Genomic DNA, 235,252 nt, shown 5'->3' with positions numbered 1-235,252 from the left:
CAACCTGAAAAACACTACAAGATTTAGTACAGACAGGGAGAAAAGCGGAGTCAAATTTTAAATTGCCAGAAACACAGTTTATAAGAACAGTCAGGAACAAAATCGCCTGTAAAACCCACTTTGTGTAAGAAAATTATTGTTTTAAGCATATTTTTGAAATCCTCATCAAATTTCCTATCCGATAACCTGAAAAAACACTACAAAATTTGGTGCAGTCAGTGAGAAAAGTGGTGTCAAAGTTTAAACTGCCAGAAACACAGTTTATAAGAACAGTCAGGGACAAAATCGTTTGTAAAACCCACTTGGAGTAAGAAAATGATTTTTTAAGCATATTTTTGAAATCCTCACCAAATTTCCTATCCGATAACCTGAAAAAACACTACAAAATTTAGTACAGTCAGGGAGAAATGCGGTGTCAAAATTTAAACTGCCAGAAACACAGTTTATAAAAACACTCAGGGACAAAATTGCCTGTAAAACCCACTTGGAGTAAGAAAATGATTGTTTTAAGCATATTTTTGAAATCTTCATCAAATTTCCTATCCGATAACCGGAAAAAATCACTACAAAATTTAGTACAGTCAAGGAGAAAACCGGTGTCAAAATTTGATCTTTGTAATTTACCCCTCACTAGTTTCTACTCATCGGCTTCATCAAACAATTTGCAAGTTAGAAGGTGTGTAATAAATTGATATAAAAATACATAAAGAAGCATATGCACGATGTCTCTAATGGACTAACACATTTATTAGTTTTTTCTTTTCAAATGTACCCTGAACCACTTTTCTATTCTGATTTGATTGATATATGACACAACATTTTTTAGGTAATTTAGAATAATTGATTGCATGTTATCTCTCCAGATGAACTCAAGGAAAAATATTGCTTTTTTTCTGGATATATTTGGAACTATTCAGATTCCTGAACTTTTTAAAACAGAACATTATTAAAATGCTAACGAAATTTTGATGGAAGTAAATAAATAAAATTATCTTATTTGTTTACTCTAGGTGCTTTAAGAGATATTCCTCTAAACCTTTCTGCATTTCAGGTTAGTTAAAGTGGTACAAACCTGTTTCTGTGAATTTTAAGCAAAAACAATCCGTGCGATTACATTTTCAATAAGCTAAAAATAGTATATTCTTGTGCAACAAGAGTGGATAAGATGTCTCTATAGTCCAAGGAAGTGGGGAATATTGAATTTAAAATGGGGTTGTTTTTCGTTCGTAAATATATTAAATGAAAGGGAATTTACAGGCGATGTGATGACTATGATGACCCTTAAGTGTCAAGAAAATATTGAACTTATTGGTCTCGGTTGTAGATGATTTGTCCTTCCAACTTTTAAAACTGGTAATGTCGTGAACGCAGCTTCTACAACCGTTCGCAAATAAAAACCCATCGGGGATACGACCCGCGAAAACAAGGGTTGTCAAACTCATTGTAATTCAACTTTCTTTTAAGCCATAGTGATGCTAAAACTTTTCAGCCTTCCACCCCCCCAACAACTATAATAATAAAACGCGAAGCAGTTTAGGGTGATATTGGGGCTCTTTTAGTTTTTTATTTACTGGAAATAATCCGGACGATGAGTTGCAAATCCAACCATCATCAGATCGTACGAACTGTTGGAAGAAATAATTATTTCGGCTGTATGTTCGTAAAAGGGCTTATTAATAACATCCGAACAGATCATCAATATAGATTTCCCCCTTTTTCTTCGACGACCGACTTTTTCCAGAGATCGTATACAAAAGGGAAAAGTTCCGGACGACTTGTCAAACTGGAAACGGCCGGAAGCGGGGCCTAGAAACCGGAAGTGACAAGGAGTAAGTAAATGCGCTTGACTGTCAGATATCTGTTTTCTTTTGTATGTGAATTTGAACCCCCTTTTGTACATTGATTTTTTTTTTTTGTTTTTCTAGAGGACTTTCGCAGATGCTATTAGGTTCATCAAGTGAAATTTTATGTGGAGTGTGTTATTTGTGGATTTATCGCCAAAAATTCTGCTTAAAAACACGTGTTATTCAAAGAAGAAAATGCTGCCCCACAATATACTATACCTAGGGATAGTCCAAAGTAATTTTCTTCACGAAGAATTTACGGAAAACTGTAAATTATCGAGAATTGTCTACAAAACATGTTCTCAGAATTTTTAATATTTGTTCTTAATTAAATTGTCAGTATTTTACCGAGTATATTATCTTACACCTTTTTTCTTATTTGTCAATAAATTGTAAATAAATGCTGACTGGTTATCTCAATCAATATCTCAAGTAAATACTTTACTTTACCTGGAAAATTGAACCAGTAAATTCCTGATCAAAGACTGTGTTTCTGGCAAATTATGAGACCGCTTTTCTGCCTGATTGTACCAAATTTTGTAGTTTTTTTCCAGGAAATTTAATGGGGACTCCAAAAATGTGCTTAAAACAGTCATTTTCTTACTACAAGTAGATTTTACAGGCGATTTTGTCCCTGACTGTTCTTTCAAACTGTGTTTCTGGAAGTTCAAACTTTGACACCGCTTTTCTCCTTGACTGTACCAATTTTTCTTTTTTTTTTCTTTAGGTTCTCGGATAGGAAATTTAATGAGGATTCCAAAAATGTGCTTAAAACAGTCATTTTCTTACTACAAGTGGGTTTTACAGTCGATTTTGTTCCTGACTGTTCTTTAGGACTGTGTTTCTGGCAGTTCAAACTTTGACACCGCTTTTCTCCTTGACTGTACAAGATTTTTTATTGTTTTCTTTAGGTTCTCGGATAGGAGATTTAATGAGGATTTCAAAAATGTGCTTAAAACAGTCATTTTGTTACTACAAGTGGGTTTTACAGGCAACTTTGTCCCTAACTGTTCTTTCGAACTGTGTTTCTGACAGTTCAAACTTTGACACCGCTTTTCTCCTTGACTATACCAAATTTTTTAGGGATATTTTTAGGATCTCGGATAGGAAATTTAATGAGGATTTCAAAAATGTGCTTAAAACAGTAATTTTCATACTACAAGTGGGTTTTACAGGCGATTTTGGCCATAACTGTTTTTTCGAACTGTGTTTCTCACAGTTCAAACTTTGACACCGCTTTTCTCCCTGACTATACTAAATTTTGTAGTGTTTTTTGAGGTTATCGGATAGCAAATTTGATGAGGATTTCAAAAATATGCTTAAAACAATCATTTTCTTACTGCAAGTGAGTTTTACAAACGATTTTGTCCCTGACTGTTCTTATAAACTGTGTTTCTGGTAGTTTAAACTTTGACACCGGTTTTCTCCCTGACTGTACTAAATTTTGTAGTGTTTTTTCAGGTTCTCGGATAGGAAATTTGATGAGGGTTTCAAAAATATGCTTAAAAATAACCATTTTCTTACTCCAAGTGAGTTTTACAGGCAATTTTGTCCTTGAGTGTTTTTATAAACTGTGTTTCTGACAGTTTAAACTTTGACACCGCTTTCTCCCTGACTGTACTAAATGTTGTAGTGTTTTTCAGGTTATCGGATAGGAAATTTGATGAGGATTTCAAAAATATGCTTAAAACAATAATTTTCTTACTCCAAGTGAGTTTTACAAACGATTTTGTCCCTGACTGTTTTTATAAACTGTGTTTCAGGCAATTTAAACTTTGACACCGCTTTTCTCCCTGACTGTACTAAATTTTGTAGTGTTTTTTCAGGTTATCGGATAGGAAATTTAATAAGGATTCTAAAAATGTGCTTAAAACAGTCATGTTCTTACTACAAGTAGATTTTACAGGCGATTTTGCCCCTGACTGTTCTTTCAAACTGTGTTTCTGGAAGTTCACCCTTTGACACCGCTTTTCTCCTTGACTGTACAAGATTTTTTAGTGTTTTCTTTAGGTTTTCGAATAGGAAATTTAAGGAGGATTCCAAAAATGTGCTTAAAACAGTTATTTTGTTGCTACAAGTGTGTTTTAGAGGCAATTTTGTCCTTGACTATTCTCTCAAACTGTGTTTCTGGCGGTTCAAACTTTGACACCGCTTTTCTCCTTGACTATACCAAATTTTTTAGGGTTATTTTTAGGATCTCGGATAGGAAATTTAATGAGGATTTCAAAAATATGCTTTAAACAGTCATTTTCATACTACAAGTGGGTTTTACAGCCGATTTTGTCCATAACTGTTTTTTCGAACTGTGTTTCTGACAGTTCAAACTTTGACACCGCTTTTCTCCCTGACTGTACTAAATTTTGTAGTGTTTTTTGAGGTTATCGGATATGAAATTTGATGAGGATTTCAAAAATATGCTTAAAACAATAATTTTCTTACTCCAAGTGGGTTTTACAAACGATTTTGTCCCTGACTGTTCTTATAAACTGTGTTTCTGGCAGTTTAAACTTTGACACCGGTTTTCTCCCTGACTGTACTAAATTTTGTAGTGTTTTTCCAGGTTATCGGATAGAAAATTTGATGAGGATTTCAAAAATATGCTTAAAATAACCATTTTCTTACTCCAAGTGGGTTTTACGGTCAATTTTGTCCTTGAGTGTTTTTATAAACTGTGTTTCTGACAGTTTAAACTTTGACACCGCTTTCTCCCTGACTGTACTAAATGTTGTAGTGTTTTTCAGGTTATCGGATAGGAAATTTGATGAGGATTTCAAAAATATGCTTAAAACAATAATTTTCTTACTCCAAGTGAGTTTTACAAACGATTTTGTCCCTGACTGTTCTTATAAACTGTGTTTCAGGAAATTTAAACTTTGACACCGCTTTTCTCCCTGACTGTAGTAAATTTTGTAGTGTTTTTTCAGGTTATCGGATAGGAAATTTAATAAGGATTCTAAAAATGTGCTTGAAACAGTCATGTTCTTACTACAAGTAGATTTTACAGGTGATTTTGTCCCTGACTGTTCTTTCAAACTGTGTTTCTGGAAGTTCAAACTTTGACACCGCTTTTCTCCTTGACTGTACAAGATTTTTTAGTGTTTTCTTTCGGTTTTCGCATAGGAAATTTAAGGAGGATTCCAAAAATGTGCTTAAAATAGTTATTTTATTACTACAAGTGTGTTTTAGAGGCAATTTTGTCCCTGACTGTTCTCTCAAACTGTGTTTCTGGCGGTTCAAACTTTGACACCCCTTTTCTCCTAGACTATACAAAATTTTTTGGTGTTATTTTTAGGATCTAGGATAGGAAATTTAATGAGGATTCCAAAAATGTGCTTAAAACAATCATTTTCTTACTCCAAGTGGGTTTTACAAGCGATTTTGTCCCTGACTGTCCTTGAAACCGTGTTCAAATTTCAGACCACAATTCAATCTGTTGCATTAAACCAGTTTTTTATAAATAACTTAAAAACGGTAAAAGTTACAAAATCATTTGCAAGAGAGCGAAGATTCCTAATCAACTCTTTAATCCAACACCGTTTGCAGGACCGTTTTTGCTTCCAGTATAAAGGGTGTGCAAGAAAAGTATGGTGATTCCAAAAATAACGGAGTTACAGGGTGCTCAAATTCTAACTGATGAGAGTGAACATTTGTTGCTTCAAACCAGTTTTTGCTAAATAACTCAGAAACGGTGAAAGTTACGACAAATTTGAAAGAAAGCAAAAATGTCCGTAAAGAATTGCTAAACTGGTAAGCTAACCTAACAAGTTTGGAAAGTGGTAGTTTCCCGCACGAGACTGCAGTTGCCCGAACGACGAAAAGCGGAGTAAGCAGTTAAAGGGCGGAAAAGACGCTTTCCGCATGTTTTAGAGGTACAACATTTTTCCTACGAGTATAATTTTTCATTAAATTGAACGAAAATGTATAGTAAAATTACTAAAATGAAAGCTTCTGTTTGCAAAGATGATTAAAAGTGTATTCTTAACTGATAAATTCAATATACAGCTATGGTTTTTTGATTTAAATGTTTTTTTTTTAAGTAAAATGAGTGCGGAAAAGTAACTTTATCGCACCCGAGTAGGAGAATGTTTTATAGGCTTAAAAATGCCATTTGAAGCTTTTTCACTATTAAATTGACTTCAGGACACTTCAGTGTTAAAGTGTTCAAATTTCATGATGTGTTCATGATCTTCACAAAGTTTTTGACTTTTCAGGCCTGAAAGCTTGTTTGTACATTGTCCATAGTCTTGAAAATGTCAGTTCAAGCTTCTTCACTAATAAATTGACTTCTATGCAAAAAATGGAGGATTCGGTGCAAAAAATTGGAGCATTTCTAAGAAATTCGGACTGTTTTTAGTGCTTTAAGACTAATTTTTTTTTTTATAATAGTAGAAGTTAAATTTCAGACTCTTCAGTGATGAAAGTAAAGAATTTTGGCACTAAATGCTACGATACTAGTCTTGAACACAAATTTTTAGAATTGAATTATTTTATTTATTGAATTCTAGACTTGTTTTAATCCAGAAAATTAAGTTGAACACAACAAAAATTGAAGTTGAAGGAAAATAGACTTTCAACTCTCTTTGGTGTTAGTAAAGTCATTTCGTCAACTTTTAGACTATTTTTAGTAGTAAAAAATGATTTCCAGACTGATTTTAGTGCTTGAAATCCATTTTCAGACCCACGACAATGGATGGCAGTTTGCATTCTGAAAAAATGAATTTCTAGTAGTAAATAACAAGTTTTTCTTCGGGAAAAAGACATAATGCATGTCAACTTTTCTGATGGGCTATCGACTGGTGAATTATTGACATTTAAAACTGGACCACCCTGTTTATCTAAAGCAAAAAAATCAAAACCAAATGTTCCATATTTTTCCGAGTACTACTAATTACCACAAACCAACATTTTTGGTAGACAACTTGTTCAGTTATGTCAGAAATGTGATGGTTAGTTGTCTGTTAATTTATTGTTGTTGTAAATTTATTCAGGTCAATTGGTACAGGAATGGCAAATTTGCGCATTTTTGTCACAGAATCAGAAGAAAATTATAAAATATCTTGACCACTTTTGGAGGGATATAATTTTGTTTAGCCTAAATATTTCTTATCGTGACAAAAACGAATACTAGAACGTAGTCTTGGTTGCTTTTTCCCGCATGATGAAGGGTGGACCCAACATCGATTACAAGGGCAGGGTTTATTAGATTAACAACTCGACTAATAATAATTATGACGTCGTTAGCGAGAAACATTATTGTAAATAATAGGTTTCTCTCGTTGACATTCCACCCTCTAGTCTCCCAACGACACTCAAACGCGTTTGCTTTATTAATAGGGAACATGGAGCGATAATTGCTAATTGGTTTTCTAACAAGTTATTTGATATTTTACCATACAGTTTGTTATCCCAAAGGGTGCATTCACCATCTCCAAGCAATACTACAGATATGTAGTTAATTACTAGTGCTTACACAAGCCCCATTGAGCCGATCAATCCGGGTTCAAGACCATAAATAATTCATAAAGAAAAAGCCGTTTCGTTACGTCATAATCGTTTCGGATGGAGAAAAGTTTTCGAGGAAAACGCATCAATTTAGCTAAGAGGGAGGACGTTCTTATCATCACTCAAATTTGTCAGATTACAATTCGGCGATGCAACGACAGAGGGGCCAATATCTGAAATTGCTCCCACTGATTTTTATCTACGGTCACATGACGTGTATAATTTACAATTTTGTTCGATTGTTCGACTCTCTTGTCAGATTTCTATTAAGTAACTTTGATTGAGGGGTTGCTAAACAACAAATTCTATAATTAAAGTATGGAGAAACGCAGCAATGAACTTTTATAAGTGACACACGGTCAAATTGAAAGGGTAAATAGAACTCTAACTCCAGTTTTGTCTAAATTACATAGATTTAGATTCGTTTATTTAACCACAATACAGGGTGATCCAGTTTTAAATGTCAATAATTCACCATTCGATAGCCCATCAAAAAATAAGTTGACAAACATTATGTCATTTTCCGGAAAAATGCTTCCCAAGGTAAAAATACAGTCCATAAATGTTTAGTTCAAAAAATCGGTTTCTTGTCATAACTGTCAGACCGCTGGAGCAATATTTTAATCAGATTTAGAACAAATATATGTGCAATTAATACTCATTATGTGATGTTAATGACATTTGTCGAAACTGTCCAGTGGTGTAAATACAGAAAGATGGTTTCCATTTTTCTGCTTTATTCTTTACGTCACTGTATATTTTTCAAAAATATTTTTTTACTTGTTCAATTTGACAAAATAAGTAAGTATCTCTTATAAAATTCTGATTTGAAACTTTGTTTACGAGATAATTGAGTTATTACGTTCAAAACAAACCCAACCCAACTTAAAAACTTTCTTGAAAACAGTGAAAATTGACTTACGAAGCTTAAAAAACGTCTTTGTAGATAGTTTTTATAGTTTTCAGACAAATTGAAAGACTTTAGTTTTGAAAATTGACTTAGAAACCAGTAAATTTACTTTGAAACGGTAAAAATTGGCTTGAGAGGCTTAAAAATTGTCTTTGTAACCAGTTTTCAGACAAATTGAAAGACTTTAGCTTTGGCAATTGACTTGGAAACTATGAAAATTTACTTGAGAGGCTTAAAAACTGTGTTTGTAGTCGGTCGTTATAGTTTTCAGATAAGTTGAAAAACTTTAGTAGTGAAAATTGACTTGTAGCCATGAAAAACTACTTTATCTAGAATTTTTGAAAATACATTTCAATATTTTAGTCTTGAAAATAGTTTTAAATACAGAATATTGACATTCTTTATTTTTTTATTTTCTTAGAACTCTGGGCTATTTTTAGGGCTTTAAAACTGCTTTCAGTTTGGAAAATCAAGTACCTATTAGGGTTATCTTCACCAAGTTTTTGATATAGCCGACTTAAAAAATTATTTTAACATTTTCCATAGGCTTAAACATGCCATTTCACGCTTTGTCAGTATTAAATTGACTTCTAAACGCTTCACTGTGATTTAAGAGTGAAAAATCAAATTTTAAACTATTTTTATAGTAAAAGTAAAGTTTCAGACTCTTCATTGGTAAAAGTAAACAAATTTGTCATTAAAAATTCTACGATATTAGTCTTAAACGCTAATTTTTAGAATTAAATTAGTCCAAAATGTTTAATTAAATAAAAAAAAAGTTTGAATTGAATGATCAGTTGTACACTACCTATAGTCACAAAAATTGAACTTCAGTAAACATTAGTCCAAAAATCCTGTTTTTTGACTATTGACTAATATTCAGTGTCAAAAATGAACTCGTAAACCTTACAGATGACCAGATTTGAATCCTTTTGAACCATTTTAAAGTAAAAAACACAATAACCCAATTAGACATTTTTGTCAATTTTGAATAACATTACAGACAAGCTAATATATAACTTTGGAGGTTTGTGTCTTCCTTAGGAAGCGTTCTTCAGGAAAATGACATAATGCATGTCTTCATCAACTTATTTTTTGATTGGTGAATTATTGACATTTAAAACTGGACCACCCTGTATACATGAAATGTATGCGCAGCAAGTCATCTTAACTCAAGTAAATAATTCCAACAATCTACAATATAACAAAACACTAACAGATAAAACATATACATGTATATACAAATATAAAATAACATACAAAACTGACGCTCACTTTTAAAAAACATAATTAAAATCCTCCTCCTCCTCCTCCTCGGTATAAAAAGAAGCGTCAATAAAAACCTGCTTGACCGCCCTCTCAAAAGCACAACCCTCCAGCGTCCTGATGCAATCAGGAAGCTTATTATAAAACCGTAAATTAGGACAATTTTTAGCAGAAACTTGAAGTCGCCTGCGGGGTAAACGCAACAAATTAGCGTTTCTGGTGTTAAACGAATGCACTTGAGAGTGCATGGTGTAAAGCGATTTACTCTTATGAATTTCATTTAGGCAACCCATCATATATGCCGATGGAAATGTTAAGATTTTCAAATCCTTAAAATGCTGTCTACAAGAATCTCTAGGTCCTCAACATGGATCGGATCGCTCGCTTTTGGAGCCGGAAGATTCGAATAGAATGAGCAGAACCACCCCAAACTGCTATACCATACTGAATTTTCGAGTGAAACAATGCAAAATATGCCGTTCTTGGGACTTTTAGTTCTAATGTGTCTCTCAGATGTCGCAACATAAATATGACAGTGGCAAGTTTATTGGAAAGGCAGTCAATATGCGCATTCCAACTCAGACGATCATCAATAGTCACTCCCAACAAAGTGACGGTATTACCCTTAGACACGTTATCCGAAGTAGAGAGAATCAACTCATGAGTTTTAATGTGATTCAAGACTAATTTATTATTAGAAAACCAAGACTCCGCAGAACAACAGCTCCGAGAGTGTAGCCCCGCTAGACATAACGGTTGTGTCGTCAGCGAACAGATAACAAATTGGCTGGCTTTACATTTACTCTGAAAAATCATACGAAACGAACTTTGGATTGGGATTGTTTATTAACAGAAGAAAACATTTTTTTTTCAGTAATATGTGCACTAAAACTACAGGAGAAACTCCTTCAAAATTACTTTTTGGTTGTGAACAGAAACGTTCAATCCCTCAATTATAAGATTTAATGGAAGATGAAAATTTACCTGAATCTGAATCTAGAAGATAAAACTTAACTGAGCTTAGAAAATAAGCTTGTGAGTGAGTAGAGTCCCAGGTTAGAGCTAAAGAACGTTATGACCAACGACACAACGAACCATATAAATATAAAGAAGGTGAGTACCTATGTTATGGTGTCAAATGTGGATAATACCACTGTGGAAGTTGCTAAAAAACTAATTCCAAAGTATCGTGGTCCTTATAGGTATAATTAAAACTGTCGTGCTATAATTATAATTATATACCTATTTTGGTTGCTTAAAATTGACCGCGACAATAAAGTCTTGGTACTTCTGAGGATTTCTTAGGAAGTTAACAAACCCATCTGAGAATATTAGAAAAACGATTCTACAGCCTGCAACATCATTTTATTTTTTTTTAAGGTACTTGTAGACCTCAACAATAAAGTATTGGAACTTGTTGGGTATCTACTGGGGACACATGTTGGGTACACTCACAGGCTCTTATTGGTGCGGATGGAAGTGAAACATTTTATGGCTGAACATTTATGAATAAGTTTACGCTAACAGAATCCCCTGTAAAATCCATTTGGAGTGAGTAAATGACTGTTTAAGCACATTTTTGGAATCCCCATTAGATTTCCTGTCCAATAACCTGAAAAAAACCATACAAAATTTGGTACAGTCAGGAAGAAAAGTAATGTCAAAATTTGAACTGTCAGAAATACAATTTGAAAGGACAGTCAGGGAAAAGATTGCCTGTAAAACTCACTTGGAGTGATATAATGACTATTTTAAGCACATTTTTAGAATTTTCCTTAAATTTCCTATTTAATAACCTGAAAAAACACTACAAAATTTGGTGCAGTCGGGGAGAAAAGTGGTGTCAAAATTTGAACTGTCAGAAAGACAGTTTCAAAAGACAGTCATGGACAAAATCGTCTGTAAAACTTACTTGGAGTGACAAATTGTCTGTTTTAAGCAGATTTTTGGAATCCCCATTAAATTTCCTGTCCAATAACCTGAAAAAACAATACAAAATTTGGTACATTCAGAAAAAAAAGCAGTGTCAAAATTTGGCCTGCCAGAAATACATTTTGAAAGGACAGTCAAGTACAAAATTGCCTGTAAAACCCACTTGCAGTGAGAAAATGACGGTTTTAAGCACATCTTTAGAATTTTCATTAAATTTCCTATTCAATAACCTGAAAAAACACTACAAAACTTGGTACAGTCAGGAAGAAAAGCGGTGTCAAAATTTAAATTGCCAGAAATACAATTTGAAAGGAGTCAGGGACAAAATTTGCTTGTAAAACCCACTTGGAGTGAGAAAATGACTATTTTAAACACATTTTTAGAATATTCCTTAAATTTCCTATTCAATAATGTGAAAAAACACTACAAAATTTGAAGCAGTCAGGGAGAAAAGTGGTGTCAAAATTTGAACTGTCGGAGAAGACAGTTTCAAAAGACAGTCATGGACAAAATCGCCTGTAAAACTTACCTGGAGTGAGAAAATTACTATTTTAAGCACATTTTTGGATATCTTATTAAATTTCCTATTCAATAACCTGAAAAAACACTACAAAATTTGGTACAGTCAGGAAGAAAAGCGGTGTCAAAATTTAAATTGCCAGAAATACAATTTGAAAGGAGTCAGGTACAAAATTTGCTTGTAAAACCCACTTGGAGTGAGAAAATGACTATTTTAAACACATTTTTAGAATTTTCCTTAAATTTCCTATTCAATAATGTGAAAAAACACTACAAAATTTGAAGCAGTCAGGGAGAAAAGTGGTGTCAAAATTTGAACTGTCAGAAAGACAGTTTCAAAAGACAGTCATGGACAAAATCGCCTGTAAAACTTACCTGGAGTGAGAAAATTACTATTTTAAGCACATTTTTGGATATCTTATTAAATTTCCTATTCAATAACCTGAAAAAACACTACAAAATTTGGTACAGTCAGGGAGAAAAGCGGTGTCAAAATTTGAACTGCCAGAAATGCAACTTGAAGGGACAGTCAGGGACAAAATTGCCTGTAAAACCCACTTAGAGGGAGAAAAAGACTGTTTTAAGCACATTTTTGGAAACCTCATTAAATTTGCTATCCAATAACCTAAAAAATCACTGCAAAATTTGGTACAGTCAGGGAGAAAAGCGGTAACAAAGTTTGAACTGCCAGAAATACAATTTGAAAGGACAGTCAGGGACGAAACTGCCGGTAAAGCCTTATTGAATTTTCTATCCAATAACCTGAAAAACGATACAAAATTTGGTACAGTCAGAGAGAAAAGTGGTGTCAAAATTTGAACTGTCAGAATCACCGTTTGAAAAGACGGTCATGGACAAAGTAGCCTGTAAAACTTACTTGGAGTGAGAATTTAAGCACATTTTTGGAATTCTCATTAAATTTCCTATTCAATAATCTGAAAAAAACACTACAAAATTTGGTACAGTCAGGAAGAAAAGCGGTGTCCCAGTTTGACCTACGAGAAATACAATTTGAAGACAGTCAGCGACAAAATTGCCTGTAAAACCCACTTGGAGTGAGATAATGACTGTTTTAAGCACATTTTTGGAATTCTCATTAAATTTCCTATTCATCAAACTGAAAAACACTACAAAATTTGGTACAGTCAGGGAGAAAAGCGGTGTCAAAATTTGAACTGCGAGAAATACATTTTGAAAAGACAGTCAGGGACAAAATTGCGTGTAAAACCCACTTGGAGTGAGAAAATAACTGTTTTAAGCACATTTTTGGAATTCTCATTAAATTTCCTATTCAATAACATGAAAAAACACTACAAAAATTGGTAGTCAGGAAGAGCAGCGGTGTCAAAATTTGACCTGTCGGAGACACAGTATTTGCAATTTATTTTTAAAGGTTTTTTTTCACTCCTGTCAATTATTCTTCTTTTAATCTGGTGAAATACAATTTTGTAGAGTTTCTGAGAGAGAAAACTTTCCGGAAATTTTCGGTTTTTTAACTATTTGTGAGGTTAGGAATTTGTACTCACGAGAAAAAATTCATTTCTTATTCATACTCATTTAACATAATATATGTTCAAATTAATCAAATATTATTTCTTTAATAGGCTTTATAATAGTTGTATGGTAAGCCGTTTTAGTTTTTATTCAACTTTGAAGCTCAAATGTCATAAAAATTTTATTAATAGTATAGGTATTAATAATGTCTAGTATTCTGTATCTAAGGAAATCGTCACGGTCTAAGTTCAGCAATGTCAAAAACGTTATTAAATATGCATATCAATTTAATAAATGATTTCAAATAGCACATATTTTTAATTGTGCCTCAAAAATTAAGTAACAAAAAAATACATTGCATTTTTTTGATATTTGTTTCTATTACCACATAATGGAAACGATTTCACCGAATCGGATGATTCAAGGAATCTATTCAAATTAAAGTTTTCGGACTTCTCTACAGCGAGGATGACATTTACATAAGCTTACGATGCTTGTTGAGTCATATTTTATCATTTGCGTCCGGTACATATCGTTTTAGGCAAGGAAACAAGTAACCAGTGGTGTAGCAAAAATCTGATTAAATAAAAATGTTGTTATTGTTTGTGAACTTTTTTTTGAAATATTTTATAAAATTGTGCTAGTATTTCTTCCGCACACTTTAAAGTCCTAGTACATTCTACATTTTCCAAAAAAATTCTTATTTCTTTACTACATTGAGTTTGTTAACAACAAAAAAACTCCTAGACTGTATTATCCATCGCATTACTATAATAAAAACAAAAGTACGGCATTTTGTTATCTTTGGAGACTTTTGGCTCGCATTTCGGCGACGACGGCGTCCATAAAAGCGACGCCAGAAGTGACGCCGGGCGCCCTCTCCCAACCGTTCCCGTTACAAAAACAGGGAATTGCAACAATCCCGGGCCGCAGACAAAAAACTTTGGCAACGTTTTGCCGAAATGGAACTGACGCCGAGCTTTTAAGGATTTGTTTACTTCCAAATAGAAGCCCGCTGGATACTCTCAGCCCAGATAAAAGAATGTTATTTTTATCTGTCTTTTGTGTTGAAACCCCCTTGTTAGCTAATTGAATGTTATCATATTTAATATTCCAGGGCAACGGTATTGGGGGGTTTTACCCTTTTGTGGGTTTTGTGACAGAAGACAGCAGAGCTGGGTAAAAGTATTTGAAATACCAATTACCAAATAATTTATAAATAATAATAATAGTGTTTATTTAGCATAATGGCTACAAAAATACTAAAATTAATTTGAATAACAAGCACAAAAAGAAACACAACACAACAAGTTGATGTTAAAATACTGTATGTATGTTTAAACTGCGTTCCAAATCCTGCACATTTTCACCGCCTACATACAACATAGTATCATCAGCAAATAACTCTATTCTAAATACATTCACAACGTTGACAATATCACTAATATAAACTAAAAACAATATGGGTCCCAGAACAGTTCCCTGCGGTACACCATGGTTGCATGGCCATGGAGCAGGAGACGGTGGACCTAAACGACAGGAGCCAGGACGCCGGACACAATCACCTGCAGAAGCACCAACAGTACCGAATGCTTGTGCAGAGCGATGCAACACCCATCCCCAGACTGGAAACAGCAGCAGGAATCGACGACGCAGTCCGATCTCTAGTCCAGGACATCAGACAGGCGCTAATATCGAGTACCAAGATAACCACAAAACCTTATATCCCTTATTATGTTTTAGGTCTTCCGGAGGAAAACCAAACAGTTAATCAGGGACAGAAGACGCGCCAAAAGAACCGCCATGAGGACAAGAACAGGCTCAACCAACTTAACCGGCGAATTAAAGCTGCACTGGACGACCATAGAGCAAACCAATGGCAGGAACACCTAGAAAGCCTAAATCCCGAGGACGGAATCATGTGGAAAACATGCAGAGCGCTGCGACACAAGAGAAAGCCGATTCCAGCCATTCACGGCAACAACGGCATTCTCTACGAGAAGAGGAAGCCTTTACCGACTCATTAGACAGACAATTTCAGGAGAACGACATCGACGACGCCTGGGAAAACATCGTGAACAGACGTGCCAAATGAATCAACACATCAGAGGAGCTACTGGAAATCCTGCGACATCTGAACATCAGAAGGCACCAGGATGGGACGTGATAGGAAACATTGTGCTCAGAAAACTTCTAGCTGCCCTGTTGAATATTGTTAACGCAATACTTCGACTGAGGCACGTTCCTGCTGAATGGAAGAGAGCCGATGTTATCCTGTTTCCGAAACCACAAAAGGACCCGCTGTTCCCCCAGAATTATGGGCCCATCAGCCTCCTGGGAAAAGTGGCAGAAGTTATCATCCTCAGGAGGCTAAAGAAGCAAGAAGAGAACCTGCACGTCATCCCCAACGAGCAATTTGGATTCCGGAGGACACTTTCAACGGAACTCCTGAGGATGACCGAGTACATCACGGAAAGGTTCAACAGGAAAGAAGCGACAGGAGCCGTGCTGCTAGACATCTCCAATGCCTTCGACAGGGTTTGGCACAGAGGACTTCTAATCAAGATGCTGGATGCCGGCTTTTCAGTCGGCCTGGTAAAACTAATTAGATTTTTTCTCTCAGCTCATCGCTTTCGAGTCAAAATCGACAGCGTCTATTCAAGTTATAGGGAAATGGAAGCAGGAGTGCCGCAAGGTGCAGTACTGTCGCCATTTATGTTTCAGATTCGCTTAGGATGGACCTTAATCGTCTACCTAACATGTCCCAGACATGTTCAATCAGATTAATGTCTGGAGAACATGCCGGCCATGCCATTGTTCTTATTCCGGAGACACAACGAGCCTTGTAAGGGCGGGCATTGTCATGCATTAGCAAAAAGTTTTCTCCGATATGGAGGGCGAATGGTACGACATGCTCTTGCAGAACATCGCGAATGTATCCATTCACAGAACAAAACATTTGGCCCACTGATCATTTTCCCAATTTTCGTGCTCCCTAGCAAAGCCTAGTCTGGCCATACGATGTCGTCGCTGGAGTAATAGAGCTTTCTTGGTACTATAGGCCTTCAAACCAAGTTCCTTAAGCCTGCTAATGGTCCGAGCACTTGTTCTTCTTCCACGTACTTCTTCCAGTTCGCTTCTTAGTTGCGGTACTGATTCAATAATGTTTGCAAGACTATGAATCTGTCATCTCTAGCCCTGGTTGACCGTTTTCTTCCTTGACCTCGTCTCCTCACATACTCTCCCGTTTGTCTCCCATCAAAATGATGAATGCTCTTGACTTTCGCTTGACAAGAACCAATGACGTATAGCAAATTTGATTAGAAAAATATCCACATTTTCTTCGAAACCCTGTATTTTCTTTAATAATTGAGATATCAGAGAGAACAAAAAAGGGAAATATTCAGAAAATAACGGGCTACAATTTGATGTTATAAATGGTTTTCAATTTTTAGTTAGTAACTAGATCAACAATTTTGAATAAAATTACTTAAAGCGAACACGTACATTAATCCAGCCGACAGAAACAAATTCATAAAAATGATTTTCGGTAAAGTTAAGCATGTTTACCCTCTATCGAGGGTGGAAATATAAATCTTCAAAGCCCCAAAAACTACTGCCGCATTGTTGAAAGACTTGAAAGACTCTTCGTGTTTAGATATTTATAATCTCAATAGCGCAATAGCCAAAAATACTGAATGTTTCTTGATACCTCTCTTATCACATCTATACAACACTTCTCTGGCCACCTCTGTTTTTCCCATGATGTTTAAGTGTGCCAAGGTAATTCCTATATTTAAAAAGGGTTCAAAGTCTGACTTAAATAATTACCGTCCGATTTCAATTATTCCCATATTTGGCAAAATATTTGAAATTATATTGAAAAACTTGATTCTTGATTATCTGCTTGGGATGTCGTTCTTTTGTGAAGAGCAGTTTGGGTTTCTACCTGGGAGGTCAACTGTGCAAGCGTTGCGCGCTGTAATATCTGGCGTTGTTGAGGGACTTGAGAGGGGTGAGCATGTGCGGTTGTCTCTTTATGACGTCTCAAAAGCATTTGATTGCGTTGACCACGTCCTACTGTTGAAGAAACTGACAATGATAGGTTTTAGTCCTGCTTGTCTTAGGTTTTTTGAATCTTATCTGCTGGACCGGTCTCAGTGCGTTGAGGCAAATGGGAGACTGTCCTCTGTCTTGCCGTTGAAGCGAGGTGTTCCCCAAGGATCAGTTTTGGGTCCTCTTCTTTTCATAATCTACATCAATGATTTTTCAGAGTATGTAAGGCCAGCCAGCTGCTATCTGTTCGCTGACGACACGACCGTTATGTCTGGCGGAGCTACGCTCTCGGAGCTGTTGTCTCGTTCTGGGGAGGTGCAAGCAAGAGTCGAGTCTTGGTTTTCTAATAATAAATTAATCTTGAATCACAGTAAAACTCAAGAGTTGATTGTGTCTACTTCGGACGTCGGGATTAAGGGTAGTAGCGTTACATTGTTGGGAATCACTATTGATGATCGTTTGAGTTGGATTGTGCATATTGAATGCCTTTCCAAGAAGCTTTCTACCGTCATATTTATGTTGCGACGTCTGAGGGACACATTGGAGCTAAATGTTTTAAGAAGTGTATATTTCGCGTTGTTTCACTCTAAAATGCAGTATGGGATAACTCTTTGGGGTGGCTCTCCCCATTTTATTGTAATTTTCCGGCTCCAAAAAAGAGCGATCCGAACTATGTTGAGGCTTGGACCTAGAGAATCTTGTAGACAACATTTTAAAGATTTAAAAATCTTATCATTTCCATCTGAATATATGTTTGGCTGTATAATTGAAATTCATAAGAATAAGTCACGTTATACTATGCACTCTCAAGTGCATTCCTTTAATACCAGAAATGCTGGTTTGTTGCGTTTACCTCGCCGGCGACTTCAAGTTTCCGCTAAAAATTCCCCTAACTTGAAATTTTACAATAAGCTTCCTGATCGCTTTAAAGCCTTGGAGGGTTGTGCTTTTGAGAGGGCGGTCAAGCAGGTTTTTATTGACGCTTCGTTTTATTCGGAACAGGAATATTTTAATTATGTTTTTTAAAAAAAAGTGAGAATTGTTCTGTTTGTAATTTTGTATTGGTATATGTGTGATGTATAAGTTTTATGAGTGCTAATGTTATATTTTGGGCTATTGTAATTGTTGACTTGCTGCACATACATTTCATGTATAATGTTGTCAAATAAATAAATCTAAATCTAAATCTAAATCTAACTAATATGCGATTTAATCAAGTTTCGTTCGGATTGTTCGAACGATTTATTCGATGCTCTTCTAGATTTCTGGTTCGCCCCCCCATTGAGAGAGCGCCCATTCATATCTATAATGTCCTAACGCTGATATATGAGGCCATGTGTTCCTCTCTTTCTCGATGAGATGTTGAATTTGAGGTTTTCAATTGAGTTTTAGGGTTAGTTTGATTTGGACAAGGGTCAATCGGAAAACTGTTGAAAAATCCCCTCAATATATCTTTATATTCTTCACACAAAATTAAATTTACTATTAAAATCAAATTATTTACGAGTAGTACAAATGTTTGCCTTGAGAATGAAAAAATATGTCTTTTTACTCCTACAGGGTTAATTCCTAGACAGTTTTGATAAGGGATAAGTAGATAATTGTCACTGGATGAACGGATAGGGAATTTCAGTATAACCCTAACTGTGAGGTATGAAATAGACCAATTACAGTTAATCTTGACTGTAAAAAGTTATCTTCATTGACAGTTGGTATCAAAATATTAGTTTTTGACTTACGTTTCGGAACAAGGAAAAGTTTCAATTAATGTTCAATTAATATACAGGGTGTGTATTAACGTAAAAAGTTTAAGGGGTGAATCTTTGAGTAATTTTAAGCAAAAAAGGTCTTTATTACTTTATTTGTGCATTGGAACCCTAATGGAGAAAAAAAAATTGCGCTTTTTGCAAAAAGGCATTATTGCAATTTTTGAATGATTGTAACTTTTTTATTTGAACTATTATAGATTTCACCAAAACGCCATTAGAAAAAGGATAAAAAATACTACAAAATGAGCGAAAACTGGTCTCTCTAGCTCTTCATGTTACCGAGATATTGAATTTCAAAAAGTAGTAAAAAAAGACCCCTAATACTCACTTATTATTTAAATTTTTTTGAAAAATGCTATTTTTCGTACTTATTTTACTTAATTTAAGGTTATTTGGTATAAATATGCCCTTTGCTGTGCATTGAAACCATCCTGGAGCAAAATAAAAAATTGCCAAAAATGCACTTTTTGCAAAAACGACATTTTTTCTATTTTTGAATGATTGTAACTTTTTTATTTGAACTCTTATAGATTTCACTGAAACGCCATAAGAAAAAGGATAAAAAATACTACAAAATAAGCGAAAACTGGTCTTTCTAGCTCTTCGTGTTACTGAGATATTGAATTTCAAAAATTAGTAAAAATAGACCCTTAATATTCACCCATTCTTTAAAGAAAAAAATTTTAAAGTTATTTTTTTGTTGTGTATTTTACTTAGTTTAAGGTTCTTTGGTATAAATATGCCCTTTGCTGTGCATTAGAACCTTCCTGGAGGAAAATAAAAATTTGGCAAAATTGCGCATTTTGCAAAAACTACATTTTTTCAATTTTTGAATGATTGTAACTTTTTTATTTGAACTCTTATAGATTTCACTAAAACGCCATTAGAAAAAGGATAAAAAATACTACAAAATGAGCGAAAACTGGTCTCTCTAGCTCTTCATGTTACTGAGATATTGAATTTCAAAAAGTAGTAAAAAAGACCCCTTATACCATACTCACTATTATTTCAATTTTTTTGAAAAATGAAAAATGCTATTTTTCGTACTTATTTTACTTAATTTAAGGTTATTTGGTATAAATATGCCCTTTGCTGTGCATTAGAACCTTCCTGGAGGAAAATAAAAAATTGCCAAAATTGCACTTTTTGCAAAAACATTTTTTCTATTTTTGAATAATTGTAACTTTTTTATTTGAACTCTTATAGATTTCACTAAAACGCCATTAGGAAAAGAATAAAAAATACTACAAAATAAGCGAAAACTGGTCTTTCTAGCTCTTCGTGTTACTGAGATATTGAATTTCAAAAATTAGTAAAAATAGACCCCTAATATTCACCCATTCTTTAAAGAAAAAAATTTTAAAGTGATTTTTTTGTTGTGTATTTTACTTAGTTTAAGGTTCTTTGGTATAAATATGCCCTTTGCTGTGCATTAGAACCTTCCTGGAGGAAAATAAAAAATTGCCAAAATTGCGCTTTTTGTAAAAACGACATTTTTTCAATTTTTGAATGATTGTAACTTTTTTATTTGAACTCTTATAGATTTCACTAAAACGCCATTAGAAAAAGGATAAAAAATACTACAAAATGAGCGAAAACCGGTCTCTCTAGCTCTTCATGTTACTGAGATATTGAATTTCAAAAAGTAGTAAAAAAAGACCCCTAATATTCACCCATTCTTTAAAGAAAAAAATTTTAAAGTTATTTTTTTGTTGTGTATTTTACTTAGTTTAAGGTTCTTTGGTATAAATATGCCCTTTGCTGTGCATTAGAACCTTCCTGGAGGAAAATAAAAGTTTGGCAAAATTGCGCATTTTGCAAAAACTACATTTTTTCAATTTTTGAATGATTGTAACTTTTTTATTTGAACTCTTATAGATTTCACTAAAACGCCATTAGAAAAATGATAAAAAATACTACAAAATGAGCGAAAACTGGTCTCTCTAGCTCTTCATGTTACTGAGATATTGAATTTCAAAAAGTAGTAAAAAAGACCCCTTATACCATACTCACTATTATTTCAATTTTTTTGAAAAATGAAAAATGCTATTTTTCGTACTTATTTTACTTAATTTAAGGTTATTTGGTATAAATATGCCCTTTGCTGTGCATTGAAACCATCCTGGAGCAAAATAAAAAATTGCCAAAATTGCACTTTTTGCAAAAACATTTTTTCTATTTTTGAATAATTGTAACTTTTTTATTTGAACTCTTATAGATTTCACTAAAACGCCATTAGGAAAAGGATAAAAAATACTACAAAATAAGCGAAAACTGGTCTTTCTAGCTCTTCGTGTTACTGAGATATTGAATTTCAAAAATTAGTAAAAATAGACCCCTAATATTCACCCATTCTTTAAAGAAAAAAATTTTAAAGTGATTTTTTTGTTGTGTATTTTACTTAGTTTAAGGTTCTTTGGTATAAATATGCCCTTTGCTGTGCATTAGAACCTTCCTGGAGGAAAATAAAAAATTGAAAATTTGAAATAAAAAATGAGCGAAAACCGGTCTCTCTAGCTCTTCATGTTACTGAGATATTGAATTTCAAAAATTAGTAAAAAAAGACCCCTAATATTCACCCATTCTTACAATTTTTTGAAAAAAAAAAATTTTAAGTTGCCAAAATTGCGCTCTTTGCAAAAACGGCATTATTTCAATCTTTCAATGATTGAAACTTTTTTATTTGAACTCTTATAGATTTCCCTAAAACGCCATTAGAAAGAGGATAAAAAATACTACAAAACGAGCCAAAACTGTCTAGCTCTTCATGTTACCGAGACATTCAGTTTCAAAAAAAATAAAAAAAAATTTACTCTCCGTATCTATTGTACCTTCTGTTTTAATTTAAAATAATTACGAAAACTTTTTACAGTAGAATTTGCATTAATCCTTGCCGAATTTTGTTTACCGGTTCCGATAAACAACATTGTGGTTTTGTGGCTTTATATCTAGAGATAACATCCGATTTACAACTGAATTTATCAATATGACGCGGCCTTAAAAATTTCCATTTCAGTGTTTGGAAATATCAGCTCGGTGCAATATTTTACGATATTGTTGTGGAGACTTTTGGCAAAATATGAGAGAATGCCCGGGCCGCCTCTTTGGCGCCTCGGATTGGCGCCGTTCCTCTTCCGTCGTTTGGATATCTCCAATCGGGAGATGGGCCCCACGTATTCTGCTACATTCTGGAACGGGCCGAGTGGAAATTCCTCCAGATGCGTCCTATCCTCTTTCATTTTCCCTTAACGGGAATTTATAAAATGTGACAGGCAATTTATACATAGTATCCATGTAAATAACAAACTGATAAAGATTCGGATGTTTGTTAATACATACATGTGTAATGTAATTTATTTACTACCAATCAATAATAATCCTGTGTACTTATAAATTGTGCATAAAACTAGAGTACTATAAATCTCATTTCATATGTAACTGGCAAGTAAAAATAAGAAAAAACAATTGTGACTATACATCAAGATCATCAAGACTACCACACTGAATATACAAGTAATACCAACATAAATATTCTTCTTCTTCTTTATCAGCCATTTTCTGTTCACTCCTGAACAAAGGCTTCTTCCATTGGTTTCCATGCTGTTCTGTCTTTCACCACCTCATCTTTCGTTTAAGGTTTATAGGAATATCAGGGTTTTTAACTATATGACTCAGTTTTCCAAATGCTATCCATGTCAGTTTGATTCTTCGTTTTATCTCCGCTGTTTGGTTTTCTTTTACCATTTTAATGAAATGATCAAGATATTCATCAACAATATCCAAAGTTTTATCCGCGGTTTTCCTCGGTACTGCTCATTGTTTTTGTTTTTAATAAATTCATTTGCAGCTTTGTTAAGTTGTTCTAGCATATTCTTAAGCTCCTGGATATCTGAACTGATAAGTACTATGTCTTCTGCAAAGCGCAAATAGGATAGAAATAGGATCACCCTGGCCAACTGATCCCCTGTTAATTGAAATGGTTTCGGTTGTCCGGTCTTCAGTAATTTTTACAAGAAAAGTAGCGCTTCCATATATATTCTTAAGAAGGGTAGAATATTTTGAATCAATCCTTGCTCCATCCAACGCCCATGACTCAATAGAGTCGAATTCCTTATGAAAGTCTATGGTATGTTGTATTCTGTTGTCTTCTCTATTAATATTTGAATGGTCTGCAAGTGATCCATAGTGCTGTATCCCTTTGGAAATAAATATTACGGAAGATAAAAATGTGTCTCAGTATCAATTTTTGGAAGTGACTATAGATGAGTTTTTGAGTCAGTCTATACACTAATATCAAAATTGAGTCAAGTAGGTTATAGGTTCCTCATATGTAACACCAGATACACTAAAGATTGTTAGGCAAATTTTTAATCTTCTTCTGCTCTTCTTCTTTATCAACCATTTTCTGTTAACTCCTGAACAAACAAATGAAGAGCTTAAATGTAATTAAGAGAACTTTGAAATCTATATTAATTAGCTTAGAATTATACAGTACATACAAAATTGTGGTCTAAAATTGAACACAGTTTCAAGGACAGTCAGGGACAAAATCGCTTGTAAAACCCACTTGGAGTAAGAAAATGATTGTTTGAAGCACATTTTTGGAATCCTCATTAAATCTCCTATCCAAGAACCTCAAGAAAACAATAAAAAATCTTGTACAGTCAAGGAGAAAAGCGGTGTCAAAGTTTGAACTTCCAGAAACACAGTTCGAAAGAACAGTTAGGGACAAAGTCGCCTGTAAAACCCACTTGTAGTAACAAAATTACTGTTTTAAGCACATTTTTGGAATCCTCATTAAATCTCCTATCCGAGAACCTAAAGAAAACAATAAAAAATCTTGTACAGTCAAGGAGAAAAGCGGTGTCAAAGTTTGAACTTCCAGAAACACAGTTCGAAAGAACAGTCAGGGACAAAATCGCTTGTAAAACCCACTTGGAGTAAGAAAATGACTGTTTTAAGCACATTTTTGAAATCCTCATTAAATTTCCAATTCGAGATCCTAAAAATAACACTAACAAATTTTGTATAGTCAAGGAGAAAAGCGGTGTCAATGTTTGAACTGCCAGAAACACAGTTCGACAAAACAGTCAAAGACAAAATCGCCTGTAAAACCCACTTGTAGTAAGAAAATGACTGTTTTAAGCACATTTTTGGAATCCTCATTAAATTGCCTATCCGAGAACCTAAAAAAAAGAAAGAAAAGTTTGTACACTCAAGGAAAAAAGCGGTGTCAAAGTTTGAACTTCCCGAAACACAGTTTAAAAGAACAGTCAGGGACAAAATGGCTTGTAAAACCCACTTGGAGTAAGAAAATTATTGTTTTAAGCACATTTTTGGAATCCTCATTAAATTTCCTATCCGAGAACCTAAAAAAAACACAAAAAATGTTGTATAGTCAACGAGAAAAGCGGTGTCAAAGTTTGAACTTCCAGAAACACAGTTTAAAAGAACCGTCAGGGACAAAATCGCTTGTAAAACCCACTTGGAGTAAGAAAATGACTGTTTTAAGCACATTTTTGGAATCCTCATTAAATTTTTTATCCAAAAACCTAAAAAAAAACACAAAAAATGTTGTATAGTCAACGAGAAAAGCGGTGTCAAAGTTTGAACTTCCAGAAACACAGTTTGAAAGAACAGTCAGGGACAAAATCGCCTGTAAAATCTACTTGTAGTATGAAAATGACTGTTTTAAGCACATTTTTGGAATCCTCATTAAATTGCCTATCAGAGAACCTAAAAAAAAGAAAGAAAAGTTTGTACACTCAAGGAAAAAATCGGTGTCAAAGTTTGAACTTCCCGAAACACAGTTTAAAAGAACAGTCAGGGACAAAATGGCTTGTAAAACCCACTTGGAGTAAGAAAATTATTGTTTTAAGCACATTTTTGGAATCCTCATTAAATTTACTATCCGAGAACCTAAAAAAAACACAAAAAATGTTGTATAGTCAACGAGAAAAGCGGTGTCAAAGTTTGAACTTCCAGAAACACAGTTTAAAAGAACCGTCAGGGACAAAATCGCTTGTAAAACCCACTTGGAGTAAGAAAATGACTGTTTTAAGCACATTTTTGGAATCCTCATTAAAATTTTTATCCGAAAACCTAAAAAAAAACACAAAAAATGTTGTATAGTCAACGAGAAAAGCGGTGTCAAAGTTTGAACTTCCAGAAACACAGTTTGAAAGAACAGTCAGGGACAAAATCGCCTGTAAAATCTACTTGTAGTATGAAAATGACTGTTTTGAGTACATTTTTAGAATCCTTATTAAATTTCCTATCCGATAACCTGAAAAAACACTACAAAATTTAGTACAGTCAGGGAGAAAAGCGGTGTCAAAGTTTAAATTGCCTGAAACACAGTTTATAAGAACAGTCAGGGACAAAATCGTTTGTAAAACTCACTTGGAGTAAGAAAATTATTGTTTTAAGCATATTTTTGAAATCCTCATCAAATTTCCTATCCGATAACCTGAAGAAACACTACAAAATTTAGTACAGTCAGGGAGAAAACAGGTGTCAAAGTTTAAACTGCCTGAAACACAGTTTATAAGAACAGTCAGGGACAAAATCGTTTGTAAAACCCACTTCCTCCTGCTATTCTCTTCACATCATCCAACCATCAAGTCACTAAATGAGATAAAACAAATGAAGAACTTAAATGTAATTAAGAGAACTTTGAAATCTTTATTAATTAGCTTAGAATTATACAGTACATACAAAATAATAATAAAATAAAGACAAATTTGATTTTCAAAAAAATATGACAAATAAATTTTGCTTCAAATTGTTCATCATCTTCTTGCAATTTGGAGGTTGGTTCAATCTTAAAACTTTATGGTTTAGCGGTTACAAATAACTTGAAATAAGGGATAAACTTAGAGAAGAAGTTCAAAATAATTTTAATGATGAGGGTTCTGTTCCATGGCATTATAATTTCCTATAAAGCATGTATTGATGAGGTTCAAAGTGCCTTACCAATCATTTTTTATAAACTATAGCCCCTCCAATTTGGTTGAGGAATTACGACACTTATTGTCAATTGTATCACGTATATTACACTTTAATTACACTTAGTGATTCTGGAGCAATAGGTAAGGTAAACAGAGTAGAATGTGACCTTAGCAGGATCAGAGATAAGTTAGCCTTATAGCAAGAGTACCTTCAAAGTGAAGGATTGGATTGGTTTCTTGGTAGAAGGATTTGTGAGAAAGAGTATAATATAGATAGATTGCAAATTGCAAGAATACCTTTAAAAGTGAAGGATTTGGGGATGTTACTTGGTGATCAGAGATGTAAAAGCGGTAATTTTCGTTGATAGGGAAAACAACTGTCAAACTTGTCATTGTTATTGTCAAACTTATCATGCATTCTAATGAGATAATTAAGCATAGCTTAAGTTAAATGTGGTTTAGAGTGAGACTTTTTTCACCTGTACTGTCACAGTCTGACCCACACTTAAATTAAGCTCGGCTTACAAAACGACGGTGCAAACGGGGGTAAATGAATAAAAGTACATTAAACTTTAGTTGAATTGATATTGGATTGTTGTACAATTAATTAGAAAACTAATTATTTTTGAATTTTCAGATTTTCCAATTTTTTCCGGAAAATTACCGGACACTTTCTGAAAAATGTTGTAAACCTCAACACTTTTTAAAATAATGTGAATTTTGAAAAAAATATTTTTTATAAATATCCCTTCTGGATAACACTACAGGGTGATCAAAATCACAGAGTTATATGCTGTCACAGTAAATACTGTCAAAATCCAACAACCCAGTTTTAACAGTAAATAACTCACTTATTCGACGTTTTAGGTAAAAACGCTTTACAGGGTGATCAAAAGAGAATTTCAAGGGCTACAAATTTTTATATTGAACCACCCTATAATTTATTTAGTTTAATAATATTTCCTTTTTTGTTGTGTTTGTGCCAGTGGATATTAGACTCTATTTTTGACTTAGGTCAACAATGATCATTAAGGTAGAGAAAACTAATTTCTCAAGTTAATAATCGGTCAATAATGATACGTTTTTCATGTTACTAAAGGAAAAAAATTGAAAAATGAAATACAGGGTTACTCAAAAAAGTTATTTGGTTGTAAATGTGTACAAAGTGTCGTAGGTGGCTCCTTCTAGGTTTTACAAAAGAAATGAGAGCAAATTTGAATTTTTTACATCACAAAACACCTCTTAGCTGAATTTTGTGATGAAAAAAATGTGTCGGAAAAACTAAAACCAAATTGAACTGTTGACAGTCTGTATCTCCGAAATTATCGACTTTTGGACTAAGATAAGTTGGGTTATATCGTCATATTTAAGCCTCTAGAATTTGTGGTAGCATTTTTCCGCACCTTTTTTTTTCGACACCCTGTAGTGCGTTAAAAAAATTACCTAAACCAAAAGTTCATTGAATAACTAATATACAGGGTGGTCCAGTTTTAAGTGTCAATAATTCACCATTTGATAGCCAATCAAAAAATAAGTTGACTTGCATTGTGTCATTTTTCTGAAAAACGTTTCCTAAGGAAGATACAGTCCTCCAAATTTCCATTTAAAAAATCGTTTTATAGTTTAAAACTGAACATTCAAGACTTGTGAAAGTCCAAATTTGTACTGAATAGTCTAAAAACTTGCTTTTTACTATTAGGAATGGTCTTATGATTCGCTTTCTCAGACTGCCATCCTGGTTGAGTGTCTGAAACTGGCATTCAAAAACTTAAATAAGTCCGGAAATCAAGACAAATATTGTATTGTGCATGAAACTCATTTTTTACTACTAAAAATAATATAAAAGTTGACTTTTAATGCTAGAACTGACTTTAATAGGACTAAAGAGAGTCCAAAAGTATATTTTCAAGACTTTAATTGGTGTACAACTCAATTTTCTGGACTGGACAACAAGTCTAGAAGTAAATTAAATTTTCGGACTATTTTATTTCTAAAAATTAGTTCTCAAGACTATTATTGTAGCATTTGGTACCAAAATTTTTTACTTTTATTACTGAAGAAACTTGACTTTTGGAAATAGTCTTAAACTCGATTTTTCGGTCTTAAAAAGCATTAAAAACAGTCTGAATTTCTTAGAGATGCTACAATTTATTGCACCTATGAGTGTAGAAGTCAATTTAATAGTGAAGAAGCTTGAAATAACATTTTCAAGACTATGGTCAGTGGACACACTGGCTTTTAGGCCTGATAAGTCAAAAACTTTGTAAAGATAGTCTTGAAACTCGATTTGAGGCACTGAAAACAGCCTTAAAATACTAAAAACAGTCTAGTTTATTAAGAAATACCCGAATTTTTAGCACTGAGGTGTCTAGAAGTCGATTTAATAGTGACAAAGCTTGGAATTCCATTTTAAGTCTATGAAGAATGTAAAAATTGTTTTTTAAGTTTGCTATGTCAATAACTTGGTGAAGATAGTCTTGAAACTCGATTTTCCAAGCTGAAAGCAGTTTTGAAGCACTAAAAATAGTCCAAAATTCGAAGAAAATGAAAAGCAAAATAAAAAGCACGAAAAGTTCGTTTTCAAGACAATTTTCATGAATCTAATGTTATGATGATGATGTCCTGGATCTAAGACTATTTTCAAGACTAAAATATTGAAATTTGTCTTCAAATTATGAAAACTTACTTCAAATGCAAATTTTAAGCTTCTGATGTCACTTTTCATTAGTTCAGTTACATTTTGGGGTTCAAGTCAATTTTTAAGGTTTAAATGTATGAATTTGTAGTAATAATAAATTCTTGAAAAAGTAATTTTTATGTCAATTTTTAGTATTAAAGTCTCTCGATTTGAATGAAAACTGGTTACAAACACAATTTTTAAGCTTCTGAAATTTTTATCTTTTCTAAGTCAATTTTCAAAACTAAAGTCTTTCAGTTTGTCTGGAAACTATGAAAACTGGCTACAATAATATTTTTTAAACTTCTTAAGTGAATTTTCCGTTTCCAAGACAATTTTTAAGTTGGGTTGGGTTAGTTTTGGGTCTTTGACCGTAATACCGTGTAATAAAGTGCTTGTTCCAAATTTGATCAATATTGCTCCAACGGTCTGACAGTTATGACAAAAAAAAAACGATTTTTTAAACAGAAATTTGAAGGACTGTTTTCCTTAAGAAGCACTTTTCAGGAAAATGACATGATGAATGTCAACTTATTTTTTAATTGGCTATGAATTGGTGAATTATTGACATTTAAAACTGGACCACCCTGTATATGACAAGTAATTTAAAAAACTTTTGTAATACTTTATAAACTCTATGTCTACTAATTTTAAACCCACTCGTCCTTTAAACATGAGTATAGGGACAGTTGATAAGTTGCCCTTTTCGTTTCGAAGCATTTCGTTGGTCGTGCTCGTATCTATCCGTTCAACCAATCCGGAAAAGCGAAATAGATAAAAATATAATCTGAATAGTTTTATTTCTCCAGTTTATTTATGGGTTGTTTTCGCTACTGTTTCTGCGCTTCGACATAACAAAAGCCGTGCGATATAGAAAAAAGTTATTCGCTTTTATGGCCGCTAGATAAGTTTTTACGATACGGAGACAAGGAAAAACTTTGGAAAATTAGGGGAACCGAAATTATAGAATACATTTCCAGAATTGCGTTCCGCCTTTAGGGTGATATTTGAAAAGATTATCGTCGAGTAAATGAAGCGTACACATTTCCTTATATTAAGTACATATTATGTATTTCCAATTTATGGTCCAGATAATTATTTTATGTATGTGTATGCTAACTCTGCAGATTAAACCTCTTGTTAAGAATGATATACGTTTGTTATTTTTTCTTTACTGGCAGCGTTGCCAAAGCTACCTCGATCGGGGTAGATCTACCTCATTTCTAATAACTTCACCCCGCTCGCTCCTCCCATCAAAATCTACCCCGTTATTAAATGGACCAATCAAGAAACAAAAAAATAAATAATATTGCCTTTTTGCATTCTTTAAGAATGCGCCGATAAATATAATATGATGAACCACACTCCGACTTCGACCAATAAACAATGTTGCCAAGTCTACTAGTGTTTTTGTGGTTCTTCTACCGTTTTTTTGTATATAATCCACTGTTTTTAATTACATTATTGCCATTATGTTGGTTGTGAAACTTTTCATATACTTTTTCAATTTATTGAATAGGAAATTTAATAAGGATTCTAAAAATGCGCTTAAAACAGTCATTTTATTACTCCCAGTTGTTCTCTAAAACCACGTGATGTCTGTCACTATTGTCGGAATTGTCAAAATTTTACTAGAATTTGCAAGAATTACATTTTAACACAGTTTTCGAAACAAGACGATTTTCTGAGATTTAACAGTTATTTTGACAATTGTAACTTCATAGTCTAGCTAAATAGTCTTCTGAAATCATGTAACATGTAACAATAACGTCAAAACTGTCAAACCATGCTCAAAAGTTGCAAAAATCAGGATTTAAAAACGTTTTCTTGCAGTATTTGATAATAAAACGTACTTTTAAGATTTACGACAGTTATGTTGACAATTGTCACGTGACCGTCTAGCTAAATAATGTTCTACAATCACGTGACAACTGTCACTAACGTCAAAACTGGCAAACCATGTTCTAAAGGTGCCAAAATCAGGGTTTAGAAACGTTTTCTTGCAGTATTTGATAATAAAACGTACTTTTAAGATTTACGACAGTTATGTTGACAAATGTCACGTGACCATGTAGCTAAATAGCAATCTAAAATCACGTGACAACTGTCACTAACGTCAAAACTGTCAAACAATGCTCTAAAATTGCCAAAATCAGCTTTTAGAAACGATTTCTTGCAGTATTTGATATAAAACGTGTTTCTAGAATTTTTGACAGTTATTTTGCCAATTTTCACACGACCGTCCAACTGAATAGTGTTCTACAATCACGTGACAACTGTCACTAATGTCAAAACTGTCAAACCATGCTCAAAAGTTGCAAAAATCAGGATTCAAATACGTTTTCTTGCAGTATTTGATAATAAAACGTATCTTTAAGATTTACGACAGTTATGTTGACAATTGTCACGTGACTGTCTAGCTAAATAGTGTTCTACAATCACGTGACAACTGTCACTAACGTCAAAACTGTCAAACTATGCTCTAAAGTTGCAAAACTCAGGTTTTAAGAACGTTTTCTTGCAGTATTTGATATAAAACGTGTTTTTGAAAATTATGACAGTTATTTTGAAAATGATCACGTGTCCGTCCAACTGATTAGTGTCCTACAATCACGTGACAACTGTCACTAACGTCAAAAGTGTCAAACCAAGCTCAAAAGTTGCAAAAATCAGGATTCAAAAACGTTTTCTTGCAGTATTTGATATAAAACGTGTTTCTCAGATTTATGGCAGTTACTTTACCAATTGTCACATGATTGTCCAACTGAATAGTGTCCTACAATCACGTGACAACTGTCACTAATGTCAAAACTGTCAAACCATGTTCAAAAGTTGCAAAAATCAGGATTTAAAAACGTTTTCTTGCAGTATTTGATATAAAACGTGTTTTTGAAAATTATGACAGTTATTTTGAAAATGATCACGTGTCCGTCCAACTGATTAGTGTCCTACAATCACGTGACAACTGTCACTAACGTCAAAAGTGTCAAACCAAGCTCAAAAGTTGCAAAAATCAGGATTCAAAAACGTTTTCTTGCAGTATTTGATATAAAACGTGTTTCTCAGATTTATGGCAGTTACTTTACCAATTGTCACATGATTGTCCAACTGAATAGTGTCCTACAATCACGTGGCAACTGTCACTAATGTCAAAACTGTCAAACCATGTTCAAAAGTTGCAAAAATCAGGATTTAAAAACGTTTTCTTGCAGTATTTGATATAAAACGTGTTTCTGAGAATTATGACAGTTATTTTAACAATTGTCACGTGACCGTCTAGCTAAATAGTGTTCTACAAACACGTGACAACTGTCACTAACGTCAAAAATGTGCTCTAAAGTTGAAAAAATCAGGGTTTAGAAATATTTTCTTGTAGTATTTGATATAAAACTTGTTTTTGAAAATTATGACAGTTATTTTGAAAATTATCACTTGACCGTCTAGCTAAATAGTGTTCTACAATCACGTGACAACTGTCACTAACGTCAAAACTGGCAAACCATGCTCTAAACTTGCAAAAATCAGGATTTAAAAACGTTTTCTTACAGTATTTGATATAAAACGTGTTTCTGAGAATTATGACAGTTATTTTAACAATTGTCACGTGACCGTCTAGCTAAATAGTGTTCTACAAACACGTGACAACTGTCACTAACGTCAAAAATGTGCTCTAAAGTTGCAAAAATCAGGGTTTAGAAATATTTTCTTGTAGTATTTGATATAAAACTTGTTTTTGAAAATTATGACAGTTATTTTGAAAATTATCACTTGACCGTCTAGTTAAATAGTGTTCTACAATCACGTGACAACTGTCACTAACTTGAAAACTGTCATACTATGCTCTCAAGTTGCAAAAATCAGGGTTTAGAAACGTTTTCTTTTAGTATTCGATATAAAGAGTGTTTTTGAGATTTATGATTTTGACAATGGTCACGTGACTGTTTAGCTAAATTATCCTTTAAAACCACGTGATCTAACAATTATTATTCAAAAAAATTAAAAGTCTGTATTTTTGAAGTACGGTTTTATTATTTATAGCAAGAATCAATGATTAAAATTTTTGACTATTAAAAGACACCCTGTATAATAATGTAAATTAATGAATTTGTTTTGATCTAGCGGTTTTTGATCTATAGGTAATATAATAATTACATATACTATCAATTATTGAATCTACCCCGAAAATTAAAATACGTTTGGCAACACTGACTGGAATCAATTTGCCACGATAATACTAGATGGAGAGGAGACCACTCGGATACCTATAAAAAGAGGAGTAAGACAGAGGGATGTATTTTGTCTTCTACTTTTTTTAACCTTTACACGGAAAATATATTTAAAAATGGCAAAACAATCTGGCGAAGGAATAAAGATTGAAAGCGAAAATTGAAAGCACATTAGTAACATTCGATACGCAGATGACACCGTGCTCCTAGCTCAATCATGACAAAAAATACAATGTATGTCAGATAAAAGAAACAGAGAAAGTAATAGATCAATGCCAAAAAACTAAATTTATGGTTGTTAGTAAATTGATGGCGTGAGTATAGAAAGAGTAGAACACTTTAAATATCTTTAAAGATAAGTCGATGGATGTAGATGAAGAAATCAAGGCTAGAATATAAATAGCTAAAAGATCGTTTCTGAAACTCAAGTCGCTGCTCTGTTCCAAGTAACTAAAAATTCATCTGTAGGCAGGATTTACCAGGTATGAAGAAAAAAAATGGATAGACTGCAAAAAGCTATCCTGGCTTCAAAATCTCCGACATTAGACAGGGCAAACTGCTGAGGAAGTTGTCCACGTAGCTCAAGATAGAGACAGATACAAAGAAGTTGTCACAACTGAAGTTGAAGCAAAACACTGTAAAAAGAAGAAGACAGAAGGTTTTCATAAGTACTTCTGTTGTAGAACGACTTCATTTCGTCACTAGTACAAAAATTAACTTCAGTATAGATAATGGAAGATTGCATAGAGTACAGTAGGGTCACTACTTTGGTTGGTAGAAGCACAAGTGAGAAAGTTTACGGAAAATGTTGTGCTGAACACTCTGTGTGCTGAAATGATGGCTAATTGCTCAAAATTTTAAGAAGAAAAGTAAATGTGTTAATATGATTGAGCCGGCGCAATGTCCAAAAATTTAAAAAAGGACAAACAGTTAAATGAAGAGCGGAAGGAACTAGGGCCTATTTAGAAACATAATGCAGTATTTTGTTCAACATTGATCTTTTCCATACTTTTTCCAAGTTCTTGTAAAAAATGAACTGAAATACCCCTAGGATCTTATATTACATCAGAGTTGTCTTATTATTTACGATCCTTTACTGAGGTTTCCAAAATTGTCTTGGTTTATAATAATTCTCTTTATTGAATTAAAAACTAGTCTAAGAAATACACAAAATGTACAGTTTTGTATGTGCACAGCTAAATCATTATGCAACCCATGCAAAAAGTCCTTTTTTGCAAATACGTGTTGTTAAACTCTCGCTACACTCAAAAAAGTTGTACTTTTTGCACTTGTTGCTTAAATAACTATTTATTTTATGAGAATCATAAAATTAGTTTTTGTTTTAATATCTAAAATCTGATGGGATATTTAATTAGATATCTTCTATAAGTCATTAATAGAGTTTTCTTATATACCGGCTTAAATATTGATTAGCCAGGAAGCCAGATGTCTATAGCTTGTCTATTTTTTTCTGTCCTGCTACTCAGCACAATAATACCATTAGTGACATCTGTGCCTCTGAGTTACGAATCAAAATTATGCTGTCGAGTATAGAAACTACTGAATCGATTAATTTGGGTTTACACCGTAGCGCCCTCTATTTGCAGATTGGCAAAGCTGAACAGATTTTCGTTGGCTCCCAGCGTTCCATTCATATCAATAAGCCACTTTAAATACCTATTAAAACGCAATTTTCTTATAATGTTTTCAAAATTTCATATCAAAAAACAATTTATTTGGCAAAAAACTATTTAATTGAATTAACATAGAAAGTATTAACCACAAGTGAAATACCATAAATACAACTTTCACTTAGCAGGGATAACGTATTGTCGGAATGTTATTTAATTTACTATAGTATACAGGGTGTCCAAAATGTCTGGAATATTGTTGAATATTGTCTGAAATAACATTTGCAAGTATACAGGGTCAGTCACAACATATACTAGAAATTACATTGAACCAATTTCATCATAAAGGAGAATCCACCATGGTCACAAGAAACACCAATGCAATTAAATAGATATTTATTTTTTCCACTACTAACTTGATAAAGATATCATTATTGACCGATTATTAACTTGAGAAATTAGTTTTCTCTACCTTAATGGTCATTGTTGACCTAGGTCAAAAATAGAGTCTAATCTCTAGTTCTAGATTAGTCACATAATTGTATTACAGGAAAGACTAGTTGTATTTTAGACAGTGTCATTTGTAATTTGAAAAAAATGAAGTTGTATTTCAGAAACTGTAATATTATTATATCCTATGTAAGACAAAAGTTTTTTCTAATCTGGCGGATCACTGCTGTGGGTGCAGAGTACCCATGTTAAGAGGCAGATTCTTCGAATGGAAGCTCATCTCTTTCACTAAGGCCCACTTGTACAATAGTGGTTCAATCTTTAAACCTGGTTCAAGTCAGAAATGTAATTTTGACAGCAATGTGTATCTCATGGTAAAGTTCAACTACCAGATGTAGTTGAACTAAACCATTCTTTGAACTGCGATTGTACAAACAAGAACCTCATGTCCAGTAAGTCACTCCTCGGTGGAGTTTTAACGGAGCATAGCTCCGTTATTTGCGGAGTTATCCCCAAAATGTTAACAAAGAAGTTGTAGGGAATTTCATTCTCTACAAGATTGATTTCAGTGACTTTTGCCCTAAAGGGCCGTTTAACGGAGTTACAGACCGAAAACGCTTTTCACGCTTTCTTATTTTTTTTTATTTTTGACAACTCAAGCTTTTGGCATTTCTGTTTTTTTTACTTCAAATTTTGAGATTTTACACTTTTACGTGCAATTTTTTACTTTTTACTCTTTTAATTGTCACGTTTTGAATTTTGACATTTTTTAATGGAATTTTTGACTTTGATACAATTTTTAACTTTTTACACTCGTTAGTGTCATATTTGACTTTGACACTTTTCAGTGTCAATTTTTTGACTTTCGACACTTGACAACAACGCTTAACTCTCAGAAAGTGACCACTCTAGAGTAACTTGCTCTGCATATGTATTTCTGCTCCTAAACTAGTTGAGATATTTAAGTTTTTCAAGCGCACGATTGTAGCTACACTACCTGGTTACCTCCAGTAAAAATTTCACTTTGATATCTCAGAAAGGAAGGGAGTGGGGGGCTCAGAAGAAGAACCTCATGTCCAGTAAGTCACTCCTTGGTGGAGTTTTAACGGAGCATAGCTCTGTTATTTGCTGAGTTATCCCCAAAATGTTAACAAAGAAGTTGTAGGGAATTTTATTCTCTACAAGATTGATTTCAGTGACTTTTGCCCTCAAGGGGCGTTTAACGGAGTTACAGACCGAAAATGCTTTTCATATTTTAAGTTTTACTTTTGACACTTTTCAGTGTTTTTTTTACTTTTGACAACTCAACCTTGGCAATCCTAATGTTTTTTTACTTCAAATTTTGAGATTTTACACTTTTACGTGTAATTTTTTACTTTTTACTCTTTTAATTGTCACGTTTTGAATCTGGACATTTTTCAATGGAATTTTTGACTTTGACACAATTTTTAACTTTTTACACTCGTTAGTGTCATATTTGACTTTGACACATTTTAGTGTTATTTTTTTGACTTTCGACATTTGACAACCACGCTTAACTCTGAGAAAGTAAAGCAATTTTTGAAATAGAATATCTCAAAAACTCAGAAGGCTAGAAAATCCGTTTAAACGCCATTTTGTAGCATTTTAAATCATCTTTCTGGTAATGTTTTAAAAAATTAAAATTGGAGAGCAAATAACAGAAAAAAAAGTAGAAAAATACGGTTTTAGGTAAAAAATTGACAGTTTTGGGTTCGACCTTAAATAAGTCACTTATTTGACACTTGACGTCGAAATATCACTGAATCAAAAAGATAGCTAACAGTGAGGGCTTTCCAAAAATGTCATTACTTAAGTTGATTGGTTAAGTGGTTTTTGACACTTTTACCGTTAATAACTTTTTTTTCTGTGGGTGCAGAGTGCTGGTTCAACGCAGAAATGTTATTTTGACAACAATGCATATCTTATGGTAAAGTTCAACTACCAGTTGCAGTTCAACTGAACCATTCTTTGAACTGCGATTGTACAAACGGGCCTTAAAGTGCTTATATTACTCCAGAATAATAATTATTGGACATAGTGCATTGCAGAGAACAATTTATAGAAAATATTCCAAAAAGGATAAGGAAATATTAGTTGCTTGTGCCAATAGAGGTGAAAATTGTTGCTTCAAGTGATATTAAAAAACAGAGAAACAAAAAAAAAATCGGTCAAAGTGTCAAAAAACCACTCTAGAGTAACTTGTTCTGCATATGTATTCTTGCTCCTAAACTAGTTGAGATATTTAAGTTTTTCAAGCGCACGATTGTAGCTACACTACCTGGTTACCTCCAGTAAAAATTTCACTTTGATAGCTCAGGAATGAAGAGAGTGGGGGGCTCAGAAGCAGAACCTCATGTCCAGTAAGTCACTCCTTGGTGGAGTTTTAACGGAGCGTAGCTCCGTTATTTGCGGAGTTATCCCCAAAATGTTAACAAAGAAGTTGTAGGGAATTTTATTCTCTACAAGATTGATTTCAGTGTCTTTTGCCCTAAAGGGCCGTTTAACGGAGTTACAGACCGACAACTCTTTTCACCCTTTAAGTTTTACTTTTGACACTTTTCAGCGTATTTTTTTTACTTTTATCAACTCAAGCTTGGCATTTCTGTTTTTTTCTTTACTTCAAATTTTGAGATTTTACACTTTTACGTGCAATTTTTTACTTTTTACTCTTTTAATTGTCACGTTTTGAATTTTGACATTTTTTAATGGAATTTTTGACTTTGATACAATTTTTAACGTTTTACACTCGTTAGTGTCATATTTGACTTTGACACTTTTTAGTGTCAATTTTTTTACTTTCGACACTTGACAACGAGAGCGCTTAACTCTCAGAAAGTGACCCAATTTTTGAATTAGAATATCTCAAAAACTCAGAAGGCTAGAAAATCCGTTTAAACGCCATTTTGAAGCATTTTAAATCCTCTTTCCGGTAATGTTTTAATAAATTATAATTGGAGAGCAAATAACAGAAAAAAAAGTAAAAAGATATGGTTTTAGGTAAAAAATTGACAGTTTTGGGTTTGACCTTAAATAAGTCACTTATTTGACACTTGACGTCAAAATGTCACTGAATCAAAAAGATAGCTAACAGCGAAGGCTTTCCAAAAATGTCATTACTTGTCAGTCACTCCTTAGTGGAGTTTTAACGGAGCATAGCTCCGTTATTTGCGGAGTTATCCCCAAAATGTTAACAATGAAGTTGTAGGGAATTTTATTCTCTACAAGATTGATTTCAGTGACTTTTGCCCTAAAGGGCCGTTGACCAGAGTTACAGACCAAAAACGCTTTTCACACTTAAGTTTTACTTTTGACACTTTTCAGTGTTTTTTTTAACTTTTGACAATTCAACCTTGGCATTTCTGTTATTTTTATTTCAAATTTTGAGATTTTACACTTTTAAATGCAATTTTTAACTTTTTACTCTTTTAATTGTCACGTTTTGAATTTTGACATTTTTCAATAGAATTTTTGTCTTTGATACCATTTTTAACTTTTTACTCTCGTTAGTGCCATATTTGACTTTGACACTTTTTAGTGTCAATTTTTTGACTTTCGACACTTGACAACAACGCTTAACTCTCAGAAAGTGACCACTCTAGAGTAACTTGCTCTGCATATGTATTCCTGCTCCTAAACTAGTTGAGATATTTAAGTTTTTCAAGCGCACGATTGTAGCTACACTACCTGGTTACCTCCAGTAAAAATTTCACTTTGATATCTCAGAAAGGAAGGGAGTGGGGGGCTCAGAAGAAGAACCTCATGTCCAGTAAGTCACTCCTTGGTGGAGTTTTAACGGAGCATAGCTCTGTTATTTGCTGAGTTATCCCCAAAATGTTAACAAAGAAGTTGTAGGGAATTTTATTCTCTACAAGATTGATTTCAGTGACTTTTGCCCTAAAGGGCTGTTGACCAGAGTTACAGACCAAAAACGCTTTTCACAATTAAGTTTTACTTTTGACACTTTTCAGTGTTTTTTTTAACTTTTGACAATTCAACCTTGGCATTTCTGTTATTTTTATTTCAAATTTTGAGATTTTACACTTTTAAATGCAATTTTTAACTTTTTACTCTTTTAATTGTCACGTTTTGAATTTTGACATTTTTTAATGGAATTTTTGACTTTGACACAATTTTTAACTTTTTACTCTCGTTAGTGTCATATTTGACTTTGGCACTTTTTAGTGTCAATTTTTTGACGTTTGACACTTGCCAACGAGAGCGCTTAACTCTCAGAAAGTGACCCAATTTTTGAATTAGAATATCTCAAAAACTGAAAAAGCTAGAAAATCCGTTTAAACGCCATTTTGTAGCATTTTAAATCCTCTTTCCAGTGATGTAATAAAAAACTAAAATTAGATGCAAATAACAGAAAAAAAGTAAAAAAATATGATTTTAGGTAAAAAATTGACAGTTTTGGGTTTGGCCTTAAATAAGTCACTTATTTGACACTTGACGTCAAAATGTCACTGAATCAAAAAGATAGCTAACAGTGAGGGTTTTCCAAAAATGTCATTACTTGTCAGTCACTCCTTAGTGGAGTTTTAACGGAGCATAGCTCCGTTATTTGCGGAGTTATCCCCAAAATGTTAACAATGAAGTTGTAGGGAATTTTATTCTCTACAAGATTGATTTCAGTGACTTTTGCCCTAAAGGGCCGTTGACCAGAGTTACAGACCAAAAACGCTTTTCACACTTAAGTTTTACTTTTGACACTTTTCAGTGTTTTTTTTAACTTTTGACAATTCAACCTTGGCATTTCTGTTATTTTTATTTCAAATTTTGAGATGTTACACTTTTAAATGCAATTTTTACTTTTTACTCCTTTAATTGGTACGTTTTGAATTTTGACATTTGTCAATTGAATTTTTGACTTTGACACAATTTTTAACTTTTTATTCTCGTTAGTGTCATATTTGACTTTGACACTTTTTAGTATCAATTTTTTGACTTTCGACACTTGACAACAACGCTTAACTCTCAGAAAGTGACCCAATCTTTGACTTCTCAATATCTCAAAAACTGAAAAAACTAGAAAATTCGTTTAAACGCCATTTTGTAGCATTTTAAATCCTCTTTCCAGTGATGTAATAAAAAACTAAAATTAGAGTGCAAATAACAGAAAAAATGTAAAAAAATATGGTTTTAGGTAAAAAATTGACAGGTTTAGGTTTGACCTTAAATAAGTCACTTATTTGACACTTGACGTCAAAATGTCACTGAAGCAAAAAGATAGTTCATAGTGAGGGCTTTTATTCTCTATACAAAAATCTAAATTGAATAAAAGGATGTCAAATTATACATTTTTCTCCAAGTTGAATCTAACATAAACATGTACGTGTGTCTGAGCGCGCTCTGCCACCGAGCACGTGTTCGTCGCGACATTGGACTCGCTGACGGTCTATTGATTACAGTGTGCATGCTAATGTCGAGTGGCGATAGTGTGTCCGCGTAGTTTCCCAGTTTTTCAGCCATCAAACCACCCGAATTTGGCAATTTTTCTACATCAAATTGGTCCGCAACAAACGGTAAGTCGCTGTAGGTGTGGAAGACGCGTTCGACGCTTCCCGGCGTCGTTATGAGATCTCCAATGACGATATACAATATGATATGAGTCTCACGTGGTTATTGATCGCTTCCACTGTTGCCACTTTTAATCTTGACCCGTGAAGGAAAAATGGCACTGATTTGTTTACGTTAGAACTAAACCAAAAACGAACACACTAAACACTTACACGAGCAGTATGTCACAATTTGGTGATGTATGATTGTTTTAAGTTAAAAGAAGTGGGTGTCATACACGGGCAAGTTGTGCTAAAAATATTGAAACAATGAAATATGACATGAGCGTGGCAACGGTGTAAGGTCAGCGCCGACGCCAAGGCGTCGGCATCGTCCAACCCTTGGACTTATAATTTCATATTTTGCACAGGATTGGCGGGAGGGGCATCACAACAGACCAATAAAAACACGCATATGAAAATTCATATTGCATTTATGATTGGTAGAGATTCCGGGAGCAAATGCCGGAATGCGCCATCGCGTTTTGGGGTTAGATGTTCTGGAACAAAGGGGCTTTGTTTGTTTGCTTTATTCGCAATATTAATTTATGTTCTGGACCGTAACGATTCGGTTTTTATTTGCTTGGGAATGGAGTTGTTTGCTAATCCTGGGCTATTTGGAATCGGAAACTTTATATAAGGGATGGTAAAAGCAAAAAGCTTTACTGAGAACCTTATTTGAGAATTATGATTGTAATAGAAGTTGAGGTAGGAGTAGAGTTTTTCCATTTATGGAATATTTAGGTTCTGCTTTTGATTGTGGCTTTATTAATGAATTATAAAAATTATTTAGAAACAAAAAGGTTTTTGTCACTAAAATTTAACTAACCTAACCTAACTGAAGCTATTGTTGCAAGATATACAGGCAGTTTTGTATGGTACACCCAACTTATACAATTTTAATATTTATTTAGTTTTTCTGATATAAATTACTCAGTTTTACAGATATTTGTCTGAAATTTTACGATTTGCTTTAGAGGTCTGCATCAATCAATGTAATGTAACAGATGTTAGAGTGTACAGGGTGTCCGGATTTAGAGTGTTTTTACGGGAAAACCCTATTTTCCGGACAGGAATGCTCAAAATGACTGCGTTTTTAACTTTAGAGTCAAAGTTTAAATTATTTTTCTTTATTTTATTTTTAATTATTTTCTACCATTAATTTCAAAATTAGTTCTTTAGTCGTTAGTTACTTTAATGTGTGAGAAAATTAAAGTGAAAATACTTAGAAAGTTATTGGTTGTTGGGTCTATATCTGTTACTCATTGCAAGTTAACTTCATATTTCAGTTAATTATAAAAATAACTATACACACATACTTACATCGTAATGAATGTTTAAAAATATACATTTTTTTTAGGTTATATTTGATTATGAATTCCATTTAAAATAAGAAAGTTATGTCAATTTTTGAGACAACAGAAGGTAGCAGCAAAAAACTAAACACGCCACTGGAATCACGTTGAAAAAGTGCCTTAAAAATGTTTTTTTTGTTGCACTAGTGTGGAAAAGTACTTCCTGCTGCACTCAAATGAATGAGGTAAAGTGCACTTTACCGCACCCAAGTAGTAAAATAGGGTTTTCCGGTCAACCGACTGTAATCGACTGTTAAATAGCTCCAGAAACCGTATTTGTTCCATTGACATTTTTAACTACTCAAAAGCTTCAATTTGACGTTTTAAAGACAGTAAACATGCTTCAAGTTGACTGTCTAAAATTATTAGGAAGGCTTCAGGCAGGATTTTTGGCTACTCAAAACCATCAAATTTCAGTATGATTCTTTAAAGACAGTAAAAATGCTTCAAGTCTATGTTTTTACTGTCTAATATTACCAGGAAGGCTTCAGGTAGCATTTTTGTCTACTCAAAGATATCAAGGTTCAATTTTTCACTCTAACGAACGTAAAAATGCTTTCTGTCGCTTTTTTGACTATATAAAATAATCAGGAAAGCTTCAGACATAATTTTTGACTACTCAGAGATATAAAGTTTTATGTGACATTTTAAAGATAGTAAAAATGCTTCAAGTTGACTGTCTAAAATTAGTAGGAAGGATTTGGGCAGCATTTTTGACTACTTAAAGACGTCAAGATTCAATTTGATACTTTAAAGAGGAAACATGCTTCAAGTTGCTGTTAAGACTGTCTAAAATTGTCAAGAAAATTACAGGCAGGCCTTTTGGCTACTCAAAGACATCAAACTTCAATATGATTTTTTAAAGACAGTAAAAAGGCTTCAAGTCTATGTTTTGACTGTCCAATATTACCAGGAAGGCTTCAGGTAGCATTTTTGCCTCCTCAAATACACCAAGGTTCAATTTTTCACTCTAACGACAATAAAAATACTTCAAGCCGCTGTTCTGACCGTCTAAAATTTACCAGAAGGCTTCAAATATAATTTTTACTACTCCAAAGACATCAAGTTTCAATTTCACACTTTAAAGACATTAAAAATGCTTTCTGTAGCTATTGTGACTGTCTAAAATAATCAGGAAAGCTTCAGACATAATTTTTGACTACTCAGAGACATAAAGTTTTATGTGACATTTTAAAAACCACAGAAATGCTTCAAGTTGACTGTCTAAAATTAGTAGGAAGGATTTGGGCAGCATTTTTGACTACTTAAAGACGTCAAGATTCAATTTGATACTTTAAAGAGGAAACAGGCTTCAAGTTGGTGTTAAGACTGTCTAAAATTGTCAAGAAAATTACAGGCAGGCCTTTTGGCTACTCAAAGACATCAAACTTCAATATGATTTTTTAAAGACAGTAAAAAGGCTTCAAGTCTATGTTTTGACTGTCCAATATTACCAGGAAGGCTTCAGGTAGCATTTTTGCCTCCTCAAATACACCAAGGTTCAATTTTTCACTCTAACGACAATAAAAATACTTCAAGCCGCTGTTCTGACCGTCTAAAATTTACCAGAAGGCTTCAAATATAATTTTTACTACTCCAAAGACATCAAGTTTCAATTTCACACTTTAAAGACATTAAAAATGCTTTCTGTAGCTATTGTGACTGTCTAAAATAATCAGGAAAGCTTCAGACATAATTTTTTACTACTCAAAGACATAAAGTTTTATGCGACATTTTAAAAACCATAAAAATGCTTCAAGTTGACTGTCTAAAATTATTAGGAAGGCTTCAGGCAGCATTTTTGACTACTTAAAGACGTCAGGATTCAATATGATTCTTTAAAGACAGTAAAAAGGCTTCAAGTCTATGTTTTGATTGTCCAATATTACCAGAGAGGCTTCAGGTAGCGTTTTTGACTACTCAAGGTTCAGTTTTTTACTCTAATCACAGTAAAAATGCTTCATGTCGCCGTTCTTGGCTTCTAAAATTTACCAGAAGGCTTCAAATATAATTTTTACTACTCCAAAGACATTTAGTTTCAATTTGACACTTTAAAGACATTAAAAATGCTTTCTGTAGCTATTTTGACTGTCTAAAATAATTATTTTAGCTTTACTAATTAGTAAAGCTTCAGATATAATTTTTGACTACTCAAAGACATAAAGTTTTATGTGACATTTTAAAGACAGTAAAAATGCTTTAAGTTGACTGTCTAAAATTATTAGGAAGGCTTCAAACAGCAATTTTGACTACTTCAAGATTCAAAAGTCGCTGTTTTGACTGTCTAAAATTTTCAGGCAAGATTGAAGACTTTTTTTGTATTGATGCTTAAATCGAAAACTTAAATTTAAAGAAGTTTAAGAAAGTTTAGTATAAGAAATTCCTGAACAATAAGCATAATTTATTTCACAATTATTATTTTACAGTTTCAAAACAAAACTCTTCTCTTTAAAACCTTGCAAAATTAATTAAAAACTTCTGATATGCTAATCGTACATTATTAAATGCTTGTAGTTCATCTTAAACCCCGTTTAAATTTATTAGTACTTTAATATAACAAAAAAAATATATTTTTGGAAAAAATAATTTTTCTGCATATAAATCGTTGGTTAGTAAAACTGAGAAATAATTAAATTTGAAGTTGTATAACATTGGAAACCAAAAAATAAATAAATTTTTCACGTTCGAAGTTCCATTAAAAATGTGCACCGTCAACGTCCGAAACAAGTTTTCATGGAACGCGCTGTGCATTGTCCATTTGCGGCCGTAATGGCCATGGAGCAGCATCTCGTCCACCAACACACGACTTGAAAATCAATATCATCTTTGAACGAATACTTGGTAGCGCACACACGCATAGCTTTCCCAGGGGTTATGAGGAAAACCGACTCCTCTCTCCCCTCACGCTGTCCATCTCTCTGTTGCAGCAGGAAATTCCTTCAGTATAAATAAAAACCAGTGGCGGATCTTTATCCTTTTCAGCGCTTTAAAACGTTTCTCACTCCAAAAGTAGCCATTCAAGAATCAATTAGGTTTCAACGTTATCGCTTTAAGAACATATCGAAATCAGCATAAACAATCGAATCGTAGTCATTAGGCAGAGATTCCTCTTTAGAGCTCGAGTTATCCAGATATTGGATTGAAATAGGATGGGCCAGTCGTCATTTGCCTTTCCGGCGTCAAAGACGATGGCGGTTATTTCCCTTCGACCGGAACTAAAGACGATCTTACGGCCTGTCCGCTTCAAACGGGCAAAGCTTTGTTGGGGCAGTCCGGATGATTTGAATAACCACTGTCGAACCTAGTTTAATTGAGACGGAGAAGACAAGGACAAGACAATTTTCGGCTTATCGGTCCGGATTTTCGATTTTCAATTACAGATTGCAGATTCGAATTGAAATCTTAGGTTCGAAGTGATTTTCTCATTGCGAATTACACAATCTTGATTTAGTGCTGTTTACTACCATTCAAGACATTTTTATTATTGTAGTATGACTTCCAGTGTGAGAGTATTTAAAAGTAAAATACAAAGCTCAATGAACTGTCACTTTTAGACAGATTGAGCAAAAATTTCTACCAAAAACTATTATTTTATGTTAAGTTAAACTTAAATTGGAGTTTCATTTTTCTGTTCCACAATATAACATTCTTTCAAGTATGAACTCATCCCACATAACGTTAAACTGCGTTTCAATGCATATAAATCGGAAAGCTTACTCTGAAATGTGGATTTGTGGTAATTTACAGGACTTCAAAAATGCGTATTAAATTCAAATCGATGGTTTTGCCGCGAATATGACGTAGACGACTTTCAGCAGTTTTATTGGCTATGGCTGTCTGATGGTCGACAGCTGATGATAGAAGTGGCTCACCTAATTGGTTGAAAACCGTCTACGTCATATCTAGGGGGCGTTTTAAATGTTACTATGAAATTTGAATCTCTTTATTTAATTCTTGTTATGTTAGACTTAGTATTTTAAAATAACGTATTTCATATTTTTTTGCGCCCTAATCAAATATGCTACAAAAACTACAAAAAACCAAGGTTTTGACGTCCTCTAGAGGCCGAACCGGGAAACTTAGCCGTGTTTGCTCAACGTCACGTGAGAGCACCATTAACTTTCTTTTGTTACATGGCTCGTATATACAGGATGGTTTAAATACCTTCAAAGTGATTTAACCACTTTTGCTTTAACCTAAAATAATTCAATTATTGTAACAGTTACGACCAAATGTCACTGAAGGTAAAATATAGTCCAGGCCAAAGGCTTTTCAACAGTGTATTCAAAAAAGGTCATTGGTCTGATAGTTTGACCGCTAGAGGGCGTCAAATTCAAGCTTTTTGACAAATGTGCTTTTAACGCAGTTTTTGAGATAATTTTCGGAAACTAAAAATTGTTTTTAATTTTTTGGAGACACCCTGTACTCAGCCGCTAATCTGAGACAGCTTATATCACCTTGACATTCATTTTGCCTTAACTGTCACGGGTTTGAGGATGACTTGATAATGATGTCAATTTTGACGGTTTTCAAAGCGTGGCATCCTTAAAAAATGACATTTTTACAAATGACACTGTATCATTAACCTGTTTGTATCATTAACCTGAAGGAATTTAGGCCGTGGAAGTTTATTTTAAAAATTCAAAAATTTTCTCTAAATAAATTCAAAACCACACCCCTTATTTTTTTCGACAATTTTTGTTTTTCAAGAACAAACGGTCCATGGTACCAAAAAAGCGCATAGAAGGTAAAAGTTGCAACCCTTCGGGGTGTGTCTGTGGTAAATTTCAGACCTGTAACTTGAAGAGTTCCTGAGATATTTCGCAAAAACTACAAAAAACGAATATCAACTTTGACGCCCTCTAGAGGCCAAACCGGGACACTTACCAGTGTTTGCTCAACGTCACCTAAGAGCACCATTTATTAGCTTTCTTTTGTTATTTGGCTCGTATATACAGGAGGGTTCAAATAAGCGAGTTATTCACGATTTTCTGGAAAAGTGCAGGAAAATTTCGCTCAAATTAGGAATTTCTGCTCGATTTGAGGGGCGGCCAATCAAGGCTGCTAGAGCAAAAACAGTTGAGTATCGATACAGACATTTTACATCAAGAAGGCCTAGAATTTGACGTACATTCCAAAAATCAAATGAAAAATTGATCATCCTTTTTAAGAAATTATAAATTTGGTTTGTTGCTCAAATTTGGGATACACCAAGCCAAAAGTGCTCAAAAATTGCAAAAGTCAAGATGTCAAGAGCCAACTTTGTTTAGTATCAGAAGAGAAGAAGAGAATTATGTGTTGAAATTGTTGAGTTGGGTAATTGCCCAGAAATTTTAAGAGAAGACTGCTTGATGTCAAAGGCCAACTTTTTTAGAATCAGGAAATAGGAGGAGAAGAATGGATTGAGCTGGGTAATTGCCCAGAAATTTTAAGAGAAGACTGATTGATTGCAAAAGCAAATTTTTTTAGAATCAGGAAAGAAGAGGAGAATTATGTGTTGAAATTGTTGAGCTGGGTAATAGCCCAGAAATTTTAAGAGAAGAGTGAGTAATATCAAAGGCCAGCTTTTTTAGAATCAGGTAATAGGAGGAGAAGAATATGGTGAGCTGGGTAACTGCCCAGAAATTTTAAGAGAAGAGTGACTGATATCAAAAGCCAACTTTTTTAGAATCAGGAAATAGGAGGAGAAGGTGTTGAGCTGGGTAATTGCCCAGAAATTTTAAGGGAAAAGTGACTGATATCAAAGGCCAACTTTTTTTAGAATCAGGAAAGAGGAGGAGAACAATGTGTTGAAGTTATTGAGTTGGTTAATTGCCCCGAAATTTTGAAATATACCAAAAGTCAACTTTTTTGCTTCAGAAAAGAAGAGCGGAAGGAGTCGTTGAATTTCTTTAGCTGGTTGTTCAGAAATGTTAAGAGAAGACTGACTGATTGGTGCCAAAAACCTTATATAATTTAAAGGATTGAATTCTATCAGCTGGAGCTAAAAAAAAATTGAAATGATTGAGCTGGCCAATCTCCCAGAAATTATGAGATAAGACTAGCTGATGTCAAAGTACGGTGGTTTTTTAAATAATTTTTTCGAAAATAGCTGAATATTGACATAGGATATGTTATATAAAAAATATCCAACAATTTACGTAGAATCTACAAATGCAACAAAAAAATGGGTGTTTTTATTGGGACATGTCAACTGGAAGGTCGTATTTCAGTTTTGGGACACCATGTATATCGAATTTTTGTCTCAAAAAATGCGCGTTTAAAAATAATAACATTCCCTGAATTGTAATCGAACTTTCCATACTTTATGGACACACTGTATAGCAGCTTTATAGGGTGAACAATTAAATCGCATTATTTTCGTCAAGGCATTGCCCATAACCCATACAACACAAAGAAAAGCTAATTAACTTGTCATATTAATCTTCGTTACAGCGTTTCCCTTTCCCAAACAGGTTTGTGTAAAGCTGGGGCGGAGCACAACCTGCATATTCATATTACACTGGGAAATATGAATATGAGGATTCCCCAACTCTGTAAGGGGGGAGGGCCGTTATGGCCAATGAAAACGTGCCCACTTATTACTTCCATAAATCTGTCATAATCATAGCAGGAGGAATCTTATCCATGGCGCTATTGGCCTGGCTGGCGCAATGCGGAGATGTTTCTCTCCGCCCTGCCTCATCGGATATTAATATTGAATTTTTGTGTGTATGTGCGGGGGTGAAGTCGCGAAACGTTGCCCGCGCACTCTGCCGGACACCACTGGACCTCATTATAGAAAAAGGAACGATATTTACTTGCGAGGGCACGTCTCCAGTTCTCGGACGTCCCGACGCACTTCAATCTGATCATTCAAGAGGATTTTTGTTTGGAATTGGAAACAACTCTCAGTTCTCATTATGATATGAAAAGAGTTGCTGAAGTTTTTACATTTGCATAAAAAAAGTAGCAAAAAGTTAATATTAGAAGCAAATCTTAATAATATATTGAAGACAGAAAATACATCTGCCAATAGAACCTAAATATGATCATCCAAGAGGATTTTTGTTTGGAATTGGAAACAACTCTCAGTTCTCATTATGATATGAAAAGTTTAAACATTTAACATTATGAGTTTTGAAAAATTTAAACATTATTATTGCACTTTTTTACATAAAATTCAATGGAAATATCTATCTTCATTAGTTTTTGAGATATGGATACAAGTCAAATTTCTGGTAAACATAAAATTTTATACATGGTGGACCATAAGTAACAGTTACAGCATAATAATATTCATAACATCAAAGTAATACGATTTCAATAAATTTTCCTATACCGAAAGTTAATATTAAGAAAGTTACAGGAATTGAAAGCTGAAATCATGTTTTCACAGTCTTTAGATATAAATTACTAAAAATTTGTATAAAGGGATTTTGTAGCTTGTTTTATAATAAACAACTATAATCTTGTGAAAAATCACTCAGAAGATTGTGTGGTATCTTAGCAAATAAACGTAAAAAAAAAAAATTGTAGTAAACGTGAACTGTTTGAAAATAGATATTTTATGTATCTTTCTGTCCGTGTTACATAAAGAAAAAAGTTAATATTAATATTTACATGGTAAAAAAAATAAAAATTTAAATTGTAGCTTACAATCTAAGATGCTCCAATAGGGTGCAAGAGCTTTTGAACAGATACTTTTATTCAAATTTATTGTCACAATTGACTTTTTTTAAAATTTTTATTTTGGGACAACCTGAATTTAAGCCAAAATAAAGTTTGGCTAAAAAGTTTTATTGCAGGATCCGTTTTAAATTATCTATGTAATTCCTATTACACTGCTTTTTGCACAAGACTTTCTTTTTTTTTTTGGTATTAAGTTTGATCAGATTCAACTGTTATTTAACTGATCCAACAAATTTTAGGGTAGTTTTCATTTACATTACATTGGAATCGACTAAACGGTTAAAAATACATGTTTCGATCATAATAAAGACCAATAAATGCGTTGGCTCTGCCTGAATAATATACTCCATCAACAAACACTGAAATTAATGATTTTTAGTGGAAAACATTAGAAACTGAACGAATTTCCGATATAATCGGTTTCACTCCAGAACAATTTATCACTGTTAATGTCAAACTTTCAATATAATAGACCCATACATAAATGTTGGCAAAGCAATACAAACTGGAACTAGGTTCTGTTAATAGCATATTTCATGTCCAATTCTGTTGTGTTATTAGTCTGTAAGTTGAGAGATTAAGCAATAACATAGGGGAGTCGTTAAACGGGGAGAAACTGACCGGTGGTCAAGCTAGCCTGAAGAATATTATCATGTGGATCGTGTAGTTTTTGCCAACACGTCAGCTAGTTTTGCGTATATACGTTAAGAAACCAATTTCAAATCATATCACCAAATTAATACGAACTCACTTTGAAGTTTACGCAAACTTGCTTAACTTGTCTATCTTGCATTGTCCCTGTTTTTATAGGGTTGTAAGAGGATTTAACGATGTAGGATCATTAACGACGTGGAGTCAAATACAGCGTATCCGCAGTTGCAGTAAATTCCAGAAATAAAAGGACAATCCCTTTATTTCTTCGGCCTTTTGCAGTCGGCCACAGATGTTGGGTCGGAAATATATATTATTCATTACAGTTCTTGTCTCGTTGCAATGAATAATGTCTAATTGGATTTTGTAACGATTTATGGCCACATTTTTGCTTCTGACGAGGAAAGTATATTAGCCTGCAAAACTCCCAACTTCTAAATTTCATTTATTTTAATGAATTTACCACTCTCCCCTGCCGGAGTTTTTCTTTTAATGTCTCCAATATTAATACACATTAGGACAGTCAAATGTTTAAATACAGGGTGTTGGTATATTGGAAAAAGTATAAATAGGAAGGTTTTGAAAATTTGGCAGGATACTGATGTGGGCATGCCCAATCTAACTAAAATATTTTCAAGATGGTTGCAAGTCGTTCATAACTTTCTTATTTTAAATAGAACACCCTATATATTATTACATATTTGGATTCCTCACAAAATTCTGACCAACTTTTGTGTACAATGCCCTATGCCTATCTCTAGCCGTTTTCGAAATATTTGATGTTTTTCCAAAAAAAGCGTCAGTCGCAACGCTCAACATATTTTTGTACTCTGTCAAAACCGTATTTCATTTTGCAATGAAACTTTGGGTTATTGTAAATAAAGGATCGTTTTATTAAACTGAGGGTGCGTAATGACTCATTTGTATACAGGGTCGTTAAAAAAAAATCATAAACTTCCCACTAAAAAAAATGAAATAAAACCCACATTTTTTATGACGGAATCATTTTGAGCATTAAAAATTACTATACGTTTCAATTTACTTGCCTATACCTAAATCCAATCCATTTCGTTTTATTTGAGAATAAACATTTTTTTATTATGCTGCACGGTTGGGATTATCTGGTATTCTAGTTGGTTATGCTTTTGACACACGATGATATTGGAGACCTGCAGAGCATGTTAATAACACTAGTGACTTGAGTGTTTTGACAACTGCAAATATGCCGTCGCGGTTACGTTATTCAAACCAAGATTACTTAAATCTGTTTATTATTTACGGAGAATGATAAAGTTGTGAGTAGAACATGTGAGGTATTTGCCGCTCGTTATCCAGAAAAACCAAAAGCCATCACCAAAAGCTGTCAAGCAAATAATTGAAAATTGTAAGAATACGGGATCTGTGAAGAGAAAAGCTATTAAAACAAAACCAATCCTTAATAATACAAATGTAGAAATTGTAATTTTGGGCTATTTTGTTGCAAATCCAACTTCGTCAATAAGACAAGTTTCCGTAGAATCAGGCATATCTAAAAGCTCAATTCAAAGAATCCTGAAGAAACATAAATTTCACCCTTTTTCATTTAAATTAGTGCAACAGACTTTCCGAAGAGAGTGGTTTTTAGTAAGTTTTTGCTGACTAGTCACTATGGAGAAGAATTGTTTTTGAATAATATTATTTAGAGCGACGAGGCCAAATTCACTAAAAATGGAATGTTCAATAGACATAAATCACACTACTGGTGTGACATAAATCCACACGTAATTAGAGAGAGAAATTTTCAAGAAATCTGGAGTTTTAATAATAAAAAATGTTTATTCTCAAATAAAACGAAATTGGTTGGATTTAGGTATAGGCAAGTAAATTGAAACGTATAGTAATTTTTAATGCTCAAAATTATTCCGTCATAAAAAATGTGGGTTTCTATTTAAAAAACTTGAATTTTTTTATTTTTTTTAGTGGCAGGTTTATGATTTTTTTTTGACGACCCTGTATACAAATGAGTCATTACGCACCCTCAGTTTAATAAAACGATCCTTTATTTACAATAACCCAAAGTTTCATTGCAAAATGAAATACAGTTTTGACAGAGTACAAAAATGTGTTGAGCAACTGAAGAAGAGTCAGAATTTTGGAGTGAGGACTCCAAATATGTAATAATATATAGGATGTTCTATTTAAAATAAGAAAGTTGTGATCGACTTCCGGTATAAACGGAAGTGCAACCATCTTGAAAATATTTCAGTTAGATTGGGCATGCCCACATCAGTATTCTGCCAAATTTTCAAAACTCTCCTATTTATACTTTTTCCAATATCAATCGATGTCTTTCGTCGTGGGACACCCTGTATAACTAAGTTGTTACATTAGTATACTTAGCCTTTAGCCCATTAAAGCAAAGGAAAACTGTTACGTAAAATCTCTAATAACAAAATATGATATAAACTAATTGACAAGAAAGTCCCTTATCTCATTTGTGTTTTATAACCTAATAGTACCAGTCAGATTGACGGTTCAACTAATGTTAAACTATTTCGATCTTTTTATCAGTTTTGTAAATAAATAAAAGCGTGACGCGTTTTATATAGAGCAGTTCTGGTGTCCAAAATGCCCTTCAGGTTAGTGAAAAGCAACAAGTCGTCATATTCAAAGTCTAAGCCTAAACAGTGTAAATGAAGGGAAAAGTTTTAAAAAACGAACTAGAAAAATGGGTTTTCTAAAGGTATATAAACTTTGATTGGTTGGTCACACTATATAGCTTCTGCAGAACTTAAACGTTCCAAGAATTGATTTAAATTACCAGAAACCTCTAGGAGCATTTTGAAAGTTCCATAAACCTCTAAATGCTACTGACAACCTTCTAAAAAGTACCAGAAGCTTCTACATATCTCTTAAACCATTCCAGAGTTGTTTTAAATTGTCATAGGCCTTTAGGATAGTTTTGGATGTGCCAAAGACCTCTAAATGCTACTGCAAACTTTCTGAAATGTTTCAGAGTCCTCTACAACTATCTTAACTGTTTTAAATTGCCATAAGCCTCTAGGACCATTTTGAAAGTTTCACAGACCTCTAAATGCGATTGAGAACCTTCTAAAAAGTGGTAGAGGCCTCTACAAGTGTCTTGTCTTAAACCTTCCCAGCTTTATTTTAAATTGTCCGAGGAATCTAGATCATTTTAAATATGCCAAGGAGCTCTAAATGATATTGAGAACTTTCTGTGAAGTTCCAGAGCCCTTTACAACAGTTTTAAACTTTCCCAGAACTGTTTTAAATTGGCAGCAACGTCTAGGACCCTTTTGAATGTTTCATAGACCTCTAAATGCGATTGAGAAGCTTCTAAAAAGTGCCAGAAGCTTCTGCAAGTGTCTTTAACCTTCCCAGACTTATTTCTTTAAAGAGAGGAGCTCTAAATGCTACTAAAAACTTTCTGAAATGTTTCAGAGCCCTCTACAACTGTCTTAACTGTTTTAAATTGCCATAAGTCTCTAGGACCATTTTGAAAGTTCTACAGACCTCTAAATGCGATTGAGAACCTTCTAAAAAGTGGTAGAGGCCTTTACAAGTGTCTTGTCTTAAACCTTCCCCAGGCTTATTTTAAATTGTCCGAGGACTCTAGATCATTTTAAATGTGCCAAGGAGCTCTAAATGATATTGAGAACTATCTGTGAAGTTCCAGAGCCCTTTACAACTGTCTTAAACTTTCCCAGAACTGTTTTAAATTGCCAGAAACGTCTAAGATCATTTTGAATGTTCCATAGACCTCTAAATGCGATTGAAAACCTTCTAAAAAGTGCCAGAAGCTTCTGCAAGTGTCTTTAACCTTCCCAGACTTATTTTAAATTGTCCGAGGACTCTAGGATCGTTTTAAATGTGTCAAGGAGCTCTAAATGCTATTGAGAACTTTCTGTAAAGTTACAGAGCACTCTACAACTGTCTTAAACTTTCCCAGAACTGTTTTAAATTTGCCAGAGGCCTCTAGGACCATTTTGAATATTCCATAGACCTCTAAATCTTATTGAGAACCTTCTAAAAAGTGCCTGAAGCTTCTGGAAGTGTCTTTAACTTTACCAGACTTATTTTAAATTGTCCGAGGATTCCAAAACCGTTTTAAATATGTCAAGGAGCTCTAAATGCTATTGAGAACTTTCTGTAAAATTCCAGAGTCTTCAACAACTGTCTTAGACTTTCCCAGAACTGTTTTAAATTTGCCAGAGGCCTCTAGGACCATTTTGAATATTCCGTAGACCTCTAAATCTTATTGAGAACCTTCTAAAAAGTGCCTGAAGCTTCTGGAAGTGTCTTTAACTTTCCCAGACTTATTTTAAATTGTTCGAGGATTCCAAGACCGTTTTAAATGTGTCAAGGAGCTCTAAATGCTATTGAGAACATTCTGTAAAATTCCAGAGCCCTCAACAACTGTCTTAGACTTTCCCAGAACTGTTTTAAATTGCCCGAGGCCTCTAGGAGCATTTTGAAAGTTCCATAGACCTCTAAATGTTATTGAGAATCTTCTAATAAATTCCAGAGGCCTCTACAAGTGTCTTAAACCTTTCCAGAGTAGTTTTAAATTGTCAAAGACCTTTAGAACCATTTTAAATTTTCCAGAGGCCTCTAACTGCTACTGACAACCTTTCAGAAAGTACCTGAGGCCTGTCCAAGTGACTTAAACCTTCCAAGAATTGTTTTAAATTGTCAGATGCCTCTAAAACCATTTTGGAAGTGCCAGAGCTTTTAAAATACTGCAAACCTTCTAGAAATTGCCAGAAGACTCTGCAAGTGTTCTACACCTTCTAAGAATTGTTTAATTGCTGGTATATAAACTTTGATGGGTTGATCATATACTATATGATTTATTGTAGCCTCTGCCTTAAGTTATAACCTAAAACTACATTCATTTTGACAGTCAATCAATATCACATTTAATCACCGACATACGTTTTTGCTGGTGATTGTGACGCAACAGTCACATTTATATCGTAGACTGTTAATCTGATCGACAAAGCGGATTGAATTAAGGATTATTCAATCGAGTATTTATCGTGTTTTACTTACATATTTGATAATTATGGTTTATTGGATGCGTTTCGCATTAACAAAAACAAAACTCAAAAAGTTTGGTAATTTGAATTTGAAATTAATAGTACACACTTGAAATAAAAAATGACAACCGTCCGTCACATTAATGTGTCACTGTCAAGTCAATCCTGTTTAAATCGGACGTCACCATTTCAAACCTGTTATTTTTTAAGATTGACTAGTCAATCCGAATCGTTAATCCGCGTCGTTTTTATCGGGGATTTTATGACGGTTTACATGATCGGATTGAATAAGCGAATTCAATTTGCTCGATATAAACGTATAGTCACTGAACAGACAGGAATACAAAATTCAGTTACTTTCTCAGTATAAACCAAATGACTCTTATCAAAAAGGCCAACTAGTCAGTGTCGCTGTGTTTTATACAGGACTTTGTGGTCAGTATGAAGCTTCACCTCCAATAAAAACTAATGGAAATACGACAACCGGCTAACGTCAGATTAAATCGACGATTATTTTCATTAGTAACCGTCCACTCGACGTCAAATTAACTATGTCGCGCCGTTATGGCGAGTTGTTAAATTTTAGACGAATTCAAGAACATGACACGTCCCTGGCTTTATGTAAAATATTCAGATAATGGATACTAAAAATAATCTAAAAGTTAATAGAGTATTTAGCATTTCTTTGGTAAAAAAGTAGTATTTAACAAGTCGTTTTCTCTATAGACTGGACAGATTCAGATAGAAAATCCTTAGATTTTCAATTTGTCGGTGAATAGAAGGAAAAAGCGAAAGATAAAACAAACATTTGGTATTGATTCGGACCCACCGGGGAGGAGTCCGGCCGGCGATAGACATTCTCCTGTTGCATTAAAAAGAATGAGAAATGCAATATCAACATCTTATCCCGAGTCCATCTCGGACAATTCCTTTGACTGGACTTCTAAAACCATCTAAAGCGGTCCATTTTTCTCTGCTTTGTCGGATCCCCAGAGGGTGCACGAGGAGGTGCTCACACAGGACTACGTTAAGTGCTTTCGACAACTTTACTCTATTACTATTTTCTTATTTGCTACGTCACAGAGAGTTTCTTTTGTGGTGATTTTTCAAAAAAACGTTTTTGCTGCTCTGCAGTTTGTTTTATTTAACGTCCGGTTTCAATGAGTATGAGCTTATTTTATAGAAGATGGCAGAACTAGTGTTTTGTCGACCTTTCTAGCTGAATGATGATATAACTTCAGGAAAATTGCAATATTGGTCCATGTACCCTATCTTTTTTTTTTATAGTGAGTTGTGTGAGACGGAATTTATGGGCGTATGTCTAATATCAATTTTAACCAAACGTCAACTGTCGAGTAAGGTTATGTTTTCAATCTTCTACTGGAAAAAACGCCGTTATTTTTTCTTCTGCTGCTTGTCCATTAATGGATGTTTGAGATCACATTTGTCCACTCTTCCTTATTACACATGGTATCCATTAGTTCTTGCATTGTTGTCAATCCTGTCCTCTGCCTAACGTTGCGGAGCCATGACATCTTTTTCCTGCTCCTCTTCCCTTCAATTATCAATTGCAGGAATTGGTACCTCTCGTTGCGTATTACGTGGCCCAGGTTTGCTGTTTTACGACGTTTAATGGTGTCTAACAGTTCGCGGTCTTCGTTAAAGACCTCATCGTTGGTTCTTCTTGCAGTCCATGGAATCCTCAGTGCACGCCTATAGACCCACATCTCGAATGCTTCCAGCTTGTTCATAGTGCCACCTTCAATGTCCACCCCTCCATTCCATAAAGCATTGACAAATCTAATTCTCAAGCCAAGATCGAAATCAGTATTGGTGAGCACTTTTTTGAATTTCATGAACGCACTGCGAGTATTTTCAATCCGGCACCTGATTTCTGGGTCTAATTCCCAGTTTTCACAAAGCCACGTTCCTAGATATTCAAATTTATTTACTCGCTCTATTGGTAGATTCTCATTATGTTAGGCTTGAGTTTTGAAATTCTTGTGGCTTTCGAGTAATTATCATGAATTTAGACTTCTTGGTGTTGGTCCCAAAAATCCTCCATGTTATCTGCAATTAGAACTGTGTCGTCCGCATAACGGATGTTGTGTTCTTCTAGGGCTTCCTGAAAGATGGCTTCAGAATATAAATTGAACAGAAGTGGGGAGAGAACACACCATTCTCTGACCCCTCTACAAATTGGTCTTGCTTCTGTGAGATCGTTACCAACTCTGACTTTAGTCATTTGGTTCCTATATAGGCTTTGAATGCAGCGGATGTCTTTTTGGTCTATGTCCAATCTATTTAGGATTTGGATCAGTATATGATGTTGGACTCTATCGAATGCCTTTTCATAATCGATGAAACACATCATTATGTCCTTTCTCTGATCGTTGCATTTCTGAATCAGTACTTGAATCGCAACTAATGCTTCTCTCGTGCCTAAGATTCGATTAAATATCGTCTGAAGAACTGTGATGCTTTTGTCGTCCAATAGTTTGAGCAACTCTACAGGTATGCGGTCTGGACCAATCGCCTTTCTATCTTTGGAGCTCCCGAGAGGTCTTTGTCGTCTACATTTTCAACAGCAGGTTTTTTCCCATATGATTTTACGCTGTTAATCATCCTGAGCTAATTCTCCCTGATCGTTTTCTACATTAGAGAATGGACTCTTTCTATATACTCCTGCCGTCTCTTGTATCTTTCTGTGTAGGTCAAAGTCATCGTGTATTCTTTGTAGTTGCTCTAATTCTTCAGCCACTCATTCTTAGCGGTTCTTATCTTCGTTCTAATGACTTTCTGGATTTTGTTGGTAGTCATCACCATTCCCGTTGTTCTTGTACCCTCTTCGTTCCTCAAACAGCGCCAGCATCTCATCTGTCATCCAATCGTGTTTTTGTGCTTTTCGTTTATGTCCCAATTCTGCTTTCGCAACATTGGTCATGGCAGCCCGTCTGTGAATCTATGGTTGTCAATATTTTCTCATTGAGATTTTTGGTAACTTTGTTTCTTCATCTTTAAGTCTTGCGTAATCTATCTTTCACTGTGGTACATGGGTTTTGATTGTCATCATTTTGATTTCGATTACCGCCATCAAGACAACATGGTCTGAGGGCACATCGGTGCCCGGATAGGTGCATATTCTCTTTACCGATGTCCCATAACGTTTGTTGATGAGTATGTAATCGATCTGATTGAGGATTATGTTATGTGTTTGTTATTTTCATGTTTGTAGAACACTATTTAGCTAGACGGTCACGTGATAATTAATTGATTCAACTATATTAAATCTTCGTTTAGTAAAATGAGGTAGCTGGTGAACTGTTTTGTTGACCCACTCATCGAACATATTTTGGTACTGTTGGATGTCTTCATATTTTTTCTATAAGAGAACAATTTTAACGTTACGTTTGAATACTATGGTCCATTTATTTTCCCGTGGCGGTTACGTCATCATTTGCCTTTCTTGTCTATTACATGCGTTCCGAGCGCGATAGAATTTTGACGTCGGCAATGAATCAGGACGACAAGGCTCGGAAAATCGGTCGCCATTGTTGACAAAAAGTAAACAAAGAGACATTTTTTATTTTTGATGTAAATTTTACAATATTTTAAGGAGTATTTTGATTTAACTGCGATACTACGTGTGAGACTAGATAATGTGTGTGTTTCGGTAGTCAGTTTTGAAAATTCCACCTTCTTAATACACTTTACAAGTATCAAGGGGCCCAGTGAAACATTCTGAAGGAACTAGAGTTTGTGGAACAGAAAAGAATGCCTTTTCTCATAGAAAACACTGTCACAATGAAATAGCCCATATATTTACTTACTCCCAAGAAGAATTTTTACAAAAACACTGCAAAAACCAAGTTAATTCAAGCCAGTGGTTCTCGAAGAAACATGGATATAGAGTAAAGGTGTATTTAGCAGAAGCTGACAAGGTGATTTACCTAATACTATAAAAAGGACTCTGGTAGAGGTATTAATAAGCTGCTAATACTAAATAGCTTATGTTTCAGGTACCTTTATTTGCCTAATCTGGAGTTTGCTTATCATGCTTTGAAAGGGTCCAAATTTAAAAAGTCCCATTATCAATAGCTCTAAAAGACTCTGAACAAAAGGTGTTTGAAGCTATGGTTATAATGGTGTTATCAAAATCCATATGCAGAGTGTTGAAAAAACAAATTTCTAATAAGTTTCAGGTAATATTAGAAAGATACAAGTTAATACATAAATTTGATCAAATGCCATTATTTTGCAGAATTAGCCCTTATAAATTTTGCCGTATCTTCTCTGACTATAAGGCTAGAAACAGATGGTGCTACTGTTAAATACTTTTACATCAGATAGTAGGTTAAATTACTATTTTAATTGTATTATTTACACATTATGAAATATACAAATAAAATCTTTAAAAAGTTCACTTAAGTTTCTTTTTTATCTAAGAAGTCTAGTTTTCTTCATAAACAATCATAAAATTTGATAATTTCTTTAACTGAGGTACCTACCTGCTCTTAGGTACAATAAATTGAACTGAAATTGAAAAAACATGTTAAATAAATCACACAACAAAACCAAATTGATATGTATTTAATGCTGAGTAAGTTTACAAAACGAAATAAATAAGCAATCTATATCACAAAACCAAGAAGCAAGTTCTTAAAACACCAACAATTCTGTTAAAAGTTAAAACACTGCTTTAGGATTTAATAGTCCCCAGGATACACACATTGCCTTTCCTTTCTTGCAAATTTTATGGAATAATAATTCTTGAAACGTTGGTATTAGGCTGTTAATGACTCATTTGAATGCACCTATCTGTGATGTTCTTTCCAGGTAATTTAAATTGAATGTGGTTGTTGTTCCCAAGCCAAAGTTTGATTGGAACTTTCCGCCTTTGTCTACCACCAAGTGTTGCAAGTTTTCCAGTTTAGTGAAGAAAAATCTTAAATTTTACGAAAGTCTCAGAATAACAACACTAATTAATAAACTTAAACAACCCTAAATTAACTTTTTATTTCTTCTGTTTGTAGTTTTTAACCGACTGTCAGTTGGGACTATGCTCTATGTTGGCACATCTTCCACGAGCAGATGTGAACCTGGTTGTTGGTTGGTTGCAATAATAAACGGACCGATGAATTATATAGATTTCGAAAAAAAAGCATTTATTGCATACAAAACATGTGAGATTCTTAGAATGTTTTTTTTTCAAAACAATAACGTTTTCTCATTTTCATTTCTAATTGCTTAATGAAAGATACATATTGTGAGGTTTAAAGGAGGAATTTGTCAATACGGCAACGTCCAAACAGGTGATTAAAAAGATGGATAGCCTAGCTTGTAATAAACGACGTGCGTAAATTTCAATATGGCGGAGCACTTGATGACGTAACCGCCACGGGAAAAAAAATGAACCATACATTATAGTTTATTAATAATACGAATCTTAAATCATATCTCATTAATTACTTTGCTTTGTTCGGAGTAAAAACAGGTTATCCGCCCCCTTCGAAAAACACAAAACACCCACCCAATCTAACACGTTAATATTTCATCGGTGAATTGTAAAGGAATGAGGCACGCCACTGGTCGTTTCCCCTCTCGCTCTAGAGCGCAAAATTCATTTTCTCATTTTATCTCCTGATGAACAATAGCCCAGAATCTGTTATAGTTGCTTTGTTGGCACTCCGGTGGTAGACCTGAGTATTGATCAGGAGCTCCCCCTTTACGTTCTCTTCCCGTCCCCCCCGACGCCTCCCCCCCGGGGGCCGCCGCTGACCACGACCGGCCGCCGACCAACCGCCACACTATGACAAATGCTCGCCCTCCAATCGATATATAACTAGTATTGACAACCCGGTATCGTACTCCAGAATTATTCTCAATTAGACGACATCTCTTTTAGTGGATAATTGGTTCGGTGCGGTTTTTGGGGTTCGATCCTACTCTATTATTAATTGGCCTCAATTTTTCTGTACTTTTAGTTAAAACCGGCTAGCTAAAATAATTAAAAATTAATAAAAAACACATTTATTAAGACAAATTTACTGAAAGAGGACACTTAGTCATTAAAAAGAAGACAGCATCTCAGATTTTACCACAAATTAACTTCTGATACTGTTCTCGGCGGAGTTATAAAAACCCGGAGTAATTCCACTTTCAGCTGCGGACCTCGAATACATTTAAATGGAAATGTAAAGATATTGCCGAAGACATACCGTTTCCACTTCTGGAATTAAAACTTTGTTACATTAACATTCATCATCGACTTCAGGGCCGTCTTCAAGTTTGAGATTTTCAAAATTGTAACATGAAAAGCTTATATTTCAGCAATAATTACAAATCCTTTGATTTTTACTAGAACATAAAATTCGTATATTACTTATAATAATGGAATTTTGATAAACAAAATGTTATTCGATTGAGTAACTTGGCAAAAATTGATAATTTTTTCTGATGAATCCAAATTTTGTTCTTTTCTTCAGCTTTTGTTTCTTTTTTTGTGTTCTCTTTTGTTCTTTTCTTTGATTCTCCTGGTTTGTCCTCGTTTCCTTCTCTTTTTTCTCTGATATCTGTTTTATTTCTTTTTTCTCCGTATATGTATGTATATTTTTCTCCTTTGCTTTGTTTATTCTACTCTTTTGTGCTTTCCTTGCATTTTTTTATTTTAGTTTTCTACTCTGTTTTTAGTCTCTTCTCTTATCCTTCTTTTTATACAGGGTGTTCCACAACAAAAGACATTGATCGATATAAGTGAAATTACACGTAGTAGAGCCACTTTCACTACCTAGGGAGTGAAAGTGCCACCAGGGTGCGTATTCTCGAATTGAGGGAAGGGAGTTATCAAGAGCAAGCTCTGTAGAATGTGACAGGAACCAGCCAGTGTCAGTTTTTTCTGTCACATTCTGTCAACACTTCTCTTGGGAATTCTGTTCTCTCTGGTTTCAAGAATTAGGCTCCTGAGGGACTGAAAGTATTTTCCTCCCATGGGAGTGTCACCAGTAAAACTCACACTTAACAAACTTTAACGGATGTTCTATATGTTCTCCGTTTTGGATAACACATGATCAAAAGACAATTTCAAGAGTTACAAATTGGTATATTAAACCACCCTGTAACTGTCAAAATAACAGAGTTATTGGTTGTCACAGAAAACTGTCATGTAAACAAATTACTCAGTTTTAACAGTAAATAACTGAGTTATTCGACATTTTAGGTAAAAACGCTATACAAGGTGGTCAAAAGACCATTTCAAGAGCTACAAATTGGTATATTGAACCACCCTATAATTGTCAAAATAATCCAGTTATTGTCAATACACAATGAAGTAGTTTACATGGTGATTCATTGAATTTTTAACATCCCTGTCCCAAATTTGAGCAACAAACCAAACTTATAATTTTTTATTCGATTTTTGGAATCTACGTCAAATTCTAGGCCTACTTGATGTAAAATGTTTGTATCGATATTCAATTGTTTTTGCTCTAGTAGCCTTACTTTGACCACTCTCCTCGAGAGCAGAAATTCCCAATTTGAGCGAAATTTTGGTGCACTTTTCCAGAAAATCGTCAATAACTCGCTTATTTGAAACACCCAGTTTAAAACCTTCTTATAGCAAAAGAAAGCTAATGAATGGAGCTATCACGTGACGTTGAGCTGGCACGGCTAAGTTGCCCCGTTTAGCCTCTAGAGGGCGTCAAAGTTGACTTACGTTTTTTGCAGTTTTTGCTCAATATCTCTCTAAGAACGTTTGCAACTTTTACCGTCTATACACTTTTTTGGTACCACGCACCGTTTGACATTGAAAAATTAAAAACTAGAATTATCAAAAAATGATTTTTTTCAGAAAATTTTTTATTTTTAAAATTAACCTCAACTACCTAAATACCTTCAAGTTACTAGTAGAAAAATGTAAAAAAAACGAATTATTTTTGAATTTTCAGATTTTCTAATTTTTCTGGAAAAATTTCCATAAATTTAATTTTCCGGAAATTTTACATTCCTGGTCTTATGTGACTATCAAAATTTGATGAATAAAAAACCAAAAAAAAAAAATACAAAAAAAAATATTTAAAAAAATAACAAAAAAGGTCAATAAATGACGTTTAATTGGTTCTTAACAAATTCACTTATACAATTTTGTCCCATTTTTATTCAGACTTCAAATATTTGTATTCTTGGATTAAAATAATCTTTTAGCTCATGTGCAATATCACAACCTTTTCTACTAGATTGGTAAACATTTTGAGTGAAAGACGGTCCTGAACTTTTCAGTTTTCTAATGGCGTCCCGCCTCAGTTCGGTGAATTAAAACTTTTGTAACATTAAAATCCGTCATTTCCATGAATGATTGAGTATTTCGGAGACACAAAGTAAACTCCGGAGAAAATAATTTCGTTTTTAGAGCGGCGAGATCGCTCGTGATTTTGCATTTTGGCCGGGGAAAATTAATTTCGGAATTGGAAATGTAATCAGAAGAGATGAGATGTAAATATTTTAATTCTCGGATGCTGAAAATGTCTTATGTATTAAAAGTGGAGAGCTTTTCATTGTTCGACCTTATAAGAGTGAGGGGGCGAAAAACTAATCGATATGCAAATGGCACAATAACTCGTAAATTTAATAACTTTCGCAGCCAATAAATGTCACTCACAAGGAATGGAAATTAAAACGCATCGGCCAATAAGTTCTCCAAGGATTTTTCTTACCATGCTAAATCTCAGCACGAAGACGTTTTTTCCTTATAGCGATACAATAAATTTCAGTTGTCGGTTTTGATTTTATTGCTGCCTAAAGAAAACTCTCGATAATGAAAAGAAATTGTCCAACTAATTTGTATATACGTTACGCAGCTTAATCTATATTGAACTACAGATAACTGTCATAGCATTAAAGGAAAATTTATAAATGTATAGATTTTCCAGCTGGACTAGTACATCTGATTTCACACCCTCGGACCTCTTTACGTTGGGGTGAATCATCTCGAGTTATCCCTTTTTCTTAATTCGGAACTTCTGTGTGGGTCGCAGATGAAATTAAGTTACAGTTTCCAAACGACTATTAATACTTCAAGAAGTAGTAAATATAATTGTGTCCATTGATTTTATGTAACAAAAATATAGCAAACAAAACGACTTGCACAAAAAAAGGTGAGTTACATATAGTAAATGGGTAGATAAACTGGAAATTTTGTTTTGAAATTGGTAATGTATGGTTTAGTTTTTTTTATTGTCTTTTTTAGAATTTCATGACCAACACATACAGTTATAAGTATTTTTGCTATGATCAGACCATCACATATGACCATTTTTTTGAGCAAAAGTAGATTGAGATTCATAAAGCCTTTAATTTTTGATATTTGCTTTACTCAATTTTAGAAAGAAATTACAACATTAGTCTATCCCACGTTCAATAAAAACGATTTGCAAAATAATAATATAAATTTTCAGATCGTGTGCTATTTTGCATCATTTTGATTGGAACATTGCTGTAGACTTTTGACTTGAGATAACCCCAAAGAAAGAAATCATTTGGGGAGAGATCGAGTGACTAAGGTGGTCAAGTTAGGGCCCAAATCTGCCTCTACATCTGTCAAGGAAAACTGTAATGACCCTTGTAAAATAAAGAGGAGCTCCATCTATTTGAAACCACGGATTTTGATAAAAATCCATAATTGTATTACTGTTGGGATTTCCTTTAATAAAAAATGAGAACATTGTTAAATATGCTGGGTTAATATTTGTAAGTGGTCATTTGTACTGGACTAGAAAATAAAGGAAAAACGCAATTTGGCAGATTGTATTTTGAAACTTTTGTTTTTTTCAAACTGAAAATTTAGAAATTGCGAAATATTCATTCAGTTGTTTCAAAGAAAAATTATGAGTTTCTTCCAAATTGACAAAACGGTCTACATATTACAATATGCAGACGACACTGCACTTATTGTTTTCATATTTGTTATAGTCTTTTGTTTTCCTGTAATTGTCAAATTTTGAATGTTTGACAAGTCCCTCTAACTTCGTTATTATGAGAGTTTGGTGAAAATAGCTTTTACAATTGAAAAGAAATGATAAATTAAAATTGAAAAAGTAATTTTTAGTAATAGTGACTTTAACAATGTTGTTCTTTTATACATATTTATATGTATGTAACTAAATAGTAACCGCACATTAAAAATATTAAGTACAAAAATAAAACATGATTACAACCTAAAAACTTGATTACCATAAATGGGTTATTGATGTAATGCATTACTTCTAATCTACCTCTTACTAATATTAATAATAAATGAACAATTATTATATGGAATAACAATTTGGAATATGATACATAAATTAATATAATTTATTTTTTCCACTCTAGTGCGGGAATGTTATTATTCGCGCACGCTCGTGGAAAAAAATATAATTACTTCATTGTTATGACATATTTACCAAAAAAAAAGTTTTTATAAAAATTACTACCAAACCATACTTCAGTTTTTGGCAAATATCTCCAAAACGGTGAGAGTTAGAAAAAAAATGCATGGCATCAAAAAGTTTCTAAATGAACCAATAAAGCGACCTACGAAACGCTAAAACTTCCATGCAGTTGTCTGTATACAGAGTGGGCACAAAAATGATATTGGTTTCCTTGTTTTGGTCACGCAGTATGAAATTTTCAACTTACATTTTTACGAGTTACATCACTGGAAAGAGTAGTTTAATACGGTTCTTTTGAGTTGTTTAACCTTCTCGTACTCCCAAAAATAACCATTATACAGGGTGTTCAAATTGCAGACTAGTTTTTTAGTTAAAAGTGCACCAAAGCAGTTTTTGGCAAATAATAGCTTTATAATACAACAATTAAAGGCTTTTTAAGGCACTAGCAGCATCTATTTATAATAATTAATTGGGATTTTAATTAACATTTAATATAGTTAACCTAACATTTAGTCTATACAAAATGAACACACAACACACCTTTAAAACAGTGGTTAACCGAAAATAATGTAACTTTATATGCACGCCATTGAATTAAATTAAAAAAAAAAACTCTGTAAAAAAGGAAAATTATGGAAAATTACGATGACGTCATAGGTTGCAAAATTGCCAAAGCGTACGTAAATTTGACATTATTGACCGTTAATTTGAATTTGCAATCGTTAATTTGAACTTTTTTAAACTTTTTAATTTTATGACATTATACCGGTGATTTGGGTAAATTTAATCGTTTTAGGTCAACTTATTTTCTTTTTATTGTAAATTTCACAAAATTAAGAGTTTTACGGTTATTTCTTACGATCTTCACTTAGGTTGAATTAAGTTCAATTAGAATACCCTAAAATTGACAAATAATTCGAAATTTTGACATTATTGACCGTTATTTTGAATGTTTAACTTAATTTTGGTCAGATTTGGTCATTTCAAGCCAGTTTACTTTAGATTTCACATAACTAGGACTTATTACACTAAGTTTCATTTTTACGACTTCCACTTAGATTAGGTTAGGATAAACTTCAACAAACAACGTTTCGTCAGTTACGGAAATCATCAGGTTTATCAATAGAAATTCAGTTTAAAAACAACAACTTTGTTGTTTTTGATGGGTTTTTGGTTGGTCATCCCGTATACAAAAACTATGAGACTTGTCCTAGTGGTCACATGAACAAATTTGCCCAATGTTAAATGACTGTTTTAATTGCTGATACAGGGTGTTGCTTAAAAGTGCGTATATACGCAATTTCGACAAGTAAACTCTGGAAAATGTCACGTGATGCAGTTTACTAGACAGGGAATTAAGTTGCCACCTGATTTTTTGGGAACTGCTCCACAAATTATACTTTCAATGTTATTGCAAAAATGGTACCAGCTAGAACCAAACTGACAGCAAATTCGAGTTTCCCAGAAAAAAATTAGTTTAGAAAACCGTTTTGTTAAGGGAGTATCAATATGGCGGCAGTCAAATCAAAAATCCTCAAAAATGCTAATTTTTCGTGCATTGTTCCATTCAACCGTACATAACTCGGTTATTTTACACTTCGGTTACATAATTAGCCAATGAATGGGGCTGTCACGTGACGTTGAGCTGACAGCGCTAGGTTGCACCGTTTGTCCGCTAGAAGGCGACAAAGTTGATCAATTTTTTTCGGGTATTTTTGTGAATATCTCGAAAACTGAACGAAATTTTTACCATGCATGGGCCTTAATAAGTTACAACTTTTACTGTATATGAAAGTTTTTTGTATGACGCATCATATGGCTGGGAAAGGGCTGAGACCCTTGGATTTTTGGGAAAACATGTTGAGTTTTTACAATTACGAGTAAGTTTGACCGGAAGTTATTTTAACCTTAAAAACAGTCACCTGATCTTAATAATGTCATTTTAAACTTCAAAAATACTCACATAACTTTAGGAATGTCATTTTAATTTTAAAAACGGTCACATAACCGGTCATTTAAACTTAAAAACAGTCACGTGACCTTAATAGTACCATTTTATCCTTAAAAACGTAAAATGTAATTGTAACCCTAAAAACGGTTACGTGACGTTCAAAATGTCATTACAAACTTAAAAACCGTCACGTGAACTTAAAATAGTTATTTTAACCTTAAAAGCACTCACGTGACTTTAAGAATGTCAATTTAATTTTAAAAACGGTCACATAAACTTAAAAATGCCGTTTTAAACTTAAAAACAGTCAGGTGACTTTAAGGATGCCATTGTAACATTAAATACGGTCAAGCGACGTTTAGAATGTCATTTTAAACTTAAAAACAGTCACGTGACCTTAAGAATGCCATTTTAAACTTGAAAACAGTCACGTGACTTTATAAATGTAATTGCACCCCTAAAAACCGTCACGTGAACTAAAAAAAGTTATTTTAACCTTAAAAACAGTCACGTGATCTTAATAATGTCATTTTAAACTTCAAAAATAGTACTCACATAACTGTGAGAATGCCATTTTAATTTTAAAAACGGTCACATAACGTTAGTAATGCTATTTTAAACTTAAAAACAGTCAGGTGACCTTAAGGATGCCATTGTAACATTAAATACGGTCAAGCGACGTTTAGAATGTCATTTTAAACTTAAAAACAGTCACGTGACCTTAAGAATGCCATTTTAAACTTGAAAACAGTCACGTGACTTTAAGAATGTAATTGTACCCTTAAAAACGGTTACGTGACGTTCAAAATGTCATTATATACTTAAAAACCGTCACGTAAACTGAAAAAAGTTATTTTAACCTTAAAACCAGTCACGTGATTTTAATAATGTCATTTTAAACTTCAAAAATACTAACATAACTTTAGGAATGTCATTTTAATTTTAAAAACGGCACATAACCTTAGTAATGCTATTTTAAGCTTAAAAACAGTCAGGTGACTTTAAGGATATTATTGTAGCCTTAAAAACGGTCACGTGAGGTTTAAAATCTCATTTTAAACTTAAAAACAGTCACGTGACTTTAAGAATGTAATTGTACCCTTAAAAACGGTTACGTGACGTTCAAAATGTCATTATACAGGGTGGACCATAAGTAATGAAAAATTAAATAACTCGAAAACGGTCGACTTTTAAGACTTACAACAAGTATACCTTTTTTACGTAGAAAACATCTTAGAATCATATTTTGAAGTCATATGGCCGTTTCAGTTCCGTAAAAAAAAGTTTGAGCCTCTTGAAGGGACGGAGATGGTTACCGCTAGCGCCCCCTATCAGCTACTACAAAACAAATGAAAGCATCGTATTTTACGTCTGCCAAAACCCCTTTATACCAACTTTCAGTAATTTATATCAAAAGACCGTGAAGATATGACAAAAAAGCTAAAATAAAATTTCAACTTTCACACCCTGTATCTTTCTTAATATTAACTTTCGGTATAGGACAATTCAGCTAAATCGTATTATTTTGATGTCAGGAATATGCTGTAGCTCTATGTCCCATTACTTATGGCCCACCCTGTATACTTAAAAACCGTCACGTGAACTGAAAAAAGTTATTTTAACCTTAAAACCAGTCACGTGATTTTAATAATGTAATTTTAAACTTCAAAAATACTCACATAACTTTAAGAATGTCAATTTAATTTAAAAAACGGTAATGCCTGCTTTATACCTCCCATTTAAGAATTAAATTAAATTTAAATTCCCACTAAAATTAATATTTAAACTAAGAAATCTTGTTTAGGTTTATACTAAAAATTAATAATTAGAAAAACGTCTATTAGACGATTCAAGTCTAATAGACTACGTATCGCAATATCCATACTTATATGACAAAACTAACAAAAGCTATAAAAACAAAATAGTGCTAAAAATAAATTATTTATTTTATTTTTTATTAATTAAATTAGTTGTAGAAGATTAGCATACTAGTATTCAACTTACTGCAAAGTTATTATTAGTTTCTGACCTGCAGATATTGGCGTTTTTGTAGTTTTTAATTTTGTAAGCCTAGGCTTCACCAACTTTAGTAAGTATGCAAACATTTCAGGAGACATGCGGGAATAGTTATAGAAGTATTCACGATCTTGATTAATCGTGGCTTTTACAAACTTGTGTACATTCCCAACTCTTTCCTACATCTGTTTATAGGCCGCACTCCGTATCTACGTTGCCTTCTTCGTTTTTTAGTAATTTTTAGTGGCCTTCCATTTTTTAAATTTTTGCAAGAATTTAATGAATCAAAAAAATATACACACCAGGAACCAACATTTGTTAGGATTATGATGCTTCACAGACTGACAGAAGACAGCAATTTACATCATGAGTGATGACAAGTATGACAGTGATAGTTCCGAAAGTCAACGAATTTAAACGAATTAAGCCGAACTTTAATAAAGTTGGTTTAACTTTAATTTAAAATTATTTTAGTTTAGTGTAAATTGAAAGTATAAATGGGCTCGCTTGTAAGTTCACTTTCAGCTTTGATAAATTAATTTTAGTTTAAATGAAAGTTTAGTTTAATTGTTAATTGAGAGGTATAAAGCAGGCATAACATAAACTTAAAAATGCAGTTTTAAGCTTAAAAACAGTCAGGTGACCTAACCGCGTTACATTTCTACACGCAGTTTAATTTGAAAATCTGTCTGCTAATTAACCAGATAAACGGTTCAAATACCAGCAAACCTCTGTGATATTGCAACACAAAACAAAAAGCTACAGTCAAGAAAAAAAAAACAGAAACGAACCGCAGCGATGGCGGCTTTTTATCGACCGATATAATATTTCTCAGGAAGGAAACTTTCGGCCCAGCCTCCTGTCTTCGCTAAGTAGAAATTATGATTCTGGAGCGATATAAAACGTTCCACCCCGATTCGTCTAATAATGATTAATGTGCTTGATCCAAAGCAGTCACGAAAAACCGTCCATTTTGAATCACGATCGTAATGCTGACTTTCCGGTTCGAGTTTTTTTTTGGGCAGGAGCGAAACTTTTATGTTTTATATTGGTCGGAATTTTTGGTTCCTTCCTAATTGATGACCGTAAACACAGATGCATTGTAAAAGCATAAATCTGGATATAAACAACTCAATTTTAGGGGAAAAAGACAAGCGAAAACAAATCAAGAGTCTGTGGTTCTTTCCGGGATCGTACAGGCGGCATAATCGAAATGAGTTTAAAAATTGAGAGAATGGAACTGACGTTCTCTTGTACAAATCGACCGTGTTCACTCGGCATACGCCATCTATTAATAAACTCATGATTCCGGTCTGTCTTTCTGCTTGTGACAGGATTAATTTACCTTTGAAAAGGTTTGGCTTTCATGAGATGTAATTTACCTGAACGTAAAAGTGAGCGACTTGGGTTTTTGCGAGCTGCACGTTTTTCTTTTGGGGACGGAAAGTTTGTCTGTTTATTTTGACTCGAGGGTGAGATTGGTAAATTAATTGAAAGTGGGGAGGAAATAAAAATCTGTATGACTTTAATAGCAATGTTCTTTTGCTGTCGTTAAATAAACTAAAGATTATAACTATCAATATTTTTTCAGTTTTGTTAATTTGCACAATCTAGGATGGAAGAAAAAGTCACCTTCATTTTGATTTCTTGACAATTTTTGTCAACCATCATGTAGCATATTATTCAATGAGCATGTAATGATAGGTATTACTCACGAAAATGAAGCTTGCGTGTATCGTAAATCATTGAGTGAGTAATAGCCATTACATGCGTGTAGAATACTATATTTTTGCTACGACTGTGGTAAGTATTCACTAAGAATAAAAATAACTCATTGCGCCATCACACATAAACTAAAATATCATCTCCTGTCAAAGTGACAATCGTCGTCATCTGCTATTCTTCAGTTGAGTACTGGACAATTTGACAGCTATAGCAAAAATTAAAGTAAATTCAGTCACACTGATTTTGTTAATTTTTAAGTACGTTTCATTGTTTTGTACCTCTATGGGATTGAATTTGACAGTGTCCAGGTTTAGGTCAAAACTGTAACTGACAGCCAAATGTCATAACTGTCAAAATTTCAACCATCAAGCTATACGATACGTTTGGCACTGTTTACACTGATTTTACTGGATTTTAACAGTGTTATGTGTTTTTATAGCTTTATGAAGAGGTTTTTGACAGTTGTCATATTTAAAAATAGACTAAAATTCAGTCAGAAACACACTACCAAATGTTATAAATGTCAAAAATGCACTGATAAAGGTATAAATTGCATTCAACAAAAGTCAAATTGATTTCGTCATATTTCAAGTATGTTTCGTTGTTTGGTACCTCTATAGGATTGAATTTGACAGTTTTCAGGTTTAGGTCAAAACTGTAACTGACAGCCAAATGTCAGAACTGTCAAAATTTCAACCATAATGCTATACAATACGTTTGGCACTGTTTACACCAATGAATAAAAAAAATGTAAACATAGCAGGAAGGAGCAATAGCAATCAAAGAGGGGGACAGAAACAAGGGGGAGGCGGGGGGAGTAATATGGCGGCCGTCAACTTCCGGTTGGCACTATAAGACACTATTATTATTGTCCACTGTACAACTTAATTTAAATTTGCAAAACTCAACTGTTAAAGAACCACAAACAAACAAAACAAACTAACACTATACTACAACAAATACAAACAACAAATTTTTGCGGGTTTGAAACTCCAAACTTTCAATGACTTTGCGTCAATTCAACTGCGCAGTAGGCGAATGCGCAATCAACTTCCGTCCCCCTCGCTTAATGCACAAACGGGTTATAATTTGTATTATTGTTACCTCCTGATACTTGTTCTTTTTACTCATTGGTTTACACTGATTTTACTGGATTTTAACAGTGTTATGTGTTTTTATAGCTTTATGAAGAGGTTTTTGACAGTTGTCATATTTAAAAATAAGTTAAAATTAAGCTAAAAACACAAAACCAATTGTAATAAATGTCAAAAATGCATTCCACCAAAGTCAAATTGATTTCGTTATTTTTCAAGTAAGTTTTTTTGTTTGGTATCTCTATAGGATTGAATTTGACAGTTTTCCGGTTTAGGTCAAAACTGTAACTGACAGTCAAATGTCATAACTGTCAAAATTTCAACCATCAAGCTATACAATACGTTTGGCACTGTTTACACTGATTTTACTGGATTTTAACAGTGTTATGTGTTTTTATAGCTTTATGGAGAGGTTTTTGACAGTTGTCATATTTAAAAATAAGTTAAAATTAAGCTAAAAACACAAAACCAATTGTAATAAATGTCAAAAATGCATTCCACCAAAGTCAAACTGATTTCGTTATTTTTCAAGTAAGTTTTATTGTTTGGTACCTTTATGGGATTGAATTTGACAGTTTCCAGTTTTAGTGAGGATTTTGACGGTTGTCATATTAAAAAATAGACTAAATTTCAGTCAGAAACACACTAACAAATGTTATAAATGTCAAAAATGCACTGATAAAGGTATAAATTGCATCCAACCAAAGTCAAACTGATTTCGTTATTTTTCAAGTAAGTTTTTCTGTTTGGTACCTCTATGGGATTGAATTTGACAGTTTATAGGTCTAGGTCAAAACTGTAACGGACAGCCAAACGTCATAACTGTCAAAATTTCTATCATAAATCTATAAAATACGTTTGATACTGTTTATATTGATTTTACTGGATTTTAAGAGTATTTTGTGCTTTTACAGCTTTATGGAAGGCTTTTTGACGGTTGTCATAATTAAAAATTTAATTAAAATTAAGTCAAAAACACACTACCAAATGTTGTAAATGTCAAAAATGCACTGATAAAGGTATAAATTACTTTCAACCAAAGTCAAACTAATTTTGTTATTTTTCAAGTATGTTTCGTTGTTTGGTACCTCTATGAGATTGAATTTGACAGTTTCTAGGTCTAGGTCAAAACTGTAACTGACAGCCAAATGTCATAACTGTCAAAATTTCAATCATAAAGTTATAAAACACGTTTGGTATTATTTATACTGATTTTACTGGATTTAAAGAGTGTTTTGTATTTAAAAATAGACTAAAATTAAGTCAGAAATACACAATAACCAAATGTTATAAATATCAAAAATGCACTGATAAAGTATTGAATTGCATTCATAAAGTTATGAGTAATGTCTCTTTTCTCACGGGTAGCTAATGGATGTTAGTATCTATTCAAAACTAGTGAGTAATAAGCATATAAAACGTTTTATGATGACAAAAAAAGAAAGATTGCCAAAAATTATAAAAAATTGCACTTTTTCAAATTTTCCAGTTCTCCAGAGACATATTTGAGAAATTCAGAAAGAGAGAAAAGTCAGAGACTAGAATTATTTTAGAAGTGCCGGAAATTTCTAAAAACTAACTTTGATAGAAAAACAGCAATGCAATCTGCTACTTAAAACCGTAAAAAAACTGTTCAAATTTGTACAGGGGGTTCAATTACAAAAAGACGCATTTCTCTGTGTGAAATGCTGTTGCTACAGATAAAAGTACAAGTGGACCAAGCTTTTACTTGCTTAGGACACTCTGTATATAATTATGTTTATAAATAAATATGTGTGAAACGTCGCGTAATATACAGAGTGTCCTGGAAGATCTTTTGTAATAATTTCGTAGAGCGAGAAAATGAATTTTTGACAAAAGTCAGTCACATCACATAATGAGAATTCATTTTATGAGTATTTGTTCCAAATTTGATCAAAATTGCTCCAACTATCTAACTGGATGACTCTATCTTCCTGAGGAAAAATGACTTAATACATGTCAAGTTACTTTTTGATGGTCTATCGGATGGTGAATTAATGACACTTGATAACTGGACCATCCTGTATAAACACTCTCACTCTGTTCGATTAAATTTTCTGAAATGTGGGTTAAATTTAATTGCCGCTTGAAAACAAACTCGGAAAAAATGCAATTTATATTCCGATCCCGCACTTTCGTTCGCTTTTGTAGCGCGAAATAAAAAGTCTATTATCCCGGTAAATATAACTTTATTGGGTGATAAATTTCGTTCGTCAGCCATCTCATAAAATATGGATCGGATCCATTTTGCAGGAAATGGAAAAACATAAAACATGTTTTCGTACAAATATAATTTGGGGCCGGAAAGATTTATAACGGCCCAGTTTTACATTTGGACATTAAAACGTTTAATGACTGATGGTTAGTTAGTCTCTTGGTCAAATTCGAATTTTTGGTGGTTTATGTAGTAATTCCTTTATTCGAATTATGAATAATTTGTATTTTTTGTACCCATTTAATTATTATTTTTTTAAATCGTTAACAAACCTTCTCCAGCAAATTAAAAAGTGTGTATCATACTCTTCCAAATTATGCACAACGCAAAGTCTCTCTACTTTAAATTTAATCGGACGTTGATTATACCGCCCTTAAAGCTGAGAAATAACCGGACAGAAGACCTTTGAGCCGGTATCGTTCCTGAAGGTAATTGAAATTTTTATATTAAAGAAGTTTTCCAATTAGGGCCTGCCAAACACAACGTACATACATACTCAGGTAGGTTTCATCAAAAGTTTATCAATAAATTAAACCTGAGTATATGTGTACAGAGAGAGAGATTAAAAAAAAACAATTTTAGGTTTTTAATTCATTCAATTTTAACTAACTCCCAGACAGGTGGGGGGCGGTTTTATTTTATATTATTTATTTGTTTCTTCAAATAAGTCCAGAAAAATTAAAAACGTTTTTCCAGACAATTCCGGAAGTAGTAGGAATTGTGTAATTTTTTAAACGACATCTTACAAAGCTCCAAAAACGGACACCCTGTATATGTATACAGATAGCGTTTGCGTCTGTGCTACGAAGAAAAGCACTTTCATAAATCTGACCCGAGATATATGTGCTCACAATTTCCGGGATCCGGCCATTAAGCTACGAAGCGAGAGCGGCGCAGCTTCAGTGTTAGATTTCCCGTTCTTGTTTTATTTTATTTGCTATTTGATTCCACTTGCGAGACGTTATATTTCATCTAAAGTTATTTTTATTTGTTCGCGCCCTGAAATATATCCAACAGTTTCAGAAGCAATTTGCTCCTTCCAAATTGGTGAATTGAAAATAAATTATTTAGCTTATATTCGACGAAAGTCTTCTAGAATAAAATAAGGATGTTGTTTTGGTTCTTAATCACGACCATCATGAGCTAGCAGTGTTGTAAAACCATTCTTGTGAAGAAAATCGTACATAAGATTAACATATCTGAAGACTGTTATAGTGACATCGAGAATGACAATGGACTCATCCCACTTAACGTAAAACTGCATTTCAATACATACAGGGTGGTCCAGTGTCAATAATTCACTATTTGATAGCCAATCAAAAAATAAGTTGACTTGCATTGTGTCATTTTTCTGAAAAACGTTTCCTAAGGAAGATACAGTCCTCCAACTTTCAATTTAAAAAATCGTTTTATAGTTTAAAACTGAACATCCAAGACTTGTGAAAGTCCAAATTTGTACTGAATGGTCTAAAAACTTTTTTACTACTAGGAATGGTCTTATGATTCGCTTTCTCAGACTGCCATCCTGGTTGAGTGTCTGAAACTGGCATTCAAGAACTAAAAAAAGTCCGAAAATCAAGACAAAGATTGTATTGTGCATGAAACTCATTTTTTACTACTAAAAATAATATAAACGTTGACTTTTAATGCTAGAACTGACTTTACTAGGACTAAAGAGAGTCCAAAAGTATATTTTCAAGACTTTAATTGGTGTACAACTCAATTTTCTGGACTGGACAACAAGTTTAGAAGTAAATTAAGTTTTCGGACAATTTTATTTCTAAAAATTAGTTCTCAAGACTATTATTGTAGCATTTGGTACCAACATTTTTTACTTTTATTACTGAAGAAACTTGACTTTTGGAAATAGTTTTAAACTCGATTTTTCAGTCTTAAAAAGCACTAAAAACAGTGTGAATTTCTTAGAGGTGTTACAATTTTTTGCACTTATGAGTGTAGAAGTCAATTTAATAGTGAAGAAGCTTGAAATAACATTTTCCAGACTATGGGGTCAGTGGACACACTGGCTTTTAGGCCTGATAAGTCAAAAACTTTGTAAAGATAGTCTTCAAACTCGATTTGAGCGACTGAAAACAGCCTTAAAACACTAAAAACAGTCTAGTTTATTAAGAAATACCCGAATTTTTAGCACTGAGGTGTCTAGAAGTCGATTTAATAGTGACAAAGCTTGGAATGCTATTTTAAGTCTATGAAGAATGTAAAAATTGTTTTTTAAGTTTGCTATGTCAATAACTTGGTGAAGATAGTCTTGAAACTCGATTTTCCAAGCTGAAAGCAGTTTTGAAGCACTAAAAATAGTCCAGAATTCGAAGAAAATTAAAAGCAAATTAAGAAGCACGAAAAGTTCGTTTTCAAGACAATTTTCATGAATCTAATGTTAATGTCCTGCATCTAAGACTATTTTCAAGACTAAAATATTGAAATTTGTCTTCAAATTATGAAAACTTACTTCAAATGCAAATTTTAAGCTTCTGATGTCACTTTTCATTAGTTCAGTTACATTTTGGGGTTCAAGTCAATTTTTAAGGTTTAAATGTATGAATTTGTAGTAACAAGTTCTTGAAAAAGTAGTTTTTATGTCTTTAAGTCAATTTTTAGTATTAAAGTCTCTCGATTTGCATGAAAACTGGTTACAAACACAACTTTTAAGCTTCTGAAATTTTTACCTTTTCTAATTCAATTTTCAAAACTAAAGTCTTTTAGTTTGTCTGGAAACTATGAAAACTGGCTACAATAATATTTTTTAAACTTCTCAAGTGAATCTTCCGTTTCCAAGACAATTTTTAAGTTGGGTTGGGTTAGTTTTGGGTCTTTGACCGTAATAACGTGTAATAAAGTGCTTGTTCCAAATTTGATCAATATTGCTCCAACGGTCTGACAGTTATGACAAAAAAAAAACGATTTTTTAAACAGAAATTTGAAGGACTTTATTTTCCTTAAGAAACACTTTTCAGGAAAATGACATAATGAATGTCAACTTATTTTTTAATTTGCTATGGATTGGTGAATTATTGACATTTAAAACTGGACCACCCTGTATAGATCGGGAAACTTAGCATAATAAAAGTAGTTGGACATGGTTAGAGTTACGGAAGTAGGTTTTTCGCAGCTGACTTCTAGAAATGTTCTCAGATTATCTTCTTCTTCATGTACCAACTCCATGTTGCAGGTTGGTTATCATCATTGTTATTCTTACTTTGGAAACTGCGGCTTTGAATCGGTTGGAAGACGTTGAATCATTCACTTAAGTTCCTAAGCCAAATTATTCTTCTTCTTCTAACAGACCTCGCCCCACGATTTCTCCCTGGATTATGAGTTGTAGAATCTCATACCTTTGACCCGAGGTAGTGGACATAATAAAGCGAGTCGCAGAGCTTAAGTGGCAATGGGTTGGACATGTTGCCAGACTAAATGTGGACAGATGGGTATCAAAGCTTCAAGCAAAGAGGAGTGTGGGGAAGCTACAGAGGAGATGGTTGGATAATGTGAATAGAATAGCGGGAGGAAGATAGAGCAAAAGACAGGGCAGCATGGAAACAAATGAAAGAGGCCTTTGTTCAGGAGTGGACAGAAAATGGAAGAGAAAGAAGAACATGTCCGAGATATTTCCGAGAGTTTTCTCTTTTTAACTTCACGTAGAATCTCCACGCCCTTCTCCGTTCTTCTTAGGACATCTACGTTTGTAACATGTTCTGTCCATCATATTCTCAATATCCTCTTACGGTATGTTCACATCGTAATATACGTTCAGAGTCCAAGCCTCCACACCATACAGAACGACCGGAAGTAGTTTCTGAACAATAGTCTACATAACAGAGGACACTTGTTCCTAAGTAGTCATAGCTTTTGACTCTTTCGAGCTATTCGCCTTCCACAGTTTTGGTAACAATCATGTATTTGGTCTTCTTAATGTTGAGTGTTAGACCATATTCTCGTCTAGATGTGATGACGTTATTCAACATATTAAAGCTTAGCCATGTTTTCGGCAAGAAGTACTGTATCGTCCGCATAGCGCAAATTGTTCAGTGGAATGTTAATTCGTATTTCACCCTCTTCTTATTAGAGGGCTTTGCTAAAAATTTTCTCTGAATACATGTTGAAGAGGAGTGGCAAAAATACACAACCTTGCCTGAATCAGTTTGATTTCAACTGCCTTAGTTAAGGCGTTTTAGGCTATCCAATTTCTTATACAAAATCTGAAACAATAGACCCAAACCAACTTGCAGCAAATATTGGTTCCTGTCAAAATGTATTCAGCTAAGATATAATATGATCCTATATTGGATACAATTTGATAGAAAAATGTCTTCTTTATGTCATTAATTTGTATTGACGTTAGCAGAAAATTATGAGATTTGATTTGAAGTTATGTTTATTGTTTTTAATTAATTAAAAAAAGTCATGGATGATCTAAATCAAATGAGTTTCATACTCCTGTTTGCTTCAGTAAGTACTTCCTGTGTGCTGTTCTCTACTAAAATCAAACCGAATTTTATTGAAGGTTAGGAAATTGTTTGTTTTCTGTCGGCTCATGCTCATATGCATGCGCCGAGCTTAGAAATTGTCTGAAAAATAGAACCGGTTCTATTTTTCGTCCATTTTTCTATCCTAATCAATTTTTGGGCCAATTTACTGTAAGACACTATCAAATTTGGGATACCGAATGGGAGAGGATAAAAGAATCAGCATGGTATGCTACGCCGATGATGCAGCTATTCTCGCGGAAACGGAGGACGATCTACAGAGTCAGCCAAGCAATGAACATGACCATATCTATAGAAAAAACGAAAAGCATAATCTTTGCTTCTTCCCGTAAGATGTAAGCTGGTAGTTCAGGACAAAATCATCGAGCAAGTCTCACAATTCAAATATCTGGGTATGGATCTGTCGAGTTATCACGACCCAGTGAACGACCTAAGAAGCCAGCTCAACAAAGCGTCTGCCATGTCGGGCTGCTTAAGGCAGAACGAATACATGCGAAAGGATAGAAAGGTCAGAATCTATAAGACTTGTATCAGGCCAATCATGACATACGGAATAGAAACCAACAAAACGAAAAGAATGCTTCGAGTGGCGAAATGAAAACACTCAGGACTATAATGGAAAAAAACAAGAATAGACCGAATTAGGAACACTGACATTAGGGAACAATGTGGGGTGCAAGTCATCGTAAGATGGGGGAGACAAAGAAAACGATATTGGTACGCTCGCGTGAGAAGAATGGAAGAGGGAAGACTGCCACGCATCGCACTTGAACGGAAACCATAAGGAAAAAGAGGAACCCGGAAGACCACCTAATAGATGGAAGGACAGCTCCACCCCAGGAAGTGATCCAGAGGAACCTGCAAAACTAACAGATCTCGAGATCTTAAATATGAATAAGAAGAAGAAGAAGACTATCCAATTTACTTTGGACATAAAATTGTTCAAAAGTATATAAGAAATTGAATAGTCTAAAATGATCTTTTTCGGGATACTCTTAAAACAGCTACATTCCTCGTTACCATATTCATCCACAAAACATTTTTTGCATAAAGTGGATTAAATTAATTTCAAACTACAAAAAAAATTCAAACAAAATGAACACCCACTAACAGCTACTTGTGTGCCATTAATAACTCAAATAGATTCCATAGCAACCAACGTTAAGTCAATTTGATTTAAAAAATTATTAAATCATCTCCGCTGTTGTCACAGATGGAATATTTACCGAACAGTACCGATCTAGACATAAACTACCCACCGACACCGATTGGAGCCTCCAAATGGACAAAACTACTACTAAGCCTGCACCGTTTTATCATGGTGAGTCCGTCACACCCAACCACGGTGGAGTTCTTCAAGAGCGAGGTGGCTATCCTAAAAGAGAACGAACGCCATTACACGCAATTCAAACATACCATTCATCCACTGAGTAAGTTCAATCAACTGTACGAGGTGTGGTGCTTCTTTTTTTATGGAATTCTGCTTTTTTTCAAAACTTATGACTTTGCTTTTGTTAGAATTGGTGTTTATGACCCGTATGAATTTGATAAGGAACTAGTAATAATTTCCACTTACCTAGACTTGTTGTCCTTATGTAATGTCGTGCTTCAGTTTTTCATTGGTTTTACTGTTCAAGGTGTGAAATATGTTGAACTATCCAAGAGTAAAATTGCATTAAGATACCTTAACAACGGTCATTTTATTTGCGATTTATTTTCCTCTATTCCCAGAGTTTTGACGTATAAATCTCATGCTATAATTTTTTCTGTGGTACTTTGCTTGGCACTTCTTAAACTCAGACGGATAACCACGTTTATGAAGCTGATTAAACCTACGGCAATGTTTTTTGGAATCAAATCCAATACAAATTTTTTCTTGTTGGGTTTTTTCTGTCTAATTTCTTTAATTATGCATGTAATGACTTGTTTTCATTTTGGAGTGCCTAGATTTCGCTTGGCCACGACTCTTAAACCTTTAAATCAATCTTACCTTACAGGTTATTTCTTGACTTTAAATCCATCAAGACAATACGTGCTAACCTTTTTTAAGAGTGCCCAATATACATTTTTGATCGACATTCCATATTTACGTAGACATTCACTTCCAGAAGAGTTGAGTTTCTCTCTAATCAATTATATACTAGGGAAGCTTCTGCTTGCAGTGATATGGATTGTGCTTCTGTACACGTTTTTGTCCCAGCGCACGTTACGAGTTAAGTTCGAGGAAGTTATGACTGAGCTGAATGAGTACATGATAGCAAAACAGCTACCACCAGATTTAAAACAAAGACTAATCTGCTATTACAGATTCAAATATAGAAATGTGTTCTTCAACGAAACTTTCATTAGAACTATTCTGTCTGAAAATTTGAAAAAAGAAATCGACGTTTACTTGTGCAAATCGTTAATTAAGCATGTGTCCATATTTTCGCAAATTTCTTCCAAAACCGTGAAGCTAATCGTGGCATCTTTGATACCAGAAATCTATCTTCCCAACGATTTAATTATTCAGTCCGCTTCGTACGGTGATTGCATGTATTTCATTGAATGTGGTACTGTGGCCGTGTTGGCACCTTCGGGAAGAGAAATATGCCATTTGAATGACGGCGCTTACTTTGGTGAAATTTCGGTGCTGATGAAGGACCACAAGAGAACTGCCAGCATTATTGCCATCGAGACTACGAGGATTTTCAAATTGAACAAAGAAGATTTTGAAAAGTGCTTCCGAAGAAACGACCCAGTTTATAATATAATTTTGGATTTGGCTAAAAGGAGAATTGAAGAAACCAGTCAGATTGAAACTGATTACAAGCAAATGTTGTTCGAACAGACTTATACTCGCAAGTCCTATATACCTCGTCATCCAGCTTAATGACGTTTAATGTGTTCCAGTGTTTCTATTTAAATTAGTTGTTTTTGCTAATAAATTGTGTTGAATTTGCTTCTAGTATTGTTGTTTAGTGTTCATATCAGTATTAGGTTACGTTGCATGTGTGAATAATGCATGGATGGTATTGGAAATCAAACACTTTTAGTAGTTATTTACGCAATATTTAGCTTTTGGCATTAGACATTATTTCCTTGTATTATAAGTTTTGCCAAATTGTCATCCTTTCTTCTCCTCACATGTCCAAAAAACTTGAGAATATTGGTGATGATGGTTCTGTGAGCAGTCCAAGGGATTCTTCAATGCCTTCTCCAGACACACATTTCAAAGCTGTCCAGTTTAGCAATGTATGTGACTTTCAAAGTCCATGTTCCTGTCCCATATATTGGTAAAACAAGAGTTTCGACAAATTTGCATTTTGTTTTAGTTGTATTTGTTGGTCCTTCCAGATTTTATGCAGCTTTGTCATGACAGTTATGGCTTTCTCCTCAGATAATTAATTTCTTCAGTTAAACTTCAGTCATTTTTTGTTTGTCTTTTGTTATAAGTGTGGTGTCATCAGCATAACTTATGTCACCCTCTCAACTGTCCAAAGCCTTCCTTATAATGTATTCACCATAAATGTTGAATATCAAGGAAGATAAAATATCTTGTTTTACGCCTCGTTGTATGCTGAATATTGGAGAGTCTGACTGTTGCACTGCGGTTTTCATATCTTCTTCTCTCATTGCCTTATTGTTTACTGCGCATCTAAACAGATCAACAGATGACAATCCAAACCGCTGGCGTAGGTTGTGCAACAATGTCGTCTCCTCCCTGGTCCTCTCTTGCTATCCACCTTGCCCTGGACAACCAACTGTAGAAGGCGGTATTTTTCATGTCTTGGTATGTGGCCAAAGTACTCCAGCTTCCACTTTTTTACTGTAAAGACGACTTTCTTCTCTTTCTCTAATCTCTGCATGACTTCCATGTTGGTGATGTGTTCCGTCCAGGAGACATCAGTTGTGGTCCAAGCCCATATAACAAAACAGAAAATATCTAGCACCTATGTAGCCTTAACTATCTTAAATTATGCGGTTTATTTCCATAAACTTTGCTCTCTTTTAAATATTTCCATAAAAGATCCAACTGATTTAAACGAAAAGAAGTAGTCCATGTTCACACAGTGTAGTGTACCTAACCTAACTGATTTAAGTTGGGCGATCTTGAAAGCCATTCTATTAATGTGTTTTCAATTCATTTTGCTGAGAGAAGCTTTACATAAATTACCTCTTCTTTAATATTTTTTTAGTTAGTATACTATAATAGTATAGAAAAAAAAAATAAAAAAATATAATACTTTCTTATTCTTTTTTGTTGTTTCAGACTTCAAGCCAATAAACTTTTATGAATTTCTCCGCCAGTGAAAATAAATTGTGTTTAAAATTGTTTTGAAAACTGATATCGTTCGAGCTTGCTCGCTATCATATCCGTTCGGTAGTAAAACGGCATTTTAAAGAAATTGTTCCAAACCAGGCGGTTTATCCCGTGAATTTGAATCGCCAGAATACAATAATAATAAAATAAGTCATGGATTGCGAGCGGAAAACGCAAGGTAGAATCGGTATCGGCACGAGATCGAGCTTTATTGCAGACTATTCCGTATTATTGTACACTGTGTTTTCTATTTTGAGGTACAAAAGGGAACAGTGGCGTACGTTTTTGATTAGAGCAGAACACAGGTTACACTGGTTAGTTTCGTGTACCCAATCTACTCTTGAAAATTTCTATAAAACCCTCCTATCCTACAAAACATCGTACACAAAAATTCAAAGCATTACCTCAAAGATTCGTGGGATTTTAAGGAAAAAATTAAAAAAATTTAGTTCCCCAACGACTACTCCCTTATGTCACTCGACGTGGTCTCAATGTTAACAAACATCCCCATCAATTTGGTTCTAGACTTAGTTAGAAAACACTGGAACAGCATTAAGCAATACACAGACATCCCAATGAACGAATTTGTTGATGCAGTCGATCTGACTCTCAATTCCACATATTTCAACTTCCAAGACACTTACTATAAACAAATTAATGGCCATTAATTCACCATTTGATAGCTAATCAAAAAATAAGTTGACTTGCATTATTTCATTTTTCTGAAAAACGTTTCCTAAGGAAGATACAGTCCTCCAAATTTCCATTTAAAAAATCGTTTTATAGTTTAAAACTGAACATTCAAGACTTGTGAAAGTCCAAATTTGTACTGAATAGTCTAAAAGCTTGCTTTTTACTACTAGGAATGGTCTTATGATTCGCTTTCTCAGACTGTCATCCTGGTTGAGTGTCTGAAACTGGCATTCAAGAACTAAAAAAAGTCCGGAAATCAAGACAAAGATTGTATTGTGCATGAAACTCATTTTTTACTACTAAAAATAGTATAAAAGTTGACTTTTAATGCTAGAACGGACCTTACTAGGACTAAAGAGAGTCCAAAAGTATCAAGGTTTTAATTGGTGTACAACTCAATTTTCTGGACTGGACAACAAGTCTAGAAGTAAATTAAATTTTCGGACTATTTTATTTCTAAAAATTAGTTCTCAAGACTATTATTGTAGCATTTGGTACCAAAATTTTTTAGTTTTATTACTGAAGAGACTTGACTTTTGGAAATAGTCTTAAACTCGATTTTTCAGTCTTAAAAAGCACTAAAAACAGTCTGAATTTTTTAGAGATGATACAATTTATTGCACCTATGAGTGTAGAAGTCAATTTAATAGTGAAGACGCTTGAAATAACATTTTCAAGACTATGGTCAGTGGACACACTGGCTTTTAGGCCTGATAAGTCAAAAACTTTGTAAAGATAGTCTTCAAACTCGATTTGAGGGACTGAAAACAGCCTTAAAACACTAAAAACAGTCTAGTTTATTAAGAAATACCCGAATTTTTATCACTGAGGTGTCTAGAAGTCGATTTAATAGTGACAAAGCTTGGAATGCCATTTTAAGTCTATGAAGAATGTAAAAATTGTTTTTTAAGTTTGCTATGTCAATAACTTGGTGAAGATAGTCTTGAAACTCGATTTTCCAAGCTGAAAGCAGTTTTAAAGCACTAAAAATAGTCCAGAATTCGAAGAAAATGAAAAGCAAAGTAAAAAGCACGAAAAGTTCGTTCTCAAGACAATTTTCATGAATCTAATGTCAATGTCCTGCATCTAAGACTTAAAGATTTTCAAGACTAAAATATTGAAATTTGTCTTCAAATTATGAAAACTTACTTCAAATGCAAACTTTATTAAGCTTCTGATGGCACTTTTTATTAGTTCAGTCACATTTTGGGGTTCAAGTCAATTTTTAAGGTTTAAATGTATGAATTTGTTGTAACAAATTCTTGAAAAAGTAATTTTTATGTCTACAAGTCAATTTTTAGTATTAAAGTCTCTCGATTAGTTTTGAAAATTCAATTTCAATTTCATCATCAATACAAAGTCTTGTTGTGACCGTACTGATAGTTTCACTGTGTAAGTCCATATTCGTTTCCAGAAGAGATTTCTCAGAGATTTGATTAAGGTTTTTCGTAATTAATTCAGCCATGTTGGTTCTGCAACTGTAATATTGTTTCCAATAAACATGGAAGCATTACCACCTCGATATTTTATAAGCGATGTTCGATTTCGTATATCGGGCCGAGGCAGCAGCCATAAATTAGTCGATATCTAATAAAGTCGCGCGGATTTATCGTTCCCAAACTCAGATAAATTCCTATCAACCCCTCTATATGTAAATCGGGGAATAGCGCGGGGTTTGATGGATTTTTCAAACGATAATTAAGGGAAAAATAAAACAACGCGTTATGGTGTAGCAGCGTTTTTAAATCCACTTCCAGAGCAGCAGTTGAGGGTTTGTACATATTTGAACGGAATGGATGATTTTGGTGGTCAAGCTAGAATATTTTTGACATTGCAAGTGCAACAACGATAAAAAGTTTGCCCATTAAACACGAAGAAGAAGACAAATATACAATACAAGAATTTCAAGCTATTTCTTTAAAAGTTAATGAAATTACTGTCCACCTAGACGTGCTTTAAAAAAAGTGTTTAAATTTCTGGGAAACAGTGGGTATAGGTTTATCATTGGAGGAGATTTCAATGCTAAACATACCAATTGGGGATCTAGAGTTACGACTACAAAATGAAAACAACTTTTTCATGCTATAAACCAGCTTAATTAGAAAAGTTTATCAACTGGTAAACCTACTTATTGGCCTACAAACCCCAATAAAATACCTGACTTTGATTGACTTTTTTTGTTGCTCAAAATGTGTTCTTGACATATGCAAGTGGAAGAAACTTGTGAGAGGAATTCAGATCATTTCTTAAATTCCACTCAGCAAAGGTACGGATTGGCAGAGCTGCAAATTTCAACTGAAAATCTGTCACTTTTATTGAAAAATGTGTATGTTACGACATAATAATTTCAAATTTTGGTACAAGTTGTAAAATAAGGTAATACATTGTCATAAATGGACAATATTTAATGTTTTGGACTAAGTATTATATTATTCATATGATGTTAATATGATGATATTAACAATGTAGCTAAACAGTACTCGTGTGTAAATTTGAGTGTTTTGAATATCGATTATAGAAGAAACAATAAATTCCAGTTAATCCAAAATAAAATATGGTCGAGTATTAAATTAAGGGTAGAAAATAGCTGCGGTCATATAAGGCAATCTTTTACCGGCCACTCTAATATAAAACAGTATACGGTCCATTGTTTCAACCCCTATACACGTCTAAAACTGACATTTATATAGAAACCATTAATTTGGTCCGGGATCTCCTGGTTAGGGCAGGAATATGGCTGCACTGGTCGAGATAAATTGCGAAGCATAACTGGAGAAAATTAATCAATGGTCACCTCGACGTAATTTCTGGCATGGCGGCGAAGCTGCAACGGCTAACGGCACTAAACTAGCCCCGCTCGGACGACTTATATTGCAGCTATTAATTTGCCGGATACGAGAGACCCTCACTCCCTGATTCACTACTCATATCTCTTCTCTAAGTGGACTTTAAATTCTAACCTCATTCAAGTTTTATATCTGTCTCTATCTCTTTTAATTTTACATGTGCGTTTTTTTTAGTTTATTATCATGTATACAGAGTGTGTTTCGAAAATGAGTTTCAACTATATACTTCCATTTTTTAAATGAAAACCTCACTTTTTTTGTATTCTTATATTTTTCTGGAACAATTAATGGAAGGTAATCACAGTGAGGAGGAAGCAGAAGAATTTTACTCTCGGATCTTATGAAGAAACTCCCTAAACAAGAAATTATTATCTTAATGGGTGACTTTATTACCAAAATATATAAAGGAAGAGAAGGGAAACACATTGAGCCTCACGGACTTGGAGTAAGGAAGGAAAATCTCAGTGTATTTGCATCTGTTACCTGACTTGGTAATAACAAACACCTTCTATGAGTTACCAGACACACGACTATACACCTGGACTTTTTCTAGAGACGACCTTAGAACACCATTTTATTATCTTAGATAATATTGTTACGGTTTGGGCCTACTATGCTCGATACTTCTGAACGAGCACTCGATTCGGGATGGAATCGAAGCGCCGCAATTTCTGGCCGGGCGCGTGTTAAAGTAGGCCACACTTAGGAAGCGACACCTGGAAGCATCTTTAATATTCGAGGCAAATCGCGAAGCGTTTTGCGGTCATTCTAGAACGTGGTTTGCGAATATAAAAGAAGCGGTGTCGACCGCGGTAGTAGTAGTAGTGAATTTGTGAACGCGTAAAGTTTAAAAAGTGGAATAATTGTGGAATTGTAGTAGTGTTCTTAGTAGCTGAATTAATTATTGTACGGAGTGTTTTTGAAGTGTAAATATATTTATTAATTGTTGAGTTAAACTGACTTCGTGAAAACCCACGGGAAAATCGTAACAATATCTTAATAATTCGACGAGGTAGAAACAGTGCAGACAGACAATCGGACCACAATCCACAAAATAACCAAAATATAATATTAGGAATCTAAGAAAAACGACATAGTAAGATACCAAATAAAGAAGAACATCAACGTCAAATGCAGACTGATTGTGGAGAAGACTGATAACACTGAAGAACATATGATACTTGTTGATACAACAACTAATGTTAAAGAGCTTAAAACATGGATGATGGAAAAAATTATGTTACTGATGGAAGAACGAAGAACACAAAAGAACAGTTCTTCAACATACAGAGGAGACCAAACAAAAAGAATTGGATGAGAAATGTCAGAAAATAGAAGTTTTGCAAAGAAGATTCGATGACTTCAGTGTACACTATGGAACACACCCTTGACTACCCTGATCTTGACATACAGAATGTCCTTTACTGCGTATTTGTCTTTGAAAGGTAATAAGGACAATTTTTGACAGCAATTTAAAAAATTGCAAACTTTGACCACAATTCGATTAGTGTTCACCATAATGAATGTGTTACACCAGTGATGGAATAGTTAGCAATTGTCAGTTCAGCGTACAATGGAATAAACGTGACCAATCCGTGATCACCACTAGTTAGCAATAAACAAACATTAACAATTACATCGTGAAGAATAACACAGGTTATGGAAAATTTGTGAATTCCAGCTGCATTCATTATAACTACCTACGATCATGTGATGGGTCTATATTGAATGTTTCAAATAATCAGTTATTCGAGATTTTTTGGAAAAATGCACCGAAATTTTGTCCAAATGAAGGTTTTTCTTAGACGGGTCGAGGTGGCCATTTTAACTAATTCTGGCATAGAGAATACAAATCTGGTGTCCGTTTTTTTGTAACTGCCTTTGTGACATTTTAAGAAATGACACTTTACGTTACATTTTTAGTGTTAATTTAAACTTTTTCCAAAAAAAAAAAAATCATGAAATGACTATTAAAATAAGCAAGTTGACATCAACTTCCGGTTAAACCAGAAGTGACAGAAAGATGAAAATATGTTTAAAAAATAGCACTCATTAAATATCTTTTTTTATTATACTTAACAGAAAATACTACATTTTCAACTGTTTATAAAATACAGTAAATATGACATTTTCGGAACAGCGCACGGAAATTTTTTCCCGATTCCTCTTTCCGTGCGCTTAATAATAAACATAGATATCCATGATACTAGATATCCTATGGCAACCCGAAGAAAAAAAAGAAACGAGTAATGTGTCCATAGCAACGATTTATTTTTTAATGACAAATTTTATTTTCTGTCAGTGAAAATTAAGTATTTATGTATTTATTACATTTTGCAAAAATGAATTCAGATTGTGAAGAAAATCGGGATATTCCCGAAAATATCTTACAACGAGCGACAGAAGTGAGTGCAGATTTATTACCAGTGAAATCCAGGTTGAGATATGAACAAGAATATAACAGTTTTACCGAATGGCGGACTCAGAAACGAATCAAAATTGTGAGTGACGATATTCTTTTAGTATATTTTTCTGAAAAAGCCAACACTATGAAATCCTCCACTTTATGGAGTCGATTCTCTATGTTAAAGAGTTGTTTGGCAATAAAAGAAAATACTCACCATCAATATCCAAAAACGATTGCTTTTTTGAAACGACAAGCTGTAGGATATATACCAAAGAAATCCAAGATTCTTACAGCAGAACAAGTAACCAAATTTTTATGTGAAGCTTCAGATGGAGAATATCTACTAGCAAAAGTAATTTTAGTGTTTGGCATCTTCGGTGCATGCCGCAGAGATGATTTAATACGTTTGAGTTTAGATGATGTGGAAGATAATGGGCGTTTCCTTGTCGTGTTCTTACGAGATGGAAAAACTCACAGGTCAAGAAGTTTTACCATTACCAATGAAAATTGCAAATTCGATCCCTGTACAATTTACCGTAAATACGCAGATCTCCGCCCTAAACATATGGAGAGTAGAAGATTATTTGTTGCATACCGAAACCAAAGATGTTACGCTCAATATGTTGGGTGCCATACTATCAGTGGTATTCCAAAACTTGTTGCAAAATACCTAAAACTAAAAAATCCCGAAGAATATACCGGACATGGGCTAAGGCGGTCTTCGGCAACCATGTTGGTGGAAAACGGCGGTGATTTGCTCACTTTGAAAAGACACGGAGGATGGCTTTCTTCCAATGTAGCAGAAGGATATTGTATAGAAGAGTCCATACAAAGAAAAATTGAAGTATCACGGAAGTTGTTTAGCCCTTGTAACTTGGAAACTACAACATCTGTAACAATCAATCAAGAGAACCAAAGCACACACGAACACTCCGCTTCAACATCTTTAGCAGAGTCTTTAGTTCAACAAAAAGAAATGCAAAAGGGATTGAGCTTCAACAATAATACGAATTGTACAATAAATATTACTATTAATAATAACGGTTCTGTCCAAAATTAATTTTCTTAGAATTACCTACTTGTATTTTTTTTGTTAATTTGAGTTGTATGTACTTACATTTTTACTGTTTTAAAAATAAAAATAAATATTCCCGATTTTCTTAATAATTTTTTGCGATATTTTTTGTTTATGTTGATTTCAGGTACCTAAGTATAATAAAAAATATCGTTCATTACTCGTCCAGAAATGGATTTTCCGTTCTTGCATGACTTCCCGTGTTCGGCTGCGCCTCACACGAGAATTTGTCACGCGCGCACGGAAAAATCCTCATTTCTGTACTGGTAATGAAATATACTATTAATTCCAAAATTTCATTCAATTAATTTTTTTTATTTTTTGATGAGGGATGAGACCAGACCTGATATGGAAAGGAAGGGCTCCAGAACCGGTTGGAGCCCTTTCGGAAATCCTCAGGCTTCTTGAAGATGAGTCTGTCCCACTAGCATTTTTTTGCAATACTGGTAACATTCCAAAAGAATGGATTACTTCTGAAACAGGAAGCCAAAGCGTGTAATGACTACAGAACAATTAATCTTATGAGTAACATGCTAAAGTTCTTCCTCAAAATGATTCGTCGAAGAATTTATAGGATCTGCGAGGAAAGAGTGTCACATACAAGTATTGTTCCAGCGCTGTAGGGATAAATTACCAGAAAAGGTTCGATAGAATAAAACACTAAAAGATGATAGACGTCTTGATGAATACGAAGTGCGGATGATAAGGATCTTTGAATCATCTTTTACACCTTTACTGGAATCAATCAGCTTTTATTAAAATTTATATGGAAGAATAAACCAACACACTAAACTCTGTATCCTGTCGCCACTTATATGTAATTTCTACACGCAGGAAATCTAAAAAATAGGATTTTCATAAAAGTAGACACTTTTTGTGATATTTGTCAATTATTGTAAACTACGTATCTTTGTTGTAAAAACGTTTGCTTGGTTTGGTCTGATGCATTTAATAATGTATAACTGGTTCATACCTCGATGATTTCCGGCGCGTGCCGCAACTGATCGTGCACGATAAATGGAAAAAACAATATGTTTTGCTTTATTGTGTAAGCACTTTAGGGGTGAATTGCGTGATAACTGTCAATATTCCAACGTCAAGACCTTGTATCCGATCACGCGATTCTCGTTACGCCGATCGCTATTAATAAGTCAAAGGAGTCGGGGTTTTTCATGTATGAGTACTATTCATATTTTATTGATATTGCGTGTCGGCTAATTAGTTTTATTAGATTGTTGTGATAGGAAAAGCGGTTGTATTTTCTAAATTTGCATGAACAATAGCTGTTTATGTAACGCGTTAGTAAAAACTCGATTTTATGTAACGAACAGATTGTGAGGTGGAAGGTCGAAAACGGTGAGATATAGAAAAATTATGTAGAACATGTAGAAACATGTAGATGTGGAATCATATAACGACATTATTATGCAATTTATTATAGTCAGATAGATAAAAGCTCTTTTCTGCTTTAGCTTTATGGCTCACACTGAGGCTTATTATGCCCCCTGTTACTAGGATCTGAGCTGAGGCTACTCCCATCACAGTTCCGCCTCCATCTTCAAAGCTTTAATAAAGGCCAGCAGCTGAGTCGGTTTTAGAGAAGAAATCCTACACACCTATTGTATCCCCTGTTACTAGAAACTGGGCTGAGGCTAGTCTCATCACATTTCCTTCTCTAGCTTCAAGACCTTAACAAAGGCCAGCAGCTAAGAACTTCCAAAATGTGATAAGCAATATAAAAACTCCGAGTGGAGAATACACAAAGTCAGGCAAAGACACCTTGGAAGAACTTTTCAGGGTACACTTTCCTGGCTCAACAATCACAGAGGAACTTTCAGTAACTGAAGGCCTGGAGACTTGCAAAAAAGCCTCCAGAAGCGACTGGAAGGTAGCCTCACAAGTGGTGACCTATGACAAAGTAAAATGGGCAATAAATTCGTTTGAACCGTATAAATCACCGGGACCTGACGGAATACTACCCATAATGCTACAGCAAGGAACAGACTTGCTCACCAGCAAACTAACCAATGTTCTAAGAGCTAGCTTAGCACTAGGACATATTCCAATGAACTGGAGGCAAGTTAGGGCGATTTTCATACCCAAAGCAGGGAGACCATCCGACCTGGCTAAATCATTTAGACCAATCAGTCTCATGTCATTTATTTTAAAAACATTGGAAAAACTGGTGGACAGACATATAAGGGATGGTGTTTTAGTAAATAGACCACTACACCAAGACCAATATGCGTACACAACAGGCAAGTCAACAGAAACAGCGCTTTTCCAGGTTGTACATCGACTGGAACAAGGCCTGGAAAACAAAGAGATAACATTGGGTGCCTTCTTGGATATAGAAGGTGCTTTTGATAATACCTCTTTTAAATCAATCATCACGGCAGCCAAAGAAAGAGGACTTGATGACACCTGCTGCAGGTGGATCAAGGGCATGCTCAAAAACAGATTGGTACACTCTTCACTCATGGGTGAAAGTCTTTCAGTGCAAGTAGCTGGAGGATGTCCCCAGGGTGGTAACCTATCGCCTATCCTATGGAACCTTGTCGTTGACGGACTGCTCAATAAGCTGAGCAGGGAAGGCTTCCATGTTAATGGATATGCCGACGACATAGTTATCATGGTGAAAGGGAAGTTCACAAGTACAGTACGGGAAAGGATGCAGATGGCCCTAAATACTGTAGCAAGATGGACTGCAAGTGTAGGGCTGAATATAAGCCCCACAAAAGCCACCATCGTCTCATTTACCAGAAGAAAAAAATTGGATGGAATTGGACCAATTTATCTTCATGGTGAAGAGTTAACATTCAAGGGAGAGGTTAAGTATTTAGGAGTCATCCTAGACTCAAAACTAAAAACCTGGAACCAGCATCTGGAAAAGGTCATAAACAAATCGGTAACCACATTTGCAATGGTTAGACGAATGTATGGAAAAACATGGGGTCTCAGACCTGGTATGGTGCACTGGGTGTACACCAGGGTGATCAGACCAGCAATAACTTACGCAGCTGTAAGCTGGTGGCCAAAAGTCATGCAAACCACTGCGATACACAAACTAGAGAGGATTCAACGAATGGCCTGTCTAGGCATAACTGGTGCAATAAGAACCACTCCTACTGCGAGCATGGAAGCTATATTAGACCTGCCTCCACTGGACCTAATAATTTTAGGGGAGGCAAGATGTGCTTACCAAAGGCTCCGGGACTTGATTGACCTGCCGGGGAACATAACAACGACAGGTACAACATCAATTTGGAACACAGTAAGGGATCCAATTCTTGAAATGAGATCGGATTACATGTGTCCTAAATATCACATTCAGAGGAAATTTGAGGTAATACTGGATCAAAAATTCTGGGTAAATAATGCGAAAAAACTGACCCAGGACTGTCTAATATGGTTCACAGATGGATCTAGACAGGAAAGGGGAAGTGGTGCAGGAGTTTATGGCGAGAGACCTAAGGTAAGCATCAGCATACCACTAGGACAACACGCCACAGTTTTTCAAACGGAAATATATGCTCTGTTATGGTGCATAGAAGAAAACATTAGAAGGACTTACAAAAATAAGCAAATTCTAATAATAACTGATAGCCAGGAGGCCTTGAAAGCACTGCTTACGTGCAAAACATCGTCAAGACTGGTAGATGAGTGTCTACAGAGAATTACGGAACTGGCAGAACATAACAGGGTAAAACTTGTATGGGTACCAGGTCACTCAGGCATTCCTGGAAATGAAAAAGCAGATGAACTTGCCAGGCAAGGCTCAAATGCAAACATGATTGGACCAGAACCATCTGTAGGCATACCTAGATGCTCAACAAGACGGGTCACTGGAGAATGGATCAACACAAAACACCTGGAACGCTGGAAGACGTACCCAGGAAATAAGCATGGGAAGCAAGCTATTGCAGGACCAAATAAAAATAAGGCTCAAGAACTGCTAAAGTACAGCAGGAAAGAACTGAAAGACCTAACAGCGCTTCTCACAGGGCATGGACCTGTGAGACAACACCTGTCCACCATGAAACTATTCGATGATAACCTGGACTGCAGACTATGCGGGGAGGAAATCGAAACGTTTGAACACATCATATGTGAATGTGAAGCACTTGGTCAAAGGCGACAAACAATCTTCGGGAAAACTAAGTTAGTACTGAAAGAGATACAAAGAGCACCAAGCAAGGACCTTCTTCACCTCGTACGGGAAACAGGGATAATGGACTGGTGTAACTAAAGTACCACAAACATGGGGACAGTACAATAAGCCATTAGGCTTACGTGCTATCTGGAGCTGACAGCCGACAGACCCATGGAGAAAGAAAAAAAAAAAAAAAAAAAAAGGCCAGCAGCTGAGTCGGTTTTAGAGAAGAAATCTCCCCATCATTGATGATGCTGCTACCAAACAAGTTAGTCCTCATGTTTGAGACTGCACCACATTCTCAAAGTAGGTGCTATCTTTTTCATTCCCACAGAATCTGCAGTCTCCGTATTTCCTAGGCCTATCTACTGGGAGGAAACCTCTGTGAGAGCATAGGTTTATTTTGCTCAGTTTTACAAATTCTTTACTCCTTTCCTCTTTGAAACCTCTTAAAAGTTTCTTAGAGTGCACTAATTTACCACAGAAGGGTGCTGATGAAAGGAGTCCCCGTTCCTTTTTTATCCAAAATGATGGCCTTCCCATTTTCCTCAAGTCCTCTGTGTCCTGTAACCTAGAGCAAGGTGACTTTATTATTTCTGCCTACTTTATTCTATTGCATGAATTTCCTCCTGAAAGATACTGGAACTTTTGAGTATTCGGTTCATGGCCGAAACACTCCTGATCCGGTTCCTTTGGGTGTCGTAACATACCATTTAATGGTGTGTGTTCCCAGTTTATTAGTCCACCCTCTCTGGTTGCTTACCAAAGTTATATTTCCTTATAGTATCTTTCGGATAGGTCAGATGTGGAATGCTTTTCGATAGAGATATCCAATAAGATCTCCTCCTTTAACTCCGATCTTAGACATTCTAAACAAAGTTGCCTCAGCGGTTTAAACGCTTATTGTGAGGTCAAACACCTCCATTACCATTGTAAAACATGTTCTCATGGCTCCTGTTATGCATAAGCATACCAGTCTTTGTACTTTGCTAGGGGTATTTTTAGCAGAACCTTACCTTTTCACCTTTTATTTAAAAAGTACGAAATATTAGAATCAGTCATGTAAAATATCTAAAAAAATAGCTGAGTGTCTCTCACTTGAAAATCCTAGTCAAATGTATACTGATCACACCGTGAAAATGATCTTCGGCATATTTTCTTGTTAATGCTGAAGAAGATATATTGAATTGGAACTTGATGAAGGTTACTAAAGGGTATTTAGAAGAAAGTCTAACCAAGAAAAAGTGTGATAAAGAAAGCACAAAACCGAAAAGACATCTTGCGTGGTTATTGGTGAGGCTTCAAAGGACAAATCCATCAAATATGAGAATTGTCAAAATAATGTTTTACATGTTTTTGTAACAAATATTATGCGTAATAATGGTAAATGATTTTAATTGAGAACACATTTAAAAATATTTTAACAAAATAGGTTGTAAACACTTTTAACTTTAGGACTACACATGTAACCTCCGGATATTATGTATTTCAGCAATGACAAAAGTCTAAGAAGTTTTTCGCTTTTCGTTGTGCAGAAGTTTTATCAGTGGCATAAAGCCACGGCAATAATAAAACTGTTAAATCGCAGATAAACCAAATGTTCGGCAATTTATACGGGGAATGTTTCGTTTTTTGTACGGGAAGCTTAGGGTGCGATTTGTCTCCCTTAAGGCTCCCGCTCGACGAATCATATTTTTCGTATTCTCGGTAGGTGGGCCCTCCAGATGACTATACATCGATCAAGTTGATCCACACTCCGCATCAATTCGGAGCAAGATGATGGAACTAAGCCGCTACAACATTTCTGATAAGAGGAGACGCAAAAAGCCCTTAGTGGATGTGTCTCGAAATACTTTATGTATAAAAGAAAACGGCGAATCTCTCGCAGATCGAGCAAAAGCTTCACATTTATAACTAACCTCATCCATCTTCCTCTGTCGCTGTGTCGGCATCCACCGGGGGACTCAAATGCAGCTCAATTTGTCAGAAAATGTAATCAGCAGTGGCGCTTCGTGCCAGTGACAATGGCAAAAATCAAATTATGAACAACGCCACCATCGGTGAATGCTTAATAGAACCATATGTTGTTTAACTAGGTAATGCAGTGCAGTACAGGGTGGCCAAATAAGACAACATGTTTCAAACAAAAAATTTATTAAGTAATGAGGCCACAAGGAATACATCTAAAATATTTTCATGTTTCCAGCGTTGCTGCATCTACGTAAAATCAGTGACAACAACGGATTTTTGTTGGACAACCCTAATAACTAATGATATTTGTTGATTATCAGTTTCTCTCTCCATGTTGTCGTTTTCGAGATATTGACTATTTTAAACATTGGAATTTTCACTAATTGGAAGGTTTACATGTTCCCATCTTTCTTTTAAAAGTATTTTTAAAATGTTCAAAATGTTCAAATTTTGAGTATCTATTTTTTGTTTTTTTGTAAATTTGGAAAATACCATCATAACCTAGATCTTAAAAAAATCTTAAAAAAGTAAGATAGGAACATGTAAATCGTTTTGCTCTATCTTCAAGCATTAGTGTGCTATAGCCTTCCAAAAAACACTTCCACTTGAACAATATTGTGGAATTCAGATATTTTGTGATACTCCTGTTTGTTAGAATATGATAAAGAATGCCAGATGATGAACTTCCATTGATATACACCAGGAACCAATGAATTCTATTTTGTAAAGAAAACCTAATATAAATATAAGCAAACTTTATCGTATTTTAATAAAATGCTAAGTTATACAGGGTGGTCCAGTTTTAAGTGTCAATAATTCACCATTTGATAGCTAATCAAAAAATAAGTTAACTTGCATTATTTCATTTTTCTGAAAAACGTTTCCTAAGGAAGATACAGTCCTCCAAATTTCAATTTAAAAAATCGTTGTATATTTTAAAACTGAACATCCAAGACTTGTGAAAGTCCAAATGTGTACTGAATAGTCTAAAAACTTTTTTACTACTAGGAATAGTCTTATGATTCGCTTTCTCAGACTGCCATCCTGGTTGAGTGTCTGAAACTGGCATTCAAGAACTAAAAAAGTCCGGAAATCAAGACAAAGATTGTATTGTGCATGAAACTCATTTTTTACTACTAAAAATAATATAAAAGTTGACTATTAATACTAGAACTGACTTTACTAGGACTAAAGAGAGTCCAAAAGTATATTTTCAAGACTTTAATTGGTGTACAGGGTGCTGCATTTTCGATGGTTTTACGGGGTACAGAGAAAACGGTAATAGATAGAAAAAAAGTAGCATACGTGTTCCGATCTCATTTTCTGAGCTGAGATGACTGGCGAAGAGTGGGCTGCGCAAACTTCTTTTGTTTCAAAGATACGGGGGGTTTTTGAAAATTGGTCATTTTGGAACATCCTCTGTATTTCATTTGCTATTAAAGTTATCAAAAAAGGAAAAACGGTTTCCGGTAGAAGTTTTGACGTAGAATCCAATGGCGTAGCCAGTTTTTTTCTATTACGTTTAGTTTCTGACATATGACACTAAGTTATATTTTTTTAAATGGAACACCCTATATATTTTTAGTTCATTTAATTCTGTTTATTTTTCCCTTTTCAACGGTGTATTACAACATATAAGTTTGTAGAGGTTAATCCTGTTATTTTAAAAAAAGGACCTTTGCTAAGCTAAAAAAAAGGCCAATATCTAAAATACCAAACAAAATCGGAAATCATATAAACTAACACATCAGAAAATTAAATATTTTTAATAAATCTTATTAAAAATCTAAGTTACAAACAGTTCTACCGTCACTTTAATAAGAAAAGTGGCCATTTCTATTTTCTTCTATTTTTAAGGTAGAAGTTAAAAAAACTGTTTATAAACGACATGAAACATGTTAATATGAATATAGCCAAATTTGGTTTCGACTGTGGGTATTTTTATACATATTATTTAGCACTTTTTTATTAAGGAAACGCTTTTTTTCTAATTACGAAGATTAACGTTTACAAACTTATATATTTTAATACACCGTTGAAATAGTAAAAATCAACAGAATTAAATGACCTAAAAATATATAGGGTGTTCCATTTAAAAAAATATAACTTAGTGTCATATGTCAGAAACTAAACGTAATAGAAAAAAACTGACTACGCCATTGGATTCTACGTCAAAACTTCTACCGGAAACCGTTTTTCCTTTTTTGATAACTTTAATAGCAAATGAAATACAGAGGATGTTCCAAAATGACCAATTTTCAAAAACCCCCCGTATCTTTGAAACAAAAGAAGTTTGCGGAGCCCACTCTTCGCCAGTCATCTCAGCTCAGAAAATGAGATCGGAACACGTATGCTACTTTTTTTCTATCTATTACCGTTTTCTCTGTACCCCGTAAAACTATCGAAAATGCAGCACCCTGTACAACTCAATTTTCTGGACTGGACAACAAGTCTAGAAGTAAATTAAATTTTCGGACTATTTCATTTCTAAAAATTAGTTCTCAAGACTATTATTGTAGCATTTGGTACCAACATTTTTTACTTTTATTACTGAAGAAACTTGACTTTTGGAAATAGTCTTAAACTCGATTTTTCAGTCTTAAAAAGCACTAAAAACAGTCTGAATTTCTTAGAGATGCTACGAACCTATGAGTGTAGAAGTCAATTTAATAGTGAAGAAGCTTGAAATAACATTTTCAAGACTATGGTCAGTGGACACACTGGCTTTTAGGCCTGATAAGTCAAAAACTTTGTAAAGATAGTATTGAAACTCGATTTGAGGCACTGAAAACAGCGTTAAAACACTAAAAACGATTCTAGTTTATTAAGAAATACCCGAATTTTTAGCACTGAGGTGACTAGAAGTCGATTTAATAGTGACAAAGCTTGGAATGCCATTTTAAGTCTATGAAGAATGTAAAAAATGTTTTTTAAGTTTGCTCTGTCAATAACTTGGTGAAGATAGTCTTGAAACTCGAATTTCCAAGCTGAAAGCAGTTTTGAAGCACTAAAAATAGTCCAGAAGTCGAAGAAAATGAAAAGCAAAGTAAAAAGCACGAAAAGTTCGTTTTCAAGACAATTTTTCATGAATCTAATGTCAATGTCCTGCATCTAAGACTATTTTCAAGACTAAAATATTGAAATTTTGTCTTCAAATTATGAAAACTTACTTCAAATGCAAATTTTAAGCTTCTGATGTCACTTTTCATTAGTTCAGTCACATTTTGGGGTTCAAGTCAATTTTTAAGGTTTAAATGTATGAATTTGTAGTAACAAATTGTTGGGTTAGGTTACTTTTGGGTCTTTGACCGTAATAACGTGTAATAAAGTGCTTGTTCCAAATTTGATCAATATTGCTCCAACGGTCTGGCAGTTATGACAAAAAACCGATTTTTTAAACATAAATTAAAAGGATTGTATTTTCCTTTCAGGAAAATGACATAATGAATGTCAACTTATTTTTTAATTGGCTATGGATTGGTGAATTATTGACATTTAAAACTGGACCACCCTGTATAGTCTAACAACTGTCTTGATTTAAACTTTCTCTTGGTTAATATATGAATTAAATTTGCTAGAGATCTTGGTTCAGTAAAATTAGCATTATAGTTTAGAACAGGCTTATAAAATGTAATCTTCCGTGTAATCCGGATGCTTAATAAATTAATATTATTTCAAGTTTCGTTTTCTCTCGAAACATAAATGATTTTCACAAAGGGATAAATAAACATTTTTGCTAATCTATTATGATAACTAACTTGATAATGAATTCAACAGATATGACAACGAAAACTTTCTTCAGCTACTAAACTTCCTTTGCAAGTCCTTTTTTGATCCGATTATTAATATTTTTACCTTTCAACGAAGGTATAACTAATAAATAACAATTTTAATTGATTTATTACACAAGTCAGAAAAATTTATTATAATATTATCAAAGGATTTAAAGGCGTTATAAGCATGTTTACTGGCTGTACATTATCCTATTGTATGTTGAGGCGTAAAATTTCTCTAATATTCAAATCGGCCCTTCGCGCCCTCGACCCTCCTAAATTATACTCCCTTGGGTGTATAACGCATAGCGTTGCGCTTATGTTATGCATAAGCAGAAGCGTGCCTAATGGTTCCTCTAATCGACTAGTCGGGGTTATTTGATTCGCGCATTATGTAATTTAATTCGAAATTTACTTAATGGTTTAGAAGATTATTTTAGCCATTTAATAAAGGTTTCAATTAAATAACTCAATTTAAAAAGGACGCTGTCATAAATTATTATTTTATTTTATATTTATTACAAGCTCCAAGAAGAGTATTTTGAGTTAGTTATTAACAACAATCAAAAACTGGTATTCCATTATTACTCTGACCCAATCAATTATTATTAATCATACAGAGGGGTTAAAAATATCTAAACAGATTGGAGGACAAGAATAAAAGCAAACTTTTTGTAGTAACATCTATCTGAGAGAGTAACATTTTTTGCCAAAAATCGATTGCTCTACAGGGTAATTCAAATTCGACCACCACCTCGAAAAGTATATAAGATAGGAGAAAGTTTAAATTAGGGCAAAGTTGCTCAAATTAAAGTTAAACCAAATACCGTTTTAAAAATTTAAATTTCCCTAATACTTCCAAAGATATTCGAAAAAACTGAAATTTTGATTTTTTGTTTTTCTTTATTCCTAACCTTATTTGAAGAGATATGACAAAACCGAAGAAACCCTTTCATTGTCACTTTTTCCTCTGTCGGTAGGTTTAATTCTGATTTCAGTGATGTATGACAACTTATGATTTGTTTCATGAATGACGAAGTAATTCAATAAAAACTAATTTTACTTCAATAAGTTGGCTTTGAATTTAGGACTGCACTACTTTCAATTAAATTTTTTTTTCAAATGAAAAACTTCCTTACTAACTTTTACACATTTTTATTATTTTAAGATTTATTAGAAATTTAATACGAGCACTTTGAGAGCAAATCAACGTACTTACTTTTATGTTTCCAAGTGAAAGGTCATTATTAGAATCCGGATTAAAAAGCAGTAAAATCGTGAAAAAAAGCGCTTAAAAAAATTATTTCCCTCAAAAAAGGATCAAAATCTGTAAAATGCAAATATTTTTACTTTTTTTTGAGTTATAGAAATTTTTTAAAGCTTTTAAACTGCTTTAGAAGTATACGAAAGATTTTTGACATAGAGACATTTGGACAGTTTAAAGAGCATTCTGAAGGTTCTGGAATGCTTTAGAGGCATTTGGAAATTCTTAGACGGTTCTATAATTTTTTTGTTTTGATGTCTTTTGGGAGCATCTAGACTAGTTGAAGAGCATTTGGAATCTTTCAGACTGTTCTAAAAGCTTCTGGAAGCTTCTAGATATTTTTGAAAGGCTTCCTTACTGTTTTAGAAGCATTTTGGTGTTTCTGCAGTGTTTTGAAATCTTTTTAGACTACTTTAGGAAAATTGAAAGTTCTGGACTGTTTTTAAGGCATTTGAAACCTTGTTTGGTTCTAGAAACTTTTAGAAGCTTTTAAACTGTTTTAAAAACATACGGAAGCTTTTACACTGCGTTGATTTTTTTTAAAAGCACTTGAAAGCCTTTAATGCGTTCTAAAAGCCTTTGGAAACTTCTAGACTGTTTTGGAAGACTTTCGACTGCCTGAGAAGCATTTTGGAGTTTCTGTAGTATTTTTTTTTGTAATTCTAACCGTTTTCGAGATATTTTCCAAAAACTACTTTGATGCACTTTTAACCGAAAATTAGTTCAATACTTTAACACCCTGTAGCTTGGTTATTTTTGTTCAGGGTGGTTTAACCACTCAAACAAATCACTCTTGAACTGCTATGTTCAGTGGGGTAGAGCAAAAAAGTGTATCTAAAAAAATTGTGTACAGGGAGAGCAAAAATACTGATCCACTAGCAATTTTGTGCACACCCTGTATACAGGCAACTGTATTGAAGTTCAAACGTTACGTTAGTTTGGTTTAGTGGACCATAGGAACAATTTTGCACTCTTGTAGTTTTTATGTAAATCTAACCGTTTTCGAAATATTTACTAAAAACCACTTTAATTCAGGTGGCGGTCAGTATAGTAGGCCAGGAAAAACTTTCATTTTGACAAAATTTGGGTGCATTTTTCGAAAAAATCGCGAATAACTTGATTATTTGAAACGTACCGTATAGACACATTAAATGATCGTAAGTGGCTAATGATTAGAGCTATCACGTGACGTTGAGCGGGCACCGCTAACTTGCCCCGTTTGGCCGCTAGAGGGCGTCAGACTTGATTACTTTTATTCGGACATTTTTCTAAATATCTCGAAAACGGTTTGAGTTAGAAGTGTGAAATTTTTACCAGGTATGCTCCTCAAAGCCCCCTATATAACAATATCTTTCATTAAATATAACATTTTATCATACAACGCACCGGTCGACCTTTAACTAGATTTTTGACATTTTTAAAGGGGGTTACCCTATAAATTTTTCGGAAAATTTTTGAATTTTGAAAATTGTCTTTAACTGCCTTAGTTAGTTTAGATTTGTGGTAGAAATGTGACGTAAAGTGTCATTTGTGAAAATATTATTTGTAAGGGTCTTGAAAACTGTTAAAAATGTCCTAATTTTAAAGTCAGTGACTAAATGACGGCAATTACAGCAAAACGGGCACTTTAAGACTACTTTAGGAGCATTTAGAAAGTGTTTACAGTTTAAAGAGCACTGAAAGTTCTAGACTGTTCTTAAGGCATTTAAAACCTTGTAGACGAGTCTAGAAACATTAGGAAGCTGTTTAACTGCTCTAGAAGCATACAAAAGCTTTTAGATTGTATTAGAAATCTTTTGAGAGCTTCTATAGAAAAGATTTGGAAGCTTTTCGACTGTTCTAATAGCTTTTGGAAGCTTCTAGACTATTTTGTAAGCTTTTGCAAGGAATTTTGAAGCTTCTATAGTGTTTTGGAATGTTTTTATGCTTTTTAGACTACTTCGGAGCATTTGGAAATTATTTGGTCAGTTTAAATTTGTAAATTGACACACCCATTTTGAAACAGATAATTGGTAGGTATGTTTTTGTCTCTCAGAAGTCTTCAATATCTCAATATAGCTATTGCAATTGTAAATTAGCCTATTCAACTTAAAACCATACAAAAAATAGCAGCAAATAAGCACAAAAAACTAAATTAAGCACAAAAAGACGAAAGAAGCAAAGAAAGCTAAAAAAAATTTGTCAAATGACTGTTTTTGCTTAAATCATTCACATTAGATGTCAAAGGGTTGCTTTTATTATTTACAAAAAGTAAAATTCCTAGAAATCTGGACTCTAGTCATCATTTTGAGTTTTTTTAAGTTTTATTTAGTTGTACTACAGTGGTTCAAACTTAGAACCTGGTTCAAGTCAGAAACGTCACTTTGACAGCAATACAATTCATATGGAAAAGTTTAAGTACCAGTCGCAGTTCAACTGAACTAGTCTTTTAACTGTGATTGTATAACCGGACCTTCGTGTAACTTAGATTGGCCTTAGTTTTTTAAAAAACACAAAATGTTAACACAAATGAAAGTTTTTCCTAAGATGCTATACTTATTGACCGCCGCCATGTTGGATTTAAATCTGTCAAGGTGGCCATTTTTGGATAAAAAGTGTCAATAAAAATGTTTTTTTCGGTTTTGGGATATCTCTGCAAATAAATCAAAATTTTAGTTTTTTTCGGATATCTTCGGAAGTACTTGGAAAATCGTAGTTTTGAAAACGTCATTTGATACAGTTTGTCCTAATTTATAAACTTTTTCGTATCTCTTATAGTTTCCGAGTTCCCAACGGTGAGGGTCGAATTTGAATTACCCTTTATATCTAACATTACTGAAGACGATTTTCTGGACGGCCGTAGATCCGGACCATTCATTTTCCATTCTGCGGCTTTACGTTTTATACGGGATGCGGTTTCTTTTCGCTGACCGAGGCGCAGCGAGTTATTGGATCCTATCCCGAACCCGCCAATACCGAACATCATATAAATTCCGGGCAGAGCGGAATAACCGTCAATATTCTAGATTATGGGGGGGAAAAGCGGCAGGGGAGCAACAAAGTGGACAGTCCATTTCTGTAAAGCGAACGTCGGACCCGCCCTCTGACCGGCGTTGTCAGAGAGAGGGACACAAATCATGCGAACGACAGACTTGCAGGATATAGAAAATAGAGCTCTTCCAGATAGATTTATTTAGTTCGATCCGGAAAATGCATTTATTGGTCGATTAAAGTCATACTACAGTATGTTGGTAAATGCATGTTTACAAGCCGTTAATCGGATTTCAAATTCACGAACATTTTTCAGATAGTCGCTAACTTATTCAATTAAACGCCCGAAGCAAGCGAAATCTGTTTAAAACTATAAAAGCCTGAACGATCAAAAACAAAAACATAAACCAGTACTTCATAGCGTAACTGCACCTGTATAATGTGCATGAATTGGCTAAGCCCCCTTTTATTTAAACCGCTCCTCCTCTATAAGCGAGCTCGCTAAAGTTTTCCAATTTAATTTCGCCTCCATGAAAATGTGATTTTATCAATTCATTCGTAATTCTGTTATTCAAAAATTAAAATGCCAGGATAATAGTCACGAATCGCAAATATTTTATGAGCCGCAGTTAATGGATTCTGTAAACATAGCAGTAACTTAGTTTTTTGGCTTTTTAACCCTATCGCATTTCAATTATGAATTAGGTAACGATCGATATTATAATTCTCCTAAAATGTTAGATTAGATTAGAACTATGATTTTTAAAAATTTTGCTTATTTCTACTTATTTGTGAATTATATTTAACTCTAGTCTATTTAAAAACTAGAAAGAGAATTAAACAAAAGTTACCAAACAAAATCCCTAGATTTGATTTATGAGTTTGAGTGGCATTGGCATAAGTTTCGGATCCAAACGCGTTATGATCCGAAAAAATCACATAATACCATAATTTTAAAATCACATGGTCACGTTACTTTTGAATCATAACGCGTTTGGACCGAAATCACAAACCAAAAGAAAACTTAGAAAACGGTTATGATTTCTGCTGTGTAAATCATATCGCCAATCACATTCGATCACTATTGCCAACCTAATTCACATTCACTCCTCCTAGTTCTAAAATAGACTATTGAACAAGATGTTTTTTTATGGTGTTCTACTGGTTAAAGAATCCTAATTAATCATTATGATCTTAAAAATGTCTTCAAAGAAATAGAGAATACAAACGTGCTTAACGATAATGTAAGACAATTGCTAGGACTAGAAACTTTACACTATTTTCCACTAAAATAAAAAAGAAATGTTTTTCTGCAAACTGGAGTGGCTGGGCTGGTTAGTTGTTAATGCTAACAAAATCATTACAAATCACTACTGGCATAGATGAAAAAAATGTATAATACTTTGTTTATCCCATATGACCGCTTCTTTATGAAACACAACATTAACAAACACAATATTAACAGACTGGGACATGTCATCAATAAAAGCCTATTTCCATGTTGTCAGGGTTATTGATTTGTAAAAACCTCTTTCTTCTGACGGTTGATTTTGAATAGCTTTAAAATTGTAATACCTGTATTTGAAGAGATACAAGGAAGTTAAAATGGAACACAGTTTCGCAATTTTCAGCTTAATAACGCCTCTAAAAATTTAAACATTCCTTGTATTTATTCCGAAGATATCCGAAAAAAACTAAACTTTGAAAATTCTTATTTTTTTGCAATTTTTTTTTGATGATATAACTGAACCATTTTGATTTCTCCACCAATGAGATTTTGATTTTTCAACCACAACACTTTGATTTCTTTTATAAAGACAAATTGGAATTTTTACCTTTTTAAATTGGGCTGTTTTTTATTAATACGATGATGTATCATATTTTAGAAATCAGTCTCGCATTTTCGCGGAAATAACAAAAAATATGTCTTTACAAAGAGCGTCTTGAAAATAACATCACAGCAATAATTTTTTTTTTTTTCGAAACAAGACGTTTTTCTGAGATTTAACAGTTATTTTAACAATTGTCACTTCATAGTCTAGCTAAATAGTCTTCTGAAAACACGTGACAACTGTCACGAACGTCAAAACTGTCAAACCATGCGCAAAAGTTGCAAAAATCAGGGTTTAAAAACGTTTTCTTGCAGTATTTTATATAAAACGTTTTTTTGAGAATTATGACAGTTATTTTGACAATTATCACGTGACCGTCCAGCTAAATAGTGTTCTACAATCACGTGACAACTGTCACTAACGTCAAAACTGTCAAACGATGCTCTAAAGTTGCAAAAATCAGGATTCAAAAACGTTTTCTTGCAGTATTTTATAAAAAACGTTTTTTTGAGAATTATGACAGTTATTTTGACAATTATCACGTGACCGTCCAGCTAAATAGTGTTCTACAATCACGTGACAATTGTCACTAACGTCAAAACTGTCAAACGATGCTCTAAAGTTGCAAAAATCAGGGTTTAGAAACGTTTTCTTGCAGTATTTTATATAAAACGTGTTTTTGAGAATTATGACAGTTATTTTGACAATTATCACGTGACCGTCCAGCTAAATAGTGTTCTACAATCACGTGACAACTGTCACTAACGTCAAAACTGTCAAACCATGCGCAAAAATTGCAAAAATTAGGATTTAAAAACGTTTTCTTGCAGTATTTTATATAAAACGTGTTTTTCAGAATTATGACAGTTATTTTGACAATTATCACGTGACCGTCTAGCTAAATGGTGTTCTACAATCACGTAACAACTGTCACTAACGTCAAAACTGTCAAACCATGCTCAAAAGTTGCAAAAATCAGGATTCAAAAACGTTTTCTTGCAGTATTTTATATAAAACGTGTTTTTGAGAATTATGACAGTTATTTTGACAATTATCACGTGACCGTCTAGCTAAATGGTGTTCTACAATCACGTAACAACTGTCACTAACGTCAAAACTGTGAAACCATGCTCTAAAGTTGCAAAAATCACGTTTTAGAAACGTTTTCTTGCAGTATTTGATATAAAACGTATTTTTAAGATTTACGACAGTTATGTTGACAATTGTCACGTGACCGTCTAGCTAAATAGCGTTCTAAAATCACGTGACAACTGTCACTAACGTCACAACTGTCCGACTGTAATCAAAAGTTGCAAAAATCAGGGTTTAGAAACGTTTTCTTGCAGTATTTTATATAAAACGTGTTTCTGAGAACTAAGACATTTATTTTGGCAATTATCACGTGACCGTCTAGCTAAATAGTGTTCTACAATCACGTGACAACTGTCACTAACGTCAAAACTGTCAAATCATGCTCAAAAGTTGCAAAAATCGGGATTTAAAAACGTTTTCCTGCAGTATTTGATATAAAACGTGTTTTTCAGAATTATGACAGTTATTTTGACAATTATCACGTGACCGTCTAGCTAAATAGTGTTCTCCAATCACGTGACAACTGTCACTAACTGTCAAACCATGCTCTAAAGTTGCAAAAATCACGTTTTAGAAACGTTTTCTTGCAGTATTCGATATAAAGAGTGTTTTTGAGATTTATGATTTTTGACAATGGTCCCATGACTGCCTAGCTAATTTATCCTTTGAAACTACGTGATATATGTCACTAATGTCAAAATTTAAAAAACTATTATTAATAAAACAATTAAAAATCTGTATATTTGAAATGATTAAAATTTTTGACAACTGTTAAAAGACACCCTGCATAATAATGTAAATTGAATGAATTTGTTTTGATCTGCCATTATCTACCGTTTTTTGACTAATTATTCTACCGCCATAAAATATTTTGACTTGGCAACACTGGTTGTAAGCATTCGGTCATCGATATACTTTTGGAAATGCTACAAAATTGCATTGTTTTTTTTTGTATTTCATTGTATTTCTTCAAATATCCAAAACTCTGCAATGCTGGTTACATAAATAGTATGATAAATATGTTAAAATTAATCAAATGTCAAAACGGTTTTGAAAACCTGACCTATCTATAAACAGGGTGGAAACGATCTGTTTGACCAAGTAATCAGTATTCTAGTTGACGAAATCATCATTCTGACAGACAAAAAAATCAGATTTAAATTAACTCAGGACAATTATGTTTGTTATGTAAAGGCATAAAATTATAAATTAGTTTTAAAACAACACCAAAATGCTGATACCTATTTGACTAAAAAAAGTAAAGAAAACTTTTATTTGATCATCAGGTTTATTTCTTACTACACCATTTACACATGCAGTTTAGAAAATAATACTTGGATTTTAGAAAATATAAGTTGGATCTGAGAACTTAAAACTTGTATTTCAGTATCATAAATCTCAGAATTTTATTATGTTTCTGTGTGGTTATTATAGTCCATTTTTTTATTTAATATCACTTACAAAAAATAAACCCCTTTTTAATAATAAGTATTAATGATTCTATAGTAACATTTACGAGTTAAGAAGCGTCAACAAGTATAACTTTTTGAGTAAGTAATCAATGAATCAAACATTTACATCCAAACTGGCATATCATGGCATCTTGGCATATAATAACTTTGTAACAAAGAGAGGACAATTATCTTTCACTACAAATGTGAGTACGAAGATTTCTGATATACAATTTTCCAAATTACAAATAACCATGTCAAGAAACTATTCTAAAATACAATTTGCAATTTCTGAAATCAAAGTTATTATTGTAAAATTGAAATTACCGTTTCTGAAATACAAGTGATATTTCTAAAATCAAGTGAAAAATGTTAAATAATCAAAAGTTTTCTTTATTTCTTCTGTCAGTGTAACTAGATGGAAAATGCAACATTTATCTACATTTTTCTTCAATCATTGTTAACGGTAACTTATTTTAATTGGAATGCCCGGAACTATTATCATCCCCCTTCATAATAGCGGATATCAGGGGTGAGTTCCCTCATCCCAGCACCGTCATTTGACCTTCTGTCACTTTAGCTGGCCTGTCACGCGCAAAATTGATATAATGCCTAATTCATGTCTTTTGCGCCGGATTAAGATTTGCATTACACAGGGAAGAGGCCAAAACAAATAAGGGTTTCTAATTAGAAAAGACGCGACCGTGATTATTAATTAATTTTTCTGAAAGGCTAACAAACTTGTCCAGCAATCAGTAGGCATCGGCAGTTCAAAACTTCAACTCCTTCCTTACTCAGTGCTAAATTGAAACGTCTAATAGAAACAGCGAATTGAAAATATATTCTCAACTGAAACTAGTCGGCACAATATTGATTTTAAACCCCGGGGCAAATAGAGTTTCACAGTTAAACATATCATGAAACGACAATTTAATAATGCATGAGAATGGGACAGCCTCGGCTTATGATTCATAGGAGAAACTGAATGGCTGAAATCACAACCAGCAGTCAATGTTTGAACACTTGATTTGTTTGGTTTGCTGAGATCGGAGCCGCCGCACGGAAACTGATACTGTTTAGTAAGTGGCTCTGTTAATTTTATTAGTTAAAAGACGACAGATGTATTTGTTGAAGGCAGTTTTCACTATACAATTTATAATTAATGTACTTAGATACTGTCCATGTTTGTTTGATTTTTTGTTTTTTGGTGGTTTTGCTTAACAGAATTTTTTTTTAATACTAAAATGCTTGTAATTAGTAATGTTGTTCTTGCAATAAATACACTTTACAACTATCAAGGGGCCCAGTGAAACATTCTGAAGGAACTAGAGTTTGTAGAACAGAAAAAGATGCCTTTTCTAATAGAAAACACTGTTACAATGAAACAGCCCATATATTTACTTACTCCCAAGAAGAGTTTTTACAAGAACACTACAACACCAAGTTTATTCAAGCCAGTGGTTCTCGAAGAAACATGGATATAGAGTAAAGGTGTATTTAGCAGAAGCTGACAAGGTGATTTACCTAATACTATAAAAAGGACTCTGGTAGAGGTATTAATGAGCTGCTAATACTAAATAGCTTATGTTCCAGGTACCTTTATTTGCCTAATTTGGAGTTTGCTTATCATGCTTTGAATGGCTCCAAATTTAAAAAGTCCCATTATCAATTGCTCTAAAAGACTCTAAACAAAAGGTGTTTGAAGCAATGGTTATAATGGTGTTGTCAAAATCCATATGCAGAGTGTTGAAAAAACAAATTTCTAATAAGTTTCAGGTAATATTAGAAAGATACAAGTTACTTAATACATAAATTTGATCAAATGCCATTATTTTGCAGAATTAGCCCTTATAAATTTTGCCGTATCTTCTCTGACTATAAGGCTAGAAACAGATGGTGCTACTGTTAAATACTTTTACATCAGATAGTAGGTTAAATTACTATTTTAATTGTATTATTTACACATTATGAAATATACAAATAAAATCTTTAAAATAGTAAAGTACACTCAAGTTTCTTTTTTATCTAAGAAGTCTAGTTTTCTTCATAAACAGTCATAAAATGAGATAATTTCTTTAACTGAGGTACCTACCTGCTCTTACAATAAATTGAAAAAACATGTTAAATAAATCACACAACAAAACCAAATTGATATGTATTTAATTCTGGGTAAATTTAAAAAAGGAAATAAATAAGCAATCTATATCACAAAACCAAGAAGCAAGTTCTTAAAACGCCAACAATTCTGTTATAAGTTAAAACACTGCTTTAGGATTTAATAGCCCCCAGGATACACACAATGCCTTTCCTTTCTTGCAATATTTATGGAATAATTCTTGAAACGTTGGTATTGGGCGGTTAATGATTCGTTTGAATGCACCTATCTGTGATGTTCTTTCCAGATAATTTAAATTGAATGTGGTTGTTGTTCCCAAGCCAAAGTTTGATTGGAACTTTTCGCCTTTGTTTACCACCAAATGTTGCAAGTTTTCCAGTTTGGTGAAGAAAAATCTTAAATTCTACGAAGGTCTCGCAATAACAACACTAATTAATAAACTTAAACAACCCTAAATTAAGTTTTTATTTCTTCTGTTTGTAGTTATTGGTGTTTTTGATTAAAAAGATGGATAGCCTAGCTTGTAATAAACGACGTGCGTAAATTTCAATATGGCGGAGCACTTGATATATGATCAATGATTGATATATGATATATGATACATGATATATGATACTTGATATATGATCCATTTGAGTCGTCTGGTCAGGTTAGTGTTATCCAGGAGTTGGGTAGCTTCTACTTCGACGTGTTGCAGAAGTTGTCTTCTCGCAAGTTTATTAGTAGTCTCGTGTCCACACCCAAGTCTCTGTAAAAATCGCTTCTAAAGTACCAACATTGCACTTTAGAACTTTGTCCACAATGTTTTTTGCACACCTCCTTGAGTTGATTGTACAAATATGGAAGACCTGTAGTTGGCCAGAGCCGGACAGCAGCACACTAGGCGTCTTCCACCAGGCCTATCCGGTGCATGTGAGTTGTTCCTAATAACACGGAGTCGTGATGATTTTCTTTGCTTCACCGTGCGCCATACCGAGTGTCGCTTCTGGGCCAATGTAGGCCGCCTCCGAACCCAGCTTAGCCAGTTCGTCTGCTTTGACATTTCCTGTGAAGTCGGAGTGACCCGGAATCGACATCAGGGTAACGCTGTTGGATTTTCCAAGAGTGTTAAGGACTTCATCACATCCCAGGACCGCCTTTGACACAAAGCTACCTAAGGAGAGGGCACGAACAGCGGCCTCACTGTCTGTGAAGATTTTTATCGATTTTCGCCTAGGGGGGTTTTTATTCATCATCTCCCTAGAGGAGATCTCGATGGACCATTGGTGTTTGCCCCAATCCCTCAGTCAGACAGACTCATCCCGCCTTGGCACAGAAAGCCCCGGCTCCAGTCCCTTTTGAGGACTTTGAGCGTAAACCAGCAGATATCTGCTCGGAGTAGGTCATCAGCCCGTTCTGCCCAGTCCACTCTCGATGGTACGAGGGTCCTGTAGCAGAAATCGGTGGCAGCCGTGCCCGGCAGAACATCGGAGGGCATAGCAAGGGACTCGCGATTTAGAATTTCTGCAAGAGGCCCTCAAGGCTCCATGTATATGGCCAGGACACGGGTAATATGGAAGAGCCGGTAGGAGGCCATCCTTGCCTCTCTCTTCCGCGGAAGCTGAAGGGGGGGTAAGTCATGGAGGCACTCTAACGCGGACGTGGGCGTTGTTTTAAACGTCCCCGTGATTAAAAGGCTTGCCTGTCTTTGGATGGAAGACATGCTCTGGCGGCTTTTGCCGTACCAGACTATGGCCCCGTAGGTCAGCACAGATATAATTGTGCTGGTGTAAAGCCAGTATAGCTGCTAGACCCCAGGATTTCCCGCACATGCTTTTCAATTTCCAAAGCAGGATTTTAGCTCTACTTACTAGTCTGTTCCAGGTGAGTGTTTTATCTAGAATGACTCCCAGATATTTCACCTGCGCCGCATATGGTATTGTCTTACCAGGGAGGGAGGGCGGCTTAAGAAATTCCTACTTCCTCCTTCTGGTAAAGGGTATAATTACTGTTTTGAGCGGATTTACCCTAAGGCACTCCTTCTCGCACCAGCTTTGTGTCACATTGAGAATCTCCTGTACGGTGGGCGAATAGTCGTCGTCCTGGAGTCCTAGCTCTAATAAGCTGAAAACACAAAACCAATTGTAATAAATGTCAAAAATGTATTCCACCAAAGAAAACCAAACAAATTGGTTTCGTTATTTTTCAAGTATGTTTCGTTGTTTGGTACCTCTATGGGATTGAATTTGACAGTTTCCAGGTTTAGGTCAAAACTGTAACTGACAGCCAAATGTCATAACTGTCAAAATTTCAACTATAAAACTGTACAATTCGTTTGGCATTGTTTATATTGGTTTCACTGGATTTTAAGAGTGTTTTGTGCTTTTACAGCTTTATGGGAGGCTTTTTGACAGTTGTCATATTTAAAAATAGACTAAAATTCAGTCAGAAATACGCTATCAAATGTTATAATTTGTCAAAAATGCACTGATAAAGGTATAAATTGCATTCAACCAATGTCAATCTGATTTCGTTATTTTTCAAGTAATTTTCGTTGTTTGGTACCTCTATGGGATTGAATTTGACAGTTTCCAGGTTTAGGTCAAAACTGTAACTGACAGTCAAATGTCATAACTGTCCAAATTTCAACCATAAAATTGTACAATTCGTTTGGCATTGTTTATATTGATTTTACTGGATTTTAAGAGTGTTTTGTGCTTTTACAGCTTTATGGAGAGAATTTTGACGGTTGTCATATTTAAAAATAAACTAAAATTAAGTCAAAAAAACACAACCAATTGTTATAAATGTCAAAAATGCACTGATAAAGGTATAAATTGTATCCAACTAAAGTCAAACTGATTTCGTTATTTTTCAAGTATGTTTTGTTGTTTGGTACCACTATGGGATTGAATTTGGCAGTTTCCAGGTTTAGGTCAAAACTGTAACTGACAGCCAAATGTCATAACTGTCAAAATTTTAATCATAAGGCTCTTAAATACGTTTGGTATTATTTATACTGATTTTCTTGGATTTAAAAAGTGTTCAAAATGTTTAAAAATAAACCAAAATTAAGTCAGAAATACACAATAACCAAATGTTATAAATATCAAAAATGCACTGATAAAGGATTGCATTGCATTCATAAAGTTATGAGTAATGACTCTTTACTCACGGGTAGCTAATGGATGTTAGTATCTATTCAAAACTAGTGAGTAATAAGCATAGAAAACGAACATTTTGTGATGACAAAAAAAGAAAGGTTGCCAAAAATTATAAAAACTACTACGGCTATACGGCTACTGAATTCTGAAATAAAAACTTGCCAGAAGTTTTTTCGAGTATTCCAAAATGTTTTAAAGAATTTTTGAAAACTGCCAGAGACTTTTAAATTAATTTTAAGTGCATTCTAAAAACTTTCAGATTTTTTTAAATATGTTAGAGATATTTAGAATAATTTGTTGCTCTCCAAATCCTACTGAAAAGCTCCCAAAAAAAGTCCGAGACTAGAATTATTTTAGAAATGCCGGAAGTTTCTAAAAACTAACTTTGATAGACAAACAGCAATGCAATCTGCTACTTAAAACCGTCAAAAAACTGTTCAAATTTGTACAGGGTGTTCAATTACAAAAAGAGGTATTTCTCTGTGTGAAATGCTGTTGCTACAAATAAAAGTACCAGTGGACCAAGGGCCAAGTGGCTAGATCGTCCAATATTTCTAACTTGTCTTATGAAATTGTAATATGATTGTTACAGGTTTCAACAATTTGAAGTGAAAGTTGAGAGGAATTAATAACTTGAAAAGCAATTAAATGATAAGTCTGAGAGAATAATTTAGTAATCCATTAAGCTCCCTGACGAATGTTTAACTTTATCGCTATTATTTGAGTATTAAAACCGAATTAATTAGCTCTAAAGCGCTCCGGCTGTATTGAATCAGATATATAAGTTAATTTATTTGCCTTAGTTTATTACCTCCCTTAATTTTAATATAAGGCGTTGCAACTTGGAAAATTATCTTCATTAATCTCTCGTACAATTTTCGTATAGTGAAAAGCGGAGCGAAATAAAATTATTTCGTCGAGGATTAAGCCGGCGATAAATTTGCCGCGGAGCACAACATTTAACTTTTTCTGTGAGTTAAGCTTTTATAAATTTTGACGAAAAATAAACGAACAATGATTTATAGTTTATTTAAGTCCGTGGACGATCAATAAGCGCGGTAAATGAATAGGGAGCATACATCAAGCGTTTGCAAAAAGCGAATTCGGAGTCCAGAACGTCCATGCAGTCCATCAGTTTTCAGCTAGTCTATAGTCGGGTCGTAATTCCTTGAGGAAACAAAGGAAACAAGGCACGCCGGGGGCTGCGTAGATTGAAAACGAGAGAAAAATGACCGCTGTCCATCGGAGCCCGAGGCGCTTCATTCCTTCTGCGAAACTTATCAAACTTTGATAGGCGCGCCCCAAGCCCTTCTAACTCTACTTTCTTGATAAAAGAACAAATAACCGAAACAAAACTTTTCCTACCATTTCTCTCTCTTTCTTTCCTTCCTTCACTTCTTATCGTAATCGGATTTTTATTTCTGTAAATAATGACCAGGAATTGGTTTTAGATTGCTCCAGTCGTTTTGCTTTCCTTAAAAATGTTACCAATTCTTCAAAAATGTCATGTCATGTCAAAACCGTATTTCATTTTGCAATGAAACTTTGGGTTATAAACTTGCCACTAAAAAAATGAAAAATTTCAAGTTTTGTAAATAGAAACCCACATTTCTTATGACGGAATCATTTCGAGCATTAAAAATTACTATACGTTTCAATTTACTTGCCTATACCTAAATCCAACCCATTTAGTTTTATTTGAGAACTAACCTTTTTTTTATTAGGCTGCATGGTTGGAATTAGCTGGTACTCTAGGTGGTCATGCTTTTGACACACGGTGATATTGGAGACCTGCAGAGCATGTTAATAACACCAGTTTTGTGTTTTGACAACTGCAAATATGCCGTCGCGGTTACGTTATTCAAACCAAGATTACTTAAATCTGTTTATTATTTACGGAGAATGTGATGAAGTTGTGAGTAGAACATGTGAGGTATTTGCCGCTCGTTATCCAGAAAAACGAAAGCCATCACCAAAAGCTGTCAAGCAAATAATTGAAAATTTTAAGAATACGGGATCTGTGAAGAGAAAAGCTATTAAAACAAAACCAATCCTTAATAATACTAATGTAGAAATTGCAATTTTGGGCTATTTTGTTGCAAATCCAACTACGTCAATAAGACAAGTTTCCGTAGAATCAGGCATATCCAAAAGGTCAATTCAGAGGATCTTGAAGAAACATAAATCACCCTTTTTTATTTAAATTAGTGCAACACTGAAAAGAGGTTGACTTTCCGAAGAGAGTGGTTTTTAGTGAGTTTTGTTGACTAGTCACTATGGAGAAGAATTGTTTTTGAATAATATTATTTAGAGCGACGAGGCCAAATTCACTAAAAATGTAATGTTCAATAGACATAATTCACACTACTGGTGTGACATAAGTCCACACGTAATTAGAGAGAGAAATTTTCAAGAAATCTGGAGTTTTAATAATAAAAATGTTTATTCCCAAATAAAACGAAATGGGTTGGATTTAGGTATAGGCAAGTAAATTGAAACGTATAGTAATTTTTAATGCTCAAAATGATTCCGTCATAAAAAATGTGGGTTTCTATTTAAAAAACTTGAAATTTTTAATTTTTTTTAGTGGCAAGTTTATCATTTTTTTTTTGACGACCCTGTTACAAATGAGTCATTACGAACCCTCAGTTTAATCAAACGATCCTTTATTTACAATAACCCAAAGTTTCATTGCAAAATGAAATACGGTTTTGACAGAGTACAAAAATATGTTGAGCGTTGCAACTGTCACTTTTTTGGAAAAACATCAAATATTTCGAAAACGGATAGAGATAGGCATAGGGCATTCTATACAAAAGTTGGTCAGAATTTTGTGAGGAATCCAAATATGTAATAATATATAGGGTGTTCTATTTAAAATAAGAAAGTTGTGATCGACTTCCGGTATAAACGGAAGTGCAACCATCTTGAAAATATTTTAGTTGGATTGGGCATGCCCACATCAGTATCCTACCAAATTTTAAAAACTCTCCTATTTATACTTTTTCCAATATCAATCGATGTCTTTCGTCGTGGGACACCCTGTATACTATATTGGTGATTAAATATGATATTCATTGATTGTAAAAATGATAGTTTTAGGTAATAACTTAATACAGGGTTAGCCACTCAAACCGTTCATTAAAAGTTTATTCTTCTTCTTCTTCGTATGCCATTTTCCTTTTCTTAATCGATTCAAACAGTTCACGTTGTCTGTTGACTCGTCCTAGAACTTCTTCGTTTGTTAGTCTAGCCGTCCAAGGTATCTTCAGGATCCTGCGATACAGCCACATCTCGAAAGCCTCCAATGTGTTGATTGCAGCCGCCTTCAATGTCCAACCTTCCATACCGTAGAGAAGCACCGACCAAACGTAGCATTTAGTGAATCTGAGCCTTAGGTTAAGGTCAAAATCGGAACATGTAAGCACTCTTCGAAGACTTAGGAATGCCTGTCGAGCTTGTTCAATGCGACATTTTATATCCTTGTCTGATGTCCAGTCTTTGAAAAGCCAGATGCCCAAGTATTTAAATTTATCTACTCTTTCCATGGACCTTGCGTTAAATGTTATGGTGGAGTTTCCAAACGTATTTAGGTTTCTAGAGATAATCATAAACTTTGTTTTTTTGGTGTTGATATTTAAGCCCATTGATTTGCTCTGTTCTCCTACCTTGTTGACCAGTTGTTGTAGGTCGTGTATGTTATCAGCAATTAAGGCCGTGTCGTCAGCATAGCGGATGTTGTTGATCCACACTCCACTGACTTTGATTCCCATTTCCACGTCTTCCAGGGTCTCAAAAGTTTATTAGGATCTAATATTAATAGAAATTTGACATTTTTTAATCAAGGAAGTTAATGTCAACTTCTTGCTTATTTTAATTGGAACACCCTTTATATTATTGTATTTTTGAATAGTCCTATCGATTTCAAATGTGTTTCATGTATCATAAACTATATCTGTCTACAAAAAAATTTCGAGATATTGACGTTTAAAAAATGACACTTTCAGTTTCAAGTGTTCTCCTAATCAGATTGAGATAGAGCAAAACGGCTTGCATGTTTTTATCTTATTTTTTTGAGATCTGTCATTTGGTAAACGTACGACAGTGCAAATGGCGGTTAATGATCTTTTTAACCAACAAAAGCGAACCAAATTGTCATAAAATGTTATTTCAATATTTGTGATTATTAGGACATGTAACCTAAATGAATAAGATATTAAAATTGTTGTATCTGAAAAATTTAAAACAAAAAAATTGGGTATATTAGTTTATCATATTCTAACCTAACCTAACCTATTTAAAATTTGTATACGATTTTTGTTTAAAACCATTGGAAAATTTAACAGTGATTTTTCTAAACGATCGTTATGACAATAAAAAATAGAACATGCTCATGTAAAGTAATATTTCCTCATTATAATAGGTTAGATGTTAGAGAGAAGATCTGGCATACTAAAACAGTAAATTAAGAAAAAACATAATTAGTACCAAACAGTGACAAACAAGAAACGTTTGAAGAACATAAGGTTGATTGTGAAAACCACATTGAAGTTTTTATAAGAATTAGAAGTTGGAATGATCATAGAACTGTAGGTTTAAGACACTTGTAGAAGTGTCTGGCAATTTTTAGAAGGCTTTCAGTATTATTTACAGAGCTCTGGTACTTCCAAAATGGTTCTAGAGGCAATTTAAAACAATTCTTGGAAAACCTAAGACAGCAAGCATTTTTAGAAGATATTCAGTAGCCTGGTGGATTAAAAATGGTTCTAGAAGCCTCTGACAATGTAAAACAAGTCTGGGAAGTTTTAAGACACTTGTAATTTTTAGAAGGTACTCAATTGCTTTAATGGAACTTTCAAAATGATCCTAGAGGCCTCTGACAATTTAAAACAGTTCTAGGAAGGTTTAAGACAGATGTAGAAGGCTCTGGAACTTTTGACCAACTTTTCAGTAGCATTTAGAGAATTTTGGCACATTCAAAACGGTCTTAGAAGCCTCTGAAAATTTAAAATAAGTCTGGAACGGTTTAAGACACTTGTGAAAGAATCTGGTAATTTTTAAAAAGGTTGTCAGTAGCATTTATAGGTCTCTGGCACTTTTAAAATGGCCCTAGATGTTTCTAGTAATTTAAATCAATTCTGCAGAAGCAATAGTAGCAATAGTATGACCAACCAATCAAAGTTCATATACCGTTAGAAAATCCATTTTGCTAGTTTCTTTTAAAACTTGTATCAATAATCTAATCTAACCTAACCTAACCTAATCTTCCTCTTTAAATCCTAAATTAACATTCTATTAAAAACATGGTTTACCTATTAATCTTCGCCCTCATTACACTGTTGTTTTAGACCAAAAAACGCTTCAAACCTGAACATTTTTATGGGACTAGAACATTACTTGATTTAAAAATTCCATGAATTTAAAATAAGTTATTTTTCTACTCCTACACGGATATTAGTTAATTTCTTAACAGTTTAGAGAACTGATAAGTAGACAATTACTCCCGGCTGAACTGACATGGACATCAATTGTTAGATATGAAATGGACCAATGACAGGCAATTTTCAGCGTGCGATATAAAATCGACCAATTACAGCTAATTTTGAACGTAAACAAAATAATTCTTTTGATTGTCATCCTCATTGACAGTTGGCAGCAGAACATTGCATTTTGGCTTATATTTCAGTTAGTGCTCAATTAAAATCGTAAGAAATAGGTTTACACATTTAAATTCAGCAACCATTACTAAGGTTAAAAGAAAAACGTTTACCTTCCAACTTTGCCTTTTGTACTTCCTTCTTACCTGCAATAAAAAGATAATTTACTACCATAAGAAAAATTCAAAATTTACAGCAGAACCACGTAAATAACGTTATAACTTAATTAAGAATTTCTTTGAATAAGTTTCCAATAATCACTTAACGTAAATAATACTTGCTACAGTAATGTAATGCCCGGTTTATACCTCCAAATTAACAAATTAAATTACATGTAACATTAAATGAAAATTAATGTGGTTTATAATTTTCAAGATATGCTAATCTAAATGACATAGATGATGACATATTCTAACCTAAAGAGGGCAAAATATTCATGATTTCATTCATGGAAAAGTTCAGCTATAAAATAATCATTTTTAAAATTAAAAATACTAAACAATGGATGAAATTTTCTTTGGCTGTGGTTACCACACTAGTTGGAATGAATCCTTGAACAAACGATGGAAAAGAAATTGGAGATATGAAGTAAGACCGATAAACAGAGAATAAAGGAAAAAACAAATAACATTTCACATTTTGTCACAACGAAAAATGACGAAGAGTTCACGAATTAGCCCGAATTTCACCCAAAGTTGAAAGTTAGTCACTTTTCAGGTTAAAATTAAGGTTTAGAGTAAATTTTAAGTATAGCATGTGATATACAAAGGTGTAGCTTTAATTTTATGAATATTAATTTGATTTTAATGCAAATTTAGTTTAATTGTTAATTTGGAAGTATAAACCTTATCTAGTTACTAAAATAGCAGTAAGTATAACGAGCAAAAACGATGGTTTGTACTGCATAAATCGAATTTTAGAACATAACTTTTAAAGCTAAAATTTCGCCTAGAAGAAATTCGAAACCTTACACGTGAAACGTAATTTAATAACTCAATAACCATTGAAATCTAACCATAACATACGTAATTGCCTATTACTTTTTTTAGGTTGGTAAAGTTGTTGATATTGAACCAGCTGCCAGCGTGTATCAAATTCTCATTTTACCATATGTAGGGGACAGTGATACGAACGCGAACGGAATCACTTTTCTGTTTTGGTTTTCAATAATGACGATGACACAATCCTAATGGAACAGATTACACGGTGTCGTAGAATTGTACAAATATTAATCCCTAAAGAAAAGAGGGTAATAAGCCCGCGAACGGTTTCAGGGGAGGATCAGATCAGTCGACTGTTAAGACTGTCGCCTGATCTGAGGTCGTCTGATTGTAATAACGACGGGTATTTATCTGATTCACTGGGTTTGTTTCGTCCGTTTTTATGCTTCAAAACACATCAATGGTTTCGATTAAAATAAATACAATCCCTTTTTTTGGTTTTCATATTTTTTTTGGTTTATTAAGCCATATGCTTCGCAGGGGAATTTTAGTGTACAATCTTCAGGAATTAGTAATGAATTAGCCAGGAATAATGGGAATTAAAGGAATTAACAAGGAATTTAGGAAATTACTCTGTTAAAACTGAAGAAATCAAATTTGTAACGTGAAGAAGTTTTACAAAATGTCAGAATTCAATTTTTATTTTATTTTGCTGCTAGTAGATGTCATATACGTATTATTTGTTGATTTTAATGGTTTTAGCTTCGTTGATTATGATTATAGGTAATTTGTGATCTTTCTCCATTGATGGGTCAAATTGAAAGTGTGTGTGAACCAAACACAAATTCTTATTTTATTCTATTTTATATTATTATTTTAATTTGCTGTATAAACCAGGTATATTTCTGATTAAGAGCCATGGCACTCCAAAATGTGAAAATGTCACTTTTCTAACACAATATCTCAACAAAGGTTTAATATAAATGTAGGTTAAGATACATGAAACATACTTGAAATTGTTAGGAAAACTATAATAAAAATGTGATAACGAACATTTTCGGAAAAATTATTATTTATTATATTATTCACCCCTTGTTCATACTAACTAACAACATTCAAACTACGCATCTTGAAAACAAGAAATCAGCATGTCTCTTTATGGACATCAATAAAGCATTTGACAGCGTATGGCATAAAGGACTACTATACAAACTACACAAACTGAATGAACACACCTAAATACTTAATCCACATTATTAGAAACTCACTGGAAAACAACTGGCAACTAGAAATACGTATAACCAACACCCTTTCCTTTCCTTTTAATCCTGAACAAGGACTACCACAAGGGTCGCCTTTATCACCCTTCCTCTACAATATCTACTGCCATGACATATACAACCAACCAATCAACTTGGCAAAAACTACATAAGCAAACCTGACTACATTCTACAATATGCTGACGATACTGCACTCATAGTTCATGGCAAAAGCTGTAAGGGAGCTTCAGACATTAACAGACAACACGACCGCATGGTTCTACAAATGGAGATTAACACCAAACCCCACGAAAAACCAACTACTCTTACCAAATCACAAAATAAAAGACAACTCTCCCACAATAACAACAGACGGTAACGTAACTACACCAAGACCAGAAATAAAATACTAACACTTGACCAAAAACATGCACAAAACGTGAGAACTGAAATTATTAAACGAACTAAACATTTCAAAGCTCTTACGTACAAGAACAGAGGTATAAGTACAAAAACTGCAACTAAAATATACAAATTTATTTGCAGACCTCTACTCGATTACGGACACATACTAAGAGTTAATGCGACCAGCAAAACAAAAAAACACATACAAACTACAGAACAAATTGCACTTAGACTAATAACCAAGATTAAACACCCTCAGAACCCGCTACATAACCCACGAATTACTCTGCGAACGGACACAAATGACAAAAATAACAGAACGATTAACAAAACTAGAGGCAAAATGGAAAGGCAACCCTCACAACTGGACAATAATAAACCTCCTCTCCCTCACAAGACCAACTACACCATTTACACATCTAGTTTAGAAAGCGTCAGTTGAATTTTAGAAATCATAAGATTGTAACGAAAATAATCCCCACATCCCTATTATCTTGGTTGCCGGTAGAAGAGGCCGACCGCCAAGAAAACCAAGAGAGAAGACTTAGGTTAGGTTGTAGAATTTAAGATGATTAAGAGATTAGATGACTCGTGTTTTTATGGCTACAATAAAGGTTATTTTATGTTCAGCCCTTAGTTTTCTGAGCTTTTAAAAGTGAGTAACCCTCTACGAACGATTCCGCACCCCTAAGCGACCCCCAGCTCTCCACTGCCTCGCTACACTGGCGCCCAACTTTCGAGCCGGAATCAAAACAACTTGTAGTGGGATGTAAACTTTTAAAGTGCCCAAAAACTTTAGTTTTCGTGATTCGCACCGAGTTTATGCAAGAAAACGGATCCACTGCAATCGCCGAACAATCACATTGCTCTGTTTCGAGGTGAGTGTTGCTTCTACCTGTAGGACAATACCAACAATTCAAATTGTTCATTTTACTCGTGATTTGCACCGAATTTCGTAAACACCGGGTCTACTGCAATCACTAAGCTTCATTTAATGATATCTCATCATTCAAGTATATGAACTCTAGTCTTTCAACCATACAAGAGGAGGATTCCCTTGTTACCTCTGAAAACTCATCAAATTTTGCAAGAAGCCCTTATTTACTCCGTTCAAAACAGCCCAACTCTGAAAATATGACTGTAACATTGACAAATGAGCAGTTCCAAGAACTGATGGCACGTCTGACTATGGTTCCACAGCAAACAGCTCAACAGCCAGCTGTTGTCAGTGGCAACTTTTCAAAATGCAGTTCACGGTTCGATGGCACTAAGGAAATGGATGTAAATGCTTTTATTGATGCTGTTTTAATTTTTAAAGAATGTACACAAGTTAGTGATGACATTGCGCTTAAAGGCTTGCCAATGCTCCTCGATGGCTTTGCTGCTACTTGGTTTCGTGGTGTTAAAGGTACTATATTCACCTGGAATGAAGCTATAGACCTACTGAGAACCACATTTGGACCTACAAAGCCTCCCTATCGTATCTACAGGGAATTATTTAGTCAGGAACAAGACTTGAAAACCAACACTGATGTTTTTATATGCAAAGCTCGTGCTATATTAGCACAATTACCTGAAGACACACTACCTGAACATGTACAGTTAGACATGGTGTATGGTCTACTTCACCGGAAAATCAGGGAGAAAGTACCTAGAGAATCAGTTGCTTCATTTAATGAACTTCTGAAGCAAGCTCGACTGGCTGAAGAGACATTTGTTCCTGCTGAACTTAAACCTACTGAAACAGGTTTTAAAGACAAGAAAAGGTGTTCTTATTGTAAGAATCTGGGACATTTAAAGGAAGAATGCCGAAAATTAAAAATGTTGAAGACTGAACAGACCAACCGAAGTGACTTTGCTGCAAGTACTGGACCTCCTGCAGTCACAAACAAGCCAACCCAAAATTCTGTGTACTGTTATGGATGTGGCGCACCTGGCTTTGTGAGGAGCAATTGCCCAAAATGCTCTGAGAAGCAGCGCACATTAAATAACACTTCTGCCATGACAACTGAGTTTCTTTGCAGTCTATTTTCAAGTGATGTGTCATGTAGCCGACCATTGGTTCCAGTAAAAATTGCAACTCATCTTGGTTATGCATACATAGATACAGGGGCAAAATCTAGTATTGCTGGTTCAAAGCTGACTCAACTGTTACTTCAAGATGGAATTCCATTTACAGTCATAGACAACCTTAACATGACCCTTGCAGATGGTGTTGCAAGAACAGTCACAGGATACAAGTTTGAAATTCCCATTATCCTGCAGAACAAACCTTTGACAATCAATATTTTGGGTGTTCCTGAACACACACATAGCCGCACACTGCTAGGTGTAAATTTTATCAAAGCTGCCAATCTTATATTGGATGTGCCTACCAATACTTACCATTTTGGTGAAAATCCTGAACAATCCTACCAGTTTGAAGAAGAGAATGCAGTTAGTCTCTCTGTAAACCATGTGGAACTGTCACCTACAGTTTTAAGCGACACTGAGGCTCCCACACTTGCATTGGATGAAAAGAAGCAGCTGAATGATTTTCTGGCAACAAACAAATCAGTATTTGGCAGCAGTACTGAGCCGACACCTTATGCAGAGCATTCAATTGTTCTATTGGACGACACACCGATAGCTGTTCCACCTTACCGCATGTCTGAACAGAAAAAGCAACTTCTTCGCAGTGAACTCGACAAACTACTTGAAGCTGGAGTGATTGAAGAATGCGAGTCCCCATATGCAGCACCTGTTGTGTTGGTACCAAAAAAGGATGGAGGTATAAGGCTTACAGTTGACTATAGAAAGCTTAATGCTGTGACCAGAGCTGACCGATATGCCTTACCCAGAATAGACGATCTTCTCCATGAGGCCAAAAGAAGTGGATATATGAGTACTTTGGACCTACGAAGTGGATACCACCAAATCAAGATAAAACCATCTGACCGAGATAAAACGGCTTTTGTGACACCATTTGGCATGTTTAGGTACACACGCATGCCCTTTGGTTTAACTACAGCCCCAGCTACGTTCCAGAGGATGATGGACCGGTTCCGATCAGGACTTCCTGAGGTTTTCATGTTGGTGTACCTAGACGATCTAATAGTAATATCGCCAAGCTTTGAAACGCATTTAAGGGACCTCGAGGCAGTGTTTCAACGTCTCAACAAGTTTAAACTTAAACTTAATCGATCCAAATGCTCTTTTTGCTGTGATTCCGTGCGATATCTTGGACACCTAATCACCCCACAAGGAATACGACCGGATGAAGAAAAAGTAGCTGCCATTAAGAACATGCCACCTCCAAGAAACGTTAAACAGATATTGACTTTTGTGCAGACCTGCTCGTGGTTTCGCCGCTTTATTGAGAACTTTGCACAGCTCTCACAGCCTCTCACATGCTTAACTAAAAAAAATGCTAAATGGCAGTGGGGTCCTAGCCAAGAAGGTGCTTTTGAGAAACTTAAGGAGCTGTTAAGTTCATCCCCAATACTCCGACAAGCAAATCCAAACCTGCCATTCACACTCCGGACAGACGCAAGCAACTACGCTCTTGGTGCATGTTTGCTCCAGGGGGAGGGCACGGACGAACGACCTATCGAATATGCTTCCAGACTACTCACATCAGCTGAACGTAACTACAGTACCACGGAACGTGAGGCATTAGCAGTTGTTTGGGCAGTACAGAAGTTCCGTGGCTATATCGAAAACTCTATGGTGAAAATTCAAAGCGATCATCAACCACTGCGCTGGCTGATGAATCTGAAGACTCCAACGGGCCGTCTTGCCAGGTGGGCCCTTAGCCTGCAAGGATTTAACCTTCATATTGACTACATCCCAGGGAAAAGAAATGTCATAGCTGACACACTATCGAGGCCACCACTCTCTGACACTGAAGAAACGGAGTTAGTGAACATGGTGTCTACGGACTTTCCAACCAAAGCAGCTAGCGACATCAGAAGAGAACAACTAACCGACCCAGACCTAGAAAAGATTATCCTCGGACTAGAAGCCTTAGAACCAGGTGTTGACTTTAAAACTTGGTGTGAACGTGGTTACATTATGGTAAATGGCATTCTGCACCGCTACGCCCCAGAGATCGACGAGGAAGAACCACAACAGGTTGTACCAAAGACACAAATCCCGGATGTACTCAAGGAATATCATGACTCTGAACTTGCCGGACACCTAGGAATCGAACGTACCTACCAAAGATTAGCAGCAAGGTACTATTGGCCTAGTATGAGGAGAACTATTACTGATTATGTTGGACATTGCATCGTGTGTCAACGCTTCAAGCCAACCAACCTGAAACCCGCAGGGGCACTACAGACTCCTGCCATGGCTCGCAGATTTGAGGTAATGTCAATAGACCTCTTTGGTCCACTGCCTGAGACTGAAGAAGGATACCGCTGGATTTTCGTCGTTGAAGATATCGCTTCACGCTGGGTGGAGCTAATTCCTCTCAAGGTCGCCTCTGCAGAAGCTGTTGCCCGAAGCTTCATAGACGAAGTTATACTCAGATTTGGCGTCCCAAGAAGAGTCATTAGTGATAATGGAAGTCAATTTGTTGGATCAGTGATGCAGCAAGTAGCCTTCTGCCTGGGTTTCCAACAAAATCTGATTCCTGTTTACCATCCAGAGGCGAACCCAGTTGAACGAAAAAACAGAGACTTGAAGGCACAACTGGCAATGCTTACCTCCTTGGACCACACCCAGTGGGCGACTAAACTGCCGGCCGTCCGATTCTCCATGAACACTGCTCGGTGTGAAAGCACTGGTTTCACCCCAGCTTACCTCACCTTTGGTAGAGAAATGCGAACACCAGATGATGTACATCGAGATGTACGTGCAGTGATCCAAAATGACAACTTTGTTCCGCAAATTACACCATACCTACGGACCTTAAGCCTTACATTACAAGAAGCACGTGACCAGCAGGAAAGACATCAAGCTACAAGAAATGGCTATAAAAATGAGACAAGACGATCATGCAGCTTCAGCGAAGGAGACAAAGTCTTAGTTGTTCTGCACACTTTAAGTAATGCTGACAAGAAGTATACTGCCAAGTTTGCTCCTAAACGTGACGGGCCTTACCTGATACAGAAGACGGTCACCCGTACCACTTACTACATTTCATCACTTGACGCTCCTGAAGTTACGTTGGGAAAATACCATGTAAGTGATTTGGTACCTTACAAAGAACCAGAAGGAGGTGACCCTAAACCTGAGCGGCCATTGCGTTCTCGAGGGAGACCCCGTAGACTGTCACCATTGACCAAGACTGACCAATCAGAGAATCCCAGGTTGGAAGAAACAGACCCACAACGGAACGAAGAAGACCCTGATACCTCTCGGAATGTACGAGTAGATGACTCAAATGGACTTACCGATGACGACCTTCCCACTACCAGTGACAGCCCAATGGCAAAGGATAGCCAAAATATCGATATCGAGGAGAACAGACGATCCCGACGACGACTGACTCCAAGGACATGTGCCTGTTGTTCATGGGCTATTACCTGCAGTTGCACCACACCCGAGGACGGTAGTGTGATGCAAAGGGGGAGTCTGTAACGAAAATAATCCCCACATCCCTATTATCTTGGTTGCCGGTAGAAGAGGCCGACCGCCAAGAAAACCAAGAGAGAAGACTTAGGTTAGGTTGTAGAATTTAAGATGATTAAGAGATTAGATGACTCGTGTTTTTATGGCTACAATAAAGGTTATTTTATGTTCAGCCCTTAGTTTTCTGAGCTTTTAAAAGTGAGTAACCCTCTACGAACGATTCCGCACCCCTAAGCGACCCCCAGCTCTCCACTGCCTCGCTACAAGATGGATTTGAAAAATATCATTTGTATTTCAGAAAAGGTACTTTCAATTTTAGAATAATAACTTTGACTTTCGAAATTGAAATTTGTATTTCAGATTAGTCACTTGTAGTATAGAAAAGAGCAGTTGGATTTTAGACATGGTCATTTGTAATTTGGAAAATTAAAGTGGAGCAAGAAAAGTTAATAAAAAAAAGTAAATAAGTAAAAAAAGTAAATAGTTTAACGAATATTTTTAATAACATTGTGGTTTAAGCAGTTCAATGAAAAATCGATTTATTTCGAAAACCGTTTATTTTATCGAAATAAAAGAAGAGTACAATTTTTCGATAAAAATGTTAAGAGTATCCATTAATGGCGTTTGCAGCTGAAAATAATGAGAGCTGTCAAAGTTTAAGCAAATTGTGTCTTAGGTCCAGTTAGTTCCAGCCTTTCGAAGACGAGATACCTGGTTTTCATGTCAAATAGAAGGTATCTTTCGATAAAACATTAAACCCAATAATCATTACAATATACAAAGTGTTTCAAAAGTTACGGCAATAAACGTTAATTGGAAGGCAGTTCTTTGGGGCTCGATATTTCCCTTAGGAGTGATTTTAAAAAAAATTAATTATATGAACAAATCGTATTATTTTGACCTCCCCTGTATGTCCCCGAGAGATTGTCATATAGTTATGGGACACCCTGTATATTTTATATAAATTACTACTCCCGATGGACGGGTTTTTTTGCTTAAAGTGATATTAAAAAAAAACAATAAACTAATAACCACATAGAAACACAAAATAATCTGAAATTGAAATAACGCGTTCTAAAATACAAGTGATCTTTTCTGAAATACAAGTGACGAATCTGAAATACAACTTACGTTTTCTAAAACCAAATTTACGATAATGAAATACAAGTTATAGATTCTGAAATCCAACTTATATTTTTAAAATTCAAGTGATATTTTCTAAACTGCATGTGTAAATGGTGTAGACAATCTCGCTATGCCTTTCCCCAATATACTCTGTTCTGTTGGATAATTTTACCTAAAAACCAGACTAATTGTTAATTTAAAGCTTTTTTTTGTAAAACATTTTTTTTAACATGTAAATATATTAAGCTTTATTTCTGTTACATTTGCAGAAAGATCATAGTAGGTCGATAGCCGTTTTCCTCGGAAATAAAGATTGTTTATATTATATTAGTAAAAAAAAAATAATAAAAATATTAAAAGAAAAGAAAAAAGTCAGTACCAGTACATTTCGATGGTACCTCGAAGGCAAATACTGAACCCTGAATATATTTTGTGCAAAATCAAATTATTACTTTTTTTGGTCTATTTTACATAAAAGATTTAGTGAATTATCAAGGAATTAGCTAAATTATGGGCAATAATGGAATTTCTGTATCATTTTTGAACTTGATACACACATATACATATGTTATAGTGGGAATTAGTGAAGAAGTAGAGGAACTTTTTACCCCTCGGCTTAGAATATCATTACCGAATTTTTTGAACGTCTAAATTGCTTTTGAAAGTTATAGATACAATAAAGAAATCCAAAAATACGCCTGTCATGTTATATACGGAGTGGAAATACCGTAATTACCATAATTCTGAAAATTTGGTAATATACCGAAGTCGATGAGTAGTTTATTTAATTACTAGGTGTCCAAGAGCACCCTGGACATAGGAGATTAACATGGGAAAACGGTTTTGATTTTTTTGCGCCATTTAATGAAAAAACGCTTTAGATAAAAGTTGTAGAGCACATATTCGGCTATCAACTTGTAATTTTTTCAATACCGCAGGTTTAACCATTAAGACGAAAAACGGATCTAAAATTGGGAAATTTTAAATCTCGCGCCAAGCGGTCAAGGAAAGTTTATATCCGGCCGTGCTACCAACCTTTCAAAATCATAACAAATCGTTGTCAGTCATTCTGCAATCAAAACATTCAAAACAAGTTTATTTAGTAATAATTTTAAGTTACTACCCACATAATGCGAAGAAAATAAAAATAAATCGTGATAAAAATACTTTATCAGTAGCCACAGCCCAAAAATCTGGTAAGTTGCGTTTATAACCTCATTCAATGTCTCTACTCAACTTATTTACTTTGTAGCAAAATTCTTTAAGAAAACACTGGTTTTGCTTGCAAATATTTAATGAGGATGACAGAATCACCTATCTCAAGCCTCTTCATAACACTACTAAACGATTTAAAGTGATGAAAACAGTGGACAATGAACCAGATATTTGAAGATAAGTTTCCTACTGTACAGGGACAACAACAAAGGGGTCAGATACTTCCTTCAAAAGTGGTGTGATTTAGCTTCTATGTGCTTAACTTCATGGACTATCATTAGCGAGGGTTTTCATCAGTGTTGCAACTAAAACTTAAAATGATTCAGTGTTGATATCTGACTTAAATCTCAAAATTTGCTGTGACTGTGAAATGTGAATAATCTTAAACTGGCTATAAAACCTCTGAGAAACCTCTTCTAGAAACAGAATATGGACTTAAACAGTGAAATTATCAGTCAGGTGACAAAAGTTTTTGTATATGGGTAGGTATTGTCAAAAAACCAACTTTTCAATTGAGCTATCTACATGAGCTGTTCTATTCTAGGTTTAGATATTAACATTATAATTGTGTTCTTTTTTCCACACACTCAATTGTTCCAAATAAAACTTTGTACACTGGTAAGGTAGTACTTTTTCTTCAAGTGGAAAGCTTAGGTACAATAGGTGGCAAAGAAAACTGGTCTTACCACATAAACAGTGATTGTTTCACAGATTGAGTGTGAGTGGGTGAACCTTTCACCATACAAGCTATGCTAAAAACAACTTTGTCTTACTAACCTAATGTTTGTTTGGATAATAGTGGAGTTCCAAATTAGCAAAGGTAGGTGAAATGTAGTGATTGAAAATCTCTAAAGAGAAACAATTTGCTTCTAATTCAATACACCATTTCACAGGACATACCTTTACTAATCAAATGTGAACTCGAGTTACACATTACTTGCAAATAAACTATGTTTGGTTAGTAGACATTTTTTGTAGGTGAATGATGTTCAAGTTAACTAATAGAGCTAATAATCAGTACTTATTTTACCCTGTAGAACTAGGGAAAAAACATTGATAATCAGTTATAAAAAATGCCTTTTTATTAACATCATACAATATAAAACCACTTAAACACTATGGTGTGTTGATAACACTACAAAACAGAAGGATACAATAAAACTATCAGTCTCATAGGTCACTAAATAGCATCACTTTTGACGGAAGTATTTGCCCTCTTTTGTGGTGCCTGTATAGTAAAGCAACTTATCTTCAAACATCTGCAGGCATTCCTAGTCCATTGTTTTTATCACTTTAAATCGTTTGGTAGTGTTATGAAGAGGCTTGAGATAGGTGATTCGGTCATCCTCATTAAATATTTGCAAGCAAAACCAGTGTTTTCTTAAAGAATTTTGCTACAAAGTAAATAAGTTGAGTAGAGACATTGAATGAGGTTATAAACGCAATTTGCCAGATTTTTGGGCTGTGGCTACTGATAAAGTGTTTTTATCACGATTTATTTTTATTTTCTTTGCATTATGTGGATAGTAACTCAAAATGATTACTAAATAAACTTGTTTTGAATGTTTTGATTACGGAATGACTGACAGCGATTGGTTATGATTTTGAAAGGTTGGTAGCACGACCGGATAAAACTTTTTCCTTAACGACCGCTTGGCGCGAAATTTAAAATTTCCGAATTTTAGATCCGTTTTTCGTCTTAATGGTTAAATCTACGGTATTGAAAAAATTACAAGTTGATAGCCGAAATGTGCTCTACAACTTTTATCTAAAGCGCTTTTCCATTAAATGAACCGTACAGGCGCAAAAAAATCAAAACCACATGTCTAGGGTGCTCTTGGACACCTGGTATTTTCTAAAACGGTGATCAAACTCGCTTATTTTAAATGAAACACTCTGTATAGTGTTTCTTTTTTTGGATTCTACTACAAATTTAAGACATATTTTATGTATAATGTCTACAGGAATGAGCATTTTTTTGTTGCTGTTTCTACGCTGAAATTGCAAATTAGATTTGAAATAGAAGGCAGATAATCAATTTATGATTTCTATTCCAGATAGTTCGAGGAGAAAACGAGCAGAACGGGGAAAATAGCAAGACAAATGAAAGCCGGGCAAGGCACTCCCGATTCTCTTATGATATTACTCGACTTTGCGAAGTTGGGCCTGTAGTGAAGCCAAGTTGCCGGAGACGTGTCCGGCATTTCCAGAGGCCACAATCAGCGGAGCCCGTGACGGCAATGATAACTGGGCCCCCGGCTCCCCCGCAAGCCTTTGCCAGTCCGAATCTGAATTTGCAATAGTAAATTCCGGGGAAAATTATCTTCACTTGAATAAATGTTGCTTGGTAAATATTAGTCGGTTTTCATTCTACATTTTTTTAACTTTGTAACAATGTAAATACATAAAAAATGAAAAATTGAGTTACTCAATTTGAAGATACAGCCGCTCAAAAAAAAAACAAAAATTTTGCTGTCTTTGTGACTGCTAAACATAATTTGACTGTATATGATTGACATTTATTTTTAAAATACATAAGTAGGTAGTACTGGCAACTTAACAAAAATATGCGATATTTGACATCCATCTCGAAAAACCAAACTTTTAATGGTAAGAGTCAAATACCTGTCAGGACTTAACAGGATTACTATTTCTTTTAAACCTGTCTGTTCTCAATGAAATTATTCTGATGAACTGAACTGATTGTGACTCTGAGAGGCCCTATAAATTTTTAAATATTTTCTGGCAATGCCAGATGGTTTCTAACAATTGTCAGTTCATTTCTGCATTTGCGGAATTTCTGGCACTATCACTTTTTGGCATTGCCACATAGTTTCTGGCAATTGTTAATAACATACTATGTACTGGGTGTCAAGCTAAGATAGAACATCGGTTGTATTTAGAAAGAAAAAATGATTTGAAAAACAAGTTTCAACTAAATTTTATTAAAAAAAAAATACTCAAAATTTGGAGTTTTTTAGAAATTTTGAAAACACACAGATTTCAAAGCAATAAGATAGGAACAAGCAAACTGTTTGTCTGCAATTATGTGCTATTGAATATTAAAAATGCCAATCTTTACTAGTCAGTATCTCGAAAACGACAATATTTAGAGGAAAACTGATCAAGAATGAAAATTATTTGGACTAAGTAGCAGAATCTAAAAATCGCAGCAATCATTGGCGGTATCTAGTTGTAACTTAGCTAAGTTTTCAGTCAAAAACAAACTTTGATAAATATATGAGTTTACTAAATTAACGTATTAAAAAATTATTAAGAAATTTCTAAAGAAAGAAAATTCTAAAAACATGCTTGTGTAGCTAAGGGCCTGTACTACTACTTTCACTTTAGAATAACTTTATTTTAAGGATAGTTTATATGGAAACTGTTAAATCAAACCTTGCTATTGGTCAATTCTGTAATTTCTACAGGAATTATCCTAATAAATTTATCCAGATGTGAAATTACTAGTCCTAAATAGGTTCCAGATAGAGTCAGAAGAAACTAACTTTGTTGATACTTTCTGACCATTACAAGAAATTATCTGGTAATGCCAGAAACTATCTGAGAACTATTAAAAACTATCTGGCATAAATAGAAGTGGGGAATGGTCACGTGATCTTTTGATAATTCAAAACAATCACGTGACCTTTTTAGGACCCCTTTTAATCGTAAAAAATAGAAAAGAAACGCGATCTTAATGATGCTATTTTAACATTGACAATAGTGCCGTAACTTTCAGAAATACCTTTCAAACCTAAAAATTATCACGTGATCTTCAGAAAAACATTCTGACCTTAAATATAGTCACGTGACTGCAAGAATACTATTTATGTTCACTATTTGCTATTTACTTTACAAACTTACGTCACATTAAGACAGAGTCACGTGAGCCTCAAGATTTCATTCGACGCTTGAAAATAGTCACGTGACTTTTGTAGATGAATTTGATAGGTGAAAACCACCATCACGTGACCCTCAGAAATTCCGTTTAATTGTAAAAGTGGTCACGTGTTCTTCAGAACAACATTTTGACCTTAAATGTGGTTAAGTGACTGAAACGATTCCATTTTAACGATAAGGTAGATCACATGACCTTCAAAATTTCATTCGGAGCTTGAAAATAGTCACGTGATCTTCAGAACAACATTTTGACTTTAAATATGGTCACGTGACTGCTGGAATACTATTTACGTTCACTATTTGCTATTTACTTTTACAAACTTGCGTCACCCTTTCCTAACCGTAAGATAGAGTCACGTGACCATCAAGATTTCATTCGACGCTTGAAAATAGTCACGTGACTTTTGTAGATGAATTTGATAGGTGAAAACCATCACGTGACTCTAAGAAATTCCGTTTAATTGTAAAAGTGGTCACGTGTTCTTCAGAACAACATTTTGACCTTAAATGTGGTTAAGTGACTGAAACGATTCCATTTTAACGATAAGGTAGGTCACATGACCTTCAAAATTTCATTCGGAGCTTGAAAATAGTCACGTGATCTTCAGAACATCATTTTGACTTTAAATATGGTCACGTGACTGCTAGAATACTATTTACGTTCACTATTTGATATTTACTTTTACAAACTTGCGTCACGTTCCTAACCGTACGATAGCGTCACGTGGCCCTCAAGATTTCATTCGACGCTTGAAAATAGTCACGTGACTTTTGTAGATGAATTTGATAGGTTAAAATCATCACGTGACCGTAAGAAATTCCGTTTAATTGTAAAAGTGGTCACGTGTTCTTCAGAACAACATTTTGACCTTAAATGTGGTTAAGTGACTGAAACGATTCCATTTTAACGATAAGGTAGGTCACATGACCTTCAAAATTTCATTCGGCGCTTAAAAATAGTCACGTGATCTTCAAAACAATATTTTGACTTTAAATATGGTCACGTGACTGCTGGAATATTATTTACGTTCGCTATTTACTTTTGCAAACTTGCGTCACCCTTTCCAAACCGTAAGATAGAGTCACGTGACCCTCAAGATTTCATTCGACGCTTGAAAATAGTCACGTGACTTTTGTAGATGAATTTGATAGGTAAAAACCATCACGCGACCCTCAGAAATTCCGATTAATTGTAAAAGTGGTCACGTGTTCTTCAGAACAACATTTTGACCTTAAATGTGGTTAAGTGACTGAAACGATTCCATTTTAACGATAAGGTAGATCACATGACCTTCAAAATTTCATTCGGAGCTTGAAAATAGTCACGTGATCTTCAGAACAACATTTTGACTTTAAATATGGTCACGTGACTGCTGGAATACTATTTACGTTCACTATTTGCTATTTACTTTTACAAACTTGCGTCACCCTTTCCTAACCGTAAGATAGAGTCACGTGACCATCAAGATTTCATTCGACGCTTGAAAATAGTCACGTGACTTTTGTAGATGAATTTGATAGGTGAAAACCATCACGTGACTCTAAGAAATTCCGTTTAATTGTAAAAGTGGTCACGTGTTCTTCAGAACAACATTTTGACCTTAAATGTGGTTAAGTGACTGAAACGATTCCATTTTAACGATAAGGTAGGTCACATGACCTTCAAAATTTCATTCGGAGCTTGAAAATAGTCACGTGATCTTCAGAACATCATTTTGACTTTAAATATGGTCACGTGACTGCTAGAATACTATTTACGTTCACTATTTGATATTTACTTTTACAAACTTGCGTCACGTTCCTAACCGTACGATAGCGTCACGTGGCCCTCAAGATTTCATTCGACGCTTGAAAATAGTCACGTGACTTTTGTAGATGAATTTGATAGGTTAAAATCATCACGTGACCGTAAGAAATTCCGTTTAATTGTAAAAGTGGTCACGTGTTCTTCAGAACAACATTTTGACCTTAAATGTGGTTAAGTGACTGAAACGATTCCATTTTAACGATAAGGTAGGTCACATGACCTTCAAAATTTCATTCGGCGCTTAAAAATAGTCACGTGATCTTCAAAACAATATTTTGACTTTAAATATGGTCACGTGACTGCTGGAATATTATTTACGTTCGCTATTTACTTTTGCAAACTTGCGTCACCCTTTCCAAACCGTAAGATAGAGTCACGTGACCCTCAAGATTTCATTCGACGCTTGAAAATAGTCACGTGACTTTTGTAGATGAATTTGATAGGTAAAAACCATCACGCGACCCTCAGAAATTCCGATTAATTGTAAAAGTGGTCACGTGTTCTTCAGAACAACATTTTGACCTTAAATGTGGTTACGTGACTGAAACGATACCATTTTAACGATAAGGTAGGTCACATGACCTTAAAAATTTTATTCGGCGCTTGAAAATAGTCACGTGACCTTCAGAACAATATTTTGACTTTAATTATGGTCACGTGACTGCTAGAATACTATTTTCACTATTTACTTTTGCAAACTTGCGTCACGTTCCTAACCGTAAGATAGAGTCACGTGACCCTCAAGATTTTATTCGACGCTTGAAAATAGTCACGTGACTTTTGTAGAAGAATTTGATAGGTGAAAACCATCCCGTGACCCTAAGAAATTACGTTCAATTGTAAAAGTGGTCACGTGTTCTTCCTAACAACATTTTGACCTTAAACATGGTTACGTGACTGAAAGGTTACTATTTTAACGTTAAGTGTAGTCACGTGACCTTCAAAATTTCATTCGGAGCTTGAAAATAGTCACGTGATCTTCAGAACAACATTTTGACTTTAAATATGGTCACGTGACTGCTAGAATACTATTTACGTTCACTATTTGCTATTTACTTTACAAACTTACGTCACATTAAGACAGAGTCACGTGAGCCTCAAGATTTCGATTTCGAGATTCGACGCTTGAAAATAGTCACGTGACTTTTGTAGATGAGTTTGACAGGTGAAAACAACCATCACGTGACCCTCAGAAATTCCGTTTAATTGTAAAAGTGGTCACGTGTTCTTCAGAACAACATTTTGACCTTAAATGTGGTTAAGTGACTGAAACGATACCATTTTAACGATAAGGTAGGTCACATGACCTTAAAAATTTCATTCGGAGCTTGAAAATAGTCACGTGATCTTCAGAACAACATTTTGACTTTAAATATGGTCACGTGACTGCTAGAATACTATTTACGTTTACTATTTGCTATTTACTTTTACAAACTTGCGTCACGTTCCTAACCGTAAGATAGAGTCACGTGACCCTCAAGATTTCATTAGACGCTCTAAAATAGTCACGTGACTTTTGTAGATGAATTTGAAAGGTGAAAATCATCATGTGACCCTAAGAAATTACGTTCAATTGTAAAAGTGGTCACGTGTTCTTCCTAACAACATTTTGACCTTAAACATAGTTACGTGACTGAAAGGTTACTATTTTAACGTTAAGTGTAGTCACGTGACCTTCAAAATTTTATTCGACGCTTAAAAAAATACTCACGTGACCCTCAGAAATTCTGTTCAATCGTAAAAGTGGTCTCGTGTCCTTCAGAACAACATTTTGACTTTAAATATGGTCACGTGAGTGTAAGTAAGTTATTTTATCGGTAGGAGGAACTGAGTAATTTTTAAGAGTAAATTTGACGCTTGAAAATTGTCACGGGTCTTCAAACATGCCATTTGAATCTAAAGAAGCGAAAAGAGTTGAATATGGAAAATAGAATGTTATGCAGAATTAGTAGGAGTATTCAAAAATGTAATAATACACAGGGTGTTTGAGTGTTCCATATAAAATAAGCAAGTTGGTGAGTACGGGTAAAATGACACTAAAACAGGATGACGTAACAATACAGTACATCGTTTTGAATGTGAGAAAGGATGTACCTGTCTGTTGCATTGTTACCTATTTTTGTGTCATTGTCCTTTATTCAGGTAATTTTAAAAAACTTTAAACTGAATTTTACTCAATGTAAATCCATGACAAAAAATTATAAAAAGATTGACTCTACGACGCTGGTTAGTACTGTTCATTATTTATAAAATTAGCGTTAAAAATTGTGCTTTTAAAAAAAATATTGCATTATTTTTCTGTTTTCGTTAAAAAAAACAGCAAGTCAGTATATTAGCAAAATACCATTAAAACGAGAGAGCAAATAAGCCATAAATCTTCTAAAGTTGCTTAAAGGAAACTGCAGCGGCAAATATATAAAAGTGTCGGGGAAGAAGTTGTTCCATCATGAAAATTAATGTTCCCCAAAGTATAATTTGTGGAGACGAGTTGGCCTGAGTCTGCTGTATTGCCAGGACGCTCCGCTGCCTGTAATATGCCGCTTAATTGTCTCGAAATGAGAAATTCGTCGGGAAGTTATAATTGGATACGCGCCACCCAAACTCCCACAAAATGTCTTGGTAAAATCTTATACAGATTCTCGTCCCCACACTCTCCCTCTCTCCACTTTCGAAAAATGAGACTTTGCGGAAATAGTTGGGAACGTTGCGAGGCGACGTGTTGCGAACTCGCGATAAATCTTTCTTGTGCCGACTTAACAGCACGGAAAAATATTTCGAAGGAAAATTAAATTAATTTTCGTACCTTTTTGAATGCAAATTTTCATTACATGACCATTGCCGATTCGTTTTAACGCCCCTGCTTTAACAAAATGAGGAAATAACAGTTTAATGCAATATAATAGTTGGAAAACAATTACAACAAAATAGTTGTTTTTTTAATTTTCTCGATTTTAAAAAGAATAAACTAACACCTTTAATAAATAGTGATCTATAATGTTATACTGCGAAAAACTTTACAAAGGTGATTTAGAACAAATTTGAAAAGAAATAAATACCCCTCCAGAGCCTGAGATACTAAGATCGGAAGTTGAACATGGCATAAAGCTTCTCCGAAACAAAAAATCACCAGGTGCAGATCAAATAACGGCTCCTAAAGGCTCTGGGCAAAGAGGGAATAGGAATCTTTCACAAAATCTGCAACCTTATATGGAAAACAGAACAGTGGCCTGAAGATTGGGGAGAGTCGCTGTTCATTCCAATATTCGCAAAAGGTTCACCCTTGGAATGCAACAACTACAGAAGGGTTTCTCTTATCTCTCACGGTAGTAAGATCTTCCTCCATATCATACATAACCGTCTTAAACCATTTCTTTTCCCGCAGCTCTCAGAGGAACAAGCAGGTTTTGTCCCGGGAAAAGGAACTAGTTAGAGAAGAAGCTAGAGAATTTGAAAAGTAAACTGGAGCTACCTTTGGACCATAATGGAGGAAATGGGAACGCCAAAACACCAGGTTCAACTGGTGCGCAACCTCTATCAGGAAAACAGCGCAAAAGTCAGAATCGACGGGATTTACTCCAACACTGAGAAATGTAAACATCAGGGACTACCAAACTAAATAAAATATGGAAAGACCACCACCAAAAAAAAACGAAACTACGTCTAGTTGATGCTCTTGTCTTCCTCATTGCATCGTACGCAACGGAAACATGGACTTTAAACAAAGCAGATAAAAACAGAATAGAGGCTTTCAAAATTTGGGTTTATAGACGACTCTTAAGAGTATCGTGGACAAAACACCAAACCAACGTACCCGTATTACAAGAAATTGGTCCACGTTCAAGGCTGCTAAACAGAATAAACCGCTTGTATCTGCAGTACCTTGGGCATATAGCTAGAAGATCAGGAACAATGGAACGACTTCAAACTAGATGGGTAGACCAAACAAAACCCTTAATAAACGTAAGACTGCGTGATGCCGAAAGGATTGCACGATAATCAAGCATGGAATCAGCTGCTGAATCAAATATGGAAAGAGGAGGAGGATCTATAATATAAAGAATCTAAACAAGAGCAATAAGGATTTAGGGAGATGATTGGTAAAGAGGAAGGAAGAGGAATGGTATAGAGGACGACAGCTATCTGGAAAAAACTCATACAAACTTTCAAGACAAACACCATAAACAGCGTACATTTCCAGCCTATAGAGATGAATGAATGGCAACAAGCCTACCTCCATCATCTCAAGCAGCAACACCTGGCAGATTCTCCAAGAATATACCTCGTGCAGAGTGGTATATTCTTGGAGTGGTTAGACAAATGAAGAATAACAAAGCTATTTAGCGAAGGAATTACTGCGGAACTAAGTAAATATGGGACACCAAAAATCATTAAACACCTACAAGAACAGATATACAAACGGAAAAACATAACTTTGGTTTGTAAGGAAGCCTGGATAACCCCCATTCACAAAAAGGGCTTAGAGATAACTGCTCCAACTATAGATGTATATCTGTTACCAGTACGATGAGTCGTTTGTATGGAAAAGTCCTCCAAAGTCTTCTAGAAGAAGAATACGGACATCAAAAAATCTTGCATCTATCATATTTTTACCCAGCTGAATGAGAAGAATGTCGCCAGAATTGCAAAGGGGTATCTTCTATTTGTGGATCTTGCGAAAGCATATGATACTGTCCCAGTGCAAAAACTATGGCAAGTAATAGAAAAATCTTCAGGGTTAAACTGAAGGGTAAATTGTTGGACAGCTGTCCAGTCACCAAAGGTCTGAGACAAGGCTGTTTATCTCCCACCCTATTTAAGATATACTTCAATAAAGTCCTAAGGAAACGGAGAAGACCATGCAGTGGAATAGGCATACACATAAATGCAAATACAATCTATACTCTACATTTTGCCGATGATCAACTTCTTGTTGCCCAAGACAAACAGAATTTTTGCCAAGAAGGCTGTTTGAAGAGTATAAGGAATGGGGACAAAAACGATATACCTATACATTGGAAACGACAGGGATGACTTATACCTAGGACCAAAGAACAAAACTGAGGGCCATACAGAGACAAACAAATTATAGAAAAGAGAATGATAGGATGATATGGTCAAAATGCATCTCTAGAGAACGAAAACACCTTCTAGACAACTCCATATTGTCACGTTTAAATTGTAAAGCCCTTTTGGCCCAACAAGTTAAACGAGATGCGCGTTTATTACTTTGATAAAAGCCTTTACCGAGATCTTGTTTCAGAGGTAGAATCAAACCACTTGGTAGAAAACTATAATTTAATAACTAAATAGGATCGGAATAAAACCTTCAAACATAATTCCCAAAAGTAACATTTTAAACATAACCTTTTAAGTGCACAAAGTACTACAATAATTAAATAGATTATACTTACATTTGTTAAACAATGATGAGGGCAGCTTTCTGGAGGGTTTGGTACTCGCGTTTTATTATAATTTAGGAAATGGTTTACTATTCAATTAATTTACGAACCCGGTGCGGGTTGCAGAATTCCGGATGACTACATCATGGTGTTATGAGGCGGAGTGTCCGTCCGTCTCCGAGCTTAATTTATACCCGATTGATTGGCTGACGTAGCCCGCTTCCTCTTTCTGCATAGCAGAGGCGGTGATTTGTCATCGCTAAAAATAGCGATTGCAGCGAGCAGAAAAATCACGGATACAAAGAACAACAAAGGAAAATCAGAGATATCACGAACGTCCCAACAAAATATAATAGAAGAAATTCAACGAAGACAACTGGTATAGTATGGGCACGTTCAGCGAATAAATGACACACGAATACCCAAACAAATTCTCGAATGGACACCTACAGAATGAAGGAAAAGGAGACACAGGTCTCCTACAGACAGGAGATTGGGAAACCAGAAGATAGTGGAAGCGAGGATCTCAATTTAAACAAGATTTTACTTCAATTTAACATCTGTCATTATTACATATCCGTCGTTTCAAATTTTTGCAGTATTTTGATATACTGATATCGGTTAAAAAATCAGTTCTTGTGAGTTAGTTATGTCAATGGCACTAGTCCACGTGATATTACTACCATTTGCAAAAGAAGGATCATGTGACCAACTGTCAGATGTTGACTAACTAATCAACAATGTCATTCTTTGTAAAAATACAAATTGTGTTATTTTAGATAAACTGAAACTCTGAACTATAACATTTTATATATTACTTATATCTTTTCAATTATTCGTTTTTTTAATCATTAACATTTATTTTAAAATATATAAAAAAAACATATTTTATTTCAAAAATTTGTTTATTATTTTAAGTATTCTTTTCTTTTTCTTTCTTCTCTTCTTTTAAAATGGTCAAAATGGCTTGTTTGACGCAAAAATAATATTTGCTAATTTCTGCGGCTCTCTTTTTAATTTTTTCTTATTTTAATTTAGTGATTATTTGTTTCTCTCCTTTCATTTCTTCTTTTTTTTATCTGGCAGAAATATCATTTTTGCCCCAAACATTATTCTGATTTTGGAGTTATTTTCCTCTTTTCAATTCTTCTTTAATCTGGTAGAAGAAGAATTTTTGGCGAAAATTATATACAGGGTGATTCCAAAGTTGGTGCTTTCCTTTCACCTGCGAATAGGGCTTCAAAAAAATTTTTTTTTTTCCTTTGACGCTTTTTCGAAATATGAACAATAACGAAGATACAGGGTGTCAAAGTTTTACTGAAAAAATTTATGATTTTGGTCAAACCACTTGAAGTAATTAAACAAAATTTTGTAGGTGTCAGTAGCTACGTGGAGAGGAAATTTTCCAAAAAACAACAATCTTTTTGCGTTTACCAGTGGCGCGCGTATATTTTTTTAAAAACATTTTCGAAAAAAAATATTACCCTATTAGTTTTTTTTTTAACATAAAATTTATTATTAAATTCCTTGTTCAATTCTAAAAATAAAACCCCTTTTATTATTTTTTGCTACGACGCACCGCTTTCGGGTAAAAAAATTAATATTTAAAATGTCAAAAAAAATATAAAATATTTAAAATGTCAAATTATTAAAACTAAGTTCAAAGGCGGCTGAAATCTTTTGTTTATGTTTATGTCTGATAATAAAGAATAACCTGTAGTTAGTTAAAATTAAATTTAAGTTATTTTTTATTTTGTTTTTTTTTTCAGTAAACTTTTGACACCCTATATCTTCGTTATTGTGCATATTTCGAAAAAAAACTTATTTTTTGAAGCCCTATTCGTAGGTGAAAGGAAAGCACCAACTTTGGAATCACCCTGTATATTGGAATCTTTTCCTTTCCCCTTTTGATTTATTAACCGATATTTTTCATAACAATTTGGATGCCCTTATAATTGTTTTTAATTTTGCTAAAGATTTAACATATCTCAATAAATATTTAGAATTATTACCTTTCTTAAATCAAGTAAATTTATTACGTTGCCTTGATAATTTATTTACTTTTGTAAATGTAACAAAACAAAAAAGAAATAAGGACTATCTTCTTTAATTTTTAAATGACAACCTTTATTATTTTGCTATATTTCACGGTTTTCAGTGAAATTACAAGAAAATATTCACAATGTTGAAAACACTTACATTTTGGTTACAACTGTGAAACTTTCAAATGGATCTGATATTACCAAAATATCTCGATAGAAAGGAGAACAGCAAAATTAGTTGTTACATTTGCTAAAAAGCCTTTTATTTATTTCGTTGCAATCAAATTACTTGAGTATTCTAGTAATTCTAAGTAGACCTTCTTAGCTTAAAGTTTTAATAAAGATGAATCCGCATCAAATTGTTAAGTAAAGTTTTTCAAAATTTTCAATATTTAAAATCGAAAATACAATTTTCAAGAACCAGAATTGATGAAAGCACAATTTTACTTTTCTGTCAATAGTAACTGATCATGGAGAACTAGCCCATAATTTCGTATTAATATAAAGAAAGAAAACCCATTGTCAGTTACATTTTTCCTGAATTCAGAAATAAGTAAAATTATGGAAATGCTGATTCGTCGCCTGATCACTCAAATTGATGTCTATGTTACCACTTTATTATTTGATGGCTTTTTCAAAGGACTATTAATTTTAGCGTGGATATGCATTTGGGTTATGACGATAATTAATCGTTGCAAACTTTTCAGTTTGATTCGAATAAAATCACAGGGCAATATCAAAAGGGCTAAGTTATGACGATTAATCATGAACGGGGAGCGTTCGCCAAAGTACGAATCGTTGTCGGTGATTTGTATCCAGCAAAACTGAATGGGAACTGAAAAGGGCCCCCAATATACCTGCGCATTATTAAGCAATTCGAAAAGTGTCGGTTTGTGAATTCTTACAATTGCTTCAATCATTTATATTCAAATCTACAACGGAAATACATTTATAAGTCGACCAAAGATAAATGATTCTCGCGGAAAACTTTCCTCTTGTTGCTGACTGGGGAAGTGGGATTTAAATATTTAATATCGCTTTTTAGGTCGCGAAATCGGCGGGGATTGACAAAAATTATGGATCAACTGTTTACTTGCTGAGTTTTTGATGAATTTTTCAGTCTAAACGAGTACTAGCCAAACGTTCCGCTAGCTCCAGTTAAAAACTTAATTAACAAAGTTTAATTTACTTTGAAAAACAAAACCGAGGCGGATGTAAAAAAAAAGAAACAAAAAGATATATAAGCATCCCTTTTTGGGAGGGAATTTTATGCAAACTGCCAAGATAATAACCGGTGCATAAATTAACCATTTTCTTTTACGGCCAAAATAACTGCAGAGTTACGCCGGCCTAAAAGCTATTTTGTTAAAAGCAACTCCCCTGAAATTAAAATTGTGAGATTTGCGTTTCCCCGGCCAACACTGAAAAATTTATTGTTACGGATATAAAGATGGAAATTTTACGTCCTATAAAGAATTTCCTCTCGGCGAATGAAATATTTTTTCGAGTTCTCATGCTGATTTAGGTGGATAAGACTTAAATTTAAACGAGAGAAAATTATCGTTTTTTTTTTTGCTCAAAAATAAATAAAAAGTTTTATGAAACATTGGAGCAAAGTTGAGCAATATGGAATTCCAAAATCATCATCATTATTAACATTACGAATTTTTAGATGTTTGAATTGGGCTATATTTTCTGATTACGATGATGTTTCGTATGTTATGATTCTAATGTGCAATTTACTGAAAATAACAAAAAATATGTTTTACTAAATGGAAGAATCTTCTTCTTCTGCTGCGTGTCCATTAATGGATGTTTGCAATCACATTTGTTCTCTCTTCCTTATTACGTATGCATTAGTTCTTGCATTGTCCTCAGTCCTGTCCACTGCCTAACGTTGCGGAGCCATGACATCTTTTTTCTGCCGATTCCTCTTTTTCCCTCAATTCTTCTCTCAATTATCAATTGCAGGAATTGGTACCTCTCGTTGCGTATTACGTGGCCCAGGTATGCTGTTTTTCGACGTTTAATGGTGTCTTAACAGTTCGTGGTCTTTATTGATTATTCTGAAGATCTCATCGTTGGTTCTTCTTGCAGTCCATGGAATCCTCAGTACACGCCTATAGACCCACATCTCAAATGCTTCCAGCATGTTCATAGTGCTCACCTTCAGTGTCCATCCCTCCATGCCATAAAGCAACACTGTCCAGACTTAGCATTTGACAAATCTAATTCTCAAACCAAGGACGAAATCAGTATTGGTGAGCAATTTTTTTGAAATTTATGAACGCACTGCGGGCATTTTCAATCCGGCGTCTGATTTCTGTGTCTGATTCACAGTTTTCACACAGCCCCGTTCCTAGATATTTAAATTTATTTACTCGCTCTATTGGTTGATTCTCATTATGTTAGGCTTGAGTTTTGAAATTCTTGTGGCTTTCGAGTAATTATCATGAATTTAGTCTTCTTGGTGTTGGTCCCAAAAATTCAGTTATGACAGCTGTCATAACTGTCAAAATGCGTTGACCAGTTACTTAAAACTGTAAAATTACAAAATAGTTGCCTGTTTGAGGAATTACACTGGAAGTTGTATCTAGAGCTTTGTCGAGCCAAAATTGACACTCCTGACGTTAAGAAACACGTTTATAATTTTTTTACGTCACGTGACAGCTGTCATAACTGTCAAAATACGTTGACCAGTGACTTAAAACTATAAAATTACAAAATAGCTGCGTATTTTAGAGATTACACTGGAAGTTGTGTTTAGAGCTTCGTCGAGCCAAAACTGACACTCCTGTCGATTAGAAACACGTTTATATTTTTTTACGTCACGTGACAGCTGTCATAACTGTCAAAATACGTTGACCAGTGACTTAAAACTATAAAATTACAAAATAGCTGCTTATTTGAGGAATTACACTGGAAGTTGTGTCTAGAGATTCGTCGAGCCAAAATTGACACTCCTGACGATAAGAAACACTTTTATAATTTTTTTACGTCACGTGACAGCTGTCATAACTGACAAAACCCGTTCACAAGTGATCTGAAACTATAAAATTACAAATAGGTAGTTACTTATTTGAGGAATTTCACTGTAAGTGGTGTTTAAAGCTCTATGAAACCAAATTTAACAGTTGGAACATTAAGAAAAATTTTTATACGTTGTTTGCGTCACATGACAGCTGTCATAATTGTGAAAAGTCACTCAAAAGTGACCTAAACGTACAAAATGTCAAATAGATTTGTTTCTTTGAGAAATTACACTGTATGTTGTGTTAAAGGTTCTATGGATCGAAATTTGACAGTTCTGACAATAAGGAACACTTTTATACTTTTTTTATGTCACGTGACAGCTATCATAACTATCAAAATGCGTTGACCAGTGACTTAAAACTATAAAATTACAAAATAGTTGCTAATTTGAGGAATTACACTGGAAGTGGTGTCTAGAGCTTCGTGGAGCCAAAATTGACAATCCTGACGTTAAGAAACACTTATAATTTGTTTACGTCACGTGACAGCCGGCATAACTGTCAAAATACGTTGACCAGTGACTTAAAACTATAAAATTACAAAATAGTTGTTTATTTGAGAAATTACACTGGAAGTGGTGTCTAGAGCTTCGCGGAGCCAAAATTGACACTCCTGACGTTAATAAACACTTTTATAATTTTTTTTACGTCACGTGACAGCTGTCATAACTGTCAAAATACGTTGACCAGTGACTTAAAACTATAAAATTACAAAATAGTTGCTAATTTGAGGAATTACACTGGAAGTGGTGTCTAAAGCTTCGCGGAGCCAAAATTGACACTCCTGACGTTAATAAACACTTTCATACTTTTTTTACGTCACGTGACAGCTGTCATAACTGTCAAAATACGTTGACCAGTGACTTAAAACTATAAAATTACAAAATAGTTGCTTATTTGAGAAATTACACTGGAAGTTGTATCTAGAGCTTCGTGGAGCCAAAATTGACACTCCTGACGTTAAGAAACACTTTTATAATTTTTTTACGTCACGTGACAGCTGTCATAACTGTCAAAATACGTTAACCAGTGACTTAAAACTATAAAATTACAAAATAGTTGCTAATTTGAGGAATTACACTGGAAGTGGTGTCTAAAGCTTCGCGGAGCCAAAATTGACACTCCTGACGTTAATAAACACTTTCATACTTTTTTTACGTCACGTGACAGCTGTCATAACTGTCAAAATACGTTAACCAGTGACTTAAAACTATAAAATTACAAAATAGTTGCTAATTTGAGGAATTACACTGGAAGTGGTGTCTAAAGCTTCGCGGAGCCAAAATTGACACTCCTGACGTTAATAAACACTTTCATACTTTTTTTACGTCACGTGACAGCTGTCATAACTGTCAAAATACGTTGACCAGTGACTTAAAACTATAAAATTACAAAATAGTTGCTTATTTGAGAAATTACACTGGAAGTTGTATCTAGAGCTTCGTGGAGCCAAAATTGACACTCCTGACGTTAAGAAACACTTTTATAATTTTTTTACGTCACGTGACAGCTGTCATAACTGTCAAAATACGTTAACCAGTGACTTAAAACTATAAAATTACAAAATAGTTGCTAATTTGAGGAATTACACTGGAAGTGGTGTCTAAAGCTTCGCGGAGCCAAAATTGACACTCCTGACGTTAATAAACACTTTCATACTTTTTTTACGTCACGTGACAGCTGTCATAACTGTCAAAATACGTTGACCAGTGACTTAAAACTATAAAATTACAAAATAGTTGCTTATTTGAGAAATTACACTGGAAGTTGTATCTAGAGCTTCGTGGAGCCAAAATTGACACTCCTGACGTTAAGAAACACTTTTATAATTTTTTTACGTCACGTGACAGTTGTCATAACTGTCAAAATACGTTAACCAGTGACTTAAAACTATAAAATTACAAAATAGTTGCTAATTTGAGGAATTACACTGGAAGTGGTGTCTAAAGCTTCGCGGAGCCAAAATTGACACTCCTGACGTTAATAAACACTTTCATACTTTTTTTACGTCACGTGACAGCTGTCATAACTGTCAAAATACGTTGACCAGTGACTTAAAACTATAAAATTACAAAATAGTTGCTTATTTGAGAAATTACACTGGAAGTTGTATCTAGAGCTTCGTGGAGCCAAAATTGACACTCCTGACGTTAAGAAACACTTTTATAATTTTTTTACGTCACGTGACAGTTGTCATAACTGTCAAAATACGTTGACCAGTGACTTAAAACTATAAAATTACAAAATACCTGCGTATTTGAGAAATTACACTGGAAGTTGTGTCTAGAGCTTCGTCGAGCCAAAATTGACACTCCTGACGTCAGCTGTCATAACTGACAAAACCCGTTTACAAGTGATCCGAAACTATAAAATTACAAATGGGTAGTTACTTATTTGAGGACTTTTACTGTAAGTGGTGTATTCTTGTGGCTTTCGAGTAATTATCATGAATTTAGTCTTCTTGGTGTTGGTCTCAAGCATATCCCAAAAATCCTCCATGTTATCTGCAATTAGAACTGTGTCGTCCGCATAACGAATATTGTTGATCCATACACCATTCACCTTAACGCCCACGTTGCTTTCTTCTAGGGCTTCCTGAAAGATGGCTCCAGAATATAAATTGAAGAAAAGTGGGGAGAGAACACATCCTTATCTGACCCCTCTACAAATTGGTCTTGCTTCTGTAAGATCGTTACCAACTCTGACTTCAGCCAATTGATTGAATGCAGCGGATGTCTTTTTGGTCTATGTCCAATCTATTTAGGATTTGGATCAGTTTATGATGTGGGACTCTGTCGAACTCCTTTTCATAATCGATGAAACAAAGCATTATGTCCTTTCTCTGATCGTTTCACTTCTGAATCAGTACTTGAGTCGCGAGTAATGCTTCTCTCGTGCCTAAATCTCGTCTGAATTCAAATTGTGTGGATCCGATGTTTCTTTCACACTTTATTGATATTCTGTAGTGGATAATCTTAAGGAATATCTTCAGTGTGTGACCCATAAGGCTGATTAGTGTGTGGTTCTCACATTTGGTTGCATTGTTCTTTTTCGGCAAGGGGACAAAATTTGATGTTAACCATTTGGCGGGATATGCGCCTGTGTTATAGATTCCATTAAATAAATATCGTCTGAAGAACTGTGTTGTTTTATTTAGTGACCAAGAAAACAAATAAAACTCGAACTATTAAAGACAAACTGGCAATCATATGGAACCAAGTTATAACTAGCTGATACCATAACGAAGGGTAAGCAACCTGTTTCGTCTTTGTTCGTGTGCAACATTTACAACTTACGTATATAGAAATCCCATATAAATCGAAAACGATCGTCCGTCCACCCGACGGCATCCGCCACCGCCCCATCCCCCGATGACAAACGCGAAGTGGCGGCGGCGGCGGCGGTGACCAAAGATGGCCGGGGTCGGCTCGGCGGTTATGATAAGGCGATGGTTTAATGACGAGAGGTGGTTGTCATGGAAACGGCGGGCACTGGGCAGGGCCGGTCAGCAGGTGGCCGAGGGTGGTCGCGGGGGGAGGATGGCCATCACGCAATCTCAAGCGCCGCCGGCCGGCGGTAACGCCATAAGGCGTCCTGCTGCTGCTGCTGCTGTTGTTGATGCTCCTGTCGATACGACGACGCTTTTCTTGAGCAGTTTATCTGCAGAAAGGGGAATAGCTCGGATGAGGCGTCTTTGTTCGCAATTCTAAACTTTCTATTACGGTAATTGTTCCGTTTTCTTCGACCTGCAGTTTTTCTGAACACAATTAAGGTATTATTCATTAGGACAATAGATACAAGCCCTCAGAATTGGTACTAATTTAAAATACCTAGTTGAACCAATTTGCATGCGACTTAAGATAATGTTCTAGGAACAGTGCCTGTAATAGGGAAGAAGTGACCAAACCAATCGGGTGACCCTAATTATTATAGTCTACTATAATGTATGTTTAAAAACTAGAAAGAACGACTGAAGAAGCATGACTTACACAAGCAAAAATTACCAAATGATTAATATTCTAAAATTTCTTGAAATGTTGATACAAAAGTCATAGAACTTTTTCTAAATAAACAGAAAATATTAATGAATAAAACAATAGAGCATAAAAAAATACAAAATTTTTAATAGAACACCCAGTATATTTTTCTTCTGATTGGTTTAGACGTTTTCGAATTACTGGTATTTAAAAATTGTGATTTTATTATTTTTTAAATTCGCAGGCTGGTGTTATGAATAATCAAAGTTATCAGTATTCGAGTTCAGGCTCCATCCAGTGTGCAGAGCCGAATTGACGTCACGATGACGTAGTTTAACCAAATAATATATTGACTAACTGTCAAATTACGTCATCGTCACGTTTCGGTTGCTGCAGGAAACACTGTAAAACTAAGTTGCAGCTTGTCAACAATAGTCACGTGACTAAGAAAATGTCAGTTCTAAACTTGAAAAGTCTATACATTTAAACACTTGCTTGCTTGCTTTGCTTAAGTTAAATTGACAGCTGCCAACAACAGTCATGCGACCCGGAAAATGCCGTTTCTAATTTCAAAGCATCCAAATCCATTGGGTGTTCCAATAAGCTGTGCACGCGGCTGTATCTCGGAAACTATATATACTATTGGGAAAAAATTTGTCTAGTAAATATAGCCACGAGATGCTGGAAATAATTTTCAGCTTTCTAAAGCCACCGTTAGGGGGCGTTTCGATACGACTAAAATGAAAAATTTCCAAAAACTCTACAAATTTAAATGGAATGGTATAGCAGAAATACGATGAACGTAATGGTCTGTTCTCAACGAACAATTTTGCTTTTTATTTTTTTTTTCTATCTCTTTATATGACTTGGTGGGGAAGGTCCAATAGTTGCTTTGACAGAAATGGAATATCTCGAAAACGGCTAATCATACAGACTTCGTTTTTGTGTCATTTTAAAGAGCATTTTCTGTCCTTTATAGCTCCTCAAAACACAATAGTTTAGATTAAAACAATATGCTCTTTTGTACATACTTGTATCATTTATTGTTATAGATTATATCCCAAATTGCAGTAAGTATCAAGTTGAACCATTTATGATTTTGTCATGCTACAAACTAAAAATGAGATTTTCTGAGATGACTGTATGGCACAAACTGTCAATAATGCCAATGCCAAATAAGTGCATAAAGAAAAAATAGTCAAAGTCTAAACGATGGTTACTATTATTAGTATGACGTCTTGTGTTTCAGAAACCCTTACCTGGAGGCGAACTCCGTAACGATGTAGGAAATAGAAAATGCATAGAAATAGACAAGAAAGAAAATTTCTTTCTATTGTTGGTACTCTCTAAGCTATTTTCTATCACATTTGGCTGACACCGTCAACAGAAAAAGGGAACTTATCGGTCCTAAAAACATTGACTAATTTCTAGTAATAAATCTAGGGCTTTTACTTGTTTCGTCCTATTTAAGGTTAATGACAATAATTTGAATAATTCTACGTTTTTTACTTTCTTTTTCAGTAATTAATCATATATTTCAAAGTTTACATTCTAAAATAATCGGTTTTGTTGCCATTTTTGTTGTTAAGACCAGTAATTGTTTAATTGTACATTTTTGTTGTTAGACCATTAATATTTTTCAGTTGATTGTAAACTGCTATCAATTTTTATGCATTTTGTGAAGAAAGTAGGATGGAACTTTAGGATGTGTTGATGGAACCCATATAGCCATAACACAACCATTCCATCATGAACAGCTTATACCTCAAAAACAATAACTAATAGAGTCATTAAAACTTTAACTAAAAACTCAAAAACAAAGAAAGGTGGTGCAAACACAATCAATTGGTCCCCAACACAACCTTATTGACACAATGTTGACACTGACGGGCTGGGATAAAGAAAGATTGGCAAATACAAAATTTCATAGCTCCAAGAAAGATAAATTCATAGCAAGACCTCATTTGGTCTTTCTATTTTACACAACCCGAATAGCTACGTTGAGTGCCGATCTTCGCCAATTGAAACGTAGAGAGTACCATATATTACGATAGAAAAGGGTTTTCTATGATAGCAAGAAAATGTCCTTGCTATTCGTTAGAGAGTTCGCCTTCTGATTCTTATTTTCTAATTTTAATTTTGAGTTTATTGTGAGTGGTGTCATTTGTCTACTTCTTGCAGTGCACTTGCCATTAACAGTACAACTGCACCAATATACAGTGCTGAATGTTAATTCACTCCTTTTTTTTTGGAGAAGGCTGAGTGTTCTTAACAATGTAAGTTTTTAGTAAATTATGGTACTTTAGATTAAGGCAGTTTCTGGGTCATTTTTTTAAACTCCGTTAAGTTCAATTTTAGTAAACCTCTAGCCGTAAAGTTGCTGAGTTTAACAATCAGAAGTGTTGAATTCATGTGAACGGCAAACGTGATCTCTAGGCGTAATATCGCTTGAAGGAGAGGTAATTTATATTCCATTTCCCTTTTTCTATTAAAAAGAGAAGCACGGATCAGCGGTAGCGGCAGGCAGGCAGCAATAACATAAAACAGAGGCAATTCATTTCTGGAGCACGCACCCGGGATCTTATTATTATTCAATGATGTAGCAGGCATCTTCTACCGCACAGTTATGGCCCGCCCGAGCCCAGAAAACTCCACGTAGCGAACGATCATTCGATCCAGATATGCGCCTCTTTTATATAATGTATATTTTTCCACATATACCGCCTCCTTTCTCTCTGATAAGGGCTTTCCCTCTGAAACGGCTTTTTTCCTTTTAAATGGCTTTTGTTGAGGTATCAAAATAAATAGGACTTTCGATTGGAAATCCACGGGGGAGAGATCTGAATATGTATTTCGCGAGAGAGAACTTTTGATTGAATTTCTCGAATGGTTTATAAAAGTGCCGTCGGATTTGATGCCACCTACGGAAATTCATAAAACGAATATAACGTGCTCTGCTGCTTTATCCTATAATAATATTCGTATCCTGTAGGTAATACCCTATGCTGGGAAATTTTAAATAAATTGCTATAGTATATTACGTAACTAGTGCTGTAAGAAGCATTTTACGCACGACACGGAAAAAGTTACTAAAAGTTAGTTCAGAGTAACTTTTCATTAAAAAAGTATATTTTCAACGTATTGACATCATATTTTTACTAATCATATACAGTGTGACCCATTTAGAATGGAAACACCCCTATAAAATTTTAGGTTATTAACCGATTTCAATGATTTTTTTTTGAAATAATTAGGAATGAAATGTCTATTACGGGAGAAAATTTTAAATATTTATTTCAGTTTTCAGGTCATATTACGAGACTTTTTCTTGATAGAAAATGCAGAATTTTTATTAGCGATTTTTTTATTGAAAAAATTACTACGCCACTGGATCTATAGTGCTTTCAAATAGCTGTGACCAAATTTTTTTTTTATTTTTTTTTTGATTTTTTTTTTTATTTTTTTTTTTTGATTTTTTTTTAATTTTTTTTTTTTGATTTTTTTTTTTTTGATTTTTTTTTTTAGAAATTAATCAATTAATAAGTAATAATAAACAAGTAAATAGTAACACCATTTCTATGGCAACAGTTGATGCAGGGTGTTCTTTTGTGACCGTTAGCTTAGAGGATTTTTGAATTTTAATTTGTCATAACTTTGTTATTAATGAATGGATTTTCATGAAATTTTGGTCACAGCTATTTGAAAGCACTATAGATCCAGTGGCGTAGTAATTTTTTCAATAAAAAAATCGCTAATAAAAATTCTCCATTTTCTATCAAGAAAAAGTATCGTAATATGACCTGAAAACTGAAATAAATATTTAAAATTTTCTCCCGTAATAGACATTTCATTCCTAATTATTTCAAAAAAAAAATCATTGAAATCGGTTAATAACCTAAAATTTTATAGGGGTGTTTCCATTCTAAATGGGTCACACTGTATATTATGCCACTAAAGAAAAAATAATAACGTAATAAAAAAAAATCACAAATCATGTTATTTAAATAATTTTAGTGTTGTTCTTAAAATAATTGTTTATGGTGACATTACAGTTATTAAGAAGAAAGGGAAAACTTTCAGTAATATTACTTGATGTGTTTGCTATTGCAGATAATATTCTAGACGAAGCGGTAGTTACTTAAAACTGTATGAACAATGCATTACGCGATGATCTCCATCTAATATACTCTGATAAAGGAACAAATATAAACAAAATCAATTTTTCCCAGCATTAGAGTAATAGTTTGTGGCCGATCTTACAACTGTGCGCTTTTTTTACAGCTGTGCGTTTTTTTACAACTGTGCGTAAAGAGGTTCATTGCGTAACGGAAAACTATGCGTAATTAGCTATTTACACTGAGGTCGTAGGTAAAATATATTAATCTTTGATTTGTTGTTGTGTTAAGTGTTAACATTGGAAATCGTCGTTGTTTGACTATTTCTCAAAACTAAATAAATTTTTACCTGAAACATCGTATTCAACATTAATTTTATCATTTATTTAGAAACATTTTCTTGAAAGTAGATATACACTGTGTGCAAAAAGTCTCAGACCCCGAGAGTGGTATTTTGGAAACTACTATTTTAAATGGATCACCCTGTATATTATTATATTTTTATATTCTGCTAAAGATATCAAGTATGTTTCATGTATGATAACTAGAGTCCGGATTTCTAGAAATTTTGCTTTTAGTAAATAATAAAAGCAACCAACCTTTGACATCTAATGTGAACGATTTATGCAAAAACGACTTATTTGACAGATTTTGTTGATGCTTTTTTTGCTTTTTTCTTCGTTTGGTGATTATTTTAGTTTTTTATGCTTATTTTTGTATCATTTAACTAGTTTTTGACATGTTGCAAAATGTATGTATCAATTTACAAATCTAAACTGACCACAAAATTTCCAAATGCTCCTGAAGTAGTCTAAAAAAATGTAAAAACATTCCAAAACACTATAGAACCTCTAAAATGCCTTGCAAAGCTTACAAAGCGGCCTAGAAGCTTCTAAAAGCTTCCAAATGTCCATTCCAATTTATCTAGAAGCTCCCAAAAGCTTCCGTAGGCTTCTAAAGCAGTTTAACAGCTTCAAAAAGTTTCTAAAACCGTCTCCAAGGTTTAAAATGCCTTAAAGGCAGTCCAGAACCTTTAAGGCTCTTTAAACTGTCCAAACATCTTCCAAATGCTCCTAAAGTACTCTAAAAAGGTTTTAAAACACTACAAAAACTCCAAAATGCTTCTCAAGCAGTCTAAAGCCTTTCAAAAGTTTCTAAAACCGTCTACAAGATTTTTAATTGCCTTAAAGGCAGTCCAGAACCTTCAAGGCTCTTTAAACTGTCCAAATGCTCCTAAAGTAGTCTAAAAAGGTTTTAAAACAGTACAGAAACTCCAAAATGCTTCTCAAGCAGTCTAAAGCCTTTCAAAATAGTCTAGAAGCTTCCAAACGCTTTTAGAACACTCTAAAGGCTTTCAAATAATTTTAAACTAGTCTAGAAGTTCTTAAAAAATGTCAAGGCAGTCTAAAAACTTCCAAAAGTTCAAATTCACATGTCTTAAAAGCAGACCAGAAACTTCAATGCTCCTAAAGTAGTCTAAAAAGATTTCAAAACACTAAAAAAACTCCAAAGTACTTCTAAAGCTTTCCAGACAAGATTTCAAAACAGTCTAAAATCTTCCGTGCTACAAGTATTTTTAAAAAAAAATTGTATCTCTGAAAGAGTTTTGTGCTTTTTTTGATGAAAATGATTTTGCTTTTTAAGCGCCTTTTTTCACGATTTTTGTGCTTTTTAATCCGGACTCTAATGATAACCTATATGCAATGGTTTTCGAGATATTGACGTATGAAAAATGACATTTTCAGATTTTGGAGATTTTGGAGCTCTTAAGCAGAAGGGTTAGAGCAAAATAGCTTGCTTGTTCCTGTCCTAACTTTTTGAGAACTATCATCTGGTAATATTGGAATCAATCTAACAAAAACGAAAGTAAAAATTAAAAAAAGTATAAATAAATCTCAGACTATTAATATTAGGTATATGACATACTTAAGAAAAGATGAAAGCTATCAGAAAAATGAATAATGCACAGGGTGTTTCCCTGTCGAGATTTCTTAAGTTGAATTAGTCAAAGCATATTTTAAAAAATTGAACACCCTGTAGCATCTAACGCAAGTTTATTTGGATAAATCTTTTTTGTCGTCCCTGTAGTATGTTCGCACCAAATATTAGTATTTCACCCTTAGCGCGATACAGGCAATTTTTCATCATCATTTTATAGAGAATCTAAAAATGTTTTAAAAAATAGGAGGGTCCGTTTAAAAAAAACTAATACTTTATCTACCACGGTTTATAAACCACCCTGTATATAGAAATGCAATTTTAAACTACGCATCTCAATTTTGTCTAAAACTTTTGTATTTAACATTTTTTTGTATTTGAATGAACTTTACTCTATCGTTGACTCACCCTGTACATTAGTTTATCTTCAATCATGTATGTTATAACGTTATTTCTTATGTGTAAACCGGGTGGAAAGATGAAAATTACCTGCTCTCACTTTCCACTCGGGTGGAAAGTACTCTTTTCCGCACTCATTTTATTTAAAAAAAAATATAATTGTATATTTGATTTCTCCATTAAAAATACACTTTTAAACATCTTTGCAAACAAAGGCTTTCATTTTAGTAATTTTACTATACATTTTCATTCAATTTAATGAAAAATGATACTAACACATACACATGCGGAAAGCGATTTTAACTGCTCGCCCGAACGACGCAAAGCGGAGTACCACTTTCCGCACTTGTTTGGTAAATAACTAAAACTAACAACCCGTTTTTGGTAACAATAAATATTTCAGTTAGATAGCATACAGATGAGAAACTGTAGAATTATTGTCCTGGATTAGCTAGCTCGATTCTTTTCGACCATTTCGGTTTTTGTGGGGTTTTCCGTGTGTTTTTCCTGTTTTTGGTAATGACCGCAACTCTGACTGGCATTTACAGCAAATCTCTAGTACCTGTTGCCCTTTTTTTCCTAAACTTTCCGTTTGAATTGTTAAGAGTTACAACGGTCATCTCGATGAGCCAATAGGCAGCTGTGCAAGCAGGAAAAATATTCCCCCTTTTTCCATTTCTGTACTTTTCCGCATGGACAAACCCCCATCAATAGCCATTGTCCTTTTCTCGAGATACGATGTATCCACAAAGAAAATATTTATTACAGGTCTTTTATTTTAAGGGAATTTATTTAAGGAATTTAGAAAATGGACGTGCCACTAGCTTAGGAAACTGTTATTTGAGCACAAGTAAAATAATACTTTTATTTGGTGTGGGAAGCTTCGATTCTATGGGAGGTTTTCTGTTGGAGCCTTATTAGGACAAGCTATTTTTTATAACAATGTTTAAGTGTTAATTTAATAAAAGAATACCAAACCGGTTCAATGTTACTCGTAGTTGGTAGAACAACAACATTTAAACCATAAAAGAAGTTGCGAATTAAAAATGAAAACCCATAAACCATACGTCGATCCAATTAAAACTGTATACTTTAAAAAATTACTATCATTAAACTTTCCGACAAAGAATCGCGTACCTGCAACACATAAAAATAACGTTACCTTAATTACTTATGTACATAAGGAATGGTAAAGCATCAATCTAGAATTTTATAAAAATGTTAATTACCTTATATGTGGCCAAATAGAGAGTGTCATCTTCGTTATGGGTTTGTGTTTATTACAGAAGATTCCGATATGTCTTTGAAACTAGTACTTTTAAATCGTCTTGATATATTCCGTGAAATATATGAGCTTTTTGCTGATGTGATCTTCATTAAGTACGGTTACAATTGAGCAGAAAAAGGCTTTAAGTGTTACGTGTTACTTTGTTAATTGCCTAACGTGACTGTTGGGAATTTATTATATTTTTTTTTTAAATAAAAAAAACTTTAGGTCATCATTCTAATTTTATTGCACGTATTTTCAAAGAAATTTAAATGTGTGCCTTATTTTACAGGAAGAAAGACCAAAACGAAGAACCGGAGTAGTAAAGTGAAACAAGGATTTGCCCTAGCTTCTGGTGAAGTATTACCCTAGAACTGAAGATATAGCTTTATACTACCTGAATAACGAGATCATTTGGTCGGAGAATCTTGCTATAAGTTTTCGTCGGAATGTCATTCGCTTCATTATTGGCATAGTTGCATCTGGTATTTTAGCTTAAACTACGTAGATAAGCTATTATAAGTATTTTAGTTGTCGGTGATATAAATGTTGTAAAACCTTCCAGAAATAAAAAGTTATAAGAATCAGCAGGTGCTTAAGAATGAAAAGCGCAAAGTAAATTAGAAAGGAGCCCCAGGAGATCACCTCGAGATCAATACGCGACCGTGTCTTGGCACAGGAACAGATGTACGACGTTGTCCTGCCGTAATCTAGAATAGACTTTGCCATTACATATGTTTTAATTAGCAGGATAGATGGTAGTGCTTTCGAGATTTGTTGGGCCATCCTGCTGCCAGCCGCGTCGGTTCGAAACGGCAAACTTTCCGATTCTTTGCCGATTTCCTCGCAGTCGCATATATTAGTGGGTTATGTAGTTGATTTGCCCTTATTTCTCTTGACCAAAACTGCCTAATTTAGTAACCCAGTTAGTAAATTTTGTTTCTAAAATTGCGAATATTGACATAGTATATTACATACTCAGGTGGAAAGTGTTTGATTTCTTTCGAGGGATGAGGTAGTTGTGAACTTTATCTCGTGACAGAAATTAAACTTTCTACCGTGGTTTGTATACTATTTTATTTTCAACCATTTATCAAAATCTCATCAAACTTTTAATAAATCATTCAGTTGAAATATTGATTGCTAATAGTCTCTAACAATAAGGTAGTATAGGTGCACGAGTAGTTATGACTTCAACCATAATAAACGACTGGTGATTTGTTTAGAATCCAGAAGGCGAACTCTCTAACGAATAGCAAGGAAATTTCTTTGCTATCATAGAAAACCCTTCTCTATCGTAATATATGGTACTCTCTACGTTTCGATTGGCGAAGATCGGCACTCAACGTAGCTATTCGGGTTGTGCAAAATAGAAAGACCAAATGAAGTCTTGCTATGATTTTATCTCTCTTGGGGCTATGAAATTTTGTATTTGTCAATCTTTCTTTTCCGTCGTCTTCTAAAATTCAAATGTTTTGTTTCTTAATCTTTATGCCCGTCAGTGTCAACAGTGTGTCAATAAGGTTGGGTTGGGGACCAATTGATAGTGTTTGCACCCCCCTTTCATTGTTTTTGAGTTTTTAGTAAAAATGATAATGCATCTATTAGTTGTTGTTTTTGAGGTGTAAACTGTTCATGATGGAATGGTTGTGTTATGGCTATATGAGTTCCATCAACACATCCTAAAGTCCCATCCTACTTCCTTCACAAAATGCATAACAATTGGTAGCATGTTTACAAGGAACTGAGAAATATTAATGGTCTAACAAGAAAATAAGAAACTGAAGACAGAACTACAATAAATACAACAACAATAATGGGAACAAAACGGACTATTTTAGAATGCAAACTTTGAAATATATGATTAATTACTGAGAAAGAAAGCAAAAAACCTAGAAATATTCAAATTATTGTCATTGATACTTGTCATTAACCCTGAATATGAGGAAACAAGTAAAAGCCCTATTTTTTATTACTAGAAATTAGTCAATGTTTTTAGGACCGATAGCTTCCCGTTTTCTGTTGACGGTGTCAGCCGAATGGGATAGAAAATAGCTTAGAGAGTACCACAGTTAATAGAAAGAAATTTTCTTTCTTGTCTATTTCTATGCGTTTTCTATTTCCTACATCGTTACGGAGTTCGCCTCCTGACAACGTCATTTTTGTGCTATTCCGTCTTTAATATTTTGAGCTGAAACGTTTCTTAAAGTGCTTTTAACATGGAGATTTCTGAAGACGCAGATGTTACTCATCATCACCTGAGCAGTGAGCAGTTGCAGAGGTGGCGGCACAGTCTCTTCTATAAAAAGTAAGCCCAGATATAACAAAACGCATATTGACATTCACCCGGGTGGAAAGTGAGTACTTTCCACCCGGGTGGGAAGTAAAAGCAGGTAATTTTCATGTTTCCACCTGGTTTACACATAAGAAATAACGTTATTACATACCTGGTTGAAAATAAAATATTTTTTGGTTTGCCAAATTAACAGTTCATACAAACCACGGTAGAAAGTTTAATTTCTGTCTCGAGATAAAGTTCACCTCTTCGTCTCGGCAAACTACCTAATTTCTCGACAGAAATCAAACACTTTCCATCTGAGTATGAAATATACTATTACGGCGTCAATACCTACCTTCATCAGGTCTAAAAAAATTAAAAGACAAACACCAAATAAAGAACTTTACTTTTTGTCAGATAGACTAGAGAGAGATGAAACAATAATTAAATATTAACACATTAAAAAAACATTAACTAAAGCGACAATACATTTCAATTATTGTATAATTCCATTCAACAGAACTTCTGGGCTTACAAACGAAAAGGAAAGTGATGGTCTTCATAAATGTCTAACGGTTGCTGTCTTAAGAATAATTTTCGATAATTTTGGATGTAAATAATGTGTCTTGACCCCATAAGGGCACGTTTAAAGAAGAATATCGACCAGGGCACTCTCAAATTGCCAAAAAACCGGTGGACACCAGACTTGTTTTTTATGAACATGGACCATATTAAGAGTTATTGCAATTTTTAAAATATGAGCTCACTATAGTAATAACCGTTTATTTCTAGTCCGTTATTTGCGCAACTAGGGAGGAAAGTGCAACTTTTGCCCCCGCAAACAATTTCGAAGGTACGAAAGTTGCACTTTCCTCCAGAGTCACGCATCTAATTTTTTCTACGGGCAATGTTATGTTTTTATGAAAAAAAAACAACATTTAAATACTATTTTAAATACTATTCTCAAATAAAACAAAATGGGTTGGATTTAGGTATAGGCAAGTAAATTGAAACGTATAGTAATTTTTAATGCTCAAAATGATTCCGTCATAAAAAATGTGGGTTTCTATTTAAAAAACTTGAAATTTTTTTTAGTGGCAAGTTTAGGATTTTTTTTGACGACCCTGTATACAAATTAGTCATTACGCACCCTCAGTTTAATAAAACGATCCTTTATTTACAATAACCCAAAGTTTCATTGCAAAATGAAATACGGTTTAGACAGAGTACAAAAATATGTTGAGCGTTGCAACTGTCACTTTTTTGGAAAAACATCAAATTTCGAAAACGGCCACAGATAGGCATAGGGCATTGTACACAAAAGGTGGTCAGAATTTTGTGAGGAATCCAAATATGTAATAATATATAGGGTGTTCTATTTAAAATAAGAAAGTTGTGATCGACTTCCGGTATAAACGGAAGTGCAACCATCTTGAAAATATTTTAGTTAGATTGCCACATCAGTATCCTGCCAAATTTTCAAAACTCTCCTATTTATACTTTTTCCAATATCAATCGATGTCTTTCGTTGTGGGACACCCTGTATTGTCACGTAACGACAAAATTTTGAATGCCCTAAGGTACCTATTCTTGCAAACGAATGCACCCGTTGTTTTCATATCCCCGCTGTAAACTATAGACTGTTTTCTACATTCATATTACATATTTTTGTGTAGCTCGGTTATTTGAGAAGTTACAAAAAAGTGAAGTTGTATGAAATTTTATCCTCTATAAGATTGTATTAAGGTGTTTTTGCATTTAAGGACCTCCTTAAGGAGTTACAAGGCAAAAAGCCACAGGGTGCACCAAATTACTTCTTTTAAATAACTCCATTTCGACTAAGCGTAGCTCCGTTATTTCAAAAGCTACGAAAAAAATGTCAATAAGTGAATTTCATCCTCTATAAGATTGGACTTGATTTCAAAAATTGTCATGTGACCTGGACAAGCTCAAAATGACCTAAACATCGTAAAACTGTACCTGGAAACTAAATATTTTTAGTATATTTTGGGTTAACAATGTTTTTTGTGGTTTAAAAACATTGTCTTAAGCCTAGAAGTTGCAAAAATTTATTTTTAAAATTTTTCAAAAAACCGACCCTTTTTCCCTTATGAAATTATTACCAAAAAATCTTATATAAGTAATTTTCTACAAAATAAATTTGAATATTACTAATTTTCTAAATTTTTATTCCAAAAATTAATTAAACATCACTATTTTTTCAATTTTTATATCAAAATTAATTCGAAAATATTCAATTAAGGCACTTTTTCTACATAGCATGGATGTTATATTTTTTATTCTAAGTACAGATAAAAAAAATTGAAGCATTTTTGCTATGGGAAAATTTTGATGATTTTGATGTTTGTTTGATATTTTTTGGTCTAAACCGAAAAAATTATTATTTATATTATTAATTTTAATTTATTTTTATCCAAAAATAATTTTGTGTATTTACTTTTCAATGTAAAAATTGGAGAGGGAACTATTTCGTAAGTCTCAATAGTAGGTTTATTTTATAAATAAGTCTAGAAAGGAAGGTACTCTAAGGTTAATAAGGGATGTAAATATGCTTACCACTAAACATTCAAGGTGAAACTAAAATACAACCAACATCAGTCTGATAAATATGACTTCTACTTACCCAACAATAAGATTTATTTTTCTGATAGTAAAAACATTTAACACACTGTCAAAATAGCTGTCATAAATCTCAGAAACACGTTTTGTATCGAATACTGCAAGAAAACTTTTCTAAACCCTGATTTTTGCAACTTTTGAGAAAAGTTTGACAGTCAGTGACAAAATTGCTTGTCAAACTCATTTGGGGTGCGAAAATGACAGTTTTAAGCACATATTTAGAATCCTCATTAAATTTCCTATCCAATAACTTGAAAAAACGCTACAAAATTTGCTACAGTCAAAGAGAAAAGCAGCATCACATTTTGAACTGCCAGAAACCCAATTTGGTAGGATAGTCAGGGACAAAATCGCCTATACAGCCCACTTGTAGTGAGAAAATGATAGTTTCAAGTACATTTTTGGAATGCTCATTAAATTCCCTATCCAATAATATAAAAAACACTACAAAATTTTGTACAGTCAGGAAGAAAAAAGTTGTCAGAATTTGAACTGCCAGAAACACAGTTTGAAAGGAGAGTCAGGCACAAAATTGCCTGAAAAGTCCACTTGGAGTGAGAAAATGACAGTTTCAAGCACATGTTTGGAATCTTCATTAAATTTCCTATCCAATAACTTGAAAAAACACTACAAAATTTGGTACAGTCAGAGAGAAAAGCAGCATCACATTTTGAACTGCCAAAAACACAATTTGAATGGACAGTCAGGGACAACATTTTCTTGTCAAGCCTACTTGGGGTTTGAAAATGACAGTTTTAAGCACATATTTGGAATCCTCATTCAATTTCCTATCCAATAACTTGAAAAAACACTACAAAATTTGGTACAGTCAGAGAGAAAAGCAGCATCACATTTTGAACTGCCAAAAACACAATTTGAATGGACAGTCAGGGACAACATTTTCTTGTCAAACCTACTTGGGGTTTGAAAATGACAGTTTTAAGCACATATTTGGAATCCTCATTAAATTTCCTATCCAATAACTTGAAAAAACACTACAAAATTTGGTACAGTCAGAGAGAAAAGTAGCATCACATTTTGAACTGCCAGAAACCCAATTTGGTAGGATAGTCAGGGACAAAATCGCCTATACAGCCCACTTGTAGTGAGAAAATGATAGTTTCAAGTACATTTTTGGAATGCTCATTAAATTCCCTATCCAATAATATAAAAAACACTACAAAATTTTGTACAGTCAGGAAGAAAAAAGTTGTCAGAATTTGAACTGCCAGAAACACAGTTTGAAAGGAGAGTCAGGCACAAAATTTCCTGAAAAGTCCACTTGGAGTGAGAAAATGACAGTTTCAAGCACATGTTTGGAATCTTCATTAAATTTCCTATCCAATAACTTGAAAAAACACTACAAAATTTGGTACAGTCAGAGAGAAAAGTAGCATCACATTTTGAACTGCCAGAAACCCAATTTGGTAGGATAGTCAGGGACAAAATCGCCTATACAGCCCACTTGTAGTGAGAAAATGACAGTTTCAAGTACATTTTTGGAATGCTCATTAAATTCCCTATCCAATAATATAAAAAAACACTACAAAATTTGAATATTACTAATTTTTATTCCAAAAATTAATTAAATATCACTATTTTTTCAATTTTTATATCAAAATTAATTAAATATTATTAATTTTTTACATTTTTATAAAGAAATTAATTCGAAAATATTCAATTAAGGCACTTTTTCTACATAGCATGGATGTTATATTTTTTATTCTAAGTACAGATAAAAAAAAATTGAAGCATTTTTGCTATGGGAAAATTTTGATGATTTTGATGTTTGTTTGATATTTTTTGGTTTAAACCGAAAACATTATTATTTATAATATTAATTTTAATTTATTTTTATCTAAAAATAATTTTGTGTGTTTACTTTTCAATGTAAAAATTGGAGAGGGAACTATTTCGTAAGTCTCAATAGTAGGTTTATTTTATAAATAAGTCTAGAAAGGAAGGTTAATAAGGGATGTAAATATGCTTACCACTAAACATTCAAGCTGAAATTAAACACAACCATCATAAGTCTGATAAATATGACTTTTACTTACTCAACAACAAGATTTATTTTTATGATAGTAAAAACATTTAAACAGTTATTCATTTTTTTGTCTCAATAGTTCAAAGATCACGTGTTGTGTAGTCTAAAACAAAATTGCGGTTGTAAACACAAAGGAAATGATCCTCATTTGACGGATCATCCCTCTGAAAACACAGCAAACGGCTCAAAGTTACACGGTATTAAAATAATATTTATTATCGTTATCAGGGGCATATTGTCGTTGTCGACATGAGTAATAACAATCATAATTCCCGGCACGCGTCGCTTGGATTGCGCCCGGGGCTGATAACGGGCGTTTTGGAGCATTTATTCACCGTGGGGGGATGGAAAATAACCCCGGACGGGCCTACGCTATCTTCCTCCCCTGTGAAATACGCTCATCAAGGATTATAATAACGAGATAGCTTTGCATATCTCTACGGCGATTATCCTCCGTTTCCATCTTGTTTACGCCGAGCCCCGTGCTGTTAAAGGCATCGCCTTATTGTCGCAACTGTTTTCAACAAAGGGGTAATATAGTTAAAATCTTAATGTCTTTCGAAATATTTTCTTGTCATCAGAATGGATGGTACTGCTTTAAAGACGTACATGATGACATCTGCCTAATAAAAAAAGGTGTCAATTTTTGAACAAACTCACTGAAAAAGTTAGAAATTTGACGGTTTGGCCGTTTTTATGTGCTTGGCTGTTGGTTGACAGAGAAGACTTTGCATTCTGTTCGTAGAGGCAATCACTGACTGGTTTCTAATGATGGACGTAAATTTACCAATTTTACTAATAAATTCCAATTTGACCAGTAAATTTAGGGTCAAATTGAAATTTGCTTGAAAGACATCATTTTCCTGTAATGGCTGTCATTCATTTCGTTAAAGTCATTTTCGGTCAATATTGTCAAAATAAAATAAAAGGCTGTATTGATTTGTTATTTATTGTTTTCCAAATTTTGGTTTATCAATAATAAAGTAAAATTTTTTCTGACAAAGTGATTCTTGTACCAAACGAGTTATATAATATGTTTTTGAGAAAAATGACGCAAATCTGAATATATTATTATTTAAACAATTTGTGATTTACATTTACAAACTGACAATTGTCAAAATAACTGTCATAAATCTCACAAATACGTCTAGTTTCAAAAACTGTGTTAAACTGCAAATCTTGCAAATTCTAGGCAAATTTTCACATTAGTGACAGATATCACGTGGTTTTTGGAGGATCATTTTGCTAGGCAGTCACGTGACCACTGTCAAAATAACTGTCATAAATCTAAAAGAAACACGTTTTGTATCGAATACTGCAAGAAAACTTTTCTAAACCCTGATTTTTGCAACTTTTGAGAAAAGTTTGACAGTCAGTGACAAAATTGCTTGTCAAACTCACTTGGGGTGCGAAAATGACAGTTTTAAGCACATATTTAGAATCCTCATTAAATTTCCTATCCAATAACTTGAAAAAACACTACAAAATTTGGTACAGTCAGAGACAAAAGCAGCATCAAATTTTAAACTGCCAAAAACACAATTTGAAAGGACACAAAAGAACACAATTTGAATTACAGTTTCAAGCTCATTTTTGGAATGCTCATTAAATTCCTTATCCAATAATATAAAAAAATACTACAAAATTTTGTACAGTCAGGGAGAAAAGGGGTGTCAGAATTTGAACTGCCAGAAACACAGCTTGAAAGGAGAGTCAGGAACAAAATTGCCTCAAAAGCCCACTTGGAGTGAGAAAATGAAAGTTTCAAGGACATTTTTGGAATGCTCATTAAGTTTCCTATCGAATAACATGAAAAAACACTACAAAATTTGGTACAGTCAGGGAGAAAAGGAGTGTCAAAATTTGAACTGACAGAAACACAATTTGAAAGGACAGTCAGGGACAAAATTGCTTGTCAAACCTACTTGTGGTTCGAAAATTACAGTTTTAAGCACATATTTGGAATCCTCATTAAATTTCCTATCTAATAACTTGAAAAAACCCTACAAAATTTGGTACAGTCAGAGAGAAAAGCAGCAGCATCAAATTTTGAACTGCCAGAAACACAATTTGAAAGGTCAGTCAGGGACAAAATCGTTTATAAAGCCCAGTTGGAGTGAGAAAATGACAGTTTCAAGCACATTTTTGGAATGCTCATTAAATTTCCTATTCAATAATATAAAAAAACACTACAAAATTTTGTACCGTCAGGGGGAAAAAAGTTGTCAGAATTTGAACTGCCAGAAACACAGTTTGAAAGGAGAGTCAGGCACAAAATCGCCTGAAAAGTCCACTTGGAGTGAGAAAATGACAGTTTCAAGCACATGTTTGGAATCCTCATTAAATTTCCTATCCAATAATTTGAAAAAACACTACAAAATTTGGTACAGTCAAAGAGAAAAGCAGCATCAAATTTTGAACTGCCAAAAACACAATTTGAAAGGACAGTCAGGGACAAAATTGCTTTTCAAACCTACTTGGGGTTTGAAAATGACAGTTTCAAGCACATTTTTGGAATGCTCATTAAATTCCTTATCCAATAATATAAAAAAATACTACAAAATTTTGTACAGTCAGGGAGAAAAGGGGTGTCAAAATTTGAAGTGCCAGAAACACAGTTTGAAAGTTGAGTCAGGCACAAAATTGCCTGAAAAGCCCACTTGGAGTGAGAAAATGACAGCTTCAAGCACATTTTTGGAATGCTCATTAAGTTTCCTATCGAATAACATGGAAAAACACTACAAAATTTGATACAGTCAGGGAGAAAAATTAGTGTCAAAATTTAAACTGCCAGAAACACAATTTGAAAGGACAGTCAGGGACAATATTGCTTGTCAAACCCACTTGGGATTCGAAAATGACAGTTTTAAGTACATATTTGGAATCATCATTAAATTTCCTATCCAAGAACGTAATAAAAAATACTACAATGTTTGGTACAGTCAGGGAGAAAAGCAGCATCAAATTTTGAACTGCCAGAAACACAATTTGAAAGGCCAGTCAGGGACAAAATCGTCTATACAGCCCACTTGGAGTGAGAAAATGATAATTTCAAGCACATTTTTGGAATGCTCATTAAATTCCCTATCCAATAATACAAAAAAACACTACAAAATTTTGTACAGTCAGGGAGAACAAGGGTGTCAAAGTTTGAACTGCCAGGTTGAAAGAAGAGTCAGGAACAAAATCGCCTGTAAAGCCCACTTGGAGTGAGAAAATGACTCTTTTAAGCATATTACTTTACTGGTAATTTACTCATCACTACTGGTTTCCAACTTAAAAACAGTAAATGTTAAGTTTTATTGGTTGAATTCTCACGTGACTTTGACATTTTCTGACTTGTGGCCAATGGTAATATATTTCTCTGATTACAAGTTGGAGATTCTCTATGCGAACAGATCTATTATGATTCTTGTATACAAACAAACTTATGGCGTATAGTGTACCACAAATACGAAAAATTGAGTGTTTCAGCTTTTTGTTAACCAGTTTTGAGTGGTTTGGTGTAGGAAATTATCGTTTTGAGTCCCACTCCTGAACTTGCAATATGTTCTCCATAAAAATATGAAACTAAAAAACATACTTGAATCAGTTTCTTTTATTGATCTGGTCCCAATTGAACAAATCTTAGACTAGACGAATATTCCTCCAAAGATAATCGATAAGACGAAATGGAAACCAGATATGCAAATGTGAAAACGAATAAACGGCATCTTTTCATTCGGAGCGTATTTTTCATAAGACGTCTAAGCGGGCAAGGAAAACATTTTCTTTTGGAAAATGCGAGACGCTTTAATATCGGCTTCTATTCCGACAATTTTTGCAATCATTTAAATTTTAAGTAGGAAATTGGCATTTGGGAGAGTTGTTAATGCAAATTCTTATGTATTTTTTCTCGGCGTCTAATTATGAAACAGACGTAGACTTCCTGACAATTATCATATATTAATTTAAGATCTGGGGTTTGTAGTATCAATAATGAGAAAACTCGATTTTCGTTTTAAACGAGGGTAATATTGTCGTGATCCCAAAGCGTCAGCAAAAGGTCCATTTAAATGATTTATATCCCATTTTCGAATTTATACGTCTCCGCACACGCCTGTATAGAAATGGTACAAGTGGAAGAACATCATATGGTAAATGTACACACAATACAGTCAGTTAGGGGAGCCCGAATATCATATTGAATAGCACTGGGAATAGAATTGTGCTATATACGATTCAATTGTTCCTTGTTAACCCTACGACAACGGCCCAAGTGAGTTTAGAACGCAATAACGAGAGCAGGATTTTTCTTTTTTGGTTTGGACTACTGTAAGGATCGTAGGAACTATCCATATTCTCAGTTCATGCATATTTGATATATTTACGTGACAAATTAAGAGGGAGCGCTCTAAAAGGCGAAATTGGGAACGATATTGTTTGACTTCCTCTTGACTGATTGTAAAACGAAAAGGGAGTATTTTTGATTTTACTGAGATATATTTACAGTATTTTGTAGTTTAGAAATCTAGCTTTTCTAGCATTGTACTTCAAATGAATTGTTTACAAGTGTATAACAAATTTCATTAGTGAAAAGTTATTGATGACAATTTGGAATACACATAAGGTAAAATTGATATAACCAAATTAATGATTACCTGGAAGAAATGTATTATTGTACAATGGTAACGAAATGATACTTACTAACTTTTAGATGGTTTTATACTGGTTGGTATACTGGGTGTTCAACAGTGTACGTATCATTTTGAAAATTTGCATCTTTAGGTAATAAGTAAAGCTCTATCGATCTAAAATAGTTTCATCATTGATCCACGTTTTAATAAAAAAGAGCAGCAACTTTGTTACTTTGAATGAAACTGTAAATTCTTATAAATTCTTATAAAGGAATTGAAATCTGTTTCTAATCATCTTGTATTTTTTTCATCTTTTACCGTTTCTGAGATTTGGCTACATTTCTGTGATAAGTGATATCGTGGCAATATGAAACTATTTTAAATCGAAGAAGCGTTCCTCATTACCTAAAGAAGCAAATTTTTTTCACTCTTGGACACCCTGTATGTATTGACCTGAGCAGACTGACAGTGTGTCTCTAAAAGGTTTGTACAAAATCCTATGATATCAAAATGAGCCGATTTAAAGCAATTTACGTTTGTTCGAAATTGCTCCGTCTTCGAGCTACAGAGTGGTGAAGTTAAAAAATAAAAAAAAATTAAATACAGGATGGTCCATTTTCAAATGTAAATTATTCACTATTCGATAGCCAATCAAAGTTGACATGCATTATGCCATTTTCCTGAAAAATGCTTCCTAAGGAAAATAGGTTATCTACTTTTTATAAAATTCTGATTTGAAACTTCGTTTACGAGATAATTGAGTTATTACTTTCAAGGACCCAAAACCAACCCAACCCAACTTAAAAATTGTCTTGCAAACAGTAAAAATTGACTTAAGAGGCTTAAAAATTGTCTTTGTAACCAGTTTTCATAGTTTTCTGACAAGTTAGTCTTGTAAATTGACTTGGAAACTGTGAAAAAAGACTTGAAAGACTTAAAACGTCTCTGTAGTCAGTCGTCATAGTTTTCAAATAAGTTGAAAAACTTTAGTACTGAAAATATTGACTTTTAAACATAAAAAAATACTTTCTCTAGAATTTTTGACTACAAATTCACACATTTAATCTTTGAAAATGGACACAAAAAAGTGACTCTGAACCAGTTTCATAATTTGAAAACACATTTCAATATTTTAGTCTTGAAAATAGTTTTAAAAACAGGATATTGACATTAGATTCATGAAAATTGACTTGAAGACTAACTTTTCATTTTTTTTACTTTGCTTTTCATTTTCTTAGAACTCTGGACAATTTTTAAGACTTTAAAACTGATTGGAAAATCGAGTTTCAAGACTATCTTCGTCAAGTTTTTGACATAGCAAACTTAAAAAACAATTTGTACATTATCCAAAGGCTTTAAAATGCCATTTCAAGCTTTGTCACTATTTTAAATTGACTTTTACACACTTCAGTGTTAATAATTTGACCATTTCTTAAATATCTAAACTTTTTTATTGCTTTAAGGCTGATTTTAACCTGAAAAATAGAGTTTTAAGGCTCTTCTCGATCTTTACAAGGTTTTGACTTATCAGGCCTGAAAGCCAGTTTGTACACTGTCCATTAGTCTTGAAAACGTCATTTATTAATTAAAAAAACTATTAAATTGACTTCTACACTCATCGGTGCACCACATTTCTAAGCAATTCGGACTGTTTTTAGTGTTTTAACACTGAAAAATCGAATTTAAAACTATTTATAATAGTGAATATAGTGAAAGTTAAATTTCAGACACTCCAGTGATGAAAGTAAAAAATTTGGGCTAGATATTAGTCTTGAACACTATTTTTTAGAATTGAAATAGTCCGAAAATTTAATTTGAACTGTTACCAGTGTTTCATTGAATTCTAGACTTGTTTTAATCCAGAAAATTGAGTTGTACACCAATTAAAGTGATGAAAATAGACTTTTAGATCTCTTTTCTACCCTTAATATCAACTTCTTCAGGAAAATGGCATAATGCATGTCCACTTATTTTTTGCTGGACTATCGACTGGTGAATTATTGACACTTAAAACTGGACCACCCTGTATAATGTACATTTTGTAACGTATTACTTTAAAATCTGGTATTCAGGGGTTTTTTGAGATATGAAACCCGAATTTGGACTAATTTTTACTGCGGCTGTTTACATTTTTTCTCGGTGTAATTTTCCTATTTATTTTTTAAGAAAATAATGTTAAAGCTAAAAAGGTACTTCTGCTAATAACCGCTAATGTAAACCCTTATCGCGTTATTTCGGTGAAATTTGTCCAAATTCGGGTTTCGCATCTCAAAAAACTTCTGGCTACCAGATTTGAAAGTAATATGCTACAAAATGTACAATTATTACGTTTCTATGCAAATTAAAAACGTTTTAAGTTTTGAATTTTGCCTTGTAAACTCGTTTTCAATTCGGTTTCAATCTTAATTCACGATAGTCAAAATCGTTAAATAGTAAACGATATTAACTAAATTCCGACTTCAAACTTGGAAATTAACTAAATTTCGAGTTCAAACTCGGAAATTAGTTAAATTCCGACTTCAAACTCGGAAATTAACTAAATTCCGTCTTCGAACATTGGAAATTAACTAAATTCCGACTTCAAACTCGGAAATTAACTAAATTTCGACTTCAAACTCGGAAATTAACTAAATTCCGACTTCAAACTTGGAAATTAACTAAATTTCGACTTCAAACTCGGAAATTAGTTAAATTCCGACTTCAAACTCGGAAATTAACTAAATTCCGTCTTCGAACATTGGAAATTAACTAAATTCCGACTTCAAACTCGGAAATTAACTAAATTTCAACTTCAAACTCGGAAATTAACTAAATTTCGCCTTCAAACTCGGAAATTAACTAAATTCCGACTTCAAACTCGAAAATTAACTAAATTCCGTCTTCGAACATTGGAAATTAACTAAATTCCGACTTCAAACTCGGAAATTAACTAAATTCCGTCTTCGAACATTGGAAATTAACTAAATTCCGACTTCAAACTCGGAAATTAACTAAATTCCGTCTTCGAACATTGGAAATTAACTAAATTCCGACTTCAAACTTGGAAATTAACTAAATTTCGACTTCAAACTCGGAAATTAACTAAATTCCGTCTTCGAACATTGGAAATTAACTAAATTCCGACTTCAAACTCGGAAATTAACTAAATTTCGACTTCAAACTCGGAAATTAACTAAATTCCGACTTCAAACTTGGAAATTAACTAAATTTCGACTTCAAACTCGGAAATTAGTTAAATTCCGACTTCAAACTCGGAAATTAACTAAATTCCGTCTTCGAACATTGGAAATTAACTAAATTCCGACTTCAAACTCGGAAATTAACTAAATTTCGACTTCAAACTCGGAAATTAACTAAATTCCGTCTTCGAACATTGGAAATTAACTAAATTCCGACTTCAAACTCGGAAATTAACTAAATTTCGACTTCAAACTCGAAAATTAACTAAATTCCGACTTCAAACTTGGAAATTAACTAAATTTCGACTTCAAACTCGGAAATTAGTTAAATTCCGACTTCAAACTCGGAAATTAACTAAATTCCGTCTTCGAACATTGGAAATTAACTAAATTCCGACTTCAAACTCGGAAATTAACTAAATTTCGACTTCAAACTCGGAAATTAACTAAATTCCGACTTCAAACACGGAAATTAATTAAATTCCGCCTTCAAACTCGGAAATTAACTAAATTTCAACTTCAAACTCGGAAATTAACTAAATTCCGACTTCGAACTTGGAAATTAACTAAATTCCGACTTCAAACTTGGAAAAAATCGAGAAAATACGTCACAATTGTGTATTCTTAACGTGTAAATGTAATTTTTCACTTCTTTAAGTTAGGGAACATAACTAAAAATTTTTAATTTAGCATTTGTATTGTTTCTAATTTCATTAATTGTTGTTTCTAATAAAAAAAGCAATAATTACATTTTACTTTATCATGGCTACCCGAAATGTTTGGCTGGACAAAGAAGTAAAACTTCTACTGGATATTTTCCAAATAGGAAACATCAATCGGTATTTTGATACCAAGAAGTATAAAAATGGAGAAATTTACCAATTGGTTTATGAGGAATTAGTAAAGAAAGATGCAACTACTAAGAAGGTTTTGCAAATTAAAAATAAATGGAAAGTTTTAAAGTGCATGTATTATAAAGTGAAGCGTAAAAATGGGACAAGTGGAGAAGTTCGTTCAGAGTGTAACTATTTTGCCATGCTTGATGAAATATTGAGTGCCAGACCATCATCCAGTTTGTGGGGTGGACACTCTTGACGAATATGAAGAAAGAAGTGCATGGGAACTCAAATGATACATCTCAATCGTTTCTGCGTTTTGTCAAAAGCTCAATCTAGTTTCAAAACGGAATTGAAAATTAGCATGGAAACTCTAACAAATTTCAATTTTGAGATCGTTTTAAAAACGCCTTCAATTGCATGGAAACGTACTAAATAAATAAAAAAAAAAATTCATATTTTTTAATTTTGCCATCCTGTATCTCGAAAACGGAGCAATTTCGGACTAAGGTAAGTTGCTTATATAAAAATTTAAAATGTTTTTTTCCAATTTATTTATTGACGCCATTACTTGAGATTACATAATTCAACTCGCAAACAATGGACGCAAAAATTGTTAACGTATCGTGGTAAATTAAAATCCACCGTTTTGGTAGAAACCAAAATGAGCAAAAGCTCTTATGCACTCCGAATAAATATAATTTTCTGTTTTTGGAGCCGATCGCGCCGTTAACAACGGCGTATTTTAATCTATGGAGTACTTTATTTCGCTACATCGTCTGTAATAAATTCACTTGCCCGAGGTAGAGACCGGTTATAAAAACACCTCTCCAGCCATTTAAGTTAGCGAAACGGGCCCAAAATGAATCTTATCGAACATCCCATAAGTCTTGACATCACCTATTTCTTTCTCCTAGTTGGGGGAGGAGACTTATAAATATACGTAGCCGGGAAAAAGTTTCCCATTTAAGTAACCAAACGTAGAGCGGGACCGTAATGAATGTCTCGCCATCAATAATGTTAGGCTTTCTGTTTCTTTGCAGATACCTTTCATCTAGAACATTTTTAGTTTAGCAATGATTTCATAGGAAATAGTTGAGTTTTGCCATAAACAGTGATTCTAAAACTGCGTTCCTTAAATCTGCATTTCTGAGACTGTTTTTGACCAATTTTTGGGATGCTTTTTCGTGACAATAAAAAAACAACAGGCGTTCGGTATAAAGCTTTCATTGGTACAGGTATCACTACTACTTGTTTTCAATTTCCGCCAATCAGCAGGAGGGAAGGAAACCATCAGAATTTCGCGTCACGTCCCGGGACGCGCGATATTACGTTTCTGAAGAAAAATTAACATCAGCCATTTTATGACTGTTTAAAATTCAAATGCCGGGGCCGCCGATCCGAGAGGTGGCAAGGAACTTGGCTTCCAGAATAATACAATTTGTTACATTAAAGCTTCGTCTGAAAGAAATCTTGGGGAATTTGTCGGCGATAATTGCAGGTAATGGGAAACCATTTTTCAGTCTCTTCTGGAATATTTTTCCAACGGTTTGCGTTACGCAATGGTTTCACACCAAGATAAACTTAAATATGAATACATAAGAGATAGTACCTAGAGCACATTTTTTGGCTAGCATCAAACAGCTTTTAGAATTTTGAGTTTGCGCTGAAAGTTGGCCTACTATGAATTAACCCAAATACACGTATTTCTGAAATTGATCGATAATACTAAAGAAGTACTAGTACTATTTGACAACATGGCTTCTTCTTCTTCTTATGTTACACCAGTCCCGTATATTTCAGCACCCAGGAGTGTTGCTTTCTTCCCGGGCCTCGACGTCCCTGTATTTTTCCTTCTAGAATCAATTTAGGAATGTAATATTTGCCTCCTCTAAGGATATGGCCGAGGTAGGAAACTTTTCTTTCTTTAGCGATGTTAAGTAGTTCTCGTTCGCAGCCTGCAGTTCTTAGAATTTCTTCATTCGTGGCATGTGCTGTCCATGGCACGCGCAAGAGTCTCCGGATAGTCCACATTTCGACTGCCTCGATGCGGTTTGGGGTTCTAACTTTGAAAGACCACGTTTCTGCGTCTTATAGTAAGATGGGCCATATGTAACACTTTATTACCCGTAGTCTAAGTGCTAGAGGAAGACTGCAAGCTAATAGGAGGTTTTTAAGTTTGAAAAATGTTGTTTTTGCATAATTCGTTCTTAGTTTATCTTCTTCATCGCAGTTCTATCGTTCGTTGATCCACCCAGATATTTAAGCCGTATATTTTTTCCATAGACCGTCAGTGCGGCATTGATCATGGGTTGGCGGCCTATTACCATGAGTTTGGTCTTGGTAACGTTGATTTTAACACCAAAACGTTTGCCTATGTCCTCTATCCTATCCATCATTTCTTGGAGATCGTCTAAAGTTGGTGCTAAAATTGCCGTATCGTCTGCATATCGTATATTGCTTATTGGATATCCGTTAATCTTAATTCCTCTACTTTCTTCTTCCAGGACCATTTGAAAGATCTTTTCCACGTATATATTAAAAAGTATTGCTGACAATATACAGCCCTGGCGGACTCCTTTGCATACATTAAAGGTATCTGTTGTCAGGTTTTTGTTATCTCTTATCTCCACGATTTGGTTCCAATATAGTTCCTGTATGATTCTGATGTCCTTGGCGTCTATTCCTATCTCGAGCAGTCTATTTAGAAGGATACTGTATTTAACGTTGTCGAAGGCTTCTGATAACCTATGAAGCATACAAAAACGACTTGGCGTTGGTCATAACACTTCTGAATCAATAGTTTGATTGAAAACAAATCCTCTCTCGTACCCAACCCCCTGATGAAGCCAAACCGTGTGTCTCTCCGCTCTTTTCTTCACACCTCATGTATATTCGACCATGTATGACTCGAAGAAAAACTTTCAGAGCATGGCTCATGAGCACCAGCATGAGTTGCAAGTTATATTAGAAACCCAGCATATTGATGTATGTTTGATTTCCGAAACACATTTTACAAATCAAATGTATATTAAATTTAACGGATACCATATCTATCATGCACTGCACCCGCAAAATACTGCAAGAGGCGGAGCAGCCGTTATAATAAAACAAAACATAATTCACTATGAAAGACAGAGCTATGAGACAGAGGAAATACAGGCTGCGAGTGTGAGCATCAGAACAAAAAAATTTGAAATTACGGTAGCATCGATGTATTCACCACCAAGGCATATTATTGACAGGAATGCGTATTCCTTCTTTTTTAATACGTTAGGAGAAAAATTCATTGTCGGCGGAGACTTCAACGCCAAACACACCCATTGGGGTTCGCGGTTGACAACAAAAAAGGGAAAGGAACTGTACCAAGCTATCATCAAATTAGATGCCAAATGGCACTCAACTGGAAAACCTACTTATTGGCCAACGGATATCAATAAGGTTCCAGATCTCCTAGATTTTTTCGTCTCAAGAAAACTTGCAGTAAGTCATGTACACATTGAGGAAGAACACGGACTATCCTCTGATCATTCACCGATCCTACTAACGCTCAGTGAATACGTCATAACTAAAGGATCAAATCCGACCCTAACAAATAAAAAAACTGACTGGGAAAGTTTTAAAATGGAAATTCACGAAAGAATTAAGTTGAACGTACCTATCAAATCAATACAGCAATTAGAATTAGAATCAAAAAAATTCATTATTGATGTTCAGCAAGCAGCATGGAATAACACCCCAGAAATAAGAAGAAGAACCGCTGGAATAAACTATCCCAAGGAAATACGCGATCTTATAAAAGAGAAGAGGAGAGCTAGAAAAGAGTGGCAAAAGTCCAGAACGAGAGAAAATAAAACTGTACTAAACAACCTAACGCAACAATTAAAGAGGGAAATTCAAGAAATTAAAAATGAGACAATAAACAAGTACCTTAGGGAACTAACTGATGATCAGAACTCAGATTATTCACTCTGGAAAGCCGCTAAAAGATTAAATCGACCAATAAAATCAATACCTCCAATTCGAGAAGAGAGTGGCATCTGGGCTAGAACCAACAAACAAAAAGCTGCTCTATTTGCCACTTACCTGCAAAATATTTTCCAACCAAACGAGAAACAAGCAGAATGTCCTCAAACAGAAACAACACAAAAAAGTTTAGAAATAAAATTAGTAACACCAAAGGAGGTAATCAAAGAAATAAAAGAAAACATAAACTCCAAAAAAGCTCCAGGTTATGATTTAATTACGGGAGAAATACTTAAGCAACTCCCAAAAAAAGGGGTTATTAAAATTACCCATTTAATTAATGCTTCGTTTCGCTTGAAATACGTTCCTATGTTGTGGAAAACGGCAGACGTAATTATGATACCAAAACCCGGCAAAACCGTAAACGAAGCTAAATCTTACAGACCCATTTCTCTCCTACCTGTGCTATCAAAATTATTTGAGAAACTTTTTCATACAAGGCTGAAGAAAATCATTGATGAAAGACAGATGGTTCCTGACCATCAGTTTGGGTTTCGCAACAAACATTCTACAGTGGATCAAGTACATAGAATAACAGAAATAATTGAAGACTGCCTAGAAAAGAAGGAGATATGCTCCGCCGTCTTTCTAGACGTCGCCCAGGCATTTGATAAAGTTTGGCATGATGGCCTCATCAAGAAATTAAAGGTGCTCTTTCCACTGCAGTATACAAAGCTATTAGAATCATATTTAAGTCAAAGAACCTTCAGAATCAAACAAGAGAACGAGTACTCGGAATTAAAAATCATAAACGCTGGAGTCCCCCAAGGCAGTGTCCTTGGACCAGTGCTATACTTGTTATATACTTGCGACATACCTGTAACAGACAACATAAAACTAGCAACATTTGCTGACGATACTGCAGTTCTAGCAGTAGGAAATTCCATAGAAGAGACAACTGCCAATCTTCAATATGCAGTAAATGCCATAAACGCGTGGACTGCACAGTGGCGGATTAAATTAAATGAAAATAAATCTGTTCATATGAATTTTACAAATAGAAAAGTAAACCATCTTTCAGTGCAATTAAACAACAATATAATTCCTCGCAAACAAACTACTAAATATTTAGGTCTTAACCTTGATGTCAAGCTTAAATGGAAAGTTCACGTTAAAATGAAAACTGAACAATTAAAACTCAAATATAAAAGCATGTATTGGCTACTGGGAAGAGATTCGCAGCTTTCCATCAAAAACAAACTACTGGTTTACCAGCAGGTCCTTAAACCAGTGTGGACATATGGCCTTCCGTTGTGGGGTTGTACCAAACCAAGCAATTACAATTGCCTACAAGTGTTTCAGAATCGGGTACTAAGGAACATTGTAAATGCACCCTGGTATGTTCGGAATGAGGATCTGCATCGGGAGCTACAGGTGCGGACAGTCAAAGAAGAAATAGCGATAGCAGCCAGGAGACATGAAGAAAGACTCCACAACCATCCGAATGTTGAAGCGCTTCAACTGCTAGACAACCAGAACACAGTGAGGAGGCTCAAAAGAACTAAACCGTTTGAGCTTGTGAACCTGTGAAGTGAACTGTGAAAAAGCAGAGTACAGTGCGGGTTAGGCACAACAGTTGACCAGGTGCGAAACACGCGAAAACCTGTGATGGACCGCTGGGAATGTCACAGTTAAATCACTGTAGTAAATTAGGTTATATTTAGGATGCTTGTTAATCTTAAGATTAGGTGCATCACAAAACTTAAAAAAAAAAAAAAAAAAAAAAATGGCTCATGAGACTTATAAGTCTGTAATCATTACAATACTTTGGAGATGTCTTTTTGGGAATTGTTACAGTCGGTTGGAACTACATGACTATGTACAACATGACTATAAATATAAATATGAAAATATAATATTAGAGTTCACCAGTTTCTTTGATCACGAAATGGTCAACTTTCGAAAATCAGACAGTAACTGCAACATTTGGTTTAAGAAATTTCTAGTCAGATAAGATGTTAGTAAACTAATAAAGATTTTTATAAAAACATAACTAGAAAAAGTAATAAGTAAGATTTCTCTCTATCTTACTGTCTGATGAAGGGGTAAACCGCAGAAAGGAATTCCTAATATCCTTACTAATTCCTAATCTTCCCAATCTAAGTTAACTCCCAGTCTGCTTTTTAATCTATTCTCTTCACTTTACCCACACTCTGAAATTGTTTATGGTATCAATTGTTTCTCAATTCTTTCAGCTCGGCTCAGGAAACCACAGGGGGATATGTTATCCAACAAACTTCATAATGAATGAAAATTCCAAATTTTCTAAGTAATTCCTCTTCAAATTTCTCTTTAATTTACTTAGTTCCTGGCTAATTCCTGAAGATTGTACATTTCCCTTACAAAATACCCCTCGTGTCTGATCTTGTTACTCCGGAGGCCACCATTTTCCCGGTTTACCCTATTTTTTTTATAGATATTGTAAAGTCACCAACAGTCAAAAATATGTCCTTGAAAGTATAAAATACAATTAATGTGCTTTAAGGCAGCTGTCATACAAGTCAGTACAAGAATCAGGTTTAATCCAACCCTGTTTTAGCTATCTAAACCAGATTGTACAACCAGCGCAAGGTGTGTGTAATAAGCCGTTTCCTTCCGTTCTCACTGTTCCTTATTGGATAAGAAAGTCTGTTCGGTTGAAAACGCCCACTATTCGTAGCATGCTTGCCATTTTGCAAAATTATACATAATTATTTTAATACAGGTTCGAGTTGCACGAAGTGTCTCGTTGATGCAAAACGCCGATAGGCCCGACAAGAACAATGTAATGGGGTACCTATTGGAGCGTATAATTGGTGAATTTGATAGTAGTTGATCTCTTACATGAGCTATCGAGGTATAAATAGAAAAAAATACAATTTACCTGAAAAGGAATCATTTAACTGGCACCAGTTGTTTGTTTTTGATTTACTATCATCAACCATTGCCTTCCTATTTTGGTATAGGTTGTTTAAAAGAAGTGCTAGGTGTTGAGGAGTTCCCATGTCTATATGGACTTTCCAGAGATTTCGCCAGTTACCAGAGTCAAAAGCCTTGCTGTAATCTAGAAAATTCCAAATTCTCTTCCTTTTTAAATTATTTGTCTCATGTTCCCTTGTGACTTTACCGTTAACGAAACCAGCTTGCTCCTGTTCCCACAGGAATACCAGAAAGTCATACCAGAAAGCATCTAAAGTGTTGAAGTAAAATTCTGAGCATTACTTTGCTTGGATGTGAGATAAGTGCAATGGTTCTATAGATGCTGCATTTTTGACTTGACCCTTTTTTGTTTGTTACATGTCCTCCACAAGAAATTAATACCTTTTGTATTAAGCTGTTTTAGCATTTCTGCGTTTATATTATCCTCGCCAGGGCTTCTGTTGTTTTTTAAATAGCGAATGACCTGTTGTATTTTGTTTTTTAAAATATCGGGTTTCTGTGCCACGTCTTTGATGTAAGGTAGTTGTTTTAACTGTTTTAGTTCCTCCTCAGGGCCTGCATCCTCCTTGTAGAGGTTTTCACAGTATTGTCTTTATGGACTTCATCTGTGATAATTTTACCATTAACATCTTCTATTTTCCATGTCTTTGGGTTGAATTCTCTGGTGATTTCCTAGATTTTTTGGAAAAAATCTCGCGTTTTACTGGTATTGGGTATTGTGGAGTCTTTCTATCTCTTGACAAATCTTTAGTAAGTGTTGATTTTTGTCCTGTCTGCTCAATCGTTGGGATTTGTCTTTCTTTCACCACATACCACGTTTCTTCAGTAATCCATTGTTTGTTTTTTACATTCTTGATGTTCTGTAGAATTATTTCTTTTTTGTCTCGATCTCTTGAAGATTTGCCACAATATTTCTCTACAGAATACGTTATTTGGGATTGTTTTCAGTCTCTCTCATTTCTGTATTGGTTGCCAGGGGACGTATACCGTCGTCTTGGATAGTGGAAAAAATTAATATTTGCAACGGGTAGTTTCCTGTACTTACCTCGGAACCAAGATAAGTGAAACGTGGGATCACTCTCTGGAGATCAAATGCCGAATAGAGAGGGCCAGAGCTGCATTTCTGAAAATGTCTAAATTATTTAAGTGCCATGATCTATCGCTGCAAACTAAGATCAGACTATTGAAGTGCTACGTTTTTCCGGTGCTGCTCTACGGGGTCGAATCCTGGACTCTAACTGAAGCTTCCTGTACAAAACTTGAGTCATTTGAGATGTGGTGATATCGACGTATTTTAAGAATCCCATGGACCGACCAAGTCACCAACCTTAGGGTCCTAGAAAGAATGGGTAAAGACAAGGAGCTGCTTCTCTTAATAAAAACGCGTAAGCTGGAATATTTGGGACATATACTGAGAAATAGCCAGCGGTATAACTTACTACAGCTGATTCTTCAGGGCAAGGTGGAGGGCAGGAGGAGGCCTGATAGACGAAGGATATCCTGGTTAAAGAACTTGCGCTCATGGTTCAATACAATAACAGTAGGCCTCTTTCGTGCAGCGGTTGACAAAGTACGCATCGCCAACATTCGTAACGGATAGGCACCACAAGAAGTAGAAGAAGTTTCCTGTGCAGAATTCCAGTCCAGAAAGATGTTTCACTCATCTTCCTGAGTTTGTCCAATTTTGGCATCAGGAATGTTACCTTGAACAATCATTATTCCTTTGCTGGGTATTTCATGTATGTTTTTTCCATTTCATTATAGAGATCGTTTTTCGGTGCTTCCTGATGTTGGTGCATAGCATTGGATCATGTTTAAGTTACATGCTTTAGCATTGATTTTTATGGTGAGTATTCTGGAACTAATAGGATACTAGCCCAGTATGCTTGCTACATTGAGCTAGACCGTTACTAGCCCAATGTGTCTCACATATACCTACGATGTTAATATCTGCCACTTCTCGTTCAATAATATCTAGCTTACCAGGATTCATGAAGAGTCCTTGGACGTTCCAAGTAGCAATTAAGATATGCCTTCAAAAGAAAAACTTTGTTTTCTACAAGAGCTTTCTCAATCCATAAAATTCTCTTGGGAAGATACTAGTAGTAGTCTCCCGTTGCTATCCCTTAGGATTTGCAGGGTTTACTCCCTAAGGTAGATACTCTCTCTCCAGTCGTTAGCTTCTAAATGGTCCAGTCTGGAAATTTAGCTTCAAACTCATGGAAATTGTCTTGAAGGCCTGAAATGTGTCTTTCAAGTCAGTTTTCATGGTTTTCAAGTTAATTTCAATGCTTTAAACGTGAAATTTCACTTAAAACCCATGAAAATTTTCTTGAAAGCTTGAAATTTTTTATTCAAGTCAGTTTTCATGTGTTTCAAGCTAATTTCAATGGCCCAGTCTTGAAATTTAGCTTCAACCTCGTGCAAATTGTCTTGAATTGTGAAATCAGTCAGTTTTCATAGTTTTGAAGCTAATTTCAATGCTCTAGTCTTGAAATTTTACTTCAAATCCATGAAAATTGTTCTAAAGACTTAAAATTTGTCTTTCAAGTCTGTTTTCATGGTTTTCAGGCTAATTTAAATGGTCCAATCTGGAAATTTAGCTTCAAACTCATGGAAATTGTCTTGAAGGCCTGAAATGTGTCTTTCAAGCCAGTTTTCATGGTTTTCAAGCTAATTTCAATGGCCCAGTCTTGAAATTTAGCTTCAAACTCGTGCAAATTGTCTTGAATTGTGAAATCAGTCAGTTTTCATAGTTCTTAAGTTAATTTCAATGCTCTAGTCTTGAAATTTTACTTCAAATCCATGAAAATTGTCCTGAAGACTTAAAATTTGTCTTTCAAGTCAATGATCATCGAGTATGGTTACGTTAGTTCTGAGGTCTGTCCAGGGAATCCTCAGTAGTCTTCTCCAGACTCACATCTCAAACGCATCCAGCTTGGCGATGTCTGTGGCTTTTAAGGTCCAGGATTCTGCTGCGTATAGCGTAATTGGAAAAACGAGGGTGTTTACTTCTAGAGCTATCCTTCTTCTGAATTCTTGACTTCCGGATAAGAAGTGCAAGAAAACCCAAGAGCTTGGTAGGCTTTGTAGCTAATAATCAAGTTCATAAGGAAGTACCTACCCGTTACCTTCGTTCATTTAATATACGAGGTAGTAATTGCAAAACCAAGCTAAGAATGCAGCAAAGCATTCATTGGTAATAAGTTCGCATAGGACCATTGATGGTTAAGTATTAGGGCTGCTGGGGAATTAATTACAAATAATACACTCTCTTAAGATAAACGTAATAAAAACTAAACTTTGACTATTATAATATCTGTAATGGGTTAATAAATTAATAAAACTTGGCCCAGTTTTGTGATTCAAAACATTCCATACAGCTTATCTGTAATTCTCGCGAGCGAACAAACTTACGCGCCAAAGTGCGAATTTATTCATAGGGTGGCATAATGAGAAACTGTAAAAATGGACATTTTTGCAGGGTGGCTGACGGTTTTATATGTTTTGATAAGGAGGAAAACATGGCGTTTTGCCCAACAGGCCGTTACGGTGCGAGTTGAATGGGGTCCCGGTGCGTTTACTGCGATCGCATTTTGAATAATGAATCCCTGCCTAAAAACAAGGTTTCTCCGTGAATTTTTATCACTTTTACATGTTTTATCAGTTGAAACGGCCATCCCAAAGTGAATATTCCGAAGACGTTTCAGGGCATAAAGGTGCTTGCTTTGCTGTCCGTTGGTGCAAAAGTAAGACGGTCCCCCAACATTGGGAGACACCGGATCTTTGAAATATTGATAGCCAGCTCAAAACTCCATTACAGTGGGCAAGCAGCCGTGTAAATACACGAATACAAAGCCATTAATTAACGGTTAATTGAATTAATTACGTTCATTATTTTACATTGGGCATTGTAGTGGGAAGATTCCGAACGGCTAAGCCCTGATTGAGACTAACGGCCAAAAAGGTCATTCCGCCAAATTGGTTTTTATTCCACAGGACGTTATCTAAGCCGCTACCGTCAAACGGTCCTAAGTTTAACTCACTTAGTTCGAATTTCTTGCAAGTTTAATGAAGATGTTCGATAAATCTTGGCCGAGTATACGATGAATGCTGGCAGTCCTTTTGAACTCTCTGAAAGACTAAAGTTTGTTGGTATTAAAAAAAATACTACCAAAAGTCATTTTCATCTAATCTGTGAATTGCAATATTTGCATAAATCACAGCATTGTTCGTAGTTTGTGATTGGTCAAAAAATCAGCAAGCTAAATGCTGATTTTGACAAGAAATTCCGACTTTAAACCAAAAATTTATATTGTCACATTGCAAACACTCTTCGAATCAAATTAGCCAAATTTGTCAGTTAGACAACACTTTAAACCAAATTAGTTAACTTTGTCAGAAACATTGTAAACACATTTGGACTAATTCGGAAGAATTTGTTAGTTTGGCAACATTGCCAACTCAATTTAGAATCAACTTGGTAGATTATGTCAGTTCATCAACAATGCGAACACACTTTTAACCAAATAATTAGACTTTCTTAGTTTGGCAACATTGCTAGCATTCTTCAAACCAAATTAGTTAAATTTGTCTTTTTGGTAACATTGCAAACACTTTTCGAACCAAATTAGTAAAATTTCTCAGTTTGGCAACATTGCAAAGACACTTTGAAATATTAAACCAAATTGGTACCAATATAGTAGAATTTTGTCAGTTTGGCAACAATGTGAACCCCTTTGAACTAATTTAGTAAAATTTGTCAGTTTGATAGCATTGCAAACACTCTTCGAACCAAAATTGTAGAATTCGTCAGTTTGACAACATTGCAAACTGTCTTTAAACTAAATTAGTAAAATTTCTCAGTTTGGCAACAGTGCAAATACACTTGGAACCAAATTAGTAAAATTTGTCAGTTTGGCAACATTGCAATTACACTTCAAACCAAATTAGTTGAATTTGTCAGTTTGATAACATTTCAAACTCCAAATTAGTAAAATTTGTCACCCTCGGAAATTTTACTTCAAACCCATTAAAAATTGCTTAAAATTTGTCTTTCAAGTCAGTTTCCATGATTTTCAAGTTAATTTCAACGCTCTAGTCTTGAAATTTGACTTCAAACTCATGAAAACTGTCTTGGAAGCTTAAAATATGTCTTTTAAGTCAGTTTTCATTGTTTTAAGGCTAATTTTAAGTCTCCAGTCTTGAAAATTAACTTCAAACTCAACAAAATTTGCTTTAAAATACTTAAAATTTGTCTTTTAAGTCAGTTTTATGGTTTTCAAGCTAATTTCAATGGTCCACTCTTGAAATTTTGCTTCAAACTTATGAACATTTTCTTGAGGGCTTGAATTGTGAAATCAGACAGTTTTCTTGGTTTTCAAGTTAATTTCAATGCTCTAATCTTGAAATATCACTTCAAACCCATGAAAACTGCATTGAAGGCCTGAAATGTGTCTTTCAAGTCAGGTTTCATGGATTTCAGGCTAATTTAAATGGTCCAGTCTGGAAGTTTAGCTTCAAACTCATGGAAATTGTCTTGAAGGCTTGAATTGTGAAATCAGTCAGTTTTCATGGTTTTCAAGTTAATTTCAATGCTCTAATCTTGGAATTTCACTTAAACCCCATGAAAATTGTCTTGAAGGCTTGAAATTTTTCTTTCAAGTCAGTTTTCATGGTTTTCAGGCTAATTTCAATGGTCCAATCTTGAAATTTAGCTTCAAGCTCATGAAAATTATCTTGAACGCTTGAATTGTGAAATCCGTCAGTTTTCATGGTTTTCAGGCTAATTTCAATGGTTCAATCTTGAAATTTAGCTTCATACTCATGAAAATTGTCTTGATGGCTTGAATTGTCTTAAAACTGTCTTAAAAGCAAAAAATTTGTCTTTTAAGTCAGTTTTCAGTGTTTTAAGGCTAATTTTAAGTCTCCAGTCTTGAAAATTGACTTTAAGCTCATGAAAATTGTCCTGAAGACTTAAAATTTGTCTTTCAAGTCAGTTTTCATGGTTTTCAAGTTAATTCCAATGCTTTAATCGTGAAATTTCACTTAAAACCCATTAAAATTTTCTTCAAGGCTTGAAATTTTTTATTCAAGTCAGTTTTCATGGTTTTCAAGCTAATTTCAATTGTCCAGTCTTGAAATTTAGCTTCAAACTCGTGCAAATTGTCTTGAATTGTGAAATCAGTCAGTTTTCATAGTTTTGAAGTTAATTTCAATGCTCTAGTCTTGAAATTTTACTTCAAATCCATGAAAATTGTCCTGAAGACTTAAAATTTGTCTTTCAAGTCAGTTTTCATGGTTTTCAAGTTAATTCCAATGCTTTAATCGTGAAATTTCACTTAAAACCCATTAAAATTTTCTTCAAGGCTTGAAATTTTTTATTCAAGTCAGTTTTCATGGTTTTCAAGCTAATTTCAATTGTCCAGTCTTGAAATTTAGCTTCAAACTCGTGCAAATTGTCTTGAATTGTGAAATCAGTCAGTTTTCATAGTTTTGAAGTTAATTTCAATGCTCTAGTCTTGAAATTTTACTTCAAATCCATGAAAATTGTCCTGAAGACTTAAAATTTGTCTTTCAAGTCAGTTTTCATGGTTTTCAAGTTAATTCCAATGCTTTAATCGTGAAATTTCACTTAAAACCCATTAAAATTTTCTTCAAGGCTTGAAATTTTTTATTCAAGTCAGTTTTCATGGTTTTCAAGCTAATTTCAATTGTCCAGTCTTGAAATTTAGCTTCAAACTCGTGCAAATTGTCTTGAATTGTGAAATCAGTCAGTTTTCATAGTTTTGAAGTTAATTTCAATGCTCTAGTCTTGAAATTTTACTTCAAATCCATGAAAATTGTCCTGAAGACTTAAAATTTGTCTTTCAAGTCAGTTTTCATGGTTTTCAAGTTAATTCCAATGCTTTAATCGTGAAATTTCACTTAAAACCCATGAAAATTTTCTTGAAGGCTTGAAATTTTTTATTCAAGTCAGTTTTCATGGTTTTCAGGCTAATTTAAATGGTCCAGTCTGGAAGTTTAGCTTCAAACTCATGCAAATTGTCTTGAAGGCTTGAATTGTGAAATCAGTCAGTTTTCATAGTTTTGAAGTTAATTTCAATGCTCTAGTCTTGAAATTTTACTTCAAATCCATGAAAATTGTCCTGAAGACTTAAAATTTGTCTTTCAAGTAAGTTTTCATGGTTTTCAGGCTAATTTAAATAGTCCAATTTGGAAATTTAGCTTCAAACTCATGGAAGTTGTCTTGAAGGCCTGAAATGTGTCTTTCAAGTCAGTTTTCATGGTTTTCAGGCTAATTTAAATGGTCCAATCTGGAAATTTAGCTTCAAACTCATAGAAATTGTCTTGAAGGCCTGAAATGTGTCTTTGAAGTCAGTTTTCATGGCTTTCAAGTTAATTTCAATGCTTTAACCGTGAAATTTCACTTAAAACCCATGAAAATTTTCTTGAAAACTTGAAATTTTTTATTCAAGTCAGTTTCCATGGTTTTCAGTCTAATTTCTATTGTTCAATCTTGAAATTTAGCTTCAAACTAATGAAAATTGTCTTGAAGGCTTGAATTTTGAAATCAGTCAGTTTTCATGGTTTTCAAGTTAATTTTAATGCTCTAGTCTTGAAAATTGACTTCAAGCTCATCAAAATTTACTTTAAGATACTTAAAATTTGTCTTTTAAGGCAGTTTTCGCGGTTTTCAAGCTAATTTCTATGGTCTAGTTTGGAAATTTTACTTCAAACCAACCTTCAAATCTGTCTTTCAGGTCAGTTTTCATGGTTGTCAGGCTAATTTTAAGTCTCCAGTCTCCACTCATTTCCGAGTTTGAAGTGGAAATTTAACTGATTTCCGAGTTCAATGTCGGAATTTAAGAAAAATAACGTCTGTGGCCCTAAAATTCTCACTAAATTGAGTAAAGTTATAGTTAAAACTAATTATTAATTTAATTTAGATTAGAACCAGTGTAAATTTTAAGTGTAAATTTATGCAAAATTACGTTTTTAACAAAATTACAATAACTAGAAGTAAAAAAAATACACATTAATAGTTTGACCACATTTGACGTATTACTTATAACCTCAATCGTTTTCTTAAAATATCATTACATTTCCCTACAAATAGGACCTCCAAGAGTAAAAATCTTAATCAAGTAATCACCAGTTATGTTCGTAGTGCTTAAGCGTGAAAAATTCGAACATAAAATGAAAATATGTTGGAAACAAGCGGTGATTACCCAATAAAAGTCCCTCGGTAACTAGACTCCCCTAACGTCGAGTTACTGATCCCCAGGAGGCCGTATTTCATTAAAACTAGCGGGGACAAGCGCCTACTAGGCGTCAAATAATCGGAATAATCGTCACACCTAAAAAATCCAAAGTGCATAGCCGATTGTGCCGGGGCTGTCAAATTATTTTTAGGGGGGCGCGACCCCTAAAAACGTTACATACATAGCAACGCGAAATGTATTCAATTTGCGATCAAGTATGTATGAACACTTATGATTACTGAGGGGATAGAGTGTACATCATTATGCTTATGTGATTCAATATTAATCGCGTAAATTTGTCGCTTCAAGGGGGAGCACTTACTTATTTACGTTTGTGTCCTCAAGTGATGACGCTAGTCTGCTTTCAGAGGGTAAAATCAATTATTGCCTTTTTTCTATCCTCCAGAACACAGTTACAACAGATTTACAGGTGAAGATTTTTATTTCATGTATATTAAGTATTCTGCTTAAGTTTTTCTAATTTTTCTGTTCTACGTCAATTTTCTTTTAGGGTGTAACACAGTTACATTTGCGGCAAATATGATACTAAAATCAAAGAGTTAATTTAAGTAGTTTAATTCTTCTCAAAAGGTTGCTATCAGGATTCACGGTCCATATTAATCCATTTCCCGATATTTTTCGGTCAAATTTTACATTGGATATAGGCTGTGTCTCTCGTTTGTGTTGCACTCCATAGACTTATTTTCAGGTCGGTCAGAACTGTAATACTCAAATTAAACTGTAAAATGCAATCATTTCATCTTTTGTGTCACCCTGTATTTAAAAACAACTTAATAATAAAAATCAAAATTTGACCAAACCTTTGATTTTTTCACTCAGTGGTTCTTATTTGTTTTACGTATTTGGAAACAAAACAAAATAAAGAAAAATATGACAGGCCAGTAATTGGCCAAAATTTCCATAATTTTTCTACTTTCAAAAGTAATTTCTGTAATTTTAGTGATAATTGTAATTTTAAAAAACGATTTTTTAAATTTATTTTATTTTTATAATTTCAGGAATAATTTTTGTAATTTTAAGTAAATTTGTAATAATATCTGTACTTATGAAGATAATTTAATTTATCAAATTTGCAACGATGGTTTCAGAGGGTAAAATCAATTATTGCCTTTTTTCTATCTTCCGGAACAGAGTAACAACAGATTTACAGGTGAAGATAAAATGTTTATTTCATGTAGAAAAGGTAGCTATCAGGATTTACGGTCCATATTAATCCATTTCTCGATATTTTTCGCTCAAATTTTACATTGGATATAGGCTGTGTCTCTCGTTTGTGTTGCACTCCATAGACTTATTTTTCAGGTCGGTCAGAACTGTAATACTCAAATTAAACTGTAAAATGCAATCATTTCATCTTTTGTGTCACCCTGTATTTAAAAAACAACTTAATAATAAAAATCAAAATTTGACCAAATCTTTGATTTTTTCCAAGGGTTCTTTCAGTTGTTCTTATTTGTTTTACGTATTTGGAAACAAAACAAAATAAAGAAAAATATTACAGGCCAGTAATTCGCCAAAATTTCCATAATTTTTCTACTTTCAAAAGTAATTTTAGTGATAATTGTATTTTTAAAAAACGATTTTTTAAATTTATTTTATTTTTATAATTTTAGGAATAATTTTTGCAATTTTAAGTAAATTTGTAATAATATATGTACTTATGAAGATAATAATTTAATTTATCAAATTTGCAACGATGGTTTCAGAGGGTAAAATCAATTATTGCCTTTTTTCTATCTTCCGGAACAGAGTAACAACAGATTTACAGGTGAAGCTAAAATGTTTATTTCATGTATATTAAGTATTCTGCTTAAGTTTTTCTAATTTTTCTGTTCTACATCAATTTTCTTTTAGGGTGTAACACAGTTACATTTGCGACGAATATGATACTAAAATCAAAGAGACCATGTCTCATGGTTTAAGTAGTTTAATTCTTCTCAAAAGGTTGCTATCAGGATTCACGGTCCATATTAATCCATTTCCCGATATTTTTCGGTCAAATTTTACATTGGATATAGGCTGTGTCTCTCGTTTGTGTTGCACTTCATAGACTTATTTTTCAGGTCGGTCATAACTGTAATAGTCAAATTAAACTGTAAAATGCAATCATTTCATCTTTTGCGTTACCCTGTATTTAAAAAACAACTTAATAATAAAAATCAAAATTTGACCAAACCTTTGATTTTTTCACTCAGTGGTTCTTATTTGTTTTATGTATTTGGAAACAAAACAAAATAAAGAAAAATATGACAGGCCAGTATTTCGCCAAAATTTCCATAATTTTTCTACTTTCAAAAGTAATTTCTGTAATTTTAGTGAACAATTTTTAAAATTTATTTTATTTTTATAATTTCAGGAATAACTTTTGCAGTTTTAAGTAAATTTGTAATAATATCAGTACTTATGAAGATAATTTAATTTACCAAATTTGCAACGATGGTTTCAGAGGGTAAATCAATTTTTTCCATCTTCCAGAACACAGTAACGATGCAACAACAGATTTACAGTTGAAGATAAAATTGGCTGGGAAAGCACAGTATATACAAAGAAACCACACATCTGAACTTATCTGATTAATAAACAGTACCCACGACAAATCTCGCCGGGATCGAGATATGTATCTAATTATGGGGCTATTAATTTTTTAACAATAAGACGTAAAGTGCGGGGAGAACATTCGAAGGGCTATCGTGCAAAGATCGACTGGATCGGTCGCAACCTGAGCATTATCATTTCACTACAAAACGAGTCTTACATGGTTTGGCACAAATTACGGTCTTCCGCTAGACAAATCAAAAATGAAAAGGAAAGACCTCTCAATTATCGTGTCAGACCGAAAATTGCGCATATTCTTGAAACCAGAGCCGTATTCCATCGATACCATTTTATTTCTATAGGGTGGTCCAGTTTTCCATGTCAATAATTCACCATCAAAAAATGAGTCGACATGCAGTTTTCATTTTTCAAAAATACAGTTCTATTCACTTTTCTACAACTTCTAACAACTTAATGAAAAAAAACTCAACATCTGAGTGCACAAAAATATACTACGCAACAATTCCAAGATTTCAAAAACAATATCCTAGACTTTCCAGACACTGTCAGTAAAGCCATAAGTCATAAAAAATAGGGAACTGACAAATAATCTTGCTTTTGTTTGAAGTCATTTGAAGATTATAAGATAAACCAGAAAATGTTCAGAAAAACAACAAATGCTATTAGTTGAGTCGATTCCAAAAATGATTGGTTTGATCATGCACTGAGGCATCCTTGGATCAATATTTAATATACAAAGTTAAAATTTAGTGGCAAAAAATTGCCAAAATTGGACTTTTTGCAAAAATGGATTTTTTTCAATTTTCAGGCTAATTTCAATGGTCCAGTCTTGAAATTTAGCTTCAAACTCATGAAAATTGTCTTGATGGCTTGAATTGTCTTAAAACTGTCTTAAAAGCTTAAAATTTGTCTTTTAAGTCAGTTTTCAGTGTTTTAAGGCTAATTTTAAGTCTCCAGTCTTAAAAATTGACTTCAAACTCATGAAAATTGTCTTGAAGACTTAAAATTTGTCTTTCAAGTCAGTTTTCATGGTTTTCAGGCTAATTTAAATGGTCCAGTCTGGAAATTTAGCTTCAAACTCATGGAAATTGTCTAGAAGGCCTGAAATGTGTCTTTCAAGTCAGTTTTCATGGTTTTCAAGTTAATTTCAATGCTTTAATCGTGAAATTTCACTTAAAACCCATGAAAATTTTCTTGAAGGCTTGAAATTTTTTATTCAAGTCAGTTTTCATGGTTTTCAGGCTAATTTCAATTGTCCAGTCTTGAAATTTAGCTTCAAACTCATGCAAATTGTCTTGAATTGTGAAATCAGTCAGTTTTCATGGTTTTCAAGTTAATTTCAATGCTCTAATCTTGAAATTTCACTTCAAACCCACGAAAACTGCCTTGAAGGCCTGAAATGTGTCTTTCAAGTCAGTTTTCATGGTTTTCAGTCTAATTTATATTGTTCAATCTTGAAATTTAGCTTCAAACTAATGAAAATTGTCTTAAAGGCTTGAACCGTAAAATCAGCCAGTTTTCATGGTTTTCAAATTAATTATTACAGTTCTATTCACTTTTCTTGTTCAATTTGAAAAAATAAGTATCTCTTATGAAATTCTAATTTAAAACTTCTCACCAACAACTTAAAGAAAAAAAATCTACTTAAGAGTGCACAAAAATATACTACGCAACAATTCCAAGATTTCAAAAACAATATCCTAGACTGTCCAGACAGTGTCAGAAAAGCCATAAATGATTCTCAGGCCGTCATAAAAAATAGGGAACTGACAAATAATCTTGCTTTTGTTTGAAGTCATTTGAATATTATAAGATAAACCAGAAAATGTTTAGAAAAACAACAAATGCTATTAGTCGAGTCGATTCCAAAAATGATTGGTTTGATCATGCACTGAGGCATCTTTGGATCAATATTTAATACAAAGTTGAAATTTAGTGGCGAAAAATTGCCAAAATTGCACTTTTTACAAAAATGGAATTTTTTCAATTTTCAGGTTAATTTCAATGGTCCAGTCTTGAAATTTAGCTTCAAACTCATGAAAATTATCTTGAACGCTTGAATTATGAAATCCGTCAGTTTTCATGGTTTTCAGGCTAATTTCAATGGTTCAATCTTGAAATTTAGCTTCAAACTCATGAAAATTGTCTTGATGGCTTGAATTGCCTTACAACTGTCTTAAAAGCTTAAAATTTGTCTTTTAAGTCAGTTTTCAGTGTTTTAAGGCTAATTTTAGGTCTCCAGTCTTGAAAATTGATTTCAAGCTCATGAAAATTGTCTTGAAGACTTAAAATTTGTCTTTCAAGTCAGTTTTCATGGTTTTCACGCTAATTTAAATGGTCCAGTCTGGAAATTTAGCTTCAAACTCATGGAAATTGTCTTGAAGGCCTGAAATGTGTCTTTCAAGTCAGTTTTCATGGTTTTCAAGTTAATTTCAATGCTTTAATCGTGAAATTTCACTTAAAACCCATGAAAATTTTCTTGAAGGCCTGAAATGTGTCTTTCAAGTCAGTTTTCATGGTTTTCAGTCTAATTTCTATTGTTCAATCTTGAAATTTAGCTTCAAACTAATGAAAATTGTCTTAAAGGCTTGAACTGTAAAATTTTAAAAGTGCTTTTATTGTACCTATTTCCCCTAATTTAAAGTCCTTTATTATAAATATGCCCTTTGCTATGCATTGGAACCCTACTGGAGCAAAATAAAAAATTGCGAAAATTGCACTTTTTGCAAAAATTGCATTTTTTTAATTTTTGATTCATTGTAACTTTTTTATTTCAACTCTTATAGATTTCACTAGAACGCTTTTAGAAAGAGGATAAAAAATACTATAAAATGAGCCAAAACTGGCCTCTCTAGCTCTTCATGCTACCGAGATATTGAATTTCAAAAAGTAGAAAAAGAAGACCTCTAATTCCCCCCCATTTCAATTTTTCTGAAAAATAAAAAATTTTAAAATGCTTTTTTGTACTTATTTCACCTAATTTAAGGTCCTTTGGTATAAATATGCCCTTTGCTGTGCATTGGAACCCATTTGGAGCAAAATTAAATATTGCCAAAATTGCCCTTTTTACAAAAATGGAATTTTTTTAATTTTTGAATGTTTGTAACTTTTTTATTCGAACTCTTATAAATTTCACTAAAACGTCATTCGAAAGAGGATCAAAAATACTACAAAATGTGTGCCAAATATGCACTTTTTGCAAAAATTTATTTTTTTCAATATACATTGTAACTTTTTTATTTGAACTCTTATAGATTTCACTAAAATGCTATTAGAAAGAGGATACGTACTACAAAATGAGCCCAAACTGCTCTCTTTAGCTCTTTATGTTACCGAGATACTGAATTTCAAAAAGTAGTTTAAAAAGACACCTAAACGAGGTATTAGGCGAATTCTTTAAATTTTTTTGAAAAATTAAAAATTTTAACGTGCTTTTTTGTACTTATTTCACCTAATTTAAGGTCCTTTGTTATAAATATGCGCTTTGCTGTGCATTGGAACCCTCCTGGAGCAAAATTAAAAATTTGCCAAAATTGCACTTTTTGCAAAAATTGCATTTTTTGAATTTTTGATCCATTGTAACTTTTTTATTTCAACTCTTATAGATTTCACTAAAACGTTATTAGAAAGAGGATACAAAATACTACAAAATTAGCCAAAACTGGCCTCTCTAACTCTTCATGTAACCGAGATATGGATAATATGTTTTCACTATAGTGAGCCTCCTTAATGTATACAATAGAATATCGACATTCTGGCGCAAATTTTCCTTATTTATTCGACTGACTGATTCCGGAAGTATATCTGCAGTATCATGACGTTGTCCCCTCAGTATTAACCCCGACCAGGAAACGCCTAGTGAAACATGTATAAACAACTTTTAGATATCTCTAAATCACTCCCCTATCATAACCGATTTTCCGATTTCCGGCCCGTTCCGGAAACTTTCATCGGGTGATTAAGCAACGCTCATTATGACCATCCCATAAAACTCTACTTTATGATAAACACAACAAGCTTTTTGAACAGGATCGATATCGAAAAGCATCTCGGATTAAATATTCTCTTGAAAGAGAAAAATTGATTCTAAAGTCGAGTCGCTTAGGGTACAATGCGGGGAAATTTCACATATCAAAGGGAGTAATATTCCCGAAACTAGTCCGCTTATTGCGAGGGGTCCAAAGTCAGAAAACATCCATTTGTGAGTCCTCCAAATCGGCCATCGGTCAGCGAATGCTCTTGAGGATTCTCCCCATATAATGCCCAAATTGATTGCCGAATGCGTTACGACACAATCGCTTTCATACATTTATACATTATGTACAACTGTACGCTTTTATTCGGTGTAACGAGTTTTTCTTCTTGTTTACGTTCAATTTTAAAAGTGGAAAAATCAAATTAATATATTGCCAGAAAATAAACGGATACTACAAATGTGTTACAAAATTATTAATTTATTAAACGTGTTTCTATAATTAACTCAAAATTAAAGTTAACATGCTAAAACATAAGAAATAGTATTACTTAAAATACTTATATTAGGGCTTAATATAAATATTAATCATAGACAGGTTATTTACCGGTAATGTAAAGTAAAATTGTAACATTCAGTGGTCCAATTGAAATTTGCTTGAAAAATATGATTTTACTGTCATAAGTGTTATTAATTTCATTAAAGCCATTTTTGGTCAATATTGCCAAACTTATATCCTGAAAAATAAAGATTGATTTGATTTGTGCTTTATTGTTTTAGATATTTTGGTTTATCAATAGTAAAATAAATGAAGTAAAACCTTTCTAACAAGGTGATTCTTGTACTAAATGAGTAACAATCTTATAACTTTTTTTATGAAAAAGAATTGCATTTTCAGGGTTTTGTAACTTTTTTTTTACCTTACCTCATATTTAAATCATGACAAATAATAATTTCTGAGATGAGAAAAATTACTCCAATCTGAAGATATTATTATTTATAGTAAACTATTTGTACTTTACTTGCAATTAAAATTTATATGACAATATAGATGTCAAAATAACTGGCATAAATCAGGAAAACACGTCTTGTTTCGAAAACTAAGAAAACTGTGTTAAACTGTAATTCGTGCAAATTCTAGGACAATTTTGACAGTTTTGTCATAAGTAACAGAGAGAAGTGACAGACATCTATTTCAAAATTACGTTTTGTATCGAATCCTGCAAGAAAACTTTTCTAAAACCAGATTTTTGCAACTGCTGAGCACAGTTTGGCAGCCAAGGACAAAATTGCCTGAAAAATCCACTTAAAGTGAGAAAATGACTGTTTTAGGCACATTTTTGGAATCCCCATTAAATTTGCTATCCAATAACCTGAAAAACGCTACAAAATTTGGTACAGTCGGGTAGAAAAGCAATGTCAAAGTTTGAACTGTCAGAAACACAATTTGAAAGGTCAGTCAAGGACAAAATCGCCTGAAAAATCCACTTAGAGTGAGAAAATGAATGTTTAAGAAACATTTTTGGAATCCTTATTAAATTTGCTATCCAATAATCTGAAAGACACTACGAAATTTGATACAGACTTGTAGAGAAGCGGTGTCAAAGTTTGACCTGTCAGTCGCAGTTTGAAAGGACAGTCAAAGACAAAATCGACTGAAAAATCCACTTCGAGTTAGAAAATAACTGTTTTAGGCACATTTTTGGAATCCCCATTTAAATTTGCTATCCAATAACCTGAAAACGCTATGAAATTTGGTACAGTCGGGTAGAAAAGCAATGTCAAAGTTTGAACTGTCATAAACACAGTTTGAAAGGACAGTCAAGGACAAAATCGCCTGAAAAATCCACATAGAGTGAGAAAATGACTGTATAGGCAAATTTTTGAAATCCTCATTAAATTTGCTATTCAATAACCTAAAAAACACTACGAAATTTGGTACAGTCGGGTAGAAAAGCTGTGTGAAAGTTTGAACTGTCAGAAACCCAGTTTTAAACAGTCAAGAACAAAATTGCCTGAAAAATCCACATAAATTGAGAAAATAACTTTTAGGTACATTTTTGGAATCCTCATTTAATTTGCTATCCAATAACTTGAATGACACTACGAAATTTGGTACAGTCGGGTAGAAAAGCGGTGTCAAAGTTTGAACTGCCAGAAACACAGTTTGAAAGAACAGATAAGGACAAAATCTCCTGAAAAATCCACTTCGAGTTAGAAAATAACTGTTTTAGGCACATTTTTGGAATCCTCATTAAATTTGCTATCCAATAACCTGAAAAATACTACGTAATTTGATACAGTCAGGTAGAGAAACGATGTCAAAGATTGAACTGTCAGAAACACAGTTTGAAAGGACAAAATCGACTGAAAAGTCCACTTAGAGTGAGAAAATGACTGTTTTAGGCATACTTTTGGAATCCTCATTAAATTTGCTATCCAATAACCTAAAAAACACTACGAAATTTGATACAGTAAGGTAGAGAAGCGGTGTCAAAGTTTGACCTGTCAGTCGCAGTTTGAAAGGACAGTCAAAGACAAAATCGCCTGAAAAATCCACAGAGTGAGAAAATAACTGTTTTAGGCACATTTTTGGAATATTCATTAAATTTGCTATCCAATAACCTGCAAAACAAAACGAAATTTGGTACAGTCGGGTAGAAAAGGAATGGCAAAGTTTGAACTGTCAGAAACATAGTTTGAAAGGACAGTCAAAACAAAATTGCCTGAAAAATCCACTTGGAATAAGAAAATGACTGTTTTAGGTACGTTTTTGGAATCCTCATTAAATTTGCTATCCAGTAACCGAAAAAACACTACGAAATTTTGTACAGTCGGGTAGAAAAGCGGGGTCAAAGTTTGAACTGTCAGAAACACCGTTTGAAAACACAAAATCGCCTGAAAAATCCACATAGAGTGAGAAAATTACTGTTTTAGGCACGTTTTTGGAATCCTCATTAAATTTGCTATCCAAAAACCTGAAAAATGCTACGAAATTTGATAGAGTCAGGTAGAGAAACGGTGTCAAAGATTAAACTGTCAGAAACACAGTTTGAAAGGACAAAATCGACTGAAAAATCCACTTAGAGTGAGAAAATGACTGTTTTAGGCACATTTTTGGAATCCTCATTAAATTTGCTATCCAATAACCTAAAAAACACTACGAAATTGGGTACAGTCGGGTAGAAAAGCTGTGTCAACATTTGAACTGTCAGAAACACAGATTAAAAGGACAGTTAAGGACAAAATCGTCTGTAAAACCCACTTGGAGTGAGAAAATGACTGATGTTTTAAGCACATTTTAAGAATCTTCATTAAACTTCTTATTCAGTAACCTAAAAAAAAACATAATTTGGTACAGTCAGGGAGAAAAGCGGTAGTAATTTACTGGTAATCTACCGATCAAACTTTCCTGAAAAAGTCAAATATTTAAGAAAGATAATGGTAGAAAATCGAGTTTTGTTAAGGGTGACTTAATTTCCTTGTTTTTATAATAAAAATTCGGAAAAAACCATTAAGAAACTCAATAGGACGTTATTGTTGCGGTTTTTGCTTAAAGTGAAATCAATGTAGGTATCTTTTTTTGTAAATGGCTAATGTTGATTTTGGGCAATGTGTCATCAAACTCTATGTTAATTCTTTTTCTATTAAGGGAGTTACAGAACCTTGTTAAAAATTTTTTAAACAATATTAACCAATAACTAAAACAAAAAACATAATAGAAAATTTCCGTTTGCAGCATTCTTGACATAAAAATAAAAAACTTTTTGATTTACCATATAGAAACAAACTTAGTTTGCTAAAGTTTATAGTGTTCAAATCTTCTATGAAAGAAGAGCTTATAAACATAATATGCACCTCCTTTTAAAGGGAGCACCCTGAATATAGTTTTTTTGTGATGTTTTTAAAACCCAAACAATACAGATTACAACATAATTCCAGCGACATTTTACATACTATTTTTTCTGGAAAAAAATTTGATTTCGGTAAATCTGAAATTAGAAATCACAAAATGTGATGGAAACCAAAAATCATTTATTGATAAACAAAAAAAAAATTTGTTCAAAAATCTCTTTCTCTGTCTTACATAAACATAAGAATTTCTCTGTAAATAAGGATTTTCATTAAAAGAAGAATGATAGATTGCAGTCAAACTCATAACGTATTATACTATTGTGCAATGCAGTTTGAAATTCTTGGTAAATTGGAAACTACACAGCTGTAACTTCAATAACACAAAGAAAATAATCCGAGAATTCACAGAAAAACCATAAAAATTAATCTTAGGAAACACCCTTTTCGAGAAAAAAAAACGTGAAAGGCAAACGCGTATAATTATTACAGACAAAATGACACTCGACTAATGCCGTATACGGCCGAAAAAAACGCGCGAATAAAACGTTTGCAGTCACATAAACATCCTGAAATTGAATGCAATTTCTATAAAAATCTGTTTCATTGGCATTTTTATGGCAGTTTTATGGGGCATGGCGCACCGTTAATATTTAAATGAATAATTCATTTATCCACCCGGAGCGGTTCTCGTAGACACTTTCCTGTCAGATTTGCGAAATACTGTTCCCATGCGACAAATATTATACGTATTTAGCTAGCAGTGGCGTGACTTTTTTTTTCTAATAAAAAACATGTTTCTAACATGAGAATGGTCACTGTAGCAATAATTGACCACCTAAGCAACATTTTAACTTTAACATCTTGGTTTTTCAATCAATAATTTTATATGAAAAAAACTTCTAGATGGATTAATTTGTTAAGCTATTTCAAACAATTCTAATTTTTGCATTAACAAACCATACATGTAAAATTGTAGTTTAATCTAGTAATTGACCATGATGTGTAAAAATAACATAGTTTTTATATGGATATACAACCAATTTTTTTAAAAAAATATGTATAAACTAATATGGAAAAAACCTGACCATTAGCTGAAATTTCATAAAGGATAATGGTGATATTTTCCTATTTTGAGCCTGATATTAGAACCTAAAAATATCAATTTTTGTATGTCCAGTATCACTCAGTTTTGTATTAGTCGCAAATCCTAAATTAAAAATTTTTGATAGATTATCTGGCATGTTTTTAGCATTTTAACTTATAAAATATTTCTGATCGGTACATTATTGAGCTTTTATCTTCATTTATGATTTAGTTAACTGTTTTTCATCAAAAATATTAACAATATTAAATATTAAAAAAACAGTAACAATTCTGACAAATGGTAAGATAAAACTAAGAAAAATACACTTACTTACTAATTTTAGAAGCAAACCATCTTGAAAATATTTTAGTTTGATTGGGCATGCCCACAGCAGTATTCTGCCAAATTTTCAAAAGTCTCCTATTTATACTTTTTCCAATATCAATCGATGTCTTTCCTCGTGGGACACCCTGTAGAGTTGAATTTGACAGTTATGATACTCAATAACACTACTAATTTCATTGCTTGATTTTTTTATGTTCATTTATTACTCTCGGCATTTTCTTTAGAAATGAATTTCTAAGAATTTAAAAGAATAATGAAGAAAATGCTAATAAATAAACATAAAAAAATAAAGCATAGGAATTTGGACTATTTGGAAAAGGTATTAGAAATGGGTAGTTTATTTTTAAGAAAAATGCCAAGAGAAGACTACCCATTTCTATTCATAACTGAAGCACACTTCTTGTCAAGAGCAAAAACACAAAATTTGACAAAAAGGACAATAACAATGAAAAAAAATAACAGGCAACATTTTTTAAAAGATTTGAGCTATTTAAACCTGGTAATAGATGTTTTAGGAAAGATAGTTACATCTAGTGCTTTAAGCTTGTAAAATCATATACATGATTCAAATCTCTTGGACTATTGTATTTGAAAATAGTGAGAATACCTTTGGGACTACAAATTGAAAACTAATCATGTATCTCCCTGAATGGAATAAAATAGTATCACTCATATAAAAAGTTACTAATTTATGCAGTTGTAAAACCAGTTAATCTGTTTTGATTGATGAGACATTGAATTAATGGTAATAATATAATAATAAATTAAACAAGTCTTTTGATGGCATTTTTAACAATAATAAATTTAATTGAAAATATTAATTTGCATTTTCCAGCATTTGTCATATGTAGAGTCCGGATTAAAAAGCACAAAAATCGTGAAAAAAAGCGCTTAAAAAGCAAAATCATTTTCCTCAAAAAAGCTGTAAAAAGGCACAAAACTCTTTCAGAGATGCAATTTTTTTTTCAAAATGCTTTAGAAGCATGGAAGATTTAAGACTGTTTTGAAAACTTTAAAAATTTGTTTGAACTACTTGAGAGCATTTGAAAGATTTTTGGACTGTTTAAACAGCATATTGAAGGTTCTGGAATGCTTTAGAGGCATTTGGAATCTCTTACACGGTTCATAAAATTTTTTGGAAGCTTATAAACTGCTTTAATATCTTCTAGACTAGTTGAAAAGCATTTTTTATTATTTAGACTGTTCTAAATGATTTTGGAAGCTTCTAGACTATTTTGAAAGACCTCCAACTGCTTTAGAAGCATTTTGGAGTTTCTGTAGTGTTTTGAAATCTTTTTAGACTACTGTAGGAGCATTGAAGGTTCTGGACTGCTTTTAAGACATGTAAATTTGAACTTTTGGAAGTTTTTAAACTGCTCTAGTCTAGAAGCATACGGAAGCCTTTAGAGTCCCCTTGAAATTTTTGAATAGCTTCTAGACTAGTTGAAGTTTGTTTGGAAGTCTTTAGAGTATTCTAAAAGCTTTTGGAAGCTTCTAGACTATTTTGAAAGGCTTTAGACTGCTTGAGAAGCATTTTGGAGTTTCTGTAGTGTTTTAAAACCTTTTTAGACTACTTTAGGAGCATTTGAAAGGTGTTTCAACAGTTTAAAGAGCCTTGAAGGTTCTGGACTGCCTTTAAGGCATTTGAAACCACCTTGTAGACGGTTTTAGAAGCTGGTAAACTGCTTTAGAAGCATACGGAAGCTTTTAGACTGCCTTGAAATTTTTTGACAGCTTCTAGGCTAGTTGTAGATTATATGGAAGCCTTTAGAGTGTTCTAAAAGCTTTTGGAAGCTTCTAGACTGTTTTGGAAGGCATTTGAAACCACCTTGTAGACGGTTTTAGAAGCTGGTAAACTGCTTTAGAAGCATACGGAAGCTTTTAGACTGCCTTGAAATTTTTTGACAGCTTCTAGGCTAGTTGTAGATTATATGGAAGCCTTTAGAGTGTTCTAAAAGCTTTTGGAAGCTTCTAGACTGTTTTGGAAGGCATTTGAAACCTTGTAGACGGTTTTAGAAACTTTTGGAAGTTGCTAAACTGCTTTAGAAGCATACGCAAGCCTTTGAGAGCTTCTAGATAAATTTAAAAGCATTTGTAAGCTTCTAGACTGTTTTGGAAGGCTTCAGACAGCTTGAGAAGCATTTTGGAGTTTCTGTAGTGTTTCAAAACCTTTTTAGACTACTTTAGGAGCATTTGGAAAGTGTTTGGACAGTTTAAAGAGCCTTGAAGGTTCTGGACTGCCTTTAAGGCATTTGAAACCACCTTGTAGACGGTTTTAGAAGCTGGTAAACTGCTTTAGAAGCATACGGAAGCTTTTAGGCTGCCTTGAAATTTTTTGACAGCTTCTAAACTAGTTGTAAATTATATGGAAGCCTTTAGAGTGTTCTAAAAGCTTTTGGAAGCCTCTAGACTGTTTTGGAAGGCATTTGAAACCTTGTAGACGGTTTTAGAAACTTTCGGGAGTTGCTAAACTGCTTTAGAAGCATTGGGAAGCTTTTGAGAGCTTCTAGATAAATTGAAAAGCATTTGTAAGCTTCTAGACTGTTTTGGAAGGCTTCAGACAGCTTGAGATGCATTTTGGAGTTTCTGTAGTGTTTTAAAACTTTTTAGACTACTTTAGGAGCATTTGGAAGGTGTTTGGACAGTTTAAAGAGCCTTGAAGATTCTGGACTGCTTTTAAGGCATTTGAAACCACCTTGTAGACGGTTTTAGAAGCTGGTAAACTGCTTTAGAAACATACTGAAGCTTTTAGACTGCCTTGAAATTTTTTGATAGCTTCTAGACTAGTTGTAGATTATATGGAAGCCTTTAGATTGTTCTAAAAGCTTTTGGAAGCTTCTAGACTGTTTTGGAAGGCATTTGAAACCTTGTAGACGGTTTTAGAAACTTTCGGGAGTTGCTAAACTGCTTTAGAAGCATTGGGAAGCTTTTGAGAGCTTCTAGATAAATTGAAAAGCATTTGTAAGCTTCTAGACTGTTTTGGAAGGCTTCAGACAGCTTGAGAAGCATTTTGGAGTTTCTGTAGTGTTTCAAAACCTTTTTAGACTATTTTAGGAGCATTTGGAAAGTGTTTGGACAGTTTAAAGAGCCTTGAAGGTTCTGGACTGCCTTTAAGGCATTTGAAACCATCTTGTAGACGGTTTTAGAAGCTGGTAAACTGCTTTAGAAGCATACTGAAGCTTTTAGGCTGCCTTGAAATTTTTTGACAGCTTCTAGACTAGTTTTAGATTATATGGAAGCCTTTAGAGTGTTCTAAAATCTTTTGGAAGCTTCTAGACTGTTTTGGAAGGCATTCGAAACCTTGTAGACGGTTTTAGAAACTTTCGGAAGTTGCTAAACTGCTTTAGAAGCATACGGAAGCTTTTGAGAGCTTCTAGTTAAATTGAAAAGCATTTGTAAGCTTCTAGACTGTTTTGGAAGGCTTCAGACAGCTTGAGAAGCATTTTGGAGTTTCTGTAGTGTTTTAAAACTTTTTAGACTACTTTAGGAGCATTTGGAAGGTGTTTGGACAGTTTAAGGAGCCTTGAAGGTTCTGGACTGCCTTTAAGGCATTTGAAACCCTGTAGAGAGTTTTAGAAACTTTCGGAAGTTGTTAAACTGCTTTAGAAGCATACGGAAGCTTTTGAGAGCTTCTAGATAAATTGAAAAGCATTTGCAAGGCATTTTAAAGGTTCTACTGTGTTTTGGAATGTTTTTAATTTTTTTTAGACTACAGCAGCATTTGGACATTTTTTGCTCAGTTTAAATTTGTAAATTGATACTTATACATTTTTCAACATGTTTTTGTCGTTCAGAAGCTTTCAATATCTCAATATAGCAATTTTTTGTCAAATCAGTTATTAGTTTATTTTTAAAAACTTAAAAAGTTGTTTTGTAAAAAACTAGTTAAACCATACAAAAATAGCAGTAAATAAGCACAAAAAGAAAAAAGCAAAAAAAGCATCAACAAAATCTGTCAAATGACGTGTTTTTGCATAAATCGTTCACATTAGATGACAAAGGTTGGTTGCTTTTATTATTTACAAAAAGCAAAATTTCTAGAAATCCGTACCCTACTGATTACTTATTCAAGCTGAGTAACTCTCAGATATTAACTGAGTCGATAAATGTTGTCACAAAATAGCAATTTTTCCAATCGACCACGCCAATAAAAATACATTAATTCAATTTTCTAAAAACCGTCCGACAAGGCACATATGGGACGTTACACGGCACTTATTTAAGTCAATTAATTCACCCGACCCTCTCTCTCTCTCCACATCGGGTTAATTCCACCAAATTGACTGTCCACAATTATCCATTAAGTCAAAATATCGTATAAAATCATTTTTTTAGAGACTGCAGCCGAACCCCTCCTCGTTCGACTGACACTTTGCCATATAAGATATAAATGACAGACTTTTCATTTAGTCATTGTCCGTCTGTGTTGGGATATTTTATAGGGTCAAACACGACACAAGAACATTGTAACTATACGAAAGGCGGAGGACTGGTAAAGTATATTCCTTTAGATATTGTTATTGTAACATGCAAGTTAAGTTAAGGTAGATACCTATGGTGACATAAACTTACATTGTCGTTACTAACATTAAAACTAAACAATACGTCTAACCATTAACTTTGACTCTAATAGAGATGAACAGTTTTTGCTGTCTCAAGAAACACGAATCAAGCATATCTTCTCAGGGAAGTCACAATTTGAACATCAGAAATGTGTTAAGGAATGAACTATACCGAATGTCCATCGCCATTGAGTACCTGTGTCATCAATAATGCACTGCATCCAATCTGATACATTTCCAGAATGTGAATCACCAGTTTTGTAAAAGGGGCAGCGACTAACATACTGTGCGATGTCCACTTGAGTTTGCTTTGTGCACCGAGAGAGGGTTCTAGATGTATATAAATTAGATATTTTGATTATTCTTTTCAAATTTCAAATTGTCGTTTGCTTTTTAACCTTCCGGCTGGTATATTTACTATCTGATAGACCATATTGTCCACGATTAGATCTTTTTTTTGTACCAGGAACGTGATTCAGGGTCGTCTAGTTTTAAGTGTCAATAAAGTAGAAGACAACTACATCAGAATGGATATTTTAGAGACAATGTTTATCAATTGACAGAAATGATCCAGAATTCTCTCGAAAGCGGAGAAATAGCGGTATGTGCTTTTCTCGACATCTTGGGTACTTTTGATAACACGTCTCATGTGGCAATTACGAATTGGATGAGCGAAATGCTTGCGACAAGGTCTGTTGAAACTGCAGTGGGAAGTAGCACCATTGAAGTTGGCACGACTTGTCGCACTCCTCAAGGAGGAGTATGTTCACCTCTGATGTGGAGCTTAGTAGTAGATGAACTACTTAACAAGCTAACAAGCACTGGCCTACACTGCATAGGGTACGCAGATGACATCGTCATAGTAGCCAAGGGCAAGTATGAATACACTTTATGTGAACTGGTACAAGCAGAAATCAAAGTCACTGAAAGATGGTGCACTGTTGACCAAGACCACTGTTGTACCATCCACAAGAATCTGATATCTGGAGAATTCATAGAATTCAAGCAAGAAGTTAAATTTCTAGGAATAACACTAGATTACAAACCTCTTTGGAACAGGCACATTCAGGAAACTGCCAGTAAAGACACAAGTGTCTTAATGGTATGTAGAAGCCTGGCAGGAAAGACCTGGGGTTGTAACCCAAGCATTCTGAGATGGATGTATACCAGTTGCTTGGTACAATAAAATCAGACAAGGTACTGCTAGGCAAATTATTAGCAAAGTTCAAAAAAAAAGTAGGAGAGCTTGGATATCTCTCTATCAAAAAGCATTCCACATCTGATGTGTCCGAAAAATGAAACCAGACCAAATCAGAAAATTTTACTTTGGAAGTACGTTGTTCACTAAGTTAAGCAACAAGAGAGAGTGGACCAATGAATGTGTTACTTACCGTCTGGGCGAACACTCCAGTATAATGGTATGCAGATGAGTCCAAGACACACAAGGGAACAGGAGCAGGAGTGTTTGGGCCAAGAACCAAATACTCGGAGCCCATGGGTAAATACCCCAGTATTTTTCAGGCGAAAATACTGGCACTAGAAAGATTCGCTCAGTTCAGCAGTGACAACGGCTATTGCAAGCAGGATATTGCAATAATGACCGATAGTCAATATTCAGCCATAACTAACAGCTCTAATATGGTATGGGAATGTCTAGGCAAACTCAATGAACTAGGCAGAAATAATAAAGTCTCCTTGCTCTGGGTTCCAGGATACAGAGGAATTGAGGGAAATGAGAAAATCAACATTCTGGCTCCTTTTACGGGACCAGAACCTTTCTGTGGTTTGGGGGATGTCACCTGTAAACACGAGCTGAAATTAGGAACACGAAAGAGCCAAGTTCTGGGAACAACTCACTGGACTGACGCACTCTACGAGACTTTTTGGAGGTTACAACCGAGAAGATTCATTTTTCATAAGGTTTAAAATCTGGTTCTCTGTGAGGTTTACGAGTTAATTTTTGACACTGAAAATAGTCAAACAAAAACAGGATTTTTGTAAAATTTTTTACTGGCGTTCAATTTTTTAGACTATAGGTAGTGTAAAACTGATCATTAAAGACCCAAGTCTAAATTTGTACTGAATAGTCTAAAAACTTGTTATTTACTACTAGGAATAGTTTTAAAATTTGTTTTTTTAGACTGCAATCCATTGTCGAGTGTGTAAAACTGATGATTTTAAGCATTAAAAACAGTCCAAAAATTAGAAATTGTTGCGCATTAAGTCAATTTTTTTTTACTAAAAATAGTCTAAAAGTTCACTTTTAAGGCTAGAAATGACTTTACTAAGACTAAAGAGAGTCCAAAATTCAATTTTCAGGACTTTAATTGGTGTACAGCTCAATTTTCTGGATTAAAACACTGGAAACAGTCCAAATTAAATTTTCGGACTAATTCAGTTTTAAAAATTATCATTACCAAGACTAATATGGCAGCATTTAGTGTCAAAAGTTATTACTTACACCACTGAGTAGCCTGAAACTGAACTTTTACTATTATAACTAGTTTTAAAGTCGATTTTTCAGTTTCAGACCTAATAAGTCAAAAAGTTTGTGAATATCTTTAAAACTCAATTTTTTAGGCTGAAAACGGCTTAAAGGCACTAAAAACAGTCTAGATTTTTCTAGATCTAGAAGTCAATTTAATAGTGACAAAACTTGAAATGGTATTTTTAAGCTTATGGAAAATGTAAAAATTGTTTTTTAAGTCTGCTATGTCAAAAATTTGGTGAAGATAGTCTTAAAACTCGATTTTCCCAGCTTAAAGCAGTTCAAAGCCCTAAAAATAGTCCAAGAGTTCTAAGAAAATGAAAAGCAAAGTAAAACAACTTGAAAAGTTAGTCTTCAAGGCAATTTTCATTGGTTCAGAGTCACTTCTTGGTGTCCAAGTCAATTTTCAAAGATTAAATGTGTGAATTTGTAGTCAAGAATTCTAGAAAAAGTAGTTTTTCATGCCCACAAGACATTTTTTTAATACTAAAGTTTTTCAACTTATCTGAAATTTATGACGACTGACTACAAAGACAGTTTTTAAGTCTCTCAAGTCAATTTTAACAGTTTTCAAGTCAATTTTAAAAACTTAAGTTTTAATTTGTCTGGAAACTATAAAAGGTCGCTACAAAGAAATTTTTTAAGCTTCTTAAGTCAATTTTTACCGTTTCCAAGACAATTTTTAAGTTGGGTTGGGTTGATTTGGGGTCTTTAAACGTAATAATTCAGTTAGCTGGTAAACGAAGTTGTAAATCAGAATTTTTCAATTTTTCAGAATTGAACAAGAAAAGTGAACAAAACTATAATTTTTGAAAATTATCCAGTGACGTAGAAAATAAGGCAGCAGGAGTATTAATTTCATAAGTACTTGTTCGAAATTTGATTATAATTGCTCCAACGGTCTGACAGTTATGACAAGAAACGCGATTTTTTTAACTGAAATTAAACTGACAATGACATTTAAAACTGGACCACCCTGTATAATATAATTAGAATTTTACAAGAAAAAAGCAGAATTGGTGTATATACAGGGTCTGCGAAAAGTCTCTGAAATTTTCTCCTAAATGTTGAGGAACCTGAAAACGGTAGCCATCTGCGCTCTATCTCTGAACTTATTACTATTCATTCAGTGAAGCGGGCCTCGACGTTGAAAAAATTAATGTAATAATAATCCTTCTGTAATTGAGCAGGTTCTGGGGCCGCATATACCGACGTCGCCTCTAAAACATAACGCAAATTCTTTGCTTTTTGGTCGCCGCCATCGCGGTTCCGAGTTATGGCGGGTACCTCAAAAGTAGACAGATTGAAGCCTTCCAGGAAATTGTAACGTGATCGACAGGTCCCCTACTGAAATTACAGGTGTGGATTTAGATGAAATTTGTTTCTTCTACTTTCTTAGATGTCATTATGTGTATCCTAAAATATTTTATGAAAATATCATATCAAAAAAAGGGTGTTTATTAAAAAATGTAAATTAGAAGAAGCAACCAAGAGAAAAGACAGAAAATAGTTTGTTTTATTCTTACATCGATTTTGTTTAATTTCTTAACTGATAAGAAACTGGCTAAACAAAATAGAATCACAGTCTAATCTTAACTGAAAAATATGAAATAGGCCAATCACAAACAGTTTTACCGCTAATCGTGTTGGAAACGAATTATCGGACTTAATCGAATTGTGGGTCAATTAAAAAATATTTTTTACTCTATTGAATAATGCCTCAAAAGTTAGAGTTTCAAGGTTTTTTTAATGAGCCATAATTCGATTAAATTCGAAAGTAGACGAGGTTTTTGAAAAACGTGTTTCTTTAAAATGTACAGGGTGCCTAAAAAGTCTGGAATATTGCAAATATCTCGAAAACTGCTGATTTTATTTTTCTCAAAATTTGCGTCTTGTTATAGTAAATAACAGCGCATGACGTGAGGGTGAAATGAGGTTCGCAAATATACAGGGTCAGTCACAAAGTATACCAACTTTCTTAATTCAAACCTAACACACTGTATATTACTTCAGATTTTAAGAGTACTTATAAAGGCCAATTCAACGATATACGATTTTTTTTTTTTTTTTTTTTTTGTACCTACCTATAACAATGACAGCTAACTTCAATATAATGTTAAATTAATTGGCAAATTTTCCTATTACTTAAAATGGTAAAAAAAAAGACAAAAAAAGTAAAAAAAAAAAAAGTAGTTTGTGTTTTATTTCTAATGTTGGGCTAGTTTTAATTAATTTACTTAACGTTTAAGTGTTTTCATAATTTCCTCAAATAAAATTGACTAATACTAAGAATAAAGTAGCAATACTGTAGATCGTTGAATTGGCCTTTATGAGTACTCTTAAAATCTGAAGTAATATACAGTGTGTTAGGTTTGAATTAAGAAAGTTGGTATACTTTGTGACTGACCCTGTATACTTGCGAACCTCATTTCACCCTCACGTAATGCGCTGTTATTTACTTTAACAAGACGCAAATTTTGAGAAAAATAAAATCAGCAGTTTTCGAGATATTTGCAATATTCCAGACTTTTTAGACACCCTGTATAATGCAACATTCAATATCCCGAAAATTCTTACTGAAACTTGTTTTTATTTCAGGTTATGAAACGTATCAGTTCCAAGGAATTACGGTTATTTAAAAAATTTTACAAATCAAAATCTTTTTTAATATTTATAATGTCTGGCGATCACTTCTTAATTTTGACAAGCTTTGTATAATGTGGAACGAATGAAACTAAAATACAGAACTTGCTTAACTACAAATAAACCATTTTTATGATTTTTTTGGAGGTATTTTTGTTTTATAAGTTGATATTTTACAAGAAATTCTTCCTTATCCAAACCAAACAAAAAAAAGGAAGTAGTGTCTTCATTAGAAAGCATTTTGATTTTGAAGAAAATGGTGAATTAGATATTACATAAATTAACACTTAAAATTGGACCACCCTGTAGAGTCAGAAATCTCAAAAAACCCAAAAAATGTGTAGCTTTATGCGTAGATTTTAGTCAGACCATTAAATCGCATAACTTTACAATTTAATGACAACTCAGCTGTTTGCTTCTTGGGGATTTGGAAACTTTTTCTCTATTTCTTCTTAGTTTGCTCTGTTTCGAGGAGCATTGTCAATCCATGTATCGTTTCCTGTGATGGCTTTCCATTCCTGTCTATTCTCTGACATTTTGAATGTTTTTTGTCTTAACTTACCTCCGAAGTGAGTCTCTCAAAACCATTTCTTCTAACCACATGACCAAAGATTTTAGCTGCTCCGCCACCACAATGGTCAATCTCTTCTTTAATTCTAAGTTGGTCCAGAATGGATTGGTTGCTTTCTTTCTCAGTCCAGGATGCTCTCAGCATTCTGTGCCAGAAAAACATTTTGAATGCAAGTCCAGCATTCTGTTCCAATCTTACTTTGGTGTGAAGTGACATTCCGATGCAGCAATCAATGGTAATTCTTCCCCTCCAGTCATAGAGCAATTTTCTCATGATCTTCTCCTCGTAGATGTTAAAGAGAAGCGGGCTTAGTGCACAAACATGCCAGACTACTTTACTCACTCTGAATTAGTCCCTGAGACAAATCCGGCTTGTTCTGGAGGTAATTGAGGTAGAGGGTAAGGCTTTATGTGTTATCTTTAATATGACTTGCTAGCGTGTGAAATTTTTTATAATTGTCGCATATGTCTTTTGGTCCTTTTTTGTGTATTGGCACCTATACTGATTTCCTATCTCGTCATATCATTTGACAGATAATTTGAAGTAATTCAACTCCTGTATCTCAACATTTCAGCAACCTTCTCCAGGTGACTTGTTGCTTTTCAACTTACTAACCGCTTTATGTTATAATTTACGTGTGACTTTTTGAGTTCCCGGTATACTCCATTAATTTTTCTCAGTAGCAGTTCTGTGCTCTGTCTGTTATTACTTTTCCATCTTTTGATCTTTTTGTCCAGGACTTTGAGTAAAACCCTCTCTATCCTCTTTCTTGTATAGGCCTCTTGAGTTGTTTCCGCGCTTTAGCTTTCTTCCAGGTTTCTTCTGTAAAGTTGAGCTTAGAAATTAGAAATCTTTTCGTGAATAAACAATGATTTATGTCACTTGTTGTATAAATATTTTTTATAACAACGCATTCTACACACCTTAATAAGTGCAACAAAATGACAGCAATAGTCACAGAAATAGTCATCCTTTTTATATGGTGAGCTTTGAAATTTCAATTTAGGGTTAGAAAGTGTTATTTTTGATTATGGATTGTATAATGGAATCTTGGAAAACGGTTGTAAAAAATTGTTTATTTTTTTATTTTAACGCTGATCCAGAAAGGCAACGCACTATCTGTTCTTACTTTTGGTGACAACCTTAAATTATTGCTACTAATTAATACACAAGAGAAAAGTAAGTCTGGATGGCGTGATTAAAAGTCTATTATTATCATACTTATGCTAAAATAGTCGTAAAATGTAGCACCATTGGGATCTCGGAAACAATAAGAGATACGAATAAGTTTCGTCTGTCGGCAGTCATCATCAACTTTCTTTTTTGTTATGGACGCCATATTGGTTTTTATACGACCAAACAGAGCATTTTATTCTGAATTCAGTGATGTATGACAAAAACTTATGATTTGCTTTATAAATGACAATTTAAATCAATAAATATTAAGTTTGCTTTTAAATACCGTCAAAAATGCCCTAATTTTAAAGTCAATGACAAAATGGCGGCAGTTACAGCAAAACGAACACCAGATTCATGTTCCTCATGCCAAAATCAGTTAATGGCCCCTTGACACGTCTAAATCCATATACTTTATTTGAAGAAAATGCGGTGCATTTTTCCAAAAATGAATTGATTATTTGAAACATTCCGTACACATATCATATGATCGTAGGTAGCTAATAAATGGAGCTATCACGTTACGTTGAGCGTGCACTGTTAAGTTGCCGTCTTTGACCACTAGAGGGCGTCAAATTTGATTACCTTTTTAGGGACATTTTGCTAAATCTTTCGGAAAGGGTTTGACGTTTTTTAGGCAGTACCCATAATTTTTTTTGGAAAATGTTTGAATTTTGAAAATCATCCTATTGTACCCCATCTTCTTCTGCTATCTCAAGGTTTCCTTGTTCATAGCAGCACCTCAAGATTTAGTTCCTTTAGGAATTTCAGAATCTTGAGAGGGTCTGTTCGAGGTATTTCTTCCACAGCCAGCTGGTATAATCCCAGTGTGTTTAATCTTCTGTGGCGTACAGCATAACACTCCAGCAAGATGTGGTGGGGTGTTTCTGGTTCTTCTCCGCAGAACCTGCAGGTACTGTCTTCTTCTAGGCCTAGCTTCCTTAGGTGTTCTCTGAGTCGACAATGACCCGTTAGAAACCCCTTGATGCCTTAAAACTAATTTTACTGAGGTTAACCAGTTTCTTAAATTGCCGAGGGGATCTTTGGCTTGCCTCAGTCCTGGAAGTCTTTGCTAGTGCATTGCTCTCAGTTCTTCTTCAGCTTTATTAAGTTCTTCCTGGACATAATTCCCAATTCTTCCTGGAACCCAGAGGAGGGTCACCTTGTTGTTTGTTCCTAGATTATTAAGCTTTCCTAGGCACTCCTTCATCCGGAACCATCATCGAGTTGTCATGTTGGATGAGTTCAACGCTTTGATAGCTGCTTATTGGCTATCGGAAATGATCGATATGTGAGGTAAAGTGTCATTTGTCAAAATGTCATTAAAAACTGCCAAAAGTGTGTTCTTCATGCCAAAATTAGTAAAAATGGCCACCTTGACAGGTTTAAATTCAACATGAGGGTTTTCATTATAGTATCCTAGGAAAAAGTTTCTTTTGTGCTAAAATTTGGGGTTTTATACAACCAAAGTTAATCTAACTTACATTTGACGTTGTAGAATAATAAAACTAAAAAATTTCGTTATTTTCTTCAGTGTTCATTATGTTACTTTGATCTTTGATCTTCCAGTGTGCCACTGACAACTGAAATGGTTGGGTTTTTAACTTCCTGAGCGGTCTCTTCAGAGACGAATGTCACGTCACTCAAATGTGAACGGCTTCAGTCTTCTCTTCACTCTCCTTCGGGGATGGTCCTTGTGAAAATTCGTATTCCAGCGAATAATTCAAAGAAATCTCACCTTTCATGATCGTAGAACAGAAAGATTGCACCAAACTATTGATTCTTTGGCTCACGACAGGGTCTTTAAGATTATCCACTTGAATATTTTCTTGTAAAGTCAGAGAAGTTTTTCTGTTGTGTTTTTGGGCGCTAGCAGTGATATGTTCTGAAGTAGTGACACGTTCTGCCAAGTTTCCTTGCTTTCTTCTGCTTTTAATGATTTCCTGGTGGAAGGTGGCTCATCAACCAGTGACACATTTTGCTTGATTTCTGTTTTTAGAGGTATATTTTTGATTACTGAAAGTGGATCTTCATAATCATCAATCACAATGACACTGTCGCTAGTTTTCTCATTTTGGGGACCTCGTGAAACGTTAGTGTCATTCAAAACTATTACCTCCTTTTTCTCTTGGTCATCTTCGCTTGAAGATTTCTCAATAGTTATTATTCGGCACCCCTTAGGTTTTGCTTCAGGTGATGTGTTCTTTTTAGGTACAGTAACAATGCCATTGTTGACATCCAGCGTTTCCGGATCGATGATTCTGCTTTGTTTTTTCGTCTTCTTCTCGTTACCAAGGTCGTATTCGTCTCCGGATAGTAATTCAGTCGGTTCTTCATCACAAATAAACGAATCATCAGGGTCGTAGGAATCATCTTCAAAAAGGTTCTGGTCGGAATCTGACGATCCAATCGATTCGCCTTCATCAATTATTTGATTGCTATCTTCTGACAGGGTATCTTCCTCACACTCTTTTGAGAAAGAACTCTCACAAGTTTTAAAAAATAAACAAAGTAGGAACGTTGATTTGCTCTCAAAGTGCTCTTATTAAATTTCGGAATGAAAATGTTTTTTCTGTTTTGGGATATCTCTTTAATTCAGGTTAGAAATAAATAAAATCAAAAAATCTAAATTTCAATTTTTTTCGGATATCATCGGAAGTACTAGAAAAATCGAAATTTTTAAAACGGTATTTGGTTGGTAAATTGACCAACTTTGCCCCAATTTAAATTTTCTCGTATCTCTTATACTTTCCGAGATCCCAATGGTGTGGGTCGAATTTGAATTACCCTGTATATCCAGTTGTTTTAAAACTACTTTTTCTAATTTTGGCATATAAAGTGACACTTTTCAAAACTGATTAGAGTCACAAAACGCTTTACTTTATGTAACTAGTTATGAAAAGTTCATTTCATCACTCCCTGTTTTTATGCATTTCCGTAGAAACATATGGGCGACATCCATCATAACATGCCGTTGTCACAGTTTATACAAGGTGCTATGAAAGTGAATATTTGTGTTAAATCACTTTAAAAGATGGTTTTCACAGCTTTTTGGTCGAAATTAGAAAAAATTATGTATGCAACACGTTTCGAAAATGTCTTATTGTGTAACCCATTCAAATTGTAGGACCTAGCTGCGCTCGCCCTACAAACATTCATTCGTTACACAAAATCGAACTTTTCGTAACTGGTTACATAAATAGCTATTTCATATTTGCCATGTCAAAATAGTACAATTTTTTTTAATTTGAAGCTAAGTTAAACGGCTTGAAAATGTGCAAACGATGAAAAGATCTTAACTGGTTCAAATTTTTTGTTCGGATATAGACTATAAATTTTCCTTCCTGTTCATTGTCATGTCAGTTTGCTGATACGCGTATACTTCGCGGATAACTGCTATATTCTGGTGGCCCGAGTATACAATAGAAGTATACTGGAGATGTCTAAAGGACCAATTAATTAACTCGAAACGTCGACAGACAAAGCCGGTCCTGCAAGGGCAAATATTTCGGTGGGAACGGCCCGTGCGGGCTCCACCAGAGCGCCGTCTGCATTCGCACCTGATTTATAGCAGGAAAAACTATAATAAACATTCCGGTGCTCCCGAAGAAATTTAATTAATTATTTCAAATATACCTCAATAAGAATTTAGAGAAAAAGTCCGGTGTGGTACTCGGAACTGTTAAATTTTATAGGCAGCATTTTTTAATTGCTGTCGAAAAGTTCTGCGAAACAAGCGAGTGCTGGTGCCGAATGAGCCCCGGGGATAAGTTTAATACATGCCGAAAGCGCTTCATGAATGCTCATTTACCGACTGAGGTTATTAAGTGGCAATTCCGGCAATGAAACTTTCTGGCATTCCTAATCGATAAAATTTTATGTGGCCTTTTTAATACTCCCGCCAGCCAGTCAGTCGTTTGTCATTATTGTTCCACTCAACTACTTCGTTATTTTTATGACACTAACTGCTGAAATATTATTTTTTTCAATATTGCTCCAGATACATATTTTTCCCACGATAGTTTTTTTTTATTTATTAAATTGTTTTCTCCTTTGCAATCTTTGCGATGTGAACAGTGTTTCTAGAAGTGAATCTCTAATTTTTTAATCTGTTTTGGAAATTTCTGTTCTCAAAATTTGTTTTAACTACTTGAGGAGCATTTGGAAGGTTTTGGACAGTTTAAAGAGCATATTGTGGATGTGTTGGATGTGTCGCTCGTCGCCGCTGATCCCGAAAGGTTTCGGCTGCGGAGGGCCACGCTCTGGATACCCGGAAAAAAGCACCCGTCGAATGAGATCGCGATGGCTCGACTGGCTAGCCAGAATCCGAGCCTGGGGTGCTCAGGATGGCGGGTGTGGAGTAGGAAGGAGGAGCCCACAGGCCTCTCGCTGGTAGTGGGGATCGGGGAAAACTCGGTCGCCGCGCTGGCGGGGGTCGGGTACCGTCCTTTCTACGGACTGACGAGGGCGAGGCTGTTAATTCTCTCGCCCTCGAGAAATGAAAACGAGGGTGGTGCCTCGGAGGTAAGTGATCGGCCCCTCGCTCCTGTCGAAGGACAGGGGCAGGTCGCGGCTGTCACCGTCTCGGAGGCTACCTCGGGGACAACCCCGGAGTCGGTGGGAGAGCCCGTGGGAGCGGGATTTCCCCCTGGTTCAGGGGAGGCGGGAGAAACCGAGGCCATGGGCGGGGCGCTGGATAGCGCCCCGATACCGGAAGCCAGGGGACATACCGCCTCGTCGGACGAGGAGTCTTCTGATTCGGAAGACGGCCAGAACAAGACTGTGGTCGAACGAGAGTAGGGCGCGCAGGCGGCCTACTCTCAATGATAAATAATATTTTACTAATGGATAAAACACGCTTTATTCAGATAAACCTTCAGCACGGGAGAGCCTCAACGGCGCTCCTCTGTAGAAGAGTAAAAGAACTGAGCTGTGAGGTGGCACTGATCCAGGAACCTTACCTGTTTCGGGGCCAGATCAGAGGGCTCGGGGCGATGGGGGGGACGGTTCACTACTGTTCCTCATCACCGAATCCTCGTGCCTGCATTGTCACCCGCAGCATACAGGCGCTGCCAATGACTGGTGCTTGCACCAGGGACTTGGTCGCAGTGAGGGTACCATTGTCCATCAATGGCACAATTAGGGACTGTGTCGTCTGTTCGGCATATTTCCCGGGAGACTCGGTGTGTCCACCGGTCGAACTTGAGTCTCTCGTGAGGAGGTGCGCAGAGGAGGACACTCCAGTATTAATTGGATGTGACTCCAATGCTCATCACGAGCTCTGGGGCTCCGCCGGGACCAGCGGGAGAGGGGCGGACTTGCTGGAATTTCTCTGCAGGGAGGGTCTGGGGGTCCTCAATAGAGGTACCGTGCCGACCTTCTTCATGCCGGGGCGGCAGTCTGTCATCGACCTTACGATCTGCGGTGGGCCCTTAAAACAACAAGTAAAGCGATGGTGCGTGTCGGAGGAGGATTCCCTCTCCGATCACCGACACATCCTTTTCGATGTCGAGGGGATAAGCACAATCCCCTCTTCCACTTACAGGAACCCCCGGACTACTGACTGGAGCCTCTACAGCGAGGAGCTGGCCAGTAGGATAAGGGTCATGTATAAAAGGACGCGCACGGCAGAGGACGTTGAGGCCTCGGTCGAGGAACTCAACGCCGCCGTACTAGCGTCATACGAGCACAACTGCCCGGCTAAGGAACGGGTAGTTGGAGGAACGCCATGGTGGAACTCTCTCTTAGAGAGACACCGTAAGAAGGTCCGTAAGCTTTTTAACAAAGCAAAAAGGATCAATACTGTGGAACACTGGGACAACCACAAGTTGGCTCAGAAGCTCTACAAGAAAGCGATACGAGACTCCCGTAGAGATACGTGGAGGAGGTACTGCTCGGACATTGAGGACACCACTGAGGCGTCCAGATTAACGCGGATCCTTAGGAGGGAGTCGTGCTTGCGCCTGGGCTCTGTGGCCCGGCCGGAGGGGGGCTTTACCGAGACACCGGAGGAGACCCTAGGCATCATGCTTGGGACTCACTTCCCGGGGTCGAGTCAGGTGGGGCCAATACTCACGGAAAGCGGGAATTGTGACGTACGGGCAGACCGTGCGTTTGCAGACCGTATCGTTACTTTTGAAAGGGTGAAATGGGCTATATGCTCGTTTGCCCCGTTTAAGTCCCCGGGGACTGACGGTATCTTTCCGGCACTTCTCCAGAGGAGCCCGGAGGAGATGACCCTGGTCCTGCTGGGGATATTTAGGCGATCACTCACTCTGGGGTACATCCCTGAGGCCTGGAGAAGAGTGAGAGTCGTGTTCATTCCTAAGCCGGGAAAGGCGGATTACTCTAATCCGAAATCGTTTCGTCCCATCAGCCTCTCGAGCTTCATGTTGAAGACTCTTGAGCGCATTGTGGACCGTCATATTAAGGAGGAGCTGCTCACTGTGGCCCCTCTACACGAGAAGCAATACGCTTACAGGGCGGGTAGGTCTACGGAGGCCGCCCTTCATCACCTCGTACAGAGGCTGGAGAAGGGCAGAGCGCCCGGATGCGCCACCCTGGCGGCGTTTGTGGATATAGAGGGGGCGTTTGACAACACCTCCTTTGCATCGATATGCCAAGCCCTTGAGCGGCGTGGGGCCCATCCGGTGGTTGCCGGGTGGGTGAAAACCATGTTGTCCAACCGTTTGGTTTTTGCGGAGCTCAACGCAGTCACGTCGGAGGCGTGGGTCGCCAGGGGATGCCCCCAAGGGGGCGTTCTCTCGCCCACTCTTTGGTGCCTAGTTGTTGATACTCTGCTGTGGAGACTCAACTCCGCAGATGTCTACGCCCAGGCCTACGCGGACGATGTGGCCATTCTTTCGAGTGGTCGTGCCGTCGGGGGCCTGGCGAGGAATATCCAGGCTGCCCTTCAATCAACACAGGCTTGGTGTGAGGGGGAGGGGCTTTCTGTGAACCCGGAAAAAGTGGAAGTCGTCATCTTTACGAGACGACGAAAACTCGGGCCGTTGCCGGACTTAAATCTGTTTGGCCGCATTCTGGGGTACAAATCCCAGGTCAAATACCTAGGGGTCATTCTAGATTCCAGGCTGACCTGGAACGAGCACCTTGCAGTCAAAATCGGGAAGGCCCGCAATGCTCTCTGGGTGTGCAAAAGGGCCTTTGATACCACGTGGGGACTCCAGCCGAGAATCCTTCGATGGATATACTGCGCTGTTGTTCGCCCAATGATAACATACGGAGCGATTGTTTGGTCCGGAGCTATGGATACGGCCAAGTCACGAGCCTTGTTGGACAGGGTTCAAAGACTTGTCTGTGTCTGTATTACAGGTGCAATGAAAACTGCCCCAACAAGGGCACTGGAGCGGCTATGTGGGCTCGAGCCGCTGCACCTGTTTATACAAAAAGAAGCCGCCAGGGCAGCCCACAGACTGGCAGGTCTCAATATGCTGATTACAGACTCAGCTGAACCGTGGGGTCATCTCGGGGGCTGGGGGGAGGCGTTGAGGGAGTGCCCGGAACTGTTGATGAAGCAGGATCGGGTGCCTCCGACGCTTCTGTCAAGCGGACCTCTAAAGTTTGTAGTACCCGAGAGGGAGGACTGGAATCTCTCTCAAAACTCTATCCTCCCGTCGCATGGAGACGTCTGGTTTACAGATGGATCCAAAACCGTGACGGGGGCAGGGGCAGGTGTGTATGGTGCAACTTCGGGGACGAGGCTTAGCTTCCCTCTAGGCTGCCACTGTACCATCTTCCAGGCCGAGATCTTTGCGATCATCCGATGCGGGGAGTTTATTTTAAACTCACCGCTATACCGGAAGGATATATTTATCTGTACGGACAGCAAGGCAGCAATGGCTGCCTTAAAAGCTGATTCAACGACGTCTGCGCTGGTGCTGGATTGCAAGAAAACACTCTTGTCGCTCGCGCGGATGGCCAAGGTACGCCTAACTTGGGTCCCGGGGCACTCCGGTGTTAGGGGAAACGAGGAGGCGGACAGGTTGGCCCTATGTGGCTCCAAAGAGAGCCCCGTAGGGCCCGAACCTATTGTAGGACTTGCCGGTGTGGTCGGATCCGCCATTGTGGACCGTATCTTCTGGCAAAGATCCGATATTGCTTGGGAGGAGGCCGGAGGCATGCGGCAGTCGCGATGTCTCATGGGCTTCTTTTCAAAGAACAAGTCGAAGTCACTGATGGAATTATCCAGAAAGGACCTCAGATGTGTGACAGGACTTCTCACGGGTCACTGTCAGATGAGAAGACACATGCACATTCTGGGTCTGTCACAGGATCCGATATGTCGCTTGTGTCAGGAAGACGAGGAAACTCCGACACATGTTCTCACACAGTGCCCGGCACTTGCGACGATCAGAAAAGAGCTTTGGGGTAAGAGTGTGATCAACCCCTTAGATATTCAAGGTACCCGGCCAAGGAGGCTCTGCAGCTTTGTCAGGGCCACCGAATTGGAGGGGTACTAGCTTGTGATGGGTCACAATGGGCCCGGCTAGCGGCCTAAGTGTCTTCTCCGTAGGGAGCCCATCAAACTACATTCATTCATTCATTCAGAGCATATTGAAGGTTTTGGAATGATTTAGAGGTATTCGGAAACTTTTAGACGGTTCTTGAATTTTTTGGAAAATTTAGACAATTTTGAAGAGCATTTGGAATCTTTTAGACCGTTTTGAAAAGCTTCCGACGGCTTTAGAAGCATTTTGGAGTTTCTATAGTGTTTTGAAATCTTTTTAGATTACTTTAGGAGCATTAAAGGTTCTGCATTTGAAACCTTGTAGAAGGTTCTAGAAACTTTTGAAACCTTTTAAACTGCTCTAAAAGCATACGGAAACTTTTAAACTGTACCTTGAAATAATTTGAAAGCTTCTAGACTAGATGAAGAGCATTTGGAAGCTTTTAGAAGGCTTTCGACTGCTTGAGAAACATTTTGGAGTTTCTGCAGTGTTTTTTTTGTAAATCGATATATTTTCCAAAAAGTACCGAAAATTAGTTCAAAAATTGAACACCCTGTATCTTGGTTATTTTTGGGAGTTCAGGGAGCTTTAACCATTTCTCTTTTCAGTGGTGTAGAGCAAAAAATTCTATCTAAAAAATTGTGTACAGGGTGAACAAAAATAATGACCCGCTAACAATTTCGTGCACACCCTCTATTGAGGTTCAAACGTTACGTAGGTTTAGTGGTCCATTAAGAACAACTTTGCATTCTTGTAGTTTTATTTTAGCGAATAACTTGTTTATTTAAAACGTTCCGTATAGACACATTAAATGATCGTAAGTAGCTAATGATTGGAGCTATCACGTGACGTTGAGCGGGCACCGCTAACTTGCCCCGTCTGCCCGCTAGAGGGCGTCATACTTGATTACCTTTTTTCGGACATTTTTCTAAATATCTCGAAAACGGTTTGAGTTAGCAGTGTGAAATTTTTTTCATGCATGCCTCACAAACAACGCAACTTTCATTAAATATAACATTTTACCGTACAACGCACCGGTCGACCTTGAAAAATAAAAATATAGATTTTTGACATTTTTAGAGGGGGTGTAACCCTATACATTTTTTTGGAAAATTTTTGAATTTTGAAAATTGTCTTTAACTGCCTTAGTTAGTTAAGGTTACTGGTAGAAATGTGACGTAAAGTGTCATTCGTCAAAATATAATTTTTAAGGGTGCCATGTCTTGAAACCTGTATAAAATGTCCTAAGTTCAAAGTCAGTGACAAAATGGCGGCAGTTACAGCAAAACATACACCAGATTTGTGTTCTCTTGAGCATTTGAAAAGTGTTTACAGTTTAAAGAGGACACTGAAGGTTCTGGACTGCTTTTAAGGCATTTGAAACCTTGTAGACGATTCTAGAAACTTTTGAAAGCTGCTAAACTACTATAGAAGCATACGGAAGCTTCTAGACTGTCTTCAAATCGTTTGAGACCTTCTATAGACAAGCTGAAAACCATTTGAAAGCTTTTAGACTGTTCTGAAAGCTTTTGGAAGCTTCAAGACTGATTTGTAAACTTTTGCAAGACATTTTGGAGCTTATATAGTGTTTTGGAATGTTTTTAAATTTGGTCAGTTTAAATTCATTCTTACCCATTTTCCAACAGATAATTGGTATGTTTTTGTCTCTCAGAAGCCTTCAATATCGCAATATAGCTTGAAACGCTTGAATGTATTTCACAGAACATATACAAAATAAAACCATACAAGAAATAGCAGCAAATAAGCATAAAAAACTAAATTGAGCACAAAAAGAAGAAAAAAGTATGAAAAAACTTACCAAATGACGTGTTTTTGCGTAAATCGTTCGTAAAACTTTGCTGCTTTTATTATTTACGAAAAGCAAAATTCCTAGAAATCCGGACTCTAGTTATGAGTCTCAAAGAATGGAGCAACACTTTTATCGCAAACGCAAAGAACCTAATGATTTTGTCGTGAAGCATACAAAGGCTGACAAGAGAACTACCAAATTGTAATGTGGTAAGATTCGTGTTTCTCACCATAGTTCTCCCATCAGTAATGTGTGAGCGGAAATTGCCATCAGAACTTACGGTGATATTATGTAAGTTACGATAATATTACTTCTCATTCCTAAACTATTTTTGCATTGGATTTTACCCTGTATATTTAATTGCAACATATCTCTCTTCCCCTATAACGTGTCCCGGGTATTGCAGATTTCTAGTTTTGATGGTTTCCACAATCTCCAGCTATTTGCTTACTCTCCTCATTCTTTGTTCCGTTCATGATATTTTTTTTCTTTGAACTGGGATTGTACAACCAGACCTTAAAAGCCAGCATTAAATACATATCAATTTGGTTTTGATGTGTGATTTATTTAAATGTTTTTTCAATTTCAGTTCAATTTATTGTAACAGCAGGTACGTAGCTCAGTTAAAGAAATTATCTAATTTTATGATTCTTTATGAAGAAAACTAGACTTCTTAGATAAAAAAGAAACTTGAGTGTACTTTTTAAAGATTTTATTTGTATATTTCATAATTTGTAAATAATACAATTAAAATAGTAATTTAACCTAATATCTGATGGAAAAGTATTTAACAGTAGCACCATCTGTTTCTAGCCTTATAGTCAGAGAAGATATGGCAAAATTTATAAGGGCTAATTCTGCAAAATAATGGCATTTGATCAAATTTATGTATTAAGTAACTTGTATCTTTCTAATATTACCTGAAACTTATTAGAAAATTGTTTTTTCAACACTCTGTATATGGATTTTGACAACACCATTATAACCATAGTTTCAAACACCTTTTGTTCAGTCTTTTAGAGCAATTGATAATGGGACTTTTTAAATTTTGACCCTTTCAAAGCATGATAAGCGCACTCCAGATTAGGCAAATAAAGGTACCTGAAACATAAGCTATTTAGTATTAGCAGCTCATTAATACCTCTACCAGAGTCCTTTTTATAGTATTAGGTAAATCACCTTGTCAGCTTCTGCTAAATACACCTTTACTCTATATCCATGTTTCTTCGAGAACCACTGGCTTGAATAAACTTGGTTTCTGTAGTGTTCTTGTAAAAACTCTTCTTGGGAGTAAGTAAATATATGGGCTGTTTCATTGTGACAGTGTTTTCTATTAAAAATGGCATCCTTTTCTGTTCCACAAACTCTAGTTCCTTCAGTATGTTTCACTGGGCCCCTTAAGTGTATTAAGAAGGTGGCATTTTCAAAACTGACTACTGAAACACACACACATTATCTAGTCTCACACGTAGTATCGCAATTAAAAACAAGTTAAATTAAAATACTCCTTAAAATATTGTAAAATTTATATCAAAAATAAAAAATGTCTCTTTGTTTACTTTTTGTCAACAATGGCGGCCGATTTTCCTTAACTTTTTCAAATGCCCAACCGTACAATTCGGGTTGGAAGCCAGCCACAAGCTGGGTGTCATCTGCATAAAGATAGAATCCATAAATGCAACAAAAAATGGGGGTTCTCATTGGGAAATGTCATCTGTAAGGTCACATCTTAATTTTGGGACACCCTGGATTTGTTTTCTCAAAAAATGCACATTTAATGAGTGTAGAACACTTTTTCAAAGAACTAAAACTATGACGTCAGTCATTAGTGTTGACTCGATGTTACAGTTATGGAAAAATGCTTGTACCCCTTTAAATTGCATACAAATTTTATGATTTGTGAATAATTAAATGAAAAATTAAGATTCTATAATTTTAACAAAAGTTAAATCGTGATATTGTCAATCCAACAGAATCGAGGTCAATCTCTAAAAGGTCCCCATTGGTTTAGGTAGAGAAGCCCCTCAGAGCCGAAACAAAATTTACACCGTTCTATTGATCACGAGACTAATAATCCACTAATTTGTCGTACGGCGGCTAATACAAATTGTCAATCCGGAGGAATCCAGGACGCTCTTCCGGATCCGCATCTGATTTACTGGGAAAACACGACGAGAAAACAGCAATAAAGGCCGCGGGTGGTCCGCCGGACCCTGCAAGGCGATTAGTTGGAGCGAGGGTCGGTGCTCGGATTGAAATTCATTAAAAAGTGCCATGCCAAGCTTATGGACTCTTTTTAATCGACCCATATTATGGGCTTTATTGCATCCGCCTTTCAAATTGGTATTGACGATGGATGAATCTTTAGCACGCTTAATCGCGTTACATCTATCAAGGGCCCCATCAATCTGGAAGATGCGTTCAGTGCAAATTTAGGCACAACCAACAAAAAATATCATAATATGTCTATATCATCTATTCCAATATAATTGGAAAATATGGTAAAAGAGTAGAAAATGTAACTTCTTTACTTCCTTCTACAATTAAACCCAAAGAAATGTTCATTCTTCTAAGAAAAAGTTAATTTCCTCGAACATGTCGTTTCTTCAAATGAAGGGAAAGCCGATTCAAGTTACATTCAATCTGTTAAGAATTGGTCCATACTTAAGACTAAAGGAGATGTCAGAAGTTTTCTTGGATTGTGTAGCTATTACCGACGATTTGTAAAGAATTTTTGAATAAAATTGATAACTAATTCTCTCGCTGGCAAATTGCCCCATAAAGGGAACAGAAGCCATATTTCCCTAATTAGATAGGGGATTCAGGAAGGAAGGAAGAAAGACACTAATTTTCTAACATAACCACTTAATAAATCTCATAAATAAATAATAAATCTCGTTTATAAATTTTTTGGGTAATTTCAATCATTTCTTATTCAAATTCAACAATTTCTTTAGATTTTTTTCTTTACTTTTTTTTCATATTTCAACAGTGGAGTAGTGAGCGTAAGTGAAAGTAAAAACAGAAAGTCGACCTCCACAAAATTTATTAAATAGCTGATAATTCCTATCTGCCCTGGGTTTGATTAAAGTTTTATCCAGAATAAAAAAACTTCTTTTAAAATTTTGATGATTTTCTTTTTCCTCGAAACAACTGTTTAACCTGGGGCATGCTGTCCCCACTTGCAGAATGACAGCCAGCAGACTGTTAACATTGTTAAGCCTCTGAAGATGAGTGTCTGATACATTCGAAATATGTGAACAGATATCACCTATTTAATAAATTTTGTGAAGATCGAATTTGTGTTTTTACTTTCACTTACACTCACTACTCCACTGTGGAAATATGGACTACTTCTTTTCAATTAAATTGGGTAATTTTAAGTGTAATTTTGATTATAGAAAAAATCTAAAAAAATTGTTGAATGCGAATAAAAAAAAGTAAAAATAACCTAATTTTTTAAATTTTGCAATAAAATTTGTAAACGACCCTTAATCACCAAACAAAACAAAACCACAAAATTTAACCTAACCTAACCTTCAATAAGTTGAAAAAACACTTCAAAATTTGGTACAGTCAGGCAGAAAAGCGGTGTCAAAGTTTAAATTGCTAGAAACACAGTTTGAAAGGACAGTCAGGGACACAATTGCTTTTAAAACCCACTTGGAGTGAGAAAATGGCAGTTTTAAGCACATTTTTAGAGTCCTTATCGAATTTCCTACTCAACAACTTGAAAAAACACTTCAAAATTTGGTACAGTCAGGGAGAAAAGCGGTGTCAAAGTTTAAATTGCTAGAAACACAGTTTGAAAGGACAGTCAGGGACACAATTGCTTTTAAAACCCACTTGCAGTGAGAAAATGGCAGTTTTAAGCACATTTTTAGAATCCTTATCGAATTTCCTAGTCAACAACTTGAAAAAACACTTCAAAATTTGGTACAGTCAGGGAGAAAGGCGGTGTCAAAGTTTGAATTGCCAGAAACACAGTTTGAATACACAGTCAGGGACAAAATTGCTTGTAAAATCCACTTGGAGTGAGAAAATGGCAGTTTTAAGCACATTTTTAGAATCCTTATCAAATTTCCTACTCAGTAACTTGAAAAAACACTTCAAAATTTGATACAGTCAGGGAGAAAAGCGGTGTCAAAGTTTGAATTGTCAGAAACACAGTTTGAAAGCATAGTCAGGAACAAAATTGCTTGTAAAATCCACTTGGAGTGAGAAAATGGCAGTTTTAAGAACATTTTTAGAATCCTTATCGAATTTCCTAGTCAACAACTTGAAAAAAACACTTCAAAATTTGGTACAGTCAGGGAGAAAAGCGGTGTCAAAGTTTGAATTGCCAGAAACACAGTTTGAAAGCACAGTCAGGGACAAAATTGCTTGTAAAATCCACTTGGAGTGAGAAAATGGCAGTTTTAAGCACATTTTTAGAATCCTTATCAAATTTCCTACTCAGTAACTTGAAAAAAACACTTCAAAATTTGATACAGTCAGGGAGAAAAGCGGTGTCAAAGTTTGAATTGTCAGAAACACAGTTTGAAAGCATAGTCAGGAACAAAATTGCTTGTAAAATCCACTTGGAGTGAGAAAATGGCAGTTTTAAGCACATTTTTAGGATCCTTATCGAATTTCCTAGTCAACAACTTGAAAAAACACTTCAAAATTTGGTACAGTCAGGGAGAAAAGCGGTGTCAAAGTTTGAATTGCCAGAAACACAGTTTGAAAGCACAGTCAGGGACAAAATTGCTTGTGAAATCCACTTGGAGTGAGAAAATGGAAGTTTTAGCACATTTTTGAAATTCTCATTAAATTTCCTATTCAATAAGTTGAAAAACACTTCAAAATTTGGTACAGTCAGGCAGAAAAGCGGTGTAAAAGTTTGAACTGCCAAAAACACAGTTCGAAAGGACAGTCAGAGACAAAATTGTTTGTAGAACCGCTTGGAGTGAGAAAATGGCAGTTTTAAGCATATTTTTAGAATCCTTGTCAAATTTCCTATTCAATAACTTGAAAAAACACTTCAAAATTTGGTACAGTCAGGGAGAAAAGCGGCGTCAAAATTTGAACTGACAAAAACACAATTTGAAAGAACAGTCAGAGACAAAATTGCTTGTAAAACCCACTTGGAGTGAGAAAATGGCAGTTTTAAGCACATTTTTAGAATCCTTATCAAATTTCCTACTCAGTAACTTGAAAAAACACTTCAAAATTTGATACAGTCAGGGAGAAAAGCGGTGTCAAAGTTTGAATTGTCAGAAACACAGTTTGAAAGCATAGTCAGGAACAAAATTGCTTGTAAAATCCACTTGGAGTGAGAAAATGGCAGTTTTAAGCACATTTTTAGAATCCTTATCGAATTTCCTAGTCAACAACTTGAAAAAACACTTCAAAATTTGGTACAGTCAGGGAGAAAAGCGGTGTCAAAGTTTGAATTGCCAGAAACACAGTTTGAAAGCACAGTCAGGGACAAAATTGCTTGTGAAATCCACTTGGAGTGAGAAAATGGAAGTTTTAGCACATTTTTGAAATTCTCATTAAATTTCCTATTCAATAAGTTGAAAAACACTTCAAAATTTGGTACAGTCAGGGAGAAAAGCGGCGTCAAAGTTTGAACTGACAAAAACACAGTTTGAAAGAACAGTCAGAGACAAAATTGCTTGTAAAACCCACTTGGAGTGAGAAAATGGCAGTTTTAAGCACATTTTTAGAATCCTTATCAAATTTCCTACTCAGTAACTTGAAAAAACACTTCAAAATTTGGTACAGTCAGGGAGAAAAGCGGTGTCAAAGTTTGAACTGCCAAAAACACAGTTTGAAAGGACAGTCAGAGACAAAATTGCTTGTAGAACCACTTGGAGTGAGAAAATGGCAGTGTTAAGCACATTTTTAGAATCCTTGTCAAATTTCCTATTCAATAACTTGAAAAAACACTTCAAAATTTGGTACAGAGGCAGAAAAGCGGTGTCAAAGTTTAAATTGCCAGAAACACAGTTTGAAAGGACAGTCAGGGACAAAGTTGCTTGTAGAACCACTTGGAGTGAGAAAATGGCAGTTTTAAGCACATTTTTAGAATCTTTATCGAATTTCCTACTCAGTAACCTAAAAAAACACTTCAAAATTTGGTACAGTCAGGGAGAAAAGCGGTATCAAAGTTTGAACAGAAACACAGTTTGAAAGGATAGTCAGAGACAAAATTGCTTGTAAAACCCACTTGTTAATTTGAAAAATAGTTAATTCTGAATATTTCTGAATGAACTTTCACTGTTTCCGAGATATTCGACTTTTTTTTGGAAATTGCATCATTATTTCAAAAAGCCATTTTTGGGGTTTTAGCGACTGTAAAAAGTGCAAAATGCTTGTCTTGAACTGCCCTTTCATTTCGTACTAACCGGAACACTATTGAACATATACAGGGTGTTCAAAAAAAACAGTTAAATTTTCAACTAACGCTCTGCCAGTGGAGACCGCGTTTATGCGAGTCTAAGTAAAAGTAAACTTATCCACTGGCTGCAGACAGTCATTCTGAACATTAACCTAACCTAACCTAACCTAGAAAACCTTTTGACCTTTTGGTGGAAAATCTACCACAGTCTTCAGCGAATTTATAAAAAGCAGAAAACACTAAATTAATGTGAAATTTAGAATTCTAGTAAAAATTTACTAATTTATAATTTTCAAATAGAAAAAGGAAAATTTTCTATGTAATGCAGTACAACTCTTTGAGTACTTATTCTCTTGTGCAACGTGATCTAAAACAATCACAACAAATTTTTTTCAAAAAAAAAAATATTAGTCTCTGAGGGGGTCATCAAGGGCTCGGGTTCGTCTAAGCGCGTTGCCAATTTAGGGGCACCAATAAAACTGCCATCGCAAAGCTCCGTCGATGCCGTTAAGTGACATGAATTATCCGTCCACATGCCCCCTGAGCTGGCTGTTTCTACGCGACATGAAATATTTAAGAAGATACAATAAACACTGACGAGATTAAAGTCGGCTCCGTTTATTGCGACCAGTTATATTAAATAGACAATTTGTGTATTGAATCTTAAGGCGGTTGGAGACGCAAAGGACGTACTTGCCATTCCGGCCTCCTGTATGTGAGTATTCGTGGTGAACACAAAAAAAAATATTATGAAAAGTTTTCTTATTTTTAATTGGCTACGTGTAAGGTCCAAGCGTCTACCAAGAGGTAAAAATCCAACAGGCAAGAAGCAAAATATCGGCATGGAGATGAATAAATCAAAGACGTTGTATTCCCGGAACGATGAGGGACTGGTGATAGGCCGTCCGGTAGCCAAGCTGGCGCTTTTAGTTCCTATCTCGCGATCTTTGCATACATGCAAAAGATGGAACCGTTTAAATTGGCTCTTTGTTGTTCATTACTACTGCTTCTTCTGCTGGTCGTTTGCTGAATATTTTTTTCACAAAAAAAAAAAACATTAAAATCTGTTTTACTTTTATTATATTGTGCCTGTTGTTCTCCATCTGAATACTCTAAAATTACTTCATTTAACGAATTGCGGCCAATCAGCAAGTTTCCTTTACTTGCATAAATGTTTGAGAATATAATAGCTGATCAAATTATATCTGTGAATTCAATCTGTATTTAGGGCTAATTATTACACAACATCTGCTTTATGTGATTGGAACAGCAACAATGTTTGTGTATATTAAATCTGTTTTATGCATCAATTAATGGCAAGACACTGTATTGATCACGGAACAAAACTTGAACACTTATGGTAAGTCCACATGTGCATTTTTTGGTGCACATGTGAATTTACAACAACATATGTCAGTGCAGTGTGCCTAGCCGGATGTGACGTCATTCAACCGACATTCAAGTGATCACTTCCTTCTTCTTCTCAGGATGTAGGCCTCTTCCAAATCCCTCCACGCCTTTCTATTTCTAGGAGTCCGTGTCCAATTCCTTCCTGCAACATTCTGGATATTGTTTCGCCATCGTCTCTGGGGCCTACCAATGCTCCGTTTGGTCTCTCTTGGGCACCAAACTAGTATCCTATGTGCCCACCATAGTCGTCCTCCCTTACCACATGACCAGCCCATCTACATTTCCGTTGTGCCAAAAGCCTTAGAACATCTGTCAGTTTAGTTCTTCTACGAATTTCCTCGTTGCGGATTTTATCCCCTTAGAGTGATTCCTATCTCGTTGGGTGGTTTGCAGTTTATTGGCAAATTGCTATTGTCTCTAGTCCATATGTGAAAACCGGCATCACGCAGGCATCAAACACTCTCCTTTTCAAATTTATAGGAAATTCACTGGATTTAAGGATAAATCCTAGTCTGCCAAAGGCTGCCCAGGAGAGGCCTATTCTTCTTGTGATTTCAGAAGATTGATTTTCTTTGCCAAGTTGAATTTTGTGGCCTAAGTAAACATATTCCGAGATAACTTTCAGGGGTTGGTCGTTAACGGTCACTTAGATGTCTTCTGAACTCATGATCTTTGTTTTGGTCAAGTTCATTTCAAGTCCAATTTGCAGCGATGCTCGATGAAGCTCCCGAAGCATGTTTTTAAGCTCTTCACCAACGATCACAATATCGTCGGCAAATCGTAATTGGTTTAGACGCACTCCATCGATATAAATCCCGTTCTCTTGCCAGTCAAGTTTTTTGAAGACATCCTCCAGGGTAAAGGTAAAAAGTTTTGGTGAGATGGTGTCTCCTTGCCTTACTCCTCTTTTGACTGGAATACTGTCGGTTTTTAACTCATCCTGTATTTTTACATGAATGGAAGCGTTATTATAGATTTGTTTGATGATGTTTGAGTATCTAGAGTCGATCCTTGCATTGTCTAGGGATTCTAGAATTGCCCAGGTTTCGACAGTCAGAGTCAAATGGAGGGTTATATTATATTCTGTGGCTTTTTCAATAAGAGTGTCTGCAGGTGGTCGATAGTACCAAACCCCTTACGGAATACCGCTTGCTCGACCGATTGGTATCTTATTCGTCAACCGGTTGGTTATTATTTTCGTAAATAGTTTGTATAAGTGCGATAATAAGCTGATGGGTCGATAATTATCTATGTTGTTTCTGTCTCCTTTCTTGTATAATAGGATGACTTCTGCATTTTGCCACTTAGTTGGGATTTTACCTTCTGTCAAACATTCATTCAGCAACAATCTTACATGCTCCATCAGACGCTGATCGACCACTTCATTAGGATGATTAAAACCTTGTGACCAACTGTCAAATGATATCACATCATGTGACAATTCACTTAAAATGTTCTAAATACTGTTGAGAACTAAAAAAAGTAAGTAAAAATGGAATGAAACACAATTTCAGTAAGTATTTCTGAAATTTGGAAATTAAGGGCCTGAAAGTTGCTGTGTAGACAGCGACCTGATTTTGAAATCCAGGGACGTAAATAGTTTTGAAAATTTAGGAAAGTCAGTTGAAATGCAATGAAACTCAATTTCAGTTAGTATTTCTGAAATCTGAGGTTTACAGGCCTGAAATTTGCTGTGTAGGCTGAAAATTGATTTTGAAATCCAGGGACGTACTGCAGCTTTTCCATAAACAACCTTGATTTCACTTAAATTGTACTAAATAGTTTTGAAAATTTAGGAAAGTCAGTTGAAATGCCATGAAACCCAATTTCAGTTAGTATTTCTGAAATCTGAGGGTTACAGGCCTGAAATTTGCTGTGTAGGCAGCAAATTGATTTTTAAATCCAGGGGCGTACTTCAGCTTTTCCATAAAAAGGCTTGATTTCACTTAAATTGTACTAAATAGTTTTGAAAATTTAGGAAAGTCAGTTGAAATGCAATGAAACCCAATTTCAGTTAGTAGTTCTGAAATCTGAGGATTACAGGCCTGAAATTTACTGTGTAGGCAGAAAATTGATTTTGAAATCCAGGGACGTACTGCAGCTTTTCCATAAACAACCTTGATTTCACTTAAATTGTACTAAATAGTTTTGAAAATTTAGGAAAGTCAGTTGAAATGCCATGAAACCCAATTTCAGTTAGTATTTCTGAAATCTGAGGGTTAAAGGCCTGAAATTTGCTGTGTAGGCAGCAAATTGATTTTTAAATCCAGGGGCGTACTTCAGCTTTTCCATAAAAAGGCTTGATTTCACTTAAATTGTACTAAATAGTTTTGAAAATGTAGGAAAGTCAGTTGAAATGCAATGAAACCCAATTTCAATTAGTAGTTCTGAAATCTGAGGATTACAGGCCTGAAATTTACTGTGTAGGCAGAAAATTGATTTTGAAATCCAGGGACGTACTGCATCTTTTCCATAAACAACCTTGATTTCACTTAATTTGTACTAAATAGTTTTGAAAATTTAGGAAAGTCAGTTGAAATGCAATGAAACCCAATTTCATTTAGTATTTCTGAAATCTGAGGATTACATGCCTGAAATTTGCTATGTAGGCAGCAAATTAACCTTCAAATCCAGAGACGTACTGCATATTTTCCATAAATAACAATTACTGCTTTCTAATTGTGATAAATACTTTTAAAAATGAAAAGGTTAATTAAAATGCAACAAAATACAATTTCACTCAGCATTTCTTTAATTTTTTGGAATTTTTTTTCAAAAACTTGAAATATCTACGTAAAATACAAACCAGTTATACTTTCAACTTTCTTCTTCCTAATTAATAAGTTTGCATTGAACAAACCGATAAAAAAACATTGATACAAAGTTTTGAGAGGTACACTCTGAATCACCAGTTATTTTTATACGTTTTTTTTGTGTAATTTTGAGTTTTGAGTTTGGTTGACGACAGGTGACTGGTAAAAGACAATTAACAATGAAGTGAAAACGTCATTGTGAGATTATCAGTCTTTAATTGGAATTTTAAAACACCTCACTTCATGTCAAAGATCTCCATCCTGGTCTAGAGCATTGATTTGCAATAGTTCTCTCTTCTTCAGAAAATGTATATGCATAATTTTGAAATATTGCAACAAACTTAACGACAATAATCAGGTATGCTGTTTGGTACTGCTAGACTATAGTAAAGCCTTTGATCTGGTTGTGCATAAGCTTCTGATTGCGAAATTCAAATATTATAATTTTAGTGAAGTTGCTTCCAGTTACCTAGTGAACCGGAAACAGATAGTAGAATTGTAGGGAGAATGTTCAAATCCCCTTACCGATGGTACGGATGTTCTCAAGGAAGCATCCTTGCTCCTCTACTATACAGTCTGTCCATAAAGTATGGAATAAATTCGATTTAAATTCAGTGAATTATCTTTCAGAAAAATGCTCGGACACGTATGTATAATAACCAAGTTAGCACGTGTCAAATAAGGAGGACAGCTGTCGTCTTTAAAGAAACAGAATAAGAAAGGTGGCAGTTTGAAGGAAACGGAAAGAGAGAGGTTTTTAAAGAAGATTTAGAAAAGAAAATGACAGTTAACGATAGATAAAGAATAAAAAAAAAATGAAGAACAACACAAAATAACTGTAAAGCACAAAATAATTTAAAAATCGCTGTAATCGGTGTAATCGACGTCTTTAGGGACCGTGTGAGTTTATGAGGAATGCACACTATACTTTGAAAATCTGTGGAAGTGAGTATACTAAAGTTTTGTATTTAAGTTTGGCGTGCACAACAGTGTTCTAGGCCGGTTTTGCCAGTTATTAGTGTTTTTTCATAAAATCTTTTTCCTGACAAACGAAAGCATCAGTTTTCAGCTACATTTTCATATTTAAACGAATCTCCTAGAAACCAAAGATGGGAGTTTGTGATTTTCACTTGCACTCATCAATTTTCCGGCTATTATATCGATTATTTGTGATTTATTAAAGAAAATTGTATTCAGGTGAAAGAAAGTCCAAGCTACGAGCTACCCTTTGACGTTTACACGAACCTGTCAAAGGAATTCAGTTACAAGCTGTCAAATTTTGACATCTTTAATAAAACTTGTTTACTTGCACTGTTCTAATTACGATCATGTATCTCGGTTATTTGTAATTTTTGACATACAATTGTATTTACCTAAAATAAAGTCGAAATTATCGTTTAAGAGAATCTCCTGTCATAAGAACCGAGTTAGGAGCTGTCAAACTGTGACACCTTCAACACTTCTAGTACAGTGACACTGTTGTATTTCATGTCAAATATCTTGGTTATTTGTAATTTTTAAAAAATCTGTGACTGACAATTTTTAGGAGGTTTTTGATATATATTTGGAAGACTTTGGCCATTATAATCGATTTTTCTAGAGGTTAGATCACTTGTCTGACAAGTTCGATAGTATTTAGAGGCTTCTAGCCAGTTGAAACGTTTTTTAACGTTTATGACTCTTGTAAAG

At 34.5% G+C, this 235,252-nt stretch overlaps 2 protein-coding genes and 3 long non-coding RNA genes across 6 annotated transcripts; 4 read left to right on the top strand and 1 right to left on the bottom strand.

Moving 5' to 3' along the window:
• Positions 1 to 40,499: 40,499 nt before the first annotated feature.
• LOC145724813 (uncharacterized) lies at positions 40,500 to 159,167 on the top strand. 2 transcript variants are annotated; one of them, XR_014177091.1, is made up of 3 exons: positions 40,500 to 40,772; positions 132,777 to 133,066; positions 158,891 to 159,167. It is a non-coding gene; the product is annotated as an uncharacterized LOC145724813 (long non-coding RNA). The 2 variants fall into 2 exon arrangements; XR_014177090.1 differs by lacking the exon at positions 40,500 to 40,772 and adding an exon at positions 128,541 to 128,682.
• LOC145725360 (uncharacterized) lies at positions 58,967 to 59,939 on the top strand. The gene is made up of 3 exons (XR_014177246.1): positions 58,967 to 59,462; positions 59,541 to 59,723; positions 59,783 to 59,939. It is a non-coding gene; the product is annotated as an uncharacterized LOC145725360 (long non-coding RNA).
• Positions 80,625 to 82,417, top strand: LOC145724596 (potassium/sodium hyperpolarization-activated cyclic nucleotide-gated channel 4-like). Its single transcript, XM_081972946.1, has one exon. The coding sequence runs from the start codon at positions 80,683 to 80,685 to the stop codon at positions 82,339 to 82,341; it is 1,659 nt and encodes a 552-aa protein (XP_081829072.1). The 5' UTR covers positions 80,625 to 80,682; the 3' UTR covers positions 82,342 to 82,417.
• LOC145725016 (uncharacterized) lies at positions 92,938 to 93,487 on the bottom strand. Its single transcript, XM_081973532.1, has 2 exons — positions 93,167 to 93,487; positions 92,938 to 93,104 (listed from the first exon to the last, which is right to left on the bottom strand). Exons 1-2 carry the CDS (start codon positions 93,425 to 93,427, stop codon positions 93,057 to 93,059), a joined length of 309 nt encoding a protein of 102 aa, XP_081829658.1. The 5' UTR covers positions 93,428 to 93,487; the 3' UTR covers positions 92,938 to 93,056.
• Positions 159,168 to 159,821: 654 nt separating the features above from the next.
• LOC145724814 (uncharacterized) lies at positions 159,822 to 160,557 on the top strand. The gene is made up of 2 exons (XR_014177092.1): positions 159,822 to 160,166; positions 160,221 to 160,557. It is a non-coding gene; the product is annotated as an uncharacterized LOC145724814 (long non-coding RNA).
• The last annotated feature ends 74,695 nt before the right edge of the window (positions 160,558 to 235,252 follow it).

This window comes from Ips typographus, linkage group LG2, assembly GCF_016097725.1.
Source record: "Ips typographus isolate SLU linkage group LG2, UJ_Ityp_2.0, whole genome shotgun sequence".
Taxonomy (NCBI): Eukaryota; Metazoa; Arthropoda; class Insecta; order Coleoptera; family Curculionidae; genus Ips; species Ips typographus.
The sequence above is the reverse complement of the archived record's forward strand: the minus strand, read 5'-3'. Positions and strand labels throughout refer to the sequence as shown.

Bases quoted from the DNA above. Each gene is read 5' to 3' on its own strand.
- LOC145724596 (XM_081972946.1), top strand. From the start codon at position 80,683: ATGGAATATTTACCGAACAGTACCGATCTAGACATAAACTACCCACCG.
- LOC145725016 (XM_081973532.1), bottom strand. From the start codon at position 93,427: ATGATAACTATGTCGTCGGCATATCCATTAACATGGAAGCCTTCCCTG. The intron at 93,105-93,166 runs GTATTATCAAAA...TTTGTTTTCCAG, and splicing joins TGATGATTGATTTAAAAGAG to GCCTTGTTCCAGTCGATGTA.